This window comes from Cricetulus griseus, chromosome 5 (assembly GCF_003668045.3).
Source record: "Cricetulus griseus strain 17A/GY chromosome 5, alternate assembly CriGri-PICRH-1.0, whole genome shotgun sequence".
NCBI lineage: Eukaryota > Metazoa > Chordata > Mammalia > Rodentia > Cricetidae > Cricetulus > Cricetulus griseus.
Genome location: NC_048598.1, coordinates 90,468,703 through 90,757,060, shown reverse-complemented (window position 1 = coordinate 90,757,060; position 288,358 = coordinate 90,468,703). Strand labels below are relative to the sequence as shown.

Sequence of the window (288,358 nt, the reverse complement as noted above, 5' to 3'; positions counted from 1 at the left end):
CCTGAGAGTTGTGAGACTGTGTGTCTAACATGAACTCTGCAAACCGTTGTTCATCTACCTCTTTGTAAAGAGTCTGGGCCAGTTATCGAATCCTTTCTGAGTTCCCACATTTGAAAGCAAGTAAGATAATACAACTTGTCACAGATCCATTCTGAAGTTCTAGCATGAAAATCTATCTAAAGTGCAAACAGATAGCACACACTAAATAATATGTAGCCATTTTTTCAATGTATGACACTATCTTTTCCCCCTCCTTTTCTCAATACTAGATTTTTTTCTTATGTAATCTCAAAGTGAAACTGTATCTTTAAATCAGTTAAATTAGTGTTTATTTGATCACTGATGGCAATGAATATTATTTCTCATAGTTATTTCATTTTTCTTCAATTGGGGTATATCATCTCTTACTGGCGCATATAATTTCTTTAATTATTAAGGAAATTAATCCTTTATCTCTGCCTTGTAGATATTGAGGAATACACATTAATATTATGGAAGTGAAGCTCTTAAAAGCCCTTTGCAGACTGTGAGTTGCCTTTTAATTGTGTATTTGGATTTATTTGCCTCATAAACTTGAAGTTTTTATGTTATCAACTTGATCAATACTTTCCCTTATGGGCTATGTTGCTGGGAATGTGTCTACGCAGTTCTCTTTTAGCAAGGGTAAAATAATTATTTAATTATTTATTCTAATGCACCGAAGCTTATGTTATTTATATTTAAAACTTCAGACCATCTGGAATTTATTTTGGAACCATGCAGTGAAGATTGCATTTTTTTTTTTCACATGCCAGTTAAGCTGATTGTGCTGTCGGCTCACAACTTCTATTCTTTGCTTTGTTTGACTCAAATGCTAAGAAAGAACCAAAGACATCAGGAATAAAAAGCCAGCCAGCTTAATTAAGTCCAGATCATTATTGTATGGGGCAGTCTAATGTACAGACCCTGTCCTGACCTCTCTCAACTTAGTAATAAAGCAGATGAGCTGTGTGCCACTGTGGCCCTGGTTGCACTCCCTGTTCACTTCAGTTAAACTTAGTCTTCAGGCTAGTGTCACCTTAAGAATCCCACATGCCCTGTAAGTCTCTGTACCATAGAAGCACCCATAGAATCTACCCAGTAACACGGCCTCTGTGGAAGAACTGCAGAAAGAATTCCTTAGTGTGTATAAGACTACCCTAACAGATATTTCTGCTTATCCCTTAGTGTGTGTTAAGAATACCCAAACAGGCATTTCTGCTTATCCCTTAGTGTGTGCAAGACTACCCTAGCAGACTTTTCTGCTTATCCCATAGTGTATGTAAGACTACTCAAACAGACATTAATGCTTTGAAAATACTGACTTTCTTCCCTAAGTCTGTTCTTCCTATTATCTCAAGTAATACAGAAGGAATATTCATACATGACTATTGGAAGCCAACGTTCAATGTTTTAAAGCACAATTTATTTTAATTATTGGTTCTCCTTTCCTCCGTTCTTGGAATTAAATCTGTCCAAAGATTTCTCCAAACATCATAGTAGTAGTAATTTATCTGAAGGACTCTTTTGGGTTTCTTTCAGGTGCTGTGATTTTTCGGACTCAGCATCATAAACTCTTCTCCTGACATGAGGTATAAGCTCTAAGGAATCTTGTTGCACTGGGATATTTGATCACTGAAAGCAGACATTATCCATCGAATGGTCTCTTCCAGACCTCCCAGCCGTGAGCCGTAGAGTTGGACATTTGAATATTTTCTATTGGTTCATAAATGTAAGTTGGGATGACCAGCTGGCCTTGAGTGACAGATTCCTTATTATTAACCCTTTCTCTCTGAAATCCTTGCTCTTGCCTAACCTCATCTATTTGATTTTAATTATTGATTCAAACTTGACTTAGACACTTGATGCTAGGCTTTACCAGGTTTAGGTTTTGTTCATTTAGATCTGTTCACCTGCATTTGAAGTATCCTCATCATTGTCAGGATAGCTGGTTCATCCATGGATCCTGTCTCCTGGGAGAGAGATGATGGATTACACAAGTCTCTGCCTGCTGTGAGCAGTGACTGGCTGACAACATTGCCATATCAGCTTATAGAAACAAGGTTCATAAAGCATATGTTATTTCACACAGTCATCTCTTTTTATCACTTTCTTCCCTCACTTATGTTCTACTCGTGATGCTTAAATTCCCCAAATGTCTTTCCCATGTTTATTTCCAAATTATGACTATTTATGTGCCATTGACATCATTTCTTTTTTTGTTTTGTTTTGTTTTGTTTTCTGAGACAAGGTTTTTCTGTGTAGCTTTCGAGCCTGTCCTGGAGCTTATTTTGTAGACCAGGCTAGCCACGAATGCACAGACATCCACCTGCTTCTGCCTCCCAAGTGCTGGGATTAAAGGTGTGTGCCACCACCACCTGACTAAAATCATTTGTTCTTCATGAATCATACTCAAACTTTCTTTTCCTTCCATTCCCCTTCTTCCCTTCATTTCTTCCTTCATCTACACTTCTTTTCTATCTTCCTGGATCCCTTCCTTTTCTTAACTTTCTTCTTTCTCACATCTTTGTTTGTTCTTTCCTTTCTCCTTTTTCCCCTTACATTTTCTTCATTTTAAGATGCCAACTCCTACTCTCCTTAAAATACATCTTTAACAATTTATAAGTTCATCTTCCTTGTACAATTATGTGATGTATGAGTCTGTTAGTCTAGCTGGGTTATAATCTCCATAAGGGAAACTCACACTCACTCTCCATAATTCTCACCATAACCATGCAGAGTGCTCAATACATGTTGTCCATGGTGTTCTAGAAGCTCCCGTCTCCTGCATGACAGCCTCCTGGAAGAAGGATCTGCCTGTTGTAACTAGAACAGACTCAGGGAGGTAAGAATCCCAGTGTGCTCTTTCTGTTCATGTTGTTTTCCTCTGTAAATTCTACCACAGTCCTCACATTCCTTACTTTCTCCCAACCTTCCTGGTGACTTTGGTTAAAAACATATTTGTTTCACTATGAATGCTTACTAGTTAGATTCTACTTAAATCTTAAGACCTAAGAGTTGTTTCGTTATTTTTCAATAAATTTTAGCCATCAATCCTTAAACTATTGTTGAAAACACCACATATTTCAGACACAGGACTGAGAGGACTTGATCTGAAGCTGACCTTGAAGCCTCCTTCCCAAGGGCTGGGTATCATGGTATCAGAAGGATCTGTGCAAGCTGCCAAGGCTAAGGCAAGCAATAGTTCTATCCAGCTACAAATCCTACAAACCACAAACAACAACTAGCACAGCAAGATATCCCCAAGGGGACAATAGTGACACTTATTTCCTGGGACTTAAAGCCCACTCAATAGTAAGGCATTCACCACTGGTACTGTACAGTTAGCCAACTGTCTGTCCATGGCTAATGAGTTCCTGAACCCTAGAGGAGAATCTGCTATTGCCACTTTCTTAAGCCAGTATAATTTCTAATTATTCTTTAAGTACTTATCTTTATCTCCACAGATAAATGAAGATAGCATCCCTTGCCATCATAGAAACAATTACAGAAAGCCACAACTGTTCAAAATGTAGAGAACAACTGACTATGAGGTACCCATCCCCCAATCAATAAATTTACGTCACAACCCCTACACTAAGGCTCAGGAGACATCATGGAAGAGAGGGCAGAAAGATTGTAAGAGCCAGAGGACCAGAATATCAACTGTGTGATGCTCTCCTCTAAATAAATAAATAAATAAATAAATAAATAAATAAAAGTATGAGAGTGGAGATGGAGAAGGATAAGGAGGTTGAGTGGGTTTGGGAAGAGTTGGGAGAGCACTAGGGAGTGAATATGATCAAAATACTTGTATGAAATTTTCTAAGATTAATAAAATATTAATTGACACATAAAATATATTATTTTAAGAAGAAAAAATTGAGAATGGAAATTGGATGAACCTCGATATATTGATGAAAAATTTTCCTACTCAGGGTTACTATTGCTGAGATGAAATAACATGACCAAAGCAGCTTGGGAAGGAAAGGGTTTATTTGTCTTACACTTCCAGGACAGGACAGGACCTTATCCAAGGCAGGAACCAGAAGACAGGAGCTGATGCAAAGGCCACAGAAGAGTGCTGCTTACTGGCTTACTCATCATTGCTTGCTCAGCTTGCTTTCTTACAGAAATCAGAACCACCACTTCAAGGGTGGCACCCCCACAATTAGTTCTACCGGTGTGGCTACAGCTTGATCTTATGGAGGCATTTTCTTAATTGAGATTCCCTCCTCTCAGATGACTAGCCTGTGTCAAGTTGACATACAACTAGCCAGGACGCAAATGGAGGTCTGAAAATTTTCAAGCAATATTTCCCAGTCCACAGACTTAGCATCTAGTAAAGATGAGACCAGCACAACTGATCTAGCATTGAGTAGGCAGTCTCCAGAATGACCAATACTTTTTCCATAAGCTGTACTGACCCTCAGCTACTGTGAGACCAAGTCACACTTAATATTCCTTCCACCTGGGAATGAGGTACACACAAAACAATAGCAGTGTCTCCAAACCAATCACAGTGTGGTGAGTGATTAAAGACTTCTGAAATTCAGGGTATGATTTGTCTACTACTAGATATCCTTCCACTTGAACCCAACTTTAAATTAGATAACCATGTCAGATTTTTGACAGGAGTACTTGTGTCCCTTTTTACTGCTTGGATATGAGGCTTGCATTTGGAATTATTTGGGGAGCTGCAGTGGCAATGGTGTTCTGTCTCCTTACAAAATACAATAAAGTCCTGGGATGGTAGCCAAGAACCCTGGCAAGCAAAGGCTAGACAGACATGGACACAGAGTGGGGATTATATTGGAGCCATATTAGTGCCATCTAATTGCTACTTTAGCTTTCTCTTTTCAGTCATCCTTGGTGTCCTGGCAGAAACCCAGTGCTTCAGAAAGAAGAGCAGACGCCAAGTGAATTTATCATCAGTTTGAATTTGTTTGTTTCTGAGTTAGTCTGAAACCCAGCCATGAGAAATAATTTCCTTTACATCTTTGCTGCTGCTCCAGATGTTCCAGCTGCTCACAGGTCGCCTCACTGCTGATTCAGGTTGCCCCTAGTACTGGGAATGATAATGGATCAAGCCCTGGAAGTGCAGTCCTGGGTTCACTGCTAATAATTTTGTATGCATTCCAGAGAGACTGGGACATTACAAATAATATTTAGATGTTTACTGAGAGAGATACACATTTAAATCCCTTTGGTAGGATTGTTCAGACTGGCCCTGGTAGCAGACTAAAGAAGTTAGTCTACATAATTGTAGCTTGGTGAGCCACTGAGTTTATTGTGGTTATTTACAGGAACACAGGTGACTCTCTTTTAAAAGTTGTATAGCTGTTAAATATAGATATCAAGTTTTATAATATAAACATCACATACCATATAAACTCACAGAATACCTCTTATGATTGAAAAGGATAACTGAAAACTCTCTGAAAGGGATTTATTTCCTCCGAACTACTCTAAAAATGACTTCCATCCATTTATTGTTCTCTCTCAATCTCTCTCTCTGTGTCTCTCTGTGTCTCTCTGTCTGTCTGTCTCTCTCTGTCTCTGTCTCTGTCTCTCTCTCTCTGTCTGTCTCTCTCTCTCTCTCTCTTTCTCTCTCTCTCTCTCTCTCTCTCCAGAATGCTAGAATTGTGCTTATCAGCATTTTTCCTATTACCTGTGCTACAGGTGAAGGAAGAAAAACCTCAAATTTGGAGTCTGACTTCCCAAGCACTCTTCGTGTGCATCGTAGATGCTGTGGTGTGTCTACTGTGTTAGTTAAACCAGTGCCATTGGTAGCAGAGCTCTCTCATCCCCCATTCCAAACATTCCACTTAGTGGTGTGGACAGCATAAAAAATTCTGGGGGTAAGAGCAAAAGGATTACCTGGCATCCACCAGCAGCTCTAGCCTTTTCTGTCCTAACTTCTCACATCATGCGACACCACCCTAGATTTCCAACATTGTCTTAAAAGAGAGGTAAGGAGCAGGAAGAGGTGACAGTGAAACATGAGAGAAAAAGAAATCTGAAATCTCACAAACTCTTCTCACTGCTTCCCCACCCTGATCCTGTCCTCTCTTTGCTGACACCTCTTCTCCCTGCATCGCTTTCAAGCCACCTCTCAGCATGAGTAAGTGAGAATGGAAAAGGGATGTACTGAGACTCAACCAAACTGGGATTTCAGCTCCAACATTAAACTTACTTGCTTAAACCAATAGGTTAGTCACTAACTTGACTATGTAGAAATCCAAATTTCTATATCAACTGAGACTCTCTAGTCAAAGATTGCCAACTACCTGGTTACATCTTCAGTCTAGAACACTAATTGTCATTCAGATAGAAGACTTCCTAAACTAGAAAGTTTAGCAAAGATATTGTTAAAGAAATGTGATTCCAGTGGGGCCACAAAGATGGGGACAGAATTAAAGATGCTGTCTTGCAGGAATAGAGGCTTATGGGTGGGGACAGGATTATACATTATAAAAACATATTGAGTCTGTTGTCTTCTTCCAGTATCGTCAGCAAAATGTGTAGGTTAATATTCATCTCATAGGATCATGATGATAATTAAATATGATGCTGTGGGTGAAGCTTGGGAAAGCTTAGCACAGAATGTAATCACCAGGGTGAGGAAGGCAGCAAGATTAGCACTGTAGGGCATGTTTTGGAATGAACAAACCATCAGTTTCTAGTAGATCCAGATGTTCAAGGAAGATGAGTGGCAAAATTAGAGAGTAAGCTGAATCAGATTTCAGGGACTCCTACATTCCAGCTAAGGTGGCCTGACCTAAAAGACTACAAGTTACTCTTACAATTGAACACATTAACAATAATCAGGAGAGTTGTATGTAACAATATGTATGTATGTATGGAAGTTTGCCCATAATGCAGATGATAAGGGAGATCTTAGACACCCTCCTGTGTTATTTTATAAGTCAAATGCTTTCAACATTTCTTAGCAAGGGGATATGTGCATTAGGATACATTAAATTATAGAAATCTTCATCCATTATCCCAATGTATAAATAAGAAAAATTTGAATATAAATTTATACCATGAAACTATATATTGATTGAGTACCAAGCATTTAGAAAACTCTATCAACAAAACAAGGAAGAAAAGACTTGGTCAATATGGTTATATAGTCTGGTCTCATGGAAGAGATAGATCAAGTAAGTATGGTTGTATATCATATGTAGTAAAGTAATAACACACATATATTGCATGTTTCAAATGTATTATAAAAAGGGATTATAAATAGCTTGATAACAAATGAAAGGCCTAATACATTCTGTTACAGACTGAATTATGTCTTCCTTAGACTGGTTTACTGAGCCCCTAAAAGCCCCAATATGATATGTTAATACCTGGGATCATGAGAGTTATTCAGGTGAAGTTCTGAGGGTTCCCTCTCCTACTCATCTGAAACAGAAAAGGGTGAAAGTCTGTAGACAGGATGTGAACCCTCGCCAGAATTTCACCATCTATATACCCTTATCTTGGACTGCCAGCTTCTCAAAATGAGAAAATAAGTATCTGTTGTTAAACACCCAGTTCATGGTATTTTGCTATGGCTCCCTATGTTGACTAACAGACACTCTCAGAAGTTTATATCCTTGGTATCTACTCCTCTTTTCATCTCTGAAGGCAAAATAGGATTTGGTCCTCTCATAATCTCCAGAATTGACCCTGGAATGATGTTAGTTCAGGGCCAACTCTCTTCCTGCCTGTAGCAATTGCCTCTCCCAAGTCCAAGTTTATACCTTAACATCATCTTCCCTTGACGTTCAAGTATAATTCTTACCACTTATCTATTTTTAGGTGTGCATTTAAATGCTAGATGTAATTTTGTCCTATAAGAATACTCCTTCTGCTGTGCACCTCCTACACACTGTGGTCAGCATCTATTGTTTGAGTTGATTAGTTGAGAATATGAGAGGCTCTTTCTTTGAGCTAGAATGTGGTCAAGTTGGTATGACATGAGATCACAGATATTTCTTGGAGAAAATTAAAAAATGGAAAACAAATCAAAGAAGATTTTAAGAAGAGGAGAAAAGAGTGAGAAGCTATTGAACATCTAATTAAGAAGACCCCAGTGTGAGTTGAACTTGACACTAGATGGGGGATATCCTTCTGTATATATGTTTCTCTTATTGGTTGATGAATAAAACACTGGTCAGTAGCCAGGCAGGAGGCATAGGTGGGGCTACCAGACCAGGAGAAGGCTGGGTAGAGAGAGGTTGCCAAGAAACAGCATACTGCCGAAGGAGTAACATGCCAGATTACGGGTATCCAATAAGAAGCCTGAGCCATTGGGCACACATTTTTTTTGCTTAATATAAGTCTTTGTGTGTTTATTTGGAGCAAAGCAGCTGTGGGACCAGGAGGGACAGAAACTTCCACCTTCACTAGTTCTGACATTTTACTGAGTCAAAGTGATCCCAGAGAAAATTCAGTTGTCACTGTTCAGTTGACTCCAGTCTCTAAGCCAAAAGAAGAGGGTTAGACATTAATAAGTCAAGTTAGTGCTACTGACCCTGTGTCCTTTTCTAAGTGAAGACCTGCTGGCATCTCCACCAGGCCTGTAGCCAAAGCCTCGAAGAAGTCTCTTGTCACTGTCTTTCCTTTCCAATTCATTCTCCACAAGGTAGGCAGAGTCATATCTATGCATGTAAATCAGGTGTTTTTAAACAGAAATCACATCATGTACAAAACATCACAGTGGTTTTCCCATGAGCAGATCCAGTCCTTGCACCATGACTCACAACTGCTCAAGTCCCTAGCCCTGTGTGATTACCACGCTTATTGACACTAACCTGCTACTCTGAGACAATTACATATTTAAACTTCCTGGTGTTGTTGCATTCACCCATGTTGAGCCTGCCCAGCTGAGCTCTTCTTTCCTGTCTTTTATAGCTGCCCATTTTGCTGTGTCAGGTTTCAAATGTGAGTATCACTTCCTCAGAGATTATTGGCAATAGGCACTCTGTCATGTGACTTTTGGTCTTCTGTGGGAATTTGAAACAAGCATTATTTTATTTCTGGATATATCCCGTTTGTGTCTGCCATTACGGTAGCAGAATCCAATCTTGTGTCCTATATACAGTTGGCACTAGAGTATCTTTTAATCACTGAATGGATATGGAGATGGGTCAGGAGATGAACAGTTGAGTGGATGGGTAGATGGGTGAATGAGTAGAAGGATGATGGATGGATGGATGGATGGATGGATGGTAGAATACTGTGGAGAAAGACATGTAAATAAATAGCAATTTCAAAAAATAAGCTTGATTTTTTAATTTTTTTTCAAGACAGGGTTTTTCTGTGGCTTTGGAGGCTGTCCTGGAACTAGCTCTTGTAGACCAGGCTGGTTGTCTCAAACTCACAGAGATCTGCCTGCCTCTGCCTCCCAAGTGCTGGGATTAAAGGTGTGCATCACCACTGCCTGGCTAAGTTAGAATTTTTTAAACTGAATTTCAGACTCTTCAGGAAATTAAAAGCACCTTTACTAGACCAATAAAAAGCTCTCCAATACCTGTGCGTGCCATTGATTACCCATCTCCCTTCATCCCTGTAGTCCTGGAAGTCTTGATACTATAGTTGACACATTTTGTTATTGTTGTTGTTGCTGTTACACGTGATTTTGTCCCTGCTTCATCTCTAGCTCATGGAGCTGTGTCCAACGTTTAGAAGTTGCTTGATATGTTTCTATTTCATTAAATAAACCTTGGTGTCAAGAACCCTGCCAAATATCTCATGGGTATTTTTAAAAACTAAGTAGCAAGTCAAAACATGAATTGACATGAATGGATCTAGTCACCAATTCTTACAAATGTAAACATATTAAAAATTCTCCTGAAATACCAGAAGCATATCTTTGCCATCTTACATATAGGCCAATCAATACCACTTGACACTTTCTTGATGTCTCTGGATTATTGATGAGGACATCATTTATTGTCTGCTTTTGTCTCTAAGGAAGGAAAAGAGGCCCCTAAGCAACTGTGGCCATCACAGCGTCCCCCAAGCCATCTCTGCCAAGTAATCCGGAGCATGCAAAATGGGAATTCTAAGATGATCATTCAAACAGTTTTCTTTGGGAAAGGCAAACAGATTCCCATCTGTGAGGGCAGCCTTTACTTTCCCTCTGAACACAGCAACACACACATTGAATTTCTAGAACGAGATGGCTTTCTCATCCTTCCTTAAACTTACAGACAATTAAAAAAAAGAAAGAAAGCGGCTCTTTCTACTTGTGGCTTCCTGCTGTCACTTTACAAAGGATTCTGAGACAGTACATTGACAAGAACTCTGTGTGTGAAGACTGCAGAGGCTGAACCTGCATTCGAGGTCGGCCACCACCAGATGTTGGGTGAGGATTTGCTCAGATCATGGATCATGCTTGCACAGCTTCCCATAGCAAGCAAATTCCTGACTCACAGGGTTTTCTCCTTCCCCTCAAATGTGATTTCTGGCCCCCTTTGTCTGGGGAGAAGTGTTCTGCTCCCTTGCTTTCTTTTGTCCTGTGACACGAACAACCCCAAGGAAGTAATTCATTAATTGATTTAAAGTTATTGAATCCTAAGATTACTAACCTCCAAGGCTTTCTTTCTAGAGGGATTTGTATCTGGAAAAGAAGTGATCAATTTATCTGCCCATGAGCAGCTCTTTAATAATAGACAATCAAGTGCCATAGGAAAAATGTGGGTACAGTTTGCTTAGGGCATTGGTTTGCTCCTTTCTATCTCAACTGAGTCACAGAGGTAGTGCTGGCTGCACAGCAAAGACTTGCACCCCATTTCTCCATGTGCATCATTAGAACTTATGTGCTCATATCTCTGATATCTCAGTCGTATATATAAAGAACTCCCTTTAAATGTAATATAGTAAAGCTTAGAAGATGCATTTCCTACCAGGAAAATCATGTCACTGCTGTGTCTTTATATAGCTGTGTCTCATTCTGACTTATTGAAGGATTTCAGCTTTTCATAGAGACGGTTTTAACAAAGCCACTTTAAGCCCTTTTTAGATTTGAAATGATCAAAGCATTGGCAGGACTCATAAGAGATAGCAAGGGGGTTGCCATAAGAACATCTTTTAACAGTAGAAGTTTGCCCCCATCCAAAGAGAGCATGCTGCCATTTACCGGGATTTAAGGAGGAGACCGAAGTGCAAGCATGCTGTAATTTTGAAAGGTCCCTTTGAAAGCAGGTATTTCTATACCCAGTGCAAGGAGGGATTGGTTTATCTGAGAGTCTGCAGGGGGCATGTTTTCCATTTTGTGACCATTAGAAGATGGTTCCTGGAGTGGATGCTGAGTCGGGAATTCTAAGGTCCCTCTGAAAGTAGAGCATCTTTTCAATAAACTTTTAACAGCTATGATGCTTCATATGGGTGGTGAATTTTACAAAATATACAGGATAAAAATGAATACTGTCATAATTGTGACCCCAAGAAGTAAGTTTGTATTGCAGGGTAAAAGGGGAGGTAGTTTAATTTGTCTGTCTGTCATTGGTGTCTCTGTGATATGTCTATAAACTATAAAATAGACTGAAGTTCAATTTTATCACATGAAAGATCTATCTAGTTGCATGTATCTAGTCACATATATGACTCCAAATAAGAGCAAATCAATTTGTTTAGAAAACCATAATACAATACACATAGAGCATCTTGATAATATAAAACATATGGAATTTTCCCCACAAGTCACAGATAAGATTTGAGACTGAGGACATGGCTGGGGGAGCAAAGTACTTGCGGAACAAGAATGGGGAGTTGAGTGTGGATTCCTAGGACCTACTTAAGATCCAGACCGGGTGGCAGGCAGCTGGAACCTCAGTGCTCCTCTGGTAAGAGGAGACAGAGACATGAAATTTCCTGGAAGCTTGAGTCTACATAGCTGGTATATACAGTGACCAGCAACAAGACATCCTTGTCACAAACAAGACAGGAAGCAAGAACCCATGTGCAGTGTTGTCCTCTGATTGCTACGTGTGCCCCGTGGCACAGGCACATCTGTGTTCACACTTGTGCACATTCGCACATGCCACAAGAGTAAAAAGCAGTGACACATTAAATAAGTAGAAGATGGATGGCAGCATTGGCCGGAGGTCAAGAATGCAACTAAGGGTTCTCAGCAGGAAACTTCTCCCACTGCCTCCACTCTTTCTCCTTAATATGCGGCACAAGCAGACCTCACTGACAAAACTTCCCTTGCGTTCAACTGAAATGAAGTTGAGGCTCATACAGCCAGCAGAACATTGAGTGTGTGGTAAACGACAAACATCACACATATGAGACCAGTTTCAATATTTCCCTTTCAACAATGACATACATTCTTCAAATGTACTGCACACAGACTTACTGCATGTGATTCAAAAACCGTAAGTTTTAGGAACTAAGCACAAAATTGCCACTGCATTCATATGAAGACAATGTAAGTGGTTGAATACATCAATCCCATAATATATAAAGCCTTGAGATTCTGGAGTTTAAACTGTCACTCAAACCTTTAATAGGACAGAGATTTTGACTGAACAATCCAGTCACAACAGTTTGTTCAGAAATATCTTCCATTTAATTACTTACTAGCTTTGTCTGCCCAGGTTTATATCCCCAGTTCACCGAGACATAGAAGCAAAAGTACATATATTCAATTGGATTGCTTTCAGATCCAAATATTTTCCTTGCCTTTGCCCATTTATAAAACTGTTTGGGATTCCGAATATGCATCCTTGTCATTTCTAAATACATTCGACAGTATTCCATGCCCTTGGGTGCTCGATTTCCATTCACTCTGGACAAGTTTTGCACCCATGCATTGGAAAACAAAAATATTATTAATTAATTTTTACCTGTTTCTTTGAATACAAAAAGGAAAGAAAGAAAAGGAAAAAATCCCTCGGTTCTTTGGCCACAGAAAACTAAAAAGCACAAAACAAAGAAATGAGTAAAATAAGTAAATGGGCAACTCTGGTTGAATGGCAGATACCAAAATAGAGAAAAACAATATGGGTGAAAAAATTAAATGAATATATTCACTAGCAAATTAAGGAATCATCATGCATAGTGAACAGTGAAAGAGGAAAAATGATTCCTGGACACCACAGCTATGACAGCACACATTTAAAATATTTAATAGAAAGAATAAAAGGTTAAGCCTGAGGAAATTTCACCCCACACTGTACAACATGACAAAATTGAAAACAGGAAGTTGTTATTATTGCTGTTTTGTTTTATTCTGAAACAAGTCCTCATTGCTGACTGGTTTGGAACTCACCATTTAGAGCAGGCTGGCCTCAAACACGCTTCTGCTTCTAGAAATCTGCGTGTAAGAGCACACACTGCCATACCTAGATCAATGGAAATTATTTTTAAGTGTGACATAGTGGATGAAAAAAGTAAATACTCATTTGCTATCAGGAAAGAGAGAAGAGAGAAGTACTAAGGTTGGAGAGTGGGGGATGGTAGTAACAAGGAACAAATGAGCAGCAATAGTAACATAAGGAAACAGATATAACCAAATTCTGTTGGCAGAAGTTGTCTTGGAAAATGAAAATCAAGGTCATATGGCAGAGATTGATCATTTTCATAAAAAACTTTGAATGATTCTTGAAAACATTTTACATAACTTTAATAAAAATAAACGTTTTTTTCTAATTATCACAGTGCACCTGCCTTTTAAAATCTTAACTCTGTCTAAATGCATTTTGAGTATATTATTGGATTCTCTAAGTGTTCCTTATCATTATATGGGGAAACATCACACCAATGTTTTGTGGATGTCAAATATAATGTGTGTAAAGAGTTAATCAAACTCTCTAGTATGTATTATTAAGGTACAATACGTGTTAGCTGTTACTTTTCTCTTTTTATACTTAATTAAAATATAATTATATCACCCCTCCTACTTCCTGTCCTTTTTCATACTCTCCAGCTCCCTTTCAAACTGATGACCTATTTATTATTAATGTTACACATATGAACAAATAAATATATAACTGTAACCTGCCAAATCTGTCTGGTGTTACTTGTATGTATATTTATTTTAGAAAGCTAGTCACTTGGGACTGGATAATGATTTATGGAGCTCATCTAGGGGATTACTAGGGAACACTAATTTTTCACTCTCTTGGCTGTATTTACTTTCTTTCAGCTCTTCATCTAAGGGTGGGGCCCACGGTATTTCCCAGGCCTTTTTCTGTGATGTTCCCTGAGTCTTGGGGGCAGGAGTTGTATTGTGGATGCATCAACTCAGGCTGACAGTTGTTCCCAGTATTTTGACCATTTGTGACTTTCTGTAAAGTTCTCTGTCTCCCAGAATGTATCCATTGCTCAATGTTGCTCCTGCCGGTTGTAGGTCTTAATTTGTGTATGTTTTTACCTTTTCTTCTCCTAGAATATACTTGATATTCGTTACCATTGTATGTAGTTTTTGTATCAGGCTTATAACCTCCTCCTTCTTTAGACAAAAAGGGGGAATTGTAGTGGTGCCTTGCATTGCCAGTGAACTTGTAGTAATGGCTACACCCTTTGGGCATAGTTTCAGGTGCAAAAGAGACCCCTTAAGATAGAGGAGGGCCTGGTGCCCACTCTCTTGTTTGCAGAGAGAATCAGAAGAGCAGAGGCTGCATCTTCTGGAACAGGAAGACCTTGGCAGTTATTTACTCTTATCTGTGTAAGTCCTTCCCTAATAAACACCTATTTATCATTTATCTTGGGTCTTGTGAACTCTAGTACGTTTCAGGGTATTGATCTTCAGAAGAAAGAAAAATATTAGCATTTTGCATGTTTGTTTAGCAGAATGGTAACTCTAAAGATGCCCTGTCCTTAGACTCTGAACCTTGCCTGCCTTGGCACAGGAAGCTTCCCAGATATGACTAAGGTTACCAACCATAAAACAAGAATATCTTTCTAGATTATTTCAGGGGCCAAATCTCATCACAGGAACTAGAAGCAGGAAACCTTCTCTGGTTAGAGGTAAGAAAGAAGTGGAACAGGGAATCAGGGAACCGGAGGACTGACAGGCCACATCAGGAGCCACTTGGGAAGTATCAAAGGGGTACAGGAACCATCTAGGAGCAAATGTCAGTCTTGGGCCAATGGCTAACAGGAAGCAAGGAAGCCAGGTGTCCTATTGCAGGGAACTGAATTCAGGAAACAACCTGAACAAGCCTCAAAATAGATACTTCTTTTGGTGGTTTGAATAAAAACGGCCCCCATAGGCTCTTATATTTGAATGCTTAGTCATCACAGAGTAAAACTCTTCAACAGAATTAGGATTAGGAGGCCTTGTTGGAGGAAGAGTGTCTTTGGTGGTGGACTTTGAGGTTTCAAAACCTTGGCCAGGACCAGTCTCTCTCTCTCTCTCTCTCTCTCTCTCTCTCTCTCTCTCTCTCTCTCTCTCTCTATCTCTCTCTCTCTCTCTCTCTCTCTCTCTCCTACTCCCTCTCTCCTTCTCTCCCCCCTTCCCACACCTGTGCTTTTGGATCAAGAAGTAGCTGTCAACTACTTCTCCAGCACCAAGCCCGACATGCCTGCTGTCATGCTCCCTGATATGTTGGTAATGGACTAATTGTACACATGCTTCAATTAAATGCTTTCTTTTATAAACATTGCCTTGGTCATGGTGTCACTTCACAGCACTAGAACTGTGACTGAGATGCTTCCTCAGCACGTGGTCTTGTTAGACCTTAGCAAAGGACCCAGTCATGCTCATCCAGAAACTGCAATATGGTGAGTTTGGGTTGATTATGATGTGTGGTCAACTTTTATGGCAGCAGCAAACACTGACACAGTATTTGAACAGGTTGTGCCCCTGGTTCAGAATGGATCATCTGTTGGATTTGGTATAGTTTCACAGCTTTGTCAACATAAAAGCACAATAATTGCATGGTTTTTTTTTTATTTTTCAAGTGTCTTTAAGGTATATGTTTTTCTTCTCTCATATATTACATCCTGACCATAGTTTCCCCTCCCTCCTCTCCTCCTGACCCCTTCGCTCACTTCCCCTCTCTTCCAGATCCATTTCTCATTCATTTCCCTTCAGAAAAGAGTTGTTCACTGATATCAACCAAACATGGCACAACAAGTTACAATAAGACAAGGCACATACCTCATATCAAGGCTGGATGAGGAGGAAAAGGGTCCCAAAAGTAGGCAAAAGAGTCAGGCACAGCCTCCCAGGCAACCCAGATGATCCTCAACTGAAGAATGAATAAAGAAAAATGTGGTACATTTACACAATGCAGTATTATTCAGCTGTTTACAAAATGACATAATAAAACTTGTAACCAAGTGGATTTAACTAGAAAAAATATTTAGTACTGTCATCTTCAGTAAATCAATGAAACTTTACTAAATCTATATGCTTTCAAATGGATTAAAAGGTATAAAACTCATATCATCTCTTATTATAACTACCTTTTAAAGGTGATTCTGTTGTTTATTAACTCTATAAATGTTTGAAGACACTAATATACACCATAAGATACAACCTGTCAAATTTTCTGTCATTGCTATTAGGCTACTTTCTAGCCTTCACTGACAGGTGATAAAAGTACATTACAGAAAATTACTTAATTACTTTCTTCAACAGAATATTTAAGTATAAAAGGCATAACTATCCAAGGTTTTGAATTTCAATGAATTAAAATGCTATCATTTCTGATACTGTATATTATAGCAGTCTTTCATATTCTATGAAAGGTATCTGGATTAAATGCTAGAAAGGGAAACTAAAGAAAACAAGGTATGTTCCAAGCAAGGTCTTGAGACCATGGAAGCTGTAGAAAACTAAAAAAACAAAATAGGGTTCATAATGGGTCCTATTAAAACAGTGAATAAACAATGGTAAGACTTTGGAGAAGACAACACACATTATTGAATGTCTTCATGTCCCCACACACCCCCAAAATTCCAGACAGATGAACTAGGAAACACCCACAGATAACTTATTCTGAAAAATGGGGTTCTACAATGTCACTAGGTATCACCAAACAGGAGCAAACAAGTTTAAACTATTAATGGTAGAACCTGTGAATTAGTAATTGAACATGAATAGAAAGGGAAAAAATTCTTGGTACATTTGAATTCATCAGAGGCTAAAAGAAAATTCATAGATGCTCATGAGAAACTTAGGAAGCAGGTTATTGTAAGAATAATGTCCAAACTTAAGAAGTTTGCAAACACCTGCTCTTGTGTGTATGTGAACAGGTGAAATGTCAGACCCATCACTGTACTTGGAAATTGGAAAGAGAATACTGGGATATTCATGAGGATTGTTTTGGCTCTCAGGAAGAAGAGGTAAAAGAGCTCCATCCAGATCAGTGTCAAGGATGCAAAAAAATTAACCGGTCTCTATATACAGTAGTCTCACATAAGTGACATCCAGAATTAAGAATCCCTGGCAACACACCCGTACACACACACACACACACACACACACACACACACACACACACACACACACACACACATTTTCTGACATGGCAGTGACTACGAATTTGAGAAAGGATGACACAGCCAAGGCAAGGAGACAAACACCAGAGAAGCTAGAAGGCTAGGAATTATCTGTGGACCAAATCCATCTGCCATTATGTAATAAGGTCTGTGAGATAAGGGTGATCATTTTTAATTGCATTTTAATTCAAACAAAGAAACAAAAAATATTGTACAGCAAATACAAATTGTATGAAATGCAAATCCAAAAATCCATAAAATGTTATTGTGATGGCCATACTTTATAACCTTATATTATCTTTGACTGCTTTTGTAGCACAGAGGCAATATTTGAATAGTTTTGACCTAGACAAGCTGAACAACAAACAGTAAAATATTTACTGACTGACTTTGTCCTAGTTTGTTAACTTTTGGTTTACAAACTACTTAATAGATTTTATTTCTTGAGCAGTTTTGGGCTCACATAAAAAAATGGAACATAAGACAGAAAGATTTTCCTTCTCCTACTTTCCCCTGAGTATGGCTACCCTCCTCCACCATCAGCAGCCCCCACCAGAGTAGCGTATCTATTACAGCAAATGGACTTACAGTGCCATATCTCTATGAGCTGCAGCCAGGAACATATAAGAGGGTTCATTTTAGATTGTAATTCTATGAGTTCAGATAAAGATATTGACATGTGTCTCTCACTATAATGTCATACAGACACTGTGCTCCACATAACTGACTTACTATAGGGAAGAAAATGTTAACCACTGGCGGTAATGGTCCAAAAAATAATAGCCAAATCAAACTGTAAGTGTAACTCTGATAACAGTGTAGAGGATGGGTTAGATGAAGAGACACCTGGATACAGATAAACCACTTAGAGTTCAATCACAAGAACACAAATTAGAGGTGCAAAAGGGGTGTGCTTGGAGAAGAGGGAAGGAACGACACAAAGATGGGACACTAGCTTGTCTATGGAATTAACAAAATCTATTTAGAAAGGTTGATGTTTTTATTTTTTAAAAAAGTCCTTAGCCAGGCATGGTAGCACACACCTTTAATCCTAGCACTTGGAAGGCAGAGGAAGGTGGATTTCTGAGTTCGTGGCCAGCCTGGTCTACAGAGTGAGTTCCAGGACACCCAGGGCTACACAGAGAAACCCTATCTCAAGAAATATTCTTAATGTATAAAGAGTATAAAAAGTTTTCACATGATCTTTTGCACCCTTTGAAAGGTGAGACCAGAGCCACCATAGTCCTAAATGCAGTTATGAAAACACTTAAATGGAAAAGCTCTCGTGAGAAGCTTGCCCCTCCTCTGGGTGTTCACTCTGCCTTTCCTTACACCCCTTTCTCCCCTTTACATAATACAACATTCAAATTCATGTTACAATCTTTCTTCATTTGTTTCCAAGAAAGTACATCAAGGTTGATATTTGACCTGAGTAACATTATTTAGAGAAGACAAAAGGAGAAACAAGTTGGGGTGAGTATGGGAAAAGTAAGAGTAAAATGGATTTGAAATCAAATATTCAAAAAGGAGAGAATGTGCGATGTAATTCTTGCCCCTGAGACACTCCAGTCATGTTTTGAATATGACCACATGCCCTTACTATACTGTAATCCCTCAAGAATATAACCTGCCTCTTAACCATTTATCGCTGCCACAGCAGGATGGATTAATGGGTAGATGAGAGACTTGTTTAATGTTTGGATTATGCTGTGAACTCCTTAAGGATGAGAGTGTATTTTAAGTTGTTCCAGAGCTACTTAGTATTCAAGTCAGAGCAAAGAACACTGTAGGTACGGAGAAATGGTTTGTGACAAATTTCAATGGGAAGGATACCACATGCCAGAAATTAATTCATTAGCCATCATGCTACATTTTTTAATTAGCCAGAATTCCAAAACATCGCTTTAAATAGAGATAGGGTCAAGGAAACCTCTCCTAACATTAGACCGCTATAGAAAAGGAAATTTGGTTTTTACCTTCCTGTCCTCGGGGGACTCAAAGAGACAATGGTTGCTATTTTGAAAGATAAATTGTTGGGGAAGCTGATGGTTTAGATGAATGGGCAAGCACTTTGGCAGTAAAGAAAGAATAAACACTAGAGTATTCGGAGAGCCATTAAGAGATGCCATCCCCAGAGGCTGAATAAACCTATCTATGGTGACATTATTCAAAACTGTAGTCCAAACTGCAATTGTCTGGCAAATAGACTCTCACACCATTAGGTGAAATGATAGGGGGTGGTGACAGGTAAAATTGACTAAAATCTACCTGTTATGTATACATAATGCCAGGGGTCATTTCTCAATGTGTGGGATTGCCATGTGAGGTTAAAATATGGCCGAGGTGCCAGAGAAAGAATACAAGTAAGGAGCGTCAGGTAGAGGTCAGGTAGATATGTGTTTGATGCTGAGCAGCAATGATGAAAGGTAATGAATCTAATGAGGCCTGAAATACAGTACAGTCTTCAAGGAGGTGGAAGAGGTCATAACAAACACCTGTGATCTGAACCTTTTCTCCTTATCTCTTTACCTGTCAGTCACTACTCTGTCCTTACAAATAAAGGTGTACGTCCAATACACAATATCCAGTAGATACAATGCATATCTAAAAGGATATTTTTTTCCTTTCCCCAACTTAAGATCCACAGGTACTTAGCCAAAGACAACCTTCTCATCAGTCAAACACAAACACACACAACAACAACAACAAATTGCAAATCATGTTCGTTTATTAGGATCAAAGGAGTATCCCTCTAACACTCTACTTAAGAGGTAGATGCCTTCCTGAAAAATACTGTAATATTTCTGGACTGGTACTTTGTTTAATGTGGGGCATATCACCTGATGAAGCAAACTAAGTAGGTTCAGAGACTTAGTAAGGAGACAATCTGAAAGAGAGAGGAAATGTAGCTGAGGCATAGAGAACCCTTTGGGCTAACCCTGTCCCATCAGATCCAAATCACTGCCACCAATGGCATAAGCAAATTAGAAGCTGGCAACATCTACAATCTATAGTGAATTAGAGAACAGCTCATCTTTCCATTCATTGGGGCTCAAGAAAGCCCCCCCCCCCACCTCCACTTCATGCTTGGCATTTTCCATAATTCGCCATTTTAAAACACAAGAGGAATTGTCCTTTGTATTTCAAGAGTAACTTTCAACTGAATAGTTAAGAACACCAGTCCAATTCTCACATCTTACCTGAGAGAGCCACGGCATATGACATTCTTTTTTTACTTGATTTGCTTTCTTTTTTCCATTAGAAAATAGTTTGTGGAATGGATCATCCTTGGGAATTGTGCATTAAATAAAGACGGATCGCAGGGGATTTCCCATGGAGGACTTAGATGTCAATAACACAGAACATTATGACTGTTATGATAAAGCGAGAGTGGAACCTTAGTGGATTCCATGGCGAACGAGGGTGGCCTTGGCAGAGAGACAAACATCCCAGGCAGACAGCTTAGTGAGAAGTTTTATTAGAAAGGGAGGAAGGAAAAAGAAAAGAGGTAAAGAGAGGCAGAGAGAGCATAGAAGAGAAGAGGGAGACAGGAAAAGTCCTGTGTGCCTCAGGGAGAGAGAGAGAGAGAGAGAGAGAGAGAGAGAGAGAGAGAGAGAGAGAGAGAGAGAGAGAGCGTAAAGAGGTAAATGGGCAGGGGTCTATTGCACATGTGTGCAGACTATGTATTCATGGAACCCTGGGCTGACCAGGGCACTGCCTGAGTGCATTCTGCCAGGTAACAGGGACAGGCCAGCATAATGCCTGAATCCTTACAGTGACTGCTCTCAAAATGTGGCCAGTGGTGGGATAAATGTTGAGGGAAACAAAAGATAAAAAGAAGCCCTCCTTGCTTCGAGGAGAATGGTAAAAAACAAAGAGAAAAGTGGAGACATCTACATTTTAGTATTGCCTCTACCAATTTCTCAGAGCATGTTTGAACAGAGTTTGGATCCCCAGCAACTTCAAAGATTGTGGGCATGTTGGTACATACCTATAACTCTGGAAAAGGGGGTCAGAGTCAGAGACAGGTCAGAGTACCATCCCAGAGTTTTATATTCAATAATTCCAGCCCAAACAACAAACAACAAACACTAGGTCCAGTGAGAGATCCTGCCTCAAAAACTAAAATGGATAGAAATAGCAGAAGATAGCAAAGTTGATCCCTGATCTCCATATGTGTGAATCCATACCCACATATATCATACACCCCACACACAATTAGTTTAATTAGAAAATAATAAACAAGAATGTTACTTTGCCTCATGGGCTGTGTTAGCAAATGTTGCTCTTTCACAGTAGGCTACATGATGTTTTTGTCCAACCTCTGCTTTGCTTCCTCACTCCAGAGAGACAAGTTTACATCAAGTTATATCAAGTTACATCAGTTTTCTTATTATCATGAACAACCATCGGAACAAAGGCATTTAAAGGATAAACAACTAACTTGGATTCATGGTTTCAGTCTATGGTTGTTTGGCCCTGTATGTATGAGGACATCATGACAGTAGAAGTCTATCAGGCTTATTAATTACTAGTATACTATTAATTATGCTCGTGTAAGACAGGATGTAGAGAGAGACAAAGGGAACAAGGACCAGGGCAACTCTACAAAGTTATTCTTCCAGGGATCTTTTTCCTCCAGCCAGTTCCTGCCTCTCAGAACCTCCCTAAATAGCGCCACCATCTGGGGATCAAATGTTTAACACAGGAGCCAGCGAGCAGCTTTTCATATTCAAGCCACAAATCAGGGCTTACAGGTCACAACAGCATTTTAGTGGAAGAGGCATGGCATACTGTATTGGATGCAGTGAGGTGGTGCTTGGCTTCGAGGTGCATTCCAAGAATAACTACTAAAGTCCAGTTACTATGGATTCCACATCAATGATCTAAAGTGTTCAAAGTATGTCACTGATGCTGACTCACCTCATCCGACACACCAAAATGAAATGGCCAGCTATGACCCTAATCACAGAACCTTACAAAGTAACAAGTTGGAGAAAGACATGCCAGGGATGAAGGAAGATTCTGGCATCTGAAGATGCCTTCTATTTGATTAAAGCGCTGTCTGAGCAAAGCTCCATAGAAGGAAGAGGACAGATCAGAAATTTGCTTCGACCTGATGCCAACAACCCAGTAAAGGCAAGGAATCAGAACACAGAACAATATGCAGGACAAGTCAGAGTAATCCAAATGGTTGTGACCCTTTAATACAGTTCCTCATGTTGTGGTGACCCCCAACCATGACATTATTTTCATTGCTACTTCATAACTGTAATTTTGCTACTGTCATGAGATGTAAATATCTATGTTTTCTGATGGTCTTAGGCAACCTCTGTGAAAGGGTCATTTGACCCCCCAGAGGGGCCATTTGACCCCCCAGAGGGTGCATGACCCTCAGGGTGGCTGCATGTAGACAGGCTCCGAGCCAGGAGAGTGCAGGATCTGTTTAGAATGGAAGGGAGGTGTTTGGGCAGTCTGGCTATTAATATAGTCAGTCTGCCAAGTTCCTTGGTGGAATTATGAGTTTCCGGCATATCTAATCTCAAGGGAACTAGTCCCCACATAATTCAGAAGGATCATGTCTCCTGTTCCTGTCCCTACCCCTGAAATCCCTTTATAGTTGGGTCAAAATATCATTTGCCTCTTGGGTACCTGCTAAAAATGAGAGAAACTGTAATTCCAAATATTCTAAATGAGCCCTGTCTCTTGTGTCTTGGGGCAGAATTCCTGCAACTTCTGCCATTGCCTAGGGAGACTAAAGAACAAAGCCAACTTCTCCAGGGCATGCAAGCATATCCATTCCAATATGGCTCTGTCTTCCTCCCCATGTAGCTCACCAGTCCCTTCCAATTAACCAGGGGCAGCCTGAATCTCATTTACATATTCCCACATTAACCAGTCCTCATCTGCTCTTTATACTGTACCTATCTATGCACAAAGCTCTCCCAAAGTGTCTGTGCACAATCTACTTCTCATGAGCAGTATTCCTTCAAGCCTGAAAGATGCCCTATATAGATTTTTTTTCCTGATTACTCTAAAAACAGCTTCAGCCAATTTAAACGACTATTTTTTTTTATAAAATATCATTTGCATCAGGTTTGACAGGCTGCCGTTTTCCCAGCCCGTTATGAAATGAAACAGCTGAGCTACCAACTCTGGGAAAAGCTGATTTTCTGCTAGAAACTGCCACTCAATAGCCCTGGTCACAGGCTGAGACGCCGGCTTCAGCCTCCATACTGCCCTTACCCTGGGAAACGAGAGAAAATCTAGATCAGTCTGAAGAAGCTATGGAAGGACTTAATTCCTCTGAGTTACATAAGTGGTGAGAAAGATCGCGCTGATTTTGCACTCTGTGGGGTCCGGATGCCTCCGAAGCTCCCCTGACTTTGTGAAAGTCTCTGTGGGGGCTAAACTTCCTCTATTCACCAAGGAAGCTGCTTGTAGGATGGCATAAATGCCTGCCTGCCTGCTCAGCAGAAAGAAATCCCCAGCCGAGGTTAATAGTCAAACCCAGAAACCAGTTTGAAGATTGCCTGAATTAAGGAATTGTCTAGGACTCCGGTTGGTTTTTATTTCTTCCTGCACACTGTTTCGCCGCAAGAAATTACACATCCCAAATCTGTCTGGTTTTCTGTTTTCGGAGAAGTTTTGTTGTGAATCCCAGGCTGGCCTCAAAACTCGCAATGCTCCTGTTTCAGCCTCCCAGGGCTGGACTTACAGACATGCACTATAGCACCTAACTTGTACCCCACCTTCGACAGAACTGAACAATTTAGATCCACACAAGAAGGCAAGTGGAGCATACTCTGTAAATGGTCCCCAGGTGGCCTATACCAGAAGCCAAGGCTTCTGGATGAGGGATGTTTGTGTTCCTAGTCCTGTCAGATTGTAACAGGAGGGTTTCGTTTGTTCCTCCAGTGCAAGCGCTCAGGAGAGGCAGGAGGATTACAAGTTATAACAGACTACTACGTAAGAAAACCCTGTTCAGAACACACAAGGGAAGAGAAACGGAACAGAATCTCCCTATTTCTCTTCCAGAAGTAAGCTCAAGCTTGTCTCGGCTCCAATCAGCGGGTTCTTCCAGGGAGGGAGGATACCCCCGAGAAAGAGTCTTGCCTTCCTAGACTTTTGGGGACATTCGGAAGTCCACAGAGAGTTGCTCCAAATGCCGAATCCTCCATTTGAGCTGTTCCTATCTCCTGGTTTATTCTAATCCTGGGCCTATCAAGACTTCCCCTCCGCCCATCCCTCTGACCAATCTTGACCTCGACACCCATCCTTGAAAGAGTACAGTTGAGGTTGTTCTGCCCATCCTAGCCATGATTTGGGCTGAAGGGTTCTAATCTCCTTTTACTTCCTATGGACATCTAGTGGCCTCATGATGTGAGCTACATGAACGGAATTCACATGTTCACTCAACAGTCTTTGCTGGCACTGTGCCAGCTTAGAATACAGCCTTGGGCTAAACAAATGAAGATATATGCCCTTCATTTCCTACATTCTTCGACAGTCACCCCTACTCTCTCCTATCTGTTTTCCCATAGTAAAAACCAAATTCTGTTGTTTTAATCTAAACATGATACTTGATACTTTCTATGTATTTTCAAGTATTACTGAAAAAAGTTTTCTGAACTTATTTTGACGTGATTTCGATCTACAAAAATCTGGAAACATAATGCAGAGAATTCAGAAAAACTTCCCGGTGCCAACATCTAACATAACTAATGCACACCTCATAAGAATAAAGGATTATTATTGGCATAATGTCACAAACTAAAGTTTAGACTGTGTTTCAATTTCACAAAACTTTCTAGCTTCTACTAATCTGTTGCCAGTTCTAGTATTCAGCGTGGGCCCCCATATGACATGTATCTTCCTTAATATCTAATTCTGTTCTTTGTTTTTCTTTTCCCTGGGCACCGAAGAGTGCTGGTCAAATATTTACAGGATGGCCCACCATCTGTTGTTTTTATGAGGTTTGCCCATGGTTTGGTGGAGATTATATACTTCGGGAGAAACACCATGAAAAGATGTGCCTTCTTCATTGTATCAGCTCAGGAGTACATGCTGAATTGATGTGACTTTATACCCATCAGCCAAGCATGAACATTTGCTTAACTATATCCTCACTGTAAAATGATACAGATTTTCTTTTCATGTTATTTTTTTATAAAGTCTTCCAGTCCGGCCAGCTTTCAAGGAAGGAGACAGAAAGGAAGCTGCACCTGACACAAATGAAAACATTTAAGAGTTTATAGACACATTAAAATTATAAATCCAAAAACCATTTTTGGAGAGATACTAGTTAAAGTTTCAGGCAGGAGTTTTAGCATTCACTTAAGGGCCTTTGTAAAGAGTTTTACCTTTTTCTGGTACTTCTTCCCCCGTCACATCTAATCCTTGGCTGAAGAGAAGTCCTTCCTGAAGTTTCAGTTCATTAACTCAGGACAGTTGAGCCTGTTCTGTTATGATCACCAGGAGACTCTCTTACCCCCTCTTCAGATCCTGACTGGACCTGCACGTTATCATCAAGACCTCCCATTCCCCAAACCTCAACTCACTGGACAGAAAGCAGACAGAACAAAATTGCTGCCCTCAATCCTATCTAAATGGACTGAAGGACCGTCAGTGGGGAATGTCACAGTATATACAGAAACCAATATATACAGTGAACATACAGAAATGTCCAGAACAGAGAGAGCTCAGTGGTAAGTTGTTTATTTTGGCAGAGAAGAAATGGAATAAGTAACTAATTAGGAGCTTCATTTCTGCTTTCTCTCCTCTTTCCTTAATCATTTAAGGTTCCATCTGTAATATATACTGGTCCATAATACCCTCTCATCTGCTCATGCTCATGTGAATTGGTTTGTTTACTATGAAACTACAAATGCTGGACCATGGAGGAAATCTAACCCCACTTCCAAGAAGAGGAGGAGAAATCATTTGAAGACTAAGTCCTCAACCAGACCAGGGATTCCTGACTATTGCCTCACTATATAACCCCTGTTTCCAATACAGGGTTAATACTCTCTGACTCCTTGAAGATGGAGACTCCAGACCTCCTCCAGGTCAGCCTTGGCTACATCAGTTTTTTTCTACCAACTCCATCCCTGCCCCCATGCTTTCATTAGCTGAGCGGTGAGCAAAATACACCTCAGATCTCAATAACAAGCTAGACTGTGGCAAGTGTCTAATGGTGAGGCCATTCGTGCAATTCATTCTCCATTCATTATTTATATTTCCTCTACTCTATTCCTCCAACTGTTTGTTTATTTGATAATTTATTTATGTTACCTTGGGTTCATGGGTATTTATTTCCCTCATGTTCCAGGCTTCTCTGGTAGCTGTGAGGTACAGATTTTAGTCCCCATCCTCCAAGGAAAGAAAATGGGGTTCAGAGACTTTGTATAACACACCCTATCACACAACTGCCTCTTTCTCTCAGCTATCATCTCTGTCTGGCTTTGTTGGGCACACATGGTACTACATACCATGAGGAATAAACACTAAACAAATGAGCAAACTAATGAATAAAGTAGTAAATTTGCAAATTTGCTCAGCAAATTTAATTGGTATAAGTAATTTTATTCTGAGAGCACAGAGAAATAGGACATGCAGAGAAAGATGCAAGATGCAGAATATCAAGCCTACAAATTTTATTCAGCAACAAATAGGCTTCTCTCTCTATTCATAGAGATATCTGTAGCCTTGGCTTTGCCTAAATATTCAGAATATATCATTTTCTTTGGCCTAATTTGTCTCTAGGAGAGAATGCAAATGTGAACCCTGTGCAGGCAAGCCCAGGAGCTGGCTTCCTGATAATTCACTGTGACCCCAACATAAATGCTATACCAGTGCTTCCAGGAAGCCATGAACTCCCTCAGGGAAAGAGGGCAGGTCATGCTATGTCAAAGTTGCACTGTAGACACTCAGTGTATGTTATTAGGTGTGTCTCTTGGTTTTTGTGGCTCCTCCTATGGGACTCTCAGGTAGCCAGGGCCCCTCCCCTAACTGCTGTACACTTAGTGTTCTATATGTTTAAAGGTTAATGGCAACAAAGAATTGGAGTTATCAATAGATCACGTCCTAAAAACTGAACTGGCAGAAATGTCTGGCACCCTGCCATATTGCCAGTGCACAGGAAGTACTAAGGGAATCTTTGCAGACTGAACCCATGAATGAATGAATGAATGAATGAATGAATGAATGAATGAATGAGGAGAAGTAGATTGGAAGACTTCATAAAGAATGTGGGGCTCAAACAGGACCAAGAATTGTGCTGAGGACAGGCAGCTTTCCCAACAAAAATGAATACTGTTACTTCTACAGTTTGGGGCAATGCCGGTTGATAAGACTTTCCCTTTATCAGATCCCCTGACAAACATAGGAAACAAACAGCTTCTGGTGTCCCTACAGCTATCTTCCAAGTCTTCTAAGGAACTGCCTGGTGTGTGGAATTAGTCTCTAATATTAAGCCATGGCATGCAATCGTTCAGTGCCCACACACCCAGGGATCACTTAACTCAAATTCCACTTAACACAAATTCTCAACACAATTGATCCTAATCTTGTTATCCTGAAATGAACCAGTTCTGAGCTATATGGCATGGTACTTCATTTCTAGTTTTGTTTTTTAAATATATATATATATATATATATATATATATATATATCTTACAGTAAAAGAACTTATTGTCTCATTTAGCTAGATAGGGTGATAGGGTCATGGAATCAAACACAGAGAGGTACCAAAAACAGCTCTGGGGTCACTAGACAAAGGCTCGACACTGACATGAACATTTCCCTGTGCATCTGTCAATCAAATTAACTTGTCTCTGATTTTATTCTCTTCTTCCATTGACAGTGATTTCCCAAAACACAGTAAGAATGGAAGAAAATTGACTGAGAACTGCAAATAATTAAGACACCAAATATACACTGTGTATTTTCAAGTAATTATATAGAAATAAACGGAGCTACCAGAAGCATGAGAAACGAATGAATAAGACAGATTTGAAGGGAAACACTGGAAAATGTCTTGACATTGAGATCTCAACCCAAACTGACCTTGAATTATGATTCTCATGCCTCAGCCTTTTTAGGAGCTATGACTACAGACATGAGACTATGTCTGGCAGAAGAGTGTCCAAATGTGTTCTGTGTCACTTTAATTTATTTGATTTAGTATACCATCTATATGGTTCTAGGGATCAAACTCAAAGTCTCCAGAATGCTAAGTAAGCCCCCTACCACGGAGCCACACTCCCAATAGCAAACCTTTACAGCTCTTTGTGTTCTCTGAAACTGAATAGCCAATGCATGATTAGAGTTGTAACTCGGTGATGGTTCTAGTTGCAAATTTTTAACCGACCTGGAGCAGAAAAAAAAAATGGAAGTGCTCTTCTGAAGAGCTTGGTGAATGAAACACAGATCCACTTTCTAAACATAACCAAGAATTAAGAGATTGAAACAGAAATGCAAACTTAAAATGTCAAGTCAGCAAAGCATCTTCTATCCAAGAGGCATTAATGGGGAACCTGGGTGGGTAACACTGAGATAACACTTCGACAGCTCCCTAAAATTAGTAGAAAACACGAATCCTCAGAACCAGAAAGCCACCCACTGTTGTATAATATTATTTTAACTAGGCAAAGATGTGTTAGACTTGTTCATGCTGCAGAATATTACTTTAACCGTGTAAAGAGGTGTTACTTTTGTCTGTGCTGCTTTTGTTTAATTATGAAAAGATGTGTTACATTGGTTTCACCCTGCCTGCCTAAGGCACCTCATTGGTCTAATACAAAGCTGAAGGGCCATAGCTGAGAGGAGAAAGGACAGGAGCTGGCAAGCAGAGAGAATAAATGGGAAGGGAAATCTAAGGGATAAGAAAGAAGAACAAGGAGACAATGATGGTCACTCCTGGGCAAGAAGCCAGGTGGATGCCAGACAGACAGACATAAAAAAGCAGTGAAAGTAATATATGCAGAAGAAAGGTAAAAAGCCCTGAGGCAAAAAGTAGTAAAGATAAACAGGTTAATTTAAGTTAAAAGTGCTAGTCAGAAACATGCCTAAGCTAGGCTCAGCATTCAAATCTAATAAGTCTCTATGTCATGGTTTGGGAGCTAGCTGGTTGCCCAAAAGAAAAACCTTGGTACATCCCACAACACAGATTCAAACTGAAGTAATAGTAAAGAGAAAACCTTAGAGAAAAGAAATGGTGGATCCATAGGCAACACTGAGATGGACAGCTGACATTTAGATGGATGGGAATCCAGCATGCTGATCAACAGTACCTTTGGGTATTTTCAAATTAGGAGAGAAATATGTATCTGCAGAGAAATATGTAAAAAAAAAGGAATCACTAAGAACAGAAATGAAAGGGGGATGGCAAGTTTAAGCCCAGTCTAGGCTATCTAGAGAGTTCCACATCAGCCTTGGCTACAGAGAGAGAACTTGCTAGAAAATAAAATAAATAAAGGAATAAAAATAAAAAGGAACAAGAATGAAATAACAGTGTATTCATATACTCAGAAATGAGTTTGTCATCAAGAGCCTCTAAGCCTTTTAAAGAACATTATTCAAGAAAGAAAAATTACCTTAAGGATAAATAATGAGTAAATAAATACTAAAGGTATGGTTTAAACTAAACAGACATCGCTTGTAGAAAATAGCAAAATGTAATTGGTAAGAGAAAGTAAAGGCATTGAAATAGAAAGACTAGGAAACTAGGGCATGTAGAGTTGAAATATTTACAATAGAAGGATTTGCCTAACTACATTTGAAGAGCAATTACTATAAGTAAAAACTGATGGATGACCTGGGCAAACCAAAGTCAATGGTTATAAATAATGATTCTTATCAAATTTCTATTTTAGCAAGCAAAGAAAGGCAACAATAAATAAATGAACAGATTCTAATAATGCAAATCTATGGGGAGAAATAAAAAGAGATCCTATTCCTTCATATGTCTCCTACATGCTCATGTATTCTTTTAAAAATTTAATGATACACAGGAAAATCATCCTAGACATGCTTAATCTTTGAAGAAGAGTTTAAAAATTATAGTTATATCTGTGAAATATTTGTGCTTAAATTCAAAGCTGAAAATCAGTATATATTTTCAAAATATATGTGGAGAGGCATAATAGAGGGGGAATCAATCAGTTCAATTAAAGAACCAAAACAAGGGAGAAATATCTGAACACAAAAGAAAAACAAAAGAAGACTAAAAATAATCAGAATATTTTAAGAGTTACAGTTAATGAGAATGGGCTGATGTTTCTGAGCAAATGGCATCAAATGTCAGAGTTGGTTACAAAAAAGCAAAGCAAATACAATTTAAATGAAACAAGTATCCCAACAGAGACAGAGGAACAGAGAGGTTAAGGAAATGAAATAAACACATGGAACATGTTCGCCAAAGACATCTCCTGTTTCTCTACCACACCATTCAAAATGGGTTTTACCCCAATTATACATATGAATCTATAGCTGAAGAAAAGGAAAACATAATGAATGGAAGGCTTTGCTTTCCCAAGACAGACATAGGAAGGAAAGAAGGAAGGAGGGAGGGAGGGAGGGAGGGAGGAAAGGAGGGAGGAATAATGAATGAATCATGAGGAAAAATTGAGAACATCTCTATTTGTGTATTAGTAGCTTGGTCTGTTGATCAAGCAGACTAAAATAATTAGTAAGCACGAGGGTATTTAAATACTAACAACCTTCATTAATAAATATGAAAAATAAAAAACATGAATCATGCTGGGTGTAAAATGTGTATTATCCACTAACATGAAGAGACCACTAATCCACAGACCTTGTGCTCTCTTGGAAGAATGCAGATAACAGGTAATAACAAATTTCACAGTGTGTTTTGGGCTCTGTTCTTTGGTTTTGTTGTTGTGTGTTTTGTTTTTTTGTTGTTGTTGTTTTGTTTTGTTCTTGCTCTTTGGTTATTGGTAGCAGTGGTAGTGTTTTGTTTATTTGATTTTTGTTTTGTTTTCTGTGAGATAGGGTCTCGTGCATCCCACTGTTGCCTTGAACTCTATAGGTAGCTGTGAAAGTCCTTGAACTCTTGACCTTTCAAGCTCTTCTGCCTGAGTGCTGGGTATACAAATATGTGAGACTGTGTCCACTTTATTCAGTGTTGGGGATAAAACCAGGGATGCATGGAGGCAAGTGTTCTACTAACTGAGCCACATCCCCAGCCCATTAGTGGAATTCAGATACAAGTAAGTAAAAAGAAAACATCTAGAAATGTGAAAAGGGACTCTATCAAGATAGAATGATCATATTAAAGCTACAGAAATATATCTTCTAAAATTCAACATCTACCTAGAGCAAAATACTTTTATCAGCAGAAATCTGAAGACAGGTATAATTGAAAGTACATATAATCCCAGAATTTGGAAGGATAATGTAGAAAAATCGGGAATTTTAGGCCTTCTTGACTTAATACTATGTCAAGTTCAAGTACAACATGAACTGAAAAAATAAGACCCTGTTTCAAAAACAGGAAGAAAAGAAAAACAAAATATGCTGTAACTCAATAGTGCTTGCTTGCCTCGCACATGCAAAGCCCTGGATTTATCCCTAGTATTGTAGAAAGAAAAACGTGAATTTGATAAAATTCAGTATGTGCATATAATGAAACTCCTAACGGGCCAGCAAAAGAAAACTATCATTTCTAAACAGGTATGTCATAGTTAATCATCAGTTTTAGTTTCACTGGGTTTGGGATCAGTCTGCTATAGCTTGGAGGAAGATTCTGGAGAGGCTGGACTGAGCGGGGAAGACAAATCTTAAGTGTGAGTGGTGCTATCCCATGTGCTTGGAGTCCCAGGTTGAAAACTGTCTTAAAAGGAGTGGGGAAAGTCAGTGACCACGAGTACTCTTTTGTCTGTGCCATAGTCAGCCAAGTCATGAATAGTTGAAGTCGCATACACCCACTGCCGTGAGCTCCACCATGCCTTCCTGATCACAATGTATATGACTCTGCCATCCTTCTTCCTATAAGTTTTTTTTTTGTTCCAGTAACCTGACCACAGTGACAAGAGAAGCAAAAAAAATGTCAGCTTAGTCTAAAATTTACTGAGAAACTAATTTCTGCAATCAATCAATCAATCAATCAATTGGCGAGGTGATAAAGGTAGTGATGTGGTATCTGGAGAGAAAATATTCTAAACAAGTAAAACAAAAAATGAAAAGAGCTTAAAGTTAATGTATGCCTTGATGATTAGAGGCAAGAGGAACAGTGGGGCCAAAGCTTAGACACAAATAAGCCTCAGGGGAAGGGAGTGGGAAAGAAAGTCTGGGGACCAGGGCGTTCAGATTAATTCCCGGCTTCAAATATTTTATCTGATTTGTGTTTTCACAATCCCACTTTGACTTTTGTGATGTGAATAAACTAAAGAGGTAGAACAGATGCAAGGAAACAAGTCAGGGACTATTACAAAACCCAAATCACTGAGGCAGCAGCTAGGCATGCAAAATGACCACAGTGGGTTTCTTGTCAAACAGGCCTGATTGATGGGGTTTGATGACAGCTTGACTTCATGACAGGAAAGTCACATAAGACTTCAAGGTCTACTTTCCTAAATATCTGGAAGAATGGCATTGCTATGTCCTGAAAGGGGAAGCAACAGAAGCCGTGTGTCACACATGAGAGTCCAGGATCAACTAGACACCCAGCAGAGGAACCATGCAGGCACTGGAGACCTGAGATCTGACTTCAGAGCAGTGGAATGCACTAGAGACATGCGTTTGACAGTCATCAATGGATGAGTATTTTCTAAAAGCAAGAAACTGAATAATATCATCACAGATAACCCCATAATTGTAGAGTTTGAACACATAATCTCCAGATTTTGACACTAGTTTTTAAGGGTGGGGTACCTTTATAACATGGAGGATCCTTGCCCAAAGTGAAGAAGTGGAACTTGAAGCTTTATTGCCTGGCCCTACTGTTTGTCTACTCTCTGTTTCTTGGCCACAGAAGCATTGTGGTGAGCCACCTCTCTCACTCCCGCCACACTGTGCCCTCCCAGCCATGATGGACTGGAACTATAAGTCCAAATATACCCTTGTCAAGTGTCTAGTGATGACAGCAACATATAGTCAATACTGAAGCTAAGGAGAAAAACTGTGCAGACTTGCAAAGGAAAATCAATACATTAAATGTGTCTGGGACAGTCACTAGGAGAATAAGGACTGAAACACAGGGCATGGATGCAAAACAACAACAACAAAAAGAACAAACTACATTAAGCCATGTTTAAAATTTAAATCATAGGATGATCAATTGGATTTATCATAGGAATGCATAAATAGTATGGCATTAAAAAGCTATTATGACGTTTACCATACTGACATTGAAAATGGAAAATCAGATGGTCACAGAGGATGAAGGAAAGGATTCAACAGAACTCAATATCAACACATAATAAAAAAAAATATTGCAGCCAGCCAGCACCAGACCAGGGATTCTTTAAACTAATTGTGTACCATCCAAAATCTATAATCATGAGCCATTAAATACTCATATAGGTGGGATTATCTCTTTAAAAAAATTCAAGAAGGTTCATTATTGAATGTTGTAACCGAGTATTTATTGGATACTTTAGGCATCAAAGTAAGTATGAGAAAGTAAAGTTTTATCAAAATTGGCATGGAAGACAGAAATACCATTCAATAATTGTATCACTGTATAAAATGAACATCAAGAAGAGTCTATAGACAAAATGTCAACATTAGAAAGAGTATTGAAATGCAACTAAACAAAGCATTAATATACAATTAATTATATTTCTACATACCCAAAGTGGTTCTTAAATGCAATTTTAAAGGCAGTCTTGTGTTTACAGAAATAATGTAACATATATTGCACATATATTTATATTTTAGATTACACAAAAATATGAGCAATTAATATCACAAAAATTATAAAATTTGGTTTTGAAAACATTAGAAAGTCACTAAATAAATGAACTTTGAATTCCCCAATAAACAGCCAGGAAAGAGAGGAAGATGAGGGTAGTACATGTGGAGAAAAATTGCCAATGTACCAACACACATACACACACACACACACACACACACACACACACACACACACACACACACACACAGCAGAAATGAGGAGCTGTTAATAAATAAGGCTGGGAAATTGCTTGTCCATATAGGAAAAATGAAATTATCCCTCTAAGGCCAAGTCACACATACAAAGCAATTTCTATATATTGCAAATTTAAATAGAAGAGGCAAACTTTGAAATATATCTCCATGACTTTAGGTTACAGAAGCCAGGGCTAACCACAAAAGAAAGAGATTTTACAAGACTGAAAGTCATGAATGACTTGTTAATATTGAGGATTTCTGCTCATCAAAATATTTCAGGAAGAAGACGAAACTAGAATGCAGAACTGTGAGATAAAAGCAGAGACTAAATGGCCTCAACAAATCAGCAAGTGAGAAGTAAACAAACCTACATCAAAACAGTTAAAATATTAAGGACCATTTCAAAAGAGAAAAATAAATGACAAACAAATATTTGCTGTAACTAGTACGCAGAGTATACGAGTTAAGATTACAGGCTACAAGTTATGACCACCAACATGACAAAATTAAGAATAAGACAATGCTGTGTGTGACTGGAATATGGAACAATATGTATTATACACTGGTGCTACTTCTTAAATTATTATAACTGGTCTGAAGCACTGCTACCATTGCCTTATAATGCTGATAAATGAAATCAGAGTGCCGTACACTCACCGTACCCAAGGAAGCCAAGAATATTTAATGCAAGATGCATAGGTAATTTATAATTTTCCAATAGCTACGTTCGATGGTATATAAATAAAATACTCCCTTTTAGTAATACATAGCATGTTTTATTTAGCTCAATATAACCAAAATTATCATTTTAATATGTAATCATTATAAAAGATATTAGCTAGATATTTTATAATTCTGGACTAAGCTGGTAATTGATGCAGAAAGTATTAATTCAGACTAGTGACAGTTGAAGCTCTCAACAGCCAAATATGTCTAACTCGCGCTTACCCTGTGGTGCAGCTTAGGACTCACGGGAAATAAGTACAGCAGTGCTTATATTCACAATGATACTTTGCTTAACAAGAAAATCCAGAAACAATCAAAATGCTACTAAAGATTGCTCAGATGATGGAACTCTGTGCAGCTATGATGAAGGAAGTGTGTTCATGAATCACAAGGATGAATCTTAGAAACTAATGTGGACCAGAAAGGCAGCTTTCACAGAAACACAGTGTAGTATTATTTTCACCATGCTCAAAGGGAAGAGAACTAACAGTCCCCATTTAGGAATGCAGACCCATGTGGTAACACTGTGAGGAAAAGCGAGGCAGTAAAAACCACCTGTCAGAGGTGGTGGCTACCTATGGGGGAACACAGGGAAACTGAGGAAAGGTTAAGTCAAACTTACAGAAGCTTCAAGTATTTGAGTAAGTTTTCATTTTTGAGGATATTGTTTAAATATTTTTATTCTTAATTAAATTTTAAATTTAATTCCCAAATAAAGGAATTTATTGTTCTCTCTCTCTCTCTCTCTCTCTCTCTCTCTCTCTCTCTCTCTCTCTCTCTCTCTCCCTCTCTCTCTTTCTGTGTGTGTGTGTGTGTGTGTGTGTGTCTGTGTGGGTCTGTGTGTGTCTGTGTGTCTGTGTGTGTGTCTGTGTGGGTCTGTGTGTGTCTGTGTGTCTGTGTGTGTGTCTGTGTCTGTGTCTGTGTGTGTGTGTCTGTGTCTCTCTGTGTGTGTGTGTCTGTGTGTGCCTGTGTCTGTGTGTATGTGTCTGTGTGTGTGTGTCTGTGTCTCTCTGTGTGTGTGTCTGTGTGTGTCTGTGTCTGTGTGTGTGTCTGTGTGTGTCTGTGTGTGTGTCTGTGTGTGTGTCTGTGTGTGTGTCTCTGTGTGTGTGTGTCTGTGTGTGTGTGTCTGTGTGTGTTTGTGTCTGTGTGTGTGTGTGTGTGTGTCTGTGTGTGTCTGTGTGTCTGTGTGTCTGTGTGTGTGTGCTTCTCATGATACACTGGTAATTTTTCTCCACACATTCTTCCCTTCTCCTCCCTTCCCTGTACCCTTCCTCTGTCAAGTAGTCGCCCTCTTTTTTCAATCATCATATGCTTGCACGTTTGTATATATAGCTAAAGCTTGATGCTGCATATGAGCGAAAAAACCTGACATCCAGTACTTCCCCACACATTATTACCCTCTTGTGTTCTCTCCTGCTCTCCCCTTTGATGTCTTCCTCCCTGCTCACAATGCCCAGCTACGTTCATGTTAGATGGACACATACACACAAATGTTCATCTGGGTTCATCTATTGAGCAGTCAAAAGACAGACTGTCTTTCTGGGTCTGGTTTATTTCACTTAACATACTTATCTCCGGTTTCACATATTTTTTTCCACAAATGGCATAATTTCTTTCTTCAAGGCCATTGTGAATACATGTCCTATTCATTCATCTCTGGATGGGGATCTAGACCCATCCTATATCTTAGCTACCATGAGTAGTGTTGCAATCAACATGGATGTCCAAGTATGTATATGGTGTGCCACTTTTAGAGAGTTTTAGTATGGTCAGGAATTCTATAGCTGGATTACATGGTATTTCTAATTTTTCATTGTTGTTGGGTTGTTTGGCTTTTTTGTTTTGTTTTGTTTTTTGTTTTGTTTTGTATTTTTTTGTTTTTATTTGGTTTTGTGAAAAACTTCTTTATTGATTACATAGTGGCTACACCAGTTTACCCTCCCACAAACGGTGCATCAGGAATCCTTCCCTGCCCCCACCATACGCACAGCATCTGTACCAGCATTTGTCAGTAGCTTTTCTGACAGCCCATACTGTCACTTTCATAGGTAATCTTTTTAGTATTCTCAGTCGTAACTCACGTGTTATTGTTCATTATGTGTTAAATTCTCCATTATAAAATGAGGGAAAATTAAAGGATTGTTCTGTAAAACATCAGATTACCTTACCTGTGGTCAGTTCTTTTTTTCCCTTTTCAATATTTTCAACATTTGCCTAAAGCTACAGAGAAAGCATGGATGGCTAGACAATGACTTTATCAGGTTAAAAACAATCCTTTATCAAGATATCCAGCATCTTATTTAAGTCCTCATAAGCACTGTAGTAAGCTCTTTAATTTTCCCTTATATTTCACATGGGAATAGCTTAGACAAAATGGATCATTAATGAAATAAATGATCCAAATTCACAAGGATTGAATACAGGATTTAAATGCAAATCTGACAGGAAGCAAAGAGTAAGTCCCCAGCACTCACAATAAGTCTTTATTCAAATTCCTGCTGTCTCTTGCTTAGTTTTTCTTTTGTTAGTTTGGTGCTGAGGATTGAATGCAGGGCCTTGTGCATGCTAAGGACATGCCACCAAAGCACATCCTAGACTCCCTTGGTCTTTGCTTACATGATGCGCTCTACTACATAAATTAAGTACTCTGGCAAACTCAAAAGAACAAGACCAAGGCTAATGGTATGAGAGTTCTCCCACTTCTTGGAAGCAAAACTTAGCAGATGCCTTTAACCTAGAATATGGATACTAAACAAGCAACCATCATGGCAGAGCAAGTTATTACACCATTACTTAAGTACTCTCTCTCCATACTATGTTCTGAAGATGCCCCCTGAAGCTTCACCATGCTGCTAGATTGTCATTGTCCTCTTTTACAAGTGAGAAGGCAGAGGCTCAGAAAGGGCCACTGTCAGCCTAGGGTTATGTATTTAGACAGTGGCCGGTGCAAGATTTAAATGAGACTCTATAACCCTAACAAATGTTACAAAGGAAAGATGCTAAGGGAGCAGCTCAATGGTGGAGGGTTTGGGTAGCACACTCAAGTTGCTGTCCACTCCTACCACTACAAAACAAAGAGAAAAGCTAAGGAAATATGGGTATACAATGACTTCTTCTGTCATTAGAATTTGCAGATGAGTGGACACTGAGGGAACTATTAAATATATCCCTGTGTGGGAATGGACATGTTTAAAATTAAAAGTGTGGCACAGTGCAAGCCACACCTTTGGGCTGTGTATGCCTGAGGTAAGACAGGAGAACCCATGCTACATCATTGGCAGGAGAGAAGGTGAAATGGGCAGAACGAGTAGGACAAAAAAAAAAGACAATGAGGAAGAAAGGCATGTAGTCATTCCACAAGATGCTTGACCAGTTAATGAAAATGAAGGTGGAATCAAAGTATTGGGTGATTTCAGCAGTTTTGCTTTTAAAAGTATATACTTTGAAACTCAGTAATGTGTATAGTGAATAATTCATGTTCTTTGGGATCACAAAAAGGCTTTGAGATGCTAGGAAAAAGAAGAAGGGAGAGAAATCTGTCCAGAGGGGTTTGTGGTTTGGAGAGGGAAGGGTATGTGTAATACATGTTAATGGAACCAGGTATCTGGATCAGCAAGTCTTACCGTGGACCACATGATAAGGAATCAAACTGGCTTTCAATGGAGTTCAAGCAGCTTTCAAAATGGTATTTTTTAAAAAAAAAAAAAAGCTCATCTATTATCTTTGCAGTCTTCTGTTTCCCTTCCCTCTATTATCTTTGCAGTCTTCTGTTTCCCTTCCCTCCAGGGAAGCTATGTTCATTTAGGCTCTTGCCACCCAGTCTCCTCTGCCTCCTTGATGCTCTGGGCAGCAGCTCTGAAATGCTAGAACAAAACCTGAAAGGCTTGGGGTGAAAGGGGGAAGCTTGAGGCTCACAGCAACCATAATGAAGCATCAAATCAAGCTATTTTGCTACCTCTGTGCAATATGCCTTAGGGGCATGATATCAATACACCTTTAGGCATTAATGCAGGGTAACATGGTAGACTATGATTAACTCTTTGAAATTCACCCACTAGCCATCTTCTTCCTCAGAACGCCTTTGATTTCCCTGAGTCTGCACCTGCAGGATAAATCTACAGGTGCAGACTCAGTAAGGGAAACTGCAGTGTCCCTTGAAGAGCTGAGCTGACAGGATAGTCTACGATAAAGGAAGAGCCAAGCCCAGGAAGAAAAGCCAAATGCAAAGGGGGATTGAAAGAGAATTATGTTGACACTTGAAAGTTCTGGAAATAGAAGCCAAAGAGACAGTAAAGACTAAATGAATACTTTCTTCTAGGGTGGTCCATGCTACAAGAAAGGGGCAAGACCTCCAGGCAATGAGAAAGTAGACACTCCCATTTTCTAAGAGACAATGGCAGTTCATATACTACTCTAATGATTGCTAGTGAATTTCTGTAATGGGATTTCTGTAATGGTCTCTGTGTGTTGCAAAGAGACGTTTCCTTGATGAAGGATGAGGACTATACTTAGATGTGGGTATAAGGAGAAATGTTCAGAAAGTAGTTAGGGATTATGCTGGTTTAACAAAGTGGCAGTTGTAGGTTCTCCTCCAAGGTCTGTGACCTCACAAGTCCTGAGAAGTTGGCTTAGGAGGGAGAAAGAAGAAGGAAGAAATTGATATTATATACTATAATATTATAATAACCTCAAAAATAAAACAGAAAATGGAAAAAAGTGATGATGATTTACTTATACTGGTGGTTTACTGTGTAGCAAGATCCCTATTCATAAAACCACAATAACCCCGTGATGTGAGCATTATAACTATGATTGTGACAGTGGCGATGATGTTGTGATGACACTCACAATGTTGATGATGATGATGACAGTAATGATGGTGGTGACACTATGTTTAGCTTCAGAAAATTTTTGCACAGTTCAGTTAAACAATGCTTTCAAGTTTATGTGGTTTTAAGTTGTTAAAGTTCACATTTGTGCTCTGGTGCAGTTTTGAACTCTGGTCCCTTGATGTCTCTCCATCAGTGCCTTGCAAATTTCAATGATGAAAAAGCCCTTTTTAAAAAAGAAAAAAGTGCTTGTAGTCTCCAGTATTGCATAACTCTAGCTATAAACTCCTCCTAGGAACCATTAAGGCCAAGTCAAACATACATTAAAAGCATGTAATAACTAAGGTTATAAGACCAATAAAATTCAAATTAAAAACATCAATTCACTGTATTGAGTAATGTTACTCCATTGAAACTGGCTCATCACTATTGGTTTTAAGAGGAGAAATATGAACCCCAGGTCATATTCTATACTGAATAATTTTTTTTTTTTTTGTATTTCGGCTTCAGTAATTCAGACAGTGTCTGTTAGCATAAGTATGCTATTAATTATTTCAAGCTTTTGCTTGCTGGCTCAATGTAAATAGGCCACATTTTCCCAAAAGGCTGCCAACAAACAGTCTTCAAGTGTCAATTTCCATTAAGTGTCAGACGATTACTCCGTAATGGTGTCCTACATGGAAAGAAGACTCTCATCGCACTGCTGTTGAAATGTTCCTTAAATTAACGCCGGTTGCCAGAAACCCCCCTCACTTCACTGAGGAAGCCCAGATAGTGTCTAGTGTCTGTTGCGGGTTACCCTGCTCGGACACCCCTTGGGGGAGGGGTGAGAAGATGCAGGCACTAGGAGTCAGTGAGTACCAGAGCATGCTGCAGACTCCTTTATTAAGGAAATTAGACCTGCCTTTATACGCCCTCCCAAGATCCTATTGGCTCAGGGGGCTGACTCTGCTACTTGTCCCCAAGGCAGGCTTGGTGGCTAGGCTCAGGAAGGAAGTGCGTGCTGCGCTTGTGCATGCTCATGCAGGCTTGGACACAGGGCAGCAGGGCGATTATTGCTTGAGTAGGCTGGCCGCAGTTTCTCCTACAAGTGTTCTTAAAGGTAAGACCTGTAGATAATGAGTGTACAGTTTGGAGGTTCCTACCTGGGACAAGTGTAGTTTGATGATTTATGTGGTTGCAATGAATAACTGCTATGGTACATGAGTGAAGCTCTGCTAATGGCTCAACCCCCCACCACCCCACCCCACCCCACCCCTGCCACATCTCTTCCTCTTCCTGTCATGCCTTTGTTAATGCATCTCCCAGAAGGTATATGGTGTCCGAATGCAGCCAGGCAAGGTGGCATGTGCCTACAAACCCAGTGCCGAGGCCTGTCTAAGCTAACCCCTAAGTTAAATGTCCACCCAGAATTATTTGCAACTCCTGAGAACAGAGTTACCTTTAGCATGTCTTATGGCATGCCTATAAACCATCAGATTACCACTCGTGATACAGATATTTTAATCTGTTATGAAATATTTGGACTGGAAATTTTGTTTCCAATTTGAGAAACATGAACCGCAAGCGCTGGTTTCCTAGCATCCAGGAGGCAGGCAGCAGCTCTTTCGGCGACTCAACACTATTAAATTTTGGTTCTGGGATCATCCTCGAATACACACAGAGGTTCTGTTCCCAGTCCTTTTCTACTGGGCCATAAGCACAGGCTTGCATTTCTATTTGTACATGCTGCACACATAAACATACAAACTCCTGCTTCCCAATGCCCAGTTTGACCCAAGGAATGAATGGCTCTAGGCAGATGAACAGTCTCTCTGCATCCCACACTGACTTGCTCTGTAAAAGTAGAGCTCCCAGTCCCCTGGGAAGAATTGAGCAATTGGATCTTCCAGAATCTCCTTGTCACAAATCAGTGATGACGTCACAGGCTCCCAGTGCGTGCTTTTTCTCGCCGATGCCCTGCTTCATTTGGGTAGCATCTGAACAAGTTAAAGATTCTTAGGTTGTTACGATGTTTACAGAAGGAAGATGACTAATAAAAATGGAGGAAAGCCCCCAAACCAGCATGTCCATTAAGATCTGTGTTGTTGATCATAGCACATTTTAGAGCCAGGATCTAGTTGTGTAGCTCAGGCTGTCCGCAAATTCTCCACCCTCCTGTTTCCAACTCCTGAGTGCTCTATTAAGATTTAATATTTGCTAAGAGTTGAGCCAGAAAGTTACAGACTTGAGGCCAGCCTTGGCTACACAACAAATGTTGACTTAAAAAGAAAAAAAAAAGAAATCAATATTAGTTAATATTAGGACCTCATATTTCATGAATAAAGGTCACAGTAATAACCTTTCTGATGATATATAATTTTAGATTAATTCCTTTGACTAAACTGATCTGAGATCAGCTCAAAAGCCAATTATTTGGGGCATTTTGCTTTTCATCACAAGACTCAAAAATCTATTTACTAATTTGACACATACTTAAGTAATAGAATACAATGACAAACTTTACAAGTTTGCATTTTATTTTGGTAAAACCATCATGATTTTATTTGATAAAAACCTTCAATGTAGGAATTAGTTGCTGTTTATTTGCTTGGTTGATTGTTTTTTTGTTTGTTTGTTTTGTTTTTTGTTTTGGTTTGTCTTCTATTTTTAAGCAGATTTCTTTGTGGTGAAAGACTTCAACTGTCTGGACCCTTGAGTTACAAACAGACAATGCAAATGCTCAGAACACGGACTGACTCTCCTCTCCACTAGCACAGAGGGCACAGGTGAAGTTTGTGATGCTTGTTTTTATTTTTTTAATCTAGTAAATTGAGGGCATTCATGGCCAATCATACCAGCCCCTTAAAGATTTAGCTAATTGTTCTAAATAGCAAGTTAAATAATTAATGATTCTTAAATGGCACTATTTAAATTAGAATATCTCAGACTGGGAAAAATATGTTGCTTAGTCTTGCAACTGCCTTTAAATGGAGTTCCTCCAAAACAAATGGATTATTAAAATCCAGCAAACTGTTTCAAAAGGGAAGAAAACCCTCTCCAAGGATTAGTGCCTGTGGGCCCCAGAAGTGATTGCTGCTGTGGCCATGCACATTACACATGGGACTCTTCTTCCATTATTCTGTTCGATACCTGTAAATGATTATGGAATGAACTGGGGCTCAACAACATGGTATTGTGGCATGTGAGGAAAGCTGTGTTTTAGATCTGAGCAGACAGATAAGGTCACCACTTGTCTTGTCTTTGGGTTTGAAGAGCATCTCAGCATACATGTGGGACCTCCTTGGAAGAGAATTGAGGAAGAAAATTAGACTTTTCTAGAATTTTAATCATAAAATATTTTGTTCTTATCTCAAGAAAAAATAAGTAAAACTTCCTAGTTAAATTTGCCACTAATATCCACTAGGTATAATGCTGAACAAAGAAAGGTAAATTTAAAATCACTACCTCAAGGACTTAAAATTTGGTGGGTAGTGTGTGTGTGTGTGTTGAAGGGAAGGGGATGATAGACATGTTGGGAGAGTTTCCTTTCAATCACAGGATGTCGGAAAATAAGTTTTCTGTTTTAAAATCAGACTATAGAAAAGTGTTTGATTTCTCAAAATTCTCTTTCATTACAATAGGCCACAGGTTAACCTAGAGCAATAGGCAGAAACTATAAGAAAAGCTACAATAACAACAGCCCCCCTCTCTCTCACACACACACATACACACACCTCATAAATTATTTCTCAGTCATGGGCTCTTGAGAGGAAAAGATTCCCCCTTGGGAGCTGTGGTTTATCCCATGCCTTAAAAATTAACTATAATTTTTTCAAACAGAGAAAAAGACTGAATTAGCACTTAGTTGAGACATTGGAAGAATGCAAATGAAGAAAAGAAGAATCTTTGTGAACTGAATACCAAAAGGGAGCAGACAAGTGTGTAGTAACCAATCAACTGGTAAGTAACAGGAAGCTTGTCCACTGGGTTTCACCCTTTTTGGCCTCTCCATCCATATGTGACATGGTGCTCAACAGCACCCCTCCCCAATCATTCTGTGTGAGGTCAGCACCTATGTTGTCTGTGGCAGACAGCAATGGAAAAGGCACCCTCTGCATCATTGTGTCTTATGACAAACAATGGGCCACTAAGAGAAATCAGAAAACATGACTTCTGCCTGAGAAGGCCAAGCAATCCATGCAGCTGAGAAAGAGGCATTTCTCTTCCCACCTCTAGGACATCACTCTCAATTTATTGACAAGTTATTGAAAGGTTTTCTATTGCTTGCAAAATACATTGTGGGAATTGGGTTCTCATGGTGTGGGGGAGTGAAGACGAGGTCTCTGAGACCTTGTACAACACTGTCTCTCTTTGGAGCAGGTAGGCTCTGTGAATGAAGGCAGATACCTGCTTGCTGTGGCCTTTAAGGCTGCTTTGCTCCCATAAGTGCCAAAACTCACTCCATATGAAATGCAGTCTCTTCAGAGTTTTGGCCTCAGGAGTCTCAAGGGCTTAGGCAACAAATGGAATGTGATCCACTCCACCAGTGCTTACCACTGATACCCGCAGCATGGCTCTTTAACACTGGATGGGCAAATATTTTCTTCAAATTCCTTATATTACTGATTATTACTAGGTTTTTCCCCCTCTGAAACACATGTGCCCATTGTAAAGTATGAAGAGCCAGGGTGCCTCTATGTCCTCATTGCAAAATGAGGTAAAAATTGCATCATGATGTTGAGAGGTGGAGCCCTCCGGAGATAACTGAGATTGAGAAGGTCAACGGGGAGGAGCCCCTATGATTGACTGATGGCATTGTACAAAGAAAGAGTGAGTACTTAGGAAGTAGATGAGGGGTACAACATTTGGCTAGCATGCAATAAGGCCCTGGGTTTGATCCCTAGTGGATGCATAAATAAGAAATCAAGAAAACAAGAGAGGGAGAAGGGCTATGAGAACAAAAGATAAGCACATGAATAACCTTTCTTCCATGTGATAACTTGTACTATAATAGGCATGTAAGCTTATGCCCTACTAAGAAGAAGAAGTAGGAGGAGTTGGGAGAGGAAAAGGAAAGAAGAGGAAGAGGAGGGGGGAAGAAGGAAGAGGAGAACAATAAGAAGGATGATCATAGATAAAACAAAATCATAGATAAAGTCATCATAAATCGTATAAAGGCAAAATTGTTTCAGAGAACCATGCAAACTTTCCCCGGCTGCTCCCTAGGTTAGCCTCAATCCCAGAATGTCACTCAAGTGAGTCCAGAAGTGGCTAGTGCCACTGCTCTGTGTTGAGACCTTGGCATTCACATGATTCTAATTCTACAGTCACACAGCATGTCAAAATATGGGTTCCTGGGAGCTTCCAGCAAAACTGTAAAGAAAAATCATGGAACCCAGATATAGGTCTCATAGGATGTAACTACCAGGTCAATCAATGGGGTGAAGCTTATTAGAGTCAGGGCCACCACTGAAAATCAGAACTATAGAACTATCAGCATGCAATATCAACCTGGAAGAGTCATAATCAGTAGTAGACTAAACAGAATGGTCTGGAGGCCAGAAAATCCATAGGGCTGCTGGAGACTAGGAACTCAAACCTATACTAGAACACAGTGGATGCTGACCTGGAGCTGTGAGATTTAACATCTGCACTGCCAGATTCAGACTTTCTGTGCCTTGGCTCTTCTCTATACTTGTCTATCTGCTTTTAAAACAAGATTATATACTCTAAGCCTGTCCCACCATCCTATGTTATAGACCTGTTTTGATTTCATAGGCTCATAGACGGTAAGCAGTTCATATTTTAATCCTGGATGGGACTGGAAATTGTATTTATGAATTAATGCTGGGATATATTAAGACTCTGGAACAATGTAGGTGGGATGATTGTTGAGTTCGAGAAGAAAGCCAGTGTCAAGAAGGTAAAAGTTATCGTCAGCAAGAGAAAAATCAGTAAGATAACAAATCATTCTTTTAATGGTCTCTCTCTTTGTTCCCAATCTTCTGATTCTGCTATAAGCTCTCTGGCCTTTTTGTAAATCTATAGTTCACAAGTTCCTCCCCCAGCCCATCATCAGGTGGTACCTCTTCTTTGTCTTCAGTATCTCTTTGCTTGGTCTCTATTATTACTGATGCCCACATTATTTACTTCCCATTTTGTTTCAACACAAATTGATGCAACAAAATCCCTCCTGATCCTCTTGCCTAAAATCACACTTTCCAACCACCCAGATTCTACAAAGCTGCCAGCAAAATTTTCCAGCTTAAACCTTATCAATGACTCTTTACTTCAAGGCCTTTCCAGGTTTTCCATTGTCCACAAAACACAGTTCCAGGTACAAAATAATTTTATGAACTGTCTACCTTCTACAGCCTCTCCAAATCTACCTTTCTACAGCCCCCAACATGTGTCTTACTATCTAAACAACCAGAATTATCTGTACCCCCAGAACATCCAACCGTCTCTCTGCAATGTTCTCCAATGCTCCTCAGCCTCACCAGTCCCACAGGTCTTCCCTGACAGTGGAATAGCTGGAAACTGCCCAAATGGAATAACATAATTGAAGCACCCATAGGACCCTGAATGAGTCATAAACATTTTATACTTTCAGAGTGAAAGTCATGGACATTAATAGGGACCCAGAGCTTACCAACAGCAGCCCTGGTGCTAAAAGATCAATGGCTGCAATCAGTGACCACCCTCCTACAAACCTTGCCTTACCTACTAGTGAGAGTTGACCGATGTGCCATTTGTCAGTGGAGACACACCTCCTGCTGGTTTGTATTCTTTTTGTTTGTTTATTTCCTGCATGGCATGGAGGATCTGAATGGGAATTTTTTGAAGATGCTTATGTTGGCATCCTCTTTTACTTTGTTTAGAGAGCTGCTGGCCTGACTTGCTTTTTTCTCAGAGATGTGTCTCCTACCTGATTCAAGTACATACCCTAGTAAAGTCCATCTGCAACTCTTTGAATGTGGTCCCATTTCTACCGTTACCACACCCATGTCCCTGGAACCATGCAATTAAAAAAGATAGTGTTCCTTTCTGATTTTCCTTTGTGCCCACCACTTATCTCTATTATAATGGCCTTTTGTAGTAGAATAGATTCATCATAATTTACTGTAAGTATCATCTGAATCAAGGGTTGATTGTAAGAGTTTGATGTTATGCCACTATGATTGAAGCTGAGGAAGAAAAAATCTGAAAAGCAGGGGTAAAAGGTCAGAAAAGTGATCAATAGTTAAGTTCCCTGTAGATATAATTTGGGTAGACCCCGGTGGATCATTGAAGGAAATCCAAGATTCTGTCAGAGTAGGATCACAAAGGAAGAGCAAATGGAAATGGACACAGAAACTGTCACATATGAAGAAGCTGCCTTGGAAAGCAGTATTGGTGGGTTCCTTAGCAAAAAGTGAACCTGGGGCCATGGTGAATTAAAGCTGGATGAGGGACAGAGGTAAGAAGAAGTTGTAGTGCCTCAGAATCTCAGCATCTCTCCCATTACATTCGATGGTGGCAACAGTCTGAGAGTAATGATCCCTGCGTCATTCCTGCCAATCATATCTCCATTTATTCTTTTGTAAAGCCAATAGAGAAAATAACCCTGGGAAATAATAGTTCCCAGCTTTGGCCATATCCAGCTAACATCTTTTCTGGCAGTCCCTACTCTAGACTGTGATTTGTGTGCTCTGTTAGTGCTATGACATGGGACGCAATGGATGTGTGAGCAGTGTGCAGAGTGTTTATGTGGTCGTTTAAGATTGCACCTCTAATCATTCTCAGAGCATAGGTAGATATGGTATTGTACATTCTTGGGCTCAAAATTTCTCATGTACCAAGGTAGAATTTCAGGGACTTCAAGAATATAAAAAAGACTCTACTGTGGACAGTAAATTGAATTAATTAACCTATACCCACCTATTTACTTATAATTTTAAAAAATAGAGAATGATCATATCAACCTCTAGAAGTGAATCAATTTAAATGGAGCATTAGATCAGTCATATTCTCTCCAACTTATATTTATATTCTACCCAATGACCTATGTAACAGATTTTGGCATTTCTGAAGGTTACATGTGTTAGTATTTTTCATTGAGTTTTGAGTTTTCAAGAAATTATTGGGAAGCCCCTTAATCTTTGGGTTATAAAATATTAATGAATAAAATGTTTTAAAATATAAAATATTTTAGTGACATTGTTTCATTTTTCTACTTTTTCACATTTGGATATTTGGTTCAGCTGTGAATAAATTGGTTTTAAACAATGAAAACAATAGAGAATGTTTTTCTAAAGTAAGTTTTACATTTCACGTTTACTTTATCAGCACACATAATTGTCTTTGATGGGTAGATTTAGAATGGCCACTCATTTTTTGCTTGTTTTCTGTTTGTTGCTCCTGATGTTTTCAGGGGACTGACAGTAATACCTACAATGAAGAATCACATTATGTGGACACTTCTATCCTGAAGACAATTGTCCTTGTCATAAGTCAAGATGAGCATGAAAGTGTGACTCAAGAATACCAAATTTCCTCTTTGTCTGTCTTACATTACAGAAAGAAATGCACATCTCTCCATCAATAAAAAGAGGAGAAAATTTTCAGATATTAAGAGCCTTTGCTGGATAGATTCCAGATGCCTGAGGAGCAGAAAAGGATACAGACATCTCATTTGGGGATGAGCACTTCAGAGCCTCTTATTATTTGCACATTGATCAGCTACAGGTTTTGAGTCAATTACCAATCACTTCAAGAACCTTCTCTGATAAGGACTGGGAAATGCACTTATCTATAGCAAAATGTTATTAGAAATTATTTTATTGCCGTGTTCTTTTGGAAAAAGAATAGTATTATGTTTATCCCAGGGGGCATGCCTCTCTAACCTGAGGTGGAAGAGGCAGAAAGATTATAAGAGTCGGAGATGGTGGATAACTTCAATGAAACCTTGTTTACCAGACACAACAGGCCAGAAACACATATGAGCTCACCGAGACTGTACAGCATGCTCAAGACCTGTGATCAAAGCCAAACAAAATTCTAGCCTAGAGGGGGAAGGTGGGAATGAAATTTCACCCCTAGCCAAGAATCGGTTTCCATTGCTGTTGAGTGAGGGAAAGTCCATTTTCTTCAAAGGAATGACGTTTGTAAATCAGTGATATCCCAAGGAAGGACCCATACTCAAGAGTAGTCACAGACAGGACTTCATGGTTTTTGTTGATGTTTTGTTTTATTCTATTGTTGTTTTGTTTTGTTTTGAGAGGGAGAAAATTCATAAAGTTGTATGGGTAAGGATATATAGGAAAGTCTTGGAGTAGCGGATATAAGGAAATTGATATGATCAAAATATACTGCATGAAATTCCCGAAGAATAAAGGAAAACATTTTAAAAAGAGCCTTCATGGGGTGTGGTAATACCACTGTAAACCAAGCACTCAAGGAAGATGGAGGATGAAAATTTCCAGATCAGCCTGAATTACATAATGAGGCCCTCTCAAAGTAAATCTGCATAAAATTCTGTGAGTTGATTTCAATGCCACTGTATTCTGAAATTAGGATTTACAAATTGTGATTCTAGTGAAAATCAATGGGACACTGAGGGATGATGGATAATTTCAGAGAAGTCACTGCATGTTTTTTATTTGGTCAGAGTTCTCTCATACTCACTTCAAAACACAGAAATCCTCTTCCTGTTGCTTTGGTTCTTCTTCAAGAAGGAGCCAGATCTCAGGCCCCTGTTTGACCATGATGACATCTCCCCTTTGGGCAACACAGGAAGTATGTATGACATTTCTTTCCTACACACTCTCCCTGGATTCCTTGTAGAAATTTCCTTCCATGACATGTATCTCTGGCCTAACAAACTATTCTGAGACAGTCTGGGAAATAAAATTCGTATATCCAGCTTTTTAGTTTATTATAACATCACAATTCTGTGCCTGTAACTCTCAAGATAATTAACTGTCCCCTCTGTCAGCACCTCCAGGGTTACACCAGAGGCAAGTGTGAAGTGGCAGGGTAAAAGCAGTGTGTCTTCTTCATTCCTTTGCACATAACTGTTGCTAAAAATATGTTGAGAACTTTGATAGTAAAGTCAATGTGACTATATAGAAAGTAGAATGGAAGATTTGCATATCTGCATAATGTAAAACGAGAGTCTCCAAAGAAATGGCAGCCTCTTTAGCTATCGATTCACAAGTCTATCTCTCATTAGAGGATGTTGAATGGGCATCGTGAAACACCTCATCAGAGAGACATTACTATTTGCTTCATTCACTGATGAAAAAACCTAAGACAAAGAGGATTTATTCATTCCCAGGGAGAGTAGCATGACTGGAAGTTATTGTCTACACTGTCAAGTTAACTAAGAAGCTGTGCTGTGTTCCTTTTAATAAAAGACATAATGCAAGGGAGTGTGTTATTTAATTGATGGTGTTATAATAACCCAACAACCATTTGCCAGGACCAAGAATGAATGGCAGGAAGGTTAAGGCCTGGCATTAACCTGTCTCCTTAGCATTGTAAGGAGGCCACTGTCACATTGGAATATGTTCCTGGGTCCTTTAGGATAATGCCACCTGGAGTCCCTTCTCCTCCCTACACCTCATCTCCTCACCCAGTCTGCCACCTTCCACCTCCTCATGCCTCATCTCCTGGCCTTCTTTTAGTGCCCAGATCAATAACAAGGATAATTGTGCACACTCTTCTAGATTGTCTCTTTGGAGAAATTAGTATTTCTCTTGTAGTACAATTTGCAAATTTTAAGCACAAATTGAAGGCTTTTAAGAATTAGAAAGAATAAGAGCTTGAATTAGAATAATCTTAATGTACTTCTTGGCTGTAAGTAAGCTGCCCCACCCTGCTCTGGTTTGCAGGTGTCACCCTGACACAGTGAATCAGTGACTTGGCTTAAAATGATGTCAGTGAAGGTTGAGAAAAAAAGTCATCTAAACCCATGCTCTGGCATCCTGTGGGAGATAACCACTGATAGAGCAGACAAAGTTCACTTCCAAATGGCTGCTCCTCCTTCTGAAGTTCTCTTCTGGAAAATGTGGGCCTACTTCTAAGTTGAGGATGTCCTTTTATCTCATTGGTAGAGTGACTGCTAAGCACTGAGGAAGGAGGTGCTAGGATTGTCCTGGCACAGTTATTCTGCAGTGTCCCCTATACTTCTGGAACTGTGCTGCTGTGCTGGTTTACACAATGAGTTAGTCATTAATTTGGAAATAATGACTGGCATTGAAGTTGAGCCATTTCAGCTAAGTCAGAAGCACAAAACAAAATAAACCACACAGCTCCAGTGCAGGTAACTTGGCCACAGTGATGATGGAATGATTCATCAGGTCTATCTGGCAGAAAAAAACTGAGGGGTCCCATCCTACGTTCATGAGATCACACAGAGAACAGGGACACAGCCCATTGAAGTAACAGTCAGTACGAGGCAGCTATCGACAGCCATCTGTTTCCTACCCTTCTTGTGGAATGCTTTGCTTTCCAGGGCAGTCCTGTCCCTGATCGGGGAGTATGGGCTTTAGAGCCATTGTTTCTGTGTTGAAGTTTTACCACTTGCTGTCTGTAGAGCTCACAACAACACAAAGAACTGTGTTAAAGAGTCACAATGTTTGAAAGGTTGAGAACCGCTGAACCAAGCAACTGAGAGAGACAGGTCTGCAGGCAGCCTACCTGGTTTCTGGTAGGTGTGGTCTGTTGTTTAGCAGGAGTCGAGGCTGGGATACAGTCATGAGTGAAGGGATGGGGTTAGAAGGGGATGGCCTGTAGGATCCACAGGAGATATGGACGAGGGTGGTGGGGTAAGATGTAGGTGGTGATCTGTTGCAGCACTAGGAAAAAGGCTGAGGGACTGGGTCTAGGGGAACAAAGACAGCACATTATTATTCTTAATCCTGAAGTATAAAAAAAAATAGAAAATAGCCTAGCATCATTGGCCTATTATAAAGTCAGTCACAGTGGTGACAACTGATACTAGTGCTTTCATAAAAGAAAATGCTACCCCAAGATATTGATATGTATTGAATATATGTGTAAGGTGGTATATTTAACTGAAGCTGCATATATAAGTGGTTATAAGAACGAGATACGCTGGAAAACTAAAACCCCCACACATCTATCGCTTAATTCTACCGTATTGCTGTGAAGTAAAAACAACCATGTGTTTCACTCATGTTTTCAAGGCTAAATGTCTGGCTCTTCAGAGGAAAGGCCAGCACACGAGGTTTTGGCACATCTTGACTTCTAGGTCCTTTGGTAAATATTGGATATACTTGTCAACTCCTAGACCTGGGCCTCTTGCAGACACTGGATGTATGAATCAGTTCCTAGGACTGGACTTCTAGTAGACAGTGGGTGAATTTGTGTAGTGATATATTCACCTCCTCACTTGCAGCGCTGACCATGCATTTTGGGTGTGTTCACGGGTGCTGATGTGATCGGTTAAAAGGAAAAGGATTGGGGTCCGAAAGCCCCTTCAGGTCACAGAGAGCATCTGGGCGGCAGGGTCTGCATCCTTGGAGCAGGAGCGTCACGAGAGTCACTTGTTTCCTGTGTAAGTTCTTTTCCCCAAATAAACTGCACTTCATTTGTATTGGGTCTAGTGAATTCTGATTTACACACCTACAAACATGCATATTACTGTTAGCTCCACTACAAGCACTGTGGGGAATTTTTATCTTCCCTGGATTTTTAATGAACTTTCCATGGTTCAGACCCTTCCCACCAGTATATGGATGTCCCTCCCAGTTCTGCTGACTGTGAAGCCTTGGCGTGTCAAGAGTGAACTGTCCTAGAGATGGCTTGTTCTGTCTCAAATGCATTCACCTTCACTCTATTTTTGAAGGACACTGAGACTTTCCATGAGATATTTTGCAAGTCATGAATTTCAGAATCCACTTTGTTCACTCACATCAACACCAAATTCCCCGGGAAGTTTAAAGGAACACCTTCCTCTACTTATCACTAGCAATTGTAGTAACTCTTTTTGTTGATAGGAAGTTTCCTGTACTCTGTTATACTAAGTAGTCAAGGACAAGCTAAGGAAGGCATATTTCCACTCCATTCACATAAGTTTGCCTTGGTCTGTGCATTGTGGTCCATGTCTTTAATCCCAGGGCAGCACTTGGGAAGCAGAGACAGGTGGAGCTCTGTGAGTTCAAAGCCAGCCTGGTCTACATAATGAGTTCCAGGACAGCCAGAGATACACAATGAGACCCTGTCTTGAAACCCTTACCCCCACAAAAAGTTTTGCCTTGATCTCCTAAAGTCCTCAGTAGAGAATGGATCCAATGGGAAGTGCAGGTCAATGGAGCTATTTGCTGTCTTTCAATGGGTCAGTAAATGGAAGCCCAAAACCAAGTGTCTGAAATTATTCATGTGCCCTTTACCTCATAAAATGCATGAAATTTCTATAAGATATCCACTCTCAGCTAGGCATGGTAACATATGATTGTAATCCCATCACTTGCATAGTAGAAGCAGGAGCATCGAGAGTTCAAGGTTAGCCTTGGTCACATAATGAATTTGAGTCCAATCTGAGCTACAAAAGATACTCGAACTAAAACAAAACAAATGCTTGTAATGTAGCTTAGTTGATAGAGTGCTTGAAGATCATGTGTGACACCCAAGCTCAGTCCCATCAAAGCATAAAAGTAGGTATGATGGTGCACAGTTGTGATCGAAGCACTACAAAAGTTAGAAAGATGAGAGTTGAAAGTCAACCTTGGCTATACAGAAAGTTCAAGACCAACATGTACAACATAAGAAACACTATCAAAACAACCATTGCAAAGTTTTATTCTCATGGCGATGGGCAAGCTGCCTCTCTCTTTCATCATGACAGCTGAGGAGAATGTCATACATTCCTACTCGGCTTTCTCAAGTACTGACACCTGTTATTATTCTATATCATTCTATGTTCACACCTCCATCTCTGAGAAAAAGAAACCAATTTCTGGATGATAACAAATATCCTGAGATGTTGTGATAATGAGAAAGTTATGACCAGAGCTTGAGTCTGCAAATATCAACATACTGCATTTCCTCTGAAATGCAGACATTGGCTTGAGTTCAGTCCTCAGCGATAATCCTGACCACCTCCCTGCACTGCAGACTCTACTAGTGCCTTTCCTCAGCCTCCATACCAGAAAATAGTGAGTTTGCCCTTCCCAGGTCCAGCACTATTGCTGACACCCATATGAGACCCTACTACAGGGCTAAGGGGTAAAGTTGTGTGTTAAACACTGATGAGCTCAACACACTTCATTAATATCACAACTTATTAAATGGCCCATCTCAGCGTGGAAAATCTGTGCCATGAACCACCAATCATGTATGGCTTGTAGCGCTAGCATGATTACAGATAACATGTAATATGATACATATATCAGATATATATTAATACACTAATATATTATTACATATATAGCCTCCCATTTGTACATAATCCTTTCTATCCTTATTATTCAAAATACAAATAGAATATCACTTAAAAAGACCAATGTCTAAAATGCAAGTATATATTAACAACTAAATTAATACCCTTACTTTTATAATAATATAATAAAGTAGACAAGAATTTGTTTCTTATACAGAAACAGAAAATATTTTTTTGAACAGAAAGTAACTGTCTTGGGTCAATTTATAATATTGTAATTTTAAAAACCTGGCCAACTTTATTTTTCTTCTTGGGATAGCAACATGCTTAGTGAGTAGTATCAGTTAACAAACAGATAAAATTTGAAAATTAGTCTCCAACATTATCAATGCCAGTGTGTGAATAAGTTTCACTTGGACTTTGAAAAACAATAGGAGAAAAAAGGCAGTTAAAACCTCAAAGCATGGACAATGATGCCCTATAAATGTTTCAGTACTAGAGACAAATAACTAGTTAAAATGGTCACAATTGTTTATACCTCTATTTGCAGCCCACTTTACCATGCAGCATTGGATTATTATCATCAGGAAGTACACCCTGATCCCCTAACCTTGACTCTAGTATGGATTTGTTGCTTCATTGTGACCTAATAGGCTACAGAAAAATTGATGATGTGGCAATTCTTTTGGAATACCAACATGTGGATAAAACCAAACTAGCTTGCTGACACCATAGTTGTCAGCCCAGCTGAAACCATTACAGACCAACCAGAACACCATAGAGTCACAGCTGAATGTAAACACCATAAGGAACTTGACTAAATGTCAAAATACTAAGTCCATTTGAGACCAAACTGTATATACCTAGAGTAGTGAATGCAGTAGTGGTTATTTTAAGACATATTCCTATTATGGTGGCTGGTACATACTAACTCTGTCTTGATACAATAGTGAAAACAACATTATTGTATATCCTTCATACTTTGTTTCCTTTTGCTGGAAGAGTCCCTGATAGACATTCTTCCACGCTATATGTGGCTCTAATTAGAGAATTGTATCCATTGTGTAGCTGCTAAAAGCCTTAGATTGGCTTTATCTCCAGCCTGGGATACACATGAGTTCACTAAAGGACCCCAGCAATGTTGTTTTCACATGACTATGCAGAAAGGAGAAGACTGCCTTGGAAAATTACCTGCTCAGATGTACCTGTAAGCATTGCAAATTCTAACCTATGGCAGATCTTTCTTGACCAGGCATTAGATGCAGTTTTGTGAAGTCACCTAAGTGTCAGGACTAAATCTGCCTGAAGAAACTGCTTTAGTCCCAGACCTCAGCAAGGCAGAGCAATACCTACAGAGTCACTACTACGATTTGAGGTCTCTGACACTGTAGCGCTGTTCAAGAGAAATCTTTGAAGATGATTCCAAAGGTAGTAATCACAGTAGGTTATGTTAGTCTTACATTTGCATATTTCTTTCTCTCTGAGACATCTATATAGAAGCCTGAACAACCTGGAGAAGATGCCATATACAAGTTGTCCTGTGAGAGAAGGAGGAATAGCAAATATGCTCTAAAAGGGGCCTTCATGAAACAGACTAGATGGAAGGGAAGCTGATGACAGAATGAAAATGATAAATAAGGTCAAGGGAGAAATTTGCAGTGGGGAAAATGAGATTTTCTTTCTTTTGGGGTTCAGAGTTCAAATCTCAGTAATAAAGAATTTAACTTAGGTCTATAACTGTTTCCCATCTGCTTTCCCCTTTAGATTAGAGGGAAGTTTGTCACTCCTCCTGCTTGCAATGATAGTTCAAAACACTGCTAACACAAATGCAATTCCCTTTCTCTGATTGTTATGAAAAGCTTTGTTCCCACTCTATGAGAAGAACACAACTCTGTGCAGATGTTTTGGGAGCAAGCCACATATATTTACACCATTAAACACATTCCAGTCCCTCCAAAAGCACTGATAGAACTAAATAGCACTGAACAAGAGTCAACAGTCCGGTGCCTAGATCTCAGTGTCAAAACACAAATGCATTTGGGACAACATTCCTCCTCTAGACTCTGGGGAAAGCAATTCAGCAGAGCCCAAGACAAGGACTTCAAAATAGCCATCATGAATATGTTCAAGAACCCTAAAGGGATATGCCTAAATACCTTCATGAAGACTGTGAAAACATGGTGAAATGAAATAACAAAAATAATTCAAGACAGTAGTAGAATTTAACAGAGAAACAGAATCACTAAAGAAAACCCAAACTGAAATAAAACTGGAAATGAAGAACTGAAGACGTCAAACAAAAACCTCAGAGGTAAGACTCACTGAAAGAATAAAAGATCTAGAAGAGAAGATTTAATATCTTGAAGACAAGGTAGAAGAAATAAATATGTCAGTCAAAGAAAATGATAAATATGTTTTTAATCCAAGCACAAGATATTCAGGAAATCTGGAAAACTATGAAAAGACCAAACCTAAGAATATTAGAGAGGTAGAAGAAGAAACCTAAGTCAAAGACAGATAAAACACTTTTGATAAAATCACAGAAGAAAATTTCTCCAACCTGAAGAAAGATGCCTATCAAGGTACAAGAAGCATACAGAACACCAAATAGACAGGTATACAAAAGGAAGTTTCAAGGACACACAATAATCAAAATACTAAATGTGCAGAATGAAGAAAGGACACTTAGAGCTTCATGGGGAGAAAGACCAAGTCACTTAAGAAGGCAGTCCCCTTAGAATAACACCTTACTTCTCACTGGCAATTCTGAGAGCCAGGGGGGCTTTGAAGGATGCTCTACAAGCTATGGAAGACCACAAATGCCAGCCTAGACTACCATACTGAGAAAAACTATCAATCACAATTGATGAAGAAGGAGGAGGAGGAAAGAGAGGGAGTAGGAAGGAGGAGGAGGGAACATTCTACAATGTAAAACCAAATTCAAGCAAATTTCTACCAATCTGTCTGCAGACAGCACTAGAAGGAAAACTTCAATGTGAAGAAGTTACCAACACTCAAGATGACACAAGAAGTAAATTATTCAAGAACAGTTCATCCAAAAAAAGAGGGACCCCACACAACAGTAAAATAACAGTAGGGAGTTTCGATGATCTCTGATTGTTAATGGTCTTAATCCCTCCCCATCACCAAGTCACAGGCTGACAGATTGAAACAGAAACCATGAGCCATCTTTCTGCTGCATCCAAGAAACACATCTCATCATGAAGGATAGACATCACATTATTGTAAACAGATAGAAAAAGTATTCCAAGCAAATGAACGCAAGCAATTCCACTAAAATCAGGAACAAGACAAAGTTAGCCATTCTCTTCGTACCTATTCTATATAGTACTTAAGTCTTAGCTAAATCAATAAGACAAGTGAAAGAGATCAAGGGGATACAAATTGGAAAGGAAGAAGACAAAGTATCTTTATTTGCAAATAATATGATATTATACATAATAGACCCTTAAGATTTCACAAAGAAACTTCTATCACTGAAAAACATTTTCAGAAAAGTGTAGGGCACAAAATTAACACACAAAAAAATCACTAGCCTTCCTATGTCTGACAAACACATGGAGAAAGAAATCAAAGAAACAGCACATTTCATAATAACCAAAAATATATTGAGATAACTCTAACCAAGAAAATGAAAGACTTGTTTCATAATAACTTCAAAACATTGAAGAAAGGGATTGAAAACACTACAGAAGATGGGAATATTCCATGCTCATAGATTAGTGGGATTCATACTATAAAAAATGTCATCCTACAAAAGCAATCAATGCGATTCCCATCAAAATTCCAACACTGAAAAAAAAAATCTATCTTCAACTTCATGGGGAAACACACACATACACACACACACACACACACACACACACACACACACACACAAACCAGGATAGCTAAATCAATCCTAAATAATAAAAAAAAAACTTCTAGAGGTATCATCAACTCTGATTTCAAGTTGTATTACAGAGCTATAGTAATAAAGGCATCATAATATTTACAATTGACATTCACTGGCAAAGGGAAAACCAGTCTCCTTCAGTAAAGCCTCACTACATGTGTCAATCACACTCCAGAGAAGGTATATGCCCAGAAGTAGTTGGCCAACACAAATGAACCTGTGGAGTTTTTGTTTTGCTATGAAATTTTTTGTCTTGTTGGTCTTCTTAGGTGTTCATTTTGTATTTTATTGTTTGTTTTTTGAAAAAGAGAGATAAGCTTGAAACATGAGTAGCAGTATTATAATGATATAAGATACATATTCTTTAGAAATAAGTTTAAAATATTAAGATGTGTGAGTAGCAGAGCAGCATTTTATAGAATTAACATCAAAGAAATCCTTTAAGAACATGGAGAATATACCATATTCTTAGATAAGAAAATAATACTGTAAAACTGCCAATCAACATAGTTTCTAATAAAATTTTATGAGTTCTTTTTCAAACAGTCAAATAAATTAATTCTAAAATTCTCCCACAAAAGTAAAAATAGGCCAAACTCTCTTATAAGAACTAAGAAAATATTACTTATGATTTATTAAAGCTTACTTTAATTTTTTAGTAATTAAGACATTGTAGAATGATAATTTTAACAATATAGATGAAGCAGAACATTGAAGCCCACACACAAGTTGAGATATAAGAGGATAGCTTTACATTCAGTAGTTTACACACTCATTACTCTGTGTCAAGTGGCTAAGCTAGTGCCCAGCAGGCCACAAATGCTGAGCGGATGAAGACTAGACATTAGGAAATTCATATTGCAGTCTCATAGTTCCCAAATTCAAAAGCTTTGAGTTGTGTCACGTTGATATGATTAGCATGTGTGGATCAGAAATTAATTCATAAAAAAGAAGATAGCTTTATAAATCAAAAAAGGGTCTATTGAATAAATATCCCTAGCACCATTGCTGCTTTGTGTGACAAAATATTATGCCATTAAATAAAAACTGAAACTGAGTCTCTGACTCACAATTATTGAAACAAGATAAGTCAAAGGCTAAAAGTTACAGAGGAAAAATTAGGAAACTTTTTAAAAACAAAAAATGCACTAGGATAATATTTTTGCCTAACTACACAGCTGACTCTTTGGAATGTCAAGTCAATATAGAATGTCACATAACACAAGAACTACTTACCCACTTCCTGCAAATCCCCAAACAGCAAAAATTTAATGACAGATTTTTAGTGACATTAACTTTTATAAATAAAGTGAATGATAGGTACAAAATTCAGATTAATGGCCCCTCTGCACATTCAGTTGCAAAGAACTGATGAGAAAGGCTCCATTAACTAAATACAGCAGTTTCTCATTTCTTGTGTCTTCACCTCACACTGTTTATTGCCAAGAATAATAAAGTATTTATGCTATTATTTGTGTTATTTATATGTATCTACTACAATGTGGTATTTAAAATCAAATCTCAATTTTAACAATATTTCAAATCATTATACAAAGATTGATTTAGTCAGAAGTGGACATCTCCAAAGATCTAAATAGAGGTTGCTGGCCAGCAGGACAGGTGAGCTGTGGCAGATACAGTTTCTTGTCATTGAAGTTATTCAGATATACTTTAAGGTAAACATAAGACTTAATTGACTGGACTGTTTTTTACACCTGAAAGATAATTGGATGAGTTATTGACTGAATTCTTTTAACTGTTCTTCTTAACCAAAATTGTTAATAGTATAGGGTCCATAATGACACTGCTACATCCCCCATCTCAAAATTAGAGTCATCCAATTGGAAGTCAGATCACACCCATCCTGCCTAAATCACTTGCCTCTGTTCTCCTCAAAGTGATCTAATCCATTCGTTATAAGTCATGAAACAGAGAGATAGAAGGAAGTGTAGGGTGTGTGTGTGTGTGGGTGTGCGTGCACATAGGTGTGTGCAACCATTTTCATGAGACAAAGTTTGATACATGCAAACACAGAATTGAAGGTAATTTTAGCAGGTAGTAAGTTGTATGCACAATCTTAGAGAGGTGTAGGCTTTTAGCCTTCTTTGACTCTGTATTGAAAGTAAAAAGTAGATTGGTACCTCACTTTTGCAACATATTGCTCATTATCCCTTATTACTAAGCCTGAAAATTCCACTGCAGCTATCACGGGCATCACCCACAGGGAGCACCTAAAATTAAAAGTATAGACTTGATCAATTTATTAGTGTCAGCTGCCCCAAAAGGAAGGCTAGTTCTCAGAGTCTGGAAAGGAAAGACAAGAGAAGCCAAAAAACTATGCTTGACTGGTAGACACCATGCCATTTCCCACAGCCTCATAAGAAACAGTCCATGCCTGAGGTCACAAGGCAAATTGTCTCTGCAGAGAACCTCGTGTCACACGTGACTCCTATCTGCAGAAACCAGTGTTTGCTAACCTATCTCCCTGGAAGTCTACATAATGCTAGTTCAAGTTGTTAATCAAGTAAGAAAAAGCATCAATGACTATAGTCCTGATGTGTGGTTTATATCAGGTGGGTCACAGGAATACTGTGATGCCAAACACTGAAGATAGGTCCTGTCTCCCTTGTGTCCATACCTTCTTAGAGATGTGTCATATGGATGTTCTTTGAGGGCAGGGTCAATTGTGTCACTGAGGAGAGGAGAGTGGTGGCCAGTGGGGACCCTTGTACAGTAAAATAATGTTAATTACTTCAAATATGCACCAAGGTTCTATTTGCTGTCATTCCTGGGTCAAGGAATTAAAAACTACAGGTCTTGAAGTATAAGGAAGAAGCTTAAGTTTCCTCAGAAGTACTGACACACACTAAATTTTTTTCAGATTTTTTTATTTGAATTAGAAACAATTTGAATTGTTTTACATGACAATCCCAGTTCCCTCTCCCTCACGTCCTCCCCTACCACCACCACCCCCAACTAAAACCCTACCTATCACACATGCTTTCTGTTCCCCCTGGATGGTGAAGCCTTCCATAGGGTGTCATCAGAGTCTATCGTATCCTTTGGGATAGGGCCTAGGCCCACCCCCGGACACATACTAATTTTACTTGCCTGGAAGTGACAAAAAAATAATTAAGAAAAAAAAAAAAAGCATCCCTTGGTCATGTGACTTTGCCTGTTCTCCGGGCAGATCTCTCTTGTCGGGCAGTGTGGAGGAGCTTGCAAAATCTGTGGAGGTTTTTGCTGCCTGTACGGGAAGAAAGCAGGTGGATGGATAAATAAGCATGGCCTTGCTCCTCATCTCCTTGCTGGCATTCCTGGGCTCCGGAGCTGGATGTCATCACTGGCTGTGTCACTGCTCTGACAGGGTCTTCCTCTGCCAAGACAGCAAGGTGACGGAGATTCCTCCCGACCTCCCCCGGAATGCCGTTGAACTGTGAGTATCACCCACCGCGGGGACAGCTATGTGACTGCCATTTGTGTATAGACTACTATTATTGTTTTCCTACTAGACTGATATCTGCCGTGTTGAAATATTTCTGTCCTGACCAAAAGCTACACGAAAACCAACTCCCCCAGCCAGACACTTTTGTCCTGTGGCTCTCCAAGGCTCTTTTGTGGAGAGTTTCTGTAGGCATTTGTCAAGGAAGGCCAGTGTGGAAACTTGAATCCGGAGGGGAAAGAGGGTGGTTTGAGGGACACATTTACTAGAGAACTCCACACGCCCTAGAGAAGCAGGAAAGTTAAAAAGGAAAGGAACGTAGAAAACTTAAGAGATCTTCATCTGGAGGCAGGGAGAGCTAGCTGAGGCCAGCTATATATACTCTGTAGATCTCCAGGCTAGGGCGCCCAAGCCCGTGGCTTTGAAGACAGCAGCAGATAGTTCTGAAGTTCTGGGTTCCAGGGTTGTTCTTAATGGAGAAACGGGGAGCTTGCCGAGTGTGAAAAGGTATGAAAAAAAGAGAAAGAATGGCTGCAAGGAGAAAGAAAACAGGATAATAAACTCAGCAGGGAAAGTGATGCTAACTCTAGATTTTTGATGAGATTTATTTCAATATTAATTAAAATTAAATGTCATTAAACTTTACTTAAATATTAAGTAGAAAGGTTAGGAAGTAGACATTCCCCTAGAATTGGGCAAGAACTGGAACTTATCTCACCCTTTCTCTTCCCATTGCAATTTGGGATCCAGTGGCCACACACTAAAGAACTTTCCAAACTCTCAGGGTGTATTGGAAAGGAACCAGAGCATATGAAACAGAGGATCAGGCCCACCCATTCAGCATGTCCTCTCCTGGAGCTCCAGTCCTGGGCTGTGTGATTGTCCAGGAACTGAGAACTGCAATGTGACTCAGATGGTAAACAACCTCAATCCAAGCCAGGACTGTGAATCTCAGATTGTCTCTGTAGGATAAAGTTTGCAACTTAGCACTATCGGGTGACCTCCTGAGTCTACAACAACTGTACAGAAGCAGTTTCTCAAAGGGAGAAAACACTGCCCAGCTCTGTTTTGGCTACACTGCCCAGATGAGGCAGCTCTTCTTGATTACACTGAAGGATGTGCTGTGCACAGAGAGAGTCTGGTGTGTGAGGTCACACTAACAGGCAAGGCCAATGCACCCTTAGACCCACAAGTTATCTGCACCTCAGGCCTTGGGTGCTTACCCTCCCTGGCCCTCTACTTCCTACTTCTAAAGTGATTTTAACACTTGCTTGGGTGACTGTGACAGGTGACATAGCTCCTTTCCTCTCCACACTGATTCCCCTCACTCTGGGTCTCCTCTACTGCCTCCCTGTGACCCCGTGGGCCAAGCAGTATCATCCAACTTTTGAATCAAATATCCCCTATGGACTTAATTGTTGAGTGGTATTCTAATACCTTCCAAATTCCTTCCCATGCCTGGCTGTCTTCTGGATGAATTCTTTTTCCTAAGAAGAGGATTTTTTTTCTATTTTGCATAGAAAAAGTTAGATAACAAGAAAATAAAAGGGGGAAGGAGGGAGGAAATAAAGAAAAGAAGAAGTAATGAAGGAAAGGAGAAAAGAGAGATGGGGAAAATATGTGTGTATGAGGCAAAAGGACCAGCAATATGGCTTCTTTTTCTTATACTAAAAGGCATTCCTGTTCAAAAGACATCCCTCCTCATAGCTGAGGAGAAAGCATGAGGTGCTGAGATGTTATAGAAAGCAGGAGAAAGTTAGAACAACAGAAACAAATTTCATACTTGACTTTTGACAGCCCTAATTATGTGTATACGATAGAGGAAGTGCATCAGATTGAAAGGGGGGGACAAATACATGTTGACTGCTGGCATTTTCCTGCCCCTGTGCCTAAGGAAGAACCCGGGTTGTTTGGAAGCTCTGGGGCATGTTCTATAAGGCTTAAGTCACAACCTACTAAGCAGGTTAGCTATCTTCTTGACAAAGTGCGCTGAGAAGAAGAAAAACTAGAACAATTATTTGAGGAGAGAGAGTACAGAAGATAAAACATCAAGACCCAACACTCTGTGTCAATGAACAACTGTGTTTTTTTTTTCTCCCATATAAGGATAGATTGAGAGTAAACTGGAGTTTTGACAAAAGAGGTGAAATTGTGGGCTCCTCCTGGTATTTTCTCATCTGCCTTGCTGTATCTGAGTTGAGGTAATGAACTCAGAGACAGTCATGTCGGGTAAGGCTGGCTTGACCTGTGTTCCTCCAAGTGCATTTTTAGCCTGTCTTCCAGCAGGGCTTGCAACACTTTTGCTTCATTCTGCATATGTGCCACTGTCATCAAAGATTACAAGTCCCCTATGATGTGCACATGCTTGTATGAACAGCAGAAGAACTCACAAGTGCCACTGACAAGCAAGTGGATTCCATTTTCCAAATGGCTCCAGCTGTTTGCTTTATGCTTTGTGGGCAGTGCCTCACTAAAACATCACAATGGAAGTTCAGGGGTGGCACCGTTGTTTTGCAAAGCATAAAGAAACTGGATAGCTTCAGCAAAAACCTCAACGCTGCTCCTCTGTAATAGAGCTAAGATCCAAATTTAAGTCTGCTTTTGCATCTCCTCTGCGTACTGTGAAACATGGGTGTCTACTGACCCTTTCTGATCTTCTGAGGAAAAAATACCAACATGCTGCCCTTAGAGCCTGGACTAAAAGCCAGGTCTATGGGTCATTCAGTCTTTTTTGCAGCTGTTCAACTCAAATATGGTGGCATCAAAGCAGACACAGACAGCAGGTAAATGAATGAAGTTGTTTGTCCTCGAAAAATTCTGGGGGTGGGTACATACTCTGAAATTTAAATTTTATGTCATCTTTACAATACAAAATCTTTTGATTTTTTTCCAAATCTGTAAAAAAAAAAAGGGGGGGTGAAAGGTATTTATAGTTCATAGTCTTTTAAAAAGCAATCAGGAAAATGTTACTTTGGTTATACAATAACCAATTTGATCCAATCTAGGTTGTTTGCCTCCCACTCTTGCTTTAGCTGAGAATTTCTTCCAAGTTGAGAGAATAAATTTAACACAAGTGGTCTAAGAATTTGAAGCATGTCACCACAGAGAAAGCACTAAACCAGGCAGGGAGGGTCAGGAGTTGGGGCCACACAGAACAGTAGTTACAGGGTCATCTTTTAACTGATGATTCTGACAAGTCAACAATGATAGAACATTAGTGTCTCCACTCGGAGAGACCTGAGCTGTGCCAAGAACTTCTTACTCTATCATCTTGTGCTCCTGGCTGTATGATTAAAATGACAGTGTGTGCCTAACTCATGGAATTGCTACGGGGACAAAATGAGACCATGCCAGTAATGAAGACCAGCATGTCTCTGATGTTGTCCTTGTTAACATTGGTGACTTTAGCAAGTGTAAAATAGTAGACAAATCCACTTTCATGTACAGGGATCTTGTGAATATCGAGTTAGTAGAGAAAGATGACAAGAGGCTGTGTAACCTCTGGGTTGCTTAGTAGTGAACTCTTTCCAGTGGGTGCAGCATTTAACTTTCATACACTATGTTAAGGAAAAGGTCACTTTTTCTGCAGGTTCATTCTGGCCATCATGAAAGCAATCCTGACATCTGACTTAGCCCAGAATCTGTGTCAGCTGGAGGCAGCCATCAAATCCAGAAGTCTCTCCAAAGTCTGGCTTTTCTGTTTCCTCATTTACTCCCTCTATAAAACCTTCTTTTCCCAACCCAGCCTGCTCAGTTGTCATTCCATTTCTCCCCCAAAATGCCATCATCACCATGTTATGAGGGCCTAGTTCAAAACTAATTCAGTAGCTCAATAGCTTCCCTTTCTGACTTAAATCTCTTCATCCTCTGAAGGAGAACATACTCCACAGGCTGTAGGGTTTCTCTGAAACTGCATCTCACCTCTCTGTTTTTTTTTTTTTTTTTTTTTTTTTTATTGACTCTTCAATTGCCTTCAGTTAACATGGTCACACTCAAAGTTTGTGTCTATCATGAAGTCATCTGTTGCTACTCACTCTTTATTTAATTGGTCCTTCATCTGACCCCGGGTGCAGCTCATTTCACACTTAATCTTGCTTTGCCTTTAATTTTTCATGTGAATCTTATTTCTTCAACTGCAGTGAAAATTTCCCCTGTGTTATTCATTGCGCCTGGTTCAATGCAATGTACATTCTGGGTCTTCAATTATGTGTTGAACAAATGATTTAATAAATCAGACAGAATTACATCTGTTTATTTGCTCTGCTCCTCAGTATTGAAGAAAAGATTTCTATAAAAGATGATTATTGCTCTCTCCTGCAGTGAACTACGATAGCATTTGATGCTGTTCTTGTTTTCCTTGCTTTTTTATGTGTTTGTTTTACAAAAAAAGTCTGTATATCACTCTGGAATCGTTAATTTCTTCAGAAAGAGCAAAACAATTCGCCTAAGTTAAAAGTTGAATATGCTGTACACTAGATATGTCGTTCCATTCTTTTGACTTACGTTAACAGTGGGTGCCTCTCTATACCTATGAATATTGAAAAGATAAAAAAAAAAAACTGCTTAAACAAAATCACTTTCAACCAGACAGAAATGTTCAAGGAAAAAATATGTTTTGCCAAATAGGACCAGATCTCAAACCTGGAATATTATTCCTTAGATATACTTTAATTGTAGCTCTGTCTGGTTATCAAAAAACCAAGACGTCTTGGTGCAGACTGTCCTGGGTGCCCAGTGCAGACACACCCACTACTTTGCCTTGTTTTGATGCTTCTTTGAAAAAAAAAAAAAGCTGTTCTGCATTCATAATAATGCATGAACAATCCCTTCTCCTAACAAAAACCCCTGTACCTGCTTTAGCAAAAATTGTCTATGGCCAATGTTTGGAATTTAATTGGGCTGCAGGAGAAGTTTGTATTCCCTACAGAGGAATCAAGGTAAAATGGCTAAAGGAATAGTTATAGAATACAGCGCCTTGAGCAAGTAGAAATTACATTCCAAGGGAAAAAAACTTTTAAAGCAGAAGATGAACTCTACCCTGAGAATTGGCTAAGAGCTATAATTTACAGAGTCATTATCAGCAATTGAAGACTAGGGTCTTGATAGCACAGAACTTCACTTGCTTCATGAGGATAAAATGCCACTACTTTATCTAGAGGTATTTGCTTCCCTCCCTCAACCAAGTCTTCATGGAAAAAGCCTACATCTCAGAAAAAGGACACATCGTGCCAGAGGAAGGGAACTTCATTTAACTTTTAATTATTCTTCTCCAAGCCATGTAATTGGTTTATCCAGTCACTACAGTTGATTGGACTATATTTTTTTATTTTAGCTGTTAGATTTAGACTCTCCAATTTACTTTTATTTAGACTAGATTCTAACTTATATATCCCTACAAGGTCATCTAGGGAAGAGAGTAATTATTTTAATTGCCTAGGATCTAATTATAATGAGATTTGGATGTTTGTTCCTCATCTGACCTCTCTCTGAATATCTGAAAGCACGTTTTCTGCCTCTGACCTGGACATGCCACTCCCTTGTTCTTTCCTATGGAATATGCCACTGATCTGAGACTCTGCAAGGGATACGCACAAATACACACACACACACACACACACACACACACACACACACACACACACTTACACACACTCACACAATTCTTTTTTAAACAAAGCAACTAAGCCTTGCTGTGGAGCTTGAATTCAACTGTTTTTTTTTTAGTATTAGGAGTAGTTTGAGTTCTTTCTCTCTCATCTGTTTTCTAAAACCTCCAACATCAACATAAAGCCCTCACACTGAGTACTGTTTCAGTGGTTTAGAGAAATGTACAACATTTCCATAATGCCACACTTGATGAAAAGCTTCACAAAACAGAGAGCCCACAAGCTCAAATAAGCACCAATGAAATAAAAGGATTAACTGGTTGAGGACACCCTGGAGACAGTTCCTAAGTAGATCGCTGGAAGACTGATGTAGAATGACTGCATTTCCTTCAGATCTGAAATGTTTTCCCATCCAGGCACCAAACTTTCCCAAACCGATGGGATTTTTCTTAAGCCTCAGATTCCAAAAACTAGGTAATAATGCTAGTTTTTGGACTCAGTAGGTGACAGTTTCCTTGGGCTTAATAGACAATTCTGTTCTGTGAAAAGCTTCGTGGGGAAGACCCACACAGACATCTAGGCATTGTGAGGAATTCTGAACAAGAATTTGCTAAGAATCTCAGTTCTGACAGCGGCTTTGTGCCTCATTAAGCAAAGGCTGAACCTTGTTGAGCATAGTATTCCTCTAATCTCCTCTTGGAGCAAGACAGCATGGGAAAGAGAGGCTACTGCTACAGAAGGGTCACAGTCTGGAGTTCCAGACTGTCAGGAGTGGCTTCCACTATTCTGTCACCTCTATGGAAGTCTGTGAGATTTGACTCCCAGAGACAAGATCACATCCCTAGAGCGCAGTGTCGTTTGGACTTGTGTTCTCTCTTGCTTTATACTCAGACTGTCAGTTACACTCTGAACCTTCTGACCTCCCCTCTCTTGGATTCCTGTACTTAGCTCTTGGCCTGACTTATTTACCCTCTGTGATTCAACTTTCACATTCAGGACAGAAAACAAGACATATTACGGCATCAAGTCAACACTCCGGTGGCTTCTCTCATCTTTTCTGACCTCACCCTGTTATGTCCATGCAATTTTCTCTTCCCTAGGCCCCAGATATATCTCCTATTTCCCTACCCAAGCACAGTTATTTTTTCTCATCTAAATATACTCTTCTACTTCAATAGTATTTGATTTTGAGACCACAGGAAACCGGCTCGTTTTTCACATCTTTTTTTATTATTATTTTATTAGTTCAAATTAGGAACAAGCCTGCTTCAGATGTCAATCCCTTCTCTCTTTCCCTCCCCTCCCCTCCAACATCCCACCTACCCCTAACCACCCCCCCTCCACTCCCCAGTCAGGGTAAGGCCCTCAAAAGGGGCTCCCCAAAGTCTACCATATCATCCTGAGCCAAGCCTAGGCCCTTCCCCATGTTTTCACATGTTCTTTAACAGCAAATATTTGTAGGTTATCTGTGTGGGAGACACTTGCCACTTGGGAAAACAATCAGGAGAAGCAGTGTCCCTTTCCCTATAAAGTTTTAAAAATAAGTGAGTAACAACAATAACAGTTTTCTTCATTCTTACCCAAAACAATCAAAATACCCCTCAGAATAATCATTGTAGAAACTACTAACTTGATGATTTATTGAATGATACTCCATGTAATTTGGAATGACAGGTCATGAGAACTAGAAAGAATGGATTACTGGGAAACTCAGTGGAGCAGGGCTGTTGCCAGGCACAGAAAGCAAGTCAAGCAAGAGGGACACCAGCCTGTCTGTCTACATCTTTCTTGCTGACAACACCAGGTCTGATTTCTGGGGCTGTCTAGGACCACTTCTCAAATGCCCATAGTTTTAAAGGCTGGAAAGTGTTTACTGTATTATATATGGAGAACAAATGCTAGAAATAAAATATAGTAACAAATGAACACCAACAAATTAATGATCGGGCTTAACTGGCATGTGTTCAGATAATTACATTTGACTTGGAGGTTTTGAATTAGGAAAATCACAGGATTGGACAGCACTGAACTTGGATGAGAGGGACTGACACAAAACTTGGAAGGAGCAGGAAGGTGAGAAGAGTGGACCGTTGCATTTCTTTTTCCAAATTCATATTTATCTCCAAGCTACTGTGTTCCTAAATGCTGCTATGTGTCTAATAGGTAGAAGTTTGCCTATCAGTGGATATGTATGCCAGATCCTCTCTACCACCACCAACACCAACACCACCACCCTACATTTATGCATCCTCTTCAGAGCTGGTAACGGTACTGAATTTGCCTAACAAAGTCCCTGGGCCTCAAAAGTAATACACCTTCAAAATATAAAAGGGTACTAGCAAAATGTCACTGAAGACCCTGAATGCATAAGAAACTTCTCTTTCTTCACAGTTTTAAACTCTTTTGCATGGCTGAATTAGCTTTAGACTAGAAAAGAAAATTAAATGCAAAACAAAACAATCACTTTCCATCTTCAGGCAACATGAAGCTCTATCCATAGCCAAATCTAAGCCATTGCCACTCCCTATGCCTGCTAATGCTGGATTTTGACCAGGGAAGGAAAAAGAACCTGTGTAGGTAAGTAGTGAGGTATTTCTCTAAGTCTAAATGCAAGAAACACTGATTTAAGTTAGAAAACTGAGACAGCCACAAAAAAGTACACGAGTATTATGATGGACGGTTAAGGGGTCATCTTGAATCCTGCCTGCAGTAGCCACTTTGCTTATCATGGCCCTGAGCATGAGAAGTGGCTGAGCTCCTTCAAGAAGAACACACAGTCTTAGAAGGCATCTCATTCCCCCAAGCAAATACTAGAGATGAGTGGGAGAAGAACAAACAGTTCTGATAGCCAGATAGGAAACAGAACAGCTCTTGGGAGCAACTTTCTTGGGGAAGATTCTGTAGCAAGAATAACAGTGGTGGAAACTGTAATAATCTCAGCAGAAGACCCAGCTGGGTCGTTAAGTTGAGAGAACATCAAATCTTAGGTCTAGACTTGGGCAGATCAGGTTCCTGGAAGAAAATGTTCCAGATACCTGCAGTAGGGTGCAACCCTTAACTGTCAGCATTCTGAAGAATGAGTAAGGGCATTGGAACAGTAACTTAACATCTGCATTCATAACTGATACCTAGTACCCATGAATCCGCAAACTCTATATATGTCTTCAGCACCTGCACTGTTGGTACTCATAATCCCAGCTACACCGGGGGCTGAAACACAATTGCTACCCTGGGTAACATAGAGATTCAGTCTCATTTTTTTTCTTAATATAAATAATTGAGTTTATACATCTCAATGGTAGAGTGCTTTGCTAATATTTGGGAAACTCTGGTTTAATCCTTACTAAGTGCACACACATACACACACACATATGATGATACATGACTAAACAAATCTTTGATATTTTGATAATATGGATAAGGACTCTTGCCTAACAGCTTTGAATGGTATATCCAGCTGCCTTTTCCTCCCATAGGCAGACGCCCCACACCCACCCTGAGTCCAAGCTTTTACTCATCAGCTCTTTCCCTTTCTTTCGTCTTTATCAATAATGCTTTTCCTACTCCTCTTGATAATTTCATACCTTCTCACTCTACCAGAATGCTACCTCCAAAAGCAGTGGTTCCCAACCTTCCTAATGCCAGGACCCTTTAATACAGTTTTATGTTGTAGTGAGCCCCAACCATAAAATTATTTCATTGCTATTTCATAACTGTAATTTTGCTATTATTATAAAATATCTGATCTGCAGGATATCTGATGTGTGACCCCCCCATGAAAGGGCTGGTCCAACCACAGGTTGAGGACCTATAAGGGGACCATTCTACCACAGTTGTATCCCACTCGGCTCTAGCCTATGATCCTCACCATCTTTTCAAAAACTCACTGTAACTTGAATGTTTCTTTTGTCTCTGCCCCTAGAAAATAGAACTGAAGTTGCATGATGGCAAGACTTACAGCCATGTTTAATGGTCCCTGGTATAGAAAAGAAGTTAAATATGGTTATGAATTGAATGAATAAGTCAAAGGTTCCTTCAACCAAAGAACCAAACAAGACCAAATGCAACTAGTATCTGATAAGTCCCAGTGAGAGACTAAGTTGGCCTCTAACAATGTCTTGCACCAAGTTATCACTCTGCCCAGTTTGGAAGGGAGAAGCATGAAGTCAAACAACTAGAACAAAGACTTTTGGTGTCACAATCAAAACTGGCATCATGAACACAGCAGATTTTAAAATACCTTTGTACTGAGCATGAAAGAAGGACAAATGGCCTGAACTCAAAACAGAAAGGTCTGAATTCTTTATTTGAGGACTTACATATGTTCAAGGCAAGAGTTACTTGTATTCAAAATACGCACTGTCCTGTTCCTGGCATCCAGTAGTCTCTCTGAGTGTTAGCACTGGCCATCTCTACTGCATCTCCCACTACACCCATCTGTAGTGAGATATCCATCCCCCTCACCTGTAGCACTGAGCATGCCCATTTGGACATGGTAACAGGTGCCGAAGTGATGGAAGGTAGGGCTAGGTCTGGGGTCCCGACCCCAGCTTGCTCTCTCCTCCTTTCAGTCGGGTGACAGAGAGCAGCCTGGGTGGATCCTTGGAGTGGGAACTTGCAGCGGTCATCTGTTTCTTGTGTAAGTTTATTCTCCCCAAATAGAATTATATTAACCTATATTGAGCCTAGTGTCATGAATCTTGATCCATGCATCCATATTTGGCACAACGCCCAAACCCAAATATGAGTGGAATAATCCTAAGAAAACAATGCCCCCTTTCCCTACTGTTGGCATTAAGAGTATTTTGTTTTTTCTATCTCTCTTTTCTCTTATTGCTAAAAAATTTACCTGCTTAGGGCTGGTTTTAAGTTGTACAGGGTTGGGTAAGGAAGGTGATGCTCAGAGTCTGTTATCTCTTTTAGATAAAGCTAAGGGTATGGATAGGAAAGGTATGGTTAAGATGGGATATATGAAGATTAACATATTTCTAGTGAAATAACTTTAACAACTGTTAGCTATAGATAACTTAAATTGTTAGATTCTTGTATGTTGACTGTTTAGGGTCTTCTTTCTGTTTACGATGTTTTGCACACAAATATAAAACTATCTTGAGGTATAGACATTTTGTGTATTGATGCAACTTAGGATATATTATCATATTACAATTTCAGTTCTACCTCTAGTCAAGACATTTCAGTTCTATCTCTGTTTTTGAGAATTTCATATATGTATATAGTTACATTTTTTTGAAGTCATTATCCTTGCTAAATTATTTTGGGAAGCTTCAGTCATTGTACAACTATGTTTCTGAGCATTACAGATTATTATCACCCATGTTTCTTACCTATGAGATTAGTCAGACATAGATTTTTGGTCTTCAGACACTTCCTAGACCTGTAGAATATGGCATTAAAATGTTTTAATATTAGCACTCAGTTGATTTGAGACACAATTGCTCCTGACAGCACCAACCTATTCCCGAGTATATGTTGGGCACTGATGACACACCTTCTGGAATCCATTCTCTCCTTGGTTAATGGCCTCTTGGGCAAAGAACTGCCCCCTTGGCCACTGACTTTGTACATGCTACATTCTTACTATGCTTGCAGGAGACAAACATAGAAGTCTGCTAAAATTGCCAAGTCAGGGTAAAACAGCCTTTCAACCTCCCTTCTTCTGTGTTGGTCAGTCAGATACTCTAGGCCTTAGCCAAAACTGGTTGCTGCTATGCTGCTGTGAGATTTTGGATGACTGTCCAGGTAGGCTCTGTTTCTGTCCTCTCTCCACCTTTTGGAAGCTGCTGCCCTCTACTTCTTGCTTACCCTAGTATTGTTATCCTCCTTCTCAGGTCTTTGATTAGGTTGAAGATTAGACTGTCACAAGTATTGTTCTCTCCTCCTAGATAGAAATATTAGGTACAAAACTTAAACTTTCCAGCTTAGGACAACTCTATAGTAATCTCTGTTATGCCTTTACCCTAGCACTGGATATGTAGTTCTTGCCATTTGCTCTTGTTGCTTCACTGGCAATAGGCCTTAAGTGTGTTTGTTCTTGCTTTTCCTTCTCCTAGAGCATACTTGATATTTGCTATCTTTGTATATAGTTTTATATCAAACCTAAATCCTTTTCTTTAGACTAAAAAGGGAATTGTAGGGAGATATCCACCCCACCCCACAGGCATGCTAAAGTCCAACTGTTTATCATTTTTCAAAGCGTGCTTCTCATAACCCCTGTTTCAGAAGACATTCTATAGGAAATAAATTTGTTGAAGTTTTACTAAAATCAGGTTGGTTTTGAAAATGCTGCATGGTATGCCTCCAATTCTAGAAATTCGAATGCACATAATAAACTAGGAACTCTCAAAGGAAGTCCGACTCAAATAACTCTTATGTGGTTTGTAGAGCACACTTCAAGGAGCTGTGATAGTGATGTAGTTAACCAAGAATATGCTCGGCCAAATGAGCTCCCGTGTGTCCACAGAGGAACTGAAGGTTGACAAAGGTAGTATATAGGTGGCAATGTAAACTGACAGCAGCCACTATGGAAATCAGTGTGGAGGTTTCTCAAAAAAGTAAAAGCAGAACGACCACATGACCCATCTATATCATCTGGGTATACCAAGGAGCTCAAACTCCTACTACAAAGATCCTTATACATCCTTGTTTATTGCTTCACTATTCACAATAGTAAAGATGGGGCATCTGACCTGATGTCCATCCATATATGAATGGCTAAAGAAACATTGGTATATCTACACAATGGAATTTTATTCATTCATAAAGAAAAACATCATCATGTGCTTGGAATTGGATGGAACTGGAAATCATACTGTTAAGCAAAATAAGACAGATTTGGGAATACATAACAGTTTTTAACCTTATATGAATATCATAGACTTTAATTTATAGATATACATTTATTATATATTACATAGATATATGACAGATAGGTATTTTTGTAGATAGACAGGAGGCAGGAAGACTGACAGACAGAGAGACAGATAGATATGGTATAGGTCATGACACTAGAAAGGAGACCATGATAGAATAATAAGAGATCTTAAGGAGGAAGGCAGAGCAAGAGCAAATAATGAACTATATGTGACATAAAAGCATTATTGGGAAGCTGGAAAGAGACCATTCTCAGGAGGCCATGAAACAGAACATGGGAGAGTGAAAGGAGAATCAATAAGAAAAACCTATGTCTGAAAATGCCACAATGAAACCCATTGCTTTGTATTTTTACATATGAACTTAAAGATTAATTTCAAAAGGAGATGGGAAGAATGTCAAGCCAGGTAAAGAGAGTTGAATTTTATCAAGCACTCTGTACACATGTGTGTAAATACCATTAAGAGAATTTTATCAATAGGTACAATTAATCCTTGTTAGCTAGGACAGTGCTCATCACAGAAGGTATTGTTGAGTGTGTGTGTGTGTGTGTGTGTGTGTGTGTGTGTGTGTGTGTGTGTACTCACACTTTCACACATGTATTTAGGTCATAAGAATAGAAGTGGGGCTATAAGAGTAAGAGGTTTTAAGGAGAGAAAAGGAAAATGGGACAGAGGATACAAAGGGTATACAACACAAAAAAGGAGATGGAACCAATGCCCCCTACTTTCATTTTCATTTTGTTTGAAATTGTTTTATTTATTGTGACAGAGTCTCTATCTCTACCATACACTTGCTTAGTACTCTCAATATAGCACAGAATGCTTTCAAACTTGCCACAGTTCTCCTGAATACCAGAATTACAGGTTTTGCTACACCCAACACCAAACATCCTTTTTTCAATTCTATATGGAACAAGTGTTTTCCTTTGCAAACCTACTTTGTAGAGCATTTTTCACTAGATGAACTTGACATTACATGTGAAACTTCCCTCCCTGTGTTTTAAGATTAAAAAGTAAAGTCCCATGCAATGAGATGAGTTAGCTGAGGTCAGATGAGAATCTTATACTTAGATCCTCTTTTCCCAAAGCCAAAACCTGTAAGTGTGCTATATCCAGACTTCTGTGGTGGACTTGGTATAGATAAAAAATACCTTCCTTCATCCATGAAACAGTCTCCTACTACAACCTGTACCTTCACCTCCCCAAATCAAAAAGCACATTAGAGATATGACCATTAGCATTCTTTAGCATTCCACTGTCACCCTGCTGCACTTTTGCCTGATTTTTTAAAAGAAAGCTTTGAGGTGCAGTTTAGACAGCATCTAGTTCACCCAGTTAACAGGTAATCTAGTGATTACTAGTTTACAGTTGTACAGGCATGCACAACCATTACCATGTAGAGCGTAAGACTTTGGTTTCATTTTGTGGTGCTGAGGATCAGTCCCAGCACCACAGACATCCCATCCAAGTGTTGTACCACCTACTTACTTCTTCCAGACCCTAAAGCATTTTTATCACCTCCAAAGGTAGTACCAGCAATTCTTCTCCCCACTCTCAGCACTCACTAATCCAACCTATGTCTTTATAGGTTTCTCTACTCTAGATTCTCACGCAAGTAAAATCACATGGGCTCTTTGGGTGCTTGCATCTTTCACACAACAGTAATTTCAAGGTTCATTTAAGCTGTGAAACTTCACTAATTGTACACAGACTGAATATTTCCAACAATCCTCTGGGGAATGAATTCCTCTACAAGCAAATTCTTTCAATCATGGCTCCTTCCAAGGAGTCATTTCAGAGGTCAGAGACAAAATATTTGTTCAGAACCAGAATGGCTCCTTCCAATTACCTTGCAACTGCCTTCCAACTGCCTCCTGCAAAATCTGTGAGCCTACATCAGAATTTCAAAAATTCATGAATCTACCTGAGATTCTTTCTGAGTTCACCATTCTGGGAGCTGAGTGCACCATGGAAAGTAATGGTTTGAGATTTCTTTTCCCTAACTCCTCTGGCATGGAACACTGTCCCATGAACTTGTCCAGACTGTCAAGGTCTCACTAGTCCCGAGTCGTGCCCAAGGTATAAGTGAGTAAAAATTGCCCCAAACAGCCTGAGCAACAGGAAGTTGGTATTATGATGAGAAATGCTAAAGTCCTGCAGTGTCAGCTTGGAACTAGACAGCGCTAGATAGAAAGAGTCTAAACTCTCTACCTCTCTGAGGTGTGAAGGGGAGGGAATCAGTGTTCTTGGTTCAAATATCATATGTGTGAGAGAGAGTTTGTGAGTGTGTTACACTGAATTATCATGAATTTTTGAAGGTACATTTTCTCTCTTAATTCTTGCCATTAGAGTCATTTCCAGAGACCCTAAATGGTTTGCTAATATAATAATTTTCTTAGGTTTCACCATGGTGTAGGTTAGCTAGTCTTCTTGCATTGCCATACTTGAGGCCAACCCTACTATTGTGCTTCCCACCAATAAAACAAAGGAAGTGTGTGTTTTGACAAAAAGCAAAGCATCAAGGAGCCAAGATCAGTCATCCTTGACATTCCTGGTGTGCCTCTGAACAAAAGAGCACTTGGGCAAGCCAGAAAGAAAGAAAACATTATTAAAATCAAGTTATTAGTTCCATTATTACTTTAATGTTTCCATATGCATTCCTAGTTTTCAATAACTCTGGACATATATCCTTTTTTTTATTCATTTTTTAGTTTTTAATGCCACCAGTCCAGGAAAGCACTTATATTCAAATACACACACACACACACACACACACACACATATATATATACATATATATATATGTACATATATATATATATCCATCGAGAGATATATTCTATATACAGATATCACACATAACAAATAAACCAGTAGTGATATGGATTGTGATTATTAAACAAATATGCACACAGATGTCAGAATATATATCTATTATACATATCTTGTGTGTATTTGTAAAGTATGATTGGTTATTCATGAATAAGAGAGCATTTTAAAGCATTTTTTTCTTTAGACATGCTGCTTTCAAATGTCATATTTACAATTTTGAATGAAAGTCCCATTACAATTTTAACTGTTACTTTGCTATGGAGAAATGTTTTCATTTTCTGTTAGTTGAAAATAATTATTTTCTCATATACTACATCCTGATTATAATTTCCCCTCCCTCCACTCCTCCAAGTTTCTCCCCACTTTCCCTCCCCTCTGGAACTACTCCCTTTTTGTCTATCATTAAAAAGTAGAGGGCTTCTAAGAGATAATAACCAAACATGAGAAAATAAAATACAATAATATGAAGCAAAAACTTTCATATCAAAGTTGGACATGGCAACCCAGAAGGAGGAAAAGAGTCTTAAGAGAAGGCAACATAGTCAGAGATCTACTCATCTCATGTCAAAAGTCCCATAAAAAAAAACACTAAGCTAATAGCTATAATATATATGCAGAGGACCTGGTGTAGGTTTGTGTATGTGGTGTGCTTGCTGTTTCAGTCTCTGTGGGTTCATATATGCTTTGCTTAGTTGGTTCAGAGGGCCTTGTTCTCTTGGCGTCCTCCATCCCCTCTAACTCTTACTGACTTTCCACCTTCTCTTTGGCAGGATTCTCTGAGCTGAGGGGAGGGATATGATGGATACTTCCAACTTAGATTCTCTCTCTCTCTCTCTCTCTCTCTCTCTCTCTCTCTCTCTCTCTCTCTCTCCATAATGTCTAGCTATGGATCTCTTCATGTGCCCCCATCTGCTTCAGGAGGAAGCCTCTCTGATGATAACTATTGATCTATGAACATGGCAGAATATCATTAGGAATCATTTTATTGATTAATCTTTTACACTAGTAGTGTTTGGTTTTACCCAAGGTCACTGGGCTATCTAATCTCTGGTTCTGGGTTACCCAAGCAGCAGGTGTGGGTTCCTTCTTTGGAGTGGGCCCTAAGTCAAATCAGATATTGGTTGGCTACTTCCTGGAGTCTATAAAGGTGATCCTAATGAGGACACAAAAACATGAGCATATGACAAGACAAGGTCTTCCAAGCTATTGTGTGATCAGGATAGGGTAAGCCAGAAAATATTAGAATCCTGCAATTCCTTGTAAGAAGTATGTACGCATATAAATATAGTATAAGGCAAATATGCAATGGAGTGAGATGTGTGCTGGGTATAAACATGATTTAAATATCTGACAATGAGAAACTGTCTACCTGAAGATATCATGGAATGTCATTAAGGTAAAGAAATTGTTTTACTTCTGAAGGAAATATAAACCCCAAATTATCAGTTTCTTTGCAAGAAATCTCTCTTGCCCAGACCTGGGATGGAAAATTTGAAGCATTTCTATTTTATATCTTTAAAGATTGACCAGCAGAGAAGAAAGTGGTTCTCTTTTAATAGTTCTCAGAGGTTTAGGTATAAAGGATGAAGGTGATATTCAGAGTAATGTAACAGTGTGATAATTAAAAAAAAAAAATCTCTATGACTAAACTTTCAAGTTAGGCCCTGCCTACATTTGCAACTGACTTGAGTCACCACTTGTCTTTCAATATAGAATTATTTTTTTATTCATGCTTCAACTGCTTACAGAAACTGACTGAGATTATATTATACCTAGAAAAACTTCAAATGTGAGGCCACAAGTTTCTGAAATAAAGAATACTGTCAGATAAACCTTTGAGCTAATCAGCCTTTTACACATAAATCAACCTTATTTAGATATAGAAAATGCCCCCAAATTAACCTGAATTTACGACTTTGTTTATCCACTCTCACCTCTACTTTTTGATTAAGGAACAGAATAATAAATTGAAGAATTAGCATGGAAAATGAATATCAAGAACTAGAGCGATAGCTCATCAGCTAAGACCTCACACAATTCTCAGAGAATACCAGAGTTAAGGTTCCAGTACCCTTGCCGGGCGTTGGTGGCTCACACCTTTAATCCCAGCACTTGAGAGGCAGAGGCAGGAGGATCTCTGTGAGTTCGAAGTCAGCCTGGTCTACAAAGCAAGTTCCAGGACAACCTCCAAAGCAATACAAAACCAAAAAGAAATTTTCCAGTATCCATATTGTGAACTCACTACTATGCATAACTCCATTTTTAGGGAATCCAATGCCTCTGGACCCCAGAAACACCTGCATTTATGTGTACACACAAATGCTTGCAACCCATAATTAAAAGTTGCTTTTAAACTCTTTTTTAAAGTTCAAAAAATCTACTGACATAAGAAATAAATATAAAGAAAATGCTGTAAATATCCTGCCTCCATTTATTGTGTTTCTCCAGCTCTGCCTTGGAGGCAGGCCATCCAGACCAGCTAAGATCTGCAGCACATTCCGTTTTATGTTTGTGTCACTCTGTTAAGTTGTCTCCCTTCCAATAATCATTATGGTATAAGTGACACTCCAGGGGAAATCAATTACTTTTGACTAAATAGAAAAGACTGTCTACCTCCCTGGAATCGTAATTGGTGTTTCTGTTTATTTTGCTGTTGTTTGAACCTTGGAACAGCCACACTCTTGTTTTCACCAAAGTTGAGTAGTTTGCCTGCTGCAGCCTCCAGGGAAGGCTTGCCAGCATTCAGGAACTCCCCCCTCAAGGACAGGATAATTAGAACCACTTAGTTACTGCAAGTGAATTTTCCAGCAACTGGCTAAGCATTCTTTGCTTCACGATTTAAAGAAAAAGCCCTTTAAGCCCCCAAGGGGAGCGTGTCTTTTCTCTCCACTAAAAAAGATGTACAGTGACAAAATGTCTTCAGATTTGGAAGAACCTCAGAGAGGAAGATTCCCACACCTCTTTTCTATGTGTCTTAGGAATGCCAAGTGTTATACAAGTCTGAAATCACAGGAGATTATCTGAATGAGTATAATTAACAACTCACAGTGAATTGATGATTTATATTGAGTTGGTTGGTGCTAAAGTGAATTTTAAGTGTGTGTTTATGAACTGACAGGTGTCCACGGTGAACATAGAAGGAAGGTGTAGTGGTCGGAATGAGAAATGTTCCCCATAGATTCGGATATTTGAACACTTGGTCCCCAGCTGGTGACACTGTTTGAGGGGATTATGGGACTTTGGGGATTCTTCGCCCTGTTGGAGGAAGTGCATCACAGAGTGCTGGGTAGGCTTTGGGAATTTATAGCTTCACCCCACTTCCAGGCTGCTTCTCGGCTTTCTGTGGAAAGAGATGCAATCAGACCTGTTCCAACCTGCTGCCATGCCTTCTCCAATTACTGACTTTTCCTCTGGAATCATAAGCCAAAACAAACTCTTCTTTCTATGAGTTGCTTTTGGTCAGGGAGTTTTATCACAGAAATAACCAGGGCAGAAGGCCAGAGTGTTGTCTATTCACTCAATAATCAAGGCCAGAGGCTGGAATGGCCAGGGTGTCAGACTTCCAGGGCCTTGATGAAACTGATTTTAAGTGACTTGGTCAAGGACAGACAGGAAAGCAGGAGCTAGCTGAGACTATGTATGTGGTAGTGCAAGCAAGTCATTGTTTTCGGTCATACTGAGAACACATTGTGTGTCAGATTCAGCTCCAAATATTTCACCCTTTCATCTGGAGTCCTCATAGAGACCCATAGGAAGGACTCTCTACTACCCTGTTTCCATCTGAAGAAACTGAGGCACAAAACATTCAAGTACCTGATTCACCCAAAAAGGAGCAATCAGGATGTGAAGCCAGTAACAAAGACATGAAGACATTTCCCTTCAACTTTAGATGACACCGTGGGCAGTGGGAGAGGAGTGCACAGCAACTCATTACAAAAGAAAATATCAAGGCTTGAAGGAAATGGATAAACAAAGGCCAGACATTCATAGGTCAGAATGAATCTCCTTGTATTTATTTGAGAGCTGGATGGTGTGCTGCCTAAGACTAAAACAAAAATCCAACAACGCACATGTACAAATTTTTATTGTATTTTAATTAGCTTACAAACTAGTGGAGGTTTTCAAGGTTTCTTCATGCATCCTTAGTTTTTGTTTATCAACCCCTTCTCATCCCTCTCCCCACTCCCATCCTTAGTCCTTGCTTAAACCCTTGGCTTCCTGTATCCTCCTCATGGTTTTTGTTATCACATATATTCTACTCTCAGAAGACACTGTTACATTTCATCATATAGTTCTAAGTAGCTGCTTTATACACAACTCATTATTTTAAAAGCCTTCACCTGGCCACTCATTTTCCATCATCCTTACCTGGTTCCATGCTTTCTGCCTTTAGGATTCCCTCTCTCTACTCTCATTTCACTCATAATCAACTATTACTACTGCCTAATTAAATGTATCCTTCCAACTCCAATGACCATTTTCTAGTTTCCTAGCTTCCATATTTACTCCACGTTAAACACACACAACAAAGTATTTGAAGCGAGGCCCCTGATATGAGAGAAAATATGTAACATTTGTCTGTTGAGGTCTGGGTGACCTCACTCAGTACATACCATTCTTTGTCTTGACCCTTTCTAAGTTTTGCCTTACTTCTGTGAATACTGTAAGTTTATTAGATAGCACAATGTTTTCCAAGTTGCTTTCTCAACATTTTCCCATCAGTGTATATGTGCACACACACTGGTTATATATGTGTGTGCACATATACACACACATTTATAACCAGGGTGTTCAAGAATAAGTCTGACACAAATCACACATATCACAAGAGAGATACAAGATACAAGAGAGATTTAGAGGTATCATGGCAGTGTTTCTCAGGAGGGCCTGAGACAAAAAAAAAAAAAAATGGGTGATATAGATGTCAGAGATCTTTGCCTTGGCTGACATAGACAAGGTGTGTGTGTGTGTGTGTGTGTGTGTGTGTGTGTGTGTGTGTGTGTGTGTTCATTTGTGTGTGGTGTGTGTAGTGCTAGTGTGTTATGGTCACTGAGAGAAAACCATAGTGTTCCAAGAAAAATAATCTTACCAAGTATGAGTTTTTAATGAATACATCAAACAAACATAAAACACTCATTCCATATCTTAATCTGTTTACTTCTCCATAGTTAACTTTTCTTGCTGTTTCTTAGCTGTGACCTTTTATATGATCAGAGGTTTTAAAAATGTTGCCACTAGCACTCTTTTTCACCCAAGAATAGTTATTCCCTATCTCTTACAGATGCCTCCACCCCTTTGTCCAAACAGATCTTCAGTTGCCCACCCTTTCTCAAACATCTCCACAGAAGTGAACCATCTTCCTTCTGTTGAATCAAGAAGCAGAAATATTAGACAAAGTCCTCTCGTGACAAAGGTCATTTTCGAGATTTGTATAAAGGCTTCAGAAAGCTCCAGACACTGTGAGTTGTGTCTCAGAAGCCTAGCATCTTGGAGCAATGAGTCCATGAATGGGTGCCAGAAATCCTAGAATACACCAAATGCATGCTATTGCACAAGCTGGAGAAATCATGTACATCTTTGGGCCTGAAGTTGTTCCTCTGTAAAGTGATAAAACTGAATATACTGATCCCTTAAGTCCCTTTATCCATGTAAAACAGAAGAAGAATTTGAGTGCTGGGAATGAACTCTGACTGAGGAGGTCCTTCAATCATTTAATGTTAGAATCAGCTGCCCTTCTAAGTCCGTCAGCCTTCCTAGTCAGTGGACCACTTTCCAGAGACCCTTTACAGTTTTGTCGTTTGTGAATTCAGAAACCCTAGTGGACAGTGGCTCATTTACCTCCTTTCTTCTGACTCATTGTAACTAAGTAGTGGGAAGAATAAACTACAAGAACCATTGTATCTTTATTGACCATTTACCTGTCAGCTTTTGCTCTGAGAAAAGGAAATACATGGGTTAATTGAGCTCATTACCCTTCCACAGTTTTCTAGTCCTTAGGTCTGTTAGCAACTGACATTTATCCATGCCACTGCTGCTATGGGCAAGACGGAGGAGTAAGGACCACTTCCAGTGCACGTATATAACCACTCCTTGTTTCTCTTATCTAAATGCAATCTTGGAGACCAACAGGTTTGCAAATTTAAGGTTGTTAGTGACTTAGAAATTCCTTGAGTTATTCAAAGCTTTTTCGTAAAGATAGAAGTATGCAAAGATTGGTTGGCATCAATTCATTCATTTATTCAAAAAATATTTATTGATTGCTAACTATATGCTCAATACTGTTCTATCTTCTGAAAAAAATGGAGAAAAACAAAATAGAAGAGATGATAAGCTCTCGGGAGTCTACGTTCTTCATCAGATGATCTGAATGTGCAAGCTGTCTAATTTTCTAAGTGGTGTTATACCCTGCTGCAAGAAATGGACAGGGAGAAGAAATAGGTAGCTCAGGGGTAGTAGGAACATTGACCAGGAAGCCCATCAGAAAAGAAACGAATTCACTGATGCCTTAAATGTAGCTAAGGAATAAAGTATGTAAATACAAGAGAGAAGAGTGTTCCAGAAGAAGAAACAAGAGCTAGTGATGAGGCAAGAGCATGTCTGTATGTACAAGGACCATCAAAAAAGCCAAAGATTGGAACTGAGAAGTGAAGAGACACTGTAGTTTCATAAAGTTAAGAACCTGTAGACTCTTGTACAGCCATGAGGTATTCTTTACAAATGTTGTCATTCCCGATCTTTTACAGTATTGCTATAAGGGTTGCTAATAGGATGGGCAAGGATGAGAAAAGGAAGAGGAGGTGTGTATGGGGGAAATATACTCATTGTAAAATACATACTTGTATGAAAACTTTAAAAATAGGTAGTGGTGGTGGCCCACACCTGTAATCCTAGCACTTGAAAAATAGAAACAAAGAGATAGCTGTTAGTTAGAGGTCAGCCTGGGTTACATATCTTGAGCTACAGAATGAGGCCTTGTTTCAGAAGGATAAGAATAAAAATTAAAAAAAAAAAAAACAGATTAAGGAGACTAAGACAAAACCTGGAATTCCTTTTAGGAAGATCTTTTTTGGGTGGGGGAGTTCAAGATAGGACAGGAGGCTGTCCTGGCACTCGCTCTTGTAGACCAGCTTGGTCTCAAACTCACAGAGATCCGCCTGCCTCTGTCTCCCCAGTGCTGGGATTAGAGGTCATGCACCACCACCACCCAGTGTTTAGGAAGATCTTAAAATAATCTATTAATCAAAGAAAATAGATTTCAGGAAGTCAGTAACAGCAGAAATGATAAGAAATAGTCTATATGGGGCAAAGTTTGAAAGTAGAAACAACAACATAATGATATGTGTGGGATATGAGGGAAAATAATGTCAAAGATTATTATAGAGCTATGAACCTGAACACCTAGAAAAATGGAAATCATTTCCCAGAATTAGGAAGAATCTAAGCCAGTGGTTCACAACTTTCCTAAAGCTGTGACCTGTTAATACAGTTCCTCATGTTGTGGTGACCACCAACCATAAAAATATTTTCCTTGCTACTTCATTACTGTAATTTTGCCACTGTTATGAATTACAATGTAAATATTTATGTTCTCTATGGTCTTAGGTGACACCTGTACAAAGGTCATTTGACCCCTCCCCAAAAGGGGTCACAACCTACAGATTAAGAACCACTGAGCTAGGAGACATGGGGAAAAAGTCATAGGCAGATATCATACTGGAGAAGACAGAGCATCGGGTCTATAAAAAGAAAACTCCATAAGCCAAAGATGATTATGGGTTGGATATTTAATTTTCCTCCTTGTCATCTGATGACCCCACACTAAACTTGCTCATCACTTGCACATAAAACATTAACAATAAAAATTCACAACTACAAATGTTCAAGAACGTTGGAACAGTTGTACTAAGCCCCATGCCTCCTAATAGCTAAGCAACGTTTCTTCAAGCTCCAAACTGAAGCCATGTGCCCTTGGTCCATTTAGTGATGGTGTGGGAAGGACCTGAAAATCGATAGGTCTGTTCCTTTTATCGTCAGCATTCCACGATCTTCTTCCTTACTTACCCCCACCCTTACATACCTCAGCTGCTGTCTCCCTCCTCACCTATTTTCCAGAGAACATCTCTGGAAGGAGGACTCTGACACTTGAGTGTGGTGATTAGCTTTCTTGCACAAATAAAGTCTGTCTGGGTGTCAGAAAATGGAGCTTGTCACTAGCTAACCATAGAGGTCTGGAGGTCTGTAAAACAAACAGGAAGTGATGTAGCTGGGCAGAAACAGGCTATAAGCAGAAACAGGAAATTGCTCTCTTCTCTGCTGAGATGCTTAGGAGGTAAGGTATACTGTGGCTTGCTCCTTCGCTCTGTAGTGGCAAGCTCCATTCTCTGACCCTCACACAGACTTTATTTGTGCAAGAAAGATATCCCCACATTTGAGTCTTGCACATGATCCCTCCTTTAAAGCAGTTTTACTGATACAATGAAGAAGGTAGATTCCACATGACTCAAGGAAGTCCTTAATTTCTTCATGCCCTGAATAGTATGTGTAGGTAGGAGAAGGGTGTTCTGCCCCAATGCATGGCATCCATGTGGAGGTCAGAAAGCAATAGGATCTCTGTGGGTTTCTTTTTCTGCTGTGTACACCAAGCTAGCTGGCCTACAAGCTTCTGAGGATTCCTTTGTCTTCCCCTCTCATCTCCTGATACAAGCACTGAGATTACAAATCTCAAACTGACATCCCGATCTTCACACAGTCACCAGGGATTCAAACTCGGGTCCTCACTCTTACACAGTAACCACTTTTACCCAGTGAGTCACCTCCCCATCCCTACTCTGAGTTTCTTTTTTTAAAATCTGAAATTGAAAGGTGGAGGAAGGAATAAATAAACAGGGAAAGAGAAAGACCACAAGAGAGAGTAATATTACAATTCTTACAAACGTACATCATTGTGAACCAGGCAAACAGACTTCCGTGTATCTACTATACTCTTCATTTTAGAGTTGAAGATGAGATTTGGAAGCAAGATTTGCCAAACCCAAGAACAGAATGCAAGAGGGGACCTTAGCCTTTCACAGGAATGGCTTCTTCATGAAAACAACCTTTTGGTTTCCAGATATTGTATGTTCATTACAACCAATGATGGAAAGTCTTTACAAGCCCTGGGTCAGGAGTGGGAAATTGTGATTCCACAAATGTTCTCCTGAAGATTGATGTCCAAGACAGACATAAACAGGGAGAAACTGGTAACAATGAAGACCAAGAAGGAGCCTCTCTAGCTGGGAAGTAATGTGACAAGCTAGACATAAACAGAGTAAAATTAGGAACAGAGAATTTCCAAGGAAGCAGTTAACCTGGTTTCTGGATTGTGAAAGTTGAGAGCAAGAGAAAAGTCAAAGGAGACCCCAACTATTGTAATGACAGAAATTAATGAGCTGCCTCGAAAGTGTAGTGTCACCCCCTGGTTCCATTTTTAAAAGTAGCCAGAGCCATCTCACACCCAAGCTCCAGGACAATGACAGTTCTGTCAGCCAAATCAGTGTGGGACCAGCTCACTCCCCTATAAGCTAAGAACATGACCAGGTGGGCCTGCCAATCTGCTTCTAGCTTGCTCTTTCCTTCTTGAAGGCACAAAGGGAAGTGCTCAGAGGAAGCTTTAGGCAAAGCATATTTTATCTCAAAGCTGAGAAGCTAAAAAAAAAAAGGTTCACCTCTCAGGCCACCCAACAGGCTCTGATTCTGTAGTTAGGAGCAATTTGTGGTGCCATGCATGTTGCCTGGCTGAGCAGACCCTGGGAGGGAAACACAACAGGGGATTTGATTGAAGTGCTTTGGAGGGCAATTTTCTTGAATAAATAAATAAATAACTGGAAAAAATTACATCCAAGAGAAAGGTGTTATTTTGGTCCTCATCATTGTGAAGGGATAAGGCAGGCAGAAGTTGCTTCCTTATGGGAATTTTTCTTAAGAAAAAACGTTATTAAAAATGAAAGATGTGTAGACTTTGTGGTTGTGGTTCCAGGCCCTCCTCGACAGACTCCAGATACTGGAGTTAATGTCTCTATTCATGTGGCTCTCTGGAGCTTTCCTCACATGTACGGTGGAATTGGTGATGCTTAAGTGTGGGGGAAGTGTGAGGTCAGCCACTGGTACCCAGACACCTTGGCCAGAAGATGAACTCCTCTTGAGAATGTCTGGAAGACAGGGACAGTAAATAAATGATTAGCACCCTCCCCACTGTACCACTCCCAACCCTAGAGATACCCATGACTGTGGGTTTTTTAAGGTATTAAAAAATAGTCAGGATTTCTGTTCCTAAGAGTTCTTTCATCTTAAGGATAGATAAAACTTACAAAGCAAGTTGGCATTACTTCATTTGTTTTCATAATGTCTAAAGTAGAGATTATTAGTCTGTCCTGACAAGAACACTGACAGTCAGCAAGTTAAGTGATTTGTTTCAATGTATGTATACACTTCAAAACTGATAAAGCAGAGGGAATCCTAAGATTGCTTTAAGAAACTAAAACCAGTAGAGGCAATGGTGACAGATTCCTTTAATTCCAATTCCAGCACTTGGGAAGCAGAGGCAGGTGGATCTCTGTGAGTTTGAGGCCAGTCTGGGATACAAAGTGAGTTCCAGGACAGCCAGAGCTGTTACACAAAGAAACTCTGTCTCAAAGCACCAAAAAATAAAAATAAAATAGAGAATTAAATCAAACCACATCATGGAAATCACTCAGCAGTGAATGACACATAGGATCTGCTCAGTAAACATGAGCATCTGTTGCCCAAACATATGGACCTTCCTGACCACACAGAAACTGAGACAAATGTCACATCTTCCGAAATGCCACCTTAAAAGCATGACTGTGAAGTACAGAACCATGGGCAACATGAGCACTCACTGAGTCTCAAAGGGACTCCTGGCTCTTGAAAACAAATTGGGTCATAAGGGAAATCACAAATCCATCAGTGTTCACTTTGTAGGCCACAGTGCAACTCACTGGCATGTTTTAAAGCTTGGCTAACTTATACTAGTGTAATGCTGGTTCAGAATTTAAAGCACAGAAGTAAATTGCAAAGGCAGCTGGGGTGTTTTCTGTACCCACATTTGGTAGCTACCATGATAAGCCTTTTGAAAGCACCCTGGAAGGTGTCTGCGTTAGATAGACTGTATATTAGAGAGTTGGGCTCAATGGGGTTTTGTAAATATCCAAATATAACTCATAGGTCACCCAGCTAGGATTTTATGCCAGCAGTGTGTCTGCTCTAAACAATCCCTCTTTGAAACATAGCACAGGATCTCTTTAGTGTAGGGATTGCTAGAATGCTGTGGGGTGCAACTGATCCCAGCAAACCCAGGCTGTTCCCAGATGTACATAACTGTCTGTATGTTCTTCCCTTGCTTTCTTGTAAGCATCTACCAACCACAAAAAGACCATCTTGACGAAGGCTAGAAACTAGAATCCACCAGTTTCATCAACAAGGAAACTTATGTCCCTCCAGCTTTGACTTACAGTGAATTTTACCACCATGCTAACTTGGGAAATGAGGTTTGTATCTAGATCGCCCAGCTGTCATCATTGTCTTCTTTATTTGAGGGCTGTCACTGAGCTTCCCTATGTGCCTATCCTATCCATCTGCATGATATGGTAGTGCTCTGTCATTTAACCATGACAGCAACACTATAATGTGGAGAAGGGTAGTAGCTCAGCCTGCAGATGTGAAGACTGAGGCACGGGCTATGATAGCGGCAGGTGTGAGGTCTAAGAATGGTGGTTCTTCTGGGCTCTTGGTTCATTTTTATACCTAGATCCACTTATTTTATTTTGAAAATAACATCTTAAGATCATAGAAGTTGCAGAAAGAATGAATCCAGAAGTGATAAATCTTACCTAGATGTCACTTGAAATCCATTATAAATGTTTACATAATGTATGTATAAGAATCCTATAAGATAATTCAATGTTCAAAGATCTGGTCAAAGCAAGCAAACCCCATCAGTAATTTGAAAGTTTAAAAAACTAAAATGGATCAAAATTATGCAGGTGTGAAGTAAATTGCATCAATGAGTTTTAAAGTGAAATTTCTAGTGTGGAGGTTTCTAGAAGAGACAATGATTTAATCTGATCACTAAAACAAACAAAAACCAACAAAATACCAGGTGCTTCTTTTCTCAACATTGGTCCAAATTGTGCATTATTTGCTAATAGAACACTCCCAGCTACTCATGTATGCAACCTGAGTTTTCTCACACTACACCAGCATAACACCAACAAATAGTTCTACAATAGTAAACCAAAGACCTATGACTTCTTGTTCTCTCTCTCTTCCCTGGTCTCCAGCAACGGCAGCCATTATCTTATCTTAGACAGTCACATAGAAGTCCTGGAGTGGGTTGCATATGCCTATATGTGTTCTTATATCACTTCAGCTGTCCAGGAAGCTACTTCACACGATGCTGGCTCAGTCTTGCACTGAGGACTGAAAGAAATACCCTTTCTCCCATTTGGTCCCACTGGGGCTGGCCACACAGTGAAATTCTCCTGCTTTGACTGTCAGAGGAACATGCCCTGCCCTCTCCCTCCCACCTCTAAGAACTACCCCACAACTCACTCATGGATGGAAAATGGTGTGCTCCTCACCTGAGGGGAAAGAAATGTCTCCTACTGCTTCCACTACAGTTGAACAGAAGCCCACAAAGCCTTGGAGAGGATAGATGCCTTCCCAGCCCTTCATCTTCCCTCTGGGTGTTCCACACACACACTTAGTCCCAGAGGTATTCGAGCTCATGCAAGCATCTGTCAAATTCACATTCTCAAAGAGAATTTCCAAAGCAGCCTGTGCCTAGCCACTCCTAAGTCAAAATGTTCAACATATCCCTGTACCTCACCCTTGTCCCTAGTCCAGGGAGACGGGTTGCCATGTGAATAAGATATGGTGATGCTACTGCACAGTTCCCTACAATGAGACTGAACTGTTCCTCTTGAGTTGTGTCCTACCCCCTTGCTATAAGTAGTGAGAATCACCATGGTGCAAAATCAAACCTATGAAACAGACAAAGGTGTTAGTGTGCGATCGGATGAAGTCACCATGGAAGAGCTCCTTTTCAGGAATGGTCATCACACAAGATAAGCAGCAAAGGCAAAGACAGGAACACAAATGGGAAGAAACAACAGGAAGACAGGTGTGAGGAGGTTAAAATAGTTCCGGATGCCATCACCACTCTAATGCCCCAGTACACATTGATTAGACCCTTGATGTCACTGAACTTCTGTCTTCCCCTTCAGTTTCTTTGCCCAAGGCATCCAACAAGCCACCTCACTGATCTGAAATAAAATTCTTCTCTTTGGGACTCCTACGGGTCCTCAGCATAAACACAAGAATCTGCTAGATGTTATGAGTCAGGCTGAGCTCCATAGAAGCACAAGGTAAAATAACTTTCTACTTATCTACTCCCTCTGCTTTGTTACTATCTTGTCAGTAAGGTACTATAGTGTGGACCCTCCGTGGAGTCACGGAACCGTGTACAAATGAAAGGTACAGAGGGTCACCTGATGTGTTCCATTCACCGAAAGGCTTCCCCGAATGACAGTAATGACACACAAGAGATGAGGGAAAGGGCTGTTTTGATTTATAAAGAGAATGCTGAAGCCGGGAAGGGTGGTATTTGATATTTAAAGTTCAGAGCTGGGTATTCTACAGCTACCCCAGAGGTTAATTTAAATATAAAACAGAAGTAGATTTTGCTTTGAATGCTTTCCTCTTTTTCTTTTCATTTTCTTTTATTCTAGTTTTTTTTTTAATCTACTTAAGAGCGAGCAACCTCCAAACACCACCATAGCTATCAATATCGTCACCAGCATTTCTAGGCAGCTCATGCAGGGCCAAGGCCATGTTTGCACAGGCAAACTGGGAGGAGGAGAGGATATCTCCCCTCCCCAAGCTCTGCTTTCCTCACATAAATGTTTCCGTCTTATCACAGATTTACACAGAAATAGAACAAACAGGGCAACTGCCCCCACATCTACTTTTGGCCTTCTTATTGTGTCAACAAAACAGACATGGTACAGAACTTGGACTAAACCCATTAATCTAAGAAAGATAACGGTAAGATGTGGATACATAAAAAGGTATTGTGGCAGACAAGGTGGCTCAGCAGTAAAGACTGAGAACCCTCCCGTGATCCCCAGAATCCTCATGCTGGAAGGACACAACTGACTCCCTCAAGATGTCCTCTGAGCTCCATATTGGCACTCCCTAGATGCACACCCCCACATGAAAGCACACCTCCCCTCTCACAGTAGAGGGATTAGGGTTACAAACACATACTGTTGCACCCTAGCTTTACCCAGGTCCTAGAGCTTCAAACTCTGAGAGGCACTCAACTGAAAACTTCACCTGCATTCTCTTCACAACATTAGAACCTTAGTGGGAAGCAGCATGTTAGTCCCACTTTACAGAAGGGAAAACTGAGGCTCAATGTCACAGAGCTTCTAAGCAGCAAAGACAGAGGTCCTGATCTGTGTAATGTTAAAACCCACATTCTCCCCCACTACCACAAGGCCTTTGAACTCACTGTCTGTCTGTCTGACCCCTTCCTCTTATCTCGATTAGATTGCTCAGGATCCCTTATCTTCTTCCACTAGGAACAAATTTCAAAATTTCCCAGCATGGCCAAGTTGGGGGTCCCAGTCCAGCTCAGTGAGGGACTTCCCAGTTTGACTCACGAGACATCAGACTCCATCCTCACAAAGTTCTCACACAACTCATCCTCCGTCTCCTCACAGTGATTTGCCTACAAATACATGCCAAGACTTTTCTTTTAAGGGTCTATAAGAGATAGCCCATCTCTTTCTCCAAGTAACCTTTGCTCCTTCCCTGATCCATCTTATTCCAGTGCAGTGGTTTTCCAGGATCAGACAGAGTCATTCTTCTAAATAGTATCCCAGCTTCATAAGACTGTGAGCTGCCACTGTTCTAGGTCCCTAGGAACACCTACCTCTTCACCTAGGGTACTGTATATAACAGTAAGTTGAAAGCTTTGATCATCCCTCTAGATTGAGAATTGTGTTCTAGTCATTGTTTAAGCTCCAGTACTCCACATCATGACAGGCATAAACCAGGGCCTCCCTAAACTGGGAGCTGCAGCAGACACAACTAATGTTACAACAGGGCCAGTGGACAGTGAGGACCTGACCTCTTCCACCCCCTTGTGGTATAGCACAGTACCATCCAATAGGGCTGTGTCTCTAGCAGTATATAGTCCTGGGTTCAAATCCAAGAGCCATCACTAACAATTCCTTAAATTCCACTCCTTCCAAGAGATGCTTCTTCTGTGATTAGCTCAGCTTCCCTCCAGCAGCTTCCTATTTTTTTGACTTGAGTCCCATATTTTAACTATCCTAATGTGATATAGTGTTATATAATCCATAGAAATCAGAACCAAGCTGGCTCTGCTCACTCTTCCCACATCTGAACCATGCTGGCCCTACTCAGTCTTCCCAACTCTGCTGCAGTATCTGGTACTTAGAAGATACTAAGTAAATGTGTTGAGCCACCTTGATCTTGTTGTAAGATAATAAGCTTTGTGGGTGTTTGTGATATATATATATATATATATATATATATATATATATATAGTGTGTGTGTGTGTTTAGAATCAATGTTCAAAACATTCTAAGCCCATAAACAAGGTATATCCAGCCATCTCTCTCTTTCTTCCAGGTCTCCTGCTCTTGTACCTCTAATACTCTCACTAACTGTAAAGGGCCACAAGGTGCCCATACCATTCTACTTTCACTTCTTCCACCAAGCCAAGTTTTCTCTGTCACAGGAGCTGAGGAGGCTGCTTTCCACAGAGACTCCATTGTAAGGGTGGGCCTTTCTCTGGAACATTCTCTGTGGATAATAATCAGCACAAGACTTTCAATCCAATAAACTAACTTCCCACTAACTTCAGTGCTAGGCAGTTCTTTCTGTGTGACTCCTATCTTTCAATGGATACTTGTTTCTTCATGTTGCGTTCCTCTTATCACAATCAATGCGAATGTCATGACTGTAACAGTATTTAAATCTCTAAACTTAACATGGATTCCTCATTTCTTCCCATCAAAAGTTTATGCTTTCTTTCATTTTAATTCAGGGTGCTGCCTCAGTCTCTCCAAGAGTGAGAGCGAGTGAGAGAAATCATCTCAATGGGCAGACATCTTCAAAAATGCAAAAATAGTACAGTGAATGTTGAAAGTGTTGACCTCATCTTCTGAGACATTTCACATGCACTGCTACTTCTGAGTACCATGACAATTATATAAAGGTCCCTATTCGCCTTTTTGGTTTTGTTTTTTTTTAAACTTGGGTCAACTGGGACCCCCACGCCCCAAATTAATCCACTCTAGGTCACATAGCTATTAGGAATGAGAGCCAAATTTTGAAGGAAGCACTCCAAAGTAATGGGCACCCTTCTCATTCATCGTGTGTGTGTGTGGGGGGGGGAGACATGCTCTACCAAAGGCTGAGCAGAGGTTGTTGAACGAAGAGAAACATAGCTGGCTTGCTCTCACACTGACGTTAGGAGAATGGTGTGCTTTAATGAATGTGTGAGCCCATGGGGGCTCTGTAGGAGACAGAGTCAGTTTTTCTCCAATCACCACATTTGGTGTTTCAGTAACACCCATCTCAGTGATGTGGAACTCATTTGGCAGAGATTCTGTAAGTGCAGGTGGTTGGGAACTAGCTACGAGAAGATGCTGGTGTTCCAAAGCTGTTTGTTTGTATAACATCAGAAGCCATCTTCTGAGCAGCACAGAGGAGAATGAAAGAAGTGTTTGCTGAAGAACAAGTCTGCAGTGAGGCAGGCATCCATCTCAGCATGACTTTCTGGCAGATCAGAACACCAGCATGCGTTATGGTGTGACGTGGGAACTAGAAAACGTTGATGGTTCACCCAGGCCTCCTGAAGTTTAATTATTCCGTGTTCTAAACAGGACGACACAGCACACTGGAAACAATGTCAGGAACTCCAAGATGATAAAAGACGAAGGGTATGGATGCATTCAAGGCCGTTGGCATGTGACCAATGGAGGCAGACCTTACTGTCACGCACCTGCCATCTATAGTTGCCTCTCACAGTGTTAAGTCCCGCTCAGAAGCGACCTCTTCTAAAATGCCACTGCCTAGGTAGAAAACCCAAAGCTGTGCTTCTGGTAGGGCTATTCAATGGTATTAAACTAGTTTCTTTGAGAGAAAAGACATGGAAGAAGTAATGTTCATGGATTTAAGTTACAGAGAAAAAAATCCATTAGGACACAAGAAAAACAAAAATAGACTTGAAGGGTTTCAGACTTAAATCTTCCCTCCTAATCTGCAGTGTTAACCTCCCTGCTTCCCTTGTCTGTCTGTATGCAGTTCCCCATCACAGCAGACATAACTACTCATCCACTTAAATTCCACAAGAGGAGATGAGAAGTCAGGGGACTTCCAGAATGTAGCTTTTCCAGGGTACATCCTTTAATGCCCCCCTCCCAGAGACCAGAATCTCAGGGATCCTCATGAGAACATCTGCCCAGAAATTTCCATCCTATGTTTTGCCACTGGGATAAACAATGCATCGAAATGGCTTAGTCCTGTCTGGTAGAACTGACTCTGAGAAAATGAAGCCTTAAGCTACTGGCATATGTGAGGTCAATGGCAGTCAGTGCTCCCCAGTGTCTCTATCTTCATTCCTATTCATATCCCCTAGAGCTTCTCCTTAACCCCACCCCTGGCTGAGGCTCTAGTATGACCTGCTAACTGCGCCCCTTCCTTCCTCTTCACACACCTAAGGACGTTCCATTTCCACGCAACTGTTTTCAGCTAACAGTGTATTTGGGACTCAATCCAGGAATAAAGGCTCTCAGAGCTGGATCTCAAGTAGCCCATTTTGCATGAATGCTCCATCCAAATAAATATGCAATGTCATCCCATCAGCATGCGTGGTGTAACCTATACACATAAATAAAGCACCCCCTGCAATAACCCTTCCCTCCTTGGATAATGAGAATTTTCTGTCCCCAGAGGAAAAAAATAAAAGAACAATGAGTGTTTGGCTTTGGTGGCGATGGACATTGTCTCATCTAGTATTCTCTTTAATTTGGTCTATTGTTTCTGCCTAAAGTTCCCAAAGGCAGGCACTTCTTATCCTGACCCTCCTATCTTTATAGTATTACTGTTTTGTTTTTTTTTCTGAAAACCCTAAGTTATTTCTAAGTATGCAGAGAATAACATATTAACCCCATTAGTGATGGATAAATGGCTACTCTTACATCAACTATGACCTCCCTCTCCCACTACTATGTAATATTTTAAAGCAAGTCCAAGGCATCGTTAGTTCACCTATGAATATTTTTCTGTGTTTTCTGGTAGGACAAAATGGCATTTCTCTTGTCGAACTTCACCTTCTTACTTAACACATACACTCTCCTCAGAAGTTCCTCAGGTATACCTTAATGTAGTTTTGTGAGTGGAAACCTCATGATTAGGATGGATTTTTTTTTCTCTTTGCTTAACTTCGGAACACCAATAAAAGAAAGCTCACACATGCAGCCAAAGCGTCCATCTCCCTTTGTATGAGCGGTGGCACCGGGTCGTGAGAGGATATGTAAGCAAATCTGTCACTGTATCTGGGAAGCTGGGTAAATTGTTTCCTCTGTATCCTTTTCCGTAAGTTAGGAGTAATACCATCTGCCCCATGGACTTCACCAAAACCTCGTGAGAACTTCCCAGGGTGGTCCATGTGGGATCATTGTAAATGCAGCAAACCATTCAGTTGTAAGAAATAATTACTGAATGGGAAGGCCGTTGCAGAGGCAGCGCGCTGTGTGTAAAGAAGATAGAGGAGACTTTGCTGCCAGCTCGGCTGCCATGCCTCCTGGTGCCTTCTGGGAAAGCTCATAAAGGAAGCATGCTGAGAAACCCCAGAGGGCGCCCACTGCAGAGGAATGTCGGGAGAGGCTTCCTCAATATGATCTCAATCAATAAACCTGCCATACTAGGCAATGCAGCCTTCCTCTTCTGCTATTCAGTTACAAAAGCCACAAAAAAAAAAAAAAAAACTGTACTTTTTTCACCTTTTTGAGACCCGAGCAGAGGAACAAACCACTGCTCTTTCCCCTTAGAGGGAAGAAAAATAGAAAAAAAAAGTCTAATAATAATACTTTTCTCAGCTGGCCAGACAAATGAAGGCATCAGCTGAACTGTCCATACATGATTATTCTTTTGGGAGAAAAAAAAAAAAAAACTGTGATCTGTCTGAATTCAAAAGTCAAATGCATTTTAAAAGCAAAAACACCCAGTGAGAAGAATGGACAGTGGATTTCAACACAAAAATTTCCCTCACAGTGGTAGCTAAAAAAAGATCAGGAGGCAGAGTGGCCGCTGGGAGGGAATAAAATAATAGTTAGTTATACAGTGGCACTTTGTCTGCCAGAGACAAATGCTGGGACCGTGATTCCACACACTCCCCCCCCAAACATTCAGAATATGGGTTCTGACACATCTTAATAGTTCACTGAGGACAAGATGTGACAACTGTACTTATCAGGACAAAAAGACAAACCCCAAGAAGGGTTTCTGCTTCTATGCAACATGGCCATAAGTACATGCAGAGAAATATTGCATTTGTTATTATTATTTTAAAAAATCACAGCGGGGCCAGGTGTTGGGGTGCCTACATTTGACCTTGGCACTCCAGACAACCGCAGGAAGATCTCTGTGAGTCTGAGGCCAACCTGATCTACATGGAGAGCTCTAGGCTAGTCAGGGATACATAATAAGAATTTGTCTTAAAAATCATCATCATCACCACCATCATCATGATATATTGCCATGTATTCATAAGGGAAGCATAGCAAGCAGCCTTCCTAATCACAGGGACTTAACACACAAAATATTTATATTCCTTCAATAGTGAAGACTCCACTTCTCTCGGTGTTTCTTCTCAATTCTACTGGTAGAATTCTGAACAGCCTAACCAGGATGGAAGGGGTCTGGAAACACTATCTTTGGCTCAGTGACCACTGGCCAGTCACAGTCCCAAGTCCTGGAAGTGTGGCAGAGAGCAAGCACATCATGCAGATGTGGCACACTCTGAGTGTTTTAGTAGCTGTGGTTAGGATTGTTAAACTGGAGTGTTGTGTGTTGTGACAACCGGGCTAAGGCATCTGTGAATTCTTGCCCTATGCAAAGTCTTTTCCTAGTTGTTGTCAGAGAGAGTGGTGAGACCCTTGAGCCTCCAAAGCTGAAATCCTAGTGAGCAGGACAACTATGCAATCAACCAACAACTGACAAGATCTTGGACCTCTACCAATCCCACTGTGTTTGAATTGAGAGAGCTGATTTCCTTCTGCGGGATGTGGATGAGTATTGTGTCTCTACTTAGAAACAAGTCATTTACAATGCAGGTGCTCTGAAAAGGAAGCCTTATCAAGAGCTTATTGTGCACAACAGTATATTAAATGATTAAGAGAATCAACATTAAGGTCAGACTGTGCATTTAAATATTGTGACAGCCACTTACTGGAACTGATCTGCCTTGTGCCTTTTTGCTCTTCTGTGAACTGAGGAAGAAGTTGTCTTATCTTGTCTGGTAATGGATATGATGATGCAAGCTTTACAAAAGAAAAGGTGAAGTCCTTAGAACCATGCTTGGCATGAAGAATGGTGTTAATGTTAGCTGTCATGGTGGGGAAAGAATGCATTAATATAAAGATCACAAACAAAATGAGGATTATTGTATGACTTGGTTAGCAAAATACTGGCATACCAGCCTGGCTCCTGTACCTCTCCTAGAACTCCCATCCAAACTCCAGATGTTTCCTTGGGATTCATCCCTCCTCCAGATGTTTCCTTGGAATTCCTCCATCCTCCAGATATTTCCTTGGGATCTGTCCCTCCTCCAGATGTTTCCCTGGGATTCATCCTCACCCCCAGATGTTTCTGTGGGATCCATCCCACCTCCAGGTATTTCCTTAGGATCAACTGCTAGAATAGTCAAAAATGTCTTCCTAGATTCCCACTTGGCTGGTTCTCTCTCTCTCTCTCTCTCTCTCTCTCTCTCTCTCTCTCTCTCTCTCTCTCTCTCTGTGTGTGTGTGTGTGTGTGTGTGTGTGTGTGTGTGTGTGTCTTAACTGCCGACAGTTCTCATGTAACTGAAATTTTCTTGAATTTGTAAGAATTTATCTCTTCTTGAAGACTGAATTTTTCTTTCCTAACTAATAATCTAATTTCCACCATCCTCCTTGGGTAGCAGCTGCTTTTCCTTCTCTCATCATAGATATCTGTGGAAGAAATACACTAATTTCTGAGGAATTGCAGGGCAGGAGGTCTTGGTTATCATAAACAGTGTCAGACAGATTTGGGGAACTTTCTGTGGCAAGCAATTATCAGAATTTGTTCAGGCCCCAGGTAGATAAAACTGGATTCACCTTTTTCCACCACTACTCATACCCACAAGCCCAATGAATACCACTAATCATGGTTGTGTGGGACCTTAAATGGTTCTTACTTACCAACTCCCATCTACTCCATTCTGCTCCTATGCCATTGGCAGAAATATATTTGTGGTAACACAAAAATCTGGCTTTGGAACCAGCAATGCCCCCCCCCAATTTTTCATGCGGTATAGTCTCATAGCACTCTATATCACTCAAAGTCTTTCCACTCTACCTTGTTCTGTTCTGCTTCCATCACCAAGAAGTCTAATGCTTAGCTTTCTGTGACAGGCAATTGGCAGAATTAGAGATGAGATATAGACATCACTGCGCAAGCCTCCAGCCCTCTGCCTACCTTAGAATCATATCTGATGGTACCAAAGCCCTAAGGTGAGGTCAAGTGTTCAGAGTGAAGCATAGGTGAGAGAGGGAAGAATAAAAGACAAATGAGACTCAGAGTTCAGGTGCTCTCACATGTGTGCGTGCTTTCGTGTGTGTGTGTGTGTGTGTGTGTGTGTGTGTGTGTGTGTGTGTGTGTGTGTGGCTGGGTGTGCATGTATTTCTATTAGCCAGGACTCTTCAGGAAAGTAGACTCAATAGGATGGGTAGATAAGTGAAACACAGATAATGATGCTATGATAAGTAGATGATAGATGATTGATAGTTGGTTGATTGATTGATTGACAGATGATAGGTAGATATAGAAACAGATGATAGATAGATAGATAGATAGATAGATAGATAGATAGATAGATAGAGATAATAGGTAGATATACAAACAATAGATGATGGATATAAGATAGATGATAGATAAATAGATAGGCGATGATAGATATATTAGGTAAATGTGTATATATGTAATAGAACATACATCTGTGGGGAGGGGGGATCAGTCCTGAGAAATTTACTCATATGACCATAGAGTCTGAGAAGTCCCATGACCTGCCACTTCTAAGCAAAAGACCCAGAAGAAAACTCATAGTATAGTAATTTCTGGACAAATGGAATTGATTAAGAAAATTCCAAACTACAGTTAAAACCAATGTTCCAGCTCAAATAGGTCAGCAAGGAAGCAAAGGAGCTGACTTCATCCATCTCTAACTCTTGGTTCTGTTCAATGGATTGGAGAGTGTCCACCACATTAGAAGAAGAAATTCCACTTTACTGAATCAGATGCTAATCTTATTTTCAAACATCTTCATGGGGCACATTCTGAAATAATGTTTCCTGATACAGTCAAATTGACTCATTAAATTAGCCATCGCAGTATTGATGCACCCAGGTAAAGAATATGTTCTCAGAACACATCCCAGTGCACTTTCTGAAAGCTGTGGTGGCAGAGAGGAAAGAACTCCAGCATTAGAGTCAGAAATAACCTGCCCGAAACTCATCTCTGCTGCTCAGAAGCAGTATATACTTGTGGAAGTCACGTGGTCCCCTTCAACCTCATTTTCTTCATCTATAAAAATGTAGGCTAGCTGTCCTTCCTTTGTATGGTTATTTTTAAAACAATTGGAAAAATGAGCCTATAAAGCTGCCTACTAGATCTTGACACACAGCAGATTCCTAATAAAAGGTAGTCATTATTAATAATTTTGTGATTAGCCATTGTCAATCTTTTCATCTTATAATCAGATAGCTTCTCTTTTGCCATTGTAGATAGATCAATTATATCCCAGTAAGTGTCTCCTAAACACCTATAATTTTCAAAACACCAGATGAGTGAAACATAGAGCCTGTCTCTTGGGGCTAATTATAATGAAATAAAACAGTCAGGTCAGCAAATACTCATAGTGATAAAATAAGTGCTATAAGTTGTATGTGTGCAAGACAGCAAGCAGGCTTGTTCTGGGAGAAGAAAGGCTCAGGAGAGGCAAAGGAGGCCAGAGGCCTCTGCCCACAGGAGATAGGAATGAAGATGAATTATTTCAGAAGAACAGAGAAAACTCCCATGAGGACCAGGAAGGAAGGTCGTTTCAAGCTGAGGGGACAACATGAGGAAAAAAAAAAAAAAAAGGCAGAGACAAGAATATATGGTGCATTCCAGAAACAGCAGCAGCTTGAGAAAAAACCAGAAGGCTCAAAGGGGTAAACCTATAGACAAACCTTACAGGGTGTGTTCACAACCACCATCTTGAAGAACAGACTAGATCGCAAGGGTAATTTGCACCCATTCCCCTTCAGTGAAATGTGAGGCTTTGTATCCTCAGAGTGTCTTTAGCTACTGTGGAACATGAAAAAGTGTTGCTAACATCCTGGCACATGCTGACGAGACTAGTAAAGGACTAGTCCTGTGTAGGGAGAGAGACTGCCCACAGGCCTCACAGAAGTGTGTGGAAGCCGGAAGCCAAGTCCCAGTTTCACACAGGTAGCCTTGTGGCAACTCAGCAGTGTGTGGTGTTGCATAGGTCAGGAAGCTCTCTCTGCAGCAGAGGGATATAAGATTCTTTTGGCAAGGGTGAAGATGGTGACTCAACTACACTAAGGCGTTTTTCTAGAGGGGAGAGAAACTAGTGAGCAAAGTTTGCATTGGCGCTACTGTGTAAACATAGTGTCCACAACATTTCTCCAGGAGCCTCAGTGTTAGTAGAGGTTAATAAGATGTCCCTACAGGTACCTGAAAAGCCATATGACATGAAACATGGGGTGTTTCTTTCCTTCACTGATTTCAGTCTCCGCCTCTAAATTCTGAGTGGCAGGTCAGTCCTCATCCAATCAGTCAAGCTGATTCAGTAGAGCCTGGGAACTCTGTCTTCCCCTTTTCGTTATGCTCTCCCACACCGTAACTGCCACTCTCTGGGGTCAACTACATGATCACAGCCCCTGTTGAAGGTGGCTTATGAGGTATCTACATACATTTGTTCATCTCTGGATATCACTGTCATAGCACATCTCCTCTCTGGATTCTCTGCCCTTAAGATGCCACCGTATCACCTAACATGATAGCCTGCTTACCGTTAGAGGATTTCCAGCCCCGGGAGCTCAGGAAGGAGAGGCTCACACGCAGGTCTGTGTCTCCACACAAGTTGCCAGCTCCCAAATATCACCCTTTTGGTCTTCCCTCCACATGGTCATTATGGTCCCTGCTCATTATGGAGCAGGGACCTATAATCCAGAATGCTATAACCACTTAAGATCATTAACTTTTCAGGTAGGTCTGGCTGGCTGATTGGGGTGAACAGGAAACCTCAGCATGCCTTGGACTCCCCTGTTGATTTGCAATTTCTCACCTTCAACTTCATTTGGAAGATCCAGCCAACTCCCCACGGTGAAGCTAGGTCAGGACATCCAGGGACCTTCCTACAGTGCTTTGTCTGTCTGCCTAGTGGCCTTGAGTCAGCGTCTCCCAGCTATCTGGCATGGGAGTGCAGCTGGCAAGGACAGAGGAATATAGTCCTGAAAGACCCAGTGTACCAGTGTTGAGACTTAGATGGGCTGTCTGGGGGATGGGAACTAACCAGACCTTGGATGGACAGAGGCAGACAGCAGAGTCTGCCTTCTGAGAAAGCAGAGGCCTGCCTAGGTTTTTCTATTTAAGTATTTTCCATTTATTTTTGTCTCAACCTTGAAGATAAAATATAACATGAATTAATAGTAATGTGTGTATGCTACCAGTACACACACACACACACACACACACACACACACACACACACACACACTTAAAATAACTTAAAATGAGCTTACTTGGAACCCTCTACCTTTTTCTGGAACACTGAAGTTAGGTCTTCTCAATAGTGAACATGGTGGTGGCTAGTGATGGATAAAGCTAATGAGGAGGTTGCCATCACAGCACCATTGAGACATATACATACAAGCAGTGTATTTTTTTTTTCTGGGCCAATGGAGTTTAGTTTATTCAGGGTTGTGGCACCAGCCTGGACTCCTGAATGGAAGCTACACCTTGAGCCTGGGAGTTTCTTGCTGGGGCAGTGGGTGCTTGTGTCTGCCATGCCACAGGCTCACACTTCATAGAGGATCACAGGGAAATCCACGTGGATTCGGGGGGGATCCAGCTTCACGATGCCCTGAGGAATCAGATTCTTATGTACCCGCCTCAGCTTGGCTCGTTTCTGTCCATTCTTGGTGACGATTGTCTCCTCGTAGAACCTTCCCTGCCTTCAACATGGGCCTTCATGCTGGTCTTCAAGGCTGGTCCCTATAATTTGAAAAAGCAGGCTATGCTGATGAAAAGTACCCTCTCTACATGCTTTGTGTCATGTTTCAATGCCACTGGCCCCCAACATTCTCCACTTGCCCTCACTTGTCCGGAAGTGATTGATGTGACATCCTCCACCAGAGACTACTCCTACAGATTTGTAAATGGGAAACATTTATTCCCACCCATGACTTGGGTTTTCTTCCCTTTGATTCTTGCATATTTATTGGTACATTATTCTCACTCTCCACATGCCCCAAACAGTGCTTTGAAAGCAGGTCTCCTCCATCCTTCCCCTACCAGGCTCTGTGGCATAAAGGTTAGGAAAAGGGAGGGCAAGAAGACCACTAAAGACACTTTGTCCTTCATCACTTTCTTGTCTTCCTCCACCCCTACCCCCATGTCATACTACACCATTTGAAACACAGCATTGTTTCACAAACTGGTTCTCCTTTATTAATTGTGTAAATCAACCTGCATCTTCTGGGTTTGCAGCTGGCCTAGAATTCAAAGGGAACACTGAACAGAAATACTTTTTTGTCTTTAAGCATTTGCCATTTTCTGTGCAAAATCCTTCATGGGTACAAAACAAAAAACAAAAAACAAAAACAAAAAAAACAAAACAAAACAAAAAAACAGAGGAATCAGAACTGTTCTCAGAATAACTTCCCTGTGGTGAATTGTTCTGATCTCTGAGCAATCTGGAGGACTGCTCCCTCCTTTGCAAGCAGCCAAGGTTCAGGTGGCCCCTTATATCAGTGACTGTTCATTCCCAGCACACAGCAGTACTCTATCTGAACTGGAGAAACCGCCACAGAGTTCAGGGTATGAGTTAATCTGAGCAGCCTACCAGGACACCAGAGGAAAGTAACTTGCCACCCTCAAGAACCACCTTTTCTTGGAGGGGTCATTAGGCCCATGGGGCATTTTTACAAAGATTAAATCTACTCTAATCTTCTCCAGCTAAAGGTTGGCTAGCTAATGACCTTCCCTGTTTCCCTGTCCAGCATGATTACTGATACTATCATCTTCCCGGGGCCTTTACAAACTGAAATTGCAATGATAATGGTGAGTTTTCTCAATGTCTTGTTAGGGGACAAGGAAAGCCACAGCTCACATATTCTCAATAATTCACCGATTTTAGGCTTTGCAGAACTGGTGAAGACTTGGTCACACTCTTAAGAAACAAGAAAGCTGCTGGTCTGACTCTGCTCTGGGCACATCTTTAGTCTGCGTTTCATCTTAGACACAGAGTTTTTTTTTTTTTTTTTTATGCCTTGTTGGGAAACTCATGAGAAGGAAACTGATCATATTGAGACTGGTATTTCAGTAAAATCATGAGAATGCAGGACAGTTGCTTGGGCATTTCAGTCACACCCCTCCTTACTTGACAAGAAGGGAAAGGGGAACCTCACACTGTTCATGAGCCAGGCACAGAGGCAAGCTGCCACTTTTGTAGATGCCACCTACATTGGAGCCCCTGTCCTCAATATGGACTGAGTCCCACTCCTGTTCACACATGGGTCCACAAGGTCAGAAAAGGACAATTTTGATTTCTTGTCCAGCCTCTGTTACATGGTGAGAGTATATTTCAGAAAAGCAAACAATGCAAAATTGTCATTGCAGCCATCTGGTTTAGGGATGTTCTTTGAGAAAAGTTTTTCTATTTCTATTGCTAACTTGGGCTCTTTATAGTAAATCTATTCAGACTTTTTTTCATTTCTTCTGTTTGGGTCTTTCTAGGAGTTTGTCTCACCTAAGTCACCTTCTTTGATAGCATGTACTATATAGTATTCAATTACAATGCCTCTTATTCCAATTTTAGTACTTTAAGGCATCTGTCTTTTCTTAGTTGTCCTAGCTAAAATTTTAAAGAATAGCCTTTAAGTTTCATTAGATTTTTTTTTCTGTTTCCTCCTTCATATATTTAGGTTGTAATCCTTATTCCCATTTCATTATCTCTTCTTTCTTGAGGTAAAATTCTGGATTGTTGAGTTTTTTTGATTATCTTCCTTTCAATTATTTCTTTTTAATCTCTTACTTTTAATAAGCATTTTTTCTTTTTGTCTCATGTAGGTCTGGCTAACTTCAGACTTCTTATGTAACTGAGGATAGCCTTGGATGTCTGAACCTCCTGCCTCCATTTCCTGGAGTTCTGTGTTTTCAGGCATACACCACCATGCCTGGCTTTATGTGTCACTGGTATTGAACCTATAACTTCATGCATACCAGGAAAATACTCTATCAATTTACCCTATAAAATAAGAATGTATAGTTACAAATTGACTCAAAACATTATATCCAATATGTTGTCGTACATTGTGGTCTGGGTTTCACTTAAAGAACAGTGTTTTAAAGTTGTAAAAGATACCATTCAAGACTAGAGATGAAGAGCTGGTGCAGTGACATGTGCATGCCAGCCCTGCATTTAGGAGGGAGAAGAAAAAGCCAGCATGTGGCCAGCCTGTGTTATATAGTGAGTTGTGGGCCAGCAAAAGGGAGAAAGGAGACACTCTCAGGGGGAAAAAACTAGAAATTTGTTGCATCGTAATCCTGAAGAAAATTTGTCACCCAGAAGACACATCATACCAAAAACTAAGAGAATATTGACAACAAAGTAAAAGCAACAAAAGTGGTAAATATCTAAAGTACCTGGGAAAACATAGCAGGTTATTCTTTCCTTTTTCTAAATTCTTTAAATATGTATGAAGCTGTTGAAAGTAAAAATCAAAGCCATGCCTGATGGTGTTTTCAATGTCTGTAAATTAAATTCACATGACAATTATAACACAAAGGGAGGAGGCTAAACAGACTAGGTGGTGGAAGACTTCTGCATTCCTATTGAATTCATAAAATATTCATTCTAAGTAGATTCTAAAATTTTAAGTGTGAATATTTTAAAAACAACCACTTAAAAATTTATGCAATCTGTATCCAAATACCGATTGAGGGAAAAATTCAAATATTACAAAAGGAAGAACAAAGTAATAAAAACCAGAAGACACAGGAAACAAATAAGAAATAGTCCAGTCCACAAATATATATATATATATATATATATATATATATATATATCTTATATGTAAGTTCATTGTAAGATACTAAAAGCTACAAAACTCAAGGGCATGCTTTCAAAAAATGAATCAACCCTACACTATTTGTAAGTATAGTAAATAAAATAATTTAAGAAAGATCACAGAAATACTAAACAAAATAAGTATGGAGGTGCTATAGCCAGATCATATGAAATAGACATTAGAGCAAGGAACATTACCAGGGATAAAGAGAGGGCAAGAGGGCAAGAACTTCAAAGATATGAACAAAGTTTTGAACAGTTTTACAGCTATATTTGGAATTTTTAGCAATCCTGTAAAAAAACAATCAAAAAAGGCGAATGCACAAATAGACAGAACATCAATAAGAATATCAAAGAATGAACATTACTAAGCAAGTGTCTCTAACAAATATCTTAACCTCATTTTATGAAGACAGCAGAACTCCACTATGAAAACCAGACAGTGACAGTACAGCAAGAAGGGAAAAGACAGACAGCTCTCTTGAACACAGATGTAAGTTCTTTAATTGCACACTAGCAAATCAAACCCCACGATGTATAACAAAACTATGCACAGTGACCAAATAGAGATTGTTCTGAAGTGTAAGACTGTGTGAATATTAAGAAATAAAGTGATATAACCCATAGAAAGTAAAAGACTAAAGAAGCAAATACTTATATACTAGTTAATAACGACAACAAAATTATTTCTATTCATGAATGAATGTTCAACAAACTAGAAATAGCAAAAGTTCTCATTTATTTGTTTATGAATTTATTATTAATAGATTTGGTTCACCATTGCTGAGGAACTATTGGTAGCCAGTGGTGACTGGAAAAGAGTAGTCATTTTTCTTTGGAATTGTGTACACTGGTAGATTCCATGCTCCAGTGGATGGCCGCACACCCATGACCATAACCATACAGGTAGCATGAATGGGATACAGGGATTTTAGATACATAGATAGATCATGATATATATATATATATATATATATATATATATATATATATAGTGAAATTTAGAGGGGATATTTTGGGGATCCCAGGGCAAGTTGAAACAGGGAATCAGGGTACATTTAATTATAATACATTGCATACATGTATAAAATTCTCAAAATATTAATATAATTGCTTTTAAAAGATAAAAGATAAATTTCTGGCCGGACGGTAGTGGTTTATGCCCCTTCTCTCATTTCCTGCCTACCCTTGCTATCTCCATTGCTTCCCTACAAATCCCTTGGAAGGAAGCTACCTTGACTTGATAAGAGCACCTACAAAACACACCATCAGCAGTACTATAAAATTGTAGGAAGCTCGCTCTGGCGAAGAGAATGAAAACAAAGATGCCCACTCTCGCCTCCTCTATTACCAGGCACTAGTTGCCCTCCCTAGTGCAATGGAACAAGGAAGACAAAAAGAGGAGGGGAGGGGAGGAGAAGAGAGGAGAGGAGAGGAGGGGAGGGGAGGGGAGAGGAGAGGAGAGACAATAGGAAACAAATTGCCTCTATTCATATGTGCTGTGACCACTTATAAGAAGACCCGGGTGATACTTTTATTTTCAAAAGCCAGTGAACTGAGTTTTAATAAAGTTGCAGGATGCAAATAGAAATGTGAAACTATATTTTACTTCTAAATTAAGGACAGATGATTAGAAAACAAAAGTAAATTACAATACTAGTTAGAGATGATAAAAATTAATAATTAGGTATAAACATAAAACTAAACACTGAAAGCTACAAAACAGTGAGAGAAATAAAAGCAAATTGAGAACATACTAAGTGTCCAAATTTTAAAAGTTTGCTGTAATGATAAAGCCAATTCTCTCCAAAATCTGTAGGTTAACACAGTTCCAAACAAAATCACAGCAGGAATTTTTTGTACAGAATAGCATATTAAATTCAAAGGAATTAAAACAGCCAAAATAGTTCTGACAAAGATGAACAAAAATAACTTATACTGGATCATATTGAGACTTAGCATAAAACTGCAGTCATAACAAATGCCTATACCAAGAGATGGAAACATAGGTCAAAGGAATAGGAGACATTATGCAACTGATAGAAATGTGAACTCTATGCCTAAGAAAGGATTTGGGGGCTGGAGAGACGGCTCAGAAGTTAGGATCAATTGCTGCTCTTTTAGAGGACCCAGGTTTGTTCCCAGCACCCACATTAGGCAGCTCACAACTGACTTTAACTCCAGTTCCAGGAGATACAATGTCCTCTCTGGCCTCCTCAGTGACTTGCACACACATACACATACAAGCATTCAGTCACATTCATCTAAATTTTGTTATATGTGGCAGGGGGGAAGACTTGGATCAAGAATGTTAAAGGACATTTAAAACTCAACAGAAAGAAAATATGGAAAATGTTAAAGAAAAATGTAAAATCGAGGGGAAAGGCTGGGTGTTTCGCTAAATATGACCCATGAACAATAAATGAGTGTGTTCTGACACCAGTGACTACTAGAGAATTAATTAAAACCATGATGTAATAAGGTTGCACAGCTTTTCAGACAGCTAAATAGGCAAATGAGACAGAACTGATGCCACTCCATATGTTACTTGTTGGCAACGATAGGAAGGGAGTCACCTGGACCATCCCTAAATGGCAGGTGAGAAATCCGTGTATAGTTGCTCTGGAAACCAGCCCAGTCCTTTTTGTACATAGTTAAACATGTGTTTATCATAGGGCAGTAAGTTGACTTGTAGGTACTTACTCTAAAAAGTAAGTTATAGTGATAGGAAAGCCAATACATACATGTTTATAAAAACCCGATTTGTAATTGCCCTTAAATGGGAACAGCTCCAGTATCCTTCCATAGATAAACAGGTGAACATATTGTGCTATGCCTATATAATGAACTCCTCAGCAATAGCAGCAACAACAATATTTATTGAGCTCCACATTAAAATGGGTGAATATCAAATGAATTATACTGACTGGAAGATGCTAGACTCAAAGGACATATATGTATAAAACTATGTATGCAAACATTTTTAAAAGACAAAACAATAGTGACAGAGAAGAGCTCAGGCATTGGCCGTGGTTAAAGTGGGGATAGACTTTCTTCATGGAATTTTTTCAGTGAAGGAATTGTTACACATTGCCATTGTAGCAATGACTACACAAACATACCTGCATACACTCACACCCCTGAACACACACACACACACACACACACACACACACACACACACACACACGTAATGCACAACTGTACACACACCTACATATACTTGCACATAGCGGTACACACACCTGTGCACACACTAATTTTACTGTGTATTATTTGTTTTTAAGCTTGTGTTGCAACACTGTACTGTGAACCAAAATCAACCTGTGGCAAAGAGCCTTGGCTAAGGACTGTCCCTATGGGGTGCTGGGTTACTTTTACTTCATTCTCCAGCCCTTTCTTCCTCTTAGTTGAGACCAACCACCATGTAAGTGGCCAGAGTCTTCCATAAGTAGAATGCTTGTGCTTTGCACTCTTTAGAATTAGAGAAGCCTCAAGGAGACTGTGAATCTGCATCTGCCAGGAGTGACTCACACCTCACAGTCAAGTTAGTGCAGAGACCTCTAAAAATCAGACGATTTATTCCTAACATTGATGGAAGTTGTCAAAAATAGTCTATGTCAAAAGCCGGAGGCAGATCTCCTTCTTAGAGTGAAGTGGATACAATTCTGCCTTCCAGAAGTCTGAGCCACACCCTCCTTGGTAATTTCTAGGTGTGGTCTTAGCACTGTTGCACGCACTGCAGTACCAATGCACTGCTGTACCAGTATGCTGCTGTACCAGTACACTGTTACATTCACTGATGCACTAATGCATGTACTGATGTATCAATGTGCTGCTACACCCATGCACTTCTATATAAATGCACTGCTCTACCAATGCATTGCTACACTGATGCACTGCTGCATTGCAATCTGGATGAGCCCTCACTGAGTCTCACACAGTCACTCTGGTGATAGAAATTATAGATTCCTTTTTTTAAAAAATGAAAAGTCCTTGTGTTTCATTTGCCTGTGTCTATTTATGTCTACCAGTTGAGTGCCATAAAAGACAATCTTTGCCAACTGCAGCGGTTCAAAAGTTTAATTCCAGTACTCAAGAGGCAGAGGAAGGTGGATTTCTGTGAGTTTGAGGTCAGCCTGGTCTAAATAAAAGTTCTAGGCCATCCAGAGCTACCTAGTGAGACCATGTATCAATAAGTAAATACTTTTTGTTGCTTTTTAAATGATAGACTTTGTTTCCCCTGTATTCAGCATGTGAGCTATTTATTCAGAACCTGCTTTGCTCAAGCTCAGAATCTAGAGAGACAATGTGCACTTGGTAGTCACTTCATGTTCCGATGCAAAACAGACTTGCTTAGCTTGGCCTCTGCTGACACTTTCCAGTGTATATCAGAAGATACAATATTTTCAAAGATGCTTCACTTTCATGGCCACAGAGGAAGTTTAGGATGTCAACATATATGTCATTTTAAGGATGATATGTGGCTACCATCAGATGATCATCACAAGGTCTAAAGCATTGAACAGTCATTCTTCAAATCTCATAGCACATTTATTGCCTTAGAAGTGAATTGATGACAGGGCTGCATTCTGAGCACTGAACCTGTGCTATCCTTTGAATCGATTAATTAGCTTTACATGTTTGTTCTTGTCTTCACCAGAGGTCATGGTTGACATTTGCATTCTACACGGCCACTAAAAGACAATTATCCACCGGGTGTCGGTGGCACACGCCTTTAATCCCAGCACTTGGGAGGCAGAGGCAGGTGGATCTCTGTGAGTTCGAGACCAGCCTGGTCTTCATAGCGAGTGCCAGGATAGGCTCCAAAGCCACACAGAGAAACCTGTCTCAAAAAACCAAAAAAAAAAAAAAAAAAGGACAATTATTCAGCACATATACCTTCTGATTAAATGTGTGAAACATCCACACATAAAACGAAAATTGATTATAAGTACTCTATGAAAAACCTAAATTTCTCTTCAGTTCACACAGCTTTTCTTCCCATCTCATTGGCGACCGTCAATCAGCCAGAGCCACAGATTCTGGAAGGAAGTTGATTCCTGGTTAATCCCCTTCTATCTGAGCAGAAGCAACCCCAAATTGACCTATGTATGACAGCTTCTTTTCATCTTGAGCTAAACGTTGTCAATAAAAACAGCAGTTAAATCAGGTTGACATCAACTGAGGAGACTATAGGAACTGCTCAGAAGCCAAGTGTGTTTGCCATTGAATCTCCTCTGTCTATAGGGATAGTAAAGTATTAAAGTCAAGTTGTGTTTATCCACACTGACAGATTCCACAAGGAGAAGCCCTAAATTCTATCCAGATCAAAACCCATGAGCTATAGCAGCACAAACTCAAGCCTGACTTAATTTGATAAAAAATGAAAATGACTCCCTAAAAATCATTTTGGGAACAGTGAGATAGTTCAGCAGGTAAAGGCACTTATCACAAGACCTGATGACCTGAGCTCAACCTCAGCATCTCACGTCATGGAAGAAAAGAACAGATGTCTACAATGTTGTCCTGTGACCTCCAAGTATGTGCCCCTAACACACAGATTGAATAAGTAAGTGTAATTGTGTAAAGGCTGGCTATGTGAAGAGTTTTCCAGTGAAATCTTACCTTCAATATTCTGGGGCTTCCTTTAGCCTGTGAAGACTACTGTCCCCTTTGATTCATTTTCCCTTCTTTATAAATTCCTGTTTCATTCCATTCATTAGGCACGCCAGTTTCCTGCATCAAAACCCCATCCCCATAAATCACATCTCCCATCCCTCTGCTCTGCAGACACACACAGGCTTGTAGACCTGGCTTTGGGGATAGACTGCTATTGGAGAACCAGATTTACCACTTTCTACGTGGCGTTGGTCAGTTGCCAAACAACTCTAAACTCGTTGCCTTTGTCTGTAAGTGGACACAGATACAGTTACCCACTTCCTACGGTAGTTTTAAGTATTGTAACAGCTTTATGTAAACATAATATGGAACATGGTATCTGACACAGAAATCACCAAGTTGTTGCCTTTTGTCATCTCTACTTCTCAGCGCTGTCGTTATCAGACTATGCATACATATAACAGATTTAAACTTGATAGAGAGGGAAATATATCTTCCTTACTAGTTTTCCCCAGAACTTTAGAAATTGTGGACCATGTGGTAGACATTCAAAAAGAATTTAATTAATGGTGATTAAAGCATACACCTCCCCCTTCACATCCCTCAAACTCTGCACATGTATACATTCATGTAATTATTAATATTATGATATATTCATATTATAACTCAGATAATTCTAAAGGGACACTAATGCTTTTATCCTATTATGAATTACTGAGCCCATATTTTTTAAGTTGCTCCATAACCATTCCTGTTCTGATTTAGACTCTTTTCTCATCACTCCTATCTCTGACTAGAACATAAGCTCATTGTGGCGGATAATTTAGGTTTTGTTAGTTTCATGGCTGTTAATTTTTGCCACCGTGTCACAACATTTAAAGAAGTGTCTGATATTTGAATAGAAAAGCAATAAAAGTTTAGCCAGATGTTTTCTGTTATCCTCTCTGGCTTAGTGACTTTACCTCCACGGTGCGCCCTGCTCTGTTGTGCTGTCTATGACAAGTAGTTGCACTGCACACCTAACTCAGAGTCCTTTTCACCATGACCCTGACCCCATGACCCATAAACCCAGATCTGTTTATCAAAGGAGGTGCCCATAACAAGGTTTACATGACTTACTCATTTACATGCTGTGTGTCAGTAGCAGTAGTGTATTAACTGGGGGTTCTTGCTGTTCCCAGGTTGTCAAGAGCTGTTTAGATTGTTTAGATTGTTCCTTAAGTAAATTCTAACAGAGAAGAGATCAGAGATAATGGGAGCTTGATGGAACCTATCCCATCATGCTTCCAATTGCTGCCAACTCAACAGCCGATCAGAGCAGCTTGTTGCCAATTCTGCATTCCATTTAAAGCAGGTGTCTCAACCTGACTATGCACCCAAGTCCCCCAGCCAGCTTTTAAACTAAGAATGACTCATGGCCAAGTCCCTTCCAGGGTTGAAGCTCAGGCACAGGTAGCATATAAAAATTTCCATGGGAGGGGGGATTGTTTTTCATTAGAGGATTACATGAGCAGGATTGGGAGTCACCAAGTTCTGAAGGATTCTGGCTCATTCACAACACAGCGTTTCAGACCCCAGAAACCCCCAAATCAACTTCTTAAAGGGCATAACAGAGTATCAGCAAATACTAACCAAACAGCAGCTCCTGTCAGTGTAAGGTGCCAGCCGTCATTTAACCGCTGCCGCCCGTGATTCTGTAGACTGCAGCCTAATGCCACTACATCTTCTGTGTCTTCAATAAAAAACATAAATCTGCAATTTTAGATGTAATCTCACAATTGGAAGTACTGGCAACCAATTCAAACTTCTTTAAAATATTGCCTGGGCTGAATAAAAACACATCTTGGCCTGGATTCCATTCATGGGCCATTAATGTACAGTTTTTACTTTAAACCAACTGCTCTGCCATATCATAAAAATACTATTTTTTATATTCCTAACATATCTGTATTAGACTCCTAGAAAACTTGACTCCCTCTTCATAATTCAAAAACATCCTCAATACAGGGATAACCATTTAGTACAGTCAAACTAGTTTTAAGGGATCTGGAGACTTGTGTGGTTTAGAATATGAGACAGTTCCCTTAAACACAAAATGGCCAGCACCTCTCCTCTACTAGCACTCACCTGTACTCGTAATACATAAGACACTGACCGAGCCATTCTGGATTCCACACAGTTCCTGCTCTAGGGGACAATCCCAGATACATGGGGTTATAGGATTTAAACAAGTAAGTGGTAGAAGCCTAGTGAGAGATCAGTTTACATGTGTGGGCTATTGCAGGCCACGTTAAAGCTTTCAGTGAGGAAGAGGTGAAGTTGCATGTGGACTAGGGTCAAAGAGAAGCAGAATGTGACCAGTGGGTTTGGATTCACAGAGGTAACAGTAAGCACACTGAGTGGAGGCTTTGCCATTCTTTGGTTTTCTCAGCTTTGGTTCTGTCTTCCTTTAAGCAGAAGAACTTGGTGGTGGACCATTATTTAGAAGCAGCTCCCTGAATATGATAGGTGAGGCAGACCAGACACAAGATGCCAGACAGGAAGACATGTATGTAGCTCCTAGGCAAGGCTGCAGGTGATGGGCTGAAACGGTGTGCTGTGCTCTACCCTGCCATCATCCTGGCTATCACAGAAGTAACCATGCGCTCATGTCTTCCCACTCATTCTCCTGCTTAAGCTCAGAATACTGTTTCCTCCACAGCTAGGGCTTTCTAGAGGATGATGGGAGTGGGGAGAGGTTAAGCTTGGCAGGATGACACATGCCCTTAATCCCAGTGAGTTTGAGGCCAACCTGGTCTATATACAGTGAGTTCCAGGGCAGCCAAGAGAGACAGAGAGACCCTGTCTCAAAATAAATAAATAAAAAAATAAATAAGTAAATAAATAAATAAATAAACTAAAATTTTAAAAGGAGAGACTTATCTTTTAAAAAGGGAGGGTGTTGTGATAGCTTTCAACAACTCAGAAATCAACACAGGAGACAAAATTTCTCTTTTTCCTCTATTTTCATGTTACCAGTGGAGCTACAGGCAAACACCATTGCTGTCCCACTAATGTAAACACAGTAAAAAGCCTAGTACTGTCATGAATGGGTTTTAATCAATGTAAGCACCTTTTGTCTACCAAACGGTCCTGATGTACAGGCTTGGGAACCAAAAACTGGAGAAGGTGGCATTGTTTCTTCTTCCTTATTTTCCTCCTCCTCCCGTTGCTATAGTTTCCGGCCTCTAATGAGTTGGGCTGCGGAGGGAGAAAGACTGGAAGGAAAGAATTCAATTATATCACCAATGGCATGGTGACCCCTCAGGGCATGGCAGGGATCCAAATGTCAGCTGTTATTCTCAAGGAGCTGCTGTAGACCCAACAGTCTCCTGACACTGAAGACCTCCCTCAGCCTCTCCTCCAGCACCCACTACTCACAGCCTCACATTTAGTATCAATTCACTATACAGCAAATTCCACTTTTCTCAGGATAAGCTTTCTCAGAGCTCCCTTCTGTTAGGCCCAGGTCTCTCTCTTGGGAAAACTCAGTTTTGCCCAATTGTCTGCGGACCAGAAATTTTTCTCCCCAAATAGCTTGCCACTTTATAGGTCACAGCTGAGTCATGTTCTAGTTCTGCTTTCCCTCAAATAGTGGGAAGCACATGTTAATCCCTTTACGAAGCTCTCCTGTAGCCTCCCACACTTAGCCTGAACAGATTCCACACCATAAAGACAGACCAGAGAACACTGACACCTCTTCAAGGCCCTCCCTGGGAGATGCTAAAGCCTTCATCCAACCTTGAAGGCAACTGATGAACTCAGGTTGGCTGGACCAATTTCTGTGTGTTTCATGGTGGGCAGCATCCTATACTAAGGCACAGGTCATCTGCAACTATCTTGTTATTCTAGTCAGTCTGGGTTTATATAAAAATGTGATGGATATATATATGTATATTATATAATATATACATATATATAATATTTAAGATGAAGGCTGAGGAGATAGCTCAATGGGTAAGCATGCTTGCTATATAAGCATGAAGATCTGAGTCCAGATCTCTAAACACATAAATCTGGACATTGTAATGTCACTGTAACCCCTGTGATATGGTGAGAGGAAGAGATGGGAGAATCCTCAGACGCTAACGGGTCATCTAGTCTGGCAGCCACGAACAAGAAGAAATCTTGTATACATAAGATGGAACATGAAGGCTGGCACTGAGGTTGTCCTCTGACCTCCACATTCACACCTAGCATACATGCCTACACTTACATGTATGTGCACACATATATGCTCTATCATAAATCATCTATCTGTCCATCCATCTATCCATCTGTGAATCAAGTTACATATGCAAGCCACCTATTCCTCCTCAGCAGGGCTCCTCCAGGTTCTAAGACTCATGGATAACAACGGAAGAATTATAACCAATTAGATATCCAAATTACTTTCAAATCAGGCTGGTCATCTGCTGGGTCATGGAAAACAGTTTGTTCCAGGGGTTTGTGGTGTTTTTCTTTCTAATTGTATTGTTTACTTAGTTCCCTCTATATAGTGTCCCTAAAAACATGCTCAGAAAGTTAATCAGGGTGGGAGTTTGGTGGAAAGAGTGTGAGGCATGAAAGCTGGTGGCATTAGGAGGGTCAGGCTGGTGATCAATTCCTTCCCTCCCCATGCATCCTTTACCAAGCTGTTCTCACTTTCATTTTTAAACTTGTGTGAAATTCAAAGAACATTGAGCCTAGTGTCATTTACACTTGGGCCATCATAAAAAAGGCAGATTTCTCAAAAAGAATATTGGCTGTTTTCCAGAGTGCCAGGAAGCTTCTCATAGAATATTTTAGACCATTCTCCTTTCAGGCAGAAAGGGAAATTAAACTCAGCCAAAGGTGAATGCTCCACCCAAGACATGAATTACAGTGACCAGAGACAGAGTTCAGAGAAAACCTAAAGCTTCCCAACATGGGAGAGGAAGGAATGCAAAACCCACCTACCCCTTATCACAGGACACACAGTAACATGTAACAGAGCAGTTTTCTTTTCAGGAGGCATCTTGATGAATTGTGCATCCTTATAGAAATCTTTTGTGTGCATTCTGCCCCTAACAGGGGAAGTTAAAGGTGCCACCAACCTCTGAGGCAGGCTGGTGACATGTCTAACAACTCTGCTCTAAAACTAACAAATAAATAGAAGATGCTTGGGAATTTAAGTCTTCCAAAGTTGGTCATGAAATATAATATTTCACGCATAAGGAATACCGAATGATATACAAATATCTGTCAAACCTCAGGCAGATTTTCCAGGCTTTTACATTGGTCACCTTCATTCAGTTCTTGGTTAAAAGAGGGGATATTTTGGATACAGCGCTGAGCACTGCCTTACCTCTTGTTACAGAGATGAATTCTGTGCCGGTTCTAGTACTGGCTATCCTTTAAACAATTATGTCGGATTTATTATTCAGATGTGGTAAAGACAACTCCATTGAAAAGATAGCTCCTTATACTTACAAATCCCAAAACAAGAGAAGTATACCCAAATGGAGGAAAGACACAGAGTCTCACCAAAGAAGGAAGCAGAAAATGCTAGATAGCCTGGAATCAAGGGAGTGGACCCAGCTCAGCTCTGAGCCCTGCTTCTGATTTCCATGGTCATACCAGAAAGAAAAACATCACATCTGCCCCTCAATAGGCACCCTCATCAAAAAACTAGGATATCTCTGATTACAGATAGACATAGGACATTCTGCTCTTCTGTAACAGATTTTAGCCTTTGTTGGAAACAAACACCTTCGTTTCCTATTGGAGAGCTGCTCTTTTCTGAAAGGAAATAGGAAGAGTGGATCTGGGTAGAGAAAAGGTGAGGCAGGGGACTGAGAGGAGTAGAGGGAGGGGAAATTGCAGTCAGGATGTAATATATGAAAGAAAAAGATTTTTTTAAAAGATTTTTGGCATGGTTCACATCCGTTTCATCAAACATATTTTCTATGCCTATTAAAGAAATGATTTATTTTCTCTCTTTGAATATTGCAATTTTATTTGCCAGAGTTTTCTGATATATGTCAATTTTGGAATTCTGGGAAAACCCAATTTGATAATGATTTTTTTTTACTTATTTAGACAATATGGCACATACATTATTGCTGTTATTTCAGACTATATATCGACACTAATAAGATTTTTATCTTAAATTTTTTCCTTCTTTGATGTTGTCCCTGTCTGGCTTTGCTACTAGGTTACACTGGCCACACCAGACAGATTGATGCACAACCTCTTTCTCACTATGCTGGTATCTTGATAATTTTTCACAAAAGTGGGGTTTCTTTTCTGCTCTAAAACAGCAGAGTATACCTCAGAAATCATATTGCTTGACCTTGATATTTTGTGGAAAGTTTTTAAACTACCAACATGATTTGTTGATGACTACCAAACTGTGTAGTGTCTGTAATTACCTGAGACAGTTTTCCTAATTCTGTCTCTATGAAAAACCTTGTGTGTTGTTTGATTTGGAGAAAATACACACACACATACACACACATACACACACACACACACACACACACACACACACACACACACATATTGACACATACTGGATCTTGGGGAGAGGGGAGGTAGGTGGGGATTGGAGAAGGAAAGGGAGGGGAGGTTGTGGTCAGGGTGTATATTGTGTGAGAGAAGAATAAAGAAAATGAGAAATTTTTAAATTAAAATAACTAAAAATAGTCTTAGAGTTGTCTCACTTAAAGTCTATTTTAGCTGTAGTGTCGCGCATGCGCACGCGTGCAGACACATTTTATTTCTACTCTATTAATTGTTTTACAAAATGAGTTTCTGGTTTTGTCAGTTCTCTCTATTCTCATTTTTACTATATTGTTGCTCTTACATCTTTACATTGCTTTTCTGTTTACTTTGTCAAGACTAACTTAAATGTTGCAATGTTTTAAAGTTATTCTGTTCATCTCATGCTCCTTATTCCTAAAACGAAAACTTATCAACAATAAGGTTTTTATCTTTGCTCTTGACTTAGAGAAAATCTGCCCACACCTTTGGAATTAGCTGAATATAATTAGAGTAACAAAACCATAATGAATTATCAGAAATTGTTGGTTAAAATAAATTGTGTATGATAATAAGATTTACAGTGTTAGCAATTCAATTGTCTTCAATAAAAATTCAAGCAAACATAATTACCTCTAATAATTGTCATTAATGCTAGTAATATGGAAGTATTTTAATTATACATGTATGGATGTTTGGCCTTCATGTATGTCTGTATACCACATGTGTACATGGTTCCTGCATAGGCTAGAAGAGGCCATAAGATCGCCTGAAGCTAGAGCTATAGATGGTTGCAGACCATCAGATGCGTGCTGGGGATTAAACACAAGTCCTCTGGCAGGACAGTCCATTCCTTTAACTGCTGAGCCATCTCTCTATCCCCTAGAATTATGAGATTTTAAAGTCACTACACTAAACCCTAAATATTACAAAGATAATTCCTTGCCCATTTTAGCAATAAACAGAGCAAATCTTAACTTTATAACTATAAAATAAAAAGTTTATATGAAGATTAAACTTTATCAAAACAGATGCTTGTTGATTCACATCTGGACACATCCATTAATAAGTCGACAATATTGAAATTTAAATTTTCATTTTAGGGGGCGTGGGAGGAATTGGGGGAAGGGAGACCACAATCAGATATATTTTATGAAAAAAATCTACAATTAAAAATAGTCTTATTCTCACACTTAATTTACCAAACACTACAGCTTATCCTGACCTGCCTCTTAAACATGTCCAGAACACTTACACTGGCCTATGATTAGACAAAGCCTATTTAATGATAAAGTGATGAGTAGTTAATGTGATTTAGTAAATACTTATATCCAGGAGAACAGTGACAATTCATAATAACCAGGCATCTGTATCCACCGACCAAATCAACCTTGGACCAGAAAGATTTTCCAATTAAGACGATCTAGAAACTCCCTCACACATGTGCAGAGGATCGTCTACAAGATTCTAGGTCCTGTCAGGCTGGTATTCAATATCAATAACCATGCCAATGTTTCCTATCATATTGCTTTTGGGTTTCACTTTAAATTCTGACCAGGAATAGAATGAGGAAACACTCCCTGCTGGTTTTTCTGTCTCAACAATTCAATTCTTCTTCTACTGGTTTCTTATGTCAGAAGCTTAGCTCATTAATATTCTGTCTTTTTGTTCTTCCTCCTGCTATAATAATTTAAAGCCAAAAGCTATATAGAAGTAGCAGCTTAACTATTTGTATTGTGATTTGTTATATTACCCAAATCTTTTTATAATTGTAATTTCTCCTTTGATGCATGTATGATTTAAAGGAGTGTTAATATTTTGTTTTTGTTTTGATTTTCCATGTGTGTGTATGTGTGTTGAAGTAAAGGAGTTAATTATCTTACTACTGATTGCTAAGTGACTTAGTAATTGCATTATTGGCAAAGAAAGTTATTTGTTTTTACACTAATTTGCTTTGTGACTTAGTTCAGAGTCGATATATTTTAGCATTACTTATTGACTTGGTAGGTTTTCTGGTCATTACAAATTACCACTGAGTCAATGAAGGGTACTAATATTTTATTCTCTCTTATGCATGAGCATGCACGCACGAGTGTGTGAGAGTGTGTGTGTGTATGTGTGTCAGTCAGTCTGTCTGTCTGTCTTCCTACTAAGTTAAATTTTCTTATCATCTAAAGGAATTATTTTGCAAAACAGTTTTTAGTGTCTACCTAAATTTACCCACAAGTATATTTATTTTACCCTCATATTTGAATGGTAATTTTCTAGTCATACAATTCTAAATTGGCAATTACTTTTCTCTAATAGTTTTGAAGATATTTTCACAAACTTTTCCAATTTTCCCCTTTGAAGATATCTTTTTCTTTTTCTCTGTGTGCTTTAAAAATATTTTCTCTCAATAGATCCACTGTTTTCACTCTCAGATCTCTGGCAATGAAATTTGGTTCCTTTTTCTGGGACAGCTTGAGATTTCTGAATCTGAAGATTTATAGCTCTCACAAATTATGGGGCTTTTCATGGGTTCTATTTCATTGAAAATTGGCTGGTTTCTATTTTCTGTTCATTTCTTTCTGGAATGTACGTAAGATAAAGGAAAAAGAATGAATGGGGAGAGGGTCCAGAGGATGGGAGGGAGAGCAGAAAAGGGAGGGAGGGAAAAGAGAAAAAGAGAGAGGAGAAGAGGGAGGGAGAGAAGAGGAAGAGGAGAAGGGGGAAGGGAGAGCCTTCGAATTTACCCTCTGTTACCTGGTAAACCAGTTTGGCATCCAAATACAAATTCCTTGGTCACCAATCTAGAAATCACACCTTTCCCACCACCTCCCTCTCTTCAAATTCTGGCTTGCACTCACATTGCTCAGAATAACATCTGGGATTCAGTTTCTTACTTTGGACTTTTGAGAATTTTTTGACACTTTTGTACAAGCACAGCCACACATGTTAAAATGATCATTGTTATGATTTATTTAAGACTTCTTGAGAAAATGAAAGTTTATCTTTAAAAAAAAACTGCTTTAAATTTAAAATTCCATAAAAATAGGTTCAAAAGTGAGAGTGTAAAATCCAGCCTGTAATGACATAGTTTCCATTCCACTATATAGAAGTCATGGTCTGTTGTGTGAGTTACTGTTTGTTTCATTTTTTTTTCATGTTTTTATAATAAAATTTACAAATTTTTTAAAAAGAATTTTAATTGTGTTAATAGCTTTGAACCACTTTAGACAGGCATGGTCCTTGGAACTTTCAGAAAACAAGCCATAGAAGGTGAATGGGTAGGAAACAGAAGAGTTGGACCCCTGGAGCAAAGCACCATGATGGTTCTCCCATGATTCCTCATCACAGGGCAGGAGCAGGTGATAACTCAGCTCAAGCAAAGGGAGCTGAAAGGCCTGTGTGCTCCCACTGCAACCACAGAACACCTCAAAATTCCAGGCCCACTTTAACAGTGCAAGGCAGCCTGTGAGCAGAAGGGTAACCAGATACTGAAGCCTGGAGCATTCCATAGACGTGCATTGCTTTGCTCTCCTGTCAGGTACTAGTGCTCTAAAACCAGTTCAGAGAGCTGGAATGTGCCAGGGACCGGACTAGGTGACAACTCAGAAGACAGCCTTTGCCCATGTGGAACTCTCATGCTACAAGGGGAAAGAGACAATTATGTGAACAGGCAGACACATAGAATGTACAACATGCCAGAAGGACCATGAAGAAAATTTTAAACAGGAAAGAGGACCAGGGGACAGGTCAGGGGGATTGTCATTTTACATACAGAGGGTAGGAAAAACCTAGCTGAGAAAGTGGATTTTGAGAAAATGGGAGATAAGGGGGCAAACCAGGAGGCTATCTGTAGATGTGACAGGATGATGAACCCAAACATATTACTTAAAACATGTATTGCAAACTCTTACTATTAATTAAGCTGTTTATCAAAGTTTGGAGGGGGAAAAAAGAGGTTTGAAGAGCTAGGGAACAGAGATCAGGAAGCTCGTGTGGGCTTCTGAACGCCACTGTAAACAATTTGGACTTTTCCCTGAGTGAGGAGAGGAGCAGGACCCTATGGGAGTTGTTTTTGTAGCAAGGGTGAGACAGATACTTCAGACAAAAGAGCTGCCAAAAAAAAAAAACTCTAAGTGGCTGCAGCAAAGAGAAGACTTCACAAGCAGGAAAAACGATGACGTTTTTTATACCGATGGTGAAATTCAGCAGAAGCAGGGAAATAGAAGCATGAAATGCATGAAAGAAGGGGTCCGGACGTCTGCAGCGGTAGTTTCCTAGAAGAGGGGGGGGAAGGAGGAGTGTGGCTGGGAGGGCTCTTAGGCAGGATGCTGGCTGCCAGGCAGGTTAGCTCACTGCAGTGAACACCTGAGAAAAGCAGGAGGGTTTCTCTTGATTCCATTCCCCGGCCCGCCCCCCCCCAATGGAATGAAAGGTCAGAAGTCAGAGTGCTGGTGGCTGATAAAGGGAAATAGAAGGGTCTCATGGCTGATAGGTAGGCCCTGGCTATGACGCTCGTTCATCTCTAATACTTTGTGTTTCTTGAAATACAGTGGGAAGAACCTTACCCACCTTAAATTCATCTCACCATACAAACAGAACTTGGACTAGCAGGTTTCTGAGAGGAAGGGAATAGTGTGAACCTTTATTCTCAGGGCAGGCACCCACGCATGTTGGCTGTTACCTGATATAACAATATTCATCAATAAATTCATCAAGCACTCGATTGCTTGTGATTGGGTAGATTATGATTGATGCATTATACCCACTGTCTTTTCAGGAGGTTTGTGCTCACCAAGCTTCGAGTCATCCCACAAGGATCATTTTCCGGATTTAAGGACCTGGAGAAAATGTAGGTACATGACGCTACTGTGTGGCTGCCTCACGTAGGCCATGAGCACTGACCTTGGGTCCTGTCTAGCATGATGGTCTATCCTTATCAAGGGTCCCTTATATGCAGATTCAACAAAGCATGAATTGAACATATTTGGAAAAAAATTGTGTGTGTGTGTGTGTGTGTGTGTGTGTGCAATTATTGTTGTTATTCCATAACTGGAACAATATTACAACTACTTATATAGGTTTGCATTGCATTAGACATTACAAGTAAGCTAGAGTTGATTTGTTCTTCAGTATTATGAATATATGAGAAGATTAGGAGTATTATATACCAGCCCCATAGTGCTGTGTGTAAGTCCTGAGCACCTATAGATGAGGTGGTTAGGAACACATCCTAGAACCTCTATTCCATGGAAAGGACCGCACTTAGAAGTCAAGCATCTTGTGCATGCCTTCCCCTTTTACTTTTCCTATTACGCTTCCTACCAATGAGGTTTAGAAACAATTGCTAATTCTAGTGTAACAGTCACAGTAAGCATTTCATCATTGGTGTGTATTTTCGTTGAATGATTTACTTTCCAGTGCCCTTCGCCTAGAAATCTCATAAAAGACATCATTTTTTCTGCTCACAGCCTTTTTTCTTTCAAAGATATGCTCCTACTAGCTCTGGTTAGCTTTGAATCAACAGCAAGGCCTAACAACTGTGTCCTCAGTTTTCTTTAGACCCCTGGTTCCCAAGTCATACATGCAAGCAATATCACTGATACGCAAATGTTTGAACATATTGAGAACATTTGCAGGGGTGACTGGGAAGTCTCCTTTGCTATAGCAAACACCACCTTTTTTATTGATGTGCTTTAATTTAGAATTGGCTCCAAATGGAGTTTTCTCAAAGCAGGGTGCAGCAGTAAGCCCAGAGTGAATGCTCTCACACCACAAGTAATATGCTGTTTCTTTGAAGGCTTTTGACTCCCCTCCTAGGATTTTAGAAGGGAGACTTGCTCTCCACAATGACACAGCCAGGGTTCAGGACTTGCATGTCAGTAAGTACAGTCGTAGATGCACTAAATATGCAGAAAAGGAACTATTTTTATGATGATAGGCTGGAAACCACCCTCCAGCTCCTGTGTTTCTCCTGGGAGCTGTGGGATTATTCCACTCAGTTCTTCCCCCTCCAATTAAGAATATTTCTTGCTGATAACTAGGGAAGAAAGAAAGTGATCTATTCACTAAAAGAACACAAGGCAGGGAGGAAAGTAACGTACTTCTGCAATTAAACCATTTGCTGCAAGACAGTGGTCAGAGTCCTGGTTGACTGCTAGCTTCCATATAAACTGACTATGTGACCTTGAAATTGCCTTTAAGGTATTTGCTTCCTCCCCTGTGTTTGAGAAAGAGACCTTTATTATCCTACTAAAATGTTCTGTCTTCCAATGTTTTCACCTGGTAAAGATATTCAACACAGGGCAGCCATGCATCTAAACAGAGCTTACTACACACTATAGAGTTGGAGAGATTTGGGATGTGGTATGCTCCATGGTAGATTAGCCAATGCCCTGACAATGATGTGACATATACTAGATGACTATAAGGTACTCTTGGGTCCCCCAAACATCCTTCTACTTGCACAGAGAAGACTATCACAAATAATCCACCCTATAAAATTCTATCTGTCAAATATGGCTGGCCCCTCACAAGGCACTCAGCATCAGAGGAGACCATTATATGTGGTCAAAGCATTGGCCAAAGCCACCTGATAACAATAATGCAAACAAGACGGTTTGGTAACACAGTATCTCCACACGCAAAATATCCGTTCCTGCCACATGTTTTTATCAATTAGCTGAGCTGATGGCAGTGAGGTATAAAGTGAAACTACGCTTAGCTTTTAACTCGTTTTTCACCCTGAAGCATCATCCTCTATCCCACAGGCCTGGGCTCTCAGGAAACCGCCTCCTGGTAGTCTCCAGGGTCATCCTCCTCCCATCATCTCACACCCTGTTTTTGTCACTGCTAAGTTCTCATCTCCTTTCTATATCCATTCTTTTCACCTGGGTTCTTCCTTCAGGTTTTAACCCATTCCATACATTTAATAAATACTGGCTTTCTCTTCCATGTCTCCCTCTCCCTAAATCTCTCTAATTCATTCTGCATATGCCCAAGTTTCACTCCTAGCCTTACTACAAGCAGAAAAAGGAAACACTTTCTCTTAGATGTCTCCTCCCCACCATGCATTTTCCTCTCCTTCCATTATGCACACCACTGAAAGAATGCCCTTTCCCACCCTCCTCCTGCCCTCCCCATCCTACCACACCCTCCCGCCTCCCTTCCTTGCAGTCACCTCTTCACTTGTACCCACTTTCCATTTGGCTACAAATTCTTCAAAAGTGTCTAATTATTCTATCAAAGGTATCAAACAACAACTATAATTACCAGATCTAATGACTTTGGGGGAGGATAGGGGAAAAGTGATGACTGTAACAGGCTTCATTTAGTACCTGGCACACGGTGAAGTCCTCAATGAAAGTTAACTACAGTGATAATTATTGTGATGAGGATGCTAATAAGAGACTCCTGCCAGGATAACTCCTGCTATCTTTCAAGTCTCAGTTCTCTTCCAGAAACCTTCACCAACCACCGGGGCCACAGAGACTCTGCTCTTCTTCATAGCAGTACTAATTTTCTTTGCTGATTTTGTTTCCCCATCTATCAGAGTCCCTACTAGCCCACCCACCATCACAGCACCTCATCACCAGCTTCAGTTTTGTTTGTAGGTCTTTTATTCTTCACTCCAAGCACCTATGGTTGGGGGAGAGATTTCCAGCTCTAAAGATGAGCTCCTCAATGGAGGTGGCAGGCAGTTTGAACACCATGTCTCTTAGCTTCAATGGCTGCTAAAGATTGGTTCCCTAATCTAAGCAAGTTGTGGATCTTGAGGCTTTTATGAGATTGAGCAATGAAAAGGTCAGCTCTTTCTTCAGGAATAAAACTCCACAATGAAGTCAAGCCAGGACAGTTGTCACCATTTATCCATGAGGATGAAAGACATATAACAGAAGGGAAGCCTCAGAGAGAGCCCAAGTCCTAAGGACACTAAAACCTGAATAAAGCTGCTTCTAAAGTCACTCCTCCTCTCTGGCCATCAAGTTCAATGAACCATCAAATCCCCTTCTTTTCCTTAAGCCTGTTGAGAGTTTACTTTCTTCTGCCTCTCAGAACAGAAAAGAGTCTAACAAATGTTCATATCACTGGTCTTGCACATGGGTATTTTATCTGGGACTATGTTTTAATTTTGTCAATGTAGAATCTCATGCCCATCTTCTTATCGACTCCTTCATTACTGACCATAACCATTTATATTTTTTAGTATATTCTGATCATATTTATAAGTCTTTTCTAGCCACCCTATACTGGCTATATTTGTTCACTGACTATATTTGTTCACTCTTCTGGGGTAGGAATTCTCAAAAGAGGGTTTTTCTGTGTAGCCCCGGCTTTCCTGGAACTCACTCTGTAGACCAGGCTGGTCTCAAACTCACAAAGATCTGCCTGCCTCTGCCTCCTAAGTGCTGGAATTAAAGGCATGCACCACCAACAACTGGCTATATTCACTCATTTTTATGTCTGTGCTTATTATATATTAATTGCATGTACCTGGCTCTCTGAGGCACCATGGACTCATTACTGTGTAAAGACAAACAGATCCTTGTGCTTGTAGAATTCATATTCCAATAGTATTGTTAGAAATTAAATGTTATATATGTAAATGCAAAATTGCATGGTAATAGCCACTACAGAGACTAGTGATTGGAGAGTACACTAGTGGAGTGTTTATGGTGGTAGTACTTCCCTGCTGGAAAGGTTAAAGAGAGCCTTTCTGGGGAAATGATATGGGTGTGGAAATTTACAGAAGGAGTGGCCACCTAAATGACAGTGACAGCCTAGAAAAGGTATTCTCCTGCACCAAAGTCTCACAGTGAGCTCTATGACACAGTCCAATGTGTTGAGTAAATGGGGGTTGACAAAGCCAAGAAGAGCAAGCAAAATGCTTACCTCTTCAAAGCAGGGCTGTCTCCTGTGTTAAGGGGTCATGCTGCTATATGAAGATACTGTTAAAGCAAATCATTGGGTGGGATAAAGGGGGGATGTATGTGTGCATAAGGGCAATTGTGAGAGATGACATGAGCAGATATTAATTCAAGAAACTCTTGCTCTGGTTGCTGTGCTGTGATGGGTGGCAGAAAACACACCAGTGGACAGGACCAGCATGGGAGAAAACTCCATGTTGTTAAGAGCTATGGGTTTTCATCTCTCTTGTCTGTCACACAGGCCATAGGTCTTACCATCAGTGCTCTTCTGTGGATTAGGAAGTGGGTTTACAGAGATCAGACTTTTTGCCCAAGGTAACAGTGAAGAAGGAGTAGAAAAGGAAGTATCCTTCAGGGTGGAATGTGCTTTGTGCTCTTGGACTTAACTAGATTGCCCAGATTCTGAGATCACACATCTTCATTTCCTTCACCCATTACACCCACCCCAATGCTGTATGAGCATCTAAGTATTCATCAGCTATAAAGGTGTCAATGATAGCTCTTCATTCATAATGTTGTCCAGAATCTTAAACCTCCCATCTCTGTCTCTGGAACACTGATGGGCTTGCATCTTCATCACTTCCTCCTTAAAATTACAAAATGTCCATGTCTTTTCCCATCCAAAAAGAAAGGAATACATCCTAACCCTTGAAAATGAGTCTTCCTGGTTCATTAGCCCAGTTCTGTTTTTGTGAACAGTTAGCAGGAAAGTCTTCTGGGTAAAAGAGAAGCTTCTCCATTAAAGATGGTAGGACCACTGTTCACGCTCTAGCCTTCATCAGCATCCTCATCTCAGGCCTCCCAACTCTGCATTGCTTTGGGACTTACTGGGAGAAAACAGAAATCATTAAACTCTCTGCGATGTGAAGTGGCTTTGCAAAGTGCACTGTAAACTGTTTACATTGTCTTTAATTACTTTGGAGCCATATGTCAGCTTGGTATAAAGTGTGAAGATTATGCTGAATAGAGTGGGGGGGAGTAGGTGACAATGTGGTGATTTATGGTAACCAGAAAAATTATGTATGGAAATGAGTACAATTTAAAAACACATCTATGTGCTATTATAACACTGGAGGAGGGGAAGAAAAGCCAGTTTATAACAAAATACCTTTGAAAATAGGAGCATGATGAATATGTAAATAAGACCAATCAACATCAGCTGAGATATGGTATATGCAGATGAGGCGGCAGCAAGCCAAAAAAGCGAAATAGCTCCCAAACCATAAATATGAACCATATAAAATTCATTTGAAATATTCATGATAACATAAGGACAAGAAATATAATCAAGTGATTTATTTGCATATAAAAAACAAGAACACTGGCCTGACACTACAGCCTCCACCTCCAGATCATGGGCTGGGGGGAGTTGATTTAATGGAGGGAATTTAGAGTGAGCACTGTTGCAAGTACACTAAACAAAGATTAGGCTCCTCCTGGTTCTCCCGCCTTGGGGCTCACTCCAAACATGAAAAGGAGGGAAGCAAACCAGAAAAATACAGCAGTGATGGCAACTGAGTTCCATTGCTTAGCCTCTTTGACATTTCCTTGCCAGGGTCCTTGAGGCCTTCTTACAATTTTAATTACCACCAAAGAGAGAGAATGGCAAGTCCAAGTGTCTGTGGAAAATGGGAGGTTGTAGGAGAAATCCTAACCACGCCCGCTTGGGGCAGGTTACAGGTAACGCTAGCCTCACCCACTTGGAGCTGGAGACCAAGCAGGCGTGGCCAGGGTGATGTGAGAAAGGCTTGCGTGCCCCTTCTTCGCTTGCTCCCTGTTGCCTGGCTAGTCGGATCTGTGAGTACCATTTCTTAATAAATATCTGCTATCTATCTGATCTGACTCCATGTTTAATTCCCTCAAGAGGAGGTCACTGTGACCTGGGTAGATTCCAGATGGGGAGAGGGTCCAGAGTCTCTAGGATGACTCCAGATGGGGAGAGGGGGCCAGTACCTCTAGGATGCCAGTCACATTTTTCCACCATCACCACCCCATGGAGCTTTGGAAATCCACATATCTGGATATTTGGAAATGTTTTTGATTCCACTTTTTATGACAGATATAAACAGTATATAAACCCTTTTAAGGTTTCCTTAAGGATGCTAATGTACCTCCATAATATTTCTAGTCATATAATAAATTCTAATTAATGATTAAAAGGCAATATTGTATTGGCAGACACTATTTTGCATTTTTAACACATTTGTCTTCTTGTGTATGTGTATTCATGTAGGTGCACACAAGCCATTTGCACACATGTGGAGTCCACAAAACTGGCCCAGTGGCTTGAACTCACCAGGTTGTCAGGGTGGGTGACAAGTACCATTACTTACCCAGCCACATCACAAGCATTGCACCTGTCATTTTACAGAATTACTCTATAAAGTAAGAGAACTCAGGGAAATGGGAGGCTGTTGGACCTTCCTTTGGTGTTGTGTGTAACTTATGAGTGGAGAGGGCTTCTGTTCCTGCATATCTATACCCTCAGGAACCAAGCATCAGGTGGTTTTGTGATGAGGGAGCTTCAGATCTAGGGAAACCTCTCCTTGGACTGCTACTCTCTCCGGCTCTACTGCACCAACTCCCTCCCACTGAGAGTAATTTGTGTCTAAGAATTTGCAAATGGGGAGTTGCCCAGTAAGTTGCAAATGAACTAAGTAGCTGGGAAAAATAAGAGTGGGATCCATTAAGTTGCCATGATTAAGTCAGACCAAGATGAGTTAGTGTTCAGAAAATGAGTCCTGATGTCATTTCTGTTCTGAAAAATAGGTATTTTCATTGTATTTATTGCTTCAACAAACAATGCAGATGCTCTTTCCTTGCCACTTTTCCTGTTCTTGTGGTCTAGACTTTCCCATAAGTTGCCTTGTATTCAGCTGTTTCTAAGAGTCCTTTAAAATTTACTCCTGCAGTATCTAAAAGCTGCCATGTTCAGGGAGGCAATAATTTATTAGCTTTGTGTTCCCATTCAGGATGTTTTTTCTGTTTGCTTTGCTTTCATTTCTTCTAAATATTGGCATAGAATGAGTGAATACGAAAGGGAAAACAGGATTCCTAAAATATATAGTTTTGGAGATAATACCTATTCTCTTTCATTACAACTCTCCACACTTCGGTCACTTATACTTCATCTGTCATGCCTGAGTGGGAAGTCCTGGGACGGGAAGTATTGTAATGGAGAATGAAGGGGTGAGAACCCCACCGTGGACTATGAGGCTCTCAATGGCCAAGTTGTGGGTTGTACACCTTTCCCCTTAGGAAAGCACTATTTCCCTTAATCGCATGCATCTTCCACCCTGAGATCCCTTTGCCATTTCATTCTCCAGCACATTCATGATCTAGTGATTCCTTCTTGGCACCTTGCATCCAGCAGCTAAGACTTCTAAGTGGTGAGACTTGACAGATACTTCTCGAGGCATTTTGGGCTTGCCAGAAAGCACAGTCATCTTCCATTTTCTAATCAACAGCCGAGACATCTCAAGCTTTCAAGATTTCTGTATCAGAATGCTTTGCTCTTCTGACCTTTCTTAGTAATGTGGGCTGTGGGAGAGACCTTCAAACAGCACTCACAGATACACAAGCAGATGAACCAGCCTCTGTTTCTTCCTTGTCAGTGGCTAGGCATTTGCATTTGCCCAGAGAAGATACAGTTAAGGCAGCATGCTGCCAGAGTTCATAATATTCTCATAGCACAGCTCTGGAGACTCTTGCTAGTTATTTTTTAATAGGATAGTATTAAAATAAAGAAGATGTGATCTAAAGGCAAGCTCAATCGATACACAAGCTATTTATTTTTATTTCCTCATTTAGCCCATGCCCATCACAGGGGCATCCATCTGGGGCATTTATGACTTAATAAGATACTTAAAAGAGTAAAAGACTGGCATGGACTCCATGCCCACTCACCTGCCCACCCCCCGCAAATAAACTATCTGAGTCTAACACTTCATAACCTCCCTTGCAGTACTCAGACTCACCCTGGGCAGCCCACACAGAAATCAAATAACCAGGGATGCGTTGTTATAGCTCAGTCCACTTCAGAATTTAAACAGTCAGGGAAAGAAATGCACAAGAATGAGAGATAAATAGTGAACAAGCCTATGTGAATATAGTGGAAGTCAACCATCCCAGTGGCTATGAAGCTCTAAAGAGAGTCTGTGCATAGAGATAGCTATGGTCGATGCCAAATGTATTGCAAACATGTAATCTGTACTTGGATGTGAGGGTACTATGCTAAATTAAAAGTTCGTGCAAATGCAAAGGGGAATGACAGCACATATGCTCTGTTGTCTTAGTGGTGTCTCAGTCCAGCCATGCATGCTTCTATCATTTGCTCTTCCCAAATTTTTCCAAAGCACCTAGGATGGATCTCATTCAGTTGAATGAGAATAACAGGCCATTTGACATCCTTACATCTTGCTTCCTTGTTCAACCTTACAGAGCTGTACACAAACACACATACAAACATACACACATACAAACACACATACACACATACAAATACACACACATATACATATACCATACACACATACAAACAAACACACACATGCAAACAAACATACACACACACACACACACACACACACACACACACACACACACACATACAAAAACACAGTTATACACATGTTTTAGTTTGGTTTTGTTTTAAGAAGAAAACCACCTTAGAGCTTACTATTCTTATCCCAAACATTTCACCAGCCACACTAAAATGTGATCAATATATTTAAAAAGTACATATGTAAAATGATACTATATGCATATAATTTAAAAGTGATATTAGATGTGATATATCTGAATATATACTATGAGCGATTATCACAATCACATTCATTTTGTAAGTCAGGCCCTCCATTGTTTTTCTTCTTAATTTTTCTCTCTCAGTAAAGAAAAGCAGCCTGAAAAACTTAATGATCCTGAAAGCCTAAGGGGCTCCTCATTAATTCCTCTAAGATAATTTGCCTTTGGAATAAGAAGAAAAAGAAAAAAGGGTGGGGCATAGCCACTCTGAAGGACTAAATTACTAGTTAATAAGATACGCATCATTGTGGGACAACATTTCTAGACTAACCGTCCACCCATACGTGAATTTATGTATGTGGAAAGGACATTCTTCCCATGATCATGCTAAGTGCTCTGATTATTCACTCCATTAAAGAAGGGCAGAGGGGTACCTAACAACCTATTGCCGGTCTTTGAGTTATTGTTTAAAAATGTAACCTCACCCTTTCCCTTAAATCCCCTTTTTTGGTATTTGTCTTTGTGTGACACATAACACTCAATGAAATCAAGTGCAGTGTGACTTCTTCATTTAGTAAAACAAGCATTGGTTTGGGGAGGAGGTGGAGGTAGTATCAAGCCCTATAACAAAGGCATACCCCGGATAGAGAGTGGGAATCTCAATAACTCCATGGAAGGAAGGCCAATTCAGAGATCACTGGTTGACGCTTTTGTTTGTTTGTTTGTTTGTTTTTGTTTTTCGAGACAGGGTTTCTTTTTGTAGCTTTGGAGCCTGTCCTGGCACTGGCTCTGGAGACCAGGCTGGACTCGAACTCACAGAGATCCGCCTGCCTCTGCCTCCCTAGTGCTGGGATTAAAGGCATGCGCCACCAACACTGGGCCTGGTAGAGGCTTTTTAAAGGAAGGAGATTTATAGACTCAAATTGAATACTCAGGACAAGTACAGAGCGATGGATGACATCACTAATCTATCAAGTAATTTATCCAGGTTCATGGAGTAAATGATGGCGACTTCCATCATTCCCTGTTCAAGTCTGTGAGGATGGTGTCTTCAAGCCATATGTACCTGCTTCTGATTAGTACATATGCTGTGTGTTTGCTCTACCCTACTTGTGAGCAACTCTAAGAGAAACCATGTGCACCAGGAGAATAGTCTACCCATCAGGCAACAATTCAACAAAACCTCTGGGACCCCTAATAAATTCAATACATCAGACAGTTATTTGACGAGGCTAACATGCCGGCCACTGCTGGCTGCTACAGGCAATGTGTATTCCCTGATTCCCAGGCCTCACCCTAGAGCTGAACAACAATGACAAAAAAAACAATTTTTTGACCCATATCTTTTTTCCCAGAAGACTAGATGAGCTACTTTACATACATTATTTTATTTATTGATAATGGTCCTACTGTCACCTCTATTTTATATCAAGAAGGTTGAACTTAAAGTGATTATATGCCTTTCCCATCATAATACATTTAATAAGTAGCAAAGCCAAGATGGGGACCCAGGTGTTCTTATTCCAAAGATCATGTAGTGATGGGAGCTACCTGAGAAACTAACAAGGTGTAGACCAGCTGATACCTGGCATAGAAGTATGTCACCTTTGATCTGTAATGGAGAGAAGTTGGATATATATCAACAAATTTACACAATTCTTTATTCTACTTGTAGTGATAGGTGAGAGGATGCTTTGTTGTTGTCCTGCTTTACAATCCCTCTTGCTCCTTATTTCCCACACCAACTCATTAACAGAAGCTACTGTGCGATTTTTCTCAGCATCAAGCATGCCCTTGAAAAAGATGGTTGTATGATCCAAACCATGAATAACCCAATGCTGAAGTAAATACATGCATTATTAAAACTTGGCCCAAATTGGCAGGGATCAGGGAGGACTTAGAGATGGACAAATCCCCAGAGCTCACTAGCCAACCATCCTAGCATCCTAGCCAATCAGTGAGGAACACCATGTTTATTGATCAACTCTGTCTCAAAAACAGGGTAGAGTGCAACACAGTCCTCTGGCCTCCACAGATGCACACACAGATGAACACATATACATACCCACGACATACATACACACACACACACACACACACACACACACACACACACACACACACAAACACACACACACCATACACCAACTTGAGCCATTAATACATTTTTAAAGAAAATTTCCTAAGTCAACAAAATTTATTGGATTTGTCCCTTTTTCCCCTATTTCTCTCAGCAACCTCTTAAACTTAACATTCTACTGGCATGTAGACTCAATCTTAGCATTTTGGTCAAGCCATAATATTGCATCCTGAAAAAACAGAAAAATTAGTTAATGTTCGAGACAGGGTTTCATGTAGCCCAAGCTAACCTCACAGTTACTATGTAGTCAAGATTGACCTTGTCTATGGATTCTCCTACCTCTTCTTTCCAAGTACTGGATTCTAGGTATGTGTCACCATGTCCAGAAAAGAATTCTAGTTAACCTCTGTGAGTACTTCATGAGCTCCTGCTTTAGTGGCTCCTTCAGGGAGGCACCTCAAACATTAATAAGCATGACAACTCCGTGGGCTCCAACTACAACAGAAGGCTGAGTTAAGAGGCCTGAATGGAACTTAAGATTCAATAGAATCCAGGTGAGCCTAATGCTCCTGGTTCAAGAGCAGTGAGTAACACTTCATAATGAGGCCCACAAAATACTAGTCCCATGCTAGGAAAAGTGTGGTATACCATCTGAAAGGAACAGCGAGGCCTTTATTCCAGCGAGGCCTTTATTCACATGATGAAACACACATGAAACAGTTAGAAACCAAACACAGAGTGTGTGTAGAAACGCATGCTTCATTGTTGTTGTTAGTCCAATGATAGACTATGGCGCAAAGTATGATTTTTTTTTGCCAGTATCAGAGAATATTTAGTAGTTTAAAAAGTCCTGAGTTTTTGTTTGACTAGTCACTTACAAAAGTACCTTGCCATGTCTAAAAGGCACTCCGTTGGTGCCCCAGAACCACCTGTACACCAAGAAAGTTTGATGCAGACCTAGCCCTTCCAGGTCCTGCCACTGTGTGACCGACCATCTGAGCTCACTGACAGAAGCACGCCTTGTGGCGGGATAGCTATATCTTAGGCAAGAATGGAGACTTAATAAATCACTTATGTCCTTGAAGTCAGAGGTGGGCAGAAGTCAAAGGGAAAGTGCAAGTTGGGGAAGCACTTAAGTTTTTCCCAGGTGAAACACGGCCAGAATTGTGAGTGAACTTGCTTTAGAAGGGGCACATGAGAGGAAGGTTCTTGGGCTTCTGGGAAGAAACAAAGACCTTATTTGTTCCTCTATGCTAAGCCAAGGCCTGGTGACATTCCTGCAACAAAGTCCCAAGAGAATGGAGAGCAGAGTGAACATTGCTGGTCTGCGAGAGCTCTTAAGGAGGAATGTGCAGAGCTAATCACTGGCCTGAGATTGCCATTTCATGCCCTTCCTCCACAAGCCATCCATCAAGTTTATAGCAGCAACAGGAGTTCATTAGCATGTTCCTGTTTTGCACATTCTTGAACAAGGTTATGCCTCCAATTTTAAGTGTGGTGTATAAAATGAATGGGGGGAGCTGGGAGGGTGAGAGGGCTCCTGGAGGGAACAGCAATAAACAGAATAGGTGTTCCTTGCCAACTGGAAATTCGAGTTTCCCCTGCCTATTTATGACTTTGTATAATCAGAAAGAACAGCTCATCACTTATATTCTAGGATCCATTCCTATTAGTGGCTCCTAAGCTGCTTTTATGAATCTCTACCTGTTGACTCATTTCTCAGCCACCCTTCCATATTAAGAGCTAAAAGAAAAGGTAGGATTTGCTTCTAATGAAATTTATAATGTACTTGTAGAAATAAGAACCAGGGTGAAACAACACCCAGGACTCTAAAAGTTGCTGTCCGGACACCAGGTGCTGAATCAGTTCAGAGAAGTAGTTGTTAGAGATATAAGTGGGCCTTTGTGGTGAACATAGGATTTCTATAACCAAGAGGAGTGGGAAACATATCCTGTGCAACAGATACTGATGAAACAGATTCAAAGTCTTAATAGGCATTTGGGGTCTACCTCAAAAGGGTGTAGTCTCCCACAATGTTTGATTGCATTATACACAATAAACTCCCACTGAGATCTGAAAGTTCAAACAGAAATTGAAACAAAGAAGCTCCACACACTGGAATCACAGCATCAGAAGTCACAGATCTTGAGTATTTATACACCACTCTGGATTCTTTGGGCAAGATACGGGGATATTGTCAATCAATGCCCTGATAGTGTAAGGACTTGTGTTGAATAGACAGACTTAAATTACATCTAAAAGAGCTTAGTGTCACTGATTTCAGGAAGCCAATGTTTAAAAGTTGGCTCTCCATGAAATAGATATCCTTCACATAGGACTTACAAGAACCAAAGGAAATGGGGATTTACATGTACCCACTTATCTCTTATTAAAACCATATTATCTCATTGTAAATTACATAGCAAAATCAAAACAAGTATAAAAGTCACTTTAATTATCCCCTGCCTCTGGCTTTGTGGATACAATTTACTGTGTACATGATGAATTCATACACTATTTTTTCTTCTCATCATCATCTTATATTGAAGAAGTAAATCATGTCTGGCATAGTTTGGCACAGCCACTCTCAATTCTAAGAAGTAGTCTCCTTTCTGGCAAAAATAAGCTTCTTCAATGCCCCTTCACTAGGATAGAAATGAAATCAGAAATGGAAATACCATACTCCAGCCCAGAAAACGATGAGAGCAATTTCCCCACCTCCACTAGGGACAACTAAGTGAATGCTCATTGTTCCCAAGCCTGCTTTCCTCAGATGGAGCAATCTGGAAAGGGCTTGGCATGATTTTCTACATTTTCTGAAATCTACCATGTTCCATCTTATCTCATAAATTGCTGTCAGTGACAGACTTGGGAAATAAGCAGTCTGGTCAGTGAGTTCACAGATGGCATAACACTACAGCTGGCCTTTGCCTCTTGGCAGTCCTCTATTTAAACAATGCACAAGGCAGGTTTTGACTTAACTGAATATGCCACAACCACCGGCCTTCCTCATTAACTCTGTCCTTTTGGTCCTAACCTTCTCCTGCCCCTGGAGTGTAGAAATGACCAGCTTTATAGGCACATTTGGCCCTTTCAAGCTTTATATGTCACGCTGGAAGCCATGGAAAAAGGAAATCTCTGCAACTGTGTTCACTAATGTGTGCTTAAAAATAGAACTTCATCCTTTGAAGGACTTCAAAGATGCAGCAATGCAAACATGTGGAGGATCATGGAGATCAAGGTAGAGGAATGACTACAAATGCAGTGAAGTTTCTCACTTATTATCAAAGACACTGGTAGATTTTAAAATTCCTCTGCTCTGACCTGAGACTTATTACACACCCCGGATGACCCGGTTATGAGATCATTATAGTTCTTTGCTCTTGCTCTATCTTGTCTATTCAACACCCCAGATGTCCTCAGGCCCCCTTGACATCTAGTCTGGCCTTATTCTTACTCCTAAAAGGGTTAGGAGCAAGGATAGTGGACCACCTTTGAGCCCCGGGTTCAAAATTCCAGAACCAGACTGTTGAGCCCAAACTGGCAGGTAGGATTTCAAAAGCACTAGGCTGTAAACTGCACTAGCAACTGTGATATGGAAGAATTCACATTTGCCATATCTCTGCCCCCTGAAGTATCCCCAAAGTGGATGGCTATATGCACCATAGTCAGGCAAGTACTCTGAGCATTGCCTACTTTTTCTTCAGTCCCATGCTGAGATGGAAAGTTCCTTCTAGGACTGAAGGAATTGGCCTTTGGTTTTCAGACAAGGCAATAAGTTTAAAGAAACAATGCATCACTTAGTCTAGACCTCCTCAGACTGCCTTTCCGTTCTTTGTTTTAATGTTTCTAGATTATTCCATTGTGAAGCCTGCCAATGACACTTCTCTTGTGTCTCCTTGGAATAATCTAGAAATATTAAAATAAAATCCCCCAGGGCCATCAATCAAACAACACTATCTGGAAAGAAAACAGAGTCTCAGTTCTGCTGAACCTAATTACAATTTAAAATTTCTAGTACAATTTATGGTCTCCAAATGGCAGGAGGGGCTCCTGACATGTCACCCACAGAAGCTGGACGAAGCAAAAAGCATGCCATCTCTTTTCAGACACAGCAAAGGCGTGCTCACTGTAGCATGTAAACATTTCACACTAAGTGAATTCCATCTATATCCTCCCTCATCACAAATGAGCACCACCAAAGCACTCAAATACATATTCACAGTGTGTGGCAGGAGAAAAAAGGAGTTAAATCACTGGGCCCAGATCCATTTCATTTAATTAGAGCTTCAGAGAAGCCTGAAGAAAAAGATCAGTGTCTCCTTAAGTGTTCTGTTTCTGCTCAAGCGTAGCTGTCTGATATCATCAGGTAATTAGAAATGAAGTGATGCCGAGTGCAAAGCCTCTGAAACAACACCGATTGGCTAAGGTACTGCATCATAGACAGAGGGAAACACTGATTGGATGAGGTACTGCCTCACAGACAGAAGCAAACACTGATTGGCCAAGATACTGCATCACAGACTGAAGGAAACACTGGTTGGCCAAGATATGCATCACAGACAGAAGGAAACACTGATTGGCCAAGGTACTGCCTCACAGACACAGGGAAACACTGATTGGCCAAGGTACTGCCTCACAGACAGAGGGAAACACTGATAGGCCAAGGTACTGCATCACAGATAGAGGGAGAGGAACCAAGTTACATTGTTATGAATTTTGGACAGATGTATACATCAACTCTATTGTGGCTCAGGGTGAAAGGATGGCTGCCCTGCCTGCATCAGTGCTGCAGCCTGATTGAGTGACCTGTGGGGAACCCTGCTTGACTCTCAGCATGCACTCTTAGGGTAGTCAAGTTTTATTTTAATTCTCCTTATTTCAAGCCTTGTCTGTCATTTCTTCTCAATTCACCCATCTAGCTGCTTACTGTGACTCTTCTGGAGATCCTGCCTGCTGTCCCCTGAGATTCCTCAAAGCCCCACACCCAATGGCATTCCCTTTGTCACCTCCTCATTTCTACTCCTAAGCCTTCTGTGCTGCACTGTACCACCATTCTCTTCATAAGAATGTAGCTACTTGAATTCATTCCTGCCTTCCACATATTTTCCTATAGAGACATTACTGACCAAAACAGAGGCATACCTTTGCCCTTGTAAGGGGGAAGATATTTGGATCAGAAAACAAATGATAAACTGGTGTGGAGAGTACAATGAAGAGCTGTGAGGTGGTAAGGAAGACAGGGCCAGGCAAGAGAGGTGGGGAGCATCTCTTCTGAACTGTCCCCATCAGCCTGAGCTCTACAGTACAAAACATTCTCAAAGTCCATGCTGGGCTCACCAAGTCATAGATTCTCCATGGCCACATTTGGAGCACCGTCAAGATTTTTCTAAGTTAAAGTTTCCTAACTCTAAATGAATATGAAAAACAAAGTAAACAACAACTTTTTCTAGTAACTCTCACACCATACTGTACATTGCTTTGGAGAGCAGATATCAGATGCCTGGGAAACCCACAGACTTCCCAAAGCTGTGGAACCAATAAGTAGCCACTGTTAGAGGTACTTTTAGTTTTGCTTCTGTAAAAGGGAAAGAAGTGTTGTACTTCTGAAAGTAATGCAGCAAAGGAAGAAGGGAAAACGAAGGCTGAAGGAAATGATACTGGAAGAAAGGAAAAACAATACTGAAAACCTAAATAATGACTAATTTAATTCTACAATGACATATCTGTAGCTAAGACGTTAATGAGCGGCCTTCATAACCTTTTCTCTGTCTTTACATATGGAAAGTAAGATAAAATAGATTATAAAAGCATGCTCATTTATAACCTAAATTTTTCACTCAGCTGTATGTTTGGAAAGATATTTTGAGAAAATAACTAGCCTTTAAAGTGGTCAAAGCAATGTGTAAGAATGCCTGGATTACTGCAGATAGATCCAAGTCTATAGTCATGCACAAAAGTTAAGTACAAATGGATGAAAGACCTTAACATAAATCAATCCACAATGAACCTCTTAGAAGAGAAAGTGGTAAGTATCCTTGAATGAATTAGTACAGGAGACAACTTCCTAAACTTTACACCTGTAGCTCAGACACTGAAATCAACAATTAATAAATGGGACCTCCTGAAAGTGAGAAGCTTCTGTAAGGCAAAGAACACAGTCAGAAAGTCAAAACAGCAGCCCACAGAATGAGAAAAGATATTCACCAACCCCACATCTGACAGAGGGCTGATCTCCAAAATATACAAAGAACTCAAGAAGCTAGTCTCCAAAACAACAAATAATCCAATTAAAAAGTGGGGTACAGAACTAAATAGAGAATTCTCAATAGAGGAACCTAAAATGGCTGAAAGACACATAAGAAAGTGTTCAACATCCTTAGCCATCAGGGAAATACAAATCAAAACAACTCTGAGATACCATCTTACTCCTATCAGAATGGCTAACATCAAAAACACCAATGATAACTTATGCTGGAGAAGATGTGGAGAAAGGGAGTACTCCTCCACTGATGATGGGAATGCAAACCTGTACAGCCACTTTGGAAATCAGTATGGTGATTCCTCAGGAAAATGGGAATCAGCCTACCACAAGATCCAGCAATTCCACTCTGAGGCATATACCCAAAAGGAGCACATTTCTACAACAAGGACATCTGTTCAACTATGTTCATAGCAGCATTATTTGTAATATCCAGAACCTGGAAGCAACCTAGATGCCCCTCAACTGAAGAATGGATAGAGAAAATGTGGTACATTTACACAATGGAGTACTACTCAGCCGGGGAAAAAAAAACAATGGAATATTGAAATTTGTAGGCAAATGGATGGAACTAGAAGAAACCATTCTAAGAGAGGTAACCCAGTCACAAAATGACAACCATGGTATACACTCACTCATACATGGATTTTAAACATAGAACAAAGGATTACCAGCCTACAATCCCCACCACTAGAGAAGCTAGGCAACAAAGAGGACTCTAAGAGAGACAGACATACATGGTCCCCCAGAGAAGGGGAAAGGGACAAGATCTCCTGAGCAAATTAGGAGCATGGGGGGAGGGGAGAGGGAGCTAGGTGAATGAGAAGGGGAGAAGAGGAGGGGTGAGGAGGACATAAGGGAGCAGGAAGGTTGTATAGGGGGAAGAATAGAGGAGAGCAAAATAAGAGATACCATCGGAGAGGGAGCCAATATAGGTTTAAAGAGAAATAAGGCACTAGGGAAATGTCCAGAGATCTACAAGGATGACACCAACTAACCATCTAAGCAACAGTGGAGAGGCTACCTTAAATGCCTTCCCTTGATAATGAGATTGATGACTAACTTATATGCCATCCTAGAGCCTTCATCCAGCAGCTGGTGGAAGTAGAAGCAGATACCCACAGCTAACACTGAACTGAACTGGAATCCAGTTGTAGAGAAGGACGAGTGATGAGCAAAGAGGTCAAGACCAGGCTGGTGAAACCCACAGAAACAGCTGACCCGAACAAGTGGGAACTCTTGGCCCCCAGACTGATCACTGGAAAACCATCATAGAACTGATCCAGACTCCAGGAATGTGGGTGTAAGTGTGGAGGCCTTGGAAATCTATGAGGCCTCTTGTAGTAGATCAGTACTTATCCTTACCATAGGAATAGACTTTGGGAGCCCATTTCACATGGAGGGATATTCCCTCAGCCTAGACACATGGAGGAAGGCTTAGGCCCTGTCCCAAAGGATATGACAGACTCTGAAGACCCCCCAAGGAAGGCCCCACTCTCCCTGGGGAGCAGAAAGGGTATGGGATAGGTAGAGTGTTAGTGGGGGCAGGGGAGGAGGGGAGGGAGAGGGAACTGGGGTTGACATGTAAAACAATCTTGTTTCTAATTTGAATTTAAAAATTGAGAATAAATAAATAGCAGACAAAAAAAAGAATACCTGGATTAAGAAAACTAGAGGTTATCCAGGACTGATCAGGAGAAGAGACCAGATACCAGTTGAGAAGAGTAGGAAACTGCAGGGAACATCACCTAAACCAATAGCCTGGCAGCATTCCCTAGCTCAGCACGCACGCGCGCGCACACACACACACACACACACACACACACACACACACACACACACACACACACAAACACACAATATAGACAATGAAGAGACACTTCCATAAGGAAAACTTTGTACTTTCACACTACTGTGTGCTTCCCCAGTGGAAGCTGAGCCCTCTCTAAAAAGGACTCTGTGTTATCTTGACAGTCAGTGAAACTGAAATCACTGTCGAGAAGCTAATGTTCAAGACACCAGGACCCCAGAGAGCAAGTCTGGCAACACAAGAATAAGAATACCTTGGACCCTTACAAACACTGACCAGAAAACAGGGATGAGAAAGACCCTGCAAAACCCCCCTACAATGATGAAGAATCTATAGACGTTTAACCAATGGTACCTGCAACACAATAACCTAAAAAAAGTGTCATTCTTGGTCTATGAATATGTTTAAACTTTTTTATATTTGTGGTTATGACAGGTGCAAGGCATTAAAGAAACAAAATTTTGAGCAATCATAAGCATCTATCATTCAGCACTTACTCATGCATGTTCACAAACACACACACACACACACACACACACGTGTGTGTGTGTGTGTGTGTGTGTGTGTGTGTGTGTGGTGTGTGTCTACAGAAGGTAAAACTTCTCTTGGTAATGCTTTTAATAGCATTAGAATGCCTTTAATTCTTAGCTCTCACTATACACCATTCTCATATAACCCTAAATTAGCTATTATAACCATTAATCCTTAGTCAATAATATGAGACATCATAATGTGTCAGTTCTGGTCTCCATTTGCAGTTCTCCATGTTACTTTTGTTTAATGATTCAGCTCTATCTTGCTCCTAAGTTCCTCTGAATTGTTATTAGACCTGTGCTTGAACTTCTTATTCAATTAAATCAGGATTCGATTCAATTCACTTTAGGTCAATCCAATTCAATTCAACTCAGTTTGAATCACTGTTATTTACAAAAAAATTTGCTTTTTAAATTCTACATTTTCTTCTGAGTTCAATTTCTTCATGCTCAGAAAAAAATTCATATTGCCGGTAAGGTCATGATGGAGAGAAAGCAAGTTAAAACTTAGCTGGAAGCTTTCTCCTTCTGAGCTAACTTTCATAGTCCCTGAAGGCCCTTGGAGGAGTAAAGGTGTCGGTGGTCTTATCCAGCTGCCAATCCTACAATCGATCTTTAAGATGAGAGCAACCTGCCAAGTAAGATGGACCTTCTTCTAGCACTACTCTCTGCTTGAATTAGAGACCTGTTTCACAAGAGAGAATACATGCCCTGCCATTCCAGGGCAGATCGCAACCCTGGGAGAAAAAGCAAATAGCAGTGTTTAGATAAATTGATGTAGGTCAAGTTGTCTTCTAAATATGTATGTTTCTACCCATAGATAAACACTGTTCTCAGTCTTTATCAGAGAAATCTCTCTTTCCAGTGGGTAGGGGTAAGTAAATATGGAGATTTCTGGCTATACAAGATGCGGGGGCTATGTGATGAGTGAGTACTTAGCCATTTGTATCATCTTTTCTAAAACTCAGGAAACATAGTAGAAGAATATAAGAGCTAGAAATAAGGAGAAGCATTGTGAAATAACATCGTCTGGTCAAGACACAATCACTGCAATCACACCAACTTCCGGCTCTTAAAAAGAGTCTGCACAGAATGAGTCCATCAGCAATCTGTCATGGATTCAGGAAGAATTGAGGGGGGACAGGGGCTACACTTCATTGCTTAACTATTTGCCATCAGTAGATTTAGAGAGACAGGAAATAACTGCCTTCAGTTGTCTACACACTGATGACCCCATCACGCTTCAATAGATAGTCTCAATACAATTGTCACAGAAATTGCCCTGATTAAACTAAATGGGTCACAAAACAAAACCTGAAGTCAAGGATTTGGGAAAGAGATGATGGGTGGTGGTGAGAGGGAAAAGTTGAGAGGAATGGAACATGACAGGGACTGTGATGATGGGGGAGAGTTAACAGGGATGGGAGGTGATGGTGGTGAAGGGAGATAGGAGATAGGTGAAGGGTGATAGGAGAGTTGACGGGAATGAGAGATGACAGGGATAGTGGACAGAGGGGAGAATTGACAGGGGTGGGAGGTGACAGGGATGGGAGGGAGATGAGAGGAGGTAGGGTGAGAGCAATCAGAATACATTATATACTTATATGAAATTGTCAAATGACAAAAAGAATCTATAAAAACGGCTAAGGATAAACACTTTTCAGTCTTTGTATGTCTGATTATGTTATCCCTGTCCCTCCTGATACACTAACAATATACTAGGTGAGTTTATAAATATTATTTGACCATCAAAAGTTTCCATTCAGCAGATAGGGGTATTATTTTTGGTATTTATTGTTGCCTGTCTGAATTATTCAGCAGAAAACTAAAAATCTAATGTTTGGGCAAACATTATTCCTATCTGATAGGTTTTCTGTTACTTTTCTTGTCTTTGAGGATGGTTTTGTTTTTGATTTTCATTCTTGTGGTTTAGTGGCTTCTTTACACACAGATTTGCCTTGATTATGAGAAGGGTTTTTGTTGTTGTTGTTGTTGTCGTCGTCGTCGTCGTCGTCGTCCATACTCCATTCATCATTCCTCTCTCTCTTCCTGGATCTCCTATTTGGCCTGTGTTGGAATTTCTTATAATAGTCTCTGTCTATTTATTTATAGAATAAATAGAATTCTATTCTATTCACTGTGACAGAAACAACTTAAAAGATGAGGGATTCAGATTGGCTCACGTTTCAGGGAATTCAGACCACTGTTACAGGGAAGACATGGTGACAGGCTTGGCTCCAAGCTGTGGCAGCTAGAACATGAGGCAGAACTCAGAAAGCAGAGCAAGCCAGAACCAACATTGCTATCATATAGAAGCCCTCTCCTTCAGTAGCCTGTGTCTTCCAACTTGACGCCATGTTCTAAAGGTTCCACAGCATCCCTAAACAAAATAAACAGTGAGGACCAAACACCCAAGGCCGTGAAGGGTATTTCACATTCAAGTCACAGCATCTTCTATGCCTCTTCACCAGCCTTTCTACTTTCTAACATGTTGTCTAGCATGTGTTTCAGAGAATGCCTCATCTACTTTGTAGCACATTCATATCATTTTAGGTTATACCTATTATTCAGTCTGATTTACATGTTTAATTGTCTTGGCTATATTCTTACTCTTGTACTTCCAATAATTCTCTTTAAATCTCTTTCTTTCACACTGCCCTGCATGATTTCTACATCTATCTTCATCTCTTTGAGTACTTGAAAATACTTACTTTTAAATCTCCTGTAATTTTATTTTTATCCCCACTTACTGAGGTATAAACATCTTCCCAAGGATTGCTTTCATCTTATGGATGGTGTCTTAGTTAGCATTACTATTGCTATGCTGAAACACAATGAACAAAATTAACTTGGGGAGCAAAGGGTTTATTTCGTAGTAGTGAGGAAAGAACTGGAGCAGGAACCTGGAGGCAGGAGTTGTAGTAGAGGCCATGGAGGAGTTCTGCTTACTGGCTTGCTTCCCATGCGTTGTTCAGCCTGCTTTCTTATAGAACTCAAGACAACCTGTCCAGCACTGGCCCCACCCACAATGGGCTGGGCCCTCCCACATCAATAACTAATTAAGAACGTGCCTTGCAGGCTTTACTATAGGCCAGACTTTTGGAGATATTTTCTCAATTGAGGCTCCCTTATTTCTGAATACTCTATAGTTTGTGTCCAGTTGACATAAAACCAGCCATCCCAGATGGTGACACTTACCCTCTTCTTGGGAATTGGGTGTGTCCATCAGAACCCAAGTTCTTGGTCGAGAAATATCCCAGTTTCTTTCCTACTACTGTCAAGCATTTCCATGTCCTCCAGTTTCAGAGACAATGTTATTATTTTTTATTTGTCTTGAGGCTCCTGTTCCAGTGGGTGCTGAGAATTCTCATCCAACATAACCCTACTCCCTGAGCCTGATGTTACAAATGCTTGTGCATGGCTATCTCCTGGACTTGGGTCCAGGTTTATGCTCTGACATTTATCTGGTTGGTTTCCTTGCCTGACTCAAGACCTTATGCATATAGCTGATCTATAACTCACCCAACAATACTCAGCAACTTGACCTCATCTTCCCAAATGGGTTTTTTAAGTCAGAAGCCTTAGCAATCATATCAATTAAATATTTTTCTGGGTCTTTTGACTCCAAAGTACACATACAATCTAACTATTGAATTTTAAATGTGTTCTAAATATCCGACATGTTTCATCATTGATCCGTGTCTAGAGATGTAGAAAAAGCCCTCATCTAAGACTTCAGCATCACTAAGACATCCCAGCAATCCTGTTTCATTCTTTGAGATGCTGCATTGTCCTCTTCTTCTTCCCCTTTGAAGGAAGGAAGTTTCCAGAAGGACATGAAGAGACCATAGTTTAGACTGCCTTCTGCCTTGTCCAGCCTGAGCTGCCTAGTAGTACATAGTATCTAGGCAGAGGGGAAACAATTGAATTTGGAAATAAGATGCTTAGGACACTAAAGCCAGCTGGCCAAATAGAAAACATGTATAATATACAGATACAACATATCTAGAATATGGATGCTTATGTTATATAAAATATGTGAGGAAAAAGCTTCAAGATAGGCAATATTGCCGGGCAGTGGTGGCACACGCCTTTAATCCCAGCACTCGGGAGGCAGAGGCAGGCGGATCTCTGTGAGTTCAAGGCCAGCCTGGTCTCCAGAGCGAGTGCCAGGATAGGTGCCAAAGCTACACAGAGAAACCCTGTCTCGAAAAAAAACAAAAAAAAAGATAGGCAATATTTACACATAAAGTAGTATTCAACAACTGAAACAAAATAAGTTAAATTCAGTCATTCATCTGACTATAACATAGAAAAATAACTTCAAGTTATGGGATGCAAAGGAGTTATAGAATAATGTCTTTAAGAACAAGAACCAAGTGAACCTGACCATACACAAAATCATTCATGCCATCACATCAGCTCCACAACCAGGTAATATAACCAGTGTTATAACTACAGTAGTCAGATAACGTTATCTTTGTAAAATGTGTAGCTAAGTTTTCAAAGCATTTTCCTGCCTTCTATTCACTTATCTTCTCAGCACATGTTGCTAAGATGATTTTCTCATTATCCTAGAAAAGTAATGAAGTAGGTATTATCTTTATGTAAACCATGAGCCACTTATAATCCATGTAATTTGGCATCCAACAAGTCAAAAGCAAGTGTGTGGAAAAAGTGGGGCTAAAATATGGTCTCCTGGCTGCATCTGTATAGCATTTCCTCTTGTACTGCCTTCACCAGTTTACACAGCAGCAGCACTGAAAGTAAAGTTGCTTCAGAAATTGAACAGGGGAGTTTTGAGTACCTCTTACTCTAAGCTTGACCTTGAGACCAGTGTTCCAGGAGTCAAACTGGTTCCAGTGTTTCCCCTTCTATGAGCACCTGATGAGTTGCATTTATGAGGATATTTAATTTGAAGAAGTTCAGAATCATGATTCAATATGCAACTCATTAGCCCATCCAATTCTAATAAGCTGAAATCTCAAAGCAAGACTGTGCTGAATCAATAGCCATCTCCAAGAACCCTCAGTAAGGGGCATACTTTATCCAGTTTAAGGAAAGTTTGGGGATGTTCAAAGCTAAGGTTGTATGATGTTCAAGTACAAAGTAGAGCATAAACAATCAAAAAGCTGAACATAAAGGATGGCTGGAAATGATGGAGATCAAAGACAAAAAGTTTAATCTTTTCTTGATAATGAAAAAACGGAAAAAACAAATTTCCTAGAGTAAAGTAGTGTCAGCCACTGTTTCTTCCATCAAAATTGTTTAACATGGTTCCCATGGGAAATAAGGAAATTCTTGAATGTCAGGTAGTATAAATAACTGTGGTGAAGGATGTTGGTTAAATGTTCATAGCAGATAATCCAAAAGTGCACAGCATATATATCTACCTATTTTCTTAGGATCTAGCATATGCAGGATCTGTATTTCCTTATCCACATAATTATCAGAGAGATGCAGAGAAAGAGAGGGAAGGGAAGACAAGTTCCCTTTCCAATTGAAATCTATAGGCTTGGACTCACTAGTGATAGTCACCAAGGGCAATAGGTATCAAGTTCTTTGACTTGCGACCTGAGGAATACATAGCTATTCACTCTTGAAGCCCTCCTCTGACCTTCCAGAATGCCTGGAATTCCCCTCTAGCTCATAATTTAAGGATGGCAGTTTCTTATTAAAACACAATGATGTTGCCTGGAAACAGTAATGCATAAACACCAGCACCTGAGAATCCATTGAACAGCTGGGGACCTTTCTGTGGCCTCAGATTCCTTAGAGGGTCAAAATTTCTCTGAGGTCTTTCCTCTCTTTGACTTTTCTAATCCTGAAATATGATGTCACTCCAGGTGAGCTTTGACAGAGGATGAGGAACCGGGGAATACACAGCCATGCCTACTTGTGAAATGATGACCTCCACAGAACACCAGTAGTGTCTCTGTTCCCTTCCTTCTCCTACAATTTTCAGTGATTGTCTCCTCCGCTACATTGAAGAATAGAGTACATCTTCCTTAATTTAAAAAATATTTATTTATTCATCGATTTATCTGTTCCCCAGAAACCAAACTCATTTACTGGTACTTGGCAGTGAGTACCTGTACCAAAAGAGCTATCTCATTGGCCCAACTATTTTTTAAGGTTTATTTTTATTTGGTATTGTGTATGTGTGTTTGGTGTGGATGTATGTCATATGTATTTGGGTACTTGCTAAGGCCAAAGAATGCACTAAATTCCATAAATTCCATAAATGAATTTCTTGCAATTGTGAGTCCCCAGTCTTCTAAATGTAAAAGAAATGCTCTTGTCCACTAAGCCCTCTCACCAACCCAAAGTATGTCTTTCATTCAGCCATCCCCACTTCTGAAAGAGCAGTGCTTTGTATGACATATACAGACTATGAAGACCAGCCTTGATGTTGAAGAACACTGAAGTATGTGGAATGTGGCACTGACTGTGTATGCTAAGGAAAGAGCCTGAACTGTAGCATTACCTAAACAGTGCTCTAAAGGGTCATTGCCATGAGACATTTCTAAAATAAACGTTTTTACCCTAATGCCTACATACTTCCTCCAAGCACTTTTTTGAACATTAAGTATCACTTTGTGTCTATAAGTACTTTTTTATTAAGGAAAATAAATGCTAGGTCTACAGAAATAACTCTAGGAATGAATTTATCAAGATACTTATAGATATCTTGATACTTTTAAAAAGTGTGTATCTTGAAGAAAATCATAGTAGAAACAAGGAGAAAGGGCTCATAATAGGTCATGGAATGACAATATCCTCAAAGAAAAAAATGATGGTATAGCTGCTCTTCCCCAGAGCCTGCATCTGGTTGCCTGAACAGTCACCCAAAGTTCCTCTGCAATGTTGGGGCATCCATCCTTGCTCTACAGGCCTAGAATATCTGACAGATTTTTTGTGAAGCAGGAATTTTGAAGGACTGTCCTATTTTGTCTTGACAAAGTTCAGCAGCCTCCTCCTTTTGTATCTTGCTTGTCCAATTTAGACACCATACGATCAGCAATTGAAGTAAGGGCAGTTTCTTGCCCAGTGGCTAGCTTTGCCACAATGAAAGCAAACCCCATGGGGAGTTTCTTTGATGCCCATCATCCTTTTTGCAGTAAACTGGTGCTGCCAGGAATAGATGTGTCTCACAATCATGAAAAGCCTTATGTTATTAAAATATCTTAAATATTCTGTAGGTACTTGGAGTGTTTGAAGACCATCTGTCTATCTTAAATATTATCTCTATTTGATGCTGAAAACAAACCTAAAATATCTGATTGCTACATGACTAACTACTAGCCTGTATTTCTTTTTTTCTTAGCCTGTATTTCTTAATTATCATAGTTTATGATAATAACTCTCAAGGACTAGGAATTTACAATTTACAATTGGGAGAGCTAGCTGTATCCATGTGATGGGAAGTGCAAGACTTATCTGAAGTCCCAACTGGAGTGCTCTGTGAGGCTGGACCATCTTAGTTAACCACTTTGAAGTTGTCCTCAGCAGTTTGTAGTCCTAAGCTGGTCTTTGGGTGGTGTTTGTCACCTTAGTGGCATTACCACAATCCAGGTTGATTCTTCATTGTGGGGCCCATCATCTTCTTGGAGACCTCAAAGATTACTGCCAGGAATAATTATGGGTCACCACCGAAAACTTAAACATTTAAAATCTAATATGCAGCAGATCTCCAAGAGGTTAAGGACCAAAATCTATTTATCACACTTGGAGTAAGCAAGCTTAATTCCTAGTTACCTACCTCAGATTCAAGACTGAAATCATATACAGGAAGCTGGATGAAGCATATTACTAGAATTAGTCAGTCCTCCTATGATCATTAATATGATGACAGAAAGTTTAAGTACACACACACACACACACACACACACACACACACACACACACACCACATATATGTATATATATATAAAATCTTACAAATTTTGAGATAGTATTTTATACCTTAAGAAAAATTTTGAAGAGTCAAATAAAACCAAAGGATTATGAAATTGATGAGAATAGAACAGTCCCTTAATTTTGGATTTCTTCTGCCCCATACCAGATGGCTCTTCTGACTTAAGACTGAGATTTTGGACTTTCTCTTAACAAACATCCTTGGGTTTAGAGAAGGAAAGAGCCACACTCCAACTTCAAAGCCAGTTTTAATTTTTAATTGAATCGAGACTACAAAATTTGCCCTATATGTCTATAGTAAACAGCAGAAACAAACATTTGGGAATATTTATGACATTTTATCCTGTTGGAAATGTGATATAAAATTAGGCCAATTTACTATTTTTCTTGGGACAGTTTCTCTGGATGATTTGTCCTTTTTCTTCAGATATCTCATTTTTCTACTTGTATTCAGATTGCTTAGTTGCATGCTTTTATTCTCCTTGAAAAACAAAAACAATATACCCTGCCCCAACCCTAACATTGGATTTCCCTTTTTTACAGGTTATATCTGATCAAATGAAAGGCATTTGTCCATCTTATAAGTTAGTTAATGGCCACACTGTTTGATGAACTATTGCTTCTCCTAATCAACAGGCCTTTCTTATTAAAATCTAATATTTATCAATCTTGATGGTGTCCATAGCTTTTCCTCTCCTGTGGATATAAAAGCAAAACCTCTTCCCCAACATAACACATGTCCTGGTTTCTATTCTGAGGTCAATATATCTTTAAGGTATGCAGACTGCTTTAATTCTGTAGGTTTTTTTTTCTATTATACAAAGTCTCTTCACAGATGCTGTTCCTTTCTCATTAGCATTTTAAAAATTTGAAGTTAATAAAGCATTGTGTAATCTATCTCTGGGGGGTCTTTATTACCCCTTTTTGTTTACTGAGAATATTTTTTAAAGTGCAGTTAGATTTTTCTGTAACTGCTTGTCCTGTAGGATTGTGTGGTATAATTTATATTGTAATATGTAAAACTCAGTTTCATTTTACTAGAGACATATGCTGGAGCATTGTCAGTCTTAATTTGTACAGGTATTCCCATAATGGCCATAACTCCTAATGGAAGTGTAATTACAGAATCAGCCTTTTCAGAACTCAAAGCAGTTGCCCATTGTAATCATGAATATCTATCTATGGTATGGTGCACATACTTTAATTTTCCAAACTCTACAAAATGAAATGTAATCATTTGCCAAATTTCATTTATTTGAGTACCATGAAGGTAGTAGAGTTTGGTTATACAAAGTACAAGTAGGACATTTCCTTATCATTTCCTTGGTTTGTTGCCAAGTGATAGAAAAGTCTTTTTTCAAGCCCTTGCTACTAACCTGATATTTCTTATGAAATTCTGAAGTTTCTAGCACATTTTCTACCAATAGCTGATCAATTCCTTCATGACCTTGTGCTAGAAGGCCTGGCAGATCCATATGGAATCTGATATGTGTTATATACAAGAGATGATTTATATTTCTGATTCTTTCTTATAATTAAATAAATAACAAAGTTAATTCTATTCTAAATCATCCGGAATAAGTTTAGTGGTTTTGATGTGCAAAACAACTCTTTCTGCATATTGAGAGTCAGTAACCATATTAACAAATTCTGTAAAATCTAATAATACCGTGAGACTAGCATATAATTTCAACTTTTGAACAGAATTATCCATGCCTGTGTCTAGTAAACCTTAAATTACAATGCCACTTACTTATATTTTTAGCTTTGGTCTTTGATCATTTAGAAAAGTTTTCCAAAATGCTTGTTTTATGGTCTCTCCTTAAAATGCTGTTTTATCTACTGAAAATAGAGAGCAGTATGGACTATAGCAACAGGCAGTAGGTCTTTTAATTGCTCTGGAGAAGTTTCCCCAATGCTGACAGGAAATGATTGAACCAAATTTGACACTGGGGCCTGTGAGAGGCCCCCTAAGGCATTTCCTGCAGGTATTACCTGTCCCATGTTGATCTGCATTCATTAGTCCAATGTCATCCTTTGCCACACCTTCTGCATATTCCTGAAGGTTGGGGCCTTCTGTTTGGATTATCTCTGGAAAAAGACATCATTTCTAGGAACACCTTGCCTACAGTCCCTTTTCAGATGAACCTTGTTAACCACAGTTAAAACACATGACCTTTTGATTTTTTTCTTAAATTTTTTAAAAATGACTTCTCCTATTCAAGTATCATCGTAAGTGTGAGATCCAGTATCATTTGTATTTCTATGATCTGCTGATCTTGCCTTTAAAAGACTAATCACCCTTTTGCATTCTGAATTAACATTTTTAAAAACCAAAGATTCAATTAATATTTGTCTAACTTCTGGATCTGATATCATTCTATTTACAGCTGAAGTAAATCTTTGTTTAAAAAAAATCAGTGAAGGTTTTTTTAGGGGGGTGGTGGCTTGCACAATTTTAGTAATGACTCAGTCCTCTTTCCTGATTCTTTAACCCTATCCCAAGCATTTGAAGCTGTTGTATGGCATAGGGCCAAGATGTGATCATCTAATCTAAACTGTCCTTTCAAATTAGCATAGTGGCCTTTACCAAGAAGCTGATTATGGGGAATCTCTAGTCCTACTTTCTTGTTTTCTCTTGACCATATTTTCCATTGTAACTGAGGACCAGTTCCTGATACTGCTGTAGCTACATCTTTCCAGTCCTGTGGGATAATTGTGTTCTGAGTTGCCCGTGAATTTAACAACTCCTTCTCACAAAGGATGAATGCATATCATATGAAGCAATTGATTCCTTAAATCTCTTCAAATCTAACATTTCTACCAGATCCCAATTAACTCCTGCATAGCCTTGGGGGTGGTCAATCATGTCTGGTAACCAGACAAATCAAGGTTGGTTTTCTAATAAACTTGGGCCACTTCTCTTCAATTTCATAATGCAATGGTGATGCAATATGTTCTGCTCTAAATCTCCCTGTGTGTGAATATTTTTTCTTAGTTACAGTAGTAGATCTTTCTAAGGATTGTGTCTTATCAGTCAATGATGTTCTGCTCTTGGAGCAATGAGGGCAAGCATGGCAGAGCTGAACTAGCATAATGGAGTGGGCTGTCCCTGTGCTGCACAGTCGGGCCAAGGGTAGCTGCAGCTGCTCTTGGGCTGCACATGAGCCTGAAAAGCAGACAAAGGGAGACAGGTAGAAGAAACCCCTGATTGGCTGGGATATAGGCTGGGAGGTCACCTAAATGACAGAGCTGGTGATGGGCAGCTGACTCAGGCAGCTACAGAGCAAGCAGTTGGCTGTAACTGCAGCATGTGAGGCCTGGGTGCACAGCCCAGGATATAAAGCCCAGGGTACAGCTGTTGAAATAAGACAGTAACAGGAAAAGCCCCTGACTGGAAAAGCCAGTGATCCATTGCAGTACAGAAATGTGGTGGCTTTAAAGACCACCATGTGATCTCACCCTTATTGGACACCAAATGATGTGCCAGATAAAATGATTATTTATATTGTTCTATTATTAAATAAAACTCAGAAGTCAGATATTGGGGCAAAAAACTGGTAGGATTAAAGAGCAACAAAGAAGTGGCCAGCTAACCCTGCCTCTCTACACTCCCAGATTGAAAAGGCCCGTGAATCTTTCTAAGCCCCTCCCTAGTCCTCCCTGTGTCTCTCTATCCTAATACAGGTCCACCAAAAACTCTATGGTTAATTCTGGCCAGATGAATGTTAACTCCACCCTCTGGTTCAAGGTTTAACTTTATTGTCAGTCTCGGGAGTGTCAGAGCATGATCAAATTATCCCACAACAGATATACTCTCTGGAATGAGAACTTCTCCCACTTAATCCTAAAGTTGAGAATAACAAGGAAAAAAGCAAGGAAAGAGAACGACAAGGGGGGTCTTTCATTCAGAAAGTCAATTACTACTGGATAAAAATAAACACTTGAGTGCACCCAACTGTAGATTTCGTTTCTCAACACAAACATTCCCAGAAAGGATGCTGCATGTCTGCCTCCCTTAGGTTTTCACCATGCCCAAGACATGTGTGCACTTTGACTCCTAGGACAGTAACCTCAACTTCTCTTTTCCTACAGTGGTAAGGACCTGAAGCTTATTTATATCTAACTGGCTATGACACCAAAGATGTGACTTAGGGTGTTGTAGAACATCCCTGCTACCTACCATCCTATGTGCCTCGTTTCACAGACTCTCTTAGTAAAGCTCTTCTCCCTGTGAAAAGGCACACCTCCCCAACTGTGGTCAGACTTGTCTGGGTTGCCAGACACTAACTGTAACTGGTTGAGTGTGAATAAGTTTCTCTTCTTTGGAACAGAGAACTGCAGAGAAGAAGAGAACAAAGGAAGTCATTGATCAAGCCCAGAGCAGGCTGCAAAGTCAGCTATAATTCCCATGATGCTCAGAGCCCAGCTGTGGCTCACAGCCTCCAGTCCCATCAAGCTGAGTACAGACCATCCTTTCCTCACGTAGCTTTCTCCCTGTTTTAGCTGAAAACAATTCTCCTGCATTTGCCTCTTCATTAACCAGCCTTCTGCTTCAATTTATCTTTGCCTTTCAAATAGATGATTTTCCATCTTTAGTTTATGAAGCGTTTGAGAACCAGCCTTCTGTTGGCACATTATGAACTGTTGCTGCTGTAGGAGGTATCTTTAGGTTACACAGACAGACAGCAGCAAAGGAATCACTTGCAACTCTGGGTGAAATTTCGAACATGTTGCCATGTCCTCACTGCACATTGGTAGCTGTCTTTAAACACCGTGGGGCTTACCCCATCACCGACCTTGTCTAATCATATTGATTGTCAGCAATTGCAGTCTAATTGGAAAGCAAGTTGCTATGGTAATTCCCGTGTCTTATGTCTTATATTTAAAGACACAATGATCCTAAGGTGGGGGAAGGGGATTGCTCCTAGCTGGTGACAGAGAAAAACATAATTAGATATGCAAATCCTAAAACTAATGTATTTAAATGAATTCTGAAATAGAAATCAGGATTTGATATAATAAGTTGGTCCCACAATTTCTACCAAAAGCACATTTGTTCTGAGTATATTTATTCCCCTCCCCCAAACACAGTTTTTAAGAAAAGGAAAAGGAAAAAGAATGACCAGTTATCTCAGTAGGTTAGATCAAGGTGCTAGTGTCATGGGTTGATCTTGTAGGGGCTGTTGATTGTGTGGGGCAAGTGCTCTGTTTGGGATGGGGATGTCGCTCAGTTAGTAGAGTGCTTGTGTAGCATGATCGAAGATCTGGGTTCAATTTATAGCCCTGCATAAGTCGAACATATGATACACATATGTAATCCCAGCACTCAGGCAACAGAGGCCAGAGACTAAGAAGTTAAAAGCCATCCTTGCTTACACAGCAAGTGGACAGCAGACTGGGCTAGAGAGACTGCTCACCTGCTGAGAGCCCTTGTTGCTCTTGCAGAGGACCAGAGTTCAGTTACCAACACCTATGCCTGGGAGCTTACAGCAGCAGGTAACTCCAGCTCCAGATGACCTGATGCCCTCTTCTGGCCTCTGTGGGCATCCACTGCAGAGACACATAAACTCAGATACACACATAGTAATAAAACAAACATTTAAAACAGAAAGGAGGAAAGAAAGAAGGAAGGAAGGAAGGAAGGAAGGAAGGAAGGAAGGAAGGAAGGAAGGAAGGAAAGACATGTTTCAAGAATAAGAAGAAAGTGAAACTGAAAGCCAGGCTTTCAGGGACCCAATAACACTGGGACACAGCTCTTCTCTGAAAGAAAACTAGCATACAGTTAGTTGACTAACTGATCCCCCTTTGTTTTTTAATTTTCTGGGGAAATCAGCTGGCCTTCATGTTCTCTGCCAGGCTTCTTGGGTAAATGACAACTGTGCTGTTGTCATTCATTCAGTCTATCAGCAATCAGTGATTGCCATCCACTAATTGGCATATTACAGGAAGCATCCTCTGCTGGGAACTCATTGCAGGGAAACAGTACCTCTTCCTATTGAATTCGAAGCTCCCTGAAGTCACAAACCACTCTCTTGTATATGTACAAAGAAGGACAACAGAATTTGAGATTTGGTGTCAAAACTACTGAATTGTTGTTTCTGCTCACTCCCCAATTTAACACGGAGAATCTGATAACTATGCCATAGGCAGCCTGGTACAAGTGGGGTGTGACAAGTGGCATCAGCAGTCAGGGACCTACATATGGTGGGTAGTGTGACTGCTGTGACTACTGATGTCACTGTGATAAACTTTTCTGACAAAAGGCACAAGCAATGACCTAAGGAAACTGGGAGGATGGATTGTCTTAATTCTGGATATCTAGAGAAGTTTCTCCTGGAAATTATTTGAAGAGATGGCTCTGAATGAACTGAGATTTCCTTCTGGTCCATTGCTAGAGAGTAGGGCAAAAAGCTGACTGGCTGTTCTTCCTACACATAATTCAATTCAAGGCCAAAGGCCTTCAAGCCCCCACAGATGGCAAAAGCCCACTCAACACACATAGTCATGGGATGCCTGGGGGACTATAGAGGTCCACCCCACAAATACACCAAAGTCACCCTGGGAGTTGGCTCTAGATTAGACTCCAATAACTATGATGATAAATACTGGGGCTGAGGCTGGAGAGGTGGCTGAGTGTTTAAGAGAGTGCTTGTTGCTCTTGCAGAGAACCTGACATTTGTTCCCAGCACCCATGTCAGGCAGCTCACAACTGCCCGTAAGTCCATCTTCAAGGGGATCTGACATTTGTGGGTTCTGCTAGCATCTACACTCACATGCACGCACCTTCCCTCCCATGACACACACTTAAATGCATGATACACAAACACATACAGGCACACACACATATACATTCACATGTGCACACACTCACACACATATACATTCACATGCACACACTCACACATACACACTCACCATGAGAACAACCCTCACATACACACACACACACACACACACACACACACACACACACACACACACACTGACCTCTGTGTTTCTGAAGAGTCACAAAGGACAGCTTGGAGAGCAGCATTACATAAGCATTCCTAAGAGGAATGTGACTCAGATTCAGAAGTGACCAAGTACAGCTCCTTCACTGTGACTCATAAAGGAAGCACTTTCATGCCAAGTGTAAGAGTTAATGATGTAGAAAATGGAAGGGCATAAAATATGGAGTAATTGTGAATTACAGAGTAAAAGCAGAGGCTTGAAGAGGAGGGAAGTCAGTTGGTGAAGGGAGGTGGTGGTGGGTTTTTACAGCTGTGGCATAGGAGGCAGAGAGACACCACAAACATGAAAGTATTAAGGAAGTTTTGGGGTGACCTGAGGTAAGCACAACGAACAGGATGGTCTTTAGTAGTTACCACAGCACTCATGCACACACACATTTGCACACTGCTTCTGGTAAAGAGGCTTGGGACATGTGTCAGTGGAAGAAGAAACCAACACTGGTCTTGATGAAACGGGAGGAGCTCAATCCTGCCTCAACTTGATGTGCCACACTTTGTTCAAGCCCATGGGAGGACTGCCCCTTTCTGAATTGATACAGAGGAGGGGTGTGTGGGGATGAGGGTAAATGGGGAAGGAAGGGAATGAGAAGAAAGATGAGAGGGGAGAACTTCAGTCAGTACGTAAAATTAATGAAAATGTTATTTAAATAAAATTTAAAACAAGAAAAAAAGAAGAATCAACACTGGCTTACTAGAGGCATCAGTGGGAAACCCGCTAAACTGACAATAAAAAAGTCTTCAAGAGAATGGTGGTTCATGCTATTGCTTCTCTCCTAGCCCAGGGCTTTGAAAGAATGGCTGCTGCTCAGACCTGGGTGCTATTCTTTCGGATCTGCCCCAGGAGAGCTCTCAAGAGAATGGTTGCAGGCCCTTGAGAAAGTCTGCTTCCTGGAGGCCTTCCTCTCTCCAGCCCATTAGAAGTGGAAGCTGGCTGTCATGGAGAACTGCCCACGATGTGGCTGGCTGCCTTTTAATAACAGAAATAATTAAAATCACAAAATTCTGAGGCTAGAAGAGACCCCAGAGATTATTTGAATCAACAGTGTTGTTTTATAGATGAGGAGCAGAGGCCCAGAGAACATAACTGATTTGACTCCAGGAAGGTGGTTAATTAGTGGCAAAGTCAGGAGTAGAGCCTAGGTCTCCTGACTCTGGGAAGTCATGAAAATGACAGTAAGCAACGTGACCTCTGCATGCTGCCATGTGTCTTGTCCTGGTGCTTGGAATGAATTATTCATGTGATCTTCAATAGCCCATCCCTACCAATAAAAAGGATTAAAGACCCATGCATTGAGGGATGGAGGACCTTTGCAACATTTTAACAGACGAAAATGGACCTTGGACAGCTCCAGTGATTTGCCAAAGTGATGAAGCGCTTCCTCTCACCCCATCTGTTCAAGAGACCTTGCCTCATGCAGGCCCGCATCTTTGGATTTCAGACACATGGGGACTTAGGTCTCTTAGCCTAAATACCCTGGCCCCTCCCCAGGCTGTTCAGTAGTGAATTTAGTAGCCCTGGCTCTTGAGAAGTTGTTTTACTAACAGACAGTTTTGTTGTTGTTTTGCTTTTATCATGAAATAATTGAACAGGAAAGAAAAGAAGCCAAGAGCCTCTATATAATTCAATGAGAGGCTACCACTTCCTGTGTTCCCTGTAAGTGGCCAGGCAACTCAATCACAGGTAGTATAAATACTGTCAGCAAGGGAGAGTGGCTTCTGGCTAAATGAGGTCAGACACAAATTTAGTCAAGAGGATTTGCCATTGTTTGTTTTCTTCTAATTGGCTAAACAGTCCTCCTGTATGATTCCTAATTAACCAGCAAGTAAGAATGTATTTAACACCACTGGGTGTGTTCGGTTTTTTACTAGACAGTACATGGAAAACTCTTCCCCAGCCCTCAACAGGAGGAGCACACACTAGGTTTCACCCTGGCTGCTAGCTGCTTACCTTAGGTATGGTAAATGACAACAACAAGCATCAGAATGTCGAGTGCCTCCTTCCTATCAAGTGGCCCAAGGTGATTCCTCTTCTACTTAGAATCCCAGGGCAATAGCAGTTTCAGTTCTGGATCCTGGCCTCCAGGTGCCGGGGGCAAGAGAGGCAGTGTATAACCTTATAGTCTCTTCTGTTCATGTCCCTAGGGGGGAGGGGGCTTAGCATAGTGACACCTTCTTGCAATCTGAGCTACTCTGAAAGCTGAAACAGTGTGGGTAGCCTAACAAGACCATATATATATATATATATATATATATATATATATATATATATATATTCTGTGTGTGTGTGTATTGTTTAAGAAGCTGGGAATACAAGTGAGTGATACAGTATTCAATCTCCAATACTACTGGGAGATGAGAAAGCAGGGAGGGAGGGGAGAAAGGAGGGAGAAAGACGAGGGATGTAGTATGTAACTAAACATCAATGCATGAGAGAGTGGATAGATTTTTAGAAGACAGCTGGAAATATATTCCACACCATATATTATCTTCATAATTCCCCCCAAATCTCTAAATGGCTGTATATTTGTCCCTCTCAAATAAACCAGTGTCATGACTTTTCCCTGATCACATACACACTAGGCAGTGACTAAAAGCAAGACTCTGGACCCAGACCCATCTCTGGTCTCTCGGTGCACGTTGTCACTCATATATGACTATGAACTAGACACGCACAAACCAGCAGAGCCATTTACTGAGAGTGCCTGTGTTGAACATTTAGTACTATATTTACTACGCAGCAAATGTCTAAGGAAGGTTAATTATTATCAGCAGCACCGTTGCTCCAGCAGCCTGGGATACACAGCTCAAGTTCACAAGTGTGGAACCTGAAGGCTATTTTCTGTAGCCCCACATGTGTCTGGCTGCTCCAATCTCCCATTTCCATCCCAACACTGGCCTCTGATAAAGCTGAGAAGCCATATTAGTACCAAGTGATCTAATCAGTGTCCCTTTCCTTTTGGCCCTGCACAGTCATTTCCTTTACTACCTTCATTTTTCATCACTAAGAACACAACAGATTCCTGTGTAAAACATTTCTGACAGGCACACACAGCAACAAAATAATCATCACCCTTGCCACCTTCTAGATGTAATCTGGTTCTACCTGCAGGAAGTCTAGATCCTACCTTAAGCTCATTTGTTCTCCCCAAACAGCCCCACACATGGCTTCCAAAAGCAGGCACCATCCATACTCCTATTCTCAGGTAGACAGCTCCTCGGGACACCAGCTTCTGCTCTACCCTTTTCTCCACTTAATACTCTGGTGTTACTATTCAACCAAAAGACACACAAAGCACTCTTGAAGCCAAATAGAAAGTCTAGATTGCCAGCCAGTGGCTGCAGGGGTTCTTGCCCAATGTATGCTGCAAGAGCCACACCATTCTTTGTCTTTGATACACAAAAATCACATCCTGGTTGATATCCTTAAATTAGCAAGAATCAAAATCATGGGTTTCTGTGAGGAAACCTCAGAAATCTATGGGACCTCCTGTAGAAGCCCAGTATTTATCCCTAGCATAGGTGTGGACTTTGGGAGCCCATTCCATATAGAGGAAAACTCCCTGAGCCAAGACACACAGGGGTAGGCCTAGGCCCTATCCCAAAGGATACGAAAGACTCTGATGACACCCTATGGAAGGCCTCACCATCCAGGGGGAACAGAAAAGATATGTGACAGATAAGATTTTAGTTGCATGGGGGGGGTGGTAGGAGAGGACAGGTGGGAGAAGGGAACTGGGATTGTCATGTAAAACAATCCTGTTTCTAATTCAAATAAAAAAGTTGGAAAAAATAAAAACCATAGGCACCATAAAGCAAGGTTAGCACAATTAGGAACCTTCCTGGATTCTGGAACTATGGAGCAGGTCTTTGATATATTAGATCTTTGTTCCTGGTTTGGCAGGTGTCGGGACCTAGATGCTTCATCCTAAGGTCAGATTGGTGCCTCCAACATGGAGTCAGTTGTTCTGAGGTCTGGGGGCCTGTTATACTGCCAAGCTTATTACATTCCTAAGCCTGAGTCTACTCCATGACTCCCATCAAATCACTCCAGAGTTAGCACAGATGTCTAAGAACATCTGAGTGAAGGAAATAGTAAAGAGCCATAAGGAGGACAAGGGTGATAGGAAATGGGAGATGGTTTACAAGAAATAGTGAAGAAAACAAAAGGTAATGAAAATGATTTAAGATCTGATTGAATATTAAATGACAAAGAGAGGTCATAAGTAACCATGGGATTAAAGGGTTGAGTTGCACCAATAGATGTAGTAGTAATATTAGATGGGGCTGTTAGCTTGGTGTTGGGATTGAGAGGGAAAAACCATGTGTGAGGGAAGCATCCTACACTATACTAGTTGTCAGGACACACAGTTCACAGTAGAGACAGTACAATGATGGGAGATGTCCCTTCTGTATATATATTTATCTTTTTGGTTGATAAATAAAACACTGTTGGCCAATAGGGCAGCAAGATAAGCGAGTCTAGGAGATGAGGAGAATTCTGAGAAGTGTAGGTAGAGAGCAGTCACATGTGATCCCGGGAAGAGAGAATGTGAGTCCAGCATTCTCCGGTAAGATAAGACCGTGTAGAAATTCACAGATTAGTAGTTATGGGTTAATAATTAAGACAGAGCTAGCCCTAGTCATCAGCCAACAGATTTATAATTAATATAAGTCTTGGTGTGTGGGACAAGGTTGGTGGGAAGAACCATCCATAAAAGTACAGCATGCTCTGGGCAGCAGCAGACATGGGGCCAAAGTGGTCCAAGATGGAAGAGTATCCCAATGATACATAATACATGAAAAATGTGGATTTTTCATCCACAAAGAGTCTGTGCATAAAGGAGTGTGAGAATGAACCAGTCCAAGCGAACTTTAACAGGAAAAGACTGTTAAAGAGAATTCAAGTTCCAGCTTGAAAGATGGTAAGATTTAGAGAGAGCGAGGTGGAGAATTAGTAAGGTGTGAGAACATTCACTACCAAGCTCTGCAACTTGACAATCCTTGCTCTCTTCCTATACTTCTGTTCTACTGGCTGTGCGCTCTCTATTTTTCATACATGTGACTTTTATGTGACTTTTATCCAATTAAATTGCAGATTCTTGGAAGACAAGGGTGCATCTTTTTTACTGTTTTATATGCTTTATGGTTACATAAAATGTACTAAAAATCACTTATCACTTGCTGGTTGGAACTGTGATTTATCTGTAGAGGGAAAATTTGCATGTGAACTTGTATATAGACTTGTCAGAACTCAAGTGCCCTTCATCAGGGAGAGGATGATGTAGGCCTGTAGCTACCTCCTCCCCCCCTTAAAAAAAAAAAGTATCTGCTCTGTAAGAGAGTAAAAACAGCAATAATGAGACCTTTCTGTGCCTCTCTTTGCTCCTCTGTAAAGATGGCACCTTCCTCCTGGGGCTGCTCTGAGCTTCAAACACAGTGTGGGTATAGAGGTAGTGGGGGGCTTTACATAATAAACACATAATAGATATTAACTGCTATCATTATGATTTTTATCTCTTTCTTCCTCTGCTGGGAAAAGCATGAGAAATATGCCAGTATGTGCATGAGCATATTTCAAGATAAAATCAAAGTGTGTTGAATTAGGCTGAACCACTGAGGGTGATTTTTATGTCTGTAGAGCAGCCTCAGCAAAAGCTGGCCAGCCCCAGGATAAGGAAAGAATTCTGGGAAGGAAGGACTGTCCTAGACAGGCTAGGAAGCCAAAGGACATACCTGCTGTCATCTGAGAAGTCAGCAGAGGCCTTGGCAATGCTTCTAACTCACTCTGAAGATGACCTGCTACATCTAGATGACCCTCTTCCTTCTTTAGCTAGGCAAAACGTGTTACATTTGTTTATGCTGCATTTATTTAATTACATAAAAATGTGCTGCTTTCCCTACCTAAGGCACCTGATTGTACTAATAAAAAGCTGAACAGCCAATAGCTAGGCAGTCTTAGAGGGATAGGTGGGGCTGGTGGGCAGAGAGAGAATAAGTAGGAGGAATGTTGGAGAGAGAGACAGACAGAGAGAGAGAGAGAGAGAGAGAGAGAGAGAGAGAGAGAGAGAGAACCAGAGAGATTGAGGAAGAAAAAGAGAAAGACGTCAGGGGACAGACAGACAGACAGGCAGGCAGGAAGAAAGAAAGCAGTACATACAGAATGAAAGAAAGGTAAAAAGCCCCAAGTCAAAATGTAGATAAAAAGAAGAGTACTAAGTTATAAGAGCTAGTGGAACAAGTGTAAGATGGGGCCAACCATTCATAACTAATATTAAGTTTCCGGGTCATGATTTGAGGGCTGAAGGTTGAAGAAAGCTGCTACAGTTCCTAAGGGAACAGCAAACTTCTTTGGTTATAGCTTCAAGAGAGGAGGCCACCCATGCCAAGGCATCTTCCTTGTCCTATCCAATCTCCTGGGTGGCCAATGAGATATATGGCCACTCACTGTTTGAGTCAGAATGGAGCTGGGGTTTGGAATAATACCGTAGCCTAGTTGAAAAAATGCAAATGACCTACAAACAGGAGTAGGAAATGGCCTGGATTTCTGTTCCTAGGACATTTGCTGTCAACTATTTCCCAGCATTCTGGTTACCCAGGCCAGCATCTCATGAATTCATCAGCCTAGATGAATTCATTCTTAAACACCAGGAGAGGGAGGTATGTGGTCCATCGCCTTGGTGATATTTGAATTTGCTATCAGAGAAGCATTTCCTTTTACACAGATTACTCAGTCCCTTTGGTATCCCAAGAAGTGGCTATCATCAACTACTTACACATGATAGATTCTCAGCAGTCCAGTAGCCAGGTTGAGCAGGTTCAAATCCTCCTCTTAGCTTTAAAGTCTCTGAATCAACCTTAAGAGATTCTAAACAGAATATTAATGTGAATTTAAAGAGCTTTATAAACTTCTCTGGGAGGCATTTTTCACTGATGTTTCCTAACTTTACACTGCAGTGCATTTGCAGATCTGAGAACTGAGAAAATAGACAATACAGGAAATTACAGGATGTGTGCATTGTACACACATTATCATGAATGATATGTAGCCTGTGTTTGTGCTAATTTGTTACCATATATATCAGATTGCAATTACATTAAACATTATAATGATACTCACTTATAATCATGTATTTTGTAACATAATGTATATGGTGTAATACTTATACTATACTCTTAGCATGTGTATTATATATGCATGTATATAATATGTGGGTTTTGTATCATGTGTCTGTTCCTTGCGAAGCATGCTATATATGTTGTGTTTGTGTTTGTATGTGTGTGTGTGTGTGTGTGTATGTGTGTGTGTGTGTGTTTCTCAATTCCTCTAGAAATGCTCTTGGTAGCTAAGTATATGGATATTTACTGTTTAATTATATATGGGATATATTATTTGTTAACATGTATAACTATATACACCATTATATTTAAGTACAATCTACAAAAAAATCTATTTTTCCAGTAACCTAAATGAGGCCTAAGACATAACGCTATCTAGACTCTCAGAAAGCTGCTATGACCCAGGACTTCTCTCTAGATTCTTGTCACTGATGTCAGCACATGAAACACAGAAGCTGCTTAGTCAAAATTTGCCGTGCACTTGTTGAATTAGTTCTCTCTCTTTAACAATCTCACCCGAAGATTCTGGTGAACATGGAGCTCCCCCTGCCCAGTGTTAATATGCAATTTGATTTTGCAAAGATTGTTTGCTATGTGTATTCAAGAGCACAACTTTACTGTTCCAAAGCAGAGTGGCACAATCTTCCCTAGTCAGAGACAATTCATTCATTTAGCAAACAGTGGGCTAGGAGCAGCAAGGCTAAGACAGAAGGCAATGACACTGCCCTCTGTAAGTTCTCTTCAGAGAGAGGGAAATGTGTTTATTTAAACTATGTAAATCATCTCCAGAATGCAGATCCAATGTAATGTGTAAGGATCTATGATCCCCTAGGTTATGGGAGGGACAGATAATTAAATTTATTCTTCAAATAAATTGTAAAGTTATTTAAAATGCAATTTTGTTATGATTTTTTGTTTGCTTTTCAAAGCAGGGTTTCTCTGTGTAGTCCTGGCTGTCTTGGAACTCATTCTGTAGACCAGCATGGTTTTGAACTCACAGTGATCCACTTGCCTCTGCCACCTGAATGCTGGGATTAAAGGCATGTGGCACCACTGCCTGTTTATTCTGGATATTTCAATGTCATTGGGTGCCCTAACATATACAATCAAGGAAAAACAAACTACATAAATTGAAGAAGGATCCTCAGTCGAGTGGTAGGGAGGAAACATGGAGAAATTTCACTAGAGAATATCTCCTATTTAAAGAAAAAAAGATAGAGCCTGACATGGGTAGCTATAAAATCATATTTGTCCCACAATTCTCATGACTGGAAAGCCAAGCCATCATGGCACCACGGTATGGCTGACTCACAACTTGGCACAGGTGCAGAAAGAAAACCCTTCATGTGCAGAAGAGGCATACCTTCCAGTAAGAGACTATGGAGGGTCAAGGCTCTGTGTTGTGACAACCTACACTGAAGGAGCTAATCTAACTTTCCAAAATCTGATGCACTGAACTTGAACCACAGACAAGACTTATTGCCATTTACTACCTTTGGACAATCAATGAAGGTGCAAAGGAAAGCCTTAGGCAAGTCTCATCTCTGTTGCCATTCAGCATCTGCCACTCCTAAGACTGGACACTTCCTTTTTCTATCTTTTCATCTACCTACTAGTCATTCACTGAGTACTAACTGCATACCAAATCACTGCTGTCAACATAGAGTTGAATATATAACTGAATATAGTTGAAACCAGCACTAAATCCTTCATGCAAGCAACTATGACCCAGTCAACCACTTTCCATCAGGCTCCACCTCTTTTCAGTTACATCATCTCTTACCCCGAGCATGATGGGAACCAAATTTCCAACATAGGGATCTTTGGACATTTGAACCTATCTAAACCATAGCTCTGAGTCTCTCAAATAGTAACACAGTGGCAGTCATCCAGGGATCTTATAAAACACAGGTTATCATTAGAAAGACCTGAATAGACCCTCAGGCTCCATCCATACTTTGTAAAAGCTTGTATGCCAGTGCAAGTGTCAAAATTACAATGTCCTTCCAAGCAAGAAAAATAACACTCTACCAGCCTTTCTCTCTGACATCCACACACATAGTAGAGATAGAGAGCATAATAGAATAATCCAAAATTATATCAGCTCAAGGGGTGAGATTCTTGACTAAAAAATCTGTACCCCCAAAAAATATTTATAGCCATTTCAGCTTGTCTAGTCCCTAAATTCTTATGAGACTTTTTTGCAGTTGAAGCAATTATCACATCATTGTGGTGCCAGTTGCTTTGCTGTTGTCATTATTTCATTTTCTGTCGCCCAGTCTGGTTTCACTGAGTTTCTGGAAAGTATTTTATTCATCAGCCTCTATATTGACAGGGTCTAGTGGTGATTTGGTATGTGTTTAGTGTTCAGTGAATGACTAATGGGTAGACGAAAAGATAGAAAAAGGAAGTGTTCAGTCTTAGGAGTGGCAGCTGCCGAAATGCAACAGAGATGAGATTTGCCCAAGGTTTTCCTTTGTACCTTTGTTGACTGGCACCATAACCAAATCTCGAAAATGACAATAAGTCTTTCTGTGGTTTAAGCCTTTTGTTATTGTTGTTTTTCTAATCTACAACATGCAAGAAGCACTTGCTTGTGTTTGCTCTCCTGTGCTATAGCATCAGGGTACGTTTCTCCATACTTCTCATGGGGTGTGTGTGTGTGTGTGTGTGTGTGTGTGTGTGTGTGTGTGTGTGTGTGTGTGTGATAAAAGGACAAATGGGACCAAGAGAGGAGAGAAAATGTCTAAATGGGGCAGGAGGGAGGGACAAGTGAGGATGGTAGAATATATGTGCTGTGAAAGCAGAAAGTGGTCTAACTTGGCAGGGGAAGAAGACCTGTCAGAAAGGGGGCAGGTCAATGAAGGGTAGTGGGAATGAGGTAAGAATGATATATGTGCCTATGTAGCATACACATCTAATGATATACGTGCATCAAACTGCTGTTTTGAAAAATGTCATTTATTTTATTATAACAAAAAATGTAAAATAATTTAAAGATAAGGAAACTAGCAAAAATGACAAGAGAGAATCAGGAAGAGAGGGAAATGGGGAGCAAGAATGAACATCTGCATTCTCCAGTACTACAGCCAATTTAACAGAGAACCTGGCTCCATAGTCCAGAGCAGGTTTAATGAATCACAGCCCACTGGCTAAATTCATTCCCATTTCTAATAAAGTTTTATTGGCACACACTTCATTTCCTATTATTTCTTTGTATCTTCGTTGTTTATAGTATTTTCTACATAGATCCAATGATCCACAAAAATAATTACTAGATGGACCTGAGGAAGTTTGCTGGCCCCTGACCCAAGGAACTTAGTTTTATCTCATCTTGTATATTTCCCTAAATACCTTTGAATAGGTCTCCTTCAGGCTTTCGTTTCTACAGCTGAATAATATGTAATCTCCAAATGAACCACAGCCTCGAATTTATTTTCCCACTGTTCTGTAAACATTAGCATCTAGTGTGTTGGTTTAAACTGATTGCTATAGCTGACTTGAGGAAAGGAAAGCAGTTTTGTGTCTTATGCATCCTCCAGGGCATAAGACTCTATCTAGTTGAGTCCTTTAAAGGCCTATGGAGGAAAACTGAACTAACCTGAATTATTTTTCCTTTGCTGCAGAGAGATCTCTCAGAATGACGTCTTGGAAGTAATAGAGGCTGATGTGTTCTCCAACCTACCCAAGTTGCATGAAATGTAAGCAATATGCCTGTGTGTGTTGTGTGTGTGTGTGTGTGTGTGTGTGTGTGTGTGTGTGTGTGTGTGTGTGCATTTGTGATCACATGTGTGCACAGAGAGTAGTGACTCTTAGAAAGAGCCCTAAAGTTCTTCTGTATTCCAGGGAGACTGACTCTCTTCTGTCCTCAGACCCATAGACCATCATTACAGAATACCAGAGGCAGCATAAAAGGGACCGCCATTTTTCTCTGACTGGAGACATAGGCAGTGTCCTGGACTTTAGCTTTATTCTGTTGACTGACCCCCTCAGCTGGTTTTCTTCTTATTGCTTTATGTCACAAACTCTAGAACCCTGATCCTATGATGATGGGAAAATTCCTCCAACCCATCACCTCATTCAATGTTATAACCACAGTGGCCAAAAGAAATCCCACTCTGAGAACTGCCTTTGCATGTGCATGAAGGCTCAACCAAGACACAGACCATCTGAGGCTTCAATTTCTCATCTGTGAAACTGGAGTGAAATCCACACTCGCAGAGTTGCTATGATGAATAAAGGACTTCATAAACATCAGTTCAATTTAACATATCAACCAGTACAAAGCAATTACATTGTAATGACCTGTGGTCGATCTACTAGTGTAGGCAAACTTGCTTTCTCTTGTTGACATTCTAGTTGTATACATTGCAATGCATAAATCTAATTCTGTGCCATACCAGTGTCTAATGACCAGAAGATAAGTCATAGACTGATAAGATGCCAAGGCCACAGAGACTGTCAAGACTGTCAGTTAAAGGGCTGGAGGGATAGCTCAGCCTTTTAAAGCTATGCTCACAACCAAAAATATAAGGCTGTCAGTTCAAAAAATTTTCAAAGTATACCCTATTTGTTACTATGAACCCAGGAAATTATTTGATGTTCAATAAAGAAGAAAGAAAAATATTCTGTGGTCAAATAACATTAGGAAACAGTGAGAAAATAAGAGGAATTAATCTCATTTACCATTAGAAAAAGTCAGAAACTGTTTTATGCTAAGATATATTTGGAATTTCCAAGAAAAATGTTGTACAGTGTGTGTTTATCTGTGTATGTGTGTGCATGTGTGTATGTGTGTGTCTCTGTGTGTCTGTGTATGAGTGTCTGTGTGTGTGTCAGTGGGTATGTATGTGCACATCTCTGTGTGTATGTGTGTGTGTCAGTGTGTGTATGTGTGTATGTGTATGTCTCTGTGTGTCAGTGTGTGTGTGTCTGTGTTTGTGTGTCTGTGTGTGTTTCTGTGTTTGTGTGTTTATTTAGAAATCACAGTCTGCCCATATTGACCAACTCCTTTTTTCTTCTGTCTACCCAATCTGCCTCCTACCTCATTCCTCCTCGTTTTCGTTACTGTCTTGTTCCCTTATTCTCTCTCCACCTGCCATAGTTAGGAAAAAAGACCAGATGGGGCCTCAAAGTCCACAAAGAATATCAGAGAAATGAACCAAAGGCACAGTGTGAAGCACCCCTTGGTGCCGTCCAGTGGGCAGTGGGGCTAATGAAACAGTTCTTGCATATCTGCCTTGCATGGAGAGGCACTCATCTCCGTGCAACACTGGCTGGGTTTGAAATGATTAATTGCCTGATAGTTGGCTCTGGTTAGCTACAGGTTACTGCAACATAAAAGCTAATGAAACAGGAAGGAAGTAATTAACAAGAGTATCTCTGCAAATATACATTGATCCAGCAAGATGAGAAAAAAGATAGGTTCTCTGCGGGAATCCAAATGTGAAGCATCTCACTTCCAGACTATTGATCAGGACATAGCACAGGCTAAAACCACTGGGCAGAAGTCACCATTCCCCATCTGCTGTGAGGAGCCCTTCCAGTCTATGGAACAGGGCAGGGGAGCAGAGCAGCAGGGAGCCCTGGCCTCCTTCTAGGTGCTGGAACTTGGAGCTTTAAATCAGAGGCAGGAGCGGCTCTTCTCCCACATTTTGTTTTTCCTTCGCCAATTCATTTCTGTTTCTTTAATCTTTTTGCTGCCTCACCTATTTCCCTCCCCTCATCTTCTTTTCTCCATTTCTGGCTGGTCTGAGCATCCTTCTCTTATCTTCATATCTTTCACTAGCTCAGTTCCCCCATGTATGTGTTGCCTGCCCCTTCTTAGTTTACCCTGGTTCTGAGAGATTCTTTCTAGTAAAATCCTCAGCTCTTAGTTACAAATGGACTGGAGGGTGGGAACCAAGCAATGAGTGTTAAATGGGCAGGGTTGGTACTCACTTTGAGCAGATTTATACAATAAAATGTCCTGCATGCATGCTCAATATTTGCTGGAATGATAGCTGGATAGATGGATAATTGTATACATGGATGGATAAATGACTTGATTGATTATTTACTGACATGCTCTGCATAACATGAGAAATACCATGATGCTCCTTGCTGTTCAAGTCACTTACACATACCTCCCTCTTTTACAGTAGAATTGAAAAGGCCAACACTCTGCTGTATATCAATCCCGAGGCCTTCCAGAACCTTCCCAATCTACGATATCTGTAAGAGTTCTTAGATTATGGCATTTCTTCTATTATGTAATTGTACATTCTTATTTTAGTAAAGTCTCCAATTGTTACTGTAGGAATAGTCACTTTTTCATCAAGGATGGGCAAGGGTTACCAAAGCAAAGGTGGGGTACAGATGGTAGTGGGTTTAGTTTCATTTAATGAGAAAATTCCACTAACGCAATTGCATTTTGTTTTCATTTCCAAGTGAGGGATGTCTTTTGCGTTTACAGGATCATCATGCAGACCTCTTACAGAACTAAGTCATAATTTAGGGTTAATGAGATGTAGTCAAACTTTCTGCTATCTTTCATTTTGCAACCTTGACTTCAAAGATATTGTTTGTCTCACTTGTTTTGCATGTAAGTATTCTTTTTCTGAGGTAGATTGCAGTGTTTCATTTTGTATATTTCGGTCAATAACTGTCATGGCACTTTATCAGCAGAGAGATTCCTGATGTCTGAACTCCATCCTGCGACCTGTCCCCATCAGCAAAAGCAGTTTCCTACACTCAAATGACTTTTACATTAGCCAAGGGCTTGACAAGATATTTGAGTGTTATGATGAGATCTTACAAAGTCGCAGACAAAAATCTAGACTCTGGAACTAAACTTTCTGCATCCATTCACTAGCTGTTTATTAGAAGCAAGGGCTTAACCTCTCAGCTTGTTTCCTCATCAAGAGAATGGAAATAATAATGTGTATAGGTTGTTAATGTAATGATGCTGTGTAGAGGCTTAAAGCACCAACCATCTATCATTATTTTACCTGTCTCAGTTGTTCAGCCAAGTCAATCTGCTGACAGGGACTTGGTTTGCCTGATATCAGCTAAACTTACTCATGCATCTCTAGGTGGTCAGCAAGTCATTGGGGTAGGGGGGGGCCTTCTCAATAGTCCCTGTTGGAATGACTCAGCTCTCCACCCAATAATGATTGTCTCCACCATGCTCAGCGTAGGATTATTTTCACTGAGATGCCAGAATTCCAAGAGAGATGTCTGAAGAGTACAAGATTCTTAGCATACTGCCTGAATAGTACACCATCTCTTCTGGTTCATTTTATTAGACACAGAAGCTCAAAGAACCAGCCTGAATTCAATAGGTTTTTTCCCATAATACCCTGTCCAATAAGAGTACAATATAGTAAATAAATGATGAGTAAGAAGACCATTGCAAACTCTGAAACTAAGCATCTGGAATTTGAATCTGGGGCTAGGAATATAGTTCAGTTATAGAGTATTTGTTTAACATGTGAAATGTCTTGGATTGATCCTAAGTATCACAAAAAAAACTATAATTGGATTGGTATTGGCCTACATGTCATGGCTAGCACCTTTCATTCTTCATAATGGGACCCTCAACAAAGGAGGGAATCAGAGGATGTAGATATGCATTCACTCTACAGCAAGAGAAAGGGGGCTAGGAGACCTTCAGTAGAATAGAAAAGACAAAGTTCTGCCTTTGACCTCCGAGAAAGATGAAACCTGTGTCCCTTGTCATCAAATCTAGCCTCCTCTTCATGCCCTTTCTCACTTTGGGGTGAACAGTTCTCTTGAATCAGTTTCAGGTAAAGGCTGGCTTCACGGACGCACAACCTGAGAATTTTCTCAATTCCCTATGCTTAAATGGGTTCTCTGTTGATCCTAACTGTTTCCTGTAGCTGTTGACAGACAGATGGCAGTAGCTGGTTCTAGCCACATTGTGTATAGGGAGATTATTCCTTAGTGTATCTTAAACCTGCTTCCTGAGAACAGAAAATAGCTAGTAAGAAATTGGGAAACATTTCATTATTGTCAAAAGATCCTCCTTTACCACTCAAAAACAAAATAACACAGCAAAATGTTTTTGTCTTGATCAGCTCACACTGCTGCAACAGAATACTATAGGCTGGGTAGCTGAAATCACACATCAGTATTTCTCAGTTGTCTGGAGGTTATGGAGGCTAGACAGCTAAGGTTAGGTGCTCCCTGGTGAGTTCTCAGAGAGGATCTTCTTCCTGGTATGTAGACAAAAGCCTTCCCATTGTGCCTTCACGTGACCTCTTAGAAGAATATATGAAAAGAAAGAAGAGAAAAATCACATATCTACACCTGCTTTTATGACATCACTCTGCAATTTAGGGTTTCAACATGAGTTAGGGGGAAACCCCCGGGTGAATAGGAATGACACAATTCTATACTGTACTGAATCATCTCACATCAGGGGTCCCATGGCTCCCCCAATAAGGAATTTGAGAATAGGAATTGTGTATTTTAAGCCTTTTGACTTCTGGCAAAGCTAAACCCTCCCCCAGATGCATACCACTTCAGCATGCAGTGCATGAGACCCCTGGAGAGTTAAACAACCCCACCCTCCAACAGCCCTTCAGCCAGCAATGCACCTGTTCATGGCTCAGACTGCTGCTCTTTTGAAATATTTTCCAGGCCCACCAAGACAGAGCACACAAATGCACAGCGGGTCCTCTCATCTGGAAGGTTCTACCAGGAAAATAACGTCCAATTAAACTCCCACTCTGCATGAGTCATATCTGGCAACCATAGCAAACTACACAAGATAGAGTGTTTTTTTTTTTTTTTTTTTTAAAAAAAAAAAAAGAGGTTTATTTCAAAGATGGAGGCATGGAAGTTCAAAATCAAGACAATTGAAGAATATACTACTGTACCAAGTCTCTTCCTGGCTAATAGATGGCCTCTTTCCCCTCATCCTCAGGTGACATGCACTCAAAAAAAGCAAGAATGAGCAGGAGTACGCCTCTGGTGTAGCTTCTTACATGGACTAACCCAGTAGGATCAGGGTCCCACTCACCAACACATAATTGTGTGCTAACTATTTTCTCTCCGGATGCAGTCACAGGGGGATTAGGACATGATGTTATGAGCAGGAAAAAGGACAGAGGTTAGACCCTGGTACTCTTCCTTCCATGCTTATCCCATTCAGAAGCAGCCATCCACGAAGCTTTATGATTCAGCAGCCAGGTATCGACAGAAACAAGAATTTCACATATTCTTTGGGATGGTTAAACTTACTTCAAGAGAATGGGAAAACACAAACTGAACGAGGAAATTCAGTATCGATGAGCTGCTGTTTGTTTGTTTCTAACATTGTTGTCAGCACTTTGGTTTTTGCTTTAGTAAGCCAGGATAAATATTTAGCATCCCAGCAACCAAAATCAGGAAATTAGCAGGGGGCGGGGATGAGGTGCCATTTGACTGGAGCATCCTAATTGCTGCACACACACACAATCTGAAACTCTCTATGCACTGATTCCATTTCATGCTGTTCACTTGATGGCACAGAATTCAGGACAACTAGAAATCAGCACTCTTCATCAACGCCTTCACGCTTCACAGAGGAACCTGAAGTAGTTAAGAAAAAGCTCATAAATAAAGAAATGCTCTTAAACCAGGGGAATATGCACCTAAGGATTCATCTGAATGGATTTTTATGTCAATATTTTATTTGCAGGCAATATTTCTTTTTCTTCTGCTTTGCCATCCTGGAGCTGACCTTTTATGTAGGAAAGATTATCTATTGATCTGTAAATAAGGTTTATACAATATTCTCTTGCCTTTGCATCTTGTCAATGTAATTCCCAGGCAGATGGGTGTTGTTCCTCGACACTCAATAAACTATGATTCCATTTAGTAAGCATGCCACACTGTTGCACAGCAGTATGCCCACCCCCAAGCCACCACTGACAACCATCTTCCACTCAGATGTAAGCAATTAGACCTCCTCTAAAATGCCTTATGATGCTGCCAGGCCGTTTAGTTTCTACATTCGAGAACCATTCCAGGAGAACCCTCAGCAATCCAGGCTGTTTCCACCCAGACTTGGTTATAGTGCTTTTCTGACATGAATATGCCTGTTCCTACAAAATGGATCGCTTTGGTCCTCAGCTATGCTTTCCTTTCTATGGTCGCTGGGAAGAGCGCCATACAATGTTCCAGTTTTTGAAACTGTGGCTAACATAGGCATGGCCCTTCTCCATTTGTTCCATCATGTAGGCTATGAGTTGTCCAGTCAGTAAAAACTTGTTCACTAACTCATTGAAAAATAAAAGAGAACATACTGCATACAAGGCTTTCTTATGCATGCCAACTATGACAGAACAGATGAAGGCTCTGCCTTCATGGATCTCACATTCTCACTGTAGAGATAAATAGTGTGGAATTCTATCAGGTGATGATGATGCTATCAAAAATATATTTTGGAGAAATGATATATATATATTATATATATATATATGTTTAATATACATATATGGATATATGTCAAAGAAAGTAATATCTGGGCAAGGATGACTGAGAAAGTATGCAATAGATTGCCCTGTGAAGGATATAGGAATTATCTATAGGTCACTCTTACTTTAAGGAAAAGACTGCACTCCTGAACATGACAGTATCTGTAGAGCTTGTGGATCTGGTCATGCCATGAGAGGATTGAGCCACTGCCCTGCGCCGCATAAGTCCTGGAATGACATATTGGAATGAGGCCATCACATGCTTTAGAAAGACAGAAGAGAAAGGAGGGAAAGAAATGTCCTGTGTAGAAAAGGTAGCAAGTAAACACACACAATACGCAATTATCACAAATAGGGAAAGACTGAACCCCAGTGAACAAGAGACCATATATAGTGAAGGAGTGTGATTAGATTGTGGTGTAAGTAGCTGAGTAAAACTGGAGGGGAACCTGAGGCAGGGAAGTTTAGCCCTAATAAAGTAGGAAATACTAAGCTACTCAAGACTAGTGAGCAGTGGATTGGCTCGATGGTAGTGATTGGATTGTAGAATATCCTATAGCAAACTATATTCAAGGAGGCCTGCGAAGGGCCAATTGCCACAAGCCAGAAGGAGAGTAATAGTAACAACAGTTGAAAGCCAATGGAAATCACAGTAGCCTATTATTTGCCTTTGGGCCACACAGGGGCACACTTAATTGAGATTATTTTGGTCCATTCACTTCATTACCCTGACCTCCCACACAGCCATGTGATAAATGATACTCATAAGAACCTAGTCATCTTACATGGGCTATGATTAGTAAGATGAAATTATTAGCCATCTTCTGGGCTGTCAGTCAGCATTGCATCTCAGGATGTTGCCATGACTACCAAGATGCTTTGGGCACAATGAAGACTACAAAATTGCTTATTTTATCAGTAACCTGTCTTCCAAATCTGACTTTGCTTTAGCGTTGTCAACTGCAGGATAACATGGCTGTTCGAGATGAGATTTCCATCTGAGCATGACTGCTCCCAAAGGCAAGGGCCCCTTGTGGTTGTAAATTTGGCAATATTTTTATGCTGCTAACCTTTCCTCCTTGTGCAGAAAACTTTCTTCTGCAGGAGCCTGAGTCTTTTCCATCAGAGAGGAAATCAACTGATATAACAATTCCTAGCAGTGTGCTTAGGTCTTATTTTTCTTCTCAGAGTAATTAGCATTTTTGTGTTTGTGTCTGCTGTATGTGCCTAATGTAGGTGTGTGAGTGTGTATGTGTATGCATTGTATACATGTGTGTGAATGCACATGAGAGTGTGGAAGCCAGAGGTAGCATCTTCCTTGATGTTCTCCAATTTATTTTTTGAGACAGAGTCTCTCAACCCAGAGCTCACTAATCTGGTTAAACTGCCGAGTGATCTTTGAGCCTAAACTATCTCTCTATACACACACACACACACACACACACACACACACACACACACACACACACACTATTACACACAACCTAGCACATGCATGCATATGCACACACACTAGCACATGCACGCACACAGACACACACACATGCACACACACATACACACATACACACTCACATCCGCACAATCTCTCTAATGTAATTTGCTCAGCATAGTTCTTAGAAGTCAGGTGTGGCCTCCTCTCATTCAGTTTGGAATATGATGAGCCTCTCTCTCCTTACTAAAAATCAGATACAAGAACAGGTCCACAGAAGACTCAGTGAGCACAAGTCACAAATTAGCTGAGTAAAGTTTAACCTCAGTTTCTTCCTCATTGCTGGTGTCATCTTTCCCATCTCACACATCCCTGGGTGGTGGTGCATTAACCCTTCCGTGTTCCTCCATCAGATAAACAGAATTAGCAGACTGCACCTCAAAAGCCTGGCCAGGGGAAGAAATGCCTCGAACTCCCTTATGATTTCTTTCAACTGTTAAGGGCTTGATTCCACACACTGTAAACTTCACAAATCTGGGGCTCTCAGTGTTACACCTGCCCCAAATCCAGAAGGGCAGAATCTGTCTGTAAGATAAGGAAACCTGGAACATGACGAACCCCTTCTCTTCTACATGAAGCTCCTTTCCCTGGGCTATAAATGCCTCCGTCTTGGAGGTGCACCGAGACACTCCAGCCAGCTAAAGCCCCACCCCTGTGCTAAAGAACAACCATATGATGCATTCCTACTATGTTGGTCCCTCCCTCACAAATAAACAAAAGTACCTCAGCAAGTACCCTGAGAGACATTAGTTAGAGGGACAGGTATTTAAAGGCAGATAGCATCAAGCAACCATTCGGGGTAGCCTGATACGACCCATCTCAGGCTCTGGTAGAACTAGAGACACCTTGAACAGCAGAGTATAGAAGGACAGTAACAAAGCCCACAGTGAAGGACCTATAAACGATTGCTTCTTACGCCAGCTCTGGCAGTGTCTTTATAGATACCTTTAGACTTGCATTTATCCCTGGGAGAGGACACACAATAACACCACCATCTCCAAAAGAGTAGGCCAGAGGATGGTGCAAGCAGGAAAAGTAGACAAGACATGGAACAAAAGCACCAAGTCAGACAAATTAATTCCTTCCCTTCCTCTATTCTCTCTCCTTCCCTCCCTCCTTGCCTGCCTGCCTTTCTCCTTTGCTTTCTTCCTTTTTATTCCAGGATGAGAACTTAGCAATGAATCCCTAATGCATAAGGAGAAAGATCCCTAGTACCTTGTAGCAGAGATGGGAAGGGTAGGAGAAGAAAAGGAGGAAAGGGGGACGGGTCATTTCTATCTTAGAGCAGCCCTGTTTTGATGCAGATTCACTGGTTAGGCTTTCCGCTTGTTCTGTAGTAGCTGTCAGGGGAGAGCTATATTTTCTCCTTGCTTCCAAATGCTCATTCCTGTCATCTATATTAACCTTCGTAGTTTGCTAGGCTATGAGCTCCTACAATGGGACACTTTTCTAGCCAAGTGTCCCAAGCCCTTGGCTTTGCCTGGGAAGGTTGGTACCCTCTGTGAGAGCATGACTGTATGAAGAATGCATCCTTTGGCTGACCAGACAACAGAATTGGTTGGCTCATGACTGAAGAGCAATGAATTGGCAGATGATGCCTGCCCTGGCTTGTACCCACACCCTAGCTAGAGCAAGCACTGTTGTCCCAGACACCTCTGAGTCTGCATGGAGCCAAGATCAGCACACAATGGGCCTTCAATGGGAACACAGGCCTAGCAATGGAGACTTTCTGTTTGTGTGGTTAGAGGGGAGCAGCTGCTGTTTTTAGGGAAATATCTTGGGGCTGTGCAGAGTGCGAACATCACAGTGACAAATGCTCTGAGGAGGACTGTTTTCATCTTCAGCAGACATTGCATAAATGTTCCACTGCAGATTAATCACAAACTCACCCATGGTGATCAACCTACAGATAATGCCTGGTTCAGGAAGCAGTGAGCTCTTCCCTCACCTAGCTGGGATACATAGATATGGGTAGAAAGCAGATGGTTAGTGGGTCTGTGAGAGAGGCACCTTGGCAACCTCCTCACAAACTTCATTCATCACCATCTCCCTAGCAAGGACCAGACCACACAGATTCACTCACCAACGCTAAGGAGGAAAACACCCTTTTCCTGACAAATGAGTCCAAGAGCCAGGTTCCAGCCCTGGCTTTACTTGTGAAAACGGAAACCTCCCTGGGCCTCAAGAGAACTGGAGAGAAGGAGCTAGGGAAACATCTAAGTGGTTAAAGTGTTTGCAGCACAAGTAAGAAGATCAGAGTTTGGGTCTCCAGAAGCTCCTGTGCTAGTTCCCTTACTGTGGCTGTGATAAAACACTCACAAGAAAGTAACTTAGGGGAAAAGAGGTTTATTGCAGCTCACAGCTTCAGGTTACCGCCCACAATTGTAAGGAGGGCAAGGGTGAAACCTCAGAGTCTCACATCACATCCAGCCAAGAGCAGAGATAAAAGAAAGCACTCATGCTCATTTGCTTACTTGTATTCTGCCTGATTTATCCACTGTTATACAGTTCAGGACTCACTGCCTAGGGAATGATGCCACCCACTGTGGACTGGGTCTTCACACATCAATTAACTCAGTCAGAGCAATCACCCAGAGCCGAGCTATAGCAGGACAAGCCAAGACAGACTATTCTTCATTAAAACTGACTTGCCAGGTGAATCTAGGTGGTGTAAAATTGCCAGTTAAAACTAACCATCACACCACAGACATGAGGGATGAGAATTCTCAGTGAGAATTTCCACCCTGGAATGTGGACACAGGATATCCCCAGAGCAAGCTGGCTGACAAAACTAGCCCTATCACCAAACTTCAGGTCTCATTGGGAGAATCCATCTCAGGAGAATGAGGTGGAGAGCAACTGAAGAAAATTCCCCACATCAGCCCCAGGCCTCTGCACATCCATACTTGCATGAGCACACATATGCTTTATTGATGTGAACACAGATACACATAAGTGTCTCTACATACACAGTGTATCTACACTGTGACTGCATACATGTCAAAAGAAGAAAACAGAGAGTAGAAAACTAGAGAGAAGTGCAGCTGTCTCACCTGCAATGATTGGCTGGTGAAAAATGAAGAAGTGCAGCATTTTTTTAAAGTCAAAAGGCATTGGTTGGTCACCAGTGTGAGTGACAGGAATATGTCTTTGAAAAGCACTCTCACTTTGCACCCATTCGCTTACAAAAGTCCTGTGGACTATTTAGTGACAGATCTATGTCTCAGATGGAAGCACAGGGTTCTGAGACGGTGATTGGACTGAACAGGGTCAAAATCTGGACTACAAAATTGTTTGCCAGCAGGAGGCCTAAGGACATTCTTATTGAGCATGTATCACACGACACATCCTGGGATGGGCATTTTGTTCATACAATTTGTTTTATCCCTGATTCGATAAAACAGTAAGGTAAGATACCTTTCCCAATCCACAAATAAGGGTTTTGAAACTCAAGAGGTTATATAATGGATAGAATGAAGACCCAAAGCCAGCAATGTGTGACTCTCACCCAGTCCATCCCGAAATCAGAGCTGTATAAAACACACAGGAAGTCATTGCAAATCTGCCTGTTGTTCAGAGCACATTGACACCTCCATAATGTGTTTGCCATTTGGAGTTTGTGATCATCCACCTGAGAGAAGTTGAAGTGTACTGAAGAAATAGCATTCTAAATAATTTATCTCAGAAATGAGTTGTGGGAAAGGGTATGCAAACTGTTTAAAATATTAACTGTTTCTGGCGCCCCCCGAATGCGATGTAAAAGTAACTGCTTGCCACAAATTGGTCATTTGATTAAACTTACTCTTCCTTCAGCATCCAAGAAGGTCTCCAAAGGTTGATGTTTGGCAAGAACATTAGCTGGGAATCTAATCAGGGATATTTAGGTTTGGGGAGTTTCTGTGTAGACAATGAAACATGCTGCAAAGAATATAATTGAGAGGATGCCAGCCCGAAAGCCAGGCTTCCGATGTCACCCTTCCTCTCTCTATCAGACATATCACCCTGAAGTCCCTCAGCCTGTTTCCTTATCTGTAAAATGTGACTGATAACAGTACCTTCTTCACAGTCTCTAATAAAGGTGGACATTCGCACTGGGGCACGGCACAGGCTAAGATAACAGGAGCATTCTAATAATTGTTTCTTCCTGGTTCAAGTCTAGAACTTCAGCTGTGCCTTTCTACATCTTGCCCCTCCTAACTATAAAAAATGGGAATTATAAAGAAGCTTATGTTATATGTGCTACAAACATAAGAAGATATGGTAATGTCTGTGTTCTCTGCATGAAGAGAACTCTAGGCACTGTGACTTGCATAACCAGCCTCTAGGATCCACTTCCCTTCCAGGTACAAGCATCTTAATCTATGGCCACCACAGGCAGCTTCTTACAAGGTCCATGTCTTTATAGTGTATAAAATTTGGCATGTGGCTTTCTTAAATTCCCTCATTCAACTTAAGTGGAACAGCAAGCAATCCCACCTTTGCCAGGATGGGCTGTTAAGAAGGAGAAACTCAAAATTGCCTTCTGAAAACGCTTCTCAAAAGATGTATCCCAAATTCATCCTTTACTCAGCTTTCATGGTCAGTGTGTGAGAGATGTTTCCAGAAACTATAGCATCCCTGTGTCAGAGCAACTCTGTGATTGATCTCAGGTTACACCAAGATCTGTCTTAGCCGTGATGGTACACTGTAGCATGCTCCACATAAAAGGGCAAGTGACATCAACAGCAAGTAACTCATCTCCATTTTCAGTTTTATTATTACATTATAAACAGGCCCATTTGTCGGGGATTGCTTCCCAGGGTAGTTCTTTTGGCACAGTTCTCCATGATTTCTTTTACCCAGATTCACGAGGGCGTAGACAGACTGCTGAGGTAGGAGTGGAACTCCCTCCCAAGGCTGAGAGTCTCCACAGCTGGAGATGACTCTGCAGAGGCTCCTGACTTATCTGTCCTCATCACAGTCTACAGGAGTCACCAGACAATGTCCGACAACACTGATAGAAATGAACCCAAACTGTACTTGAGAGTCCACCCTCTCACTAATGTAGTTCTACTTTTCTGTGCTATCAAGTTCAGATCTACATCATGGGCAAGGAACACATGAACTGACTAATGAATGCTTTGCATGAGAGAACTTTATCAGCTATGGCCTCATAGTAATGGTATTTTTAGCAACTAATCTGTATTTAAGAAATTTGTATAAATGCTTTACTTTCCACTAGGGCCTCCAAGGTTGAGTAGAACACACCAAACTCCAGAAAAGGAGGGAGTCTAAAGTTTAGAGGAAGAAAACTAGCATGTGTTTTCCTTGTCATAGACATTTCTAGTGAATGCTAAGGGCTTTGAGATGCCTGGAGAAAGAGTAGCTCAGCCCTGTCAAGCCAGCATTTCCCCCTTTTTATCCCCATTGTAGCCTTTTATTTTTGATGAAGGAGTTCTGCCCCCAATGTTTCTAAAATGGAAGCCGCCTCAGAGACAATATCTCAGTTCCCTCTCACCAAGAACCCCTTCCACATTTAGAAGCTTTGCCAGGGATAAGAAACCCATAATGCATCAGGACAATCTTCTCTTCTGGGGGACAGCTCTCACAGTGAGACTCTGTGGGTGGCAATCAGAGACCTATGCCCTTAATTGAGATTGAGAAAAACCTGGTCCAACCTCTAGTTCAGCTTCTCCTCATGTGGCTTTGAGAAACTTAACAGACCTCTCTCAGTCTGTCTCCTAAGGTGATATAGAGAAATAAATAAAATAATCAATGGTAAGTGCTTGGTGTGGTACCTGGCTCATAGGAAGTGTTCAATAAGTGTTGACCATTATTATTATGAATCTATACCTGCTTTCCAGAATGTCAGAGTACAAATCCATTGCCATTTCCACTTGGCTCCTCTTCAGAATCAGAGGTAGCTTTTTCCAAGTAAATACCCTACATGTTAGACTATGTAGTCCTAATTCCTCATCATAGCCCCCATTACAAGTATACCCTAAAATACGTTGATTTATTCATAAAGTAGATATGCATACAGCTACAGTATCATGTGCTTTATAAATATGCAAAACTAATGAAGGTTGAAATGAAGATAAATAAACTAATAGATTTCTATGCTTTTAGCTTTCCTTATATGGTGTTCTACATGGTGGTGTTTGTTGTTTGTTTTTGACTCACTACCTATACCTACACTGTAGAGAAAAAAAAGTGTCATGGGGTGGTGATTTGTCATATTTCTAATGCTTACTTTAGCACTAAGAAAGGCAATCCACAGATTATATTGATGCGGGATCTTAATGGCTACCAAAAAAAAAAACAAAAAACAAAAACAAACCATTAAAATAAGCTGATCCAATAGAAGAACTCTAATTACAGCCCCTGGGTTATCACACTTAGTATTCTATCTTATGTCTCTTTTATGCAATTTTTTTTCAAAATGCAGCTAGTAAATTTTCTTCCTTAATGTCAATCAGATGTTCTTTCAAACTACTGTGAGCTGTTGCATTTTCATGCTTTTAATGAAAACATCTGAAGTCACATGAAAAGGTTTAAATTGACTAGAAAAGGTATATTTTCTTGTTTTTAAAATATGTATTAATGAAACTTTTCACATATGGTGACATACATCATTTGGGGCAGTAAAATATCCATTTGCATCCATACATGCATGAATGTTTTTTCCTGTAGTTCCCTATATGCTATTGCATATTCATTTTCAATATATTCTTTGCCCTTAAAGAAATGTTTTAAACGCATCTAATTCAAAGATAACTGCTTTATAATAATAATATTATTATATAATATTTATAATATGACCACTTGTCACCACTGAAAAAGTCACACTTGTGTCACTTGGCTCTTAAAATGAGAAAGTCATGTAAGTCATTTCTAATCTTTGTCAACTCTATAATGTTGTATTTTGACATGTTGTATTAGTTACTATCTGTTGGCATGATAAAACACTGAGAAAAATCAACTTGGAGAAGAAACGATTTGTTTGATTTACACTCCACCTCACAGCCCTTTCGAGAGGGGATTCAGGGCAGGACCTGAACAAGAACTTAGAAGGAGACATTGAAACAGCCATCATGGAGATGAGCTATATATTGGCTTGCTCTCTGGCTTCATGCTCAGCTTGACAGCCCAGAGTGGCCTGCCCAGGAACGACACTATCCTCAATGCGCTGGGCCTGTCCACATCAACCATTAATCAAGAAAATGCCCACAGACATGCCCATAGGCCAATGTGATGGAGCCCATTTCTCAGTTAAGAATCCCTCTTCCCATGTGACTCTAGTTTCTGTCAAGTTGTCAAACACTAACCCTCACACAGGTAAAAATTCTAAGTGATAGTATGTTGCCAATCAAAAAAAAAAAAAGTCGCCAAGATTCAGAGACTAAACAAAATCAATCAGATAGAAGGATGATTATTGAGAAGGTATTATCATAAGGAAGCATAAAATAGGAGTAAAGAAAGGATCTGAGAAACTCTGGTGTGACCAGATATTTGGATGTCACAGCGGTCAAGGAAATAGCATGTTATCACCCCCAGAGAGTTAGGGAAATGGAAGCTAGAACTGAAAGAAATAAGATAGTCTCAGTGTGGCAACCAGAAGAGAAGTCTGGCACCTGAGCACAGAAGTAGCACTGCTGAGGAAGCAGGGAAGCTCACTTACAAGGCAAATCCATTCCCCTGGGGCTAAGCCAGGACTTCTAACCAGATTCTCTGGTGCCAGTCAGTTCCATTAAGAAGATGCTACATGCCCTGACCCAAAGCAAAGCTTGCTACATACCTAGAGCACTGGGTCAGAACAATCCCTAACCATGTAGGTAAACTCTTGGAAGTGCTGCCCTTGAATCAATTAAATTTCCCATGTTTGCAACAGAGCCTTGTTTCCATGGAGATTAAGGCATACTTGAGTTGAACATAGATGTTTTATAGTCCTATGTATGAAATTGGGATGGCAGGAAATGAGACTCTCTGTCTCTCCCCTACAAGTGTTTATGCAGAGTCACTTTACAGAGAGAAGGTATGATTCTGCAAAGATCAATCCATTAGTTGGAAGTCCACCTAGCTACAGTCACTATGCTTGAATCTAGAGTCCTATTCATTGTACTATCGCATCATATACATTTTTCCACCTGACACTGAGATCCTGTGATACTCAATTCAGCCAAAACTTTATTAAGTGATTCAGAAAACATGCATCAGTATCTTTTATCACATTGATGACTGATATACAAATTCCCCAGCTAATAAAGATTTGCAGTTAAAATTCAACATGACATCAGAAGCCTTCATAGCTTACGGCTTCTTTGGGATACACTTGGTCTTTCTTTACAGATTCCCTATCTGCTAGCGTTTATTGCCAACCCCAATTCAGTAGTTGTAAAACAGCTGGCAGAGTCCCCTCCCGAAATCAAATTCCCTAAAACACTTTATGGAATGTTCAAGCCATGGCTTGTACTCTGTCCCTTCCTTGTATCCTAAACTGAAAGAGAGCAGGTTCACATAGTCTCAAGGGTATTCATTCTATACTATGCTGTATCGGGAATAATGTAGAGAAGTGTATGATTGGTTGGCAGATAGGAAGTCAGTAATATCTTGTCATTTTTCTAGAATTGCTTTGCTCTGTTTGGAAGGCTAAGTATTTGCTTTCATTGTAGTTTCTCAGTTAGCCCCATAGCTTGGCCTGATGAGCACTATGAAGGCCTTGACACATCAAGATGAGATAGTGAAAATATGGACCTCCTCTGCTCAGAGAAGTCTCAAGTCTTCTTCCCATTTTAGTATACTGAAGGGGCTGCCTATATTTCCCATCAAACCTACACTTACCTGTTACGATAAATCTTTCCACCAGACGCCGCCCGAGCCCTATCACCACACGGGCTGTCTCCACCAGCCGCCTGAGTTCTGCCTGCCGCACGGATGCACAAAATAATACACAGACTTATATTAGGTACAAATGTTGCTTGGCCAATGACTAGGATTCTCATCTGTTAGCTCAGTCTTAATTATCATAAATCTATATATTTTATAAGACTTATCTTATTGGACGCCTTCCATCGGTGTCCTCACTTGCCGGTGGATCACATCGGGCCGCTGGAGGAAGAGAGGAGGGGGGAAAGGGCACTTTCTGTTTCTCCTTGCTTAAATATGAGTCTCACTGCTATGTCACTTCCTGCCTGGATCACCACTTCTTACTACATTTCCCAGAATCCTCCTCGACTCCTAGTCCTGCCTAACTTGCTGCCTCATTGGCCAAACAGTACATTATTTATCATCCAGTAAGACAAACACATACACAGAAGCACTTCCTCCATCACTTACCTTTGTACTGTCAACAGTTCTTGCGATATAGCCTCCCCCTTCCCTTTTCTATCTCCCTCTGCTTCCCACCCTCCCATACCCCCACCCCTGGATCAACTGTACACACTACTACACTTGGCTCAAACCAAGGCTCTTTACACTCTAAACATCTAGTTTCTTGTTCTTTCTAGATGTATTCCTAACTGGCTATTCTAGATCACTTTGCTTTCTCCAGTCTTCTGAACCTTTAAGACATTGGTGGTCAATAGTATACAGTTTGACACTAGTCCATTCCTTGAATGTGTCCATCTTAACCTGATTCACCTCCAGACTCCCTGAAGCCAAGGCATTGTCTGTGGCTTACTCTCTGGGACATAATGCTGCTTAAGTAGGAGGATGATGCTTGTACTGGAATAAGTAACAGATCTCATTAACTTAAGGAAAAAAATATAACAGGAACCTATGAGTGCTTTAGGAATTAATGAAAGTATCAATGATGCAAGAGACTTCAGAATCACCAGGTGATCTTTTTGTAAAAGGCAAGTATACTATCCTGTGGCAGTAGAGGTGGGGATTATTCCCACCAGGTGGGAGGACCCCACTAAGTTTATCATGGGAAAGGAGGGAAAGTTTATCATTGCAACCTAAAGATTAAGAGTACTCAGGATAGGAAGGCACTAACAATAGCTCAGAATGTGAAACTGGAGATTGGGAGGGGAGAGCTCCAAGCCAGTTACTTTTCTTTGAAAGACCCATTTGCAGAACTTAAATGTGCTGACATTTTACCCTTAGGCCTTTTACTGTTCCAGAAGATAAACCACAGTTGAGTGAATCAAAATAATTTTGCAGCAAACAATCATTTGACCAAAGCAAACTCATTGAGACAGTGCTCCTAGCTGATTACCCACTTCCAGACTCCATCAGACGTGAATTTATTGATCAGAAGGGAAGAAATGAATTGAAAACTAAGTGTTCATCAGAACTCCATTTCCTGGCTTATCTTAAGGTTATAGAGAATCTCAGCTACAGAGTTATAAGCAATAATCCATCCAGGTGGATGGTCACTAGATCTTTTTAAGTGTCTTAAACACAGCACTACTGGAATAATTTTATCCACTTTCACTGTGTGTTTTCTTTTCTATAAAGACTGAAGATTTAAATGTGCTGCTGTGGATGTCTGTATACACTACATAATGGGGTTGGGGGCTCATTCTGTTGGCGTTAGCTTATAAATGTTTTGCTCTTGTGCCATCCTCATTGGAAAAGCATGATTTCCCACTTCTTCAATTACATAAAACTCATAACCATTTGCAGCTGCTGGCACCATGTCAAAACTGTGTGCTGTGGTTGCAGGTCCTATATGATTTTTCATGTTCACATCTACTGACAGCACATAGCACATTACCTCCTTAAAATCTTGATGGTACACGCCTTTAATGCCAGCACTCGGGAGGCAGAGGCAGGTGGATCTCTGTGAGTTCAAGGCCAGCTTGGTCTATAGAATGAGTCAGGGATGCTGACAGCCAGGGATACACAGTAAAACCCCATCCACTGTGGTGGAAATGTTAAGTTTTCAGGGCAAACGCAGATTCTGCCTTTATACCACATACAATGTGGTTGAATGATATATGCTTTGGAAGGTTTTAAATTTATTTTCACTTCATTTGTATGAGTATTTTACCTGCATGTATGTATATGTACTACATATATGCCTTGTGCATGCAGAGACCAGAAGAAGGCATCCAATTACCAGAAAGTGAAGTTACAGACCATTGTGAGCAGCTATGCAGTTCTGAGAATCAAACCTAGGTCCTCTTCTGGAGCAGCAGGTGGTCTTAACTGCTGAGCTGTCTCTCTAGGCCCTACTTTGGAATGTTGATGAACAGCTGAAAAGAAAAAGTGCTAGACAAGATGCAATTGTCCTGGTAGTACATCGGGAGCCTTAATTTACTTTTTTAAAACTTTAATAGAATATATTTTATTCTTCGATAGTTCCACACATGTAAACAATGAAATCTGCTCATATAGAGCACCAATTCCCCTTTCGTGCTGCCACCAGATGTCACCAACTCACCCTTTTGTGTCCTTTCCTTTTAAACTTAATAACCCAGTAAGTTCAATTGGATATTGCCTGTTGGAATGTTGAGTACTATTGTTCTGCTGTTAGTTCTCAGGTACAACAGCCATTTCATATCTAGAAGACAGCATTTTGCAGCACTCCTACCCATTCTTCAGCTCTTTCTCCTCCCTCTTCCACAATGTTCCTTGAGCCTTAGAGGGAGGGGAGGTTGATATTGATGTACTACTCATGGTCGCTTATTTTCTGTTCTTTGACCAGATCTGAGTCTCTGTATTAACTGGTGACCAACACAGACAGAAGTTCTCTGGCCAAGGTTGACAGCCACACTATTACAGGAGTATAAGGATAAATATTTGGAAGGCCATTTGACAGCAGTCCTTTAGCAAAGCACAATAGTAGGTTCCTCCTTAGGCCTTCGAGCTTCCTGGGACATGAACTTTTGACCAGGTTTATAGTGCTATACATGAATCCCACCTGTGATCCAAACCTCAAATTCAATCCAAAAGCAATTGGCTACCCCTATAACCTTGGTGCCACTATTGCATTAGTGAGCACATCTTGTCTAGAACCTCAGTTCTCTAGTATGCAGGGATACCACTGATGGATTTTCTCCACCAGTAGTCTGGAGAGCATCTTCCAGATCTGTGAAAGCTAGCAAGTGAGGAAGAAGTTTTCAAGCCAAAGGCTGGATTTCTCTATACCCTTCCATGAAAGTAAAGTGATGGTATCTTTTGCAATAGGGTCCTACTATCTACTTTTGATGGACAACCAAAAGCAAAGGAAATAGCCTATGTTGCTTTGGGTTCTTTGAGTCTTTCATAACCAATAACTTTTAAGAAGGTATCACCCACCTGGCTGGCACTGAGGTTTTCATTTAATAACCCATGACTTTTTGAAGATACTTTGGCCACCCATGCAAAGTACCTACATTAAGAGCCCCAATTTAGACCTACAGTCAGCTCTCCTCTTTGAAGAAATTCCATTTGTAATTAATTAAATTGGCCTGCTGAAGAAGAGGTGAGATCACTACATTTGAAGCATTTGAAAATAACTAAAGGCAGGGAGAAGCAAAGAGAAAGAGACATTGAGATTGAAATGCGTTGATGAAACAGCATGAAGCAGGAGTGTAAGAGTTGATAGTACAGAATATAAATTTCACCCTGGGTCTTATGGGAAATAATAAACCTTTCACAGCAAGGGAGCAAAGCAATCGGTTTATGTCTTAGAAGAATGTGCTGCATGCTGCACAGAGAATGGATTAGAGAAGAAGATGGGGGGTGGGGCCAAAAGGAAACTATTTAATAAAGCCAGGAATGGCAGTAGTTTGTTTTAGAATGTTTCCATAGATGCAGACAAAATTACATAGAATCAAGATAAGGATCCAAGAGGCTTTGGGATGGCCTGGCTATTGGAAGATGAGGAATAAGCAGACAATTTTTATCAGTTTTCCAATGAATGATTGATAGACAAAAATGTACTTCTTGGAAAAAAAAGCAAAGAGGAAATGTTGTGACTGCCAGGGGAAATTTTAAGCTATGACAATGGCCCATTCAGGAGGATGTGGGAAGTAAAATCTCATTCCTGACAGACTAGAGAGGACATATTGCAGGTAAGAACCCAGAACTCACTATAATCACAGTCAGAAACCACCGGAAGCAAAATCTACTTAGCTGGAACTGTAGAAGAAGACAACAAATGATCCAAAAACTAACCGAGAAAGAAAGGAAAACAATAAATCAAAAGGAGTATTAAAGAAAAGGAAAAACAAATGGGTGTGACATAACAGAAATGTAACAGAGACTGGCAAAGAGCATTGGAAGATCTAGAAAGTTCTAACCAAATAGAAACTTCAGTGCTCATCATATTTGGTAGTGGGTGGATTGGTGAATTTGGGACACAATAGGAGTTTGGGGTGAAAATATGTAGGTTGAATAATCAGATTGAAGCAGATTGAGCCATATAAATGAGATAAGAAACAACAAAAATAATACTGCAGGGAATACTTTCTGAAAGTTTTGCTAAGAAAGAAGGAAAAGAAACATGACTGGACTGCAATGGAAGACACACATGAAGTCATCTGAGAGAGCGCAACTGCCTGTGAATCTATGCAGAATGTGAAATTCATTACAAACTGGTGTCTGCCTTAACCTAGGGTTTCCACACCTGCCTGGGAAAGGGCTGACATGTTAATGGTTTATGCATGTATACAAACTCAGAGAAAGTATATGGGTGGCTAAAAAGAAATGGGGAAAAGAGAAACATTAAATCAAGAATATATTATCATGTGCAGGCTTGGTGGTGTAGGTCTGTGATCCCAGCTACTCAGAGGGCAAAGGCAGGAGGATGACAGTTTCTAGGCCTTTCTGGACTACATCATGAGTTCAGAGTCAGCCTGGAAAACTAGAGAGATGTTGCCTCAAAATAGAAAGTGAAAAACTGGTCAGAGTATAATTAAGTGGTAGGACAGCTGTGTGGTATGCATGAGACGCTAGGGTCAAGGCCAAGTACTGTAAAAGGGGTGTGTGGAGAGAATGCATTCTCAATCCACTATCTTCCATACCTATATGCTGGCTGTCATATACTACCAGACAATTGGGACTCAGTCATGCTGCAATCCTCTAAGATATAATGTAAAAATATATTTATAATTGTTCACACATGAAACAGAAGAGGAGAGTTCCACACCAACCAGGAATTTGTCCACTTCAGTGTTAACTCCCCAGATTTCTGGACTTGTCAAGGCCTCAAAATAGCTTATCAGGATTCTATAAAATCCAACCTTAAAAGTAGCATAGAAATCCAGGACAGAAAATGAAAGCCTCTCAGTGCAGCTGAGGCAAGCATCTACCACGTTAAATCTAACAGCAGCCGATTGCCATGGCAACAGCTAGAGTAAAAGTTGAGCCAAAAGGAGGTGAAATGACAAAGAAGTATTTTATAGAATGTCTGCCTTGCAAGTCACAGTCCACAACACTTTCTGGCCTAGAGAGGCAAAATGGCTTGTGTATATTTCATGCCAGAGTTGACATACAGGTTCTCATGACTACTGGCCTCCAGGCCTCCCTGCCTCTGCTTAACACTAATTACCACAAATGGTAGGGATACCTGACAAGCAAATTAACTGAATTAGAGTTTTGATATAGTCCTGGTGACAGAAACAAGGGATGTTTTAGAAACATCAAGCAATTAACCCGGTATTTTAGGAGCACATGCTGCCCTCTAGACCTACACACAAGAGAAGATTGTCAGACAATGTTAAATATGGTGGCTGCTGTGATGTCTCATTAGGAGAATACTGGAAGAACACCATGAGACAAGACCTAAAAATAGAAGGCTAGATCTGATGAGATAAGACTATGTCAAGTAATGGGTCTTGAAAGTTACTCCAGTGCTCCCATCAACACTGAGTAGAATCTCAGGGGTTATTGGAGAGCAATCATGAAAGCTATTTTGGTAGGCACATCCAATTTCAAATACTAACAGAAGCTAACACTGAGCCATGAGGTGACTTTTATTTTCTTCTGTAAAAGTGTCTCTGTATTTTTCATGAGCCTCATAATAAATACATATATTACTTTGGTGATGAAAAATACGTCTAGTTTTTGAATAACCAAAGTATGTAGAGCAACTGGCACTCTGCGGGTTGAATGCAAAATGGTACACTTGTTTTTAAAAAAAATGCTAAACTGCTTTCTGTTTAAACATATGCTTGCCATCTGACCCAGAAATCATACTCCAAGGCATCTACCCAAGAAAAAGGAAAAGCTATGTTCTCTCTCTCTCTCTCTCTCTCTCTCTCTCTCTCTCTCTCTCTCTCTCTCTCTCTCTCTCTCTCTCTCCCCGTCTCTCCTTGTCTCCTCTCCTTCCCTTACCCGACAGACATCAGGCATATACTAGCATTTAAAGCACCTTTTATAGGTGTGGTACACTATATGAACATTAGTACATGTGACCACATATTTTTCCACAAACACTGAGACTTCAGCTGAGAAACAGATAAGTAAATTGTGAAGCATTCATATGAAGAAATCCTATTTAGCACTGAAAAGCAACAAACTACTATAATGCACAGCATGGGAGGGTTTCAAATACTTCATGCTGAGTGAAAAGCCAGCCACACTCAAAAATTATCCACTCTCTGATTCTCTTTTGGAAAAACGTGATCTTTTGAAAAAGGTAAAATCATACCTACAGAAAACTAATGACTGGCTATTGGGATCCAGAGGTTAGGAAGAGGCTAAATGCAAAGGCATTGCACGAATTTGGGATGTGGTGGTGGCCATCTGCCTCTATGAACTTATTTTCACTCGTTGACCTCAATGCCAAAATATTCATTTCTCTGTGAAAATATGAAATTTAATTTTGAGACAAAAGTCTCACCTATTGTAACATCAGCTAGCCACAAACCACCATTCTCCTGCATCAGCTTCCTAAGTACTGGGATTCCAGGCCTGTGCCATCATATCCAGCTTTTAATTTTTAAAGGGAAATTCATGTTATAACAAATCTTTCAAAAGAATATATGAATAACCCCTTTGGTCCAGTAAGAAGCAGGAGGTCATCATTATTTAATGGAAGTATTCAAACGAAAAGCTTATCAAAATCTACACACATTAGGAGCCAAGTACGAACACAGCCTCTGAAAATGATTGCAACAACCCACAGACAAGATTTACTCACTCTCTGAATATAGACGCAGGGAGCAAAACATCAAAATCTAGTCCAGAGCTTTGGTCCTTCACAACCATGTATACTGATAATGGTTCTTCAAGATGCAGGCAACACCGACCAGCTGTCATTTAGCCAAGGAACACACAGGGAGGAAGTGGAAGCAGAGCTATCCAGGGAAGGCTTTGAGCAACTCACACTAAGAAAATTCTAGGAAGTGGTGTGCTTGATGGTTTTCATGTGTCACTAAAGAATTCAAGGTACCTATGTATCAGCTACTTCCACCAAATATGTCACCCAGCTTAATGAAGGTGCAGTTGGACACTGCCACCTTACCCATCATTTCCTATGACTCACATTCTATTCTGGAGGGTCATCGGCACTATGGTAAGAGATCCAAGACTCACTGGGTAGTCACAAATATCTCAGCTGGAAGTAATATATTAGTAACGTGCTACCTTTCACCATCAAGAGATAGGAATCACTTTCCTTCACTGCAGACTTTTCCATCAGAGCATGTCATTGCCTGGCATGTCTCAGCCCTAAGCCACGGTAGCCATGAGGTTCAGCCTGAGTGGGGGAGCGTGGACTTGGAAACTCCTAGCAACCCAATGGCAATAAAGACCAAACACAAGCATCTTGCATCTTTAGAGAGCTCTCAGTTCCGTGTTGTAAAACTAGAGTCTCTTGTTTATTCAGAATCTTCCTGTCTGTTTTCTAACCCTGCTTCCAAGGCCATGGGCCATTTCTGTCTCCTTCAGTTGACTCCTCTCTGCTAGATAGCTCCTCACTCTCTGTCCTCACTTGATACTCACACCTAACCTCCTTCACAGGCCTATTCAAATGCTTAGTCCAGTAGAGATGCAAACTAGGAGGCATTCTACACTGAGGTTATGCTATACAATAGCAGACTTGCTCGCATTAGCAATACAATTGTAGGCCAGAGCTCCTGGGTGCTCCTGTTTACTGAAACTGGAGGCTGGACCTTAAGACATTCCATAATGGAACTTTCTTGGCCCCCAACAAGAGCAATAATTCTGACGCATGTTCTGTAGATCTCCTAAATTGGTCCTTGAGATTGAGGAACCGACACAAGTAACAGTGGCCAACAACATCACTCATCCCGGTGCTGATCAGCTTTCTCCTCCTCTGCTTCATGCTCAGATGCTCTGAACTTACAGTATCTGCTACATTAGTCATCAGCAGATTTCATCTCAGACTCCCAGGCTTTGATTCCCAAGGAAGCTGAACACCAGGAAAGACTCGGGGTAGGTCTGCTGTCACGAGATTTTTTAAAAAAACCATCTCTCCACTCCTGATATTAGAAAACTTGTCTCCAATCACCTGCAACCACTTTCCAAGGGGGAGTCGCACTGACATGTCTTAAGTGAAGGGACCAGCTCCCCATTTCAGCAGCCATGACAGTAACGTGTGCTTGCCATGACCTTGTCCTAGTCACTAAAAAAGTCAGATGCTTGAATCGTGGCAAGGAACCAATCAGAAGTTAGCTGGTGGAGCTATGCTTTACAGCTCTGGGTGTGCTTTACGGGCAAGTTCACAGCAATGACGCACAGAGCATTGCAACCACCCTGGGAGGGCCTATGGGCCATAACAACCAGTTGGCCAATCAACACAGGGCAAGCCCTCCAAGCCTGGAGGCACACCAATCTTGAGCCTGTGCGTACCCCTAGACACTCCCCTTATGATGCCCTACAAGATCTCTCGGCAGCTGGTTCGAGCTGTCTTTTTTAGCCATCGCCATGCGGGTGGGTGAAAGACCCGAGCTAACATGGGGTTAGCTTATTAAAACACACTAAAGCCTCATGCAGTTTGCATCAAGCTTTGGAATCTGCCTGGTGATTGGGGTGACCGAGGTCCTGGGCTGAGACCCCAGAGGCCTGAGCTTTCCGGGGGTCTTACATTAGGTTACTTGTATATCTTCAAGTCAGAGTGTAGACTCTCACACTGTTGTATGCACCGAAGTCAAAGTGTATAAACTCTCACACTGTAACCACCCACAGAACTTCTTCGAAAGAGGAAAATGCTGGTTCTTCATCAACTGGGGCAACTTGGGAAATTTTGTTATCTTGTTGTAAGTTACAACATCTGGAGGCTGCTAAATTATCAATGTTCAAAAATAAAACAGTATATGAACAACAGGAGAATATCCATCCCCACCTCACAAAAAACAATTGTAAATCTCTTTGTTCAAAGGAATCAACAACTGACTAGACTCTGGTTAGATTCTTAAAACATGAAACAGGTGATAAAAGTATAATTTAGATATTTTGGAGGCTCCAACAGGTTTTTCTGACAGTCCATAACTGGTCTTTTGAATTTGGAAAGTTGGGGCTTTGACAAATGTTTACATTGTAGCTTCATATCTCCTCACTCTTGACTTTGTCTCTCTCTCTTTCTCTCTCTCTCTAGGTTAATATCCAACACAGGCATTAAGCACTTGCCAGTGGTTCATAAGATTCAGTCTCTTCAAAAGGTTCTATTGTAAGTTTTGATTGATTGGTAGGATGTCAATCATCTCTCCATCTAACAAACACCAGAGATAATAGACTTACAAAGAGGAAAAAGAGTATCTTGGTCCATACTTCCCCAAGTTTCAGCAAATGATTGGTTGGTCCCTGGCCTTGGCTTTATTATGGCCTTCTGGATCTCTAACATCCATGGCATAGTACATTCTCCAAACACATGGCTCTGGATGAGCAGAGGGAAGAAGACAAACAAGCAAGGTGGCCTGGCAAAGTTCCATGTGAATGACATTAACATGCTCCACACCAAGCATTATCAACAAACAAGCTTAGAACCAAATTGTGGTCTCATTTACATGGATGCTTTATTATTCAATCCCTGCAACTGCCCATGCTCCTCCATCATTTCCCCTCACTTCTAGAACCCCTACATTTCTCTAACTGAAAGATTCTTACTAAAGCATTAGTAAAAACTGTTTTCCCTTTTCCCATGAAATGTGCTGTTTAAACGAGGAGGAGAAAGGGCAATGTGTGGAGCTAAGACAGAGCTCAGTGGTAGAGTATTTGTCTAGCAGGCATGAGTATCTATCCTTGATTCCCAGCACAGAAAGAAAGAGGGGGAGGAGGAAGAGGGAGGGGTAGAGGGAGGGAATGAAGGCAGGGAGAGAAGGAGGGAGGGAGGAACAAAGGAGAACTTTATTTCCAATAGCAAACTTTAGAAATAACATGAATAATAAGTGAACAGAGAACTTGTAAGAATCTGGGCAGATAGTCTCGGTATGTGGAACCGAGAACAGAGAGTCATCTAGACCTCTTGAGTTGAGTTGTTTCCAGCTTTTAGCACTTCTACTGTTTTATGTTTAAAAGACCCAATAGGTCAGTCTGATGGAAGGGTAAGTAAAACAAATGAAAGAAAAAAAACATTTTCTCTATCCTTTAATGTGGGAAGGAAAAAAAAAAACAGTAAGAAACTCTTATGTGGCTCAAGAAAAAAAAAGATGGAAAAAAACCCCAATATGTAAGAAAAAGAAAAAGGACCAGAGGGATAACTCAGATATAAGTAATTGACTAATAAGCATGAAGGCCTGACTGTGACCACCCCCAAACCCCTGCTTTTTTAAAAGCCAAGCATGTACCACTTGCTAATACTCCTTGCACTAAGGAGATATAGTCAGGACACTTGAGATCTGCTGGCCAGCTGTCCTGGTCTACAAGCCTAGTTCTAGGCCAATGGCAGATGGTGTCTCAAGAAAAAAGATGGGGGCTACCTCTAACCTACACACATACAAGGGGGGCACTAGAGAAATGAGAAAGGAGGAGACAACACAAATAAAATGAACAGAGAGGTAGGTCTGTAGGTAAGAGGTCAATTTCTGTGTCTGTCCTACTGAGTAGAGACCAACTGTGGAAACAAAGCTAAGAAAGAACTGTATTTAAGAGAATCTCAACACACTGACATCCTCTAAGGAACCCTCCAGAGGAAAAAAGGCTCTACGGGTGTACAATTTCATCTTTGAGGAGAACTGGCACACTACAGATAAACAGGCTATTTGTTGGCCAAACTTTGAGCTGTTATCCTCTAAACAAAAATCCTATCAAAGTGTTATTGCAGCTGCGGATCACTTGGTGCCAGCAAACTGAATGTGGAAAGGTTCCACAGGTGGAGGCCACACAAACATCTAATTTGTCTGTTCTTTCTTCTTAGAGACATTCAAGATAACATAAATATCCACACCATTGCCAGGAATTCCTTCATGGGGCTGAGTTTTGAAAGTGTAATTCTGTAAGTAAGAGGTGTGGGGGAACCAAAGGCTTTTTACTTCTTCTTCACCTATTGATCTCTGGTTACCTCATAACAGCCTATGACTTTTTGTTTGTATAATAAGGCTGGCATTTAACCGTTTCCATCATTCTATGGTTCCTGCATTGTTCCTCTGATTTTTATATCTCAAAATCTCAATGTGGAGTCGTGTTAATAATTCATGATTATGTAGTGTGATTCAAGTATTTAAAATTGCTCTTTGAATGATGGTCCCCTGTGATGCAGCATCTGCTCTGAAGGACAGAATAGCTTGTGTGTCAATAAAGCTGATTATTGCCTGGCAAGGCCTCTGTTGCCTAAAGAGGATAATGGCGAAGGAGGTGGACTCAGGAGATATGGCTCCTTCTGAATAATCACAGGAGGCAGTTCCCAGTCGGGCCCATGCTGAGCACACTATGATGGTCTTTGCCCAGAATAATTGCACTTGCTAATGAGCTTGAGTTAATCTGTCTGAATTCTGGGGAAGTTCTTAAATGCACTCAATGCCACCAGTGAACAACCTTCTAATCCTCTGTGTTAGTAGCCAGCATGGCCGTCTGCCCAATCCTCAGGATAGCCAGAAAACGGTACTGTCAACTATCCAAGTGTTCAAAAGACCCTAGTAACTCAAATATGCAGAGTGACAGCTGGAGAATCACTGATTTCAATTATACCAGAAAGAAAAGAATTTCATCTTCCTATTTTATAAAATTTTATGGGTTCATTTTATAACATGATTTCTCATGATTTTGTTTGTAAGTGGACTTCACTGTGTGCCTTTGTCCTGAAGCAGCAAAAGCCATACAGATCCTGTTTTCTCCCCAGAGCTCAGTCATACACTTTTCAAGACAGGATCCCTTTCTCTTGAGAGTAAACACTTTTCAGACATGTCTCTGAAAGAAAAATTCACACTCCTGAGGACAACATCTATTTTTCTGCCCCTTAATCCATAGATAATAGAGTGGGAGACTCTTACTCAACACAGTTCTATGTTTCCAGTTGTTCTTAGTCCGAATACTTTAAATACAGAGATGTTTTCTCCTAAGAGAGCCATCCAGTGCACTCAGGGAAAATGTAACAAAACAGTGCTGAGTCCTGAAAAGCTCTCTCTACCTCATCACATCTTCAAAAATTCAGAAGTCCTATTCTAAAGACAAATGTACATGTTTATTTTTTCCAAACATCCTAAGATGATCAGGCCCTTGGCAACTGACTTGGAAAAAAATGATCAATAAGAATACATTTTGTATGGCCTTTGAGCCCTTTCTCACCCACCTCTGCCACAAAAAGTAGAGAGGCTAATGAAGAAAGCACCTAATGATGTCCTTTCAGAAAAATGGCCTAATTCAGGAGACCAGAGACAAGGTTATGTTTGGAACCACTGTTCCCAGCATTCTTTGGTCTCAGGAGAGAATTGTATCATTTGTGTTTTCTCTCTTCCTTAGTTGATTCCCATCTAGCTTACCTATCCTTCATGAGTTTTAACAGGTAAGGCCTCATGATTTCAAGAGAAGTCTCTGTTGAATGAGTGTACCATTTTGACTCTAACACAGGAACTTGGAAACACTGAGGGACTTTTCTTCAGAGGGACAACCACAGAGATGGTTGTTACTTTCATCATCATCACAAACACCATCATCACTTGGTTTTAAAGCAGGCACTCCCTATCTTAAGAGACTAGGAACCAGATCTAGTGATACAGGCCTATAATCCCAGGTACTTAGGAGGCTAACACAGAAGGGTTGGAAATTCAAGCCTTCATGGATTGCAGGATGAGACCAAGGCTAGCATAAGCAACTTACCTCAAATTTAAATATATGAATATTTAAGAATAAATATCTGTTGCGTATTTATAAATGGCTGAGGATATATACCAGAAGTAGAGAACATATCTAGCATGATCAAGGCCTAAGTCCACCACAAAAGAACCAGAGAAAGAGATTAGGAGTGTACTTTATAGTTATTGGTTTCTCTGTGTTAGCAGAGTCCAACAGCCTAAGATGAAGCCAAAGGAAAGGGTTTTTACATAATTTAATTTTGTGTGATAATACACCATTAACATAAAAAATTATCATTCCCTCCTACATATTTGTGACATGATAATCAAGAAAACGATAAAGACAATGGGCTTCTTTGAATACAATAATTATTGTTGTCTGTATATTATTTCATTATACCAATACTTTTTCACAGGCCAATTTGTGCAGGAAAGACTAATTATATAATCGATAGATAAGTAGATAGAGCCTATACAGGCCTACACAGTCCTGGGAAAGATGCAGGATCAGCCAGCTAAAGTGCACAGGCTAAATCCAGCTTGTAGCTAAGACTGGCTTTTATAATTGACATATATTACAAAGAAAGAAAACAATTGCATTTGATTACTATATTTTGCATTCATTCAATAAAATTGTGGAATCATTTTATGAGAACCAATATAAAGCAAATGGCATCTTTAACTTTGCCTCTTGGTCCACAAAGTAGAGAAAGTTTGTTAACACTTGTGGTTGATGTTGATGTCAAAACCCTGGGGATAAACATTCAACAGGTTAGAGACTGCTGTCCAAGGACTGTCACCACCCAGACAGACTGACATATCTGTAGTCTCAATGTTTCTGGGAGAGACCTTTCAGAGTAGTGGTGGTAGAGAATGTGAGTTGGGGAGCAAGATGAAGTGCACAGTCACTCCTTTGTCATAAAAAGCTACCTGTTGACTGTTAGTGGTCGAAAGCTTTTCTTTTCTTTTCTCTGGGATTTTTAGCTCACTAGATTTCAGGAAGAAGGAAGAAAAAGGGACACACAGGTTGTTTGCCCATGATTGTTTTGGAAAATATCTTCTAGCTGCTCTCCACAGCCCAAGAAATTTCTGGAGTCCCCAAGTAGTTTCTCTGGGTCAGCTCAAGGAACAATGCTATTAATAAACCCACCAAGCCCAGAAGGTAAAGAAGCTGTAAGCAAACAAGGCTACATGGCCAGAGTCTCAGACCTGGGCTCTCCTGACATTGGGGAGTTGTTTTTGTTTAAAAGTCACTCAAGAGGAGAACAGGGCAAAGCTGATGGCCCAAGGTGGCCCAAGACACTCCTGTCCAAACAAACCTGCCTCTCAATATCTTAGCACAGTGAGCACAACTATGTACACCAAGCCCACTTCCCACAAAAGTTGGCCATGGCTGCATACACACGCTCATGCTGCCACAGGCCACCATCACTGTAATTAATTTCTCTTCTCTTCTGCCTTAACCTGGAGCTACCTCCACAAACCTCCAATAACCAGGGCCCCATGGGTCACTGGATGTGTTCAGGTTGTCTGACAACTTAATTAGATCATTGTTTTGATGACAGCAGGCCTGCTGCTGTGGGTGAGCATGGGTGGAGAGCACAACGCCTTAGAGAAAGGTGACACAAAATGTCCTTTCTCTGTCTTAGAAATATTTGCTTAGAAATCACGATTTCCATCCTTCAAGGCAGGGGTGATCTTTGATCTTCCTATAGAATTTTCTCTGACAATGGGCAGAGTGTACAAAGAGCTTATAGGTATAGAATCCAGAGGCTGTGCCTTTAAAAAAGAAAAAACAACTAAATTTCATTTATTCATTCTTCTCCATGAAGCTCAGTTATTCCTGTGAATAGATAATATGCAGACATAATACAAACTTCAAAACTTACTGAAGGTTCCATAGCAATAAACCAGCCTCTGTCTTCCTTCCCTCCCACCCCTGAGCATAAGGGTTGCATCTTATTTATGCCACTAACTTGCTGTCTGACCTTGCCCCAGTGCTTCCAATTACAAACCCTCTGTATTGTCTGCATCTGACATTATTAAGTTTTTTAATGGGCTTTTATTTCAGATGGCTGAATAAGAATGGGATTCAAGAAATACACAACTGTGCATTCAACGGAACCCAGCTAGATGAGCTGTAAGTAGCCCTGACTGCTCTTCCAGGCCATTTGCAGGGAAATGGCTCTTGCAACAGGCATATTTATGTGGCTTTCTTTTTCTTATATTTCTCCAACTCCATCCCCAGGAATCTAAGTGATAACAATAATTTGGAAGAATTGCCTAACGATGTTTTCCGGGGAGCCTCTGGGCCAGTGATTTTGTGAGTAACTTCCGTTTCTATACACAAGAGCTCAACTTACATAAGTTAGAAGTCAACTTTGTCCAGCTTAGAGAATGTGGGGGGGCTGGAGGAGGGCAAGGTCAATTTTGATTTATGATACCTGCAAAGATTTGTCAGGAAAATTTAGGGTTATCTACAGTATGGCTTTCAATAAATCGGCAACAATAACATGTAATGAGCATGTCCCGAGTGCCAGTGTTCTAAGAGGTTAAGATATGCTCTCAGTCCTTATAAAACCCTCTGGGAGAAAGAGCTATTATTGCCATTTTGAAGAAAGGAAAACTGGATTACCTGGAGGTGTTAACCAATTCACTCAACAGTAATGCAAGTTTTGTAGAAGGGATTTTGAAAGAAACTGACTCAGGACACATATCAGCCATTCTGATGTGTGTGTGTGTGTGTGTGTGTGTGTGTGTGTGTGTGTGTGTGTGTGTGTGTGTGTGTATGTGTGTGTGTGTGTGTGTGTCCCTTGACCAGGAAAGCTCGGGTCTCCTCCCTTATGCTCAGTACCCAGGATACATACATACATGTCTTCAGTGCAGTAAGATGTATGGACATATTAATTCTTGGATGCCCTTCCCAGATCCAATGGGATGCATCAGTGCCTCTTTCCCCACATCAGAACTTCTTGCCCACCAGCTCTTCCTGACTCCTAACTTTCTTCAAAGGTGGCTCTGCCCTCTTCTCTTCTTAGCCGTGGCCCGTTTCCTTGAGGCTCTTCTAAGTCCCAGCTCCACCCCAAGTCTATCTAAAGACCTCAGCCAGCAGTAACTTCCCCCTGTGACTCCCATTACCTTTGTGGGTGGGTAGGAGGGCTCTGTAGCACAATAACCAAAGGTCATTTTAATGCGCTTTCCTGGACTCTAAGCAAGATTCAGTGAATTATCTAAACAATATTCCTCAGGAAGAAAAGCACATAAAAGTAATAAAAGAGGTGCAGGAAGACTGGCTGATGAACAGATAAATAGACCTGTATCACACCTAACCCTTCCTGCCACATCCAAGTTCTATATAGACATTTGGTAGCCACACTCCTGTCCTCTTATTTGCCAGTCACTGTAGACTCCAGGGTATCGTCATTTACCTACCTCCCTGCCATCAACCAACATCACTTTCACCTTCACAAACCACTTGTGTTCTCTTTTGTGATAGAATCTTTGTAATTCTAGAATCGCGCTCTGTATGGCACAACAGTAACTCCACAGATGTCTGTTATTGATGGCAAGGGGATGTTGTAATTCTGAAAGAGGCTCTCCCCTTTGAAGAAAGGGAAGTGTGTGCTAAGATGGATTTATCATCCTGAGGATGTTCAAACATTAATCCACAGTGCCTGAGTTGAGACATGCACCACAAGCAAACAGAAGGCACTGGTCTTGCTGAAACTGGGGGGTCAAAGCAGACAGACCTGGTTAAAACTAGGTCCTTTTCCTCTCTAAGCAATGGCTTCCTCATCTAAGAAGCAGAAAAACCAGCGGTGTCTATTTCTTACTACTGTCTGAGATGTAAAGGAATACATCCACCAATGTGTCCACATTCCTGTGTATGCATGCATGCCTATCTTTCACTCGTGGTATTTAACATGCTACAGGAAAACCGAGAGTTCTTCATCCCAAAGATGTTATATTTCCATGGGAGGGAAATCAGGTCATAATCGTATAGCTTAATATATTCGATTATGATATTTCATTTGAGTACAATGTAGGACACAGTGCTAGGAATATAACATCAGTGTTCAAGTATGTGGAACATTCAGAACCCATAATGCTTAGTGTTTTCTGTTCTGAGAATTCTTGGAAAACAAGAAGACTCAGACAAAGTTCTTCTGATGCTCTGTGGATGGGGCAAAGTTTGTCCATTTCACTTAGTAATAGTCCTGGATGCTTTGGATGTTCTTAGCTGGGCACTGCCATCTGTCCTTGGCAGAATGTGGCTTTCAATATGCCACCTGTTGGGTCTGTAGAGCCATAACCTACTGTATGCTCCTGAAAAATGTAGCATTGGGTATGACCCACAGCTGACTCATTATCCAGCTCAGGCATCCAGGGCCAGAAGAGGAGAATGACCCACTGAAGGTCATCCTACGGATATAAACAGCACAACTTGAAGCATGAGCTAATCTTGATTCCTCACATTGCCATGTGTTCGCCCCATAAATGCATCTACTAAGACATCTGAAAATTACTCATGGGACCACCAACAACTGGTATCAAACTGGAGTATAAGGGAACACTATACAGAAGCATGATCAGATGATCATGTGCTGAGGTTGCACAGGCGGGATTCAAATTCAACAGAGATCACAAAATACAAATATCCCATCCGTCCCTGCTGTGAACACAAGCAGAAGGAGTGATGCCACCAGAATGCAGAAATAATTCTGCAAGGCCCTTACAGACCTGTGTTTCCATCCCCATTGCTGCTGTAACATACATGCACAGAGCAAAGGGAGCATTTGTAGAAAATCCAGTGGAATTAAGAAACACCTTGATTGGCTCAAAAAGTTAGGAGGCCTGGTGTGGTGACACACCTATAATCCCAGAACTCTGGAGGCAGCCACTGGAGGATTTCCATGAGCTGCCATGGCCTAGGTTGTGTACACAGTAAGTTTGAATAAGCAAGAATAATAGTCTATATATCCCACACCTTTTTGTGTCAGAGCATGAGGATATGTGTGCAAGAAGCTGGCTGAAGTCCCAGCATGCAGCTGCTAATTTCCTTCTGTCCCTTCAAGGACAAGTTATCACTTTAACTTCCAGCATCCCCTTCTGGGGCTTTCGGGTTATTCCAAATGTCCTTCAAAGCTCTCTGCCTAATATCTGGGATTCGGGCAGATGACAGCGTATCTCATTTCCTACTTCTGCAATGTTGTGCAGCAACTCAATTAAACCTGCCCAGTGGGCTTCTTGTGTGGATGACCGGCTTCCTCCAGTGTGTTAGACAAGTGTGTAGAAAATGGGATTGCGCACAGGCAGCCCACAGCACAGCAGACGCTGCTCCAGCCACTGGCTTTAGCTGTGTCTTGGGTCAGACCCCCAACCCCCACCACAAATAAGAGTGCTACAGGCTTCTGGATTCAGGAGGCTGGCTACAACCTACTCTCTGGGTATATGGGGAATAGTTGTTGGAAGCCCAATTTGGCCGAGAAAGCAATTGATTAGCAACGCATCTCTAACAGATTAGTGGATCTTATGGACAGCCCTAGAATTAAGATGGGTCCCCAAATTTGTTTTGAAACACACAAGGAAGCATGCATCTACATAAGCGTGCCTCATCAGGTGTAGTTGACCCTGAGAAGGAGCCAGATCATGTAAGTCAGCCTACAACAGGTCTCAGAGTATAACACGGCCATGAGCCATCTCAGCTGTGAGTGAGTGGTTTTCAACTGAGCTGCAGTGGTGTTTCTAAGTATGATTGAGCCTCACAATCACCTGGAGGCTTTTAAAACCATAGATTGATCATCTCCAACCAGAGAGGGTTTGATTCATCAACTCTGGGCATAGATTAATTAGTAGAGTGCTTGTCTACCAGGTACAAAGGCCTGGGTTTGATTCCCAGGAACCCATGAGATCGGGCATGGTGGCACGCATTTGTAATTACTAAACCAGAGCTGAAATAGAGGCAGGAAATAGAGGGGAAAAGGATCAGAAGTTCAAGTTCATCCTTGGCTGCATAGCAAATTGAAAGCCAGCCTGAGTCTTGGGAGACCCTCTCAGGGCCAGAGCTTAAGAACTGGTATCTCTAACAATGTCAGAATGTTTCTGCATTTACCAGCATCAGCACCATTGGGGGACATTGTTAGAGATACAAGTTCTTAAGCTCTGGACTAGTGGTGCTGATGCTGGTAAACCCAGAAGCATTCTAAACTTCCCTGCCCTAGAGCCAATGTTGAGAACTGAAAAGCCTTGTCTGCCTCCACAGTATCCACTGTAGTGTGTCTTCCTCTCCCACAGCCTTTTCCTTTATATCTAGCAGATAAGTCCAAAAGCTTCGAAGGGTATTAGGAGAGCTCATCCAAACTGTTGGCTGCCTTTTCCTGAAGGTGAAATTTCCAGCTATGTGAGGAACAGAGGGCCTCTGAACACAGGAGTCTAAGCTGTTTGATTGCCAAGAGGGAAGGGTGTAGGAAGCCGGGGGCATGCCGACAAGTTCCGTCACATTTCAAAGACACAGTATCATCCATCCCCCTTATGAATCTTGACCTTGAACATTGGCAGCCATCTAAGTTTTCACCTGATATTCTTAACTCACTCAAGCTTCTTTTTTTTTTTTTAAAGCAATCAAGCAATTGCTGTTTCCTTGGGAAACAGTTTCCTGTGGGGAAAATTTAATGTATTGCCTTTGCAGGCTGGAGCCAGTACAATCATATTCTGATGGGTTATCAAATTGATTTGGCTATAGCTCAGATTCATTTGATAGTTCAGATTCAAACACTGAGTTATTTGTATAAGAATGATTCTCTTCCATTACCAGTGTACCCACAGTCCTATAGATAGTAAATTGCCTTTTTATCCTGCCTGGGATCATGAAAGAGCGGTCTTCTAGCCATCTGTCAATGTAGAATACACCAGAAATGTGCTCTCACTTATGGAAATGATGACCTGTAATAACATCTTTGCTGGGAAAAATAGAAATTGTTCAAATCAAATTTGTGGCAGTGGCTATAACAGACTTTATTAAGGGGCATGGAGCACTATTTAACTCCTGCCTCTCCTGCCTAGGTGTCATTTCCAACCGTCCTCTTCCTTGCCACTCTGGAACTCAATACCAAGAATCCCAACAATGGTGAAACAAGTTAGGATTACTAAACCTCTGGGGACCCAGCCATGAGCCTGTAGTGTCTCTATTGGTACTTTGAAAGGTCTAAAATTTCAAAGCCATTCATTGCCAAAATACACATGTGTTGAAATGCTAACCAGAATGATATTTTAAAGTGAAAACCTATAGTCATTCAACCCATCCAGGCTAAAGGACAAGGATTAAACAAACCAGCCCACAGCTCCTGCCACCTTATCCAGCCACCAGGAACAAGGGCAGGATTGAACATTTTGAGGTACTCATTAAGGATTCAATAGGTGGCCTCCCATTGTGCATCTAGCACTGGAATAGGTGTAAGGAACAGAGAGACTTAAACCAAAACAGTACCTACCCTGAAACACTTGGTGGAAAGATAACTGCTACCTTCCAGTTCAATAACCATGCTGGGAATTTTCAGCATAGGCTTTGGTAACAGAGCAGATTGCTAATTGCAGTACCATGACTCTGGTTTGGGTTTGAGTTTGGATTTTTGAAATATGCCTTACCCTGTAGCCTAGGCTGGCCTAGACTCACTGTATAATTCAGGATATCATTGAAATTCCAGTAGCCCTCCTGATTCAGCCACTCAACTACTGAGGTTTCAGGCATGAGCCACCATCCTGACTTGTGACCAGTGAAGTAAAGGTGTGAAAAGACAGAGTTTACCAATTCAGGACTGGATTTGTAATAGCCACTCTATGTCCTTTCTGCCTTTAATCCCTTTAATCTACAGTTCATTTAATATACAATTTGTTGGATACCTACTGTGTGAAAGTCTCCAGGTACTCAAGACGGAAAAAAAAAAATCCAGATTTCAATGAGTCATTTTTCCATCTTGTATAAACTGTAAATTTCCATCTGGTTTTCAAAGCTCAGAGTTCTCATCCCATCCCATGGTTCCCTTTATTCCATAAAACGTGATTGCCCAGAATAGCTCTCACTGTGTTTTGCTTTGTAGTATTAGGTGTCTTGAAATACTAACCAAAATGACACTGAGAACATAGTGATTGCATTAATCACAATTCTCCAGAGACACCTAACCTATGACATAGAGAGTTGTAGAGATATAGGAGATGAGGTTCATCACTGGAGTTAGTTCATGTGAGTGTGGAAGCTGAGCAATCCACTGTAGGCCACCTGCAGCAGGGAGGTACCGCATAGTCCAAGTTAAAGATCTCAGCCCAAGGTCAGACGGTCCAAGGAGTTGCTGGTACAAGTCCAAAGGCTGGTGAACGTGGGCTTTTACTATATGAAGGGCAGGAAAAGAAGGCTGAGATAGCTACAGAAGTGAGAAGCAGAATGAGTTTGTCTTTCCCTTCTTTGCTCAAGCCAGGACACCAGCCAAGTGGATGATGCCCACACACATTGATCAAGGCAAATCCTGCCCCCATACTCTACTGATTCAAGTGCAATCTTCTGGAATATCCCTATAGGTGCTTGGAAAATATGCTTCCCCAGTCTATTGGGCATCCCCCAATTCCAGATTAAGAGCTAAAATGAGCCAGTTCAGTCACAATCATCTACTTTAGTAAAGACATGAATAACTTAAGTCTGACTTATTTAGCAGTGGAGTGAGGCTCTTCACCTGGCAATAGTGTATGTGCCAGACTTGCATCTACAGAGGCACTGGATCTGAGAAATTATAACTCAAAGGTGAAGACTGGAAAGCATACCTGGAACACCTGAACTTGGCCCCTATAGTGATAGCAATGAGGGAGAAGTGTTAACAAGATTTGTATATGTGGGGTACCAAGAAGTCTTTTCTAAGCTGGAATACGGGATCTGAGTCAAGGATGCCATCAAAATCTGTCTATCACTAGTTGGAACATCCAATCTGCTGCAAGTGGAGCAGGGTGGTGGTTGCTGTTGTTGAAAAATCAAGAGCTTAATGTTTAGTGTCTAAAGTTTGGCATGTTGTTTAGGTGGGCATCCAAGCAGAAATAGCAGTGAAGTGGGTGATCTTAGAGAAGTAACCAGAATACATTGTTTTACTCCCTAGGCTTGCTAGGCTCATGTTACAGAGTAACAGAAGACAGAGAAGAACACTGTAGGTACTGAGACCTACATGGGTATCCCAGCATGGCATTACGAGGAGGAAAATAAGAAGTTTCAGGGTGAAGAGGCAGATATTAGTAGACATGGGAAAAATAACTCTAAATTTATACAGAGCTAAAAAAAAATAATAACCAAGGCTATAACAGCAACAATTAACCAAACAAGAAGCATTCAAATCCAGAATCACAGTTGGAGACAATGGCATCCTTCCCTCAGTAGTGATAGAAATGGGAGGGGGCATCACTACATATAGAGGATTTGAATTACAATAAGCAAATTTGATTTCATTGACAAGAGGGAAATTATAACATAGTTAAGTATTACTTAAAGGCAACTACTGGTTCTGAGCATGCTAGTCTATATGACTATCTAATAGGCGATCCACAGCCTGGATCATTAGTGGTAGATAGCCACTTCTGAGCCCAGGACTCAGAGCAAGTGACAAGTAGACGTCCTACAGCCAAAGAACTAGAGAAAATTGAAGAACTAGATCTTCCCAGGTTCTGTTCAATCATGTCTGGAAGAGATGCAGTGCTGCCTAAGGCAAAAGGGAGTAAGAGGTGATGCTCTCTTGCCATTTCCCAAGCCTCCCATCCACAGTTAACAAGAAGATGTGTGAAAACCAAACCTGGCAGGGGTCAGCCCTCCTGCAAAGCAGAGTGGAACACAGATAAGGGCCTAGAATAGATACAATATAAACCAGGAACGGAGCAGGTACACCATGCCCAGTGATTTGTATTTATCATAAGAACCATAGGAACTTGTTGAAGAGTTTGAAGTCCTAATCTGATTGGCATTCTAAAAGTTTTGATCAAGTTATGGTGTGAAGATTGCATTGGAAGAGGAAGTAGATGGCCATGGGAGAAGTGTTATGGGCCCATTTCATCTGTGGAGACTCTGATGATCCTCACTGAAGTAGCAAAAGCAAAGTAAAATCTACCTGAGATGATAAACTGGTGTCCAAGGAGGAAGAGGAAAGAATCAAGGACAACTCTCAGATTTTGGTGTTGAATAACAAGGGAAGGATACAGGAGAAACATGCTGAAATGGAGAATAAGAGGAACTTGTTTACAAGAAAAGTCCAGTTTTGATGTTCATACACACCACCAAAACCATGGCTCCAAGAAGAATGGAGTGTCTACTTGAATATCTGAACTGGCATATGCATTTGGAAGCCAGAGCCACTTATCTGATAGTGTGAAACTAAGAGAATTGGGCATAAGTTTGGATAAATATTCAAATGACAGATAGAAGAGAAATAAAATAAAATTGAAAATCAGAAAGAAATTAGAGGAGATGTTTGGAGAAATTAAGGAATATAGGGTATAAAACAGGGCATTTCAGGAAAAGAGATAGTTACACATTTACAAGACAATTAAAAGGCCAAGATGGTGGGAACCCAAAGGTGGCCTTCGTAGGCACTGTTTCTATAATAATTAAGAAGGCAGATTGGTGGAATGGAACAAAGTGACACTGTATACACAAACAACTTAAGTTTGGCTGGAAAAGAGAGGTGGTAAAAGGAACAGCAATCGAGGAGGTTTCACTGGGCGAGGGAAAGCCATGATAAATTTTTGAGCAAGAGAATGACACAGAGGGGAGGAGGGGATTTTTGAGGATGCAATTTTCACCAGCCTGTGAGAACATATGGGGCAGCAAAGATATATTCACACTTGGGGTTTCAATGCTCTGAGTGCCTACTGCTTTGACTTATAGAGAAAGTCAACATTAAAAGATTCTTCTTGAAGTCTATCCAAGGGTCCCCTGGAGGTGCAGAAAAGAACCATCCAAGCCATCACTTGCTGCCACCCCCATCAGGAGCACCCACTCACAACCAAGCTGTGATCACCATAGGGCCAAGATGGTGTCATTGAAACCTCCTCGCCCTTACCAGCTGATGTGGGCTTTGAAGGTTACGGCTGCCAGTGTTGATACCAGAAATGCAATCCCACCATAAATGCAGCAGCCAGGAAGGATGGGACTCAGAGGCTTCTAGGAAAAACACCCAGGTTAAGCAGTCTGCTGTCCCAGCTCCTACCAGACCCCTGATAGCTCACTGAGCCAGAGACACTCTTACAAAAAGCTGGTCTCTGTGTGAGCATGTGAGTGTGCATGAATGAAGTGATGTTCCCTCCTAATAATGACCAGGCATTAAGTATTGTCCATATATTCCTTCACTATGGATCGGTATGATTTATATACTCTCACTTTACAGCTGAGGAAATTGAGACACAGAAAACATATAGTTTGACCAAGGTCACTGATCTAATAGGCACAAGGGCAGGCTATATATGCATGTAAGTGTAAATGGAGATTTCTCTCCCACAGTCCAGTTCCCGAATAAACACTCAGAGGCTTAATATTAATTATAATTGTTTGGTCAATGGCTCAGGCATATTACTGACTAGGACTCTCAATTAAATTAACCCATTTTTGCTAATCTTTGTATCACCACATGGTTGTAGCTTACCAATAATGTTCTGACTTACTACTCCTTTGGCAACTACATGATATCTCCCTGACTCTGCCTTCTTTCCTCTGTTATCTCTGTTAGGATTTCCTGCCTAGCTATATTCTGCCCTACCACAGGCCAAAACAGTTTTATTCACCAACCGAGAAAAGTAACATGTATTCACAGCATACAGAAGGACATCCCACATCATATAAGTCTTCCATGAAAGGCAAGCTCATGCCTCCTATCAAGCTGCCACCCAGACTTCAGGCTGAGGCTGCCTCTACTGCCTGCCAGACTCCTCTTCCCTGTATGGTCCTGTTCCCTTCTTATCATTTTCTATGATTCAGGCCACAGTTCACTAGATGTATTTTTTTAGCTGACCTTACAGTGGAGGAAAATGGTCTCCATCTTGGTCGGGCACAGATCGACTACAAAAGAAAGATGATTAATTCTACTCACCAGCAAGGATTCAGCCCAAACCAGCCAGGATGCTGGTCTGTCCAGTTATCAGGGCAACCTGTTAGCTAAATCCTCCCATCAGGACGAATAGGACTAGCACCTAACATCTTTTTAAACTGAGTATTGACCTGGCCTAGATTTGCTGGTTAGCTGGAGTCTTCCTTTCTCACCCATATTTAAAAAAAGAAAAAAATCACCTTGCTAGAATGTCTACTAGTTTGTCTATTAACTGGAAACAAAATCTTTGGCCCAAGGTAATCATGGCATATTTTTACCTTTTCTTCTTATAGAGACATCTCAAGGACAAAGGTCCATTCCCTGCCCAGCCATGGCTTAGAAAATCTGAAGAAGCTGAGGGCCAGATCGACTTACAGCTTAAAAAAGCTTCCTAGCCTGGAAAAGTTTGTCACTCTTGTGGAGGCCAGCCTCACATACCCCAGCCATTGTTGTGCCTTTGCCAACTGGAGACGGCAAATGTGAGTCCTTCTGTGTCCATCCCTGAAGTCTGGCATGGGCTTTCCCACAGTGAAGAACCTTTACATACTGGTGACATGAAAGTCCACACCAGAGGGGGTCCCTGACTGAAGGAAGGCCTGAGATGTGTTCCAGTTCAAAGAGTGGAAAGTTTTGTGGAGGGCAGGAGTAGGTTGGGTTCATAAGTTCTTGGAAAAACGATCGAAGAGGAAAGGATGAGTCCATGGGGGAGCATCTACCAAATATTAAACAAGAAAACATGAGGAACTTCCAGCATGGTCCCTGACTCATACTGATACTTAACACCCCTCCCCCACCCTTTCCTTTGTATCAGTATGAATTTGTCTTTCCAGGGTCAAACTCTAAACCTCCTAAATGTCCCATTCCATAAAACACGTAAATGCTCTGTCCTCCTGATATCAAATTCAGCTGTGGAGGAGGGAAGCAAAAATCTCTTCTAGAAAGCATGTAGACACCTGTAACATCTACCAAGCACACTAAGCCACTCAGATCCACTCCCAGACTTCAGCAACTCACAGAGAGGGCAAAGGCTAGGACATCTCTTAGCATTGGCCTTTGCAGAGGTGCATGCCTAAACAGGATAACCAAAACAGAGTCAATTCCCGGTATTAACTCTTTTAAAGATTGCAGTAATCATAGACGGGATCCAGAAAGGGGAGAGATGTGGCAGCTTTGGAGAGAGAGTCCTTACACTCCAGACATTAAAAGGACCTATTGGAGGGAAGAAGTTACTGAATATCAGGTGTTCTCAAATGTCTCATTTTCCCCTGAACTCACCAATGGGAGCCACTCCACACAGTCTCACTCAGCTGAATGAAGCCTACTCCTTAAGGAGTAGCCCAGCACCAGAGCAGTTTCCTTGTCACGGTATTTTACTGTTGAATGCGCTCTTGTCAGTTAGTCAGCCTGTAACACACACCAAGCTATAGTAGTCAATTCACAAAAGAAAAGCAAGAAAAAGAGCATCAAGACAGTCCATGCCCTACAGTGCTCCCAAAGTAATGAAAAGTACCTAGACCCTCATGAAGGACCAGTAGGAAAGGGGGCTGCTTCTTAGAGTTGGTGTACATCACTGGGAAACTATCCAGGTTTAGGGACATCTCATAGATGGAGAATTTAGTCCCAACAACTAGAGCTCTTAAGGACCTTAGCTGAGGCAAACAGCTTGCCTCATTTATATTCCAGACAAGAATTCTTCTAGCTAATTTACTACAAAGACCCTACAATAGAGCACCCTCAGGAAAAATCTCAAAGAATATTAAGATTACCATAAAAGTGACAGCTGGTATATTCTATGACTCTATGCCAGTGAACTACAAAAACAAAACAACAACAACAAAAAAAAGATTCTCTTATTTTGTCACTAAGACATCTCTGACCTTGCCACCTCCTGGTTACATGAACATACCTAGCCTTAGGACTCTCTCACCCAGAAACTTCAAGTTTGCCTTATGTGTTCCCTACCATAAAGCTTTCTCTGGTCCCTCCAGTCACTTGATATTCATACCTTCTGGGTCCCTGTTATAACTTTCATCAAGGCCTATAGGGGTACACTGAAGAAGTGTCCCACAGATCCTCCACCATGTATCAAAATGAAGGTGTTTGTTTTCTTTGAATTTTTTTTCACCTAACAGATTGACACACAGATGAAAAAAAAAATGACTGTGCTGTTTAGAAGATAATGTCAAAATTTATTCCTAAAAATAGTGTCATTTCATTATTTATCATGTGAACGGGGGAAGTGGGGTTGATAATAAGACTTGTCTCCTAAGCTGTTTGATGAAACTGTACTTCTGGTCCTGGTTGGGAAATAATGCCCACACTATAAAGACAACCCCCATGATACCATGGGTTTAAGCTAACAGCCCTCCTGGACTCCTGTTGAAATGTTGGGTCAACCACACCCCTTAATTGTCATTGAGTCAGATGTTCTCTACACTCAGCTAGCTTTGCTTTGTTTCTCTTCTGTTCATTTAGTTTCCTTGTATTGGGATCATTTCCTTACTACTGTATTTTAAACTGATGCACGGTGGCACAGGCTCCCAGGTACCCCCACAGGCCTGGACCCCAACATGAACTCAGTGACCACTATCAGTTGCTCTTCACACTGCTGGGAAAACAGGGCATTTCCCTGCCACACAGGATGGAGCACATTTCATCTCTATTGCTAACGTTGCAGAGGTAAAATCATCATTATCAGCATGGCTCCCTCCCGACAAAGGCAGAAACTAGGGCTCATAGCTACTGAATAACGGGATCCACATTGACCAAAGGGAAACTCACCGACCTCAGCTCTGCCTGCTTCCAAAGCTCAGGCTCTGGGGTACCTCTGGTGCCACCTACTCAGCATTAGTCCATCAATGGCTGGAGTCCTGAAGTTCCAATTTTAAACTGTCATTCTGCTAACTCCCATTATTCTACTGATGATTGATTTGCCAAGATACTGCAAGGCAACACTTGTTTTCCTCAGCTCAGTCTATGGCACTGGACACACAAGCTCTCATCCCATAGAAGCAAATGAGGGCTGCTCCTGCCCCAGCCACCTGCCTCTTCTTGTTATTTCAAGGGACACAAGTATCTCATGTCAGTGGGTGACTCCTGTTTCAAGTAAAGGAGGGCTCACTATTAAGCAGGTTTGTGGTAGCATCAATGATAAGAATCTTATTTACTAAAGCCAGAAACACCAGGAAAAGGAGACTTTCTCTATTTGGTGAAGTCTGCTCCGATTATACCAAAATAGACAGCAATCCAGCAAGCACGAGAGAAGTTACTTTCTGCCCCTAGGGCTGGGTTGCAACTAACCCAGAGACATGATTCAAACTAAGCACTGCAGAATGGCTCTCTTGTCCCCTCTACACCTGTCCTGGAGCTTGCCTCTCTTTAGTTCACTGACTAAACTCAATGATGTCCTGGATTCCCATTCCAGCCATTTCCAGTTATGTGTGTTAACTGACCTCATTAGTGTAGCTAGGACAGTTTTGAGAAATCTTTGCAGTTTCTAAAATAAAAGACGATACCCCAGAAAGAAAAACAGTCTCTAAGGTCAATATAAAATGACTCCTGGACATTTAGTTCATTTCCTAGTGGTGAGAGAAAAGAGAGTGGGGTTCTCCACGATGCCCCTTCTCTCTGGGGTGAGGGGAAAGCTTACTCTGTAGCACTGGACATACAAGCTCGAATCATGTAGAAGCAGATGAGGGCTGCTCCTCCCCCAGCCACCTGCCTCTTCTTATGGGGGCATTTGAGGGGCTTTAATGCTCTTTCTCACTTCCCCGCTGTCTGAGATTGTGTTAAATTTGAGAAAATGCTATCACTTATCATTGCTATGAACTTTCCCCTGGAGCAGGAAGGGAAGAAAGAGTAAAGATACATGTTTGAAGGAAAAAGATGTATGTTTGTTTTCTTTTTTCCATCAAGAATTCTCCCCATGTGAACAAGTCATACTGGTTAAGCCTTTACATTACAAAAGTATCACCTCTGTCCACGTGACAGTCTTAGCAGATATTTATGCATACACTTGTAGGTTGGATATTTACCACCTGGGTTTCATTCAATTTTTTTCTGTAAGCGCTGCCATCCTGCTGACAAGGTCTATTATATATTTGGGCTTAAAGGAAGAGAGGAGGAGGAGAGAGGGACAGAGAGGGGTGTGCCCTGAGAAGGATCCCCGGAGATATTACAACCTGCAAACAAACTAGGCTCCTTTAAAAGTTGCCTTTGCTCTTCTGGCCACCCACAAGGGGACTATTTCATATGGCAGAAATAGGCTTATTTTTGCAGGGCAAATGAATGCCTGAGACCTATTGTCACCTCTAGGGAGTGAGATGATGAAGCCCAAGATCCTGGTAGCATTTCAGAAAAATTAGCTGGCCTCTCAATAGCCTGAGAACTCAAGAGCCAAAGGATGGGACTGCCTGAAAATTAACTACACTCTCTCATGCCCTGGTTCGGGCAGATAACACTAGCAAATAAGCCCTCATTCATGTCAGAGAGCATAATCTTCCAGTGATTAGACTAGAGAAATAGAAGGATGTCTGCCCAGGCATGCTAGAAGATATCTGAATGGAGACAGGAAGGAGAGGAGTGAAGATAATATCAAGTCTGTAAATTATTTGCACTTAACAGCAAGGGTTAGTTAGTCCCAGGCGCCTTCCTCCCCACATTCAGGTTGTGGCCAGATGGTTTCCCCAGTGGGCCATCCAGCTCTAGGAATATATATACACACATTGCTCTATTCATTTACAGTAAACAGCATTAACCCATGAGTCAGCCTCAAGGGCAGACAAGATGTTGGAGAGGAAAGCAATCTCAAGATTGTTGTTCTATTGTTGCTGCTCTGTACAAAGATAGTAATGTATTTGCCATTCTGTACCCAGGATGTTGATTCTATTCCTCTTTCTGTTTTCCTAGCTCTGAACTTCATCCGATTTGCAACAAATCTATTTTAAGGCAAGATATCGATGACCTCACTCAGGCTAGGGATCGGAACACCTCTCTGATAGATGACGAACCCGGTTATGGGAAAGAATCTGACATGATGTACAGTGAATTTGACTATGACTTATGTAATGAAGTCGTTGATGTGACCTGCTCCCCAAAGCCAGATGCGTTCAATCCATGTGAAGATATCATGGGGTACAACATCCTCAGAGTCTTGATATGGTTCATTAGCATCCTGGCAATCATGGGGAACATCACAGTGCTGGTGATCCTAACTACCAGCCAATACAAACTCACCGTGCCCCGGTTCCTGATGTGTAACCTCGCCTTCGCTGATCTCTGCATTGGAATCTACTTGCTACTCATAGCATCAGTTGATATCCATACCAAGAGCCAGTACCACAATTATGCCATTGACTGGCAAACAGGAGCAGGCTGCGACGCCGCTGGCTTTTTCACCGTCTTTGCCAGTGAACTATCAGTCTACACACTGACAGCCATCACCCTGGAAAGATGGCATACCATCACTCATGCCATGCAGCTGGAGCGCAAGGTGCAGCTCCGCCATGCTGCCAGCATCATGGTGATGGGCTGGACCTTTGCCTTTGCAGCTGCTCTCTTCCCCATCTTCGGAATCAGCAGCTACATGAAAGTGAGCATCTGCCTACCCATGGATATTGACAGCCCTTTGTCGCAACTGTATGTGATGGCCCTCCTTGTCCTCAATGTCCTGGCCTTTGTAGTCATCTGTGGCTGCTATACCCATATCTACCTCACAGTGAGGAACCCTAACATCGTGTCCTCATCAAGTGACACCAAGATTGCCAAGCGCATGGCCACACTCATCTTCACCGACTTCCTCTGCATGGCCCCCATTTCTTTCTTTGCCATTTCTGCCTCTCTCAAGGTGCCCCTCATCACCGTGTCCAAGGCCAAGATCCTCCTGGTTCTGTTCTACCCCATCAATTCCTGTGCCAATCCTTTCCTCTATGCCATCTTCACCAAGAACTTCCGCAGGGATTTCTTCATCTTGATGAGCAAGTTTGGCTGTTATGAAATGCAAGCCCAGATTTATAGGACAGAAACTTCATCCATGGCCCACAACTTCCATGCAAGGAAGGGCCACTGCCCCTCAGCTCCCAGAGTCACCAATAGCTCCAGTTACATGCTCGTCCCTCTGAGTCATTCAGTCCAGAACTAAAATGCAATGTGAAAATGGATCGAATGACAATAACTTCCTTCTGAAGAGTAGGCCATGGAATAGCTGGCAGAGTTTCTACACTTGCATCTAATTTAATCTTCCTGGCTATGTGCACGGAAAATCAGTCAGGAGCTAGGAATCTGTCACATGACTTATTTAAGATCTGAATTACTGGTAACAGCAATTAAATTAATGCAATACTGCAGCATGTTTGTTTTATGCTTCTGCTTGGATTATCTCAACTGATTTTGTAAAAACCGTGTTCAGTAGGCTGAACAGGGATTCTTGCATGGAGTTTTACAAATAAGGAAAACAAGTCTCAAAGAGCTCAGTGAGTTGTCTGAAAGTACTTGATGTGTTAGAGGCAAAGCCAGGATGAAGTAATCTGACTCTTCAAGAATTTCCAAGAGAAATGCCACGACATCATGCAAATATTTATTGAATGCCCATGACAGCTCTGTAATAGGTCAACGTGTCCAGGCTCACCTACATTTTCCAGAAACCCCTTCCTTATATGTTGTCACAAAAAAAAAAAAATCAGTGGCTGTGCTGTGACCAACACTACACTGCTGAAGCTGACTCCACTCAAGGCTGCCAAGGCCACATGGTGGGCAATCACTGTACCTCCCTCCCTCCCCTATCCTCCCTTGGATTCACTGAGTGAGTTCTGGGCCACCGGTTTGTTTTTAGTACCACAATGAAGCACAAAACTTCTATAAGGTATTCTATCACCAAGGTCTGAAGCAATGAGGAGAGAAATGGGGCTCAGTTTGCCATCCCGGGGTTACACCCTGTGTGTGTTGAGCACATGCTCACGATCTTTCCTTTATGAGGACATATATCCTGAGGACACTGAGCTCCAACATCAGATGTGAGGACAACAACATCCTCACACATCCTGCTTAGCCAGCCTCCCAAATGTGGGAGAGACAATTCCCCGTTACAAATATTTACCACCTACACATATTTGCATTCATGCATATGTATGATTGCTTCTGCTGCTGTGGCTGAACTCTAATGGAAAATACAACTATTGTATGGCATGCATATAGATTACAATGTTAAGGATGCAGCACCTTTGAAATCAGAGGTACGGTTTTATTCAGATTCTGTAATAAGCCAGGGCCCAAGGTCTTCAGGCTTAGCTTCTTCCTCCACAAATGCACCAGCTGTATCTCCAACTTTTAGGTTGCTGGGGAGAAGGAAACAAGCAATTACAAAGTGTCTCATGCTGTAGCATGTTTAGTGTATGTTAGTTTGCTTCTCCCCTCTCCCACCAGTTTCTAGACTAGTAACCAGCTCACCAGGCACTAGGTCTAGAACTCATTCTGTCACCATCTAAGGTCTTGATGGGGGTTCATTTCCATTACCACTGAAAGAATTAAAAAGGCAGGAAAAATCTTGAGCACAACAGGTAGTGACAGAGGAAGTCTCATACATAGCAGACAGAGCCAGCCTGTGAAGAAAGACTTTTAGGAGGGGCAGGGAACATGCACAGTGAACATGCAGAAAGAAACACTCTCTATGAAAAAGAGGGGACACTCAGGAGCCTGAGGTCTGGTCTCTCCTTGGGCCCGGGGGTTTAAGGATCTTTGAGCAGTCTTCCTCCCCTAATTCAGTGTTGGTTAGTTTGAATCTAGAGACACAGAGGCTAACAGGCCCACAACTTTGTAATAAGCCCATCCTGATCCAACCTTGAACTTGTAACACTGATCCAGCCAACCCTACTGTCAGGAGAAAAATCCCACCAGGCTTTATACCTTTGTTTTCCATTAGGAATATGATGAAGAAGCTGGAAGTTTGCCATCTTTATTATCTATTTGTATCCCTTTTCCTGTCTATCTGCCTATCAGGGGATCTGTGTAACCCTAATCTTCCAAGCCCACTATACTTCAGCAATATATTTCTGTTCACAGAAATAAGCCAGCTTGAATAACTAGATCATGTGGAACCACCACAAATTCCCCCAAGCACCGTGCAAGTCCACAGAGCTCTGTGCACCATGAATGGCTGGGCACATGGGTTGGGGGGCGCATGGGTGGGCACACATGGGTGGGCAGGTGGTGGCTCTAAGGAATAAAAACTGTGCTGTTGTTACTGTCCTTGTGAAGAGGTCACTGCCTGGAGCTGGTTCCCTGGCTGCCTTCTAGTGCCCAGGAAGGAAGGGGCTTGTTGACCCCTCCTAGTCATCCTCTCCCCACCCCTCCCCTCCTCTATCTCCTCCTCTCCCTCCTGTGGATTTCCATCAGCAATCGAGTCTTCCTCTTAAGTCCAGTTAAGGATGGTCCTTTAGGATTTCCCAATTTTAGATTAATGGTGCCAAATGTTCCTATCCCTCCCTCCCTCCTGGCCTCTATCCCTGCAGAAGGCTAGTGTTGGTTTTCTTCTCAATTCTTTTTCAAGGTTTGTTTTTCCTACTCCCTAAACCTCTGAGCCAGAAGTGTTGGGGGGGTAATACTTCCAACCTCTGAGTGCCCAGCCATCCTCCCCATTGAGTTTTTAGTTTCCTATGCTGTGCCTAGTGGCACCTGGGCTGAGGACAACATTTCTGGGTTTTTATAATTGTCTTTCTTGAGTTCTGACCTCCAGCTTGAGAATCCATGCTTCCTTGATTTGATAAGCACATATCAGGTGTTGGGGTGGGCAGGAGGGCTGTAATGTGAACCAACTTTTGTCTCTTTTTCTACAAATGTTATCAGTAACTTCCAATAGCCAAACACCAGATTTGAGCTTTGGGTTGTTTCATTTTGTTGTTTCTTGCTTTAAAAAAATCATATCCTTACACACAGATTTGCTGTAGCATTTGGAAAAGGAATAAATGCTGTCCCCCCCAAAAAAAAAAACAGAAATGTTTGCCAAAGAGCAAAAGGGGGAAGAATTGTCTCCCACACTGGAGAAGAGCCTCACAGCTTTGAGAACTGTGACACAGTGTCTGAAGAAATTTGAGAGGCTTCTTGAAAGAGAATTTCTTCTTCTCAGGCATCTTCTTGGGAGAACCTTCCCCTTTGACCTCAGTTCCTTGGCTAAGGTGGAGATGATTTGATGGTCCCAGATGCCTGGTTTTGGGTGATGGCCCTATAGGTTGGCCTTCTCAGGGGTATATGAGGAGCCCCTACTGCCTTCTTGGCAGTCACAGCACCCTGAGAAGCCTTAGAGTGCTGGCTGCCCATGGTGGGAGTCTAGGGGGGAAAGCTGCCCCAAAGCTTCCTTGGAAGGGGAAAGTTCAGCAGGGATGACCCAGTGGGTTGAGGAACAAAGCTGAGCCCAGTATTAGGGAGGCAAAGTGAGCTGCACCTCTATGCCACAGCTGCCCTGCAACCCACTGCGAGCAAGAATGCCCTGGCAAACATTTTAAAGGTTGTTCTTAAATGCATTAGCAAGGAAATTTGGTTGGAGCCAGACAAAAATGCAAGCCACCTCATGTCCATCTGCCATGGCACTCTCACCGTATGTTGTGAGTAGAAAATGGAAAAATAAAACAATATTTCTTGCAAATATTTTAGAGCATGAAGAAAGATACAGAGGAGAGGCAGAGGGGAGGGGACAAAGAAAGAGATGGGAAGAGGAAGGAAGAAAAGAAGGGAGGAAGGCAGGCATCCACTTTACAAACTAGAGTCTACACCAATGAGGTGGTCAGAAGACAAAGCACTTGCTAAGGTCTCCAGCTTTCCCTTCAACTCCCTATCTGAGACATAACTGCACTAATATGTTCCCATTTTTACTGTTAGATTAAACAACGCGCGCACGTACACACACACACACACACACACACACACACACACTCATCGTTATCATCCACATAATATTTTAAAACCAGAAGATGCTTTCTGGAAGCCTTGTAACAGCATACATGTATCTAGACCATTGTTGTCTAATACAGTCACCACGAGCTGCATGTCACCACACAGCACGTAAAATGCAGCCAGCCTGAATTAAGATGACTGGAAAGCATAAAACGCACCCTGACTTAGAAGGACACAAACAAATAAAAGAGAAAGGGAAATTAAAAGTAGTTTAATAATTCTTATATTGGTTACATGTGCATGGACATATTGGGACAAAAATAGCATAATTAAAAATTAATTTCAGCTATTTTTACATTTGTACTGTGGCTTCTATGAAATTTAAATTGCATGTGTGGTTTGCTTTCAATTTCTGTGGGAGAGCTGATCTGAAGCCTTAAGAAATCATGGCACTTTCCCTTCTCACCCTCCCCGCCACTCCTCCCACCCCTAACTCTCCACAACTCCCACCTAGCACACCACTTTGCTATACTGCTGGGCTGCCCCAGCATCATTGGCAGTCATTTTTCTTCCTTGTTTGTGGCCAGAGGCAGTGTACTTCTGAATTTAGAATCAAAAGTGGAAGCTAAATTATAAATATGATGGAGGAATAATCATCTCACAGTGTAGCTGCTAATGACACCCCGGTTTAAGGCTTGCACTGACAGGCAAGAAGATGATCAGAGATACAGACACAGCACGAGACACTCAGAAGATGCTCCGCCCATCACTGTCACTGCAACACTTCCTACCAAGACAAGGGACAATTCCTAAATAAGCAAACATATTTGGGGGTAACTAAACTCAGTACTTCTGAACCCTTTAGACAAGCCTCAAGGGAAAGAGGCATTGCCTACACTTCCTGCACTGTAACAGAACCGCTTAGAATCCAGCTCACCCATTCCTCTACTGAGAGGATTGTTCAGAGAGGCCCTTCTAAAGCTGTCCCCACCGGGGGTGGGGGGGCAGTTCAGTCCCAGGAACGGGCCCTGAACACACACACACACACACACACACACACACACACACACACACTCCAGAGGAGTTTCCAATAGGGCTGAGAGAGTAGTTCATACAGGCTGGGTCCAGTCAGGCATGACAGAAGAATTGTATCGTCAGGGAAAGGGTTGCAGAGTCTCCATCATGTGTCACCGAATGGCTTGCTTGCTTTCCTGAGATACTCTGAAAACCATACCTTTTACCTTTTGTTCTTTTAAAAAGTTTTCAAAATAGGGCTGAGAATGTAGTTCTTGAATAGCATGTCTGAGGATCTGGTTTCAATCTAGCACCTCAAAAATAGTTGGGAAGGAGAGGAAATTTCAAAACCATAGACTACGAGTTTCTTTCAGTTCATTTTTTAAGGTTTTATTCTGATTCTTAAATACCATGACAAGGACTAGTTGCTTCCAGAGACTTCTTAACACACTCACATGCCCAGCGTTGATATTTAAAATATTAAATAACTAGTAGAGCCCAGGCACTACCCCCCAGGGGATGGATATTGACTATGAATGTTCAATTTGGCATCCTGGCACACAATGGGTGATACCAGTTCTGAATGCTTCATTGCTGCCCTAAACTTACCCTGAGATTGGCTGTTCATGTGTCTTCAAATGTTAATCCCCAGCATAGAGGAAAAGTAACATAAAATTCCCACCCCTCATCAAGAGACTATTCATAAATAATAGCCCTTGGGAGGGGAAAATCCATTTTCTTCAGTTAAGTGACACTGGGTATATCAACCACACTCCAGTACAGGCCCCAAGCTCAGGAGTAGTTGGCCATATAGAGTGGATCTTTTGTTTGTGTCTTTTATTTTTTGTTTTTGTTTTCAAGAGAGAGAATGAAAATGAACTTGGGTGGGTATGGAGTGAGCAGGACTTGGGAGGTGTTGGGGTATAGGAAAGAAGATATGTGTGTGTGTGTGTGTGTGTAATTTCTCAAAAAATTAAATAGACAATAAAAATAAAAATTGAAAGACACATGCTTCTTCATAGGCAGGGGCACTTGAGAGAAGAGACGAGCACATAGCACTTTGTTTTGTTTAGAATATAGGCTAGTCCATTCTAGAACCTTCCCATCCTTTAGCTCTGACATCCTGAGAACACAGCCATGTCTATCCTTCTTGTATCAGGGTTGCTGCAGCAGGTTCATGTGCCAGTTGGGATCCTTCTATAAATCTCTTTTCAAGGGGGAAAAAAAATATCTCCCTAAAGAACTTAAGGGAGTATGGTTTCCTACCCAATATTCAAGATTGGTACCCTGGCTGCAAAGGATATGTCAAAATAAGCCCCTGCCACATTCAGCCTCTCTCATGACAGGAAAGCTCACCCTCACCAGCTATGGGGGTATAAAGGGGATGCAGAATAGGGCAACGAATGGAACCTCATCCTCCAACCTGGATCATCTGAAATCCTCTCTCATGAAGTGTTGAGAGTAAGGTTCAAGGTCAAGACACAGAACCTTCACACCTCTTTCGTCATTATGTTCTGCTGTCCTCTTAAGGTCTGCTTCCTGTGTTAGTTTGTTCCACCCGTCCTGGGAACAAACCCTAGGATGTAATCACTTGAGGCAGATATTGGCCAAGAAACTTCTTTGTGAGACAAGAAAAAGAAAAACCAGAAAGATACAAAGGGAAACTGAAGTAATAAATGAAAGAAGCTGTTAAAGGAAGAAATGGACTAGGAGAGGAAGAGGAGAGGACTGAAGGGCAGAGAGAGGGAGAGAGAGAAGGACCAGGGAAATCAAAGAAAGGAGTGGGGTGAAAGGAAGCCAGCTCTTAATTCTGTTCCTCTGTCCTGGTATTTTTTCATTTCCGTCTTAAGAAAACCCTGTCAACTTACTGCAGGGTGGCTAGAACTGAATTGTGGCCAGCTCCATAAATAGGCACAAGGACCGTGATGCTCCAGGTTCCCTTCTCATACCATGGAGTGGGTCTCCAGATGCTCTGACAAGGGTGGGTAATGGGGAAATACTGCTGAAGGTCTCCAAAGCCTCCCCATCTCAATGGATATTACAGAGCCTGATGGGTCCTGTTCATGTTCCAAAACCTTCAGCATAGTCTCTGTTCTTCCCACAATGGCAGGGGCCACAGCCCAAGCATTCTATCCTCTGACGGATGGGGTTCAGAATGTGCTGATCCCAAAGTCTGTAAGAGTACCCTCTCTATATTCTCTTGTTTCCTCTTCTTGTTTCATTTATAGCACAGAATCCATTGAATCCTCAGACCACCCCCCTCCTCTCTCTCTCTCTCTCTCTCTCTCTCTCTCTCTCTCTCTCTCTCTCTCTCTCTCTCACACACACACACACACACACACAATATCATTAGAGACCAAGACCATCTTATTTTTAGTGATATTCTCTACATAATAAAATGCAACAATGAACATTTTCAGCCTGGCATTTAGAAAGCTTTCAGGCAGTCTTTCCCCCACATATCATTAGCTAGGGTCATTTAAACCACCAGGTATTAATGTGTTGCATAAAAATGTTGTTTGGCCAAGGAAGGCTTGAAGTTGTTTCACAAGCAGCAGGGGCTTCTCATCTCTTGAGAATGTACCTACCAAGCAGCATTGTTTCTTTTATTAAAATTTGGAAGTTGAGAGAGGGCAAAGGCCTAGGGCAGGGAGGCTCCCTAGTAAGACTTTGGGTACCCCTCACAAAAAAAAAAAATCTTTGCTTTGTGCATTTGCCAAGTCAGATAGTGTTGTATTCCTGGGACTGGATGAGGCATTGCCTTCTCGCCTTGCAGCTCAGGCTGGAGGAGTGACTTGAGCACTGTGAAGACTGTGCCTAGCAGCATCAACTGCCCTGCCCGGCTTTCCTTCCAGTATGCGCAGTCATGGAAGGCAAAGAAAAAAAAGCCAACTTCTCTGAAGTGAGCGAATCAGCTTTTAAAGCTAACTATTCATGGTGATTACATATCAAGGGTGATTCTATTTTTTTCTCTTTTTATTTAAAAAGATTATTTTACATACCAACCCCAGTTCCCCCTCCCTCCCCTTTTCTTGTCCCCCTCCACCCAATTCCACACCTCCATTTACTCCTCAGAGGGGATAAAGCCTCCCTTGGGAAGTCAACAAAGCCTGGCATACCAAGTTGAGACAGGACCAAGCCCTTGCCCGTGTATCAAGACTGAGCAAGATAGCCCATCATAAGGAATGGGCTCCAAAAAGCCAGTTCATGTACCCAGAATAAGTCCTGGTACCACTGCCAGCTCCTACACACACACACCAGATCAAGCCACATAACTGTCACCCACATTCAGAGGGCCTAGTTCAGTCTCATGCAGGGTCTCCAGATGTCAGTCCATAGTCCGTGAGCTCCCACTAGCTTGGGTCAGCTGTCTCTGTGGCCTTTCCCATCATGATCTTGATCCCCCTTGTTTATATGATCCCTCCTCCCTGTCTTTAACTGAACTCCAGGAGCTCAGCCCAGAGCTTGGCTGCATCAGCTTCCATCAATTATTGATGTAGGTTCTATCATGACAATTAGGGTAGTCACTGATCTGATTATAGGGAAAGGCCAGTTCAATTAAAGCAGCTATAAGTTTCACAGTCCTCCCCTCCCATTTGTAATGATTTACTGGTTTTATTTAATGAAAAGTCAGGTGCCCTGACCATGGAGACAGCTACAAGGAAGTATAGAGTGCCTGTTTCTATCTCCTTACTTACATGTGCCTGTAAGTCTCCTTGAGGCAACTGCAAACTCTCTGCGTCCAAAACAGATTTAGGCCATCCCTTCTGCTCAGAAAAGGAAGCAAATAAAACAGAATAATGTAAACTGAAATTCCCAGAAAGCTGTAACTCAGTAAACAGTTTGCAAGCCTGACTGACTGGATCAAGCTTCAGTGATTAGGAAGAGAGAGTTTGGATATCACAGACTTGGAGCCAAATTATCTTGGGCTCTTAGCTACACAAATAGTTATTTATTGATCACCTCTGTGTGTGATGTAAAATCCTTGTGACTATAAGGTAAATTCTTTCACAATGTATAGATAACACAAAAGCTAAGATGGTCATCAGAGAGCATCTGAAGCTGGTAGCAGAGATGTCTCTGCTTTGCTATCTCCAGCTGTCTGATACTTTCAGCAAGGTACTGAAAAGGTGTCTTGATTTGCAACATTCTTTGCTCTTTGAAAACTGTTACCACACTGGAACAGAGTACTTGGGGGTACACAAACCTAAGTTTGTGTTCCTGGGCCACAGTAACAAAGCATTGGCTCCAGAACACTAAAAATTACTGAGGCGAGAGTAACTTTTTGCCTCAACCATGGAAAAGCATCAGAGAAGACTGAGAGAAAGAAGGAATGAGAAGAGAAATGAAGAAAAGAGGAGAGAAGGTAAAGTGAAGAAAACATAGTATGAAAGACAGAGGAGAGCAGCCTCCTGTGTAGGAAGTGGGGACTCACACTCCAGGATGGGGAAACAGGTAGGCTAACTGTAGGTCTTCTCCTCTTTCTCCTCTCCTCCGAATCCAAGCCTCCAGTCTCACTCCTAAGTCTGTAACAGAATACCTGCTGTAGCCTCCATCTACTCACTCCTCCAACCACCACAGGATCAGGCAGGTGTTCTCTCTCAGCCTTCCTCCCCACTCATCCTGTTTTCCCTAGGCATCCTCCAGCAAGCTGCCAGAGAAACAAGTAGGCCAGCAAAACATGTAAGCTAGCTTCAGCTCTTCACTTTCCCTCCTCTCTTCCAAGATTTACCAACAGAATACAAGATATAGAAGGGAGAATCTAGGGCATTGAAGACAAGATAGAAGAAATGGACACCTCAGTCAAAGAAAAATCTAAATAAAGAAAAAAATCCAGGCACAAAACATCCAGGAAACCTGACACACCAGGGTAAGACCAAATCTTGAATAATAGAATAGAGGAAGAAGAAGAAACCCATAACAAAGGCATAGAAAATATTTTCATAGATGAAAATTTCTCTAGCTCAAAGAAGGAAATGCCTATGAAATTATAAGAAACCCAAAGGACACTTCATCCTATTAAAGAGACACTTGCTCAGCCATGTTCATTGCTGCTCTATCCATAATAGCCAGAAACTACTAAAATAAAAAACCCTAGATGCCTTTCAATAGCTGAATAGTGAATAGATTAAGAAAACGCAGTACAGTTACACAATGGAATATTACTCAGTTGTTTCAAAAATAAAATCTGTAGGTAAGTAGATGGAACTAGAAAAAATCATCCTGAGAGTAATACAGACCCAGAAAGATAAATATGATATGTGTTTGACTGTAGACAGATATTAGCTGTTAAGTCAGTAATAACAAAGCTGTAATCCATAGAACCACTGAGGTCTGGTGTAGAGTAAAGGACTAAGGGGGAACAGATAGATCTCCCTAGATAAAGGAAATAGAAGATATTCATGGTGAACTAGAACAGGAGGTTCAAGTTGGGAGGAAGAGAGAAACAACTAAAATTAAGGGCCATATTGTACAAAAATTAACAGCCATATTGTTCTAGAAATGTTGAACTTAATATTTTTTCCATTTGTACAGGGGTAACGCACTGTATTAAATATGTAAGGTCTTACAAAAAAAGAAGGGATTTTGCGAGCCCATCCCATGTGAAGGGATGCTCTCTTGACCTGGACACATGGGGAAGGGCCTAGACCTGGCCCAGGATAATGTGGTAGACTTTGGGGAGCCCATTTTGAGGGCCTTACCCTGTCTGAGGAGTGGAGGGGGGATGGCTAGGGGCAGGTGGGATGTTGGGGGGAGAGGAGGGAGAGGGAGAAGGGATTGACATCTGAAGCAAGCTTGTTCCTAATTTGAACTAATAAAATAAAATAAAATAATTAAGGGCCATATAAGGAATTATATAAAAACCTGGTACAGTAGAATCTTCATAAAATAGACACATATATGAAGGTGATCTAAATAAGGTCACCAAATAATGGTGTAGACAATGTCTCAACTGGACATCTCTTGTCACCAAATGAAGCTTCTAGTACCAGCATTGGGTTGCATCTAACTGAGTTGTTGGCTAAAAGCGTCCCATGGGAATCCCCTAACAACCCAGGCTGTTTACCAAGACTATAGTTACTCTCCGAAAACTGATAGCAAGGCCCCACTGCTGAAGACAATACTCCTACAACTGATTAAACATGGGGAAGTGGACCTGATGCCCATGTAGATCCTTCACCCCTATAAGCTAGTATCTTTGGTACAGGAAGGTACTCTGCACACAACCAAAGGAGAAAGGTAAACATCAATCCAGCATAAAACCTTTGATCTACATTGGTGTTCTGCCATTATTATATTCTAGTGCAATGGTGGCACAAAGCTTGTGGGAATAACTACCCAATAATTGGTTTGACTTAAGGCTCATTCCACGGGATGGATCCCATACCAGAAACTGCTTGGGTGATCCAGAAAGCACAGGGACTAGGGTAAAACCAAATACTACTGGTCTAAAAATCAAACAAAAAGTAGGAATAGAATAACTCATAATGACATTCTGCTATACTTGTAGATCAATGCCTTGCTCAGCCATCATCAGAGAAGCTTCCGCCTGTTGAAGATGGGAACAAGTACAGAGACACACATTATGCAAGAAATGAGAGACCTTGGAACACTCACCCCTAAATGGGATGTCTCCATCAAATCCTTCCTCTCAAGCTCAGGGAACCCTGTGCCAGAGGAGGCAGAAAGAGTGTAAGAGCCAAAGGGGATGGAGAACACCAGGAGAACAAGGCCCTCTGAATCAACAGGGTCAATGCACATATGAACTCACAGAGACTAAGTCAGCATGCACAGGGCCTGCACCAGAGGAGTCCAAGAGCTGAAAAGAGAAGTGGACACATGCCCCATCTCTAACCCAGAAGCACTCTCCAATTGATAACCACTTACAAATGAAAATTTTATTTCCTCCAAAGGAGTCTCACTGGAGAAATAAACTATTCTTTTTTAAATTTATTTTTATTAAATTTTTCATTTATTTTACATACCAACCACAGTGTCCCCTCCCTCTCTTCTCCCTTCCCTCCACCTCTCGTCTATCCCCACCCCATCCACTCCTCCATTCAGAAAGGGGCAGGCCTCCCATGGGAGTCAACAAAGCATATCATATCACTTTGAGGCAAGACCAAGCTCCTCCTCCTGCATTAAGGCTGTTCGAGTTATCCCTGCATGGAGAATCGGTTCCAAAAAGCCAGCTCAATCCGTATGGTGCTTTCTCAGAAATAGGGAATCAATCTATCTCAAAACCCAGCTATATCAACCTTGGGCATATACCCAAAGGATGCTCAATCATACCACAAGGACACTTGCTCAACTAGTTTCATAACAGCATTATTTATAATAGGCAAACTACTCTTAAGGGAAGGCTGCCTACCTGCCCAGCAGTAGATAGCCAGCAGGAAATGAACTCAACAGCATCATTGGAGGTTCCCTGTCTCATGATGCCATGCCAGGGCTTGTTTTTTTTTTTTAATTTCATTTATATGTTTTACTCTTTTCTTAATTTTCAGTCCTTCATATATATATTAAAGCTCCCAGTTTAGTGATTTTATGGGATTCTTGAGTGTGCAAAAGAGTGGGTCTCTGCATCTATTCCGTGTTTCACGTGCCTTTTCTTGAACTCTTTTCCTTCTGTCTTTTTCCCTATTCTGATGTATTTTTTTTTGTTTTTCCTTCTTTTATTGTATTTTACTATTATCCCTTAGAAGCCTGCTTGTTTTTTAAAGACGGTGGATTTTGATGGGGGGAGGGGGGTGGTGAGAAGAATAGTGGGGAAGGGAAACTGTAATCAGAATATATTAAGTTAAGAAAAATCTATTTTCAATACAAGGGGGGGAAGAAACTAGGAGCCCTCCATAGACCACAGTTCAGAGACAGCCACAGAATTCTCCTCACCATGAATTTCCTGTGTACCTGCTTCCAGTGTAGTTTCCCAGTGTCACAAGCCAAGGGATACTTCTTCAGGAAATGACCCACAAAGGGCTCTGTCTGTCTTCAGCTAGGGGAGCGTTGTGTTTGGGCTAAGCAACCCGGGAGGCCCATGGTGCTCAATGAGGCTTAGATTTCCATGTACTTTAGTGAGCAGCTTTAGATCAAAACTCAAGAACAAATTATTTGTAAGAAAGCGTCTAATCAAAAGACATGAGGGCTAGCATTTGGAATTGTGCAAATATTTGGTGTGGGGATTAAATTATATCACTGGTGGCCACCTCCAGAAATCCAATCAAACTCTGAAGAATCCCACACAGTTCTGTTTTCCATTCACTCATTCAATAAATATTTACTGAATGTCTACGAGAACACTGTGGTTCCTATAGCTGGAAGTATAATAGTTAAGTAGACAAATGCTTCTGCCCTCAAGGACTTTGCACTCTAGCCATGGTATACACAAATGAAGCACAAGCTGCACGATTAAAATTCATTCATGCTAAGTAGAGACAAAGACTGGTGACAAAAAATTAATAATGATGATTAGGAGGAAGAGGGTATTAATGATGATATGAAGATAAATCAGGAAAGAGGTACTGTGATGGGAAAATTCAGAGTTGGCTTTGAGTTTGCAGAGTTCAACAGAGACCTTCTTGGACTTGTGGGACAAGGGTTCTAGAAAATTCAATTCATCAAACCATCCTAAGCCAGAGGATTTGGAGTTCTTGTCTCACAGAGCACAGAGGGTAAACTGTAGAGAGAAGTTCATTGTAGATTCACAGGTGGGAGCATGAGAGAAAGGGAGAAGGCAGGGCTCTTGTGCAACAGGAAACAGCCAAGGATACCAACTGCAGGCACCTGCTATGCTGGGGGTACTTTAAAACCTATGGCAGGAACTTGGGTAAGGGTGGGGAGGAGTGTTATCTGGCCACCGCCATTGGCCTGACCATAAGGTGTCCAGGTGTCTCCACGTCTTCAAGTATGCCTTCCAGGTAAGAAGTGACATGAAACCAGGAGCCAGCAGTCTCTTCTGGCATCCTGACCTCCAGCAAGAGCACTCTCAAAACTGCAGTTTTGGGGACCCTGCCCCACCTGGCCAGTTTCTATGTCCTATTCTCAACAGGATGGAGAGGAATGTCGGGGAGTTGTTGAAGGCGGCAGCTTCTCTAAGGATGTGACTTCTATCGACAGACATTAGAGAACAGGAGGTGAGCCATGTGCAAACTGAGAGGAGGGGTTCCAGAGGAACAAGGAGGACCGTGGAAGCTCAGAAGAAGAGGGGCGAGCCTAGGGAGTCCTGGAGGAACATCATGCAGCCGGAACTGAGGAGAGGAGGTCAAGGGGAGTACTTCTGAAGTGAGACAAAATGTAGAGAGCTAGGCTGCTTAGGCTTCCTTGGAATATGCGGGATCTGAATGGCAAAATAGTAAATTTAATTTTTAAAAGAAGACTCCTGTATGGTGCCACATTAATTATGCTGGTATATTGATTGCCCCACCTGGTGTTTACTACTGGAACATCTTGAAGTCCAGTCATCCTTCATTTCTTTTAAGAGCTTGCTCCACCTCTTCATCTCCCTCCTGCATCCTACTGGCTTCCAGATCCCCATCTTAACCCCCTATTCCTTCATCTCCACCCTCCCCAGAGCAAAGTTCTCCTCCATGGAGCTGCCAATGGCTCACACTCCAGGGATAATACTCTCCCATTACATTCCAGTGGGAAGACTTGGCCTTGCAATGGCTCATTAGATCCTCAAAATGCCCACTGAGGTAAGACAGCGGATCCCCTTCTTATAGAAGAAGATGCCACCTCCCACAATCAAGTGACCTGGCTAGGGGCAGTATAGCTGAGCTATGGGAGAACAGCAGAGTTCGAGTACCTTGAGTCCATTTTCAACTGTTTCCTTAGTAACTGTCACAGCTGATGGGTCTGTTCTAAAGAGTTACAAACGCCAGCCTTATGGGAAGAAAGAGCCACGACCTAGATCGGACGTCACCGAGGACAAGACTGGGCCCACAGCAGACCTGCAACTGTGGGCTCTCTTCTTGACCCCTGCTCCCTGGTCATGCTGAGGCCTCTGAGGGTTAAATTTAATCAAGTGAACAAGGAAAATGCAGTCTGAAAAGGCACCACAAGGCACTCAGGTGGCAGAGCTTTTACTAATTCCCTAGAATATCGTTTCTCCTGATCTTGAGTGTCCCCCTGACTGGCACGCAGCTGAGCTCAGCAAAAGCCAGGGAGAGAGAAAAATGAAGGCTATGAAATAGGTTCTGGCCCAGGAGAGTGCTAACTCCATGGCCAAGTTTGGCTCTGGGCCGATACTGTCAAGAAAGGGTTTGCCAACTCTGAGGTGTTTCCTCCAGAGGAGAATAACATTTAATTCAAGTGTATCTTTGTTCATCTCCAAAAGAGCCCCTTTATTGGAAGAAAGTAGACAATCCCATGGCCTTTTTCTCTGCTGTAATCATTCATTTCACAAATGAGTGCTGGTAGGTAGTAAAGCAGATTCAAGTGGAAGCACTCAGGCCTAACAAGCTAGGCCTAGTACTATAGAGTCCTACCCTGGCCCTCTGTGGGAATTCTGCCCCTTACTCACCAAGGATTCTAAAAGCCCATGTGGCCAAGGAAACATGACTGCTTAATGGTACATACAACAAACTATGTCACAAAATCAAGAGTCATGGTCAGCCTTGTCACCCAGGAGAACTCCATTCCCAATGGGCATTCCACAGGCTGGAGAATGGCTAGAGAGTGTTGAGGGGGCTCCGAGGTACTGGGGAATGTGGTGATATATTGCTTATGATCTAACTAATAAAGCTTGCCTGAAGATCAGAGTGCAAAGCTAGCCACATTAGTTAGCCATAGAGCCAGGCAGCAGTGGCACACACAGCACTTGGAAGACAGAGGCAGATGGATCTCTGTGAGTTCAAGGCCACACTGAACTAAACGAAATTGATCTAGTCTAAAAGAGAAACAGAGCTGACACAAAGGTGATCTCAGTATTTGGGATCCCACGCCCTTAATCCCAGCACTAGGGAGGAATATAAGACAGGAGGAAGCAAGAGCTCAGTGCAGTCTGAGGTTTGGTGGAGACAGATGTCAGTATGAGGATGCAGTCTGGAGAAGCAGTCTGAGGACAGGATCATCCCTTTGGTCTGAGCATTGGTAGAGGTGAGAACTCTCCAGTGCCTGACTGTTTTGCTTCTCTGATCTTCAACTTTAACCCCAATATCTTTCTCTAGGTTTTTATTATTTGTGCTACAGGGGAAGCTGGTCCAGGCCCAAGAATGATGGATGCAAAAAGAATTCTGTGTGTTAGGACTTCCATTCCCACCACAGATAGATCTTACTGGCGGACCTGAAGCCACGGTCGTGAACCCGGTCTTCTCCCTGTGGCTGAGCACAGCTGGCAGGCCTGCATGGTCACTCTCCCTTGAAGCACACCCATGTTGGTGCTGCTCCTCCTTACGGCCCATACCACCACGTTTATCTCATTTGCCCCATATTTGTCATAACCCACATACTGTAGTTTGTATATCATTTGTTCCCCAAAACCCAAGCAAGGGCTGGAGAGATGACTCAGCAGCTGATGGTAGACTCTGTACTTCCCAGAACTTCAGGTGCTCCTGTGGGTGGTGCTATTGAGAGGCTAGGAAACAGAAAACAGTCAAGAGGTCTTTCAATGTTCAGAGGCAAGCCTTTGGAGAGGACCGTGGGGTCCCACTTCCTTGTTCTTGTCTTTTCCTTGGCCGTAGGGTGAGTAGTTTCTCCTTTGCCATGTGCTACCACTGTAGTGCGCTGCCCTGCCACAAATCCAGAGCAACAGGGCCAATCAATCACACACTGAAACTTTCATGACTGTGACCCAAAACAAAATGTTCTCTTTATAACACTTCAGGTATTTGGTTAGAGTGAAAAGAGGTGACTAAGACTCTCATGGTACTCACTCAACCTCCATCTCTTTTTCCACTCCTGCCTGGATGCTCAGCATCTTCCAGCCAGGCTCAGTTCCAGCCTCCCTGTGCTATGACTTACTCATTCCCAGAACCCCATGCTTCCATACACTTTGGTAGCCTATGATCAAATCCTGATCTTGAAGCTTCTAGAAACAGCCCTCTCCCTTCTGATGTGTTTGCCTCAAGAAACACTCCCCAAATCTGTTCACTCCACCATCTTCTCAGGCTTTTCTCTTGAGCATAACATGTGTTCCCAGCTGTCAAACCCCTATGCCCACCATGCTCCTGCCTAGAAGCCTCTCCCTGCTTTTGTGTGCTGGGCACAACTCCTGGTCTGTGCAAACTCAGCCAAAGCACCTGCTAGAAAGCAGCCATTATGCCCAGCAGGAGTTTTACAAAGCGTAGTCAACACCCAAATGTGAGCTAGACAAGGACACCACCAATGAGTACACCAAACTAGAAAATCCCAGGATGCCTAAACACTACACATAATCGACAGGCAACTGAAGAAAGCTGGGAACCTGAAAGGTGGTCCCCCTCCCGGAAGAGCACAATTGATGGTCCAGTGCCAAACAGTCAGCCTTGAAAATATATGTGCAAGTCACATTATATGGATTGAACAGGATGTATTTAGGGGTGTGTGTGTGTGTGTGTGTGTGTGTGTGTGTGTGTGTGTGTGTGCCCATGCAAAAGTGATCATGCTGTATGATTTCTTCTATTGATTAAACTACTTGAAGCAACACCTGTCTTGGGGCTGGAGAAATGCCTCACCAGTTAAGAGCTCTTACAAAGGACCAGAGTTCAATTCCCAGCACCCACATCAGGTGGCTCAGAACTGCCTGTAACTCCAGGTCCAGAGGGATCTGATGTCTCTGGCTTCTGAGGCATCTGTAATCACAAGCATGTACCCATATGCAGATTCACTCATATACTCATAATTAAAAATAAAAATAATTTTAAAAAGAAGTTTATCTCAAACACTGGAATGCATATTAATTCAGTGCTGGCTCTCTGTCTGCTATCCAATTTTATACATTCAATAATTGAAGTTTAATAAATTCTCCAAGCCGGGTGTTGGTGGCACATGCCTTTAACCCCAGCACTCGGGAGGCAGAGATCTCTGTGAGTTTGAGGCCAGCCTGGTCTCAAGAGCAAGTGCCAGGATAGGCTCCAAAGCTACACAGAGAAACCCTGTCTCGAAAAACCTAAATAAATAAATAAATAAATAAATAAATAAATAAATAAATAAATAAATAAAATTCTCCAAGATGGCATGGTGAGTGATTGGTCAATGAGGATGTAACAGGCTTGCCAATGTTGTAGCTAATGCTTCAGAGAAATGACTTAATGGAGAATGTTTCATTTTGCTCATAATCAGTGGTGGCCTGCTGTGGATCATTGATGAGGCAGAATGTAATGGGGCAACAGCAGGTGGTAGAGTAGGCGCCTCACCTGGAGGCAGCCAGGAAGCAGAGAGGGACGGGGAATGGCCAGGGTCAAAATATTGGCAGTGAAATGTGTCTCTTCTACCACCTCCTCTCTCTAATAAGCCCCACTTCTCAGAGTTCCCACTTCTTCCCAATAATGCTAACTATGAATCTACTAATGAGTTAGTCTATAGGTCATGTCATAGCCCGATGAATAGCTTCTTGGTTATTGAATCCCCCATCTGAAGAACCAAATTTTCAATACATGAGCTTTGATAGCTCCTTCGTATTCAAACCATAACAATGGGATTCATCATCTCTCCTTCCTTCCTTCTTTCATCCTTATGACCTCACGGTATGTATAGATGCTGTGCAAGTCTCTATGGATACAGTCACAATAGGTAAGGCAGCTGTCACCCAAGTTGCATTCTGATGGCAAAGCAACAAGTAATCAAGTCATGAAAATGGACACATGACAGCCTGTGGGAAGAGGGGAGAGGTGGATGCTGTCTGAGACGGGGTAGTTAAGGACCTGTCTGGTTGTGAAGGACAGCTGTTTCCAGAATCCCTGCTGCCCCTGCAACATGCTTCAAGACTATGTGACAGCCAATCCTGACCACTCTATTCTCCCTCATGCTCCAGTTCTAGTAAAGGTTTACAAGCCTTGCTGTGTCCGTTGATTCTCACATATTTTCTTCTAAGATGTTGCAGAGTTCACTTAATGCTTCTTGCCTTGGAGAGCATGTAAAGGATGCCTGTGTTTGTGTCCATGTGTTACCACCATGGAGGAATCCTGAGGCAATTCATGATGAAAGCATGCCTCACCAGCTGTGAGTCGGTGAGGGAGCTGTGACCCTCTGCTTGCAGGCATCTGCAAGAGCAAGCCCTTCCTGCTTGATGTGATTGAAGTGGATTAATGATCATTATCCCAGGCTCTCATCCCTCCCTTAACCCAGCTTCAAACTCTCCTCTCTATCAGTATTCCCCAATATCTGAACTCTACATCTGTACCAATCATGTTTCCAGGACTGCAATATAATAACTTAAACAAAAACCAGTGAGATAGTTCAGCACGTAAAGGGTACTTGCCTCGAAACCTAACAGCCAGAGTTCAATCCCTAGGACTATAAGAAATAAATCATTTCCTCTTTAAGGCCCTCTGCAAGTGAGTGACAGTACCATAGCTTGGTCTGTTTGTGGGACCCCAGCAGTGGGACCAGGATCTGCTCCGGGTGCATGGGCTGGGTTTTTGGAACCCATTCCCTATGGTGGGATGCCTCGTTCATCCTTGATGGGGGGGGCAACTTGGTCCTAATGCAATTTGATATGCCATGCTTTGTTGACTCCCATGAAAGGCTTTGCCCTTTCTGAGGAATGGATGGGGGGTGGTTAGAAAGGAGATGGGGGAAGGGAAAGGGAGAAGAGGAGGGAGGCAAGGAAGCTGTGGTTGGTACATAAAATAAATTTTAAAATTAATAAAAAAGAAATAAATCATGATGGGCCATTTTCAGTACAAAGTATATTTAGTGCTCACGCACAAATTCCAGATACCAAGAGCCACTGGACCTCTGCCTTCTCTACCTAACAGCTGGCACTGCTGGCCTGGGTCTTTTATAGTTTACCTTAGCACTGAAAGGTTGCACTCTGCTTTGTGGCTAAGGCCAAGTATCAGAAAAGGGTAGGAGTTCTCCGTCCCAGGAGTGGCTGGGAAGTCTTGGGTGACACATGGTAAAGACTATACCTCCTCAAAGAGCTCAGCCATTGGGGAACCAGGGTCAAAGAAATGCAATCAGGAATGGAAAAAAACCGACTGTTTTGCTTCAAATCAGCAAAGTAGACACTTTTACCTTGTGTCCAGGCAGATGCCTGGCTTCTGCAGAGTCATAAATACATCTGTCTCACTTCTGCTACTCTGAGTCTCCAGCCTTATTATAAAGAGAGGATTATTGTTTTTCACAGGATCCTTACTGCACAAGGGGAGAATCAACTCTCTCACAAGTTGTCCTCTGACCTCCGAACATGTGCTGTGCTCACAAGTACACACACACACACACACACACACACACACACACACACTGTCTTAGTTAGAATTTTATTGCTGCAACAAAACACCATGACCAAAACGCAAGGCAAGTTGGGGAGGAAAGGGTTTATTTGGCTTACACTTCAGCATTTCTGTTCATCATCTAAGGAAGTCAGGACAGGAGCTCAACAGGCCAAGATCCCAGAGACAGAGCTGATACAGAGGCCATGGAGAAGAGCTGATTACTGACTTCCTTCCCATGCCTTGCTCAGCCTACTTATAGAACCCAGGACCACCAGCCCAGGGGCTGCACCACGCACAATCGGCTGGGTCCTCCCAATTGATCACTAATTGAAAAAATGCCTTACAGCTGGATCTCATGGAGGCATTTCCTCAGCTGAGGCTCCTTTGTCTCTTATGACTCTAGCTTGTGTCAAGGTGACACACAAAACCACCCAGTACACACACATACACACACACACACACACACACACACACACACACACACACACACACACACACAAATGTAATAAAATAAGTTGAAGACAAAAAAATATTTGACTCAAAAATTTAAAGTTTCCATTACAAGACCAGGCGAGTCTACTTCTTCGGACCTCTGGAAAATGTTTTGGTGGGAATTTATTGCAGAGAAAACCACTTATAACATGAGCAAGGGAGCATAAAGGCAGAGGACAAGGTGGGTACACAAAGGGTGCTTTGGAGGTTTGTCTCCAATGACCTAAGGCCCTCCCATGGACCCCACCTCCTAAAGGTTCTCCACCCCTTGGTAGCACTACCCTGCAAACCAAACTTCTGACATATGCCCTTTGGATGTAGCTGTCAATGCAGACACGGCATGGTGTTAGCCTATTACTCAAATGCCTAAATGCCTTGTGCTATGAAGGACACTGATATAATGTGCCCAAGGACCCAGTTTGAAGTTTGAAATTTCCTGGACTTACAACCTTGAAGAAGCCACTGGCCGCTTATGTAACTCAATTTCTGAAACTGTGAATTGGGACAACACCCTGCTAAGGGAGGAGGTGTGAGTCAGCAGGTGACAAAGAGTGTCTGAAACTGCCTATTTGTAAATATCAGTCCAGTTGGAATGCAAAGGTTTCTTGGGAACGTGTCAATTCCTGTGACTTAATCAGCTGACTTCCTTCCACCCTTGGAAAATGGAAGTTACAGGCTGCCGGGTGTGGGAAGGAAGGCAGGTGCCAAAAGTCAGCTGGAAATTCAGCACTTGCTGGGGAGTGGATGGAGTTTTGAGAAACAGCCAAAAGAAAGTCAAAGAACATAGAAGAGCAGGCTAGCTCTGGTCACGTGACTTGGGCCATCCCACTGGAAATAAGGCAAGCAAGCATAGGGCTAGCTAGCTTAGCAGCCCAGGGCCCCAGTTAGCTTGAGATACACACACACACACACACACACACACACACACACACACCTCCCTACAAAGCACTTAGAAACCTGGGCTCCCCCCCTGAATCACATGCACACACACCCCTCTCCAAACAAAGGTACCAATCACTTCATCCTATAATTCCCTAGCAAGCTTTAGGAACCTCCCCCCCCCCTTTTTTTTTAAGATCAAACACATCCTGAAGGACATTCTAGAAGTAGGGGTAGTGCACTGACCCAACCCGAACTGGTTTGGGGTACATACTCAATAAGGTAAACTACGTCTCTGAACTTTTAGGGAAAATTCCTATTTACCTTACAACTATGTGTGGCTGAGCACACATTGATCTAAAATCAAATGTATCATGGAAATGTATCATGAAACAATGTGTCCTGTAGCATGACCAGTGAACAAAGGTCTACAGAATCTAAGACCATCTCACAAAACAGAAAACCACCTGTACTCTGCCTCAAGCAACCAACTCTGCCCCTTCCAGGGCTCACTAAAGGAATCCCTGGGCAGGGGCCAGGCACCCCAGAGCTTTTAGCTTTCTCGGGGCCCATTTCCACTTCCGTCTTGCAGTCTTTGTATTCTCTACTTCGCTTTGCTTCTGACCAAAGCCCGTTGCTGCTCTACATTATGTGTGTGTGCCTCTTCAGTTCTTTGAGCAAGAGGCCAAGAACCTGGAAACATCTGGGAAAGAGACCTTCACCAACAGCACACCCTCACCCAGAAGTCCTGAGCTCAGTGTGGGCCCCTCTCACAGTCAGCCCTAAGGAATCCACAGGCAGGCAGCGCTGTCAGCAAAAATCAAGTTGGCATCACCACAGCTATCTCCCTACAGTGTATAACTGTGAACATTGCCTGTCAACAGTATGGGCACAGGGTGGCCTGACAAATGGGGGCTTTCTGGAATAATGCTACACATAGAAACAACATTGAGTTAGTGTAGTTACTCTTTTTTTTTTTTTTTAAGAAAGGTTAACTTTTTTTTAGATTTGTTTATTATATATACATTGTTCTGCCTGCATGTATGTCTGCAGGCCAGAAGAGGGCACCAGATCTCATTATAGATGGTTGTGAGCCACCATGTGGTTGCTGGGAATTGAACTCAGGACCTCTGGAAGAGCAGCGAGTGAGCCATCTCTCCAGCCCAGTGTAGTTACTCTTACTCTTTTAAAAATCAGTTGCTTAACTATGTAGACAAGGCTGACCTCAAATCACCAGGACAGCCAGGGATACACAGAAAAACCCTGTCTTGAAAAGCCCAAACACAATAATAAATTGTTGAACAAACAATACCAAGATGGTCAAACTGCATGAAATATCAAGACCTTGCTTTTGTTTTTGACATGATTGATGAAATGATTTTAAATGAAAAAAATCTAATTTAAAATCAAAGAGAAATATATAGAGCAGTTTGAGCTCCTAAAAGGCAGAATGAAACAAACAAACAAAAACAAAAATTGACCTTAGGTAGGATTTTGTTTGTTTGGGCTTTGTTTTGTTTTGATTTTTGAGACAGGGTCTCTCTGTGTAACTCTGGCTGTCCTAAAACTCACAGAGATGCATCTGCCTCTGCCTCCCTAGTACTGGAATGAAAATTGTGTGCCACCACCCAGCAAGACAAAATTTTCTAATCAGCACCCCAAAAGTTCTAGTCATTAAAAAAAAGAAAAGAAACATAATAAAAATTCAACATGTCTGATCTCCAATAGGCACATCCACAAATATAAAAAGTAAGCTAAACCTAAGAAAGGTTTTTCTCAAGATATGTATCTGGCAGTGATACAGTGATACACAAAGAATGCCCACAGATGAACACTGAAAATGTGTGACAGGCACTGCAGGGTGACTCAGGGGGTAAGAGCCCTCATTGCTCTTCTAGAGGAGCTCAGTTCCCAGTACCCACATCAGGCAGCTCACAACTGCTGGTGATTGCAGTTTCAAGGCATGTGGAACCCTCTCCTGGCCTCAGTGAACACCTGCCCACAAGAGCACATTGGATGGATGGATGGATGGATGGATGGATGGATGGATGGATGGATGGATATGTATGTAAATGAAATTCATTATTTTTAAAAATATACACAATAAAGGGAGGGCAACTCCACCTACCATTTGATCCAGAAGCCCCACCTGTAGTTTACACAAGGGAAGTTTTGAAATGCATCACAAGACAGATATGAATGAGTATAACATTCATATTTCTAAAAATCCCAAATTTAAAATGACCATCAGAAAGTGAGTGAATGAATTGCAGTATAAACATGCAGTATATACAATGAGACATTTATTTAGATATTCATTGTATCTGTGGGGTTTTTCTTTAATCAGTCTGTGAAGTAGCCTGTGTTTCTTTACTAACAACTAGAATTTACAGTGGAGAGGGTAGAGAAAGTATTAGTAAGCACTCCCCATGTAGTAATCAAGTGAGACCACATATGTCCCCCAAATGCCTGTTTCAAGCCCATGTTAGAATAATAATTTTGGCTCTTCTGAGCCCTACTCCTCCCCAAGGTCCCCATCACCCCAGGATCTCTCTGGGCCTGCAGCTGCAGAGAGTGGTCCCTCCTGCAAAGAGTGGACCCACCCAGACAGAAAGGACCTTCATGAGTCTGGAAATACCTCACTCTCCCTTCCCCCTCTGCCACCCCAAACTCTCCTGAGTGAGAAGACTACCAGGAGAGGCAAGAACATCCATATCTGCAGACATTGAAGTCTTGGGCCACACACACCACCGGGTGACAAGAGGAGATGGAGAGACCCCACCTGCACCCCCTGGAAGAAGAGATGGGAAGAAGGCAGAATAAGGACACACTCAACAGAAAGATCAATATGACACCACCAGAATCTAGGGACTCCACACCAGCAAGATCTGAAAAGCACAACACAGAGGAAGAAGAAGAGACAGACCTAAAAATCTACTTCATGAAGATGTTCAAGACCCTTAAAGAGGAAACAAGAAAATCTCTTAAAGAAATAGAAGAAAAAAACAAACAAAAAATTCAAGAAATAAGTAATTCCCTTAAAGAATCTAAAGAAAAAACAAACAAGTGAAGGAAGCACAGTTCAAGGCATAAAAGCTGAAATAGAAACAATAAAGAAAACATAGAATAATAATTTTGCTGTGGAGTACTGGTAGCTCAGAGATTGAAATAGTCAGTATTGTCCACGAGACAGGCTCTAGAGCCACCTAGGAGACAAATTCCTGTGGGGTAGTTTCTAGTTTGAGTGAACTTAGGTGAGAAGATCCACTGTAACTGTGGATAAAACCATCCCGGGCTGGGGGCTGGGACTGGATAAAACCGAGAAAGCAAACTGAACACCAATGTTCGTCTCTCTTTGCTTTCTGTTGGCAGGCACAATGCCACCAAATGCCTACTGCCAGTAGCACCACAGCATCCCCACCACAAGAGACTGTGTGCCCTGAAACCATAAGCCAAAATGAACGCCTCTTCCCTTGAATTGTTTCAAGTATTTTGTCACCGCAAAAAGGAAAGGTAGAAGCTTGCCTGGGATGCCCCAGGACCATCAAGAAAGCTCCAATATTGTATATAACAATTTTCCTCACTAAAATTCTGGGTTTACTGGCTGCTTCCTGGACACTTTGAAGATATTAATTCACTACTTTACCACATCGAGTGCTGCTTTGTAAAGGAGGATTGTAATCTGATCTTCTCGTTCCTTTGGGTAATATGCTTTTTATCTTTGAAAGCTCATAAAATTTTCCTCTTTTCCTTTGATATCCTTTAATGTTACTGAAGAATGTCTCTGTGTGAGGTCACCTCCCCTGCTCAGCATTCTCTGTGTCCTTTCAGTACAGGATCCCTTTTCTCCTTCTGTGATCTTCTTAGATAGATATTATAGCTACTTCAACCCTCCATATATGCTTGCCATGCTCCTTGCATTTCTGTGTCCTTCTCCAGGGCCTTCTAACAAAGTTTCTTGTTCAAGAATTTCAAACTGTCAGCATGTTCTTTGGCTGTCATTGTTCTGATCAGCAGCCCATCCACAGAGTTCTTCACTGTGCAAATTATTTGGAGCTACCCAGTGGCTCTAGCCGGCTTCTCTTTGTGTCTGCTTCTCTTTGCTTTGTTTTTCAATGGTCCCTTATCTCTTTAAAGATAATTGCTAGGCTTATTTTTTAATTACGTTCATTCTGTTTCCTCTGGTTTACCTTGTTTATTTTAATGTATTTCTCCCAAAGAATTCCTCCTCCTCGTGTGTCTAGCTAATTTTTTATTATTATTGTTATTAGCTAATCTTTTATTCCCCTAGGACTACCAACTGCTTTTCAAAATAACATCTGCCTTGGAGAAGGGCGGGGCTTTGGCTCTGTTTCTTCTTCAGGTGAACTGAAGGAAGACAGTCTCAAGGTCTCAAGGTTCTGCTATTCCCAAGCTGTCACTGTCCAGCACTGCCCTGGCCTCCTGCTGGTGTCTTCTAGGGCTCTCACAAAAATAGGCAGACTCTATGAACATTTATGTTGTCTTCTTGGGCTCTCAGAAAAACAGACAGAATCTGTGAAGACTGGTATTGAACAGAAGGGGACAGCAGGATAACAGAATACTGGGGGTCACATTGCTATCTGGATGCTGCCCTCTCCTCTGGGCTGGGCTGCTCCCTGGTGCCCCACCACTGCACCCTGGTACTGTGGCTTTCCTTCACAAGAAACAGGCAACACCCAAAAGTAACCCAGAGGAAAGAAGGGACACAATAGGAAGCTGTCTCCACCAATCACTGCATGCCCCTGGCTTCCGGATCTCCTGTCTGACATTTCCCTCATCCAAACGTGTCTCTGAGGATGCTAATGCTTTTCTTAGTTAATGAAAATCTTCATCATCGGGTTCAGAAAAGAAAATCAATACCATGCAAAGACTGAGCCAAGACTGAGGCCATGGAACCTCGGAACACTGAGGTTATACAACAAATACTTAGTCAAGAATTCTTAAACTAAATTACAAGAGAGCAGGGATGTGACCAGGTGGAGTTGGATCATGTAAAGGCTCTCAACTCGGGCTGCACATCTTTCATGGCCAGCTTCAAAACAAAGAGACATTTTTCAGAATCAATTTAATTTAATTGACACTCACAGGGGACACTAGAGAGAGAATATTTGACCACTTTTGACAATTATTCAGAAGCACTGAGCCCTGGGGGGACTGAATATATAATCAGAGGCACACAGCCTTTTGGACACAGTTCCGTTCTCATCTAGTGCATCTTATTTAGTTAGTTACTTATTGCATGAGGGTTTTGTTTGCATGTGCTCCATGTTATGGGGTGCCTGTAGAGGCCCCAAGAGGGAGTCAGGTGCACTGGAACTGGAGTTACAGGAGTGATGGGCCACAATGTGGGTGCTGGGAGGTAACCCTGAAACCTCTGCAAGACCAAGGTGCTCTAAACAGCTGAGTTATCTCTCCGGCCCCTTCACTTTTCTCTCAGGTCACCCCGCACGTTCTATTCCTCCTCCCTCCTTCCCCCTTCCTTTTCTCTCTTCCTCCATCTTCCCTTCTCTAAAACATCAGCTCCTCCCCTGCTCTCATTTTATCTTTTCTGTGCTAGGATAAAGGATGCAGGCCACAGTAGGCTAAGACACTTGGATAAGTTCTACCAGAAGTGCTATACTTCAGTTGCTTCGGGGAATTCTGAGTGATCAATAATTACTCTAAGACAACGCAAGACATTTCTGGTGGCTCACTTAGGGAAATTCTGGACGAGAGAAGAAAGAACCAAGTCCCTTCTGTGCCAAGAGAGGCTCAGCATTTCCACAGACTCGATTTGCCCTTCTAGGAATATTATTTTCGCTTAGGAAAATAGCATCAATGTTTAGGCAAATCATTTCTGGGTAAATGCATACCAGTGCCCTACATGTAATGCCCTTGGATTCAGTATAAAATAAAAGCACTGCTCACACTGATCACACTGACAATCACTGCTCACACTGATCCTATGATGTCGTGGCATCTACACTAAGTCTATCTGGGGTGTAAGACCATCATCACGAGTTGTTCTGAGGGCATAAGGGCAATTAAGGCTGATCAACCAACAGTATTAAGATGATTCTTAGCAATCATGGGCATATCCTGCTTTCCACTTTCCCATTGTTACAGACCTGAGTGTACACACATGTAGACATGCACATATCAGATAGGAATGTAGACATGCACATATCACATAGGACTGTTCCTCTCAATTTACACATCTCCTTCTCTACTCTCTGCCTACAGCAAATGCCCATACCCATTTCCCAAAGGGAAAGATGTCTTTTACAAAAATTTCCTGACCTGGAAAGCTAATTATTTAATGTAGATAAGGACTGGCTGAGAATATTTGGTCCCCTCAGACCAAACAACCTTTCTCAATCACAGAGAGAACAAAGAAGGATTGTGGGGAAAACTGGCCCAGATGTTAACAAGTTCAGTCTCATCATTCCCAATTTTGCAGGTGAATCTATCGACACCCTGCGAAGTTATATGCCTTGCCAAATATATCACAATCGAGTGTGAGCAGGTGAACTAGAACGTAGGTTTTATGTTTCTGAAACCCTGTTTTCCATACCACAGGCTTTTAACCAATGCTCATTTATTCTCAACACACCAACTTCTGTATGAACAGGTCAGAAAGATACTAAAATCACTCAAATTTTACTACTTCAAATCTCATCAACCATCTCATTTCACAACTCCAATAAAGCTTCCCAATTTCACTCTCCTGGGTTTCAACCACCTAGAGTTGATTCTGCCACCCTTTGTCCGTGGGCAGATCATCAAGCAAGTACAAGGTCACCATCTAGTGGTGAATGCAGTAAGTGCAGGTTACGCAGCACATCCTAGCTTCTGCGCACCCCCTACTTCCATCCCTAAATGCACTTACCCCAGACAGCTTATTTTCAGCAAATTTCCAAAAATAATTTTCTAAGCTAATCAAGATTTTTTCCTATTATATAAGATATGAAGTAAGTCTAAATTATTTTTAAATGTAGGCACCAACTAAGCCAGCGCGCTTCCTACCCTGGCAGCAGACTACATGTTCTCTACAGCCTCGTGCTTCCAGATAGATCACACTGCAGATAATTGCAGCAAGTGAAACCTGCAGGTAAATGTTAGTCGGCTTTCATTAAAGTGGCTCTAGAGTCAACATTAGCAAGTTCCTGAGAAATGTATGTCAGGCAGAAATGCCTGCTTGTAAAATATATGAGATCTGGTTCTTCTCTCAAACAAGTGTTTACTGAACACCTACTACAGGGTACAGACCATAATAGTATGATTATTTGTTACCTGCACACACACACACACACACACACACACACACACACACGCATGCATGCACACCCACACAGAGTGAGGAACATTATGGAAAGAAGACAGCAGGCAGAGGTTGGGAAGACTGTTGGGAAACTGCACCTTGTGGATGTAATAGGACTAGCGCACTCATGAATTCATGGTGGCTATAGTTGCCTGTAGAAGGCTCTCACAAGATTGAGTCACTCAACATCCCAGCATGTGTGGGAAGGTTCACAGCTATAGGAAGTTGATGGCTGCTGGGGAAGGTCAATTTTCTTCAGAGGTGTGGCCCCTGGTAATCATCCCTGTTCCTGCGAATGGCCCTACACCTGTGCACTGAGGAGCAGTACTAACTGGATATTGTAGGCTATTAGCAAATGGAAGAAGACAAGAGATTGGGAGGGGCACGTGAAGGGGGTCTGGGAAAAACTGGAGAAGGAAGAAGTGAATGTCATCAAAATACATTGCGTGCATGTACGAAACTCTATAGATAAGAACATTGTATTACAAAAACAGCATGAAGATTATGACTGGTCATTAACATTAAGGTAATTCTCGGTGATGATGGATGTTTCCTATTTCCCTGACTTCTGTGGGCTCACACATGTGCAGTCACATGTGCGTCTCACCTGGTGAATACATGTGCAGGCACCATGAGCATACCACCACAGTGCAGAGGGCTCGGTCCTCTCCACGCCCAATCATCCCTTCTTCCACTCTCTGTCCACAGAAAGACTCATACAGTTCTCCCAGTGGGACGATGACTTTTATAAAGAGCTCTCCTCCACCCCACACCCTCACACCCCACACCCCCACACCCTGGCCCTCACATCTGTTCCCGATAGTATTCAGTCCTCTGGCAACCTGGCTTCTGCTCAGGAAACACTCATCTGTGAGAAACTTCTCTAGGCTCTCATTTCATGTTTCTAGTTCCCTAGAATGCATAACCCTCTACAGCTTTCCAGTCATTGTGCCTAAACTGGAGACCTGCAACTTCACTCTCAAAAGCCACTTCTCCTCCTTCTTGCCCAAACCCACACTCAGCAGTGAAGCTAACTCCCCTTCCCCCACCCTGTGCTCTACCTCTAGCCAGACCTCATCATCCCACCCATCCCCCACCTCTCCCATCACTACAGTGATCCAGATCCCCCTTCTCTTCCACTCTGATCACAGTTTCAAGTGAGTATCTCTTCTCAATGTGCTTGGTGGGAGCCATTCATGTGCCAAGTGCTTACTGGTTCCTCAGGGAGTGACAGAGACCATCAAGACAACAGCCTTTTGAAAAGTCAGGGCTTTTAAGCAATTACAGAGGAAAGAAGTAAAAATGGGTATTAAGAGGAGAGAGAGAGAAAAGAAAGAAGGAAAGAAAGGATGGAAAGAAAGAAAGAATGAAAGAAAGAAAGGAAGGAAGGAAGGAAGGAAGGAAGGAAGGAAGGAAGGAAGGAAGGAAGAAGATCCAAGCTTTCTCACCCTGTATTCAATGCATTCAGATTCTCTGTCCCAATTCCACACTACCCAAGAAGCAAGTTACAGCAAAACTCAGAGACCCTGGGAGGAGTTTGACACAGGTCAATTCCAAATGGAAGAAAGACAAATACCTATTTGTTTTTCACAACCTCAGGCTTTACTTTAACTTTTCAAAGTCATTTTCATAAATTAACAACTCCTAAACTTTTTAGGGGGAAGAGAATTAATTAGGCAAAACAAAAATGGTACGTGTGCCTTTCCATAACTAAAACCGAGAAACAAAAGCAGCTTTTGTTACCAGGAGGCAAATTAGCAATGCGTCCCTGTTTTGATCATTTTGCTAGAAACCTAAAAATTTAAATTATGCTTATTATACTTGGAAGAATTAGCTCATCAAATTGATGCTCATGGAGCCTAAAAAGCAATCAGTAAGTCTTCTGCTTATTCACAGTCACAATATTAAATGCTAATTTATAAGGCTTTAAATAACTGATTGATTGATGGTTGATTGATTGATTGATTGATTGATTGATTGATTGATTCATCAATCAATCCTGTCTTTCTCGATGGTTGTTTGCACAATAGTCCCCTATGGGCCAGGCATGGGTAGACTTCGGAGTATAGCAACATCATGTCTTAATTGTCCTCAAGAAATCTGTCTTCTAGCCTAACAAGAATTTGTGAAATCCTAAGAGATGAGAAGTCTAAATAGAAATTCATGTGAGGTGCTGTGTGGAAGGTTCTTTGGAACAAGGAGGTGGGAGGCAGACAGACTTTACCAAATAAAGACAATGGGTTTGGGTTCTGGGTTTTGTGAATGCTTCCACTGGAGTTGGAGAACAGTATGACAGACAGACAGAAAGACATGCTCCCAGAGTGTGACAGTCCCAGCTGAAGCAAATCCCAACACATGGACATGGAAGAACCCCCACTCCAGACAAGAGAGAGAGAATGAACCTGCTCTCAAATGTGCACAATTATCAACACAGTGGCACGCTTTCACAAAATGAACAGATGTCAGACAGCTTCCCATCCCAGCTTGTTGGACATGTACTCAAATGGCCAAAGATCATATGTACAATATGGGCAGACATATGTACGAATCTACTCCAAACAGATAACCATTCCACAATTCCTCCAAGGCCTTAAATTAACATGCCATGAGTGTGCCTAGTTTTCCACAGCAGCCAGGAATTTATTAAAAGAAAATTCTGCTTGCCCGTTTGTGTTATCTGGTGTTTGACTATTTGTGCGGTTACCACAGCAACATATGGAGGGATAAATTTGGCACAGAGCATGTGGCACTGCTAGAAAAGATTTGCTTTGTGGGTTACTTTATGATACTATTTCCTCCAAAAGTGTTGGAGATAATGCAGCATAGCCACTGTGTGAGTCACAGTCAAAACAGGAGAGGAGGTAAGATACAGGGTATGTCAGGAAAGGGTTACACAGATTCTACCCATGGCAAGTAATTATTAGTTCTAACTGGAACGTCTCTGAGGCAATAGGGGGAGTAAAAAAAAATACTAATAACACCACTGTGAACCTGACTCCCCTGAAGGAGAAATGGGTACTCAGATTCCGATCTAATAGGCCATGAGTTCCTTTAAAATAATAATATAATATTTTATTGTTTGAGATTATAATGTAATCACATCATTTCCCCCTTTCCTCTCCCACTGCCCCCAAATATTTTCCCCTTGTAACTTCATGGCCTCTTTTTCTTTAATTCTTGTATGTGTCTGAACGTGGGTGTGTATTTCTAAATATATAAATATAACCCATTGGTCTACATAAAGTTACTTGTATGTCAACAAGAGGAAAATCATGCCTAGGACTGGAAATCTAGCCAACTATACAGGGCTAGTAAAGTTATTGATCTTGGAGTAGAACCTACAACTGCCTCTTTACTAAACGAGCATAACCACTAACTACATTATAAATGTTTGTCATGTGCGCATGTGAGTGTGAGTGTGTGTGTGTGTGTGTGTGTGTGTGTGTGTGTGTGTGTGCAGAAAGAACCAGAGGGTTAAGGAGTTTGCTGTGAGATAAAAGTTCATTTTATAAAAGACTCCTCCAGGCATGAGATCTCATCATTGGAGGGAGAGCTTGAGGCAGGAGGTTATTAGTTCCAGAGCAGAGTAGGCTAAAAAGAAAGAAACTACATCAATCAACCTACTTTTTAAACTCCCTTGTATTCTAAACAGGAAAACTTTAGAAAAACATCCTGTCCCTGAACCATGATCCTGAAGTTCCTTTCTCTATACAGTGAGAACAAGGCTACAGTGAGCAATTAAAGGATCTCTACAAACAGCAGTGGTAGAAGTCCCAATTCATAAATGCAAAGAGTATGAGGTACTCTTGATAATGGGACAAAATTTAGATGGATGGATGGATAGAGAGATGGATGGATAGATAGATAAATAGATAGATGATAGATAGGTAGATAGATAGATAGATAGATAGATAGATAGATAGATAATTCAGTAGATAGAGAAAGAGAGAGATGATAGACATGAGGCATTGGAAAAATACAGTAAGCTAACATTTACTGAGTTCACCCTGTGTGTATCTAGTAAGCACAGTGGTGGGGTTAGGTACTTATCAATCATGGACTTTGTCTTCATGGTACCAACAGTGTGTGGTGGTGGTGGGGATAGTAAGTCAGCAAGAACACAAACAAGCCTACACATGGTGGGTATCAAAGAAGAGAGAGCATGTTACACGGTCTTAATAAAGACAGATCAAACTTGTGTCTAGTATAGAATGCTTTCTCATAGAACTGTTATCAGTCGATCAAAATGTCAAGAAAGCAGTGCATGTGACAGAGAACAAGTACTGAGAGTTGCTGAGGTGGAGATTGGTTGCTAAGAAGCACATGGTAAAGAGAGTGAATGATTGCAGAGTGGAGAACCTAGCAGGGCCCATCCTGCAGGGAGGGGCTTCCGGGTAGCAGAGAAGTTGGCCTTTTGTTCCAGTAGAACATGGTGGCCTTTTCATGGCTGTGAGAGATGCATCGTTATCTGATTGATATTTTAACTGCATAGGATGAGCAGATTGGGATTCACTCAGCACACACGAGGGTTCAGTCACCAATCCATTCTCTGATGACACAGGAAACCAGAGAAAGAGGAAGCAGCTTGAGTTGAAGTTTTTTAAACTCAGCCTCAGCAGAATACCACAGTTGTAGTAGGAGAGCTGCTTAGATTCCTGCAGTTAGCTACAAGAGGCTCCTAACCAATTACAGCATGCAGTGCTTGTGTGTGGGTAAGTGGTATGAAGAAGGGTTGCGGGCTTCTGTACACAGAGCCTGGTCTGAGCCAGCTACAGAGAAAGACACTGTGCAAAGGAAGCACCGCCAAGGGAAAATCCTGGCTCATTCATTCCTCAGCTCCTGAGAGCCATTTTTGTACCCAAGCCTCACAGCATTTCCTCTGAGAGTCGTGATATTATCTGTTGATGTTGCTGTTTGAATTGCTTACATGCCTTGGCCAAGGCTTAGTTAGTAGCCAACCGGAAGCTAGTAGAGCCCACAGGAGAGAAACTGTAAGTGGGTGTGTTTGTTTGAATAAGAATGGCTCCCATAGGCTCATATATTTACATTCTTAATACCAAGGAGTGGCACTGTTTGAAAGAACTAGTGTCAGCCACCAGGTCAAGAAGGGAAAGAGATAGAAGGGGCTACAGAAAGCATTAAGTGGCACATTCCTATCACAAGGCTTTGTCTGTGGCAGTAGGGTTCTAGAGCAGAGTTCCTAGCACAGGGCTGAGTTTTCTCAGCAGGGATCTGTGCCAAGGGTCAACCTGAAGATGAATCAGGCATCTGGTTTAGAGACAGCTTTTAAATAAAGTCAGTCCTTCAGGCCCAGGAACAATCCACCAGATAAGGGCAGGTAGAGAGCCAGAAGCCTTGCTGGGGAAGTGGGGAGTTCCCTATTGTAAGCTTAAAGAAGGCTGCTAGGATTATGGGAAACTGTGACCTCTAATCAGCCAGTAATATCTTCCAACAAGTTAGGAGATGTAGCCTTGTTGGAGTAGGTATGGCCTTGTTAGAGGAAGTGTGTCATTGGGGATGGGCCTGCCTGAATGCTGCCATGTTTCCCCGCCATGATGACCATGGACTAAGCCTCTGAAACTGCAAGCGAGTCCCCAGTTAAATGCTTTCTCTTCAAAGAGCTGACTTGATCATGGTGTGTCTCTTCACAGCAATAGAATGCTGACTAAGACAGGGGAAAAGCAGCACCCAGGGACACGGTGTGGGTTTTTACTCCAGGTTATCTTCTTGCTGATGCTGAATTCAGAATAAGGAGTCTGAGGTCCTGCTTGGTTGTAACCATGCTGTGTGGCGTTGGATAAGTCATCAGTTATGGGGCTTTTGGTCTTGTTGCCTGTAAACTATGAGCCTCTCTTTTCCACTGTTTGACCTCTCATGGTGGTTATTCAGGGGTCACACCCAGTCCAGGGTCAGCGAGAACATAAGGAAGCAGCACTCTGCAGCAGGCTGCATGCTGCACACAGTCTTCTGCGTATTAAACACTCCACACAAATCTACGTTGTGCTAAGCCACCTGCCGCATGCTGTACATGGCCTTCTGCATTTTGAGTGCTCCACTCAAATCCATGTTGTGCTAGCCTACCTTGGACCACCAAGCTGGGAACACCAGCGGCTTTGGAAAGCAGAGAGCATTTGGAGCATGAGTCTGGATCCCCGGCTCACAGGGGTTACTAACAGCAGTCAAACTGAATAAAACAAGCTCACTTTTGAAAATATGAAAATTTGCCAATTTGATATAAAATAGCAGATTTTGAAAATATCTGCTTGGAATGAAGTCTGAATGATAGCTCGGTTTTAAAATGCTTGCCATGAGACTTGCAGTTGGTTCCCAGACAAACATGAAAAGCCAAGTGGGGTGGCATAAATGCCTATAATTCCAGTGCTGGAAGGTAAAGACAAGCAGATTTCTGGGATTGCTGATAAAAAAAACGCCCTGGAGCATTCAGTGAGCAACCTTATCTCAAAAAAAAAAAAAAAAAAAAAAAAAAAAAAAAGCAAAACAAGGACCACTCCTGAGTATCACAGTCAACTTTGACCTCTAGGCTTCATGCATGAATGCGCGCGCGCACACACACACACACACACACACACAACACACACACACACACCAGCGCCACCCCCTCCACCACACACACACGACACACCAGCTATATAATTGAAAAATCAAAATTTGCTATTTGCTGTGGAAAATATCAAAAGCCCAATCAAAGTGTAGCTTGTTACAGATGAAAAGATTCCCCTGTTGTATTAGATGATGTTTGAAACAGAGTTAGACCCAGTCTTCCCATGCATGTTAAAGAATATAATGGGAGAAGTCAACCTAACATTTGCTTTTGCTTTGTTTTGATAATTTGTTGGAACTGAGTGATAGGCGCATTCATTATATCACATATTGCATTATTCTCTTGACTTTCATATCTGCTGAAGTTAACCAGAATAAGACAGTGGAAGAAATTCTGGACAACATGAATTTAACACACAAAGGCTGAAAGCCTAAGAATGCCTGGTCTGTGAGGGTGGCACCACATGTCCTTGTTCAGCTGGGATTTCCTGATTGTCCAGTTATCCCTGTGTAATGGTACCTAATAACAGACAAAAAACAGACAACCTACGTCAGCTTTCTATTCTGTGATATACCTTGGAGGGTGGGGACTACAAAGAGCAAGACACTTGCCAGTTCCCCCAGTCACTTATTCTTGGTGGCAAAAGGTAAATACAATGAGTCTCCAGGCCTGACAGTAATTCAGGGTGTTCCCAGAAAGGCAGACAAGACAGAATAAAAAATGGCATGCATGCCCAGTGAAGACCAAGTCCTTCCATACAGAGAAATGAACAGAAAGGATAAGACAGAAGGGAGAAGCAAATGTTTCTGAAATCCTGAACTAAGATGGACAGTTAAACCCTGACTCTCAAGCAGTGTTTGAGAAGGTCCCTGGGCAGAAGCAGGGCAACTTCACAGCTGTACATGCGTTAGTTAAGGATGTTGACCTTCTGACCAAGTTTCTTGGGAACTTTACAGGGGAATTGCATGTTATACAATGAACAAAGAAACAGGTCCAGAATTATCTCCCCCCACCAAAAAAAAAAAAAAAAACGCATTGCAGGTAGGGAAACTATTGGGACACTAAAATGTCCGGTTGCCATCACAACAGAAGAGAACGTAACCTCTTTACTACTGGAGCAGGCAATTTCCCAATGGGCTTTGAAATCTAAGCCCTTTTGTGAGTTGGAGTTGAAGGAACAGTAATGAAAGAAAGACAATTCTTTTCTCACCAGGAAATAAGTGTTAGTTTTTAGACATTCACACATCTGAGAGTCTGTGTAAGAGTTTTTAGTGATCACCGGGCAGCTTTGGAAGCAAAGTCATGTCAGCCTGTTCATGATGACCTGGCACTGGTCTTGTCCCAAGGTTCATGTTGGTAGAGCCATCCTGGGGTAGACTAGTTGTACTCAAGAGTGTTCCAGGCTATTAGTTTCTGATAACCGTGTCCTCTGGGAAGCAGAGAGGCAGGTTCTCACCTTCAGCACCTTTGTCTACAATTTTACTGAACTTCTGCATTGTCTGGGCTCCTGTCCCAGGTTCCCTGTGTTACAGTACTGTCTTTCATTCATAGTTTTCCCTCAATACTGTCATACTCACCCAGGACCCATGTGACCTATACCCACAGCCGGTCTTACCCTCCTCTGGCATTCCACCAAATTTGACAGACTTTGCCCTGTCCTATCTTCATGACCATATCCTTTTCTGCTAAAGGGTTGGTATAAATGTGAGCAATTGGATGTCCTTACATAGAAATCATAGAAGACACCAATGGTGTGTATTCTGAATGAGACAGGAGTTTCAGGACTGGGGCCAGTGAGGTCTAGGGTGATTGGATTGCACAAATTACACATTTCATTACTATTACAGAGATATGGCAGAATAGGAATGCTATCTATCATAGGAAGAGGTAGTCACACTTGGTAACTGCCAAAATCTCTTATTGCTTTTGATGTGCAGTTATTTGCCAAAGGTGTGACTTATGGCCTTGATGTGCAGTCAAGTCAGGAGGCATGGATGCTGATATCCTGAGGGAACCCATAATGCAGTCAAGTCAGGAGGCATGGATGCTGATGCTATGATGGACCCAGATGTATAGTCAAGTCAGGAGGCATGGATGCTATGTCCTGATGGACCCCAATGAAGTCAAGAGAATTGGATGCAGGTATCCTAATGGACCCCAATGTACTTCAAGTTAGAAGGCATGGATGCTAATGTCTTGGTAGACCCCAGAGTGCAGTCAAGTCAAGAGGTATGGATGCCAATGCCCTGATGGAACAGTGGCCTGGGGATCATTTATTCCAGCTTCACTTAGAAATTTTTTCTATTTGAACTAAAATTATATTTTCTGTGAGGCTGGGATATTTAGATGGAGATTGAAGAAGGTTTAGTCTCAGTCATTCATTCTTGGTTAGTCCAACAAAAGGACAAAACTGTCCTGTCTCCCTCCTTAGCATGGTTAGTGAAATCATCATTTAGATGAACTCGGGCAACAGCAAACATATGCAATTTGCTTTTGCATTATAATGCCAAGTAGAGTCACCATAAAGGATGAGAAAATGGGAAATGAAGCACAGAAAATTTAAAAAAAAAAAAAACAAGTGTTCTTTTGTTCCAGATTTTGCTGAGGTTTCTTGTCTCCACTTTGAAATAGCTGAACTCTTTAGCCCATTTTCTTAGTTAAAAAATTTCTGTGCAATAGCAATAAAATGGTTCCTAATGACATACCACTATATCCTTAGAACAGAGCATCTCCAAGCTCATATCAAAGAAGCTTCTCCTTGCAGTAGATGGAATTAATGCAGAGACCCACAACTGGGCAATGCTCAGAGAGTAAGAGACTTTGGAGCACTCACCCCAACACAAAATGGACTCCATGTTTTTTGTTGTTGTTTTATTTTGTTTTTGGCTTACTGATTTCCTTTTTTAGTTTTGATTTTGGGGGCCTTTGTTATTGTTTTTCCTAGTTTTTTGTTTGGTTGGTTGGTTGGTTTGTGGGTTGGTTGGTTGGTTAGTGTTTTAGAGACAGAACATTGGGTAGGGAAGATTTGAGAGGAGTTAGGGGGAGAAGGAATATGATCAAATATATGAAAAAAGGAAAAAGCTACAAAAAATTTAAGATGCTTATTTATTCTAAAGTGTACTGCAGCCATGGCATCTTAAAAGTTATTATGGCCAAAGTTGTTCGTTTAAAACTACAAAAGCATGGCTGGCCAGCAGACATCTCAGGGAATTCAGGTAAGGGAACATTCCAGGAAGCCCAAATCATGAAAAATGACCTCACTTGTCCTGAAAGGAAAGACCACACACGGGTTTCCCTTCCTGTACCCATCCAGTCCAGAATGCTTCACTGATCCAAGCCTTTCTGAAAACCCTTCTCCCAGTCCAAACCCAAATTCATTGTTTCCCTCATCATTTTAAGGTGGCCTGGGTGACACAGTTCACTCGGTCTTGGTTTCCAGCCCTAATATCCAGATGGAGCCCTGCCAAAGTCACCCCAATACCTGATATCATGGTAATGGATGTCACCCCAAGGGGACTAGAATAGAAGATGCCCTGGGAGTCTGTTAAAGCAGTACTCCAGATCAGTCCTCCATCTGAACGGGAAGGATCATCCTAAAAGGACTTTCTCTTTCATCTAGAAGGGTTTCTTTCCCAGGGCCTCTCAGCACCAACTCCTGGGAAGAGATGATGGACAGCACACAGCCCCTGTCCCTTGAGTCATCCACACTACAGAGTAATGACAAGGGACCTCACACAGTGAAGTTTCCACCGGGATGGCTCCCTAACAAGCAATGCAGTGCTACACTGAGCTCAGCCATCAACCACAGAAAGACCAGGATTTTAATTTAAGATCTGTCATTACCTATAGAATTAAATTCATAATATTGACCTTTCGAGGTTGCCATGGAGATAAAAATGAAATAGTGTATGTAAAAGCCTCTGCAAGGGTATCTGTTATTTTTATATATCTGTTATTTTCATCTTCGTCGTGGTCACTGGCCACTCTGTAAGCTGTCCTGGGCTTCCTCTCATCAGAGTCGTTTGTCACCTGTATTCTGTATCTCATCTCTGGAAACCAGCTTTTCATCTCCCTCTCCAGGTGGCTGGTGGGTATGTTACCTATCTCCCCTTGCTCTGACACTCAGGATCTCCACCTCTACCACTAATGGATATGAGAACACCGTCATGGTCATCCACCTGCACTGGTGCTAATCCTTGGAAGGTATTAAATGGATGATGTCCATTTAAGGAGACTGTTCACATCCCTTCCTTCCCCTTCCTTCTGGGGCCCATGATGCCTGCCCTGAGTCTATTGAAATCACATTTCTTTGAATGAAAGTTTGTCAGGACCCTCTTACGCAATTCCGCTATGAACAGACTTGTCTAGAAATGACAGTACTGATGAAATGTATAGATTAGAAGAGCAAAGCCTAGCTTTCTAGCAGTCAATCAAACATACATTTTCATTAAATTGAGACCCCAGATAACAAAATATAATAATAATAATAATAATAATAGCAATAACAATAATAAGAATAATAAAGATGGATGATAAAAGTTCAGTAGCATCTGGTTCACAGCATCAGAAATGTAGACCATCTGAGAAGGACGTGCAGTGTGCGAGGGACAAAGGCCTCTTTGAATGTCATCTTTTCCTATAAGTAAGCTTTCACTATCCCTCAAAGCCAGTTCTGAATGTGTCCTGTGGGTCAGGGATGTCTGTCCTCTACGACAGATGCAGGGAACTCAGGGGCAAGAAGTAGGGCCCCATGAAAGCCCAAGCCATGTACAACTCATGATTTGTTTCTCTGCTCAAACCTTTCCATCCCCAGGAGAGCTGCTTGCTATTCCACCAAACCAGGCTCAGCTACTTAGCATATTAACTAAAGACTTCAGCAGGCCAGTGTTGCCTTCATCTGTGTCTGCTGCTCAACATCCCAACTCCTGACCCACAGCTTCATCTCTGTTCTTACTATGCTCACAATCACCTTTGCCAATCCTTGCTCCTCCAAACACTTACCACAGCACACCGCTGTTTTGATTTGCACAGATCTGTTCACTACTGTGTCCTTAACTGGACTGTCATTCATCGAAATGGCAGTCAGGAAGTATCCATTTCCGGAAACCCCATTGTTCCCAAATAGAAATGGATTCCTAAATATTAAATAAAGATGGCTAAGCACTGACTCTCTTCTAGATAAATGGACCTGGCTATAAATGATGACCCCCTTTTTAAAGAAGCAAAAGGACAATGAAAAGAAAGAGGAAACACTATTTGATGAATAGTTCCTTCGAGTGACACAGTGTGTTTCAGTTGTAATACCAAGAGATTGTGCTGCCCAGTTGTATGGATTTCTTCTTCACTCCAAAGAAGTCAAATAAAACTGAGTCAGTCTGAACCCAAAACACGCTCTTGTCAAGACCTTTATCACCAGCACCGTTATCCCCATGGCTATGTCTATCATGGCGACATAAGCAGGTTACCTACAAAGAAGCCTCACAGAGTCAACTCTGCACACACAAAGCAAAAGTCTTAATGTGTTCCCTGGTCTCTGCACAGAACACTCGTCAAACAAAAGAGCACCATTTCTGCAGGCCCTTCCCTCCTTAGGTGTCTGTTCTCCATCACTGATCAACTCATAACTAGATCAATGATCAGGCTTGAGTCATTCAAACTTGCAAAGAATTAAGAGAATGGATAGGGGATGGCCAGTGGCCTTGCTCTCTACTACATCTTGTCCACATGGCTCTAGGCAAATATCTTCAGTTCCCTGAGATTCAGTTGCTTCATTGTTAACTCAGGACTCTTTCAAAGATCCTCAAAATCCTCTGGCACTAAATGTTAAGTAAATGATAAAAATTAAGATCCTGAGTTTTCACATTAAAAAGCAGTGTCGATCTCATCTCCTCGGGGACAAGCTATTTAGCCAAATAATTGAAGTTACTCTCAAAGAATGATTTTTTTCAAGAGAACCATCTACAACTCTTGAGCAAAGATTAAATATAAAATGAATATGTGCTAAATATTTTATCAGCCCATTAATTAACATGAGAATCCACAAGATACTCTAGTGCATTCAAAAGAAAATTCAAAACACACACACCCCAGCCCTGAGATGAATTTACAAACAGCTATGGTCAATACCTATCAATAACCACTTGGATTTCATAGGCAAACTATTTGCATTTCAACAGGCAGGAACCACATGCATTACACATAGGGGTCTTTGACTTACAGAGACCGAATGACAGTTAGAAAAGGAGTCACCAGAGCTTGTGAGAAGACCCAGGAGTTAAAGACTATTGTCAAGCCTGGTGAACTGAGTTCCTTCCCCGAACCACATAGTGGAAGGAGAGAACGGGCTCCCACAAGTTGTCATCTGACTTCCAATTGCATGTCACAAGTCGTGTTACACACACACACACACACACACACACACACACACACACACACACACACACACAAAATGACTTGAAATTTTTTAAAGTAGCCACGGCAGCAATAAAATAATCCAGGTAGACATGCTAGACAATACCTAGAACAATACTCTAATATATCCCTCTCTCTCTCCCTCTCTCTCTCTCTCTCTCTCTCTCTCTCTCTCTCTCTCTGTGTGTGTGTGTTCCCATGCGCAAGCGCACGCGCGTGCCTGTCTGTCTGTCTGTCTGTCTGTCCTTATCTCCCTCTCACCACCACAAATCTTTTGTTATTTTTCTTAGTCCCTGAGCAAGGAGAGAAGTAAGAAACTTGTAATAAAGTATTGCTACTCAATGTTCGTCATTCTTTACCCCCAAATCTTCAGTACTAAGAAACTAGGTACATGATTCTTGCTGCCTAACTTAAATTTAAATAAAAAGAAAAAAAATTCACTGCTTCCCAGAGAATGGGAACATAAAACACCACAAGGGACTACACTAGGAATGCAGATCCCCAGGCCATGTCTCCACTCTACTAAGTCGGAACCTACATTTTAACTCAGATCTTCGTGTGTTTTGCATGAAAATAGATTTTGGAGGAGCCATGGTCTCAAATCAGTGTTTCAGGTCTACTAGGCTTCAGGCAGCTGAGTCATTTAAGCAAGTCAATTCACTTCTCCAGGCCTTGGCTTCCTCACCGTGAAGTCAAATGGATCGCTGGTCTTTATCCCCCTCCTGCATTCTAAGTTCATTTACAAAGGCTTTCTCCATGATATCAAGCTCCAGATCCCACGCCATGCCATCAGCCTGGGCCGAGAACAGATTTAGTTAAGCCTGATTTACAGTTTTCTCTCATGTCCTTCTCAAGAAGAATAAATTGACACAGTGATCCTAATGACATTAACCCTGTCTCTAGAGCACCAACGATGTGCCAGGCTTCCCTGGGAGCCAAATGAATATGAAATCCTGCCATCTGCTTTCAAGTCAGGGATCTCCACAGTTTGGCTGCCTGATGGAGTGCATTACCGTTGGAGTCCCAAAATAATCAATTCTGACAAGAAAGATCCAGATATGCTTCAAATTATAAAAACACACAAATTTCCTGACAACCTGATAAAGTGAGAAAGCGAATTACCAGCTTGTTATTTTTAACTTATTTGTTTTCTTCAGTCAAGCTGGCCTGTTCCATAGGGAACCTCTGACCCCAGTGCTGTGTATACCAGTCCAGGACTTCTGAGAACCCTCTCTTCACCATAGCAACACAGAGTCCCTTCTGCAATGAGCCAGAATTACAGTCACTCCTTGTCTGGGGAAAAGTCTAGTGGAGTCTTGTAAAGGAACTTCCACACCCCGGAGCAGATAGAACTGCCTCCCTGCCAAGGATCTTTTTTATTTTACCCTATTTGTACCTGAAATCTGTAAAGAACAAAGAATTCTGAAGTAAGGGGCTCCCATGGCAATATCCAAACCCTCAGGGATCCTGTAAGTATTGCACATTCATCAGAGAGAATTGGGGGGTAGCCACGCTGCTTGTCACTCATCCCCGTGTCTTGGAACCCTTCTTGCTGCCTCAGTGTCGCCTCAGATTATTCAAGCACTAGTGAAAATCTGTAGAACACCTGCTGACATCAGCGTTTAGGCTTTGAGTTTGGGTCATAAGCCAGGCTGACAGGCTCCAATCTCACCTGAGACCCAGAAGGTGGCTCTCTACCGACAGAGACATGAATGGCTTCCACGTGTCACTTCCACAGTGGTACCTAATCTGCTCCTGCCATGAAGAATGCTTCTGTTCACATCCCTCTATTTCTTGTTGTGACTCTCCCCTCTACAGTTAGGAACATTTGATGCTCAAAAAAAGAAATGACTTTTATAGCAAGAATATAAAGAGGAAAAAAAATACCCAGGCCATTTGAAGCTTTTGAATTTCAAAACAGACTTTTCAATGTGCTATCAGAGCAAGCTGGCTTGAAAGCCAGAGCCTTCACTGGGGAATACTGGCCGTCCTAAGAAATAAGAGCTAATGGGATTCTAAGAGCCCAAGTGTCATCCAAAAAGCTTTGAAAGAATCAGGGACTCGGGAATCAGAATTAAGAGGAAAAATGAAGAGTTCATTTGCATATTTACATGGTCTATGCATTAGCAAAAAGAGAAAAAATGAGACTGTGAATTTTGGTTTTTTTATGTATAAAGCAAATTTATTAGAATGTCTTACAGGCTGTAGTCAGGCTAGTGCAACAATGTCTGCTTGCCAATGGAAAGTTCAAATATCCAGTAGTTGTTCAGTTGGTTCAATCCATGAGACTGGTTGTCTAAGCTGGTCTTCAGTATATGCTGAAATCCCCCCAAAAAAGTAGGCTCTAATGCTAGTGAAGGGGTTGACTTGCCAGTGACAGTGAAGACAAGCAAGCAAAAGCAAGAGCTTCTTTCTTCCATGCCCTTTATATAGGCTGCCACCAGAAGGTGTGGCCCAGATTAAAGGTGGATCTTCCTACTTTAAATAATTAAGAAAAATTCCTTTACACATGTACCCAGCAGCCTGGATTTTAGTTAATTCCAGACGTAGTGTGCCCTACATGATGGGGTACATGTCAATAACAAAGTAATTTTCACTTGATGTGATAGCTAATCTTGGTTGTCAGTGTGACTACATCTGAGAACCTGCAAGTTTTGATTATGGACTTGACATGATATAGAAACACGTGGAAAGAGTTTCAGCGAGGGTTGCCTCAATTAATGGGCCTTTGGAAATGGGGATGCTGGTGGTGTTTGTCTTCATTATATTAATTGGTGTGGGGAGCCCAGACCACTGTGGACAGCACCATGCCTTAGGCAGGGGATGGGGAAACTGAGGTGAGCATAGACGTACTAATTCACTGCTTTCTGCCCTTGTCTGATGGGGGTGTCCTTCTGTATATATGTTTTTCTTATTGGTTGATGAATAAAACACTGATTTCCCAGTAAAGGCAGGAAGATAGGCAGGCCTAGGAGATGAGGAGAATTCTGAGCAGAGAGGGAAGCCACAAGGAGACACCATGTAGAGACTGGGAAGTTAGTATGCACCAGGTGTTCTCTGGTAAGATAAGGTCATGTATAAATACATAGATTAGTAGTTATGGTTTAATAATTAAGACAAAGCTAGCCAGTAAGAAGCCCTAGCCATTGGCTAACAGTTTTTAATTAATACAGCATCTGTGTATTTATTTACACCAGGCTGGAAAGAAACTCCAGCTACACTTTTTTGTTTGCTTGCTTGTTTGTTTGTTTGTTTCTCAAGATAGGGTTTCTCTGAGTAACAGCCTAGCTTTCCTGGAACTCACTCTGTAAACAAGGCTGGCCTCAAATTCACAGAGATCCACAAGGCATGCGCCGCCACCACCCAGCTAGCTTCAAGTTCTTGCTGTATTAATTTCCTGAAACAATGGACTTCAAACTGAAATTCTGAGATATAATAATAAACTCTTTCTCCCATAAATTGCTTTTTTCAGGGCATTTATCACAACAACAGGAAATGAAATGAAGGCAGGCCCCAATGATATGTCACACATTGGCATTTAGCAGAGACTGAGAGGTAGACTTCCTTGCTGCAGTGGTAGAGAAAGCGGTTGTATTTCTTGCTAATACCCTCCCCACACTGTGAGACAAGGCATCAAATCTTGATCAAAGCCAGACAAGCGGCATGATGGAAAATGAGCCAAAAGCAGCCATAGACAAAGACACAGAGACCAAGGACTTGACACTTTCCCAGGCACCTTGACAACAGGCATACACACCCACACATTAAGTACGTGGAGACCCAAAGGTTGGGTAAAATATCCAAACTGGGTAAATGTAACTCAAGATAACAGAAAAAAAATATTGCAATTGATGAGATTTAATGAATTAACAGAATTTCTGTTTTTTTTCTGCCATTAGACAAAGCCTTTAAAGTGGGATGTTTGACGTGTAAAACATCAACCATATCCTGTCACATGCCTGAGTTAAGCAGATAACTGCTGTACTTTCCTGAGGTTGAGCTAGGACATATTGGATGAGAAAGCAGCTGCTGGTTGAGTTAAACATTCACAGAAGAAACAGTACAAGTAATGCTAAGGCCTTTGCTCAGTGGGAAATTTCCTTGACCCAAGAAATTGAGAGTCAGTATCCCTGGGAATAAGGTAAGTAAAGGCCCCCAAATTAATGGATTAAGTCAATCAATAGATTAAAAACTTTACCATCTGCTGGTGCTACTGGGAGGTAATAGAAACATTCCAAGATGGGACTAGTCATTTGGCGTGTGCCAGTGAGAGATCATGAGACCCCAAGCTCTGCTCCTGCCATTTTATGTTTTGAATTAGAAATATGTTTTGAATTCTTATTCCTCAGTGGGTATCAATATTTGAAAAGGACCTGGATATGTCTCAAGGTAGCAGTAGAACTTGGCTTCATTTGTATGTGCTGGCTTTCCATGAATGTAAAATACAAGAGGAGACTTCCACTAAGGATTCCAGAGAAAAGGCGGCAGAGTCAGGTAATGTATAACAGATGCCTTCCAGGGAGCCTCAGCAGGCTGTGCATGAAGCTGAGAAGGTAACTCTATAGTTGCAATGGAGACAGAGAATCAGGGATGTTGGAGATGTGGGAATGTGGAGCTTCTCCTCAGGAGACCTACAGGTAACAAGTAGAGCCAGTCACGAAAGAAGCTATGCTTCAGCTGACACCACCATAGCAGTGGGGCTGACTGAGCCCATTGAGCCCACTTGATGACACTCCATGCCCCAGCCACTATCACCCTGTCAGGCTGCAGTCTTGCTTTAGTCCAGTCTTTCCTTGCTACTCTCTTGGGCCATCTGTTTGGGTGAGGATGTGTGTGTGTGTGTGTGTGTGTGTGTGTGTGTGTGTGTGTGTGTGTGTGTGTGTTTAGTACACTGAAAGTTTGTAACTTTCTTTTTTATTTTTTTCCTTTGGTTTTAAGAGTTTGCCTTCAATATCAGAACATACTTTGGACTTTTGAATAACACTGGAACTGTTAAAACTTTGGGGACTTTTAAGGTTAGACTAAATTTGTATTTGCATTATGAGATGGTCATAAGCTTATGGAAGCAGCTGCATAATGCAGTTTGGAAGTGAAATGCCCCCAGAGGTTCCTGTTTTGAATACTTGTTTCCAATTAGGTGGCAATATTTTAGAAGGTTGTGGAACTCTTAGGAAATAGGACATCACTGATAGAAATAGGTCATGAGGGACGGGCTGGCCCCTTGTTTTTGCCACTTTATGTATCCTTGTCTGTCACTAGGTTATAGGGGTCATATGAACAGCAACTGCCAACATAAACTCTGTCATGTCATACCTTCCCCACCATGGAAAATTCAAATATCAATGGCCAACAGCCAAACATCAGTTTCTTCCTTAAGTAGCTACTATCAGATATTTGACCACGGTAATACAAAAGTCACTATTGTATACCATGCTGTAGTGTGATCCTAATTGGTCTTATCAATAAAAACTCGGAGTTAGATATCAGGTAAAAGCTTAAAGATCAGAGAAGCAAAGGAGCAGCCACAGTCACCTCTTACCTCTCTGAATCCTCAGACCAAAAGGCCAACATCCTGTCTACACTCTGCCTTATCACTTCCTGTCTCTGCCCAGTGTTGTCACTCCTATCTCTTCTCTGTACAGACCTCCAGACCTCTATGACTAACCAGTGGCTAGCTCCACCCTCTGATCTTCAGGCAAGCTTTATTTGTCAGAATGTAAATAAAATATCACAACACCATTCTTGTCTGATCCACACCACACACTACAGACCACAGGCCCGCATGAATGAGCCTACACAGGAACCTCCCCAAAGCCAAAGTAAGTCTTTCTCTTTACAGTCCATTATCTGGGTTTGCCACTATAACAGCCAACACAAAAATGTGACATTTCATATGCTAAGGTCTACATTGGACCAAGATTTCTGTATGAAAAAATTTTAATTTTAGCAAGTAATGGAACGGCTATGAAGGGCTGTAAACAAAAATAATTGCAGTGTCATTCTTATGATATTCACTTTTTTTTGCATCCATTCTCTAATGTCACCACCCCAACCCTCACACACATTCATCTGCTCCAAAGGTCCCCACGGTCCAGGAGTCATTCAGCTGGTGGCCTTCCCCATCCCTGCAGAGTGTTCTCTGCCTGTGGTCCGTGCAGCATCTCAAGGAGAAAACTTTCAAAGTGAAAATCAGAATAGCAGATACTATTATAATGAGGTTGTGGCCCAAAGCCAAAGAAGGGCCTAATCCTTCCAGTTAATTACACCATCTCCTCCCAGCAAAGTTCTAGATGGGAGTTCACAAAGAACAAGTGCTGAGTGGAAGCCAACATGCTGTTTTATTGATGGCCGCACAGGCATGATTGGCACGTAGCTCTGATTAAAGACTGAGTTTAGCGAGGTCTCCTGCTTACCTCCCCCCTCTCACTTCTAAATGTTGCTGCTGAGAGATTCATAGCCATCTACTGGGAAGGAGAGAAATGGCTGAGCTCATAAGAAGATGGTTAGAACAGAGGTCTGACCCTTTTTAGGCGTAATTAACCTCAGCCCCTTCGTGGCCAATTCAAAGTCTCAGGCACTGACCTTAGCAGAAGGGGTTTGTGCCTGAAATCCCAGAGCTGCCTCGGAAAGTGAGAGGCAGAAGTAACCAAGCCACCACCATTGCTGTACTTGGGGCTATAAAGGCATCCACTAGTCTAAAATCAATCAAACAGCTGTCACCTGGAGAGGGGAAGCAGGAATGTTCAGGAAGTTCTTTGAAATACTGCTGTAGGAATCTCTGCTGTAAAGGGATGGTCTAGTCAGCTAGGCACTGCTTAGATTTGTCCTTGAGGTATTGTCTGACGTGGAGGATTCTGGAAGACATCTGTAGGAGCAGGCTCCAGAGGGGTTGCCCTAAGCTTATGAATTCAAGAAGGAAGAAGCCCACAGAGGACACATTATTCCCTGGGGAGGGATGTAGTGGAGAACTTTAGGGACCCTCTCAAAATTCATATCCAAGAGACAACTTTCATCTCTCTCTTAAGATTCTGTCTAGGATGGTTTTTATGAAAAGTCAATTCAAGGGGAAATTACAAATCTTTCCATCATGAAGTTTAAACTTTATTATGGAACTTCTCCTTCAAACACTAGGTTGCAGTCTGCTTTATACCATTTGACAATGAAAAGTTGCATATCGTTTTCCTAGGCAAAGGACACATTATTGCTACATCTGATAATTATTTTAAAAATGCTACTGATGCTGCTATGGAAATGACAGCTGAAGAGTAGTGGGAGCAGATCAGCTGAAAAATAGGTGGGTATGGCCTTGAATATGTGGGCACCCTTCTTTCAAATGGGCCATGCTGAGACATCCCTGGTCACTATCCCTATGTCACTATTCCCTGTGCCTCCCTGGTGCAGCCTTGAAATTGTAATATGAATATGATGGCAAAGAATCAATATTTCCTCACCATTTTTTTAAATTACCTAAACTTATCCAAAAGCAGCAAAAGGAAAAAAATCAAAAAGAGAAGGTCTATATTTTCTGTAAAATTAGATCATTAAAATCTCAAATCTCTACCATTATACTTTGATGATTTGTGTCCCTTCAAAACTCCTGTTGAAACTTATCTTTAGTGTGATAGCGGTAAGAGGTGAGCTGTATGGCAGGTGATTAGGCCGAGAGAGAACTTAGCAGTTTTATGTAAGAATGAGGCAGGCTACCTTTCCCTTTCACAGCCTGTAGACACAACACCCAAGAACCATCTTGAATGCCCTCACCAGACCCCAGACTCCACCTCTAGAACTGTAAGACATAATAAATGTCTACTAATTATAGACCATTCACTGTTAAGTATTATCCTGTAGTGGTTCACTTGGATTAAGACATTCACCTTGACCCCTACAGAAATACAATGACTGCATACAACAATTATAACTGAGCAGGAAGCATTCTGGAAGAAACCAAGAAGGAAAAAACTAGGATATGTTCCTCCTGAAACTTCCAGATGTTCTGAGGTAACACAGGTGCTCCTTGAAAGAGAAGGACACACACACACACACATAGTCCCAGAATTTGAGAGGCAGAGGCAGGAAGATTCTGAGGCTAGACTCAGAGATGAAATCAATAAAATAGAAAAGATATGAATAATCAATTAACTAAATAGTTCATTCTTGGGAAAACTAATAGGATTGACAACCTTACATCCAAATTAAAAAACAAAGAGAGAATATCCAAATTAATAAAATTAGAGACAAAAAGCAGACACTGAGGAAATCCAGAGGATAATAAGAATATACTTTAAAAACCTGCACTCAATCAAATTGGAAAATCTAAAAGAAATGGATAATTTTCTTGATATATACTACTTTCCAAAGTAAAATCAAGATCAGATAAGCAACTTAAACTTATGACCTCCAATGAAATAGAAGCAGTAATTAAAAGCATAACACCAAAAAAAAAAAAAATCCCAGGGCAAGACAATTTTAGAGCAAAATTATACCAATTTAAAAGAAAAAAGAACACCAATAGTCCAAATTTTTCTACAAAATAGAAAAAGAAGAAAATTTCCCAATTCTTTTCTATGAGGCTACAGTTACAAACCAATTTCCCCTATAAATATAGCTACAAAAAAAATCTCAATAAAATACTCGCAAAGCAAATCCAAGCACACATCAAAAAGATCATCCACCATGCTCAAGTATGATTCATCCAAGAGAGTCAAGAATGGTTTCACATATGTAAATCTATAAATGCACCTTACTATATAAACAAACTGAAAGACAAAAATCACATGCAGAAAATTCTTTGATAAAATCCAACACCCCTTCACAATAAAAGTCCTGGGAGAATTAGGGACACTAGAAGCATATTTCAGCATAATAAAAGCAATTTACAAAATGCCCATAGTCTACATAAACCTTAATGGTGAGAAACACAAAGCAATTCTACTAAAATCAGGAACAAGGCATGGTTGTCTATTCTCTCCATGCTTATTCAATATACTACTTCAGGTTGTAGCTAGAGCAATAAGACACTGAAGAGGATTGAGAGTAGACAAATAAGAAGGGAAGTCAAAGTATATTTATTTGCAAATGATATGATAGTGTACACAAGTGACTGAAAAAATTCCACCAGACAACTCCTATCGCTGATAAACACATTCAGCAAAGTAGCTGATACAAAATTATTATATAGATATCAGTATCATTCTTAAATACAAATGGAATTTGAAAGAAATCAAGAAAACATAATTTGAAATTGCCTGAAACAATATAAAGTAAGTGAAAGACTTGTATAATAAAAACTTTAAGACACTGAAGAAAGAAATTAAAGAAGACGTCAGAACATGGAATGACCGCCCATGCGCATAGGGTCAATACAGTAAAAATGGATGTGCTACCAAAAGCAATCTACAAATTCAATGCAATCTTCATCCAAATTACAACACAGTTCTTCCCAGATTTTGAAAGGGCAGTTTTCAGTTTCATATGAAAACATTTTTTAAAAGGATTGCAAAAACAATCCTGAATGATAAAATGACTTCTGAAGGTATGACTAGCCCTGATCTCAAATTGTGCTATGGACCTGTAGTAATAAAATTGAATACCAACACATAAATCCACACACATATGGGCACCTATTTTTTGGTAAAGAAGCAACAAATACACACTGGAGAAAAGATGGCATCTTCAACAAAGGGTGCTAGTCAAACTGGCATCTGCATGTTGAAGAATCCAAATAGATCCATGCTTCTCCCCTGAACAAAAACTCAACTCCATATGGATCAAAGACTTCAACCCCAAATAAGATACACTGAGTCTGATAAAAGGAAAAGGGGGATAGCCTTGAACACATTGGAACAGGAATAGACCTTCTGAATAGAACATCAATAGCGCAGGCACTAAGATAAACAATTAATAAATGGGACCTCATGACACTGAAAAACTTCTGCCCAGAAAAGAATGCCATCATTCAGACAAAGCAGTAGCCTACAGAACAGGAAAATATTTGTATCAACTATGCATCCAATAGAGGACTAATATTCAAAATATATAAAGAACTCAAAAAACTGGACATCAGGAAAACAAGTAACTTGATTAAAAGATGTGGTACAGATCTAAAACAGAGAATTTTCAAAAGAGGAATCTTAAATTGCTAAGAAACACTTAAGGAAATGTTCAATATCATCAGGGAAATGCAATTCAAAACTGTATTTAGATTTCATCTTACACTTGTCAGAATGCCCAAGATAATAAACCAAATGTCAGCTCATTGGGGTGAGGACGAAGCATTTGCTGGTGGGAGTGCAAACTTTACAGCCACTGTGGAAATTGATGTGGCAGTTCCCATGGAAGCTGGCATCAATCCAGCTCAAGATCTAGTCATACCACTCTTGGGCGTACACCCAAAGGACATTTCTTTCTGACACAGAGACACTTGCCCACATATATCCATTGTTGCTCTACTCATAGTATCCAGAAATCAAAACAACCTAGATTTATTTACATAAATGTACCACATTTTTCCTAATTCCTCGGTTGCAGGACATCTAGGTTGTTTCTATTACTCAACCATTCAAAAAATAAAATAAAATCACAGGTAAATGGATAGAGATAGAAAAACAATCATCCTGAGTGAGGTAACCCAGGACCCAGAAAGACAACTATAGTTTGTATTCCCTTATAAATGGATGCTAGATGTTAAGTAATTGCTAAGCAAGCTACAATCCATATAACCACAGAAGTTGAGTAAAGAGTAAGGGACTGGGTGGAGGGAGGGATGGATATACCTCAAAAGGGGAAATAGAAAAAGTCGTTAGTTATGGATGGGTGGGGGTGGGGTGAGTGAAATGGGAAGATCAAACTTGGAGGACATGAGAAGAGAGGTGAAGAAGGGAATATGGGACAGATAACTAAAACTAAGGGCATTTTAGGGGTCATATAGAAATTTAATATAGTAGAAATATATATATATATATATATATATATATATATACTAAATGAAATCCTCTAATTGTAGGAAGGCAGAGCCCCAACAGGAGTTCTCTCATCACCAAATAAATATTTCAGTAGCAGAAATGGATTACATATAATCAAGTTGTTGGCTAAAGAGGTGCCACTGGAACCCCCAAATAGTCCAGGCTATTGCCAAGGCTATTGGTTGTTTTCTGCAAACTGATAATAAGGCACTCTTGTCAATGACAACACCTATATAACTCATTGAACATGAGAAAAATCAAGCTGTGCCGAACCTAGAGCCTTTACAACTTCAGACCGGAAGATACTCTGCAAACTACCAAAACAAAAAGATAAACACCAACCCAGCTACAAACCCTGCAATCTACAATGGTGACCTTCCTGCAAGATCCGCTGGTGCAATAGTGGCACAAAGCCTGTGGGAGTGACCAACCCATATCTGATTTAATTTAAGGCCCACTCGTGAGATGAAACACAAACCTGACACTGTTTGGGTGGCCAAGAACTTCGACTAGATAGGACAGAGACCTAAGGGAAAACCAAATACTACTGTTCTGCCAAAGGAATGTAGCTATAAGATGGCTCCTAATGACATTCTGCTATATTCATAGCTCAGCCATCATTGGAGAAAGCTCCACAACTGGACAATATTCAGAGAAGGGAGACCTTGGAACACTCAGTCCTAAACTGGATCAATAGAGATCAAGGGCTGGCAAGACACCTCAGTGAGTGGATAAAGAAGCTTGCAGCCAAGCTTTATGGCTCCCGTTCAATCCCTGAGTCCACATGGTGGAAGAGAACTGACTCCTACAGGCTGTCTCTGACCACATGCGTGCTATGGCACTCACACAGGACACACACACACACACACACACACACACACACACACACACACACACACACACACGTAAGTGCATGTACACAAAAGAAATACATACATATTAAAAGATGAAATGTAAGTCAATATAAAGGCAAAAAAATTGTATCAAGATAAGGAATTACTCTGAGTTAATAATTAGACAACTGAGAATTGAATGGGTAAGGAATTTGGTCACTTAAAAATTATGTTAACATGACAAACATAAAATGATAAACATGAAAAGCTGTACCATTTCATGAGCTCTTAGGGAAATATGCAAATCAAAACTACAAAGGGGTGTCTGGGGTTTTTTTCTAACCAAAATAGCTAAAGTTTGTTAAAAAATGATAATATCAAGTTTGGAGAAATTAAGAGAGAGAAAACCATATTCAAATCCTGATGATGGAAGGAAGTACTTGTACAGCCATGTTGCAAAACTGACATCATTTTCCAGCAGTGAATTCCTAAATGAACAGCAACAGAAATACATATGTAGGTAAGCATACACACCAAAAAGAATACTGTGAGTGCTTTGAAGAGGATCACTGAAATACCCATAAGCAGGGGTCAGATAAATCTCACTGTAAGACAGAATACCATACTGCATCAAAGCCAGAGGGCTGCTGCCTCATGCAACAGTAGGAATCTCACTATCTTGTCACTCTCCAGGACCAACACAAAGCTGTACACATTCTGGCTCCATTTGCAAGAAGAATGGAAAAGAATAAGACCAAGGTCTGCTACGAGAAGTCAAAATGTGGTTTGCCTTGAGCAATTTGGAGCAGAGCAACAGGGCTTTAGAAGGTGCTGGGTTGCTGATTCCAGAGGTGTTCGCTTTCTTGTAGCCTAATTGACCTACAAAACTTTTGGTTTGCACATTTTTTAGCTTTCATGCCATATTTTAACTTCAAAATCCTTTCAAAAGGAAAAATGTCAGCAGAAATATTTTAACTGTATTCCCTTTGTGTTAAGCTGCTGGAATTGTAGGACTTCTTGCAACAACCAAAGCTGCCCTGACAAAGAAACTCAAAGGTCATCACTATTCATATTACAGGTAAGATATCTGCTGTTTAGAAAATTGGAGGGTCACTCAGTGTCACAGAGCTGGTAAGTGACAAGCTCATGCCCACTAATCTCCAAATGCAACTCCTCCTCTTTCTCCTCCTCCTCCTCCTCCTCCCCCCTCTTCCTCCTCTTTCTCCTCCTCCTCCTCCTCCTCCTCCTCATCCTCCTCCTCCCCTCCTCTTCCTCCTCCTCCTCCTCCTCCTCTCTATGTCTCATTCCCTCAACTTCTACCCACACATCACTTACATTCTCATTCCTCTTGGCCTGCTACAAATAAATCCTAATAATAGGAAGGGAAATCCACCTAGTCGGCAATTTTGTGATAGTACCACCCTGAGATTGTCCCCAAATTACCCAATGTCTTCCTGAAAGCCGTGCTAGTAGTCTGACACATCACACCTTCACAAAAGAAATAATGCCTTTCCCTAGCTGAAAATTCCACTGGTTAATTCCAGTGCTTGCTTCACTATTGAAATAGCATATGGACATTTTGCAATGTTTTAAAATCTGTAAATGTTGAAACAGAGTGGACGAGGGTGATTGAGTGAAAGTGTACCCCTAAAATAGTATAAATGGAAAATTTCTTAAAAACATACATGCCTGAACAGAAATTAAAAGTATGAACAAAATCACACTCGGCCACTCAAAAAATACAAACCACATAATTTTAATGATTCCCTAATAGTACTTGATAGCATAGCATTTCTGATGCTTCACTCCTGGTTTTAGCTTAAGTGAAATGCCAGCCACTGGAGGTTGGGAAATGTGAGGAAAGAATCCAGTCCCACCCAGCATCATTTCCAGTTAGGACTAGTTCTCTGGGACATGGGAGTCGGGAGCAGAGTTCTATAAATAATGAAAGCTATCTTAATCTCCCCAGAAAGCAAAGCCCTAAAGGCAGGAATGTTGCATTTGGAGAAGTAGCTTTCCTAACCTCCATTTTTAATGACCTGTGTCTTCTTATGTCATGATAAACCTGATTCATGCCCCTTCAAATGTATTCATTGAAGCCACAATCCCCAATATAACAGCAAACCAGGAGTGAAAACGTAACAGCAGGAACCAATGCTTCATGTTTTCTAATATTCTGTCAGTTGGCACATTTGTGCCTAAGAGTGTGGAGGTGACAGGAACAGCCGTGGGCCAGAGGGAAGGGACAGCACCAATGACAATTTAATCTGTCTACTAACAGACTTCCAGTGCCCATCTCCAAAACCGGAGGCAGAATGCTCTGTAATAATGACACGGGAGATGTTAAAGACATCATTCATGGTGCAGATTGCTGGTCACACACTCCTTATACAGCAGATTTATGAAAGAGGTTGCTCTCAGCCTTCCTAAACAGGCAAGTCTCCTAAACTTCCAAAAGTCATAGTTTCTAAAAGAAATGAAAATGTCCCCCTTGGGGCCAGCATTTCCCCAAGGCCAAATATATTCCAAAAGAACAGATTAAGCACTTCAGAAAATTGTTCACCAGATTGCAGCCACCCAGGGAGCCACTCAGTTCTGCCTTCCTGGAGATCCATGGGGAACATTCTACCCTTGGCTGTGTTTTCAGTAAAAGGCAAGCAGACAGGCCTTTTGCTGAGGCTGGCAGGGGGATAACTCTGACCTGAATTCACTCTCCTACTTCTGATGTCGTGTAACCCCTTCGACCACTCCATGAAATAGGTGTTGCTAATGTCCCTATTTTAACAAAGAAGAAAGTGAGACACAGAAAGATGAAGAAGTCCACCAAGATTGTTCAACAAGTACATGCTGCAGCTGAGATTCAAAGGTAGAGTCTAGCCAGGTGTTGGTGGCGCACGCCTTTAATCCCAGCACTCGGGAGGTAGAGGCAGGCAGATCTCTGTGAGTTTGAGGCCAGCCTGGTCTCCATAGCGAGTGCCAGGATAAGCTCCAAAGCTACACAGAGAAACCCTGTCTCAAAAAACCAAAAAATAAAAGGTAGAGTCTAGGCTTTTATGTGTGTCAAAGACCATATCAGACCTCACTGACTTAGGGATGATGACCTTAAATCAGGTACAAATTCTGTGATCCTCTAGCAACGATTTTCAGTATTTTATAACCAACTCTCCACCTGACATTCTTGTGTGTAAGTCAAGGATAAAAGATGAATCTTGATCATCCCTCAGCCTTAAATGGAGTCTTTCTCAGGCAAAGAATTTTGTTGTCTTCACAAAGGAAACAGAGAGGTTGATCAAGAGAAGATGTCCTGGGACATGAAAAAAAGAAAGTGAGTTAGTGACTCAGAGAACACCTACCCCTTGGCAGAGGAAAGGGCTGGACACACCCCCAACAAAAGCTTTTGTTCCCTATTCAACATATTACCATAGCTCTGAAAGCAAGGGAACCCTAACATTCTCATGGACAAATGACAACAACAAAAACTAAACACATCTCATTTTTTGTCACATAGGACCAGAGCCGTGCAGCAGTACCATTGGGAGGCAGTAGAACACGGAGTTAAGCTCTGGGCTCCAGAGCCTGTGTCTTCATTTTATAAGTGCTTCATAATTAATGATGCCGCGATGCCGATCTGTATTCTACAAGGCTGATTCTTTTGCAGAAATCAATAGTCTGACAGAGGAAATCCTTTTGGGAAGAGACTGTTTAATCATCTTCATTATCATCATCATTATCATTGTGATAGACGGCATTTATTGAATTCTTAAGATGTGCAAGTGACTGAATATGAATAACCGTATCTCGTCCTTCCTCTAGCTTTGAAAAACAAGTTTACTAAATACCAGAAGGCACATGGCATTGATTCCTCACATTAGCCCAGTCCAGTACCTTACCTCAAATGGGTTTATTTCTGGCTGCCTGGCAGAGGATTCATGTTGTAGAATAGCCATCATACACATTACTGGCAAGCAAAGTTTCTACATAAATGCAGATGTGGTTTGTAAAGGCATATCAAGTATCTTCATATCCTTTTTCAGCAGTGTGATGACAAATAACTAATCTCTTTGGTCCTCAGTTTCCCCGACGTACAAATGGGATGAGTTCGCCAAACTAGAGCTTTGTGGCAAAATGATCATTTCAGTATCTGAGAGCACCTGGCAGAGGGAGGAGCTGCAAGAGAGGCAGGCTCCCTTTAGCCCTGAGTATCCAGCTAAAATGCCCTCTGACTTGCCCATAACCTTGACCAGCCTTTAGAGAAGTCTTCCCAGTATTCTCCCTTAACTAATTAAACAGAACTAAATGTACACCTTTTAGCTTTCTCATGCTACCCTGGTCATAACTGAGATGCAAGAGTGCTTCTCCATGGTGAGGCTCTAGATTGCTGACCCTGACATCCTCTTGCTCCATTCAGAAAGAGGTGTCAGCCTAAGCCTGAGCCGAGCTTCCTCTCTCCATCCCAGTTGCTCCCCACTCCATAAGTTTTGCCACTTCAGCAACCTCAATTTCAACAAAACTGTTACTCAAAATAGATTCCTCCAGAAGCTGCCCCGGCTGTGGTCTCCTGCAGAGTGAGAGTCATGGGTTCATTGCAGCTGCTGACCATCCATTCTAAGAAGCCTTTGGATCTGCCCTCCAGATTTGTGGATATTTGCTGATGTATTCCCCCCAAAATTCAAAGGATACCTGAAAGTGCTCGTATTGAGATATATGTGTGTGTGTGTGTGTGTGTGTGTGTGTGTGTGTGTGTGTGTGTGTGCATATGTATGTATATATATCACATATATATATGTTTATGCATATGTATGTGTATAGGTATATGTATATGCATTGGTATAGGTATATAAACCGGTTTTCCCTTAAGCCTGTATTCTCTTGTCCCTAAACCTTAGCTAGGAGGTACAGAGATCTGGCCAACATCCTCTTTTCCTATATTCCCAAATGCCTGGCATGGGCACAGGAAGCCAAATCCAAACACTGCCCCAAAAGCTGTCCCTTTCAATGGCAGGCAATCCTTGCTGACTAAAGCCAAGGAAGGTCTTCTGCATCTCCTCATTTGAAGTGCTTCCTCTTCCTCTTGGCCTGCCTGAACAAAGCCCAAGCTTCTGACCCAGTTTAAAAAAATCCCATTACTGCACACCTTCCCTGACAACCCAGCACACCCTGGACTGTCTTCCTGGCACCTAGCTCTAGTCACTCACCCACTCCTTTAGGCCACCTTGGCAAGGTTGCCTTCTGCTGGAATTTAATTCAAGTGTGACCTTTCTGCATCCTTCCACCTTGGGTGATGAGTCTGTCGAAAAGCCATTCCCATCTCTACCACAACCTCTATTTCTAGGATTTGCTGGCTCCACCCTTACAGGTGGAGCTCAGCTAGGTGACTACACCCTGGGAAGGCAGAACTCCCACCCCAAAATACACACACACAATGTTGAGACCTTAAGCCCAAAGTTGCTGACAGCTGGAAAGCTCTGGTCTCCAAGTAGCCTGATGTCTCCAGGGTGAAATTATTCATCTGGTTTCAGGGTGTAACTAACACAAAGTCAAAACAGAACTCTGGGCTTCCAGAGTGTTCTAAAGAGCTAATAAATCCATAGTGAACGAGACTTCCTAAATTGAGTCTCCTTTATGAGGCAATTCATGAGCCTGGTTTTGTCTACTGAAACAGTAAATGACAACTGTAAATATTAACAAAATGGTGTGGAGACTAGAGAAAAAGGAAACAAAACACACTGGTGATCCTGTCTGGTTCCCACAGAGGACTGCCCTGTGTGAGATTTCTGGTCACCAACCTCTGCTTGCTAATTCATGCTACTTTTAGAGAAATGTAATTCCAAGAAGGAATGAGCAGTCTAGTCTGGTGGAATGGGGTAGTGTTTCATTATGCTGAAACCACACAAGAGTGAATATTATTATTAACTCTGTGACTATTAAATGAAAGTCTGATTCTAAAGATGGATTCTGGGTCACTCATGAAACGTTTTGTTCATGCGTGTGTTAGCAGACAGCTTTCAGGACACAATTAACACAAAGTCATTGTTGATAATTTTTTTTTTTGGTTTGTTTTGAGGTATAAGTACAGGCTGCTTTTTCATTAATTTTTTTAAGAATCCAAATATTTCAATGTTGTCGTTTCACTGAACTCATATGGCAAGAGGTTTAAAGGTAAAAGGCAAAAGAAATGTTGGAAAGCAAAGGGAAAACAGAAGGGGGAGAATTGAACTCTGAGGCAGCAGCTCTGTGTTTGTGGGGGCGGGGCGGGGGACCAAGTATATCCTAGCTTTCTGCAGGTTATCACAGTAATGAGAGTAGTAGCTATACCAATAAATATACCTGGCTGTTTATATAGATTATCTCATTTAATCACGTTGCTATCACTGTTACAGATGGGAAAGCAAAGTCCCAGGAAAACATGCCACAAGTTATATTAATGCACAGCTGGAACACTGAAAACTCCAAGCAGGTCTCACAGAAGGGACAGCTCTTCTTTAGCTCTACCTGGTGATCCCCACTTCAAAGAAGCAACAGCCCACAGATCTGTGCTGCCAGAAGGTTTAGGAGCAGGGCGGTGGTGGCACACACCTTTAATCCCCTCACTCAGGAGGCAGAGGCAGGTGAATCTCTGTGCGTTCAGGGACAGCCCGGTCTACAAAGCGAATTCCAGGACAGCCTCCAAAGCCACAGAGAAATCCTGTCTCAAAAGAGTCCCACTCAAGCTCTGTCCAGCCTGGGGTCTTTCTTCTCACCAGCGTCTCTGCATCATGCCAGCATGCTACAATGTGGGAGGATGTCTCTGGGTGGTGGGAACCTCATGTCAAGCAGGCTGTACCCTTTCCTGAGCCCTGCCAGAGACCAGCATCAGCCAAGGAAGTTCAGCCAGTCTTTATAGCTGATTTCAGCAGAGTGCAGAGTTAACACTCAGCAAGGAGCTCAGAGAATGCTGACTTAGAGGGCCAGGGCATGAGGAAGGGAAGCACGAACTTGAAGAACCCACCCTGTGGGCCAAAACATTAACATTACAGAAAATTCCTCCTTTTCCTCCTGGGCAAGCAGTGTGTCCTTGCCAACTGCCTGTGGGTTGGGGTCCAAAGGCCACAATCTATGCTTGTGAGACTACTGACAGGCTACAGGAGTCACAACCTCAGCCAAAGATTCCACCCTCTCGGGCAACAACAGGTACCCATTTCTTTGTCCACTTATCAGCCCTGCTCTCTTATCCTATTTAGCTAGGACACCCCCAAGCCCCACTGCTTTCTGGATGGTATATAGGCTTTACTTGGTCACATCAATTGTTGTCGAGCCTTCTGTGTGTCTACTAGGAGCATGGGTGCCAAGATCAGGTGGGTCAAAATACAAGAACAGAACGCTTTCTGCTTCTGTTCAGTGGCAGAAACAATGTATCCAGTATCAAAGTATGTAAGGGACAGGCAGACAGGCACAACGTAAGAATTTACAAGGAGAATAAGGAGAACATGTTCCCTGGTGTGTGGACCCCAGCCAGGTAAACATGCAAAACTGGGCCAGAGGAGGATGGTAAGAGAAGCTGATGCGGGAGAAACAGGCTGAAGGCTGCCACCTCATCTCACTCTGTTCAGGACTTGGGAGGGGCTGCTTCTAACAGTTCTCCCCAAAATAGGCTCCAAGACAAGCATGTAGCATGCTCTACCACGTGACTTCTGCAATAGAGGGGAAATGAGGACCGGTACATAACTCATGCCTGAGGAAGACGACACTCTGTATACTAAGGCTTCACCCCTGTCCAGGGTATAAAAAACTCTAGAAATGGATCAGCTACCCAGTGGTAGCTGAGGAAAGCTGATGTAGATATGAGCCCACACACCTGAAGAATTCAGGAGCTTGCCTTCGAGCCCCACAAGAGAGGTGGCGGACAAAGTCACAGAGGGCCCTGATATGGGTACCTGCTAGAAGCCTCAGAAATGCCCAGCACCCCAAGTTGGAGGAAGAAAGCCTCAGCAAGTACTTGGGAGAGTGGGACAGGGAGAAGGACCCAGCAGGGAAACCCGTCAGAGCCAGAGTACTCCCTAGAAAGGACTTTTCTCTAAACACTGTTTAAGGTCCAGAAGACATAAATTCTCCCAGCCAATAAAAGCTGCTGACCTGCTCCCCTCTTCTCACATCGGTCCCCAGAGAATCAACATAGCAGCAAACAAAGTGAGTAGTCAGGGAGAATCCACCCAGAGAGTCACCTACCTTTCCCAGAATTCTCCTGCCTTCTAGTCCTGCCTACATTCCTGCCTACATTCCTGCCTCCATTGGCCAAACATTGTTTAATTCATCAACCAATATGGTATCAGCAGTGGGAGAGCCCTCCAGGAGAGTCACCATGTAGCTGACTAGGAAGGTAGGATGTGCCAGGCGTTTTCTGGTAAGATAAGGCCATGTAGAAATACATAGATTAGTAGTTATGGGTTAATAATTAAGAGAGAGCTAGCAAATAAGAAGCCCTAGCCATAGACCAACAGATTTATAATTAATATAGCATCTGTGTGTTTATTTGGGGCTGAAAAGAGGGCAATGGGACCTGGAAGAACATGAAAAACCTGCAACACTGTATAGCCCTGATCATCTAGAAACTTTTGATAGACAAGGCTGGTCTGGAACTCTTAGAGACCCACCTACCTCTACCTCCAGAGTGCTGGGATTAAAGATGTGAGCTACCACTCCCAGCAAGTTTTAATATAGCCTTTAAATACTATTTAACATTATCACATTGTGACCAAATCAAAGAAATTATGATGTTGAATATACTTTAGGAACAACATACGTGTTTTCTATAAATATGGACCCCAGCAGCTCTGAGGTCTCACATGACATCACCCTATCATCTTGGTTCGGTACTATGTTAAAACAGCTGAGATCACAGTTTAGGAAACATAGAGTCAAATTGTCTCCTATTGGTGGTGTGGGGAAAAGAAAAAAAAAGGTAAAAGAACGAGCTTGCTGGGCATTGTACCAAAATAACAAGGTGTCACTTAGGCCAAAGAGACACAGTGGGAACGCTAGAATCTTAGAATTTAATTTTCTAAATACTGATAGAGGACCATAATTTTTTTCTGAAAGAACAGAGGATGTATTTTGATTCAGGACTGCAAAATCCTGCCTCATAAAATAGCATATCCCATTCCTTCTGTGTAACAACTCATTGTTCATCTACAAAGATGTTTTAGACCACCAGCTGGGGATCAGAACAGGCAGGAGGTAACTTTGAAACCAGAGTATTTCACACCTCTTAGCAAGCTACATGACCCTGGGCCTTACCTTACTGAAGCTTATTTTTTCATCTTTAAAAAATGGGATAAAAATAGACACCCTGAATATCTCAGATGAAGTCTGAGTCATTTTTAAAACAAAATCTGAAGTATGGTGCCTGGCACATACGGGGTGCTTGGTAGCATGTTCAGCAATGGGGATGGTAGAAGCTTTCCCTGAAGACTCTTACCTGCCAATACAAACAAAAAGTAATGGCTCAGAGAGGTCACGGGATAAACCACTACAGGCCTTCCACAGCGGAATTTGATCATGCTGGCTGCCGCCCTCCATATAAGGAAACTAACCTGTGTGGCTGGTGTATCTGAGCAACTGCTGCTTCGTCTTTGCCATCCTTCTACCCTGGGAGATAACTGCTCAGTAACCTTCGTGGACCCCAGTCCCCTCCTCACTGTGGATTCTTCAAGGGAAAGGAATCCAAGAATTCTGGGTAGCTAAAGAACTTTGTTCATAGAGAGGGGAAGTGGGAAAACCTCCAAAGTCCTCCTTCAGCCTCTGCCTCCTCTTGCTGTCACTGAACATACACCCCACATGCACACACTAGACCATATGCAGAATGGAGGGGAGGCCAACAAAGCCAGGCTAGAAACTGATAGGTTTCATTATCTGCTGGATGTTGGCTGGGTTGTGCTGAGGAGTGCTCTACCATGTCTAGCACCTCCTCTATGAACAAGCCAGGCAGCATCTCACCCTCCCACCCCAGCAGGACTCCCTGGTTGAGCTCAGAAGAACCCCTGTCTGTCCAGCCCCTTCCTGGACAAAGAAGATACCATCTTATATCAGGTGAGGCAGATATTTTGTGTTATGATAAAGCCTTTCAGCAACAACCTATCTATACATGTTTACAGTTGGGGATAATAAAGGAAAGTTACTTAGCATATCTTCAGAAAACAAGTTTAGTAAACAGTAGGATTTTAGCAGAATTTGCTTGCCTGCTCTTTGTTACAACAAACTATTCCTTAATACCAGATAGTAGGCAAAAAGATGGGGTGCCCATGGCTCCCAAGTCCAGAGTGATCACATGATACCCCCAGGAAGGGTGTTTTCTTCTTCAACCAACCTATTTAAGTTATACAGCATAAAATAATAAATCTGAAACATTAACAACTCCAGGCTCCTTGGTCATCTTCCATAACATTTGGGAGAGTCAACCCTGGAGCACGAATGTGTAGGAAGATAAGGCCTACAAGGAGAAGAGATGAACCACCATGGGGTCTTCCTGAGGGCCTAGCAACAGGGTGCTGTCAGAAGTCCTGATCGTGCCTAGCCAGGGAGGGACAATCACAAAATGTCAATGGATCTGATCACAACCTGGATTCTGGGGAGAGGGTATATAAGGCTCTTCCCATTGCTGAATAAACAAGTCTGTTGCTTTTACCTGACTCCCAGTTTCTATAACTTTGACACCACACCTTCTCACTCCCTCCCCTGAAGGAGTGTTAGGACCCAGCAACACAAATGTACAACCAACTAAAATATATGTCCCCTTGATACCATAGAGACCCAGGCCCATGAAACACCACTCAATCTAGGGCTACACATCAACACCTCCTTTGCATCCTGGGTAGCCATGCAGATAGCCACTGAGAGTTAATGATTTTTCATCACATGTAGGGAGAGGCTTTCAAGAAGTAGACTAACCATGGCCACTGCTGCTTTCACTCTCTGAGAGCCCAAAGAAGAGCATGCCAAGACATGCTGCTGACACTGAACACCAGCAATATGCTATAGTCACCAAGGCTTTGAAAATCCCAGTGCAAGGATCACACAACAGAGAGGTTCGATCAGAGTCGGGATGAGATCCAGGTGTGAGCTCTGAGGCTTCCATATGAAACACAAGTGATCATCCTAGATGAGAACCACTGCCCTGCTGGAATCGGGGGAGTCACAAGATGGAGAAACCTGGTCTTTAAACCAAGCAAAGAGAGAACACAGCCACAGACAACACGGATACTTCATAGTGAGTGCAAGATAAAGAAACTTGAAGGGTTTTAAGCAATTGATTGTTTGACAGTGTGGTTTTTGCAGCAGCCACCACTGCCAGGTAAGAATCCAGACATAATGAAACATTTCCTATTCAACTAAGGTGGTTTTTGTTGGTATGGGTAATGCCTTGATGACTGGAAACTAAAGACACCTTTGTGCCCAGAGCTCCATGTGACTAAGCCATGGAAGTCACCAGAAAGACTGAACCAAACTGCTGGAATAGCAAATGAGCAACTGTATGTCACGTTCCCATGACACAAACACCACATTAAACAATTTCTCATTTAGTGTTTTGGTTTCTCTCCTGTCTTTGTTTGAGCTACTGTAACGAAATATCATTAACTGGGTGGCTTCTAGAGTTTTCAGTTATGTTTCAAGAGGTTAAGATCAAGGCATTGGTAAAACTGTTGTCTGGGAAGGGCTCACATTTCAATGAGGTTGAAGGTTGTATACCAAACTTGACCCAAGTAAAATGTCACTTTAATGTTCATTAATATTACTGTTCGATTTATCAGCAATGCTAAAAAACCCCTGTTCTATGTTCTATGGTCATCCTAGAAGAACCACTCAATAACGGTTGGCAATACCATGAGAGTACACCTCTGGGGGGAGTGGGCAGCCTATGGATGGATGATGGGTGAAGAGGCAGATAAATGTAGATGGATAAATGGGTGGATAGGAGGGTAGATGGTAAATCTCTATACTAAACAGCAAAATACGCTCTTTGTTTTCAGAGGATAGGATTTTAAAATAGAGGCTATTGGGAATTGGTATTTAACATCAAAAATACTTCCGATATGAGTTAACCCAAACTTGCCAACTCCTTATAAGGATTCATTTCTCGTCAAATCACGTTTTCCTGCCATTCTTTCTCTCTACACCATCTCCCTCAGATACCTACTTTTCCCTCACAACAAAGATCACCTATTAGGAGATAACTTCAGCATTTCCTCCTCAGTGCTGACCCCTGCCATTACCTCTTTGTCTTCTCTGTAGCTGTCTATCCTGTGTGCTCATCTCAATGCCAAGTGTGACTTTACTCTCAACCTGCCAGCATGAGTGCCGGCATCTGCCCTCTCCACCTCAATCTTTGTCCCTCGTCAAAAGACCTAGTGTCGCTATTCTCCAAAGTTATAATGACAAGCATGAAATCAGTTCTTATGATTTTCTCCCCTACAAATGTAATCAGTCACCATAACACTTCATTTGGCTGTTACAGAAGCCTTTTGAGAGGTTTCCACGTCTGATTTCTGCTCTTTGTAATCACACCTCTGCATGTCTATATTCAATCCTGCTACTTCATGTGTGCAGACCCCTGCACACTCAGGCCAGAGTGCTGTGCTAGGAATTCCAAGACGGATCAGATACAATTGCTCACCCGAAGGATCTCAAACTCTAATAAATACTTTGTATATAGACTCTGCTTGTTCCTGTCTCAAATTCTCTTGCAGATTCTCATGGCCCAGGACCCACAGTCATTGCCAAAAACCTGTTTGTATTGCTAGCTTCAGAGGTTGGGTTTCTGGTACAAATTCAATTCGGTGCTTAGAGCATAATTACTGTGAGTTAAAACCAGACATACTGGAGCCTAGGTCCCTTCCCTGTGCCTTCTGCTCAGAGTTATGGTGCTGAGATTTGGGATGCTGACTTGGGGCTCAAAGAAATAGCAGAACTGGGTAAAATTTAAATATTGGCAATAAATCAGGGAGTCACCTGGAGGCTAGGACTGCTGATGCTGAGAAAGCATAAAAAATGATAGCAACTAATAATAGTGCAAATATTCTCCTAGAATGTAAGAACTAGGCAAGTGGAATCCCAGCTTAGCAGTTCTGGAATTTCTGAACTACAATGACTGTAGACCCTAAAAGCATCTGAATGGACCCCAGTATGTTCCTTGTGACCTTTACTGCTCGACTCTCCCTCTGGTGGGGATCCCAAAGGAAAGTGCTCAGTAGACACGTGTGAATGAATGGAGAAAATGGAGGAAAAGATGAGGGAGGTGGAAAAGAATACTGAACTGTCATTACCTGATGACAGGGACCTGGCATGGAGCTTTGCCGGCCAACAAAGCAGGAAAAGTAGCCTCTCCCCATCATTCTTAAACCCAATTCAAGAAACCTTAAGTTTAAGTGGTGTAAGGGGAGGAGAAAACTAAGAGATATTATAGAGAGTGTGAAGCCTAAGGTGATGAAGCATCCTTTGTCCCACACTCTGAATCTTTAGCAGAGTCCATCCCTAGGAGATGACTCAAAGGGTAAACTCCATGTGCCCCTCCCAAAAGGAGACAGAAACCAGGCCCAGATAGGCATCAACTTAATTGATTTCCATTGTGGTACCATAAAAATGTCAAAACTCCCTGATGTGGGTACCAATCGAGAAGGGTGGGAACTCAATGACATGGATGCCAATAGCGAAGGACAGAAACTTGATGACATGGATGGCAATGGAGAAAGATGGAAACTCACTTATGTGGATCCAAATGGAGAAGTACAGGAACTTCATGAAAAAGATACCAAAGGAGAAGGATGGAAACTTGATGACATTGGGTACCAAGGGAGGAGGATGGGAACTCACAGACATGGATGCCAATGGAGAAGGACAGGATGGCATGGATACGAATGGAGGAGAACAGGAATTCACTGACATGGACACCAATGGAGAAGGGTGGGAACTCCCTAATGTGCATGCCAATGGAGAAAGACAGGAACTCAATGACATAGATGCCAATGGAGAAGTGTGGGAGCCCAGCTTCTGTTGCTGCCTGGGGCTCCAAACACAGTCATCACGCTTCTCTTTATCCCACATGTCCTCCAAAGATAGGCAAATCTTAAAGATCAGATGACACTGTTTTCTCCAAAATTCAAGTACAGTCCAAAGGTTTGCATTTACTGCCTGTGGGCTTTGCAGGAAGATTTGGGCCCAAAAATGTGTCCAGCTGCTTAATCCACAAAACATCACAGCTGTCTCCAAATGCCAAGTTTTTGAGAGACTCCCTAGCTTGCAGAATTGTTACAAAGATCAGTGAAGATGCTATTATGGCCTCTCCATCTCTTTTATTTCAGATTTAGTTTTATTTTTTTTCTAAACAGCCTCTGATAGAGACTAGAAGTCCTGTTCTTAATTTTGATTACCATGTTACTCATCAAATTTTAACCATCATTGTCCTTCAGCAGTGAAAGAGATAGGTCTAAATTTACACTACCATCCCAGATACAATTATCAGAGACTACCTAGGAAAAAAGAGAGAGAGAGAGAGAATAATGGAAGGGATCCCAGATCAGGGATATCTATATCTATTAAGGTGATAATGCATAGGTCCATAGAGATTCCATAGCTAACAGGCATTGTTTTTCTAAGATTTATTTTATTTACAATGACGTGAGTGAGAGTGAGTGTCTGGGTACATAAATCTGAGTATAAGTGGCCTCAGAGGCCAAAGGTGTTAGATCCCCTGGAGAGTTACAGGTAATGAGCCTCCCAAAGTCAGTGCTGAAAAACAAATCCAGGTCCTCTGGGAGAACAGTATGTGGTCATACCAGCTGAACCATCTCCCCAGACCCACAATGGACTTTTTATTGATCTGCCCTAGCATCTAGAAGACGGCTCTTTGTTCTTGCCAGCCCTGCTGTCCTCAGAAGTGCCTGTACCTCCATCCAGGAAACTGAATTCTAGTTTTTAATCTGCCACTGATCAGTTAGATACTCATGGGCAGCTTATTTATCCTCTTAGAGCTGCATCCCCCAGTGTGTAAAAGCCAGTAATAAATATTCCTGCCCACTGTAAAGTGGACATAAAGACCACAACAGGGTAAGAGCTAAAAATGCTTTACACGCATAAGACCTTGTTAATGTTATTTTTATTTGGTTGACATGAAGAAGAAATGCAAAGAAAATGGGAGGAGGGCACAAGCTTCAGGAGCTGCCTACCCTTAAAGAAAGGAATGAAGCAGAGAGGAAGGGAGGAAGGAAAGGGAGGAGGGTGGGAATGGAGGGAGGGAGAGAGGGGAGGGAGGGAATGCAAATTCCAGGCCACATGCTGACAAACTGTTCTTTCTGCAGGCCTGGAGGAGCTGAAAAGATCAGAGGAAATTCATGTATTTACAAGCTAAGCAAAGAGAAATATGCCACCATAAATCGGAGGGGGGAGGGATAATATAATAAAACAATACAAAGTGTCTTATAAGCACAGAAACAATAACAACGCTAAAACAGAAATAGCTTATTAAGTTAAAACAGCAGTAAATCTGTCGGAACAGCCCATAGAAACTCTCGTCTCGTGATAGTAAAAAGCTTCTACCAGGCCTATTGTCTTAGACTTTCATTAAACTACAGTTTTATAAGCTAAATTATCGCTGCTTCTTGCTCAATTCCCAGAATGAAATCTAGTTAAACTCTTAATTTGGTAGATAGATCTCCTGTAAGTGACGGTATCTTTAATGGACAGCTCCCAAAGGCTGGCTTGACTTGGGAATGGAGCACGGAGCACAGGGAACCAAGGCACAAAAGTGCTGAGCCAACTATTTGGGTTTGATACACTGTCCAGATGTGACTAGACAGTGGGGACTTTTTACCAGATACCCAGAAACAAGGAAGTAGGGAATCTCCTCCAACTAGGGGGTTCAGCCCTCAGGGTAGATAGAAGTTCCAATCAGCCAGCTGCATTCTCTCTCTAGCACCTGGGCCTGCAATTCTTGCAAGTTCCAAGCCCTCTCAGCATTGTGTGTGCCAAACAACCAGTAGCCAGGGTTTTTAGATGCCCTTGCTAGTAAAGCATTGGGTCGTTATCACTTAACCTCCTCCATCCCCGAATTGACTTGCTCTAAATGCTCTGTTTTAACATTAGGCATTGCTTTCTTTGGTGACTAGCCCTCAGCTTATACTGACTACATAGCTGTTATCCCACTATCTTATTCTGAGGTTCTCCCACCAAGTCCACTCTCCAGATGCCAGATGCTCTGGTAGTACAACCTTAGGAGCCTACTCTGAGCTCTGTCCCCAGAGAGAAGGGCAGCATCTCCTGTCTGATTGGCAGAGACCAGACTTTAGTTCCTTCACAACAGGAAGCAATGACAGGGAGTGGGCAGGAAGTAAGGCAATTGGGAGGCATTTCAGTGATATATACTGCCCCGGGGCCCTTAAGGTGTAGAGAGTTAGACCAAGGTAGCTTAACATAAAAGAGCATGCTTCAGTTAAAATTAACTGAGAGCCTACGTGGCATGACCGTGTGGATTTTTGCTCTGGCATGTTATGGACAAATGTCTCAGGGAAGTATTCTTGTTTTAAATGCCACCACATATCCTGTTTTATGAGGCAAATTATTTCTAGTACTGGAGAACTGCCAAGGATGACCTTAAGTACTTGACACAGCTAGTTATTTTTATACTTCTTAGCACCCTACAAAATAGCCATCAACCTCTGTTTCATCTCTCCGTACACCAGCCCCACCGCCTCTCCTCTCAGCTTCTCCTCTCAGCTTCTCCTTCCCACCACATGCAATTCCTCTCTCCCCAGAACATTCGCACCAGTGCACAACTACTCAAGCCTCCTCAGTCTGCAATGACCTTGTCCATAAAGCAACTTCCCTACCCCTCCCATAGTCTTGATCAAATCCCTCCTTCTGTATGCAGACTACCTTACATGGCCATGTTTACAGTGATCTCTCTCACACCTGGTGTCATGAGGTGCTATGCTTCCTTGCTTTATCATAGCATTTAGCCTTGTCCACTTAGTACAAATGGGACAATTACTAAGGAGGGAAGTGTGAACATTTGTTTTGTTTTGTTTTGTTTCTGGGCCTACATTAGGGTAGAGGCATTTACATTGTTTTGTTTTGTTTTTTTCCAAAAGCCAAGTTAACTTGCATGCACACACATTCACACACACACACACACACACACACACACACACACACACACACACACACACACACACACACTCAGAAAGAAAGGAACATATTTTTCAGGCCCTTGGAGGAAGAGTATTCTAGATTCACTGATGGGAGGATTTTCTATGAATGCCAAGGGGCAGAGTGAGAGGTTACCATACTGGAGAGCAGCTGGAGTTTCTTTCTTTCAGACAGGTTAACATGCTATGCCTATGCCCTCACTTGCAGGCAATGCCGTGGTAGAGTGAAACAGGAGACCAAGGCGGGGTGGTTAGAGAGCAGTCTGTGATCACTAGTGTCTTAGTCAGTGTTCTATTGCTGTGAAGAGACACCATGACCACAGCAACTCTTACAAAGGAAAACATTTCATTGGGGTGGCTTACATTTTCAGAGGCTGAGTCCATTATCATCATGGTGTGGCAAGGCAGCATGCAGGCAGACATGGTGTTAAGAGTTAATACATCTGGATCCACAGGCAACAGGCATCAAACTGAACTAGGTATAGCTTGAGCACAGGAGACCGCAAGGCCCGCCCAGACAATGACACACTTCCTCCAATGAGGCCACACCTCCTAAAAGTGCCACTCCCTATGACCTTATTGGGGGGGGGGCAACTACATTCAAACTACCACTGCTGTTTTTATTTGTGTCATTCTATTTACCAATAAAGATTCAGGACTCAGATATTATAGGGTTGAAAATCTGCCAGATCAGAAAAGCCAGAAGCAACCAGCTGACTTTCGTTTTTTGGCTGGAGACCCAGAAAGATGGCATTTCTCCACCCATTCAAAACCAGAAAGGGCCACAAATCTCTAAATCCCTCCCCACTCCTTCCATGAGTCTCTATCCACATTCTTGTTCCTCCACATTAATTCCTGTCAACTA

At 41.3% G+C, this 288,358-nt stretch overlaps 1 protein-coding gene across 2 annotated transcripts; it reads left to right on the top strand.

The window, feature by feature from the left end:
* Positions 1-61,713: 61,713 nt before the first annotated feature.
* On the top strand, positions 61,714-216,750 carry Fshr (follicle stimulating hormone receptor). Of its 2 annotated transcripts, XM_035445735.1 has the most exons (10): positions 61,714-61,865; positions 122,829-122,900; positions 168,076-168,150; positions 170,590-170,664; positions 194,877-194,948; positions 196,635-196,712; positions 200,579-200,647; positions 200,756-200,830; positions 210,905-211,090; positions 215,520-216,750. In XM_035445735.1, exons 1-10 carry the CDS (start codon positions 61,714-61,716, stop codon positions 216,748-216,750), a joined length of 2,085 nt encoding a protein of 694 aa, XP_035301626.1. The 2 variants fall into 2 exon arrangements, with proteins under 2 accessions (XP_035301626.1, XP_035301627.1); XM_035445736.1 differs by lacking the exon at positions 196,635-196,712.
* The last annotated feature ends 71,608 nt before the right edge of the window (positions 216,751-288,358 follow it).

Excerpts from the sequence above, each read along its gene's own strand:
- Fshr (XM_035445735.1), top strand. The coding sequence starts at position 61,714 with ATGGCCTTGCTCCTCATCTCCTTGCTGGCATTCCTGGGCTCCGGAGCT. Across the intron at positions 168,151-170,589 it reads CTACCCAAGTTGCATGAAAT|TAGAATTGAAAAGGCCAACA; the intron begins GTAAGCAATATG and ends CCTCTTTTACAG. Across the intron at positions 194,949-196,634 it reads TCTCTTCAAAAGGTTCTATT|AGACATTCAAGATAACATAA; the intron begins GTAAGTTTTGAT and ends CTTTCTTCTTAG.